Here is a 287,219-nt window from a genome sequence, read left to right as displayed (position 1 = left end):
TACAGGGCTCTGGCAGTGCTCCTCCTGTTCCTCCTTGCACAAAGGCTGAGGTAGCGGTCCTGCTGATGGGTTGTTGCCCTCCTACGGCCCCCTCCACATCTCCTGGTGTACTGGCCTGTCTCCTGGTAGCACCTCCAGCCTCTGGACACTACGCTGACAGACACAGCAAACCTTCTTGCCACAGCTCACATTGATGTGCCATCCTGGATGAGCTGCACTACCTGAGCCACTTGTGTGGGTTGTAGAGTCCGTCTCCTGCTACCACGAGTGTGAAAGCACAACCAACATTCAAAAGTGACCAAAACATCAGCCAGAAAGCATTGGTACTGACATGTGGTCTGTGGTCCCCACCTGCAGAACCACTCCTTTATTGAGGGTGTCTTGATGATTGCCAATAATTTCCATCTGTTGTCTAATCCATTTGCACAACAGCATGTGAAATTGATTGTCAATCAGTGTTGATTCCTAAGTGGAGAGTTTGATTTCACAGAAGTTTAATTTACTTTGAGTTATATTCTGTTTAAGTGATCCCTTTACCTTTTTGAGCAGTGTATATACACATACATATACCTATACACACATTATATACATACACATACCTATACACACATATATATATATATATATATATATATATATATATATATATACACACACACACACATATACATACATACACACACACACACACACATATACCTATACAGGCATATATACACATACAGTGCCTACAAGTAGTATTCAACCCCCTGCAGGTTTACACATTTGGAATTAACTTGGCATTGTGACATTTGGACTGTAGATCAGCCTGGAAGTGTGAAATGCACTGCAGCAAAAAAGAATGTTATTTCTTTGTTTATTTTTTTTTTAAATTGTGAAAAGTCTTTTCAGAGGGTCATTTATTATTCAACCCCTCAACCCACCAGAATTCTGTTTGGTTCCCCTAAAGTATTAAGTAGTTCAGGCACAAAGAACAATGAGCTTCACATGTTTGGATTAATTATCTCTTTTTCCAGCCTTTTCTAACTATTTAAGACCCTCCCCAAACTTGTGAACAGCACTCATACATGGTCAACATGGGAAAGACAAAGAAGCATTCCAAGGCCATCAGAGACAAGATCGTGGAGGGTCACAAGGCTGGCAAGGGGTACAAAATCTTTCCAAGGAGTTGGGCCTACCTGTCTCCACTGTTGGGAGCATCATCCGGAAGTGGAAGGCTTATGGAACTACTGTTAGCCTTCCACGGCCTGGACAGCCTTTGAAAGTTTCCTCCCGTGCCGAGGCCAGGCTTGCCCGAAGAGTCAAGGCTAACCCAAGGACAACAAGGAAGGAGCTCCGGGAAGATCTCATGGCAGTGGGGACATTGGTTTCAGTCAATACCATAAATAACGTACTCCACCGCAATGGTCTCCGTTCCAGACGAGCCCGTTAGGTACCTTTACTTTCAAAGCGTCATGTCAAGGCTCGTCTACAGTTTGCTCATGATCACTTGGAGGACTCTGAGACTGACTGGTTCAAGGTTCTCTGGTCTGATGAGACCAAGATCGAGATCTTTGGTGCCAACCACACACGTGACGTTTGGAGACTGGATGGCACTGCATACGACCCCAAGAATACCATCCCTACAGTCAAGCATGGTGGTGGCAGCATCATGCTGTGGGGCTGTTTCTCAGCCAAGGGGCCTGGCCATCTGGTCCGCATCCATGGGAAGATGGATAGCACGGCCTACCTGGAGATTTTGGCCAAGAACCTCCGCTCCTCCATCAAGGATCTTAAGATGGGTCGTCATTTCATCTTCCAACAAGACAACGACCCAAAGCACACAGCCAAGAAAACCAAGGCCTGGTTCAAGAGGCAAAAAATCAAGGTGTTGCAGTGGTCTAGTCAGTCTCCTGACCTTAACCCAATTGAAAACTTGTGGAAGGAGCTCAAGATTAAAGTCCACATGAGACACCCAAAGAACCTAGATAACTTGGAGAAGATCTGCATGGAGGAGTGGGCCAAGATAACTCCAGAGACCTGTGCCGGCCTGATCAGGTCTTATAAAAGACGATTATTAGCTGTAATTGCAAACAAAGGTTATTCCACAAAATATTAAACCTAGGGGTTGAATAATAATTGACCCACACTTTTATGTTTAAAATTTATAAAAATTTAACTGAGCAACAAAACTTTTTGGTTTGTAAGATTAATTCATCTGTTAATAAATCCTGCTCTTGTTTGAAGTTTGAAGGCTCTAACTTATTTGCATCTTATTAAACCTGCTAAATCTGCAGGGGGTTGAATACTACTTGTAGGCATTGTACATATACCTATACACACATTATATATATACATACATATGGCTATACACACACACACACTATATATACATACATATACCTATACACACACATATCTATACACACATTATATATCTATACACATTATATATGCACATACATATACCTATACACACATTATATATACACAAATATAGCTATACACACATTATATATACATACACATACATATACACACATATATACACAAATATAGCTATACACACACATTATATATACATACATATACTCATACACACACATTATATAAACATACACATACATATAACTATACACACACATTATATACACACAGAGTGAACCCCATTGTGTGTAAATCCATTTCTAGAACCCCTGGTATACGCGTGGTGTGTCAGGCTGCTTCTGCAAAGCCAATATAAACACCCGCACTACATTTCCCAACCCTGCTGTTATGTAGAAGTATAACTCTCATCAGGCACTTTCAGTCATTACTGCTCCCCTTCCTGATATATGAGCATTGCAGATCAGTGATAATCTAGGTGCAGGGATTGATGGGGCAGTGGGGGTAGGCATGGATGGGTGGGATGCATTCCGGTCTCACTATTGAGATAATGACATGCAAGTTGTGGGGGGGACACTATGGAAGACCATCAGTTATGGGGCTCTATAACTACCTTTTGGCCCGCCCTGTGTGACCACTCGCACCTGTGCGACCACTCGCACCTGTGCGGCCGTGCAGAGGGTGCACACAGGGTTAAGGCTGGGGTTGAGCTCTGCTATGTATGACAGACCAGTCTGGAGAATCTCTCTCCTCACCTGGGAACACACAACTGCTAAACCCATTGGGTGGGGGAGGGGAATACAATACTTCCTCCTTGTTAAATCCCAGCCAGGAAAGAGAAACAGACACCCAGACACACACATCAATCCTGCGCCTGCACTGACAGCCCGCAGCCCTATCTGCCCCACAGCCGCCATACCCTGCTGGAATGGAGACTGCTGGATGACTGGTTTTTTAGTGTTTTGTTAATTCACTGTATAAAAAACAACAACAAAAAATAATTTGTGGCTTACCAGCGATTGCAGAACTACAAGTGTCATCATGCGCTACCTATCTAAACTGTACCAGAACTGCAAAGCATCAGCCTGCTCGTATAGCACAGGATTTATTAAGCCATTTAATGTTTAACACTTTCATCAATCGCATAATTCCCCAGGTCAGACCATTTCCGTTCACACATTTTTACCGCCGGGGAACCCAACAAAAACATTTCCCTCTTTGTGAGCCCCAAAAATGACAACAGCCATGCGGATTAATTAATGGCACCAAAAATCCCTATTTTGGCTAGAAAGGGTGCCTGTCTAATAGGAGGGGTTTTTTTTTGCGTTTTCCTAAACACTTTTCTATAGGATTTAAATAAGAATTCAAAGAAAAACATTTGTAGAAAATGTGCCAAAATAGAAAAAACACCATTAAAAGTGCTTAAGAAAAAAAAAAATCTGTTTAAAAATTATTTCTTTTGCGAGCATTTAAGATGTTAAAAAAAAAGGGGGCATTGAACAGAGACCAAGAAAAACACTGACAGCCAATAGCCTAGCTACCGGTGGGCAGAGGAGGCAATCGCCCTGGGCCCCGCGTTCTGAGGGGTCCACCTGGAGATATGCTACGGTACAGTTGCACACTGTGGCAGAGTGGGGAGACTCGATCTCACTGCCCTGCCACCCAGCCGCCATGAGATCCTTGAGCAGGAGGGAGCCCCCAACCCGTCATCACAAGTTCTACTTTAAACAGCTGGATACAGATGACCACATTGATGTCACGTCTGATGTCACTGAAGAAGACACTGACAGTGTGCACGATGACATCATTACCTGGTGCTCGCTGCACTGAGATATGTGGGTGCTTGGGGCAGCGGAGGAACAAGGAGGAGAGGTGAGTATTGTATTTTTTTTATGGGGAGTGCATTATACTGTATGGAGGTCTATGGGGAATGCATTATACTATAGAGCCTGCCTATGAGGAGTGCATTATACCATATAGACTCTGCCTATGGGGGGTGCATTATGCTATAGAGTCTGCCTATGGGGAATGCATTATACTATATAGAATCTGCCTATGGGGGGTGCATTATGCGATAGAGTCTGCCTATGGGGAGTGCATTATCCTATATAGAGTCTGCCTATTGGGGGGTGCATTATACTATATACAGTCTGCCTATGGGGAGTGCATTATATTATATAGAGTCTGCCTATGGGGTTGCATTATACTATATAGAGTTTGTTTATGGGGAGTGCATTATACTATATAGAGTCTGTTTATGGGGGGTGCATTATACTATATAGATTCTGCCTATGGGGGGTGCATTATGCTATATAGTGTGCCTATGGGGAGTGCATTATACTATACAGAGTCTGCCTATGGGGAGTGCATTATACTATATAGTCTGCCTATGGGGGGTGCATTATGCTATAGAGTCTGCCTATGGGGAATGCATTACACTATATTGAGTCTGCCTATAGGGGTGCATTATACTATATAGAGTCTGCCTATGGGGGGTGCATTATGCTATAGAGTCTGCCTATGGGGAGTGCATTATCCTATATAGAGTCTGCCTATTGGGGGGTGCATTATACTATATACAGTCTGCCTATGGGGAGTGCATTATATTATATAGAGTCTGCCTATGGGGTTGCATTATACTATATAGAGTTTGTTTATGGGGAGTGCATTATACTATATAGAGTCTGTTTATGGGGGGTGCATTATACTATATAGATTCTGCCTATGGGGGGTGCATTATGCTATATAGTGTGCCTATGGGGAGTGCATTATACTATACAGAGTCTGCCTATGGGGAGTGCATTATACTATATAGTCTGCCTATGGGGGGTGCATTATGCTATAGAGTCTGCCTATGGGGAATGCATTACACTATATTGAGTCTGCCTATAGGGGTGCATTATACTATATAGAGTCTGCCTATGGGGGGTGCTTTATACTATATAGAGTCTGCCTATGGGGAGTGCATTATCTACTATATAATTGTCTAAGGGTCACTTCCGTCTGTCTGTCACGGATATTCATTGGTCGCGGCCTCTGTCTGTCCTGGAAATCCAAGTCGCTGATTGGTCGCGGCAAAACAGCCACAACCAATCAGCAACAGGCACAGTCCGGAAGAAAATGGCCGCTCCTTACTACCTGCAGTCAGTGGCCGGCGCCCGCATACTCCCCTCACCGCTCACACAGGGTTAATGCTGGCGGTAACGGACCGCGTTATGCCGCGGGTAACGCACTCCGTTACTGCCGCTATTAACCCTGTGTGTCCCCAACCTTTTACTATTGATGCTGCGAGACCGCTAAGTCATCTGGGTAATTTCGCAATGCATCCTGGGAACGGGAGATGGCGGCAGCCGCGAGCCTATCGCCGGAGCTCCGCTGGATCCCAGGAGGTGAGTATATAACTATTTTTTATTTTAATTATTCTTTTTTAACAGGGATATGGTGCCCACACTGCTGTATACTATGTGGGCTGTGTTACATACCGCGTGGCTCTGTGCTGTATAATACATAGGCAGTGTTATATACTGCGTGGGCTGTGATATATACTACGTGACTGGGCAGTATACTACGTGGCTCTGTGCTGTATACTACGTAGCTGGGCAATATACTACGTGGGCTGTGCAATATACTACGTGACTGGGCAATATAATACGTGGGCTGTGCAATATACTACGTGACTGGGCAGTATACTACGTGGCTCTGTGCTGTATACTACGTAGCTGGGCAATATACTACGTGGCTGGGCAATATACTACGTGACTGGGCAATATACTACGTGGCTGGGCAATATAATACGTGGGCTGTGCAATATACTACGTGACTGGGCAATATACTACGTAGCTGGGCAATATACTGCGTGGGCTGTGCAATATACTACGTGGACATGCATATTCTAGAATACCCGATGCGTTAGAATTGGGCCACCATCTAGTACTATATAGAAGACTATTGGGAGTTCATTATACTATATAAAGTCTGCCTATGGAGAGTGCATTATACTATATGGAGGCATACAGAGGGTGCAATATACTATAGAAGCCTATGGGGGTGAAGTATACTATCTATATAGAGACCTATGGAGAGTGCATTATCCTATAGGGAGGCCTATGAGGAGTGCATTATACTATACTGAGCACTATCTGATGCATTATCCTATATGGTGTCTATTTAGGGAGTCACCATACAGTATTTAGAGGGCATAGAGTACCACACAGTAGGTGCAGTATTGGGGTATCAGCAGGATGAGCAGTTTGGGCAGGTTGGGAATAGATGGTGACGGTGCTAAATAGTGTAATAGGAGAAGTAAAATGTGTCATTGTTGTAAACTCTGCAGCCGAGTCCTGGTTGGAGAAGTTGTCGTGTCAGTCTGGCTCAGATGGAAAAGATGGGAAAAAGTGAACAATTCCATCAGAATTAAAATAAGCTGCAAGTCACTATCTGTACAGTCCTGCTCATTGTTATTGGCACCCATGAAGTTTAAGTACATAATGTGGATTGTCTCCTGAAAAAAAAAGGAATCAAGTGAAATAGTTTTTTTTTTGGGTAGAGCTCTCGTGTTAAATAAAAGAGAAAATTATAAACACTAATTTAAAACAAAAAACAATGGGAGGGAAAGATAGAAAAACCTAAAGCTGCTGTGCACTGGTATTGGCCCCTTTACATTAAATTGGTATGGAAAGATATTTTTACTCGCCTGTGGTAAATCACAAATGACAATCACCTGTGATTGTTGGTGCCCATGTGACATGAATTAGCCAATGAATGATGACTTCAGCGTTTAAAAAAAAAAACCATGGCAGGCCGTGTTCCTTTGTCACAATGGTGAAGACAAAGGAGCTGGTCTGAGGACATCAGAACTGATATTATTAGCAAACACATCTTCCAAATGGTATAAGGATATCTCCAAAGACCTTGGTATCCTTGTTTCAACAGTGCACAATGTTATTAAGCCGTCTGCCAAGCATGGTACCCTTAAGAACCTCCCTGGACGTGGAGGGGGTAAAATTCACCAGAAATGACTTCGAAGGTTAGTGCGAATGGTTGAAAAAACACCAAGTCAAACATCCACAGAACTGAAGGCGAACCTAGAAATGGAACCCCAAGTCTGAGGTTATGGTTTAAAAAAGTACCATACGCCACACACTAAAAAAAAGCAAAGCTTTATGGGCGAAGGCCAAACAAAAAACCATTGCTTAAGAAAAGACAAAAAAGGAACAACTGATTTGTCAAAGAGTACTTTTACAAACCACAATCCTTCTGGGAAAATGTTCTGTGGACAGATGAAACAAAAATAGAGCTTTTTGGCAACGCAAAGCAACAGTTTGTTAACAGACGGCACAATGAAACTTATAAGGAAAATAACACCCTACCAACAGTTAAGCATGGTGGAGGATCCATAATGCTGTGGGGTTGCTTTTGTCCGTCTGGTACTGGAGGCCTTAACCGTATCACAGGAATCATGAAATCCAAGAATTATTAAGAGATTTTAGAGCGAAATGTCCTACCCATTGTAAGAAAACTTGGTTTGAGTCAAAGATCATGGGTCCACAAGACAATGACTTAAAGCACACATCCAAAAGTACACAGGAATGGTTGAAAAAGACCTGACCTGAATCCCATTGAAAATCTTTGGGGCGAGCTGAAATCTGCCATTGGAAAAAAGAACCCTATTATTTTCAGTAACAGCGCAGTGATCTGCTGAGGTTCTCCTCTGCTGTAATCAGGGTTATCCATTTAGGGGCCTGCTCAGAAGTATGAAATACTAAGTGATCAAAATGTCATTAGTAACCAAAAACTGTCTGAATAAAAAATAAGCTGGAAAAATAACAAAAGAGATAAGGATATGAGAAAACCGTTCCATGAACCTGCAATTTTCTTTTTTTTTTTTTTTTTTTTAACAAAGTTCTTACATTTTTTAGCTACTAAAAATAAAAAAAGCATAATTATAACTACATCAACCTGGAAAATCATGCTATCAGGTTATTTTCCCAGCACAATAAATAAATATATATATAAAATTATATTTTGAATGTCTAGCATGTCACTGTTTTTGGACTCCCCTTTTTTCAACTAATATATCTATATTTGTGTATATATACACACATACACAGTGGGTACGTTAAGTATTCAGACCCCTTTAAATTTTTCACTCTTTCGTTGCAGCCATTTGGTAAATTCAAAACATTTTGAACTGAAAAAAAAAACTAGAAATGTAGACATTTTTTCAAATTTATTAAAAAAAGAAAAACTGAAATATCACATGATCATAAGTATTCAGACCCTTTGCTCTGACACTCATAGTTAAGTCACATGCTGTCCATTTCCTTGTGATCCTCCTTGAGACGATTCTACTCCTTCATTGGAGGCCAGCTGTGTTTAATTAAACTGATAGGACTTGATTTGGAAAGGCACACACCTGTCTATATAAGACCTCACAGCTCACAGTGCATGTCAGACCAAATGAGAATCATGAGGTCAAAGGAACTGGCCAAGGAGCTCAGAGACAGAATTGTGCCAAGGCGCAGATCTGGCCAAGGTTACAACAGAATTTCTGCAGTACTCAAGGTTCCTAAGAGCACAGTGGCCTCCATAATCCTTAAATGAAAGACGTTTGGGACCAGCAGAAGTCTTCCTAGACCTGGCTTCCAGCCAAACTGAGCAATCGTGGGAGAAGAGCCTTGGTGAGAGAGGTAAAGAAGAACTCAAGATCACTGTGGCTGAGCTCCAGAGATGCAGTAGGGAGATGGGAGAAAGTTCCACAAAGTCAGCTATCACTGCAGCCCTCCACCAGTCGGGCCTTTATGGCAGAGTGGCCGGACGGAAGCGTCTCCTCAGTGCAAGACATATGAAAGCCCACATAGAGTTTGCTAAAAAAAACACATGAAGGACCCCCAGACTATGAGAAATAAGATTTTCTGGTCTGATGAGACAAAGATAGACCTATTTGGTGATAATTCTAAGCGGTATGTGTGGAGAAAACCAGGCACTGCTCATCACCTGCCCAATACAATCCCAACAGTGAAACATGGTGGTGGCAGCATCATGCTATGGGGGTGTTTTTCAGCTGCAGGGACAGGACGACTGGTTGCCATTGAAGGAAACATGAATGCGGCCAAGTACAGAGAGATCCTGGATGAAAACCTCTTCCAGAGTGCTCTGGACCTCAGACTTGGCCAAAGGTTCACCTTCCAACAAGACAATGACCTTAAGCACACAGCTAAAATAACAAAGGAGTGGCTTCACAACAAGTCTGTGACCCTTCTTGACTGGCCCAGCCAGAGCCCTGACCTAAACCCAACTGAGAATCTCTGGAGAGACCTGAAAATAGCTGTCCACCAACGTTCACCATCCAACCTGACGGAACTGGAGGGGATCTGCAAGGAAGAATGGCAGAGGATCCCCAAATCCAGGGGGGAAAAACTTGTTGCATCATTCCCAAGAAGACTCGTGGCTGTACCAGCTCAAAAGGTGCTTCTACTCAATACTGGGCAAAGGGTCTGAATACTTATGACCATGTGATATTTCAGTTTATCTTTTTTAATAAATTTGCAAAAATCTCTTCATTTGTTTTTTTTTCAGTCAAGATGGGGTGCAGAGTGTACATTAATGACAAAAAATGAACTTTTTTTTAATTTACCAACTGGCTGCAATGAAAAAGTGAAAAATGTAAAGGGGATCGAGTCATTAAAGAAATGCAACTTATACCACTCTTGGAAGAAGGAGCAGAAAAAAAAATGAAAGTGCAGAAACTAAAGAGTAAGTTTTACAATAACCAACCTGATTAAAAGTCAATTAGAAAACATCCAAAAAGTGAAATAATAATCACTGATTTCGCAGACATACTAGAAAAATAAATTCCAAGTCCGACCGACATTTCGGGTGGATAACAAAAAAAACAAAAAAAAAAGGTAGAAAAGAGAAAACTATCTGACACATAACAAAATTAAATGTGTCATTTAAATAAACAGCAATCTTCTGACCGAATGAAATGAAAGAGCCGGCGACGCAATCACGCCGCGCACAAAACCGTCTTGTTTACTTTCCCCCCTTCTGAATTTGTGTGTCACAACTAATCATCCAGATTGCCAAGCAACTGAACAATCATCTTCTTTCACGGGCAGAAGTTGGAGGGGAGAAAAAAAAAATTACAGAAGCGACAAACCATTAACAGAATGTGCTACTTAGAGAAAAAAGACGACATATTGTCTGGGATGGCGCTCCGTTTGGGAAAATGTGGAGTCTTGGCTCTCTGGCGGAGGCATCGGCGGAGCCAAGACAACATATTTTCATAAATTAAGCCGCGCATTAGCGGATATCTTGTAAACTATTAGCTGGGAATGTGCATAAGCAGAGAGAGGGGAAAACAAATCTACAGAGACGGCTGCGAGCGCTCGAGACGCCTCCTTATATCTGCGCACAATTAAAGGCTGCACTACTGAGACCAGCACGCACATCCTACATCGCGCACACGGCCCTGCGCTCTCACCTGCTGTGCAGTACACACCAGCCGCAGTGAGGGTCTCCGGACCCCAGACACTCTCCGCAAGTGCTATACCTCTGGCAGCTCTCCACCGGAACGCGGCTGACCTGTAACAAGACCAAACGCTAATTAGCCTCCATTGTTTGGTGCCATCACATTTGGGGCTTCTCGAATGTCACCAGGCATCTTCTCTGTCCCTCTGTTATCCCTCCTGGAAATGTAGGAACTGACAACTCGGATAGTTGTCCAATCATTGCTGACTCTATAGGGGCATACGCCTATAACAAGAAGAAATGTCAACTCCCATATGTTTCTATATGTTTCCAGGAGGAACAACAAAGGGGATGACTATTTTTAAGGACCTCTCAGTTCCCCTGACATCTAGTTGAAAAGTTATTTGCTTTTCTTCCCAACCTAACAATTCAGAATTGTTTCTTAGAAGCCTACACCGCACTTTTTCCTTCATTATTCCTCCTGGAAACTGATGAATGCCATATTTCCAGGAGGAATAACAGAGGGACTGACCTTTATTTTACTTCAGGAACTGTAAGTTCTCCTGACAAATCCAGATTAGAAATAACTTCTCACGTCAGAACAAATCCGGGACATCCTTTCTTAGAAATCTACACTGTGCTTTTCCTCTGGTTATTCCTCCTGGTATTCATGATTTTATTTACGGCGTGATAATTAAAAGTGCCAGACAGTGCAGAGTCACAGCCCACAGCACCAACACCGGGAAGGGTAGCACCCAATTGTCAATTTAATCAGACATTTCCAGAAGGAACAATAGAGGAACATGACAAAGTTCAAAGGCCAGAAGCTCCGGAGCTGGCATTTCATAGGGAATACAAGGATTAAAAGTAAAACTGACACATCAGGAGAGATGACCGGCCCGCTCCGCTGCCAGCCCGAACCATCATGGCCGCCATGTGCGATTTAACCCTTTCCTGGGTTCTCACCTGTCTCTCGCTGATGATGTACACAGACTGCCAGTCCGGGCTGAACACCATGTCTCTCAGTATGGGTTTTCCTGGCACCACGGCCGCCGTGTCGTACAAGATGGCATCTGCGGGGCTGTCTACACGAATCTGTCAAAGCAAGAAAACACTTGTGGTGAGCGGCCGCAGGACACAGTGGTCTTTGTGTGAGCAGCCATTGTTACCCAGAACTCCCCCATGTTGCTGCTGTGTACAATCCTCCGACTGACAAACATCATTAGTCTCCATCCCCGGGAAACAGACTGACAGATCCAGGGGTGAAGAGCCGGGAATAGGGGACGAACCGCCCGCCATCCCTGACCGGACACTGCATGGGGATGAGGGGAGATGTGCGGCCCCCTTACTGTAGGGACCAGCGGCCCGGTGCAGCGCAAACACAAGGCAGCGCCGTCACCTCTTTCCAAATCCGCTCTAACAACATCTGCTATAAAACAATTAGGACCTAATTCCTAGAATGTGCTTGCTATAAAACATGAGAAATTTCCCGCTGGGGCACACGGGTCCAGCTGCTCGCAGCGGCTTCTCCAGAGGAGGACGGAGGAGACGCAGATATTGACCGGACACTTCACAGCTGCATGTGGTGTGTAATGGGCGGCTGTCGCTCAAGTCCACGTGCCACGAGCATGACCCAGAGAGAGGACAACGTCTGTACAGCCCCTAGTTACAAGCCAAGCCCGGCCTGGGAAACAGCTACTTTCTAGTATGGTCCCACAGGAGGCCGAGCCCCGCGCAGAGCAGGCCGAGCCCCGCGCAGAGCAGGCCGAGCCCCGCGCAGAGCAGGCCGAGCCCCGCGCAGAGCAGGCCGAGCCCCGCGCAGAGCAGGCCGAGCCCCGCGCAGAGCAGGCCGAGCCCCGCGCAGAGCAGGCCGAGCCCATGAGGAGTAGGCAGTGCCCAGATGGAAGAGACCGTTCCTCAGTAGCACAGGCCAAGCCCCACACAGGGTAGGCGGTGCCCAGATGTAGGAGGCCGAGCCCCATGCAGAGCAGGACATGCCCATGCGGAGTAGGCAGTGGCCAGGTGGAACAGACCAAGCCCCGCGCAGGGTAGGCAGTGCCCAGGTGTTGGAGGCCGAGCCCCATCCAGAGCAGGACATGCCCATGCAGAATAGGAAGTGCCCAGGTGGAATATGCCTTTCCTCAGAACAGACCAAGCCCCACGCAGGGTAAGCAGTGCCTAGGAGCAGGCTGAGCCCCGCACAGAGCAGGACACGCCCATGAGGAGTAGGCAGTGCCCAGGAGCAGGCTGAGCCAAGAGCAGGAAACGCCCATGAGGAGTAGGCAGTACTCTGGTGGAACAGGCCGTTCCTCTGAACAGGCCATGCCCCACACAGGGTAAGGCAGTGCCCAGTTGTGTAGGAGGCCGAGCCCCATGTAGAGCAGGACATGCCCATGCAGAGTAGACAGTGCCCAGGTGGATCAGGCCATTGCCCAGTTGAATAGACAGAGCCCTGCGCAGGGTAGGCAGTGCCCAAGTGTAGGATGCCGATCCCCGCGCAGGGTAGGCCGAGCCCCGGTAGAACAGGTAGCACACCATGCAGAGTAGACAGTGCCCAGGTGGATCAGGCCATTGCCCAGTTGAATAGACAGAGCCCTGCGCAGGGTAGGCAGTGCCCAAGAGTAGGATGCCGATCCCCGCGCAGGGTAGGCCAAGCCCCGGTAGAACAGGTAGCACACCATGCAGAGTAGACAGTGCCCAGGTGGATCAGGCCATTGCCCAGTTGAATAGACAGAGCCCTGCGCAGGGTAGGCAGTGCCCAATTGTAGGATGCCGATCCCCGCGCAGGGTAGGCCGAGCCCCGGTAGAACAGGTAGCACACCATGCAGAGTAGACAGTGCCCAGGCAGAGGAGGCCAAGCTCCATTGCAGCATGGAGGGGGAGAGGCTGAGTCCCACTCACCACAGACCAATAAGCCTGAACACTATCTGTTTAATACTAATCTAGGAGCCAAAATGTGTCCAATGTGCAGTACCCAGTTCTACGTTGTCTCCTGTGACTGGCCAGAGCAATGCCCGTCTGTACAGCCCGCACCACTGGCCAGTCTGCAGCCATGGTGGCTTGTACATCCAGCCCAGAGCGGCCCCTTCCCTGTGCCGGGAGTTTGCACATTGCTGGGCCCCGGCCTCATCTCTGCACATTCTCCTGTCTGACAGCTCAGTGCTAAGTGCGGCATTCTTCTCTCCAAGCAATCATTTCATCCATAAAAACCTGCCAGTAATCCAGCATCCATCAGGAGAATTAACATAAAATATTAAGGCCGGCACCAGAGAAGGAGGGAGAATGGCGGTGGTTTGGGGAAAAGAAGGATGGGGGGGCTGGGCTGGAAGAAAAACAAGACATTTACAAGAGCTGAGCAGCATCATGTGAACCGCTGAGCGATGGGGTAAATTCCCAGACTGCCACTTCATGGGTCATTTATCGGGCACTATCTTACCCCCTACATGCTGTTCCTTGCCACTTTAGTCTATCTTTTTTTCTATTATTTGTATTGCCATTTATACGTTTTCTTTACATTTTGGTTTTCTTTGTAAATTCTGAATTATTACAGCAACCGGAAAAGAAGAGCAGGAGGAAGCGAAATTTTAACACCTGACAACCTCCGAGGACAAGGTGGTGGTTAGAGGTGACGGAGGGAAACTAAAATCAGCCCTTTTCTTACCGCCCTTTAACCACATGAAGCAGATCTGCATCTCGGAGAAAGGGCTCCTCTTTATTGCAGGCAGTAATTGAGTGCGCTGGTCAAAACCACGGAAAAAAAACTCGCTTAATTAAAGGAAAACAGGTGGTCTATGGAGGACGGGGCCTTAAAGGGTCCCTCCTCTGGAAAGCTGGGTGACTAGATCCCACACCGTGGTGCACACATCACCCACAGGATGGGATGATGATTCGCCGATTCCCCATACAGACGCGCCACAAAAACCATAATTAATCCTATTTATGGCACTAGGTGAAGACTCCGCCATCGCCGTTAGTTTAAAAACATTAAACCCCTTGGGGCCCCCTCCTCCGAACCAATTAAGGTCCCCGAGACATAATAGTGATTATTAAAAGCAATAAAGAGGCAGCAACGTGACAATATCCGAACCCGGCAGGATGGTAACCTTCATTATTTTTAGTGGCATCTTGGGCACAAACAGTAGAACACTAGTCGTTTCCTTATTCCATCCCATAAATCTAGCTTTTTTCTATGGTATTCCGGCTTCTGACGACAAAAAAGCGCAAAAAAAAATAGGGCCGTTATGATGGCATGGTCACACTGTGTCCAGGATAATTCCGGGACCCTTTCTTTAGATGCTCAATTATTCTGCAGTGCCTCCACAGGAAATAGTGAGTATTGCAGACAGGCCAATGTCTGCAGTCCTCCAAAACAGAGAGGGGTACAAACCATATTACTATATTAATGAGGTGACAAATTGATTGGGGTTTTCTAAAAGTCATCCCCTGTAATCCAAGGAGAAGAGGGGATATGTAAACTCTCTAATACTTCTTTCCAGTGTTCAAGGGGGTATTTAGAATAAGCACCCACATATTGACAAAAAGGAATGAGATAGCATTAGATAAACATACACAAACAGCGCCACCCCTGTCTATAGGTTGTCTTCAGAACTGCATCTCAGCTCTTATGAAGTGACTAGGGCTGAGCTATGGTACCAGGTGACCTGTAAACAGGAGAGGTGCCGCTTTAGAAAGAAGGCAGACATGTTTATCCATCTCTGTATAACCCCTTTAAGAGGGGCTTGCCCTATTGACACATTCACTTTAAGTGAATAAATCCTCCATTTATAAATTTCACTGAAGCAGCTTGAAGGTATTTAATAATACATAGTGTAATGTGCTTGTCGTTAATTACCTTAGTATAACGCATTCATTATTCATGTGCTTGATGTTTACATGGAGGAGAATGATAATTATATTCATAGGGACTGGGCACCACATACTGGCAGCGCTGGGAGAGCGGGTCACACCTGAACCAAGGAACGTCTGCTAGTTAGGGTAGGGCATTTCTCAGACTCACTATTCTTCATGTGCAACCACCACCTTATTTATTATTTAAGAGACACATCCAACCCTGTTCTTGTTGTCATCGCTCCCACATCCGAGTGGCGGCAACCTGGTCCCGTGCGCCTGTGAGTGAGCAGCGGAAACCTGGTCCCTCACCTGACTATGACCCAATCCTGTGAGTGAGCAGCGGATACCTGGTCCCTCACCTGACTGTGACCCAATCCTGTGCCTGAGCAGCGGCAACCTCGTCCCTCGCCTGACTGTGACCCAATCCTGGGCCTGAGCAGTGGCTACCTCGTCCCTCGCCTGACTGTGACCCAATCCTGTGCCTGAGCAGCGGCTACCTCGTCCCTCGCCTGACTGTGACCCAATCCTGCGCCTGAGCAGCGGCTACATCGTCCCTCGCCTGACTGTGACCCAATCCTGTGCCTGAGCAGCGGCTACATCGTCCCTCGCCTGACTGTGACCCAATCCTGTGCCTGAGCAGTGGCTACCTCGTCCCTCGCCTGACTGTGACCCAATCCTGTGCCTGAGCAGTGGCTACCTCGTCCCTCGCCTGACTGTGACCCAATCCTGTGCCTGAGCAGCGGCAACCTCGTCCCTCGCCTGACTGTGACCCAATCCTGTGCCTGAGCAGCGGAAACCTGGTCCCTCTCCTGACGGTGACCCAATCCTGTGCCTGAGCAGTGGCTACCTCGTCCCTCACCTGACTGACCCAATCCTGTGCCTGAGCAGTGGCTACCTCGTCCCTCGCCTGACTGTGACCCAATCCTGTGCCTGAGCAGTGGCTATCTCGTCCCTCGCCTGACTGTGACCCAATCCTGTGCCAGAGCAGCGGCAACCTCGTCCCTCGCCTGACTGTGACCCAATCCTGTGCCTGAGCAGCTCGGCTACCTCGTCCCTCACCTGACTGTGACCCAATCCTGTGCCTGAGCAGCTCGGCTACCTCGTCCCTCACCTGACTGACCCAATCCTGTGCCTGAGCAGCGGCTACCTCGTCCCTCACCTGACTGACCCAATCCTGTGCCTGAGCAGCTCGGCTACCTCGTGCCTCACCTGACTGACCCAATCCTGTGCCTGAGCAGCTCGGCTACCTCGTCCCTCGCCTGACTGTGACCCAATCCTGTGCCTGAGCAGCGGAAACCTGGTCTCTCTCCTGACTGTGACCCAATCCTGTGCCTGAGCAGTGGCTACCTCGTCACTCACCTGACTGTGACCCAATCCTGTGCCTGAGCAGCTCGGCTACCTCGTCCCTCACCTGACTGTGACCCAATCTTGTGCCTGAGCAGCGGCTACCTCGTCCCTCGCCTGACTGTGACCCAATCCTGTGCCTGAGCAGCGGCAACCTCGTCCCTCACCTGACTGTGACCCAATCCTGTGCCTGAGCAGCGGAAACCTGGTCCCTCTCCTGACTGTGACCCAATCCTGTGCCCAACTGGCGGCAGCCCGATTACATATCTCACTGGCGGCACCCCGGTTACATACCCCACTGGCGGCACCCCGATTACATACCCCCACTGGCGGCACCCTCATTACATACCCCACTGGCGGCACCCTGGTTACATATCCCCACTGGCGGCACCCTGGTTACATACCCCCACTGGCAGCACCCTGGTTACATACCCCACTGGCAGTACCCTCATTACATACCCCACTGGGGCACCCTAGTTACATACCCCACTGGGGCACCCTGATTACATACGCCACTGGCGGCACCCTGGTTACAAACCCCACTGGTGGCACACCCTGGTTACATACCCCACTGGCGGCACCCTCATTACATACCCCACTGGCGGCAACCTGGTTACATACCCCACTGGCGGCACCCTGGTTACATACCCCACTGGCGGCACCCTGGTTACATATCCCCACTGGCGGCACCCTGGTTACATATCCCCACTAGCGGCACCCTGGTTACATACCCCACTGGCAGCACCCTCATTACATACCCCACTGGCGCACTCTGATTACATACTCCCCTGGCAGCACCCTGGTTACAAACCCCACTGGCGGCACATCCTGGTTACATACCCCACTGGCGGCACCCTCATTACATACCCCACTGGTGGCACCCCGATTACATACCCCACTGGCGGCACCCTCATTACATACCCCACTGGTGGCACCCTGGTTACATACCCCACTGGCAGCACCCTTGCTACATGTCCAACTGCCCACACCTTGATCCCATGTCCAATCAGTGAGGGTCTGATCATTGGGACCCCAGGTGATCAGACACTTATCACCTATCCAGAGAAGTGTCGATCTGGCCCAACCCCGCTATTAGTATAGGGTTGCTAATAAGCTCCTAAATTGGGACAGTCGCCCCCCTGACATGTCTATCTTCATAAACACTTGCGTTCCCCATGAAATAAGCAGTAAGAAGTGTCTTTCCATAGAGCACAGTGCTGCCTGGTTCCTCTGTTATTCCTCCTGGAAGGGGGCACTGCACACTATCAGCACTGACTGGATAGTCTCAGACTTCACGCACACCTCTGATACACCTCTTTGATAAGTGGCATTGTAATGCCCAGTTGTCAATTTATTAACACATTTCCAGGGTGAATAACAGGGGAGCGACACTGGAAACTCCAAGGAAAAGATGCCCCAGAAAATTTATTTGACGGGGAATACAAGTGTTTAGTAGGAGCACCTCATCAGGAGAGGCGGCTGCTCCGGCCTTATCTAGCACACAATGGTAATTTATTCTTTCTGCACTTTTTACTGTTTCCTATGAGGCAGCTGGGATTTGTAGCCCTGGGATACACCACAAAGCTAATCACTGATTAATGATAATTATATCCAATGCAACCAGCACAGCAAATGTAAATGATATCCCAAAGCAAACACCGTGCAGGCGAGGTATGTACGGGGCGAGTAATGAACACGGCGCGACACGACAGAAATATGTTGGAGTACGGACCGAGCACTGGTTATGGCCACTACCGGTCTCCAAATCCGCCGACCATCCAATATGCATGAGGATGCCCTGACTGTTCCCCATGGCAAATGTGGGGGAAAAGAAGGGTCAGGCGGGTGGGTTTTCATCATGCCCGATGCTTTTGACATCAGGGGAGATAAGCCACTGCCAGAGGTGTTTGTCAGTGGCCCAGTGAGGACACGTGCAGACCAGACAGAACGGATCCAGAGCATGCCTGTGTATGGTGGGGGTAGCAGGAAGAGTGGTCAGCCATCAAAGGTGTACGGACAACTTTTAACCATTTACTGTTGAGCCAACAGAATATTAGAACGGCTCCAGGTTATTATCCCCGAACAGCCCCGAAAAATAATGGACTCCAAGAATAATCCGCTGTGATCATCTTCTCAGTCACCATTCCTAATTTTTATTTTATTTATTATGCTTTGTTCATAAAGCGCCATCACATTCCGCAGCGTTTTACATGATCATCGCTGTCCCTATTGGGCCTCACAATCTAGATTCCCTATCAGTATGTCTTTGGAGTGTGGGAGGAAACCGGAGGAAACCCACGCAAACACGGGGAGAACATACAAACTCCTTGCCTTGTTGTCCTTGGTGGGATTTCAACCCAGGACCCCAGAGCTGCAGAGCAACAGTGCTAACCACTGAGCCACCGTGCTGCTAGTCCTGGCAACGAATGACCCAAATAAATCTGAGTTTCCTGATGTCTCAGTTGATCTGTTGTATTCTTGGTCATTGCTTCAATGGTATTAAAGCGTCGTTGATTTCCTGAAGACATGTCCAATATCTTTCCAAATACCTTTTGACGGTTTTATCTTGAATTCTCGGATCAGGGGTTTCCCTTCCAATCATCGAATTAATCACAAGGATTTTCTGCATGTCCAACAGTGATCAGACAGTATTTTTCAACTTGTGTTGAATTCTTGATCATTGTTGCAATCACAGTGTTCCTGTTCGATTTTTTTTTTTTTTTTTTTTAAGAGTTTTCCATCTGATCATCTCGATCAAAGTGTCCATTCAATCACCATTTTGAGCATGGGTTTCCCAACCAATCATCATTTCAAGCATGGGTTTCCCATCCAATCAATCATTTCAAGCATGAGTTTCCGATCCAATCATCATTTCGAGCATGGGTTTCCCATCCAATCATCATTTCGAGCATGGGTTTGCCATCCAATCATCATTTCGAGCATGGGTTTGCCATCCAATCATCATTTCGAGCATGGGTTTCCCATCCAATCATCATCATTTCAAGCATGAGTTTCCTATCCAATCATCATTTCGAGCATGGGTTTCCCATCCAATCATCATTTCGAGCATGGGTTTCCCATCCAATCATCATTTCGAGCATGGGTTTCCCATCCAATCATCATTTCGAGCATGGGTTTCCCATCCAATCATCATTTCGAGCATGGGTTTCCCATCCAATCATCATCATTTCAAGCATGAGTTTCCTATCCAATCATCATTTCGAGCATGGGTTTCCCATCCAATCATCATTTCGAGCATGGGTTTCCCATCCAATCATTTCGAGCATGGGTTTGCCATCCAATCATCATTTCGAGCATGGGTTTCCCATCCAATCATCATTTCGAGCATGGGTTTCCCATCCAATCATCATCATTTCAAGCATGAGTTTCCTATCCAATCATCATTTCGAGCATGGGTTTCCCATCCAATCATCATTTCGAGCATGGGTTTCCCATCCAATCATCATTTCGAGCATGGGTTTCCCATCCAATCATCATCATTTCAAGCATGAGTTTCCTATCCAATCATCATTTCGAGCATGGGTTTTGCCATCCAATCATCATTTCGAGCATGGGTTTCCCATCCAATCATCATTTCGAGCATGGGTTTCCCATCCAATCATCATCATTTCAAGCATGAGTTTCCTATCCAATCATCATTTCGAGCATGGGTTTGCCATCCAATCATCATTTCGAGCATGGGTTTCCCATCCAATCATCATCATTTCAAGCATGAGTTTCCTATCCAATCATCATTTCGAGCATGGGTTTCTCATCCAGTTATCATCATTTCAAGCATGAGTTTCCTATCCAATCATCATTTTGAGCATGGGTTTCTCATCCAGTTATCATTTCAAGCATGAGTTTCCTATCCAATCATCATTTCGAGCATGGGTTTCGCATCCAGTTATCATCATTTCAAGCATGAGTTTCCTATCCAATCATCATTTTGAGCATGGGTTTCCCATCCAATCATCATCATTTCAAGCATGAGTTTCCTATCCAATCATTTCGAGCATGGGTGTCCCATCCAATCATCATTTCGAGCATGGGTTTGCCATCCAATCATCATTTCGAGCATGGGTTTCCCATCCAATCATCATCATTTCAAGCATGAGTTTCCTATCCAATCATCATTTCGAGCATGGGTTTCCCATCCAATCATCATTTCGAGCATGGGTTTCCCATCCAATCATCATTTCGAGCATGGGTTTCCCATCCAATCATCATTTCGAGCATGGGTTTCCCATCCAATCATCATTTCGAGCATGGGTTTCCCATCCAATCATCATTTCGAGCATGGGTTTCCCATCCAATCATCATCATTTCAAGCATGAGTTTCCTATCCAATCATCATTTCGAGCATGGGTTTCCCATCCAATCATCATTTCGAGCATGGGTTTCCCATCCAATCATTTCGAGCATGGGTTTGCCATCCAATCATCATTTCGAGCATGGGTTTCCCATCCAATCATCATTTCGAGCATGGGTTTCCCATCCAATCATCATCATTTCAAGCATGAGTTTCCTATCCAATCATCATTTCGAGCATGGGTTTCCCATCCAATCATCATTTCGAGCATGGGTTTCCCATCCAATCATCATTTCGAGCATGGGTTTCCCATCCAATCATCATCATTTCAAGCATGAGTTTCCTATCCAATCATCATTTCGAGCATGGGTTTTGCCATCCAATCATCATTTCGAGCATGGGTTTCCCATCCAATCATCATTTCGAGCATGGGTTTCCCATCCAATCATCATCATTTCAAGCATGAGTTTCCTATCCAATCATCATTTCGAGCATGGGTTTGCCATCCAATCATCATTTCGAGCATGGGTTTCCCATCCAATCATCATCATTTCAAGCATGAGTTTCCTATCCAATCATCATTTCGAGCATGGGTTTCTCATCCAGTTATCATCATTTCAAGCATGAGTTTCCTATCCAATCATCATTTTGAGCATGGGTTTCTCATCCAGTTATCATTTCAAGCATGAGTTTCCTATCCAATCATCATTTCGAGCATGGGTTTCGCATCCAGTTATCATCATTTCAAGCATGAGTTTCCTATCCAATCATCATTTTGAGCATGGGTTTCCCATCCAATCATCATCATTTCAAGCATGAGTTTCCTATCCAATCATTTCGAGCATGGGTGTCCCATCCAATCATCATTTCGAGCATGGGTTTGCCATCCAATCATCATTTCGAGCATGGGTTTGCCATCCAGTCATCATTTCGAGCATGGGTTTGCCATCCAATCATCATTTCTATCAGGGGTTTGCCATCCAATCATCATTTCTATCAGGGGTTTGCCATCCAATCATCATTTCTATCAGGGGTTTGCCATCCATTCATCATTTCTATCAGGGGTTTGCATCCATTCATCATTTCGAACAGGGGTTTTCGTTTTTTTGATCCAATAACCATTTCGATCACAAGGATTTTCATGCATGCCTATGGTGATCAGACCCGAACAGTCAATCATTACTGTCTGAAAAACTAAATAAACCCAACTTTCCAGACACTTTTTGGCCCATCCGTTGTATTCTTGGTCATCGCAGCGTTCAGGGGTTTCCCATCCAGTTATCGATACAATCAGGGGTTTTCCAATTGATCTTTTCCTCAGAATGATTATCATGTGTGTCCGATGGGGTCAGAGCCATTTCAATTGTCTGACACCTTCAGTAAATCCAACTTTTTGGATACGTTTTTCAATGCATCATGTTGAATTCTCTAATAGGGTTGTCACCCTACTTTACAAAGGCGTTACCTGTTCGATCGTGGCTTTGATTGCAAGGATTTTCATATGGGTCCTAATATTGATCAATCCCAAATTAATCAATCATGAGCCCCATAGATGGCATCATCACGAGTCTTCCCAGACTACAAGTGTCACAATGACCGAGTGAAAAATAAAAATGGTCACCGCACTGTCGGGAGAGGAACGTTCCTCTAATACTAGATCCAGGGTTAGTGGGGGAAGGGCTGAAAGTCGAAGAGAAAAGCACGTTGATGTGCCAGAGACATAAATATGTGCGGGACCAAAAAGAAATGTGTAAAACAGGAGTGTGCTAATGGATTCCAGCTGAGGAGGATTGTGTGCCGCGGACTCAGATTTCACACCGTTTTATGAAAAGTTTAATGTTCCGCCTCTCCCTAGGGCCGGCTGCCCTTGGAGCTAAGCTCCATAACCACATTCTCGTCTATCAAACCCCAGGAAAAAATGTACCTGATTTAGTGCGGATCACGGCCTGAGCATCACATGGACAGAGCTTAGCGAGGACTATAGAAAACATATGTTGTGCTGCAAGGTTCACTGGGACCGACTCATCCCCGACAACCTGCAGGCTAGAGGGACAGCGGCTCTACAACTGTAGTGAACGGCAGAAATTTTACGTTGTAAAGTCCTTGTCACTTGCCATAAAGTGCAAACTTTTACCTGCCGTAAATGCTGTTCTCCTGAATCCAACGCGGTTTTTCTCTTGTTCCCGCGCCCCACCTTTCCCGAGATATGGCCTCCTCTTCCCTGTATATAAATCTAGTCTTTTTAGCGAAGTGGGTGAGATCCTCAAAAACATGCCCAGAGGAGATGTTGAGGAACACACCCACTTGGCTAACTACATTAAATTATTTATATACAGGAAAGAGGTGCCCAAAGGGGAGAGGCTCCTGCTGCAGCCAGTGGTATTACAACCACACACAGGGCAGTGAGGAGGAAATGGGACATGCCAAGTGGGTGGGGTCAAAAAGACTCCAAAAGAGAAGAATTGAGGAACACGCCCACTTGGATCCCATGACTAGATTCATATTTGGGAGGGAGGAGCCCACTGGGGAGAGGCTGCTGCTGCAGCCAGTTGTCTTACAACCACACACAGGCCATTAAGGAGGTAGAGAAGGTGGGACATACCAAGAGGGTGGGGTCAAAAAGATTCTCATAAGGAAGAGTTGAGGAACATGCCCACTTGGATAGCAAAACTACATTTATATTCAATAAGGAGGGGCCCAGAGGGAGGAGGCTCCTGCTGCAGCCAGTTGTCTTACAAGCACACACAGAGCAGTAAGAAAGAAGGTAGGACAATTCCAAGTGGGAGGGGTTAAAAATACACCTACTTGGCTAACAAGATTAAAATTATATTCAGGATAGAGGGACCCATAAGGGAGGAGGCTACTACTGTAGCCAGTTGTCTCACAACCACACAGAGGGCAGTGAGGAGGAGAATATGGGACCTGCTACGTGGGTGGGGTCAAAGACCCCCGTAGAAAAGAGTTGAGGAACACACCTACTTGGCCAAGATTATATTTATATACAGGGAAGACGAGGCCATACCTCTGGAACAGAGAGGCACAGGAACAAAAGAAAAACAACGCTGGATTCAGGAGAACAGCGACATTTACATCACAGAGTTACATATTTATTGCGAGTGACAGATCTCCTTTAAAGATTTTTTCCACAAAACCCACTTACATAAAGGAATTCTGAACTAAAGGGGTTATCCGTAAATGTCTAGAACAGATGTGAGCGGTTCTGATGACATTACGACCCCCCATACCTGCTGATCGAGGGTCTGTGGGATCATAAATTTACTGGAACCAATCTCTCCCGAAGCAGCGGTGAGCATCCCCAGATAATCCCTTTAACAGAGAGGGGTCCTCTGTTCAGGATTCTCAGTAAAGGCCCCTTCACATTAAAGGCCCCTTCACATTAAGCGACGCTGCAGCGATACCGACAACGATCCGGATCGCTGCAGCGTCGCTGTTTGGTCGCTGGAGAGCTGTCACACAGACCGCTCTCCAGCGACCAACGATGCCGGTAACCAGGGTAAACATCGGGTAACTAAGCGCAGGGCCGCGCTTAGTAACCCGATGTTTACCCTGGTTACCATCCTAAAAGTAAAAAAAACAAACACTACATACTTACCTACCGCTGTCTGTCCTCCAGCGCTGTGCTCTGCACTCCTCCTGTACTGTCTGTGTCAGCACAGCGGCCGGAAAGCAGAGCGGTGATGTCACCGCTCTGCTTTCCGGCTGACCGACGCTCACAGCCAGTACAGGAGGAGTGCAGAGCACAGCGCTGGAGGACAGACAGCGTTAGGTAAGTATGTAGTGTTTGTTTTTTTTACTTTTAGGATGGTAACCAGGGTAAACATCGGGTTACTAAGCGCGGCCCTGCGCTTAGTTACCCGATGTTTACCCTGGTTACCAGTGAAGACATCGCTGGATCGGTGTCACACACGCCGATCCAGCGATGTCAGCAGGGAGTCCAGCGACGAAATAAAGTTCTGGACTTTCTTCAGCGACCAACGATCTCCCAGCAGGGGCCTGATCGTTGGTCGCTGTCACACATAACGATTTTATTAACGATATCGTTGCTACGTCACAAAAAGCAACGATATCGTTAACAATATCGTTATGTGTGAAGGTACCTTAAGGAATGGTTACAGAGTGTCTCCCTCTGTGGGGAATCTGTCCTGCCATACATCACACAGATAACCCACTGGTAATAATGAGACCTGTGTAATGCATAATTTCTCCTGCGGAGGTGCTGCAGGCAAATTGAGCACTTACTGCCAGGGATCACCAATGATCGCAGCTGATCACAAGGGGATTTCAACTTTATTATTAAAGCAAATACACTTTTGTTGGACCACGCCTGTATGTGTAAGGAAAAAGTAGTCACCCAGACGGCAGTCGTCAGCCTGATGTACGGGTCCCTGCAGAATACGCTGTGGAGAGGAGAGAAGCTTTGAGTGGAGAAATTCACGGATTCAGCGTTGGAATGTAATACGAATTAATCTACGGGACTGTAGTTACTGCAGCGGAGCTCGCCTTTAATTTACAGCTCCCTGAAGATCACGTCTCTGCCAAGACCATTAAACTTTCTGGACTTTAACCCATTATTAACCTTCCAACGCATTATATACAACTGTTCATGCAGACTAAGGACATGAGGGGTCGCCCCGGTGTAGCGCCACCATAGGCCGTGGTGTGTACAGGAGCGTATATGACAAGTATATAAGTGAGTAAATTATAATGACAGACGAGTGCCCCGGAATAAAGGGTAAATAGAATTACATACACTCGCGCCTATAAGATAATCGCCGGGGTGCGGAGCCGCCTGATTACAGGAACAATAAGAAGTGACGAGATCTGGGCACAGAAAGCTCCCGACTAATTATGTGTATGGCAGTCAGGATTTATGGCGCGACGTGATGAATTCTCTGTCCTTTCCCCCAGCCGAGGTGAAGGCCGATCTATAAAAGCCGTCAGTTATATTATGTGCCAAAACCATGAGCGGCTCCTGCACGCTCCCATCCAGATGTCCTCCTCACCCGTCTGCACCTCACACAGGTGCCCCTCTCTGCTGTACTGGCGGAGGCCCATCATAACACCCCATTCTTCCGATAACAAGAACAAAACGGAATATAGGGGTACAGGTTATGACAATTTTGAGGGTTTTGAACAAGCAAATACTCATTCATGCAGACTATACATGCCAGGTAATATGCTCAATGAGACCAAAAGGATTGGGCATGTTGATGTCCTATATGCTCGTAGAGAACAACAGCATAGGGCATATTAACATCTAACATGTCCATTGAGAACAAGAGGATTGGGCATGTTGACATCTAACAGGCCTGATGAGAGCAAAAGGAATGAGCATGCTGAAACCCAATATTCCTGTTGAGAGTAAAAGGATTGCGCATGTTCAAATTCAGCATTCCCGATCTTTCTTAATCCTCTCACATTAGCCTCTGTAGCAGTGTCAGGACACCCCACACATGTTAGATAAGCAAGCAACAGTAATTGTCATCTCAGCACTCTGCCCCTTTGACTGTGATCAGTTCCCCTCCTACCAGAGAGTCGTATGGACTTAGACCCCTATAAGTCCATACAGAGGGAGGAGGCTCCTGCTGCAGACAGGACAGAGGGAGGAGGCTCCTGCTGCAGACAGGACAGAGGGAGGAGGCTCCTGCTGCAGACAGGACAGAGGGAGGAGGCTCCTGCTGCAGACAGGACAGAGGGAGGAGGCTCCTGCTGCAGACAGGACAGAGGGAGGAGGCTCCTGCTGCAGACAGAACAGGGGGAAGGAGGCTCCTGCTGCAGACAGAACAGGGGGAAGGAGGCTCCTGCTGCAGACAGAACAGGGGGAAGGAGGCTCCTGCTGCAGACAGAACAGGGGGAAGGAGGCTCCTGCTGCAGAGGGGATGGGGGGAGGCTCCTGCTGCAGACAGGACAGAGGGGCGAGGCTCCTGCTGCAGACAGGACAGAGGGGTGTGACTCCTGCTGCAGACAGGACAGGGGGAGGCTCCTGTTGCAGACAGGACAGTGGGGTGAAGCTCCTGCTGCAGACAGAACAGGGGGAAGGAGGCTCCTGCTGCAGACAGAACAGGGGGAAGGAGGCTCCTGCTGCAGACAGAACAGGGGGAAGGAGGCTCCTGCTGCAGACAGAACAGGGGGAAGGAGGCTCCTGCTGCAGACAGAACAGGGGGAAGGAGGCTCCTGCTGCAGACAGAACAGGGGGAAGGAGGCTCCTGCTGCAGACAGAACAGGGGGAAGGAGGCTCCTGCTGCAGAGGGGATGGGGGGAGGCTCCTGCTCCAGACAGGACAGAGGGGTGTGACTCCTGCTGCAGACAGGACAGGGGGAGGCTCTTGTTGCAGACAGGACAGTGGGGTGAAGCTCCTGCTGCAGACAGAACAGGGGGAAGGAGGCTCCTGCTGCAGACAGAACAGGGGGAAGGAGGCTCCTGCTGCAGACAGAACAGGGGGAAGGAGGCTCCTGCTGCAGACAGAGCAGGGGGAAGGAGGCTCCTGCTGCAGAGGGGATGGGGGGAGGCTCCTGCTGCAGACAGGACAGAGGGGCGAGGCTCCTGCTGCAGACAGGACAGAGGGGTGAGGCTGCTGCTGCAGACAGGTGTCTTACAACCACACACAGGACAATGAGGAGCAGAAGAGCGGATATGACTGAGCTTCCAACACACACACACACACACGCACACACGCTCACAGACGCACACACACGCACACACACACTAGATTCCTTTATATATTTCTCAGTTCCGTTGCCAATTAAACAATCCACAAAATGAGAGCACCTGTAAAATATGTGCACTCACCTTTTTCAGGGTTCCAGCTCGGGTGCCCACAAAAACCACAGAGTGCCCATTGTATCTGTAAGCGGCAACACTAGCCATGCCGTCCCCTTTATCCTCAAACAGTGGAAGCCCCTCGATCACCTTCAGACCGCCAATGGGTTGGTTTAAGGCCAGACCACAGAAGCCATCGTGAATAGGCATAGGCTGCAAAGAAAGGGGGGAAAAAATACACAAGAGGGATTAAACGTCATTAATGAGCCAAGTATGTTGAGAGTTGTAGTCCTTCACGCTGCAGGCCATTGCATTAATATGTATAAGAAAACGAAACGGGCAATTCGTCATCGTAATGGTCATCACTTCCTATAAAGGACGCAGCTGCGAGCCAAGGTGACTCGCATCCGCAATGATTTACAGCCCGGCGCGCGTCATTCCCATTAAGACACACATTTTGCTAATGAACGCCGGGGTTTTTATAGGTAATACTTCTCAGGTTTATAGAGCGTTTCCACCGAAAATCAAAAACATCACCCATAAATATCCTTGATTTGCCCTCCGAGCTAAAAATTATAAAATTATACTCTGCCATTTCCTATTTTTATCTGTTTGTAGAGACAGTCAGCATGGATGGTCACCAAACAACAATACAGACACAAGACACATTAGAAGCTCTGATCAGAAGAACAGGGTGCCCTGGCCCCAACATACTAATCTTCTAGTACTAATCACATGAATTTATAAAGAAATCATCTGTGTGCGTCATGGCAGTTCAGCCATGTAAGCAAAATATCTGGCAACAGGAGCCTCCCCCCACTGCCCTGTCTGCAGCAGGCGCTTCCCCCTCCACTGCCCTGTCTGCGGCAGGCGCCTCCCCCTCCACTGCCCTGTCTGCAGCAGGCACCTCCCCTCCTCTGCCCTGTCTGCGGCAGGCACCTCTCCCTCCACTGCCCTGTCTGCGGCAGGCGCCTCCCCCTCCACTGCCCTGTCTGCGGCAGGCGCCTCCAGCCTCTGCCATGTCTGCAGCAGGCGCCTCCCCCTCCACTGCCCTGTCTGCGGCAGGCGCCTCCCCCCTCCACTGCCCTGCCTGCGGCAGGCGCCTCCCCCCTCCACTGCCCTGTCTGCGGCAGGCGCCTCCCCCTCCACTGCCCTGTCTGCGGCAGGCGCCTCCCCCTCCACTGCCCTGTCTGCGGCAGGCGCCTTCAGCCTCCGCCCTGTCTGCAGCAGGGGCCTCCCCCTCCACTGCCCTGTCTGCGGCACGCGCCTCCAGCCTCTGCCATGTCTGCGGCAGGCGCCTCCCCCTCCACTGCCCTGTTTGCGGCAGGCGCCTCTCCCTCCACTGCCCTGTCTGCGGCAGGCGCCTCCCCCCCACTGCCCTGTCTGCAGCAGGCGCCTCCCCCTCCACTGCCCTGTCTGCGGCAGGCGCCTCCCCCTCCACTGCCCTGTCTGCGGCAGGCGCCTTCAGCCTCCGCCCTGTCTGCAGCAGGGGCCTCCCCCTCCACTGCCCTGTCTGCGGCACGCGCCTCCAGCCTCTGCCATGTCTGCGGCAGGCGCCTCCCCCTCCACTGCCCTGTTTGCGGCAGGCGCCTCTCCCTCCACTGCCCTGTCTGCGGCAGGCGCCTCCCCCCCACTGCCCTGTCTGCAGCAGGCGCCTCCCCCTCCACTGCCCTGTCTGCGGCAGGCGCCTCCAGCCTCTACCATGTCTGCGGCAGGCGCCTCCCCCTCCACTGCCCTGTCTGCGGCAGGCGCCTCCAGCCTCTGCCATGTCTGCGGCAGGCGCCTCCCCCTCCACTGCCCTGTCTGCGGCAGGCGCCTCCCCCTCCACTGCCCTGTCTGCGGCAGGCGCCTCCCCCTCCACTGCCCTGTCTGCGGCAGGCGCCTCCCCCTCCACTGCCCTGTCTGCGGCAGGCGCCTCCCCCTCCACTGCCCTGTCTGCGGCAGGCGCCTCCCCCTCCACTGCCCTGTCTGCGGCAGGCGCCTCCCCCTCCACTGCCCTGTCTGCGGCAGGCTCCTCCCCCTCCACTGCCCTGTCTGCGGCAGGCGCCTTCAGCCTCTGCCCTGTCTGCAGCAGGCGCCTCCCCCTCCACTGCCCTGTCTGCGGCAGGCGCCTCCAGCCTCTGCCATGTCTGCGGCAGGCGCCTCCCCCTCCACTGCCCTGTCTGCGGCAGGCGCCTCTCCCCCTCCACTGCCCTGTCTGCGGCAGGCACCTCCCCCTCCACTGCCCTGTCTGCGGCAGGCGCCTTCAGCCTCTGCCCTGTCTGCAGCAGGCGCCTCCCCCTCCACTGCCCTGTCTGCGGCAGGCGCCTCCAGCCTCTGCCATGTCTGCGGCAGGCGCCTCCCCCTCCACTGCCCTGTCTGCGGCAGGCGCCTCTCCCCCTCCACTGCCCTGTCTGCGGCAGGCGCCTCCCCCTCCACTGCCCTGTCTGCGGCAGGCGCCTCCAGCCTCTGCCATGTCTGCGGCAGGCGCCTCCCCTCCACTGCCCTGTCTGCGGCAGGCGCCTCTCCCTCCACTGCCCTGTCTGCGGCAGGCGCCTCCCCCTCCACTGCCCTGTCTGCGGCAGGCGCCTCACCCTCCACTGCCCTGTCTGCAGCAGGCGCCTCCCCCTCCACTGCCCTGTCTGCGGCAGGCGCCTCCCCCTCCACTGCCCTGTCTGCGGCAGGCGCCTCCCCCTCCACTGCCCTGTCTGCGGCAGACGCCTCCCCCTCCACTGCCCTGTCTGCGGCAGGCGCCTCCAGCCTCTGCCATGTCTGCGGCAGGCGCCTCTCCCCCTCCACTGCCCTGTCTGCGGCAGACGCCTCCCCCTCCACTGCCCTCTCTGCGGCAGGCGCCTCACCCTCCACTGCCCTGTCTGCGGCAGGCGCCTCACCCTCCACTGCCCTGTCTGCGGCAGGCGCCTCCAGCCTCTGCCCTGTCTGCGGCAGGCGCCTCCCCCTCCACTGCCCTGTCTGCGGCAGGCGCCTCCCCCTCCACTGCCCTGTCTGCGGCAGGCGCCTCCCCCTCCACTGCCCTGTCTGCGGCAGGCGCCTCCCCCTCCACTGCCCTGTCTGCGGCAGGCGCCTCCCCCTCCACTGCCCTGTCTGCGGCAGGCGCCTCCCCCTCCACTGCCCTGTCTGCGGCAGGCGCCTCCCCCTCCACTGCCCTGTCTGCGGCAGGCGCCTCCCCCTCCACTGCCCTGTCTGCGGCAGGCGCCTCCCCCTCCACTGCCCTGTCTGCGGCAGGCGCCTCCCCCTCCACTGCCCTGTCTGCGGCAGGCGCCTCCCCCTCCACTGCCCTGTCTGCGGCAGGCGCCTCCAGCCTCTGCCCTGTCTGCGGCAAGCTCCTCCAGCCTCTGCCCTGTCTGCGGCAGGCGCCTCCCCCTCCACTGCCCTGTCTGCGGCAGGCGCCTTCAGCCTCTGCCCTGTCTGCAGCAGGCGCCTCCCCCTCCACTGCCCTGTCTGCGGCAGGCGCCTCCAGCCTCTGCCATGTCTGCGGCAAGCGCCTCCCCCTCCACTGCCCTGTCTGCGGCAGGCGCCTCCCCCTCCACTGCCCTGTCTGCGGCAGGCGCCTCCCCCTCCACTGCCCTGTCTGCGGCAGGCGCCTCCCCCTCCACTGCCTTGTCTGCGGCAGGCGCCTCCAGCCTCTGCCATGTCTGCGGCAAGCGCCTCCCCCTCCACTGCCCTGTCTGCGGCAGGCGCCTCTCCCTCCACTGCCCTGTCTGCGGCAGGCGCCTCTCCCTCCACTGCCCTGTCTGCGGCAGGCACCTTCCCCTCCACTGCCCTGTCTGCAGCAGGCGCCTCCAGCCACTGCCCTGTCTGCGGCAGGCGCCTCCCCCTCCACTGCCCTGTCTGCGGCAGGCGCCTCCCCCTCCACTGCCCTGTCTGCGGCAGGCGCCTCCCCCTCCACTGCCCTGTCTGCGGCAGGCGCCTCCCCCTCCACTGCCCTGTCTGCGGCAGGCGCCTCCCCCTCCACTGCCCTGTCTGCGGCAGGCGCCTCCCCCTCCACTGCCCTGTCTGCGGCAGGCGCCTCCCCCTCCACTGCCCTGTCTGCGGCAGGCGCCTCCCCCTCCACTGCCCTGTCTGCGGCAGGCGCCTCCCCCTCCACTGCCCTGTCTGCGGCAGGCGCCTCCAGCCTCTGCCCTGTCTGCGGCAGGCGCCTCCAGCCTCTGCCCTGTCTGCGGCAGGCGCCTCCCCCTCCACTGCCCTGTCTGCGGCAGGCGCCTTCAGCCTCTGCCCTGTCTGCAGCAGGCGCCTCCCCCTCCACTGCCCTGTCTGCGGCAGGCGCCTCCAGCCTCTGCCATGTCTGCGGCAGGCGCCTCTCCCTCCACTGCCTTGTCTGCGGCAGGCGCCTCCCCCTCCACTGCCCTGTCTGCGGCAGGCGCCTCCCCCTCCACTGCCTTGTCTGCGGCAGGCGCCTCCAGCCTCTGCCATGTCTGCGGCAGGCGCCTCCCCCTCCACTGCCCTGTCTGCGGCAGGCGCCTCCCCCTCCACTGCCCTGTCTGCGGCAGGCGCCTCTCCCTCCACTGCCCTGTCTGCGGCAGGCGCCTCTCCCTCCACTGCCCTGTCTGCCGCAGGCGCCTCCCCCTCCACTGCCCTGTCTGCCGCAGGCGCCTCCCCCTCCACTGCCCTGTCTGCCGCAGGCGCCTCCCCCTCCACTGCCCTGTCTGCCGCAGGCGCCAACCCCTCCACTGCCCTGTCTGCCGCAGGCGCCAACCCCTCCACTGCCCTGTCTGCGGCAGGCGCCAACCCCTCCACTGCCCTGTCTGCGGCAGGCGCCTCCAGCCTCTGCCCTGTCTGCGGCAGGCGCCTCCCCCTCCACTGCCCTGTCTGCGGCAGGCGCCTCCCCCTCCACTGCCCTGTCTGCGGCAGGCCCCTCCCCCTCCACTGCCCTGTCTGCGGCAGGCCCCTCCCCCTCCACTGCCCTGTCTGCGGCAGGCCCCTCCCCCTCCACTGCCCTGTCTGCGGCAGGCCCCTCCCCCTCCACTGCCCTGTCTGCGGCAGGCGCCTCCCCCTCCACTGCCCTGTCTGCGGCAGGCGCCTTCAGCCTCTGCCCTGTCTGCAGCAGGTGCCTCCCCCTCCACTGCCCTGTCTGCAGCAGGCACCTCCCCTCCTCTGCCCTGTCTGTGGCAGGCGCCTCCAGCCTCTGCCCTGTCAGCGGCAGGCGCCTCCCCTCCTCTGCCCTGTCTGCGGCAGGCACCTCCCCCTCCACTGCCCTGTCTGCGGCAGGCACCTCCCCCTCCACTGCCCTGTCTGCAGCAGGCGCCTTCAGCCTCTGCCCTGTCTGCGGCAGGCGCCTCCAGCCTTTGCCCTGTCTGCGGCAGGCGCCTCCCCCTCCACTGCCCTGTCTGCGGCAGGCGCCTCCCCCTCCACTGCCCTGTCTGCGGCAGGCGCCTCCCCCTCCACTGCCCTGTCTGCGGCAGGCGCCTCCCCCTCCACTGCCCTGTCTGCGGCAGGCGCCTCCCCCTCCACTGCCCTGTCTGCCGCAGGCGCCAACCCCTCCACTGCCCTGTCTGCCGCAGGCGCCAACCCCTCCACTGCCCTGTCTGCGGCAGGCGCCTCCCCCTCCACTGCCCTGTCTGCGGCAGGCGCCTCCAGCCTCTGCCCTGTCTGCGGCAGGCGCCTCCCCCTCCACTGCCCTGTCTGCGGCAGGCGCCTCCCCCTCCACTGCCCTGTCTGCGGCAGGCCCCTCCCCCTCCACTGCCCTGTCTGCGGCAGACGCCTCCCCCTCCACTGCCCTGTCTGCGGCAGGCGCCTCACCCTCCACTGCCCTGTCTGCGGCAGGCACCTTCCCCTCCACTGCCTTGTCTGCAGCAGGCGCCTCCAGCCACTGCCCTGTCTGCGGCAGGCGCCTCCCCCTCCACTGCCCTGTCTGCGGCAGGCGCCTCCCCCTCCACTGCCCTGTCTGCGGCAGGCGCCTCCCCCTCCACTGCCCTGTCTGCGGCAGGCGCCTCCCCCTCCACTGCCCTGTCTGCGGCAGGCGCCTCCCCCTCCACTGCCCTGTCTGCGGCAGGCGCCTCCCCCTCCACTGCCCTGTCTGCGGCAGGCGCCTCCCCCTCCACTGCCCTGTCTGCGGCAGGCGCCTCCAGCCTCTGCCCTGTCTGCGGCAGGCGCCTTCAGCCTCTGCCCTGTCTGCAGCAGGCGCCTCCCCCTCCACTGCCCTGTCTGCGGCAGGCGCCTCCAGCCTCTGCCATGTCTGCGGCAGGCGCCTCTCCCTCCACTGCCTTGTCTGCGGCAGGCGCCTCCCCCTCCACTGCCCTGTCTGCGGCAGGCGCCTCCCCCTCCACTGCCTTGTCTGCGGCAGGCGCCTCCAGCCTCTGCCATGTCTGCGGCAGGCGCCTCCCCCTCCACTGCCCTGTCTGCGGCAGGCGCCTCCCCCTCCACTGCCCTGTCTGCGGCAGGCGCCTCCAGCCTCTGCCATGTCTGCGGCAGGCGCCTCTCCCTCCACTGCCTTGTCTGCGGCAGGCGCCTCCCCCTCCACTGCCCTGTCTGCGGCAGGCGCCTCCCCCTCCACTGCCTTGTCTGCGGCAGGCGCCTCCAGCCTCTGCCATGTCTGCGGCAGGCGCCTCCCCCTCCACTGCCCTGTCTGCGGCAGGCGCCTCCCCCTCCACTGCCCTGTCTGCGGCAGGCGCCTCTCCCTCCACTGCCCTGTCTGCGGCAGGCGCCTCTCCCTCCACTGCCCTGTCTGCCGCAGGCGCCTCCCCCTCCACTGCCCTGTCTGCCGCAGGCGCCTCCCCCTCCACTGCCCTGTCTGCCGCAGGCGCCTCCCCCTCCACTGCCCTGTCTGCCGCAGGCGCCAACCCCTCCACTGCCCTGTCTGCCGCAGGCGCCAACCCCTCCACTGCCCTGTCTGCGGCAGGCGCCAACCCCTCCACTGCCCTGTCTGCGGCAGGCGCCTCCAGCCTCTGCCCTGTCTGCGGCAGGCGCCTCCCCCTCCACTGCCCTGTCTGCGGCAGGCGCCTCCCCCTCCACTGCCCTGTCTGCGGCAGGCCCCTCCCCCTCCACTGCCCTGTCTGCGGCAGGCCCCTCCCCCTCCACTGCCCTGTCTGCGGCAGGCCCCTCCCCCTCCACTGCCCTGTCTGCGGCAGGCCCCTCCCCCTCCACTGCCCTGTCTGCGGCAGGCGCCTCCCCCTCCACTGCCCTGTCTGCGGCAGGCGCCTTCAGCCTCTGCCCTGTCTGCAGCAGGTGCCTCCCCCTCCACTGCCCTGTCTGCAGCAGGCACCTCCCCTCCTCTGCCCTGTCTGTGGCAGGCGCCTCCAGCCTCTGCCCTGTCAGCGGCAGGCGCCTCCCCTCCTCTGCCCTGTCTGCGGCAGGCACCTCCCCCTCCACTGCCCTGTCTGCGGCAGGCACCTCCCCCTCCACTGCCCTGTCTGCAGCAGGCGCCTTCAGCCTCTGCCCTGTCTGCGGCAGGCGCCTCCAGCCTTTGCCCTGTCTGCGGCAGGCGCCTCCCCCTCCACTGCCCTGTCTGCGGCAGGCGCCTCCCCCTCCACTGCCCTGTCTGCGGCAGGCGCCTCCCCCTCCACTGCCCTGTCTGCGGCAGGCGCCTCCCCCTCCACTGCCCTGTCTGCGGCAGGCGCCTCCCCCTCCACTGCCCTGTCTGCCGCAGGCGCCAACCCCTCCACTGCCCTGTCTGCCGCAGGCGCCAACCCCTCCACTGCCCTGTCTGCGGCAGGCGCCTCCCCCTCCACTGCCCTGTCTGCGGCAGGCGCCTCCAGCCTCTGCCCTGTCTGCGGCAGGCGCCTCCCCCTCCACTGCCCTGTCTGCGGCAGGCGCCTCCCCCTCCACTGCCCTGTCTGCGGCAGGCCCCTCCCCCTCCACTGCCCTGTCTGCGGCAGACGCCTCCCCCTCCACTGCCCTGTCTGCGGCAGGCGCCTCACCCTCCACTGCCCTGTCTGCGGCAGGCACCTTCCCCTCCACTGCCTTGTCTGCAGCAGGCGCCTCCAGCCACTGCCCTGTCTGCGGCAGGCGCCTCCCCCTCCACTGCCCTGTCTGCGGCAGGCGCCTCCCCCTCCACTGCCCTGTCTGCGGCAGGCGCCTCCCCCTCCACTGCCCTGTCTGCGGCAGGCGCCTCCCCCTCCACTGCCCTGTCTGCGGCAGGCGCCTCCCCCTCCACTGCCCTGTCTGCGGCAGGCGCCTCCCCCTCCACTGCCCTGTCTGCGGCAGGCGCCTCCCCCTCCACTGCCCTGTCTGCGGCAGGCGCCTCCAGCCTCTGCCCTGTCTGCGGCAGGCGCCTTCAGCCTCTGCCCTGTCTGCAGCAGGCGCCTCCCCCTCCACTGCCCTGTCTGCGGCAGGCGCCTCCAGCCTCTGCCATGTCTGCGGCAGGCGCCTCTCCCTCCACTGCCTTGTCTGCGGCAGGCGCCTCCCCCTCCACTGCCCTGTCTGCGGCAGGCGCCTCCCCCTCCACTGCCTTGTCTGCGGCAGGCGCCTCCAGCCTCTGCCATGTCTGCGGCAGGCGCCTCCCCCTCCACTGCCCTGTCTGCGGCAGGCGCCTCCCCCTCCACTGCCCTGTCTGCGGCAGGCGCCTCTCCCTCCACTGCCCTGTCTGCGGCAGGCGCCTCTCCCTCCACTGCCCTGTCTGCCGCAGGCGCCTCCCCCTCCACTGCCCTGTCTGCCGCAGGCGCCTCCCCCTCCACTGCCCTGTCTGCCGCAGGCGCCAACCCCTCCACTGCCCTGTCTGCCGCAGGCGCCTCCCCCTCCACTGCCCTGTCTGCGGCAGGCGCCTCCAGCCTCTGCCCTGTCTGCGGCAGGCGCCTCCCCCTCCACTGCCCTGTCTGCGGCAGGCGCCTCCCCCTCCACTGCCCTGTCTGCGGCAGGCCCCTCCCCCTCCACTGCCCTGTCTGCGGCAGGCCCCTCCCCCTCCACTGCCCTGTCTGCGGCAGGCCCCTCCCCCTCCACTGCCCTGTCTGCGGCAGGCCCCTCCCCCTCCACTGCCCTGTCTGCGGCAGGCGCCTCCCCCTCCACTGCCCTGTCTGCGGCAGGCCCCTCCCCCTCCACTGCCCTGTCTGCAGCAGGTGCCTCCCACTCCACTGCCCTGTCTGCGGCAGGCGCCTCCCCCCACTGCCCTGTCTGCAGCAGGCACCTCCCCTCCTCTGCCCTGTCTGTGGCAGGCGCCTCCAGCCTCTGCCCTGTCAGCGGCAGGCGCCTCCCCCTCCACTGCCCTGTCTGCGGCAGGCACCTCCCCCTCCTCTGCCCTGTCTGCGGCAGGCACCTCCCCCTCCACTGCCCTGTCTGCAGCAGGCGCCTTCAGCCTCTGCCCTGTCTGCGGCAGGCGCCTCCAGCCTTTGCCCTGTCTGCGGCAGGCGCCTCCCCCTCCACTGCCCTGTCTGCGGCAGGCACCTCCCCCTCCACTGCCCTGTCTGCGGCAGGCGCCTCTCCCTCCACTGCCCTGTCTGCGGCAGGCGCCTCCCCCTCCACTGCCCTGTCTGCGGCAGGCGCCTCTCCCTCCACTGCCCTGTCTGCGGCAGGCGCCTCCCTCTCCACTGCCCTGTCTGCAGCAGGCGCCTCCAGCCTCTGGCCTGTCTGCGGCAGGCGCCTCTACCCTCTGCACAGTGTAACTCTGTTGCTTTTTTGGTCTTTAGCTATTATATTTCCATAGAGGGACAGAAAAAAATGGTCCCAAGCATCATATAACAGCCTAAAGACAGGAGCTGATAGACGTCTTACTATATTATACGCCCTCCTGCCTACTTGGGCCGCAGAATACAGTGCACGTCTCGTCCGCTCGCCCTAAGGTGTTGCATGCATTTAGAACTTGGCTGTGGGATTGGCATGCCCCGAGCGGGCACTGCACCAAGTGCTATAGAGAAGCTCTCATGAATGTATTTTCTGTGCTATTTCCCCATCTCAACCGCACGAGACAAGCAGATTCAATATTGTTGGGAATTATTTCTATAGCATTTTTTTCCTTTTTCAGAATACCTTACTATATAGGGATAACGTGCGGATTATCTACAGTTCCTGCGTAGGCGGGAGGCTGTGGGGTTGTTGCCTGCCACGTGCAGGTGGATGGGCCCCGTCCATATCTCCCCACTCATATCCCCTGGGGATGCTGTGCTGTGTTCCTGCGTCCAATCTGTTTTTACGAGACCCCTGACGAAGGCTGCGTGCCGAAACGCGCGTTGGGGAGAACGCCATCCAGGAGCAAAACGTGCTACATTATCTTGAAAGTGCTCTTTTACTTATTTTTTTTTATTTTTTTATTTTTACAGTGTGCACTCATGTTTTACTGCATTTTCGTTACACTGGTTGCCAGCGCTGCTCGCTATGATTGTCACCACTGAATGACATACATTGATTTATGTTGACATTTGTGATCACGCCTTCACCATTTGATCTTTTATATTTCTTTACCATTTTTTAGCACTTAGTTCATTATTATTATTTTTGTTTCACCATTTCTTACCATGTTGCACCAAGCACTTTATTGAATTGTTATTAAATTGAAGTATTAGCATTTACTTTGTGTCATTGTTATCGGTGGGGGTTATTTTCCCACCTACATTTGTGTAACATCATTAGCAATTCTTATTCATACACTCCTGTATCAGGCGACCCATTCAGCATTGCCATTTTTATCAATTGTTATTATATTGCTCTTTGACCATTTTCCTGTATTTTAATAATAGAGAATTGTTCCTGGACTATATGATCGGTTTCCTCCTCCTTTTTCAGTTTGATGTAATCTTCTGATTGTCCATTTGACATCACTTCTGTCCAGCTTCTTGGTTGCAGGGTCTTTAATTTGGTTTATATTGCTATCCACTAATTATTACAGACACCCTCACCAATATTTAGCATTTCCCTTGTCCCCCTTTTTTGGGAGACAATATGCAGTCTCAAAAAAATAAGGCTAAGCTAAGGAGGCAGGGTTTAACTATTTGTATCCTGACGCAGACAGGCCAGTGGATAGAGGCTCCTGCCGTAGACAGGCCAGAGGGGAGATGCTCCTGCCGCAGACAGGCCAGAGGGGAGAGGCTCCTGCCGCAGACAGGCCAGAGGGGAGAGGCTCCTGCCGCAGACAGGCCAGAGGGGAGAGGCTCCTGCCGCAGACAGGCCAGAGGGGAGAGGCTCCTGCCGCAGACAGGCCAGAGGGGAGAGGCTCCTGCCGCAGACAGGCCAGAGGGGAGAGGCTCCTGCCGCAGACAGGCCAGAGGGGAGAGGCTCCTGCCGCAGACAGGCCAGAGGGGAGAGGCTCCTGCCGCAGACAGGCCAGAGGGGAGAGGCTCCTGCAGCTACAAATCCCTAGTTAGACCGCACATGGAGTACTGTGTCCAGTTTTGGGCACCGGTGCTCAGGAAGGATATAATGGAACTAGAGAGAGTACAAAGGAGGGCAACAAAATTAATAAAGGGGATGGGAGAACTACAATACCCAGATAGATTAGCGAAATTAGGATTATTTAGTCTAGAAAAAAGACGACTGAGGGGCGATCTAATAACCATGTATAAGTATATAAGGGGACAATACAAATATCTCGCTGAGGATCTGTTTATACCAAGGAAGGTGACGGGCACAAGGGGGCATTCTTTGCGTCTGGAGGAGAGAAGGTTTTTCCACCAACATAGAAGAGGATTCTTTACTGTTAGGGCAGTGAGAATCTGGAATTGCTTGACTGAGGAGGTGGTGATGGCGAACTCAGTCGAGGGGTTCAAGAGAGGCCTGGATGTCTTCCTGGAGCAGAACAATATTGTATCATACAATTATTAGGTTCTGTAGAAGGACGTAGATCTGGGGATTTATTATGATGGAATATAGGCTGAACTGGATGGACAAATGTCTTTTTTCGGCCTTACTAACTATGTTACTATGTTACTATGTTACTATGTTACCAGTTAACTTATTGGCTGGGATCCTGAGACAGACACAGATTATATATATATATATATATATATATATATATATATATATATATATATATATATATATATATATATATATATATATATATATATAGGAAAAAATGAGTGCAGCACAAAGCTCACCAATGGGTGCCAAGCCTCCTGGAAAAGACCATCCTCGTGTCCATCCAAGTATTATGCCAAACAAAAAAAGAAGGCAGCACGCCAATAGATTGTGAAGGTGAAAAAGCTGAGAAGTTTATTTCAGACCCACATCTCGCGACGTTTCGGCTCGCACTGAGCCTTTCTCAAGCCATATATATATATGCTGATAAAAAGGAAGTGGACAGCACCTCCAAAAAGTTTTTGCCTGGCGGCTTTGGATCAACATGTGATTTTTGGAGCTGCGGATCATGCTCTGTTTTTGGTGTATAGCATGTTCTTTCCCCTTTTCTTGGACCAGCACTCCACCCATTTGGCACAGGTGATTTTAATTAGCAGGGTCTAGCCTATTTTTGCTCTCACTTAAGAGCAAGGTGAGTTTCAGTGCTCCTTTCATTTGGGGTTGGTGCTGTGTGGCGGCCAGTGTTGCTGTGGTTTTGTGCTGGTGGGGCGGTCTGGAGACGCCGAGCCGTCTGCACCGCCGATGCATTGTCACTGGTGGTGGTTGGCACACTGCTTCACTCCGTTAGGGCGATAGGGACCCACTAAGGTTCGCAGTGGAGTGGCAGTGGGCTTCATACAGTCTGATTGGAGTGTTAGGCCGGGGTGAGACTTGCGAGTGCAATGCAAGAAACTCGCGTGAGTCTCTGACATCAATACCCGGCACTGCCGCCGGCACACGGGGCCAGAGTGTGCGGCTGCATAGCAACACATGGAGCTGCACACTCCGGTCCCGAGTGCCGGCGGCAGTGCCGGGTATTGATGCGTGAGCTTCTCGCATTGCACACGCAAGTCTGACCCCGGCCTCAGACTGGGAACCTCAGGTTAAGTTATATATAACATTTTTGCCTTTTTGCAGTTCATGCTCTTTTTTTGGTGTATAGCATTTTTTATATACATGTTCTTCAGTTGTAAATGCCACAGACTGTAAGGACACTCTGGGAGTTGTAGTTTTGCAACAGCTGAAGAGTCTCAATTCAGAGAACACTACTCCAAAGTAAAGAAAATACATAAAGAAGCATTGAGTAACTAGTTTAGAGAAGTCACTCAGGAATCTAAGAAAGCTGAGTGATCCGCATGAGGGAGCTGAGAGCGAGCAGCCATGAATATCGCTTTAACCCCTTCAACACAAGGCAATTTTCCGTTTTTCCCTCCTCTTCTTCCAAGAGCCATAACTTTTTTATTTTTCTGTCTACATGGCCTTGCGAGGGCTGGTTTTTGCAAGATGAGTTGTACTTTTGAATGGAACCATTTATTTTACCATGTAGTGTACTTGGAAAAAAATTCCAAGAGTAATGAAGTTGCCAAAAAAGTGCAATACCACCATTGTTTTTTGGATTTATGTACAATGTTCACTATATGGTAATACTGACCTGGTAATAGGATTCCCCAGGTCAATACGAGTGCGCTGATACCAAACATGTATAGTTTATTATTTAAGTCGTGAAACAAAAAAAATGCAAAAGTTGTATGAAAATAATTTTTGCGTTTGTTGCCAAACCGCAAAGTTCTGTTTTCGTGGTCTGGGGCTTGTGAGGGCTTATTTTTTGCAGCTTGAGCTGATTTTTTTTATTTATTTTTTTATTGATACCCTTTTGGGGTAAATAAAAATTTTTGATCGCCTGTTTTTGTATTTTATTACAATGTTGCGGCGACCAGAAAAACATAATTCTGGGGTTTTGATTTTTCTTTTCTTGTTACGCCATTTACCGATCGGATTAATTTACTTTATATTTTGATAGATTAGACATTTCTGAACGCAGCGATACCACATATGTGCAATTTTATAATTGTTTTCATTTTAATGGGGCAAAAGGGGGGTGATTTGAACTTTTTTTTTTTTATTTATTTTTTTTTACATGTTTTACAGATTCACAATGACAGGCATAGGGGTCTTCTGCAGACCACCATTCGTCATGACAACGCATCAGCACCCCGCAATCACGTGACGGGGCGCCAATGGGCAGCACCAGTGACGCACTTTCGGTCAGGGCGTGACAGTGGCATTTAACTTAACAGCCACGGGTGGATCTCAGATTCATCGGCGGATGTTAGGGACATAAGTGCAGGGAAAGATGCGGCTCAGCACCGGAGCCCGCATCAAAGGCAGGGACACGACCGATGACGAATATATATACGTCATCAGTCGTGGAAGGTGTTAATATGTATGCAGAAAGTCATAGGAGCACATCAGAATCCGGACTGGGAGCAGCCCTGCCACGTAGATAGTAACCCTCCTCATGGACACGTCTAGGAATGTCACATTTGTGGCCACTTGTATGAAAATAACAGGGTTTCACAGCTATACGTTCCTTGAAGTGGTTTTTAAAGAAACCTCGTCCAATTATAGGGCCCAGCGTCTGCAAGAAAGCTGCCAGACCCAGGAAGGGATGAAGCACGGGAGCGCACATTAAAGTTGGGTTGAACAGATCCAGGAATCCGTCTGAAGCTGAACGACTCATGGAAATCGCCGCGGCTTAATTACATTTACATAATGTGCCCTCTCTATAAGGCCTCTCGCTCCGATCGGGCTCTGTAGGGAAAACAATTTGGGCAGATGCTCCTCTGCTACTGAAAGGAGCACTGAAGAGACCAAGAGCAGAGGTCTCCAACCTGTGGCTCCATAACTTCAACTCCCACACAACTCCCATACAAGTCTCCATCTTTCCATAAGCAGGCTCACCCGACTCGGCCATGTATGCATGTGTCCAAAATGGAATTTCATAAAAGGGGTACGGACTGCAATTTATGGACCGGCTGCAGGTCTCCGGGACAAATATGAGTTGGTGAGTTTGGATCAGGAGACCCCTGGCCAGTCTGAAAATCCAGGTCCGAACACAAGTCATGACACCGAGTTTATCTCCCCTAGGAACAAAAGGATGAGACGTGTTGAATTTCAGCATGCCCGATCCTTTACTCCTCCCATACCTATCATCAGAGGAGAGTTGGGGCCCATAGAAATGGGCAGTTTCCCCACACCATTAAAGGAGTCTGTCCTCCAGGCACATGAGGGGCGAATAAGACTAATCTTAAGTATGAGGAGCCCCACAGGAAAGGACTCCTGACCAGAGACTCAGAGCTTGGCACTAAAAGACGGTGCTATCCCCTATCCAAAGCACAATTCTCAGATATGGCCGAGTTGCCCTCTAGTTTAGTAGAGAAGTAAAGGGACGAGCTTTCCTAGATCTAAGTCTTATGGAACGTCCATGGGAGCACAACTTGCCGAGCTGAGATGCGAGGCCCACCGCGAGCATCCTAATAACCAACAGGCCTCAATGTGTGTCTCACAGTCCAATATGTGCGCACAAACTGTCTCGCTGGCACTGAGCAGGTTACGGAGGAAACGCTGGCTGCCATCCTATTAATCTTGTTTAAGTGGATGCAGCACTATTTGCCTTTCTCAGTTCCGAGCATAGCATCCGTGACAAGCCAAAATCATACAAAGGAATTTAATTAGCTCGCGGAGCACCTAACGGAGCAAGTTCCGCCATGAGAAAAAAAATCAATTTTTAATAATGTTATACATTGGGCAACAAATCTTCGCATGTGCCTTTAACATTCCGGAGTGCCTTGCTTCATCGTAAGGCACAGCTGAGAGATGGGCACGGGCCCAACCCTTCCTAGTAAAGACGATCAGCTGAGATTTACGGGGACGCGAAACATGAGCATACAACGACCTGCAACGTTCTTTGGACCTCTTACCGTATTAATGCAGTGCAGCTCCTTATTAAGTAACCACGGCAGGGACAGCTTTCCTTCTCCGCGGTAGCAAGACTGGATCCGCTCTTTAATGCATTTGTTGATTTGGCTGAGGGTGAAGAGGCAAAGGACAGATTCACGGGGAGGATTGGATCTATTTTTTTGACCTTGAGAAAAGACCGTGTACAGAACATCTTCATCTTCTGGTATCCCTAGTTCTTGGGCCAGTTTTTGGCCAGGCCGGCTAAGATACGCACTCTGGATGAGTCTATACTCCACCCCATCCTTGGTGCATCCGATGGGAAACTCTACGTAAGAGTAAAACTCTGGATCTCCGGAGCACATGCGAACGATCTTAGATGTGAAGAACTTTTCTCCAGTGGCATCCAGTAAAGTCTGCTGCGTGTCCAGTTGTAGGGTCAAGAAGTAAACAAACCCACCACTGACAAATCCATACACATAGTAGATATCGAAGGAAGGGTGCAAGGAAAGCGTATCAGATGGAACCTTGATCTGAGAAGAAACAAACTCATCCTGGTAGACCAGCCGAAACATCTCCTCGCTCTCCTCATTCTTCAGAAGTTTACGGCTGGAAAGAGTGGGGAAATACTCTGATTTACCGTCAATGGACGTGCCGATAAAAAGTTTACTCTGTTCAGCATCTTGTTCTACAATGACCCCAGTCATGGAGTCGGGCTCTCTTGCTCCCGACAAATAATGTTCCTTTCGGTGGTGGGGCTCCCCCAACTTAAAGAGATTGTCCAACCTTAAAAACTGGCATATTCCTTGCCAAACACTCCCGCAGGCCACCACCCGATTACCCGTGTAGTCGATCAGCAAAAGTCTATTGACATTGTCAGAGGGGGACAGCTTGTAAGAGCAGTGACGCACAGATGGCGGGGGGTAGCAGCGGGAGTTATCGTCAATGGGACCAGTCAAGTGGGAGCGCAGCTCGGTTAGATTTTCCGACAGTTTGTAAATTCTGTTGATGGCACCGATGTAGACATCGCCTGTGTGCTTGTGCACCGCCAGGTGCGTAAGAGATGTGTCCGACACGGAAAAACTTGGGAACGGAGATGATGCCGATCTTCTGACAGAAGAACAGACCATGAGTAGGAAGGAAAGATGAAAACCACCCATTTGTCCCATGGTGTATCCTTAGAGCGGAGGTCAGCTTCTTGGGCGATAATGCCAATATCCCAAGTGGTTTGCCCAGGTCCACATTCAGCAGATCAGTTCTGGGGCTGAAAAAGAAATACAATTGGTTTAATATAGTCTAAGAACATTGCAGCGACCAACACAAAGCCAACGAAAAGGGAACTTCAACGACAAATTACCCACCCATGAGGCCCTTCTCAAAATCCCAAACTTTAAGATCTGGTTATATGCAGCAAGGCTCCTCGGCATACTATGGCTGAGAAATTTCACTCTGAAATCCTCATTAAATCCTAAAAACACGAATGGCCAAAGTAGAGACGCGGCAGATCTGCGCAATACATGTGGAAGAAGCTTTCAAAATGCCTTCCACTTGTAGCAGAAGACATCCATTCTGTTGCGGATTTGCCCAGGAGTTTCTGCACAATCTAAAGGTAATACATTGATTTGATTATTGAAGAGCTGAAGATTTTTCTACAGCACAATCCACATGGGTTTCTTCCACTATATATATGAACTCCGTCATATGGGCAATGCTGGCACCAACACAAATGATAGAATACACACCAAGAAAAATCCACAAAAGACCTTCATCGTAGAGGAGGTGGAGAAGGAGGAGAGCCTTCTTAAGGCTCCAAAAGGACCAAGCAGGCTCTTGTCATGTCTCCCCTGCGGTATTTATACACCCCTCATATACGACATCAACACAATGAGCCATAGAATATTATTAGTTCACCTGTCGTCTCCCGATCGACTGCACAGACAGTGTAAATACATTCAGACATCGCGTCCCATATGCTGCACATGTAAAGAGCGGAGGCCTTCAAACAAAACATGTGCATTTCCAGATCTATGGGATTTTTTCTTTACACTTTGCTCCAACATTTATGAAACTTCAATACATATTCAAGTAGATGAAGTACTATGAATAGCCAGTAAACGCGGGCGAAACATCAACACTTCCTCAGGGGCTCTATTAAATACTTGACCCAATGCTTCTCTTTATATATGAAAACATATTGGAATATTCTCTTTCTACCCTTATTGGCCGTTAAAGGCATATACATGAAAATATCTGCTGGATGCGGTTTCATCTTTTGCTACCACACCCCTCACCTTCCGACTCTGCTACTATTTTACGGAATAATAGACTGTTCTGGTTACAGAAGGCCCATAAGGACAGCATGGTGGCTCAGTGGCTAGCACTGCAGCGCTTGGGTCCCAAGGTCGAATCCCACCAAGGAGAACATCTGCAAGGAGTTTGTATGTCCTCCCCGTGTCTGTGTGGGTTTCCTCCGGGTTCTCATGTTTCCTCCCACATTCCAAAGACATACTGATAGGGAATTTACATTGTGAGCCCCATCGGGGACATTGATGATAAAAGCGCTGCAGAATGTGATGGCGCTATATGAGCAAAGCATAATAATTAAAGTCCTGATTCTCACACACCACCAATGTAGGAGTCATTATAGATTCGGCATTGGTCACCGACTACCTGCAGGACTCACTCAGATTCGGCCTAATTGTCCAAGGGGATAATGATGAATTTGGTTTTGGCCTCTGAGGGGTTAATCCTTACAAATGTCATCATCCCAACACATAGTGCGTGCTCCTTTCTAAGCTGCGTGTTAATATAAGCAGTTTACTAGCCCTTAAATCTGGAAATTGAGATTACTCCGGGTTACCCTCCTGCTGGGTCCCCAGTCCACCTGACTGGGGGGAGACGTCCCATGCCAGGAGGAGCCATCTTGTTTTAAAGACAACTTGACACTTCAACCCGATGGTGCCGACTCCTGACCCCAAACTGGTGTCGCTTTCACCGGCACAGCTGGAGTGAATTACCGGGAAGGAAATACTAAGGGCCGGCGGGGTAAAGAAAGAGTCTATACAGATGTGGACAAATTATACAGAATATTGTGGAGTCTTCTATTGGAGCAAAGGTCTGAAGATCGTTCCCAGGAAGGCTCGGCCATTACAAGCGCAATTCTGGCTTCCTGGATGTGTTCGGTATTGGCGATTAGGAGCGTCTCCCTCTCTAGACGGCCCGTCCTGTCCCGCATCAAACAGACAATCCATTGAATTGAAGGAATGCGGTGTAATGCTTCATTATTCCAGTGGTGGCGCTGCAGGAAAGACCTTTACTGACGGCCCGGGTTTTCTCAGCTTTGAGATCAGCTTATCGTCAAAGGACCATTCTTCCAAGTAAAGATCAGTTATAAGAATTTCTCATCAGAAACTTGACTATTGTTTAAATCAGGTTTTATGTTGAAAGTATTTTAGAAAACGGACATTACTTCATATCATTACCTTATTAAAATACGTGCAATTATCAACAGGCCACTAGGGCCAATATTAGACTCCTACTTCTGGCCTTCACATAGAGATTAGTAGAAATAAGTGGACTTAGGTCTGTTTGTATAATCTGGGCATGCTCTAATCTGAGCACAGATCACTGTGGAGGAAGGAGGAGGAGGTGAGCTGTGACATCACCTATTGTGAATGGTGGATCCTGTTATTTACTGTATATAGAGGTGTTATCAGTCATTGTACAGGAGGAGGAGGTGAGCTGTGACATCACCTATTGTGAATGGTGGATCCTGTGTTATCAGCTGCACATAAGAGATATCATTGTACGGGGGAGGAAGTGAGCTGTGACATCACCTATTGATATCTCTGCATATAAGAGATAGCAATCATTGTACAGAAAGGGGAGGAGGTGAGCTGTGACATCACATATTGTGAATGGTGGATAATGTATTATCAGCTGCATATAAGATATATCCATCATTGTACAGGAGGAGGAGGTGAGCAGTACCATCACCTTTTGTGAATGGTGGATCCTGTGTTATCTACTGTATATAGAGGTGTTATCAGTCATTGTACAGGAGAAGGAGGTGAGCTGTGACATCATCTATTGTGAATGGTGGATCCTGTGTTATCTACTGTATATAGAGGTGTTATCAGTCATTGTACAGGAGGAGGAGGTGAGCTGTGACATCACCTATTGTGAATGGTGGACCCTGTGTTATCCACTGTACATAGAGGTGTTATCAGTCATTGTACAGGAGGAGGAGGTGAGCTGTGACATCACCTATTGTGAATGGTGGACCCTGTGTTATCTACTGTATATAGAATTGTTATCAGTCACTGTACAGGAGGAGGAGGTGAGCTGTGACCACCTATTGTGAATGGTGGACCCTGTGTTATCTACTGTACATAGAGGTGTTATCAGTCTTTGCACAGGAGGAGGAGGAAGTGAGCTGTGATATCACCTAGTGTGAACCATGTATGTTGCATTACCTACTGTATACAGTTGTTACCTTTCATTGTAATCCTGTCTGTGATGAGAAAGACTGTTGTAAACTTTTCTGTACAAAATTGGAATTATGAGTCTACTGTAAGTCCTAGTGGCCAGTGTGAAAATTGCAGACAGATATGGGAGATTGGAAACTTTGTAAACCATAGCTAATATAAAAACCGAATTTAAACAATGAGTAATTTCCTGAAGACTCGTTCCCCATAACGAGGACAAGTCCCCAAGTCTTAAGGGGAGCCAGTGAAAAATGCTTCTCCAAATATATGTTGCCCCACAACTAAGATTACCTAAAAATGATTAATTATTCTTATTGCGCGGAGTTCTCCAGGGAGGGCTTCTAAAGACGAGCTGCAGTGTAAAGCATGAGAGTGGGCAGCGCAGTAGACCATGGATGTATCGGGGGCTATCCCAGTGGATCACCAGCATGGTGGCAGCATTGCCATGGGTAACATTGTGCTCTGTAGGATGGGGGGGTGTTTTTGGACAGTGGGGTCATAGCAGTATGAAGCTTTACATCTGTTTTAAGTGGCTATAGAGTGACATGCTGGGATTTCTAGTACTCACCACAAATGAACAGGCGCGTGGGTAGCGAGGAACATCTGCCGTACATCAGACATGATGTCAGAAAATGTTATTAACTAAATTTGATTGTAGAATATGTCTGGTCATATCGACGGGTTTGTAAATCACAGGCAGGTCTCTGCTCATGGTCAACGCCGAAGATGAACATTTACAAGAAAGGGGTTTTTTTTGTTTGTTTTTTAAAAACCTTGGATTTTTATTCTGTAATTTTCAGATGATCTCATTAAGGAATAAGAGCATCTTAAAGGCGCAGGTTGCAACGGCAATCATGGCCGCAAACTAATGACATTACTATGTCTCATCGTGCAGTCACCAGGATGACTACACCAACATAATGCAGCAACGGGGAGCGGATCACAGGTCGTCCCAGCTGCCATTCATGCGGGAGGATTGCAGAACCAAGTGCACAATCTGTCTGCAGCGCCCCTGCAGGGGATATGAGGCATTACATAGCGCCAATAAAATAAGTGATCGGTTTGTGTAACATATGGACATTGTGGGTCCTCCAAAGAGACATTAAATAGGTATTCCCATCTTAGTAAGTGACTGCATATTGTTAGGATATGACTGGTGGGGGTCCGAAGGGGATTCAGTGCAGCATCCCCTTCATGCCTTTGTTCTCCAAGCTTTACAAGATAAGTGGATAGAAAATATGCTAAGCTATTCCGCCATATAGGCGTGGAGGCAGATATATCGCTCCGTAGTTATAACTTCATTCATTTCAATAGCAACCCCAAGTGGGTTCCATAAAGGCGGCCATATTGGTTGTCATTTAGTGGGGATTTTTTATATTATGGTAAACAGCTACTCTGAGGGTATTTAACACTAGAGTCCAAGCAAAATAGTCTTCTGAGAAGATGAGATTAGAGAAGTCTGTCACTGTGGACCACCAGTGATTGTCTTGATCATTCTGTCTGGGGACCATTAATCTAACCTCCCATGCGTGCAGAAATGGCTGTGCCATACTTTACACATGAAATCAGATGATTGTGAAGTATTTTGAGTGCAGGAATGTGGAGGAGAGACGGACACGGCACGGCATTCCTCCATTGTGAATTCCACACGCCAGGTGCGGCTTGGTCATAATATGGAGATGAGCGCACCAGAGCAGACATGAATGTTATGGGGGCACTTTATGAGGCATTTACATGTGAAGAGAGAATTACAAAAGAGAGAAAGTGGAGACTCCATGGAGCCAGAGAAGAGAGCAAAGTGACGTCTCCTGCACCAACTCACAGGAGGAGGGAGTGCGGAATTGTAATGCCGCCATACGGTGACCAGCAAATACCGCGAAGGCAGAAAGAAGAGGTCCAGGTAGCCGAGATATAAGGAATAGTGATGAGCGAATGTGCTGGGATAAGGTGTTATCAGAGCATGCTCGGGTGCTAAAGAGTGTCTTCGGAGTGCTCGAAAAATATGTTTGAGTCCCTACGGCTGCATGTCTCGCGGCAGTTAGGCAAACAGGTAATCCCTGCATCTGTTGTGGCTGTCTAACAGCCGTGAGGACATGCAGCCTCGGGGACTCAAACAGATTTTTGAAGCACGCCGAAGACACTTAGCACCCGAGCATGCTTAGATAACGCCCTATTCGAGCACGTTCGCTCATCACTAATAAGGAGCTGTTTTCTGGTATCTGTAAAAAAGAAAAATCAACAATAAGGAACAAACCAAAAGCCTCTCAATATTCTCAGCATTCACCAGCAGTGATCATGAGGGGAAGTATCATAACTGGGTGTAGTAACAGGCAGTGAGGCGATATCCTTCTCGTCTGTCCGCACGTTGACCAAATATTCAACCTTAACGGATTCTGCCTTTTAGTCCAGGCCATGACATGAGTGAAGCCCCTCATCCTGAACGGGACTGTCGGCCAGCACAAAATCCCAAAGGACACTAATGAGTTAATCACAGAGTAACATTATAACAATAGAGAAAATGGTAAATATGTAAAATCATTCTGAGGTAATTTACACACAGGAGGCGACCATCTTGCTCCATCCAGCCCTATCGACATAAAACATCCCAGCCAGGCACAAACGAATATATATTGAATTATTCAATGTCCGCCATGTTTGTAGGTCATTCCTGTCACACAAATGACAGCAGAGGAACAAGCCAAAATCGCCCCTACAGTGCACTATAACTTCCTACCAGGATGGTGTGAACAGCAAGGGGTTTCTGAGAAAATATGGCCCCAGATAAACCTCTACAGGCTGTGTAATTGGTCTATTCCGCCCCGTTAACTGCCATGTAAGGCTACGGTCACAGTATCAGTATTTAGTCAGTATTTCACATCAGTATTTGGAAGCCAAAACCAGGAGTGGGTGCTAAATACAGAAGTGATGACGCGTTTCTATTATACTTTTCCTCTGATTGTTCCTCTCCTGATTTTGGCTTACACATACGGAGGTAAAATATGGACCAAATATTCATAGTGTAACCGCAGCCTAAAACTGTAGAATTTTCAATGAGATGCCTGAAAAGTCACAACCTCTACTTATATTTTACCACTTTGGCGTTCTTCAGAGGAAGATGATGGTTATTGACAATCGTGAGAGTTTGGTCGCTCGCCCACCATCATTAACCAGGGATAAATTGCTCGTTTATAATTTATTGCGACTTTTTAGGTGATGTAAAAACCAATGCTTGTCGCCCGCACGTCTCCTCGTGTAAACATGCATCTAATAGGTGGGCAATGGAAAAACGTCACAATTACTGAAACATATGAAAGTAAATGATGGGCTTTATTATGTTGGCGATCATGACGAGCCATTTGTCTGCCCATGTGAAGGGACCTTTAGATTTTGTGGCCCTTTAATTAGTGGAATAGCAGAGTGATATGCTGGAAATAGTGAAGGGCTCGGGCAGTATATCATGCTGCGGCGCTGGCAGGGTGATATAGGACGCTGTTCTCATATCCCCGGGTGACATGCACTATAATAAAACACTTATTCCCAGCTCCTCCTATCGATCCTCAAGGCTAAATCAGTCACAGGTTTCTCGAACTGATGGCAGTGACGTTATCAACCGGGAATAATCCGCAGCGACCTGGCGACAGCTATCCGCCAACTACTTATCCATTATCCTGTATCTCACTTCACTGATGACCCATACCACATACACCATATAGAGAAAAGTATAGGATACGTGTACTCATCATTAAATTTAGGTTTTTCATTGCCCGCTGTATAACTTTTAGCCCCTTGCCTCTGGGGTATAACCTTCAGCCCCAACAAGTCCATTCATGACATTTCCTCCTCCTAAATCTTCCTTCATCACCTGTGAGTGATATTATTGAGAAGTGAACGGAACCGCAGCAACTCGGCGAAGTGGAGACCCTGTAAGGCTACGTTCACATTTGTTGGGCGCAGCGTTGTCGACGCATACGTCATGCGCCCCTATTTTTAACATGGGGGGCGCATGGACATGCGCCGGTATGCGTTGTATTGCGTTTTACGACGCATGCGTCAATTTGACGCACCAGACAGGGCGCGGAAGACGCTACTTGTAGCGTTTTCCCGGTGCCAAAATTCAAGAACATTACTAGTTTATGGCAACGCATGCGTCAAAAAACGCAGCGTTGTGTTTTGCGTTGTTGGTTGCGACGATGACGCTGCGCCCAACAATGCAAATGTGAACGTAGCCTAAAGGCCCCTTCACATTAAGCGACGCTGCAGCGATACCGACAACGATTCGGATCGCTGCAGCGTCGCTGTTTGGTCGCTGGAGAGCTGTCACACAGACCGCTCTCCAGCGACCAACGATGCCGGTAACCAGGGTAAATATCGGGTAACTAAGCGCAGGGCCGCGCTTAGTAACCCGATGTTTACCCTGGATACCATGCTAAAAGTAAAAAAAAACAAACACTACATACTTACCTACCACTGTCTGTCCTCCAGCGCTGCGCTCTGCTTCTCTGCTCTCCTCCTGTACTGGCTGGGAGCCGGAAAGCAGAGCGGTGACGTCACCGCTCTGCTTTCCGGCTCACAGACAGTACAGGAGGAGTGCAGAGCACAGCGCTGGAGGACAGACAGCGTTAGGTAAGTATCTAGTGTTTGTTTTTTTTTACTTTTAGCATGGTATCCAGGGTAAACATCGGGTTACTAAGCGCGGCCCTGCGCTTAGTTACCCGATGTTTACCCTGGTTACCAGTGAAGACATCGCTGGATCGGTGTCACACACGCCGATCCAGCGATGTCAGCAGGAGTCCAGCGACGAAATAAAGTTCTGGACTTTATTCAGCGACCAACGATCTCCCAGCAGGGGCCTGATCGTTGGTCGCTGTCACACAGAATGATTTCATTAATGATATCGTTGCTACGTCACAAATAGCAACGATATTGTTAACAATATCGTTATGTGTGAAGGTACCTTAACATTACAGGGCAGGGGGCCGTGTGCTGAGGAACAGAGGGCAGAAAAGTCACCAACGCTCTGCTGACTCCATAACTGCAGAGTCCAGACCTCCTGTGGTATTAACAGCAGCACAAATACTGAGCTTCATAGCTGAGCAGCTGTATGCAGCCTTACATTACCAAGCACAATGCTGAGCGTCAGATGGAGTGGTGTTGAGCCGCCACCCCTGGATTCTGGAGGAGACGTGCTCTGTGCAGTGACCGATCACACTTTTCTATCCGGCATCTAATGGAGGAGTCTGGGTTTGGTGAAGGAGAACGTTACCCCCTGACTGCACTGTGCCCGCTGTACAGATGGTGGAGGAGGATAACGCTATGGGATGGTTATCAGTGGTCGGCCTCTTAGTCCCAATGAAGGGAAATCTTAATACTTCAGCAAAAGACACTGAGGACAATTGTAGCTTCCAGCTTTGTGGGAACAGTTTGGGAAAGACTCTTTTCTGTTCCCCATGATTGTACCCAGTGCACAAGTTCCATACAAACATGGAGGGGGGAGTTTGGTGGCCGCACAGAGCCCGGACCTCAGACCCATCCCATAATGGAGATTGTGACTCTGGCCTCCTCCAACATCAGGGTCTGACCTCACAAACGCTGTCCTTGATGAAGGGGCAAAAATTCCCACAGACTCCTTCAAAATCTTGTAGAAATCCTTCCCAGAAGAGCAGAGGGGCGACTTCATATTATGTCTGTGGATGTAGGATGGGAGGTGAGAAAAGCCCCTGGAGGTGTGCTGTGAGTACACAGGGGACGGCTGTAGGCTACCAGTATATATTACCGCCATATAAGCGGACACACAATGTTAGTGTATGTGCACTCGTCACTCCCCTGCCTCCGCTGCATGCTCTGCCATCTTGTCGCAGGTGTAGTAATCATCTTCAATCTCCCGATTCACCAATTTGGGGAAAGCAATCACGTTCCGGCGTCATGTCATCAGCTCCTCATCTATAGGCGGCACGTGACTATATGGACTGGAGGAGAGCAGGCCTCTATACGGATTAAATCGCTGCCTCCATCCCATAATAGCACAGTGATGTCATCACCCTGGTTCTGCACTTCTCTCCAGTCGCCATGACAACCCCACCTCAATCCGCCGCTGTATGGTTTCTCTCTCTAATTGGCAGTGAGGAGGGTGGGTGGGGGGTATCCAAACAGCTCTTTGCACTGTACGTGGAGACCCCCAGCATACAATTCCTCCTATTTCAAACCCCTGCACGTCTCTATGTGCACAGACATTTGGGCTTCTATTACAGACCCCCAACCACCAGCCCATGAAACCTTTCTATACAATGCATTAGAAGACCATCTTAGGATGTCCATGCAGCTGGCGGCCCCCTGTATACAAGCACTGGCCACATTCACATACGTGCACTATACTAATCCCTAATAGCCCCCTCCGCAGAATTCCTGCCCATTATGGATCATTTCTGCAATGCGAGCGAGGGCTCAACGCTGCACCCCTGTAATATCTGCTATCCGCCATTTATCACTGTCGCCTCTCCAAATTCTGGAATTCCAGATGAAACGCATTTCAGAGTACCCGTACTTTCCAGCGCGCCCCTTCCCTTCCTCTACGGCTGGCTCAGATCAAGTTCCTCCAATGACTAAAATATTTGTTACTGTCGCCCCAATGCAGAAGCCATACCTGGCCAGGTTCTCGCCCCATCATTGCTTTCCAGCATGTCCCGACAGCCGACTGCACGTAGTCATTGTGCAACAGCTGGTGGCCTATTAACGTGGAAAGGCCAAAGGAGGATCTGGCCCAACCTGCAGCTTTTCACAAAGTCCAGGTGTGGCTTCTCATACTGGACCGAAAGGGACTGGGCTCCAAAATGTCTGCAAAACTACAACTCCCACTATGCCCCGAGAGTGACAAGACCTACCACAATGTTCTGCAGTCTGTGGATCTCCAGCTGGTGCACAACTACAACTCCCAGTATGCCATGAAAGCCTCATACTATACAACAGTGTCCCCCCAACCGGTGACTCTCCAGCTTCAAAACTACAACCCACATCATGCCATCGCAGTCACAGGCTGTTGGGGAACACTGCAATACAAGCGTACTCAAATCTGTGGTAAGATTACAACTCCCAATATGCCCCGACACTCACAAAGTTCTCTTATCTGCCGCTCTCCAACTATTGGAAAACTACAACTCCCACTATTCCTCGAGCCCCCTCACAATGTGTAAAACCACAAGTCGCACTGTGCTCCATAACACTTAGGTACCGCAAGAATTTTTTCCAAGCTGTGACTTTATCTGCTGTAAAACTACAACTCCCAATATGCCCCACCGCAGTGTTCTCCAGCCTATGGCTGTTGTACAACTACAACTCTCACTATTGGGGCGCTGTGGGATTACAACAGATTGGAGATCATTGCTGTAGGCAGCCCACCAGGCCAATTACCCAGCGATGAAGACCCCCGTCCAGTGTGAGAAGATTCCTGCACCTACACTTGGCCTTCAGTCTCGCTGGGCGTCTCCTCATTTGTATTTGTGGCCACATGTCCCCGTCGTTAATGACGTCCAGTTGTTATTCAGCCATTACCCTATTCTTCTCGCCCCCTCACGGGCACAGCCAGGCCGCTAAATCTGGCTCTTTCTGAAAGACTCTTTCAGGACTTGTCAATAAAAGTGATGTCTGTCCCAACACATGAGGTGCAAAAAAGGATTTGGAGGCCCCACTGCATGGCACGGCCAGAGGGGTCAGAACGGACCCATCAGTCCCTCGTAAAAAAACACTTGTGCCATAAAGCAGCAAATAAGGGTTTGTTCTACCGCCTGAGAGCTAAAAAGAGAAAGTCAAGCCGCCCGGAGCCATGATCGTTTCTGCATCGCTGGCAGAATCGAACAACCCGCTGCCAGGAAAGGGACAGACAGCAGAGGTATTGCTTTGGGAGTGGGGGGCTTTAATCTAAAAGTCATCAGCATATAAAATGTGATAACATATTAATGTTGGCTGAATCTGCCAATTTGGCCAAGACAGGCTGACCATCCATTGGAAGGAGAAATAGGGATTGGGCATGTCAACATCCAACACGTCCAATCCCTTTTCAAGGAATGTTAGCTTATTCCCATCTCTTTCTTAATAACACATGCACGCTCAGCCATTGTGAGCATGCATACGTATGCAGGGTGGCGGTGGACAGGAATAGCTAATGAAGGCTAAAAATGTATAGCTGTATTTAAGGAGTTTTTTGGGGCACTGAACTGAACGGGTCAAAAACCAAGCTTTCTACAAAAATGGCCGTGTTCCCATTTGGGCACCATCTCTAGTGACCTCACGTACATGGAAGCACTAATGTGGGAGATGTGCAGTCTCACCACTACGAACGCACGCGGAGGAGCATACAACATGCCATTTACAGAAGTGCGACACGACGGATAGTTTTTTTCATGTCTCTTTTTTTTTTGTTTATGGGAAAGTTGTTCATGTTTTTTAAAGCAGTAATCATGGGTGAGGATCGCTGGCTGGATTAAAAATGGCTGAGAAACGTGAACTATAGGTTGCATTTAACGTCAACGCAGGAGATCGGTTTAGTGTCTCTACCAGGATTTCCGTGTAAAATCTATCTGCTAGCTGTGACCTATATGGCGGCATTAATTGTAGTAACGACTGCACGGTAATGCTAGAGTCTGCGCCCCCATTACAGAGTGTGCAAAGTCCCACAATATACCGACAGCCTGAATCCTGCAGTTAAAGGGACTTTTCTCCATAATCTGCCCTCCCAAGTTGCGGATCGGTCGGGACCTCGCACCTCGGCCCCTGCCCCCACATTCACCTTATGATTGCATCTGGCATAGGCGAGGGCTCTGCGACTCTCCGGGCCCCGCACAGACGTAACGGCGTAGGGGTAATAATGGAAGTCAACAGGGAGTTTGCACTCGTGTTGGCAGCGTTCCCGGTTTGCCAGCTCCGGCCCAGGTCTGGCTTCATTACACCGGTCTCCAGAGCCAAGACAAACGCTCGGCTCCCAGAAAACCTGATCCAGGTACTTTTCACCAGCCGTAATATATTAGCTTAATTTTACATTTCACGTAGTAATTGGAGCAGAAGGCAGGGCAGGACCTGAGCCGCGGGGTCCTAGCCAGGACTCCATACACGTCAGACAGCGATGCTTGTTGACAACTTATATCCCATTATTCCCCCATTACTATGCACGTCCCATTTACAATCCCATCCTCCTAAGCGGTGAGGCGACCGGATCGTCTCGGACACTGAATGTCCAGGCAGGAACAATTATTTCTAGAAGACAATGCAAGGATTGGACAAGAGCAAAGTTTATTTTCAGCATGTTGTAAAGCAGGTTGTTGAAGCGCTTGACAGCACACCATATATGGTCATGTTGAGTCCGCATTGAAGCAAGTAGATAAGTGCTCTCCGACTGTTGCAAAACTACAACTCCCAGCTTAACCAACAGCCAAAAGTTGTGGTGTTCTACCACAACAATCGAGAATCTATCAGGGGCTTCTAAGGCCCCAAATAATGGGATTCGGTGAAATCTCCTCCCGATCAATATAATGAGTCAGATGGAGTCACTCTGTACTCAGTCCCGATGGTCTCCATCTTGGAAGACCGCACTTGTCCTCATAGAAAGACGAACCATGCCTGAACGGAAAAGGAAGTGACTCCATCTGCCTCATAGTGAACGGCTCCTTCAGGTGTTTTGACCAAATCCTGTTTTTCGTGGCTTCAGATGAAAGCCTTGATCATGGGGCAAAAGGTGGAGGAGTACCCAGCCTTAAAGGGGTTGTCCTGAAAGAACAACAGGAAATGATTGCTGAGGGATGCAGCTTTCATCACAGGGGCGCTCCACCGATGCCGATATACCCAACCAGCAATGTGGTATTACACATCCAACGCAAAGGATGTCATCAATGGCGGTAAATTTACTTCCCGACAGTACATCATGCATTCACCCAGGAAAGTCCAGGCTGTCTGTATCGATACTTAGGGCACATACAAGTGCTGATGTCTGCGGACCCCTCTATACCCCGGCTCCATGACCGCACATCACACACGCTTCTCCCTCACAAAATCTTTGGTGCCTTCCCGACTCCTATTGGAAGCATTCTTTTTCTGAATGACTTCTGAATATTCACCTTTTCCCCGCTGAACCATCAATACTCCATAATTACAAAGGTTGGCCACGTTCATTAATATCGCGGGTCACGAAGTGTTATACATATGATTACGCGCTGTCTCCATTATAACGAGGCCAAACCATTTCTCCCAAGACCACATTTACCCCAAACTGGAAAATTCATCCGTATATAAGATCGTGACGTCAACTCAGGAATAAAGCGGGAAAGCTGGGTGACCACTTCTTGGAGGCTACTTCCACTCCACAAGGGTTGGAGCTCAGCTTTCCAAAGTCCTGACCTGCCTCGTTGCACCGAATAAAGGGGCCTGGATCGGACATGGAAAATATCAGCGACAACCCCCCGTTTATCGCCACTTTCCCTCATTCCGATGACATGAAAGTGATGGGGTGAAGGGAAGTGCGGAGACGCCGCGGATGAGTATGAGATCAGCCGCAATTTCCTGCTTCGCTGTCAAGAGCCTCCGACCATGAACAATAGATCTGAAACTCCACAGATCCTGGTCGTCACTCCGCAGGTACCACCATGGCCGAGGAGGCCAATGCACCCAGAAATGACTGTCTGGTCTATGATAGCCCGCTAAGGGTAGGACTGGCACCTGACATGGTATCGCCAAGGTGCAGAACGGTGCCCAGGGTGCGGCGGGGCGGACTGTGCGGCGCAGCAGGAAGGGGTTAACGGGCAGCTGCCGATATGCTGTCAGAGTTACACATTCCAGAACATACCTGCACATGATATATTTATCTCTCAGGATGTTTCCTGGTAAAACGCTTAACATAAATATGGGAGCAGAACGCTGGCGAGAGATGAGGAAATGCTGTAACCCCTTCTGGGCTAATGCTTTGCAGACAGCGGCTCTGGCAGAACCGGCGAGGGCTGAGCTCCCCACCGAGGGTGGAGGTTGTCTCACCGCAAGTGTTGGGAGAGCAATGCATGCCGCTCCCAAAACACAACATAAAAAGACCCCTATATCTACCACAGCAGACACCCAGCTTTCCCAGCCTCCGCGTATTCATTCTGCATAGGATAGGGGATTTTATTTATGCACCACTTTGTCATTTCGGGGTTTTGGAAAGATGGGCGATACCCCCCCAGAAACGTCAGTCGCGAGCAGCGATTCCGATGCTACGGAACGTCAAATCCATCCAGTTAGGAAAGGATATTTATTTAGGAATCCTAATATTTGTGGTCATCACCCAGCTTTCCCAGAAACAGATTTAAAGGGACAATAAAGGGATTTGTTTTTTTTCTCTCCCAATGTCCATCCAGGGATAAGCAGATCGTTTCAGATCTGTCAGAACACGTCTTCTGGAGAGTGTCCTGCACCCGGGAGAACAAAGGGAATTTGGCAAATATCTAGCAGGACTGGGGCCGGACAGATGGACGCAGCAGAAGGCGCAGCGAAAAATCCGGACATATTCTCACACTTTTTTGATAAACAGGAGCCGAGAGTCTTTTGGAAACCCCCTCACCCTTCCCGGATCTGAGCCCCTCGCCGTGATCCCAACAAACCTCACGATTTAGTCATGTCCAAACAAACACAATATTTCCTCGGATTACGGCTACCGGCGCTTCTGTTCGCTCGCGCTCTAGGAGCTGGAGGGCGCTGAGTGTGCAGAAATCACTTATTAGATGCCAGACATTAGTAATTCCAAGCAGAACTTCGCGCTACGGGGGCTGTGTTTGTGTATGATGTGTCCTAGTACAGGTAGGTCCCAATAAGATTCAGCGGTGCACTAGGGAGTTGCACTTCAGGCAATTGCCCGATTTCATAGAATCTCTAATGATCTGGTAGAAGGTTTACACAGTAAAATATCGATATTTGCAGATGATACAAAACTATGTAAAGCAGTTAATACAAGAGAAGATAGTATTCTGCTACAGATGGATCTGGATAGGTTGGAAACTTGGGCTGAAAGGTGGCAGATGAGGTTTAACAATGATAAATGTAAGGTTATACACATGGGAAGAAGGAATCAATATCACCATTACACACTGAACGGGAAACCACTGGGTAAATCTGACAGGGAGAAGGACTTGGGGATCCTAGTTAATGATAAACTTACCTGGAGCAGCCAGTGCCAGGCAGCAGCTGCCAAGGCAAACAGGATCATGGGGTGCATTAAAAGAGGTCTGGATACACATGATGAGAGCATTATACTGCCTCTGTACAAATCCCTAGTTAGACCGCACATGGAGTACTGTGTCCAGTTTTGGGCACCGGTGCTCAGGAAGGATATAATGGAACTAGAGAGAGTACAAAGGAGGGCAACAAAATTAATAAAGGGGATGGGAGAACTACAATACCCAGATAGATTAGCGAAATTAGGATTATTTAGTCTAGAAAAAAGATGACTTAGGGGCGATCTAATAACCATGTATAAGTATATAAGGGGACAATACAAATATCTCGCTGAGGATCTGTTTATGCCAAGGAAGGTGACGGGCACAAGGGGGCATTCTTTGCATCTGGAGGAGAGAAGGTTTTTCCACCAACATAGAAGAGGATTCTTTACTGTTAGGGCAGTGAGAATCTGGAATTGCTTGCCTGAGGAGGTGGTGATGGCGAACTCAGTCGAGGGGTTCAAGAGAGGCCTGGATGCCTTCCTGGAGCAGAACAATATTGTATCATACAATTATTAGGCTCTGTAGAAGGACGTAGATCTGGGGATTTATTATGATGGAATATAGGCTGAACTGGATGGACAAATGTCTTTTTTCGGCCTTACTAACTGTGTTACTATGTTACAGGACTGCAATCTATGTGTATGTACAGAGGGGACCCAGTACCCCAAATCTGGAGGTCAGAAGGGGTTCTAATAGTCACACGCCAGCGATCTGACAAATCAAAGCAATACGTGGTGATGAGCTGTAATAGGAAAACCTGTATAAAGTGCAAATATCAGCATCGCCCCGTAGAGGATACGGTATAATAATTGCCTTGTCCCAGGAGCTTACAGCTAGAAATATCCAACACGTAAATGTCACAAAAATAACAATTGCAAAATATTGGAAAGTCTTCAGAGACCACCACGTCTCTGGGGGGAGCATCCTAGAGACAGGGAGGGTCCTTCCATATAATGAAGTCAGTAATGAGACGCCTACAAATAACACTCGCCCGGTCACGTGCAGGGTGGGTGCCATCGGCTGCAGTGGAGGTGAATGGGGGGCTATACAATGTGACAGTACAGACAGTATCCAGTCTGGGACGCACGCTTTGATTTTGGCAGAGGGTGTAGGGGCGTCCCAACTCTCCCCTGATTATGTCAGGATCAGGCATGTTGTATTTCAGTGTCCAATCATCTTTTTTTCAAGGAAGGTAATCGGTTACCCTTGCCACGTGTACGCTCATGTCGGCTGATCGTGCATGTGTTTTGGAGGATGGGACAGACGATGATCAGCAAAGTGCACTGGCACCTAAAAAAGCTGGGTGACCGTCAATATGGCCCACATTACAGCTTGTCACCCTTTAATGAAGGGCACACAAAAGGACGGACCCCTTTAAATTAAGGCACCTGGTACCACTGTATATCCATACCAAGCCGGTTACATAATAACATTATTGAGCAGTTTCTGGCCCTTATCCAGTGGCTGAAATATTTATCACCAGGAGGAGTAAGTACCGTACCACGGCGTATCTCACATCACTTACTGCAGCAGCACTGATTCTGTAGTTACAGAGTCAGCCTGCAGGGGGCGGTCCCACAGCTGATCGCAGGAGGTGACTATCCTGGCCATATACCACATCAATCCATGTCACGGATCATCTCTGCACATAATAAACCTTATCATGGCAAAAAGACTAATGATGTACAATAAGTCCCCCATTCATTCCAACGCCGTGGTCTCCTGAGGACAGATAATGAGGAACATCAGGTTACAAATGGGGTGCATGTTCCTTTAAATGAGGACCTGTCATGAGAAATATCAACCTCAATGAAGCGTGAGGCTCATGGTACTACTCCGCTCACGAAGAGCGGCCCGGCTCTAAAAATGACCAAACATTGCCCCAAAACCATGGAAAGTTGGGAGATCATTACATTGGCTGCCTTAAGAGATTCACACAGCTTTCCATGATCCCTGCATGGGTTCCCTATTAAAAGTTAGGCCCAGAATGACACGGTATAACATGGGCTTCTGTCCAGCCATGTTTGTGCCAGTCTATGCCACCCACTTACAGATCTGTCATTCTAAACGCAAATTTTGCATTTGTAAGGTAAGATCATTTTTTGGCCGTCTTCAGGCAAATTGTACACTCATGAAATGCCATTCATAGCACTGTAGTTCTGGCAGCGGGGTCTTGTGGTTTCAATGGGGACTGGAGACGAGGTATGGGGCACCCGCCATAGCTAGGCTTTGTCTCTATTGGACTAGCACATCCCTGGCACTGTTACCATAGTAACTAAAGTGGCATAACCACAGTAGCGCTCGTGACATCAGGATCATAATTTTTCACTTATTTCCAAGAAAACAGACATATCTGGTGGTCCCACCGATCACCATGTTCCATCCCGGCTGCATGACCAGAATGGGGCAGAGCAGTGGCCGAGCATGCTCACTACAGACCAATAGCGGCCGAGCGTGCTCACTACAGACCAACAGCGGCCGAGCGTGCTCATTATAGACCAACAGTGGCCGAGCGTGCTCACTACAGACCAACAGCGGCCGAGCGTGCTCATTATAGACCAACAGTGGCCGAGCGTGCTCACTACAGACCAACAGCGGCCGAGCGTGCTCATTATAGACCAACAGCGGCCGAGCGTGCTCATTATAGACCAACAGTGGCTAAGCGTGCTCACTACAGATCAATAGTGGCCGAGCGTGCTCACTACAGACCAACAGCGGCCGAGCGTGCTCACTACAGACCAACAGGGCCCGAGCGTGCTCACTACAGTCCAACAGGGGCCGAGTGTGCTCACTACAGACCAACAGGGGCCGAGCGTGCTCACTACAGTCCAACAGCGGCCGAGCGTGCTCACTACAGACCAACAGTGGCCGAGCGTGCTCACTACAGACCAACAGCGGCCGAGCGTGCTCACTACAGACCAAAAGCGGCCGAGCATGATCATTATAAACCAACAGTGGCTAAGCGTGCTCACTACAGATCAATAGTGGCCGAGCGTGCTCACTACAGACCAACAGCGGCCGAGCGTGCTCACTACAGACCAACAGCGGCCGAGCGTGCTCACTACAGACCAACAGTGGCCGAGCGTGCTCACTACAGACCAACAGCGGCCGAGCGTGCTCACTACAGACCAACAGTGGCCGAGCGTGCTCACTACAGACCAACAGCGGCCGAGCGTGCTCACTACAGACCAACAGCGGCCGAGCGTGCTCACTACAGACCAACAGCGGCCGAGCGTGCTCACTACAGACCAACAGCGGCCGAGCGTGCTCACTACAGACCAACAGCGGCCGAGCGTGCTCACTACAGACCAACAGCGGCCGAGCGTGCTCACTACAGACCAACAGCGGCCGAGCGTGCTCACTACAGACCAACAGCGGCCGAGCGTGCTCACTACAGACCAACAGCGGCCGAGCGTGCTCACTACAGACCAACAGCGGCCGAGCGTGCTCACTACAGACCAACAGCGGCCGAGCGTGCTCACTACAGACCAACAGTGGCCGAGCGTGCTCACTATAGACCAAAACCGGCCGAGCATGATCATCATAAACCAACAGTGGCTAAGCGTGCTCACTACAGACCAATAGCGGCCGAGCGTGCTCACTACAGACGAACAGTGGCCGAGCATGCTCATTATAGACCAACAGTGGCCGAGCATGCTCACTAAAGACTAGCAGTTGCCGAGCGTGCTTACTACAGACCAACAGTGGTCGAGCATGCTCACTACAGACTAACAGTGCGCTGAGCATGCTCACCAGAGACCAACAGCGGCCGAGCGTGCTCACTACCGACCAACAGAGGCCGAGCGTGCTCACTATAGACCAACAGCAGCCGAGCGTGCTCACTACAGACCAACAGTGGCCGAGCGTGCTCACTACAGACCAACAGTGGCCGAGCATGCTCACTACAGACCAACAGTGGCTGAGCATGCTCACTACAGACCAATAGTGGCCGAGCATGCTCACTACAGACTAACAGTAGTGCGCTCACCCACGCTTCAGTCAAAACCTCCTCACTGCGGTCGTGCATCGGGACCCCTGTTCTAGTGATTGGAGGGGTCCACAACAATCAGACGTTTAGAACCTACTCTGCAGGTAAGTGATAAAGTGGCCAAATACAAACAACTTAAAGGGGATTTTCCAACTTGGCACCTTATCACTATCCATGCCGGACCCCAAAAATGGGGATCTGAAATGCTTGGGTTGTGTTGAGCATGTGTATCATTTTTCAATTCCCGGTCTATGGGACTTGCCAGTGATAGTTGTGCACTCTACTGTGTTCTGTGCTGCGGTCCCATAGACAAGAAATGGAGATCTCAGAGCCCCGTTCTCATGATGTGGGGGTCTTGCAGCAATAAGCAGCTCTCACCTATTCTGTGGATGGGAAGATGATTGCAGGTAACACAATGACTTGCAGCAGGTGGTGCGGCCAAAAATCGTTCTATGCCGCTGCTCCATTGCAGCGTACTGCAATGAATGGGGTCGCCCTGCAACCCACTCTACAAACAAGAAGCAAAAAGTCGGCCTGTCGGCTATTCATGACTTGTCGCGGCTGCAGATGTAGCAGCTGCACAGGGCGATGTTTGGCCGTGCGACCAGTGTTATGGACAACATCTTTGTGTAGACCCAACCATAATGTAACAAAGGCACCAAAGTTAGGAGCCAAAGGGCAAATGAAAAGCAGATCGGAGACCACTATGGCCCCAGACAAGGTGCGCAAAAAATAACAAGAGACAAATAACAGACAACTTACACAGAAGTCTATGGAGACAAAACCACTTGTTACCAAAAGTCTGACAAATTTGCCATGTGTGAATTGACCCTTATTGGCACCCTGGAGCCGCGGCCAGCGACTCACCCATAGTCACACAATCTAGAGGAGACAAACTTGCAAAATAAAAAGGCGAAAGGAATCAGGAGCTGCCGATCATCAGCACATGACGACATTCCTGGCATTACTAAAGTGCAAGCTCTTGTGCCCAGAGCCGCGATGTCCGTTCTGACGGGTTTGCATCCATCCGTGATCCGTCCTTGTCATGAAAACCACATCTGTTCTCTCCATTGAGACATAAGCTCCAATCTGCTGCGTCCTTCAGCGCTCGTCTCGATGCACACCGCGCGCTCATCAGATGTGGCAGCTCGCTAGGAAACTTATATCCGCAAGCTGGAACCGCCATTGGCATTACAGAGCGACGAAAGGGGGATGGGAATATCGCACCCTAGGGAGGAGAGCGGTCCACTGCATGGCAACAGGTTGCAAGCTCCTAGGGTTGCCATGGGTAGGTCACACCGCCATAAGCACGTGACCCTACGCCAATATGAGGGCGATCTGGTGGAATAAACAGAACGCAGGCGCACAATAGATTGCAAGCTCCTGGGGTTCCAATAGGTAGGTCACACCGCCATAAGCATGTGAGCCTGCACCAATATGAGGGCGATCAGGCGGAATAAACAGAACGCAGACGCACAATAGATTGCCAGCTCCTGGGGTTGCCATGGGTAGGTCACACCGCCGTAAGGACGCGACCCTACGCCAATATGAGGCTGATCTGGAGGAATAAACAGAACGCAGGCGCACAATAGATTGCAAGCTCTTGGGGTTCCCATGGGTAGGTCACACCGCCATAAGCACGTGACCCTTTACCAATGTGAGGCCGATATTGTGGAATAAACAGAACGCAGGCGCACAATAGATTGCAAGCTCCTGGGGTTGCCATGGGTAGGTCACACCGCCATAAGCATGTGACCCTACACCATTATGAGGCCGATCTGGTGGCATAAACAGAACGCAGGCGCACAATAGATTGCCAGCTCCTGGGGTTCCCATGGGTAGGTCACACCGCCATAAGCACGTGACCCTACGCCAATATGAGGGCGATCAGGCGGAATAAAAAGAACGCAGGCGCACAATAGATTGCAAGCTCCTGGGGTTCCCATGGGTAGGTCATACCGCCATAAGCACGTGACCCTTTACCAATATGAGGGCGATCTGGTGGAATAAACAGAACGCAGGCGCACAATAGATTGCAAGCTCCTGGGGTTCCCATGGGTAGGTCACACCGCCATAAGGACGCGACTCTACACCAATATGAGGGCGATCTGGCGGAATAAACAGAACGCAGGCGCACAATAGATTGCCAGCTCCTGGGGTTCCCATGGGTAGGTCACACCGCCATAAGGACGCGACCCTACGCCAATATGAGGGCGATCTGGTGGAATAAACAGAACGTAGGCGCACAATAGATTGCAAGCTCCTGGGGTTCCCATGGGTAGGTCACACCGCCATAAGGACACGACCCTACGCCAATATGAGGGCGATCTGGCGGAATAAACAGAACGCAGGCGCACAATAGATTGCCAGCTCCTGGGGTTCCCATGGGTAGGTCACACCGCCATAAGGACGCGACCCTACGCCAATATGAGGGCGATCTGGCGGAATAAACAGAACGCAGGCGCACAATAGATTGCCAGCTCCTGGGGTTCCCATGGGTAGGTCACACCGCCATAAGGACGCGACCCTACGCCAATATGAGGGCGATCTGGTGGAATAAACAGAACGTAGGCGCACAATAGATTGCAAGCTCCTGGGGTTCCCATGGGTAGGTCACACCGCCATAAGCACGTGACCCTACGCCAATATAAGGGCGATCTGGAGGAATAAACAGAACGCAGGCGCACAATAGATTGCAAGCTCCTGGGGTTCCCATGGGTAGGTCACACCGCCATAAGGACGCGACCCTACACCAATATGAGGGTGATCTGGAGGAGCGCACAATAGATTGCGAGCTCCAACGTCCGCAAACCATGGGGATAATGCTAAACCTCATAACATGACACCGAATATTTACTATCAGACGAATACAGCGCGGTCAAAACGCACAAGCAAATCCCCCCTGCGTATGGAGTGCAAGCTCTGCGGACCACCCGTCACATACATAACTGGGCCCCCTCACCGTGCCTAGTCACTGGGGGGCATAGGGTGGGGTGCAGTCAGGTGACAGGACTGGACAGAGGTGTCAAACCTTGGTGAAGGAGAGGAAGGGGTTAACAGTGCAATACCCTAAAAGTAGAAGATGCTGAAAGACTCCCCCAAAATAAGAGGTCACACCCCAAAACCATACAAGGAGGGGTCACAGCCCACAGCTCCAGCCTGCATGCCAAGACCGAGGGCACCCCACAATTACTGCCCTTGGGAGTGCCCCTCCCTTCCAGGGGCTCCCGGCGTGCACCCCACAGAACACCGCACTGACTGCGGACGGCGCGGCTCCTACTCACCGGGCATTGTGTGGTCTAGCTCCGGATTTGGGGGGAAAGGGGTCCAGGGTAGAGCAGAGACCCCCAAACAGACAGCCGGACAGAAGCCGCTCCCACCCGCACTGCCGCCTGCTCACACTGAGCCGCTCCGAGCCCCAGAGACCCTTTTCTACATGGACGCTACCACTACAAAATAGGGGTCAGCGATCACTTCTAAGCTGCGAGGACCACTCTGCAAAACGCACTTGTCATTGTAAATAAATCTGAATGTGTATATATTAATTGTAAAAATAGATTGAGTCACACTTATTCTATCACACGTTACATGTGTCCCTGCTAATAATACACAACAAGATATAGCACCCCTGTGACGGATGGTACAGTCCATCACTTTATCACATCGCTGTAGTGAGATGCTCCTGCTCAGTGTGAGGAGGGTCTGTGCGGTCAGTGATGGCACTGTGTGCTGGTGGCACCAGATTAGGTGGGCACTGTGTGCTGGTGGCACCAGGATAGGTGGGCACTGTGTGCTGATGGCCCCAGGATAGGTGGGCACTGTGTGCTGATGGCCCCAGGATAGGTGGGCACTATGTGCTGATGACCCCGCGATAGGTGGGCACTGTGTGCTGATGGCACCATGATAGGTGGGCACTGTGTGCTGATGGCACCAGGGTAGGTGGGCACTGTGTGCTGATGGCACCAGGGTAGGTGGGCACTATGTGCTGATGACCCCGCGATAGGTGGGCACTGTGTGCTGATGGCACCATGATAGGTGGGCACTGTGTGCTGATGGCACCAGGGTAGGTGGGCACTGTGTGCTGATGGCACCAGGGTAGGTGGGCACTATGTGCTGATGACCCCGCGATAGGTGGGCACTGTGTGCTGATGGCACCATGATAGGTGGGCACTGTGTGCTGGTGGCACCAGGATAGGTGGGCACTGTGCTGATGGCACCAGGGTAGGTGGGCACTGTGTGCTGGTGGCACCAGGGTAGGTGGGCACTCTGTGCTGATGGCCCCGCAATAGATGGGCACTGTGTGCTGATGACCCCGCGATAGGTGGGCACTGTGTGCTGATGGCACCAGGATAGGTGAGCACTGTGTGCTGATGGCACCAGGATAGGTGTGCACTGTGTGCTGATGGCACCAGGATAGGTGGGCACTGTGTGCTGATGGCACCACCAGGATAGGTGGGCGCTGTGTGCTGATGGCACCAGGATAGGTGGGCGCTGTGTGCTGATGGCACCAGGATAGGTGGGCTCTGTGTGCTGATGGCACCAGGATAGGTGGGCACTGTGTGCTGATGGCCCCGCGATAGGTGGGCACTGTGTGCTGATGGCACCATGATAGGTGGGCACTGTGCTGATGGCACCAGGATAGGTGGGCACTGTGCTGATGACACCAGGATAAGTGGGCACTGTGTGCTGATGGCCCCGAGATAGGTGGGCACTGTGTGCTGATGGCCCCGCGATAGGTGAGCACTGTGTGCTGATGGCACCAGGATAGGTGGGCACTGGGTGCTGATGACACCAGGATAGGTGGGCACTGTGTGCTGATGACACCAGGATAGATGGGCACTGTGTGCTGATGGCACCAGGATAGGTGTGTGCTGAAGGCACCAGGATAGGTGGGCACTGTGTGCTGATGGCACCAGGATAGGTGGGCATTATGTGCTGATGACACCAGGATAGGTGGGCACTGTGTGCTGATGGCCCCAGGATAGGTGGGCACTGTGTGCTGATGGCACCAGGATAGGTGGGCACTGTGTGCTGATGACACCGCGATAGGTGGGCACTGTGTGCTGATGGCACCAGGATAGGTGGGCACTGTGCTGATGGCCCTGCGATAGGTGGGCACTGTGTGCTGATGACACCGTGATAGGTGGGCACTGTGTGCTGATGGCACCGTGATAGGTGGGCACAGTGTGCTGTCTGATGACTCCACGATAGGTGGGCACTGTGTGCTGATGACACCAGGATAGGTGGGCACTGTGTGCTGATGGCACCAGGATAGGTGGGCACTGTGGTGATGGCACCGCGATAGGTGGGCATTGTGTGCTTATGACACCAGGATAGGTGGGCACTGTGTGCTGATGGCACCAGGATAGGTGGGCACTGTGTGCTGATGGCACCAGGTTAGGTGGGCACTGTGTGCTGATGGCACCGCGATAGGTGGGTAAAGTGTGCTGATGGCACCGCGATAGGTGGGCATTGTGTTCTGATGACACAGGATAGGTGGGCACTGTGTTCTGATGACACCAGGATAGGTGGGCACTGTGCTGATGGCACCAGGATAGGTGGGCACTGTGTGCTGATGGCACCGCGATAGCTGGGCACGGTATGCTGATGGCACCGCGATAGGTGGGCACTGTGTTCTGATGATACAGGATAGGTGGGCACTGTGCTGATGACACCAGGATAGGTGGGCACTGTGTTCTGATGATACAGGATAGGTGGGCACTGTGCTGATGACACCAGGATAGGTGGGCACTGTGTGCTGATGGCACCAGGATAGGTGGGCACTGTGTGCTGATGGCACCAGGATAGGTGGGCACTGTGTGCTGATTACTCCAGGATTGGTGGGCACTGTGTGCTGATGGCCCCGCGATAGGTGGGCATTGTGTGCTGATGGCACCGCGATAGGTGGGCACTTTGAGCTGATGGCACCGCGATAGGTGGGCACTGTGTGTTGATGACACCAGGATAGGTGGGCACTGTGTGCTGATGGCACCGCGATAGGTGGGCATTGTGTGCTGATGGCACTGTGATAGGTTGGCATTCTATACGATTGGTGGGCAAGGTGTGATGGGCGGACAGTATGTGTTCTGTAGATTTGTTAATGAGGTCCCCACCTGTAGGAGAAGTGTATGCTGGATTGCCACTATTCCAGGTGGGCATCATGCTAAATTCTCATGCTCTTAATAATAATAATAATAATAATCTTTATTTATATAGCGCCAACATATTCCGCAGCGCTTTACAGTTTAACAGTTTCAAACACAAAAGTCATAAGTAACAACGTTAACAATACAATAATTAAAGCAAAATAAGACGACCCTGCTCGTGAGAGCTTACAATCTACAATGAGGTGGGGGAGATACAAAGTACAGGTGTGTATTTACAATGATGTATTTACAATGAGGGTCCAGCCATCTTCAGGGGTTGGGGAATAGATGGGGATAGTGAATGGGCTACACACACACAAACATAACATAACTTTGATTAGTGAATGGGATAGGCCGCTCTGAACAAATGTGTTTTGAGCGAGCGCCTAAAACTATGCAAATTATGGATGGTCCTAATATCTTGGGGTAGAGCATTCCAGAGGATTGGCACAGCACGGGAGAAGTCTTGGAGTCGGGAGTGGGAGGTACGGATTAGTGCAGAGGTTAATCGAAAGTCATTTGCAGAGCGCAGCAGTCGGCTAGGCCGATAGACAGAAATGAGGGAGGAGATGTAAGGAGGTGCTGCACTGTGGAGAGCTTTGTGGGTGAGAACAAGTACTTTGAATTGTATCCTGTAATGAATGGGTAGCCAGTGTAACGACTGGCGAAGAGCGGACGCGTCCGAGTAACGATTAGCCAGATGGACGACCCTGGCTGCTGCATTAAGGATGGACTGGAGAGGGGAAAGTCGAGTGAGGGGGAGGCCAATTAATAGAGCGTTACAGTAGTCCAGGCGGGAGTGGATCAGGGCGACAGTGAGGGTTTTAGTTGTCTCCATGGTGAGAAAAGGTGTCTCCTTCAATCTCTTTCCTCGGGTAACGTGTCCTTCGCTCTTCAGTTCCTACTAGTGTAATTTTCTATTCTATTTAATATTCTATACGATTGGTGGGCAAGGTGTGATGGGCGGACAGTATGTGTTCTGTAGATTTGTTAGTGAGGTCCCCACCTGTAGGAGAAGTGTATGCTGGATTGCCACTATTCCAGGTGGGCATCATGCTAAATTCTCATGCTCTTAATAATAATAATAATAATTTCATCACATGCGCTAACATAGATGGGCAGTGTGGTTTATTTCTATAGTGCTGGCATAAATTACACTCATTATTGGCATGATTCCCTGTCACTGGAACTCTGCCCTCTATTATTGATTCTGCCCTCTATAGTGGCTAATGTTGTCATATACTGTAAAATAAAAAAAAATGGGCACACCCCAAAATGCCACAAGTGTAATGGCCCCTTGTAAAAAACAGCCAGTGTCCTAGAAAATTTTATGCCAAAAAATCACATAAATGCCACTCGCAGCACCCCAATAAATGCCACAAACAAATATGAGAGTGGAGTTTGGCAAGCTGATATGGTGTCTGAAATGTGAGATAGATAAGCGGGGGCGGCCACTTCTCTACCAGGAGAAAGTAGGGCCACTCTGTGGAGATCCATCTTGGGTGGGGAGTCTTATAGGTTAATAAAACTGTCTATCTCATGCCCTCAGACTGCAGACAGCCGGGTTCTTTCTCCTCGCCAGTATAGAGCAGGGCACAGGATGCCAGGGTGAGATTCCCATGACACAGCCCTCAGAGGCTACCCGTGGTAGATTTGCTCTTCAGTGATCCCCACATTTAACTTAGTGCATTGTCTGTGACATAAATGGGGGCTGGCAATTAATTTCAATAGCTCAGCCAGGCCCCTTTTTTGTCTATGCTTTAGCATTGACACATAACGTGGCTGGGTAAGTGTAATTTCAATAGCTAAACCAGCCCCTCTTCTCAGTTTATGCATTGGCTGTTGCACATAAGGGGTTTGACTGCAGTTTTAAAAGCTAAGCCAGTCCCCATCACCGTCTAGCAGTGGCAATAACACAGAAGGGGACTGGCTGTGTAAGGGGATGAATGAGTGCGGAGACACACACTAATGCTTAAATTGAGTGTCTATAAATTATCACCATCTGCTGACCAAAGATAAGAAAGCAGAGAAAATTACACTAGTAGGAACTGAAGAGCGAAGGACACGTCACCCGAGGAAAGAGATTGAAGGAGACACCAGGTCAAGTGATAGCCGTGTGGTGCAGTTAATAATTATAAAAATCCCAGGAAGGCTGAAAAGGGGAGTAGTCGGCGCCAGGACCTGTAGCAGCAAGGACATGTGAGCAGTGGAGTTGGCTCATAGCGACATTACGAGAGACCAGACCTGAGTGAAGACTCGAGAGATCAGACCCTGAGTTGAGACATGAGTTTGGAGATGAGTCACGCGGGCAGAGACAGAACTGGGAGAGGTGACCGTGCTGCAGAAGGACATTTGTGTGAGCTGCAACCCCCAGTGCAAGCACACGTTACAGAGGAGGGATCGGGGCCATGCTTCAGGAAATGGAGGTGGTCAGTGTGCCAAGTGGCCCATCATTATGGGACTTGCTACCTAACGGGGAGTAATGTAGACTCCCGATGAGTGACGACAGTGACAGTATAGTGCCCTATAATGGCATACTTGAGAATTAGGGATCCATAGACCATTATTTAAAATCAATTTAGCATTACTAACCAAAATAAGAATGGCAGTATGTGATATTATACATAGAGAAAAGTGCCAAGGTCCTATGTGCAAGGTATTGATATGGAAAATGAGGTACTAGAAAAGAGAGCGCCAACAACACGTATCAAACAAGAAGGCCGCAACACAATCCTATTGGAAGCTATTCAACATGCAATCATACCAGAATGGTTTATAAATGGCGGTCCAACAATGGAAGACCTCATCATTTCTATAGATCGTTTCTAATTAGCTGTCATTTTTTTATATTTACCATAATTAACTCGACGTGTTTCCCCTTTTCTTTAAGCTTCCTCAGGAGTATAGATTAGGCAATTTCCTAAATATGGACTTGGTTTGCTGGGAGGACACGGTTATGGTTGGTGATATTATTCGGGGGACCTACATAGATGATACTGTGAATAGGTGACTCTGCCTCCTTCAACAGATTTTTCCAGGAGATAAACATTAATAACATTGGTTTAAAATTCACATGTGAGATTGATCCTAAATCCGTAAATTTCTTGGATATAAACATCGAAAAGGATGGCAATGGACGAGTGCAAGCCCAAATCTTCCAAAAGCCAACAATTTACTTAGGTGGGATAGTCATCACCTCGTTTCCCTCAGAAGGGGGGATCCCCAAAGGACAATATTTGGGGGTCTGAAGAAATTGCTCCTCACCATACCTAATTCTCATGTGTGCCTTTATGGGGCACTATAGGGTGAGGAGGGCGAGCCGTCACGAAGAAGGGGCGCCATATGCTCAGGTCTAGGGTGCCAACCGCCGTGGCAAGGTAGGGTCAGATAGTGCTTTGCTAGGGTAAGGTATTAGTCCCCCTTATTATCAATGGGATTTAATGTTAGTCTTCATTATAATTTTGTAATATAAATAATAGAGATATAATTGTAAATTACCTGGCTGGCAAGTACATCATTTTTCGGTGAATGTTTTCGTGTTCTCATTGTAAGGCCGGTTTCACACGTCAGTGGCTCCGGTACGTGAGGTGACAGTTTCCTCACGTACCGGAGACACTGACACACGTAGACACATAAAAATCACTGCATCTGTGCAGATGTCATTGATTTTTTGCGGACCGTGTCTCCGTGTGCCAAACACGGAGACATGTCAGTGTTCGTGGGAGCGCACGTATTACACGGACCCATTAAAGTCAATGGGTCCGTGTAAAACACATACCGCACACGGACGTTGTCCGTGTGCCGCGCAGGGGACAGCGCTAAATTAAGCGCTGTCCCCCCCACTGGTGCTGAATCCGCGATTCATATCTTCCCTGCAGCAGTGTTTGCTGCAGAGAAAATATGAATAATTGTGTTTAAAATAAAGATCTATGCGCACGGCTGTTCTGAAAATACTCACCCGCCTCCCTCGTTGGCTGTCGCTGCTTCCTGGTCTGGCCGCATCTTCTCCTGTATGCGGTCACGTGGGGCCGCTCATTTACAGAGGGATCTGCTGGCACCTGAGAGCACCTTGATAGGTAAAGATTAAGGCAACTTTGGAATTTAAAGTATATTTGTTAATTCAATATTTTTACATTACAGAAACATTTAAATATATATTTTTTAGAAGTGGTCATTCCCTTTAAGAAATGAAAGCTGATCTCTGGCTGCTATGTAATATGCACTAATATGAAATGTATTTGGACAGCGGGGCCGATATGATATAGCAGATGGCGCGGTTATTATTGACCACTGTTACAGCGATCAATATATAGGAGAGCGTTTGGGGGTGATCAATGCCGATTACCGGCCACGTACGTCTGCCATTAATGAATAGCGTGTTTGTATGGGGCGGGCCCGTTTGCCGCTTATCTGGATTAATTCTACACGCCATTGATCTGTTATGGGGATTCCCCTTTAAGTGATTACGTTATTGATCTGTATCTGGTGGTATATGGACGCTCTACATAAAGGAAACTCTAGCCCGACAGCTGAGGGCTACACTGTTTGTGCACTTGGCAAGTAAATTGGATTAAAAAGCGATCTGCATTTGTGGTGACATTTTATTGAAGGCTAAATGTTCAGGAGATGCGATACTAACTCGATTCCCGGTGACAGGGGGGAATATTCATAACCGCATTAAGGTCACAGAGGAAATGTTATTGTGTGTAAGGACGAGCTGTAATATCAGGAGTACGCTACTTAACCCCTCGTGTGCCAGAGACCGCCGGTGAAGAGGATGAAACCCTGGTACCCGGCCATTGTCCTGATCTTATGCAGTCGGACGCCGTATACTTCGATGTAGACAAAGGGGGGCGCCACTGTTCAAATATTGCTGTTATTGACATAGTTATTATAACAGGATGTGACATCATGTGCGCTTTATAACAGGATGTGACATCATGTGCACATTATACCAGGATGTGACATCATGTGCGCATTATACCAGGATGTGACATCATGTGCGCATTATAACAGGATGTGACATCATGTGGGCATTATAACAGGATGTGACATCATGTGCGCATTATAACAGGATGTGACATCATGTGCGCATTATAACAGGATGTGACATCATGTGCGCATTATAACAGGATGTGACATCATGTGGGCATTATACCAGGTTGTGATATCATGTGGGCATTATACCAGGATGTGACATCATGTGGGCATTATACCAGGATGTGACATCATGTGGGCATTATACCAGGATGTGCCATCATGTGGGCATTATAACAGGATGTGACATCATGTGGGCATTATAACAGGATGTGACATCATGTGGGCATTATAACAGGATGTGACATCATATGGGCATTATAACAGGATGTGACATCATGTGGGCATTATACCAGGATGTGACATCATGTGGGCATTATAACAGGATGTGACATCATGTGCGCATTATACCAGGATGTGATATCATGTGGGCATTATAACAGGATGTGACATCATGTGCGCATTATACCAGGATGTGACATCATGTGGGCATTATACCAGGATGTAATATCATGTGGGCATTATACCAGGATGTGACATCATGTGGGCATTATACCAGGATGTGACATCATGTGCGCATTATACCAGGATGCGACATCATGTGCGCATTATACCAGGATGCGACATCATGTGGGCATTATAACAGGATGCGACATCATGTGGGCATTATACCAGGATGTGACATCATTTGGGCATTATAACAGGATGTGACATCATGTGCGCATTATAACAGGATGTGACATCATGTGGGCATTATAACAGGATGTGACATCATGTGCGCATTATACCAGGATGTGACATCATGTGCGCATTATTCCAGGATGTGACATCATGTGGGCATTATAACAGGATGTGACATCATGTGGGCATTATAACAGGATGTGACATCATGTGGGCATTATAACAGGATGTGACATCATGTGGGCAATATAACAGGATGTGACATCATGTGGGCATTATACCAGGATGTGACATCATGTGGGCATTATACCAGGATGTGACATCATGTGCGCATTATACCAGGATGTGACATCATGTGCGCATTATAACAGGATGTGACATCATGTGCGCATTATACCAGGATGTGATATCATGTGGGCATTATAACAGGATGTGACATCATGTGCGCATTATACCAGGATGTGACATCATGTGGGCATTATACCAGGATGTAATATCATGTGGGCATTATACCAGGATGTGACATCATGTGCGCATTATACCAGGATGCGACATCATGTGCGCATTATACCAGGATGTGACATCATGTGCGCATTATACCAGGATGTGATATCATGTGGGCATTATAACAGGATGTGACATCATGTGCGCATTATACCAGGATGCGATATCATGTGCACATTATACCCGGATGTGATCTCATTACTCTTTTTTCCTATGCTGTGAAGTCACTGGCGCATGGTGAACGTTCTGTGTATGATATCATGTACAGTGATGTAATGTGCACATTCCTGAGAAGATGATCTGTGCATTGACACCACTGTGCATATCAAATTACTAGGCCAATAATCCTGTCCTGTGACATCACTGTGTGCATTCTCTGTACTGTGACATGTGTACATTATCCCAGTACTGTAACACTATTGTTCGTGCAATTACACTACTGTGACATCACAATGAGTATTATCCCTGTACTGTTCCATCACTGTTTATTATCCTATACTGTTACATCACTGTGTGCATTATTTTTGTACTGTGACATCATTATGAACATTATTGCTGTACTGTGCCATCACTGTGTTTATTATCCAAGTACTGTAGTATCATTGTTCACATCATTACAGTACTGTGACATCACAATGTCTATTATCCCTGTACTGTTACATCACTGTGCGCATTATTTTTGTACTGTGACATCATTATGAACATTATTGCTGTACTGTGCCATCACTGTGTTTATTATCCAAGTACTGTAGTATCATTGTTCACATCATTGCAGTACTGTGACATCACAATGTCTATTATCCCTGTACTGTTACATCACTGTGTGCATTATTTTTGTACTGTGACATCACTGTGAGCATTATTGCTGTATTGTGCCATCACTGTTTATTATTCCTGTGCTGTGACATTATGTTTATTATTCTAGAATTATGACATTACTCTGTGCATTATCTTCCATAGTTGATGATGAACATGGATACATGCTTATGTTATAGAGGGTCCCATTCCAAACTTTGCTAGGGGGGGCATGATTTCTAATTACACCCTTGAATATTCACTAAATATATAGGCCTCTAATGGCTTGGTGTACAGGTAGAGCTATTGGACTGTCCTGCCAGAAAGTTCATTGATCTCTTAGATGCCCGGAGTATTGGTGTCATCCCATATAACTCTCCCTACACAATAAGCTTTCTGTAGTAGATCCTATGTATTCCAATGATCAATGGTCCCCAGTGGAAGATACAGAGGGTGGCTGGGCCAAACCTTGGGATCACTAGGTGACATTTGGGTAAATTAGGGTGACAGCTAAATGTAATCCTGGTTCACGGGGACTTTCGTAGTAGGGGGATTCTGAGTGAAGCCCAGCACTAATTACCACTGTACATGCCATATTACTTCTATATGGTCTACAAAATGGATTTGATGAATGTACCGTCATGCGATGGCAATGTTCTCCTCTCGCCACAGAACGCAGATCAGAAGGGTTGGGGGGCATAATTCTATTCTTTTGTTTTCAGGTCCATCCATGGATATACAAACAGATGTGCTTGTATGTTACAGGTACGGGAGTAGACTAACTTCACTGCAGGGTTAATTCGGTAGGGCTTTACAAGGGTCACAGGTCACCAGGGTAATTTTGCTGATATCTAGTAAGGACATGTGCTCCTAATGGTTTCCAAACAAAGCTCCAAATACCAGACACATTTCTCCAAGGGCAAACAAAATATCCATCATTAGGGCTGAGCATCTGGATGAAGAGGGTCAGGTGGGGTGAGGTGGGATGGTCAGTGGGGCATCTAAACATTAAAGAGGAGCTGTCACTTTCCATACGTTTTGGGGTCTTTACACCAAGGTAAAAAAAAGTAACTGTTCTCCTGAATTTGGGGCAGCTTTGCTTTTGTTCCTGCACCTCTCCATTCCTGAGATGCGGTGCTTTTTTTCTCTGTATATAAAGCTTAGCTTAGTTTGCTTAGCCAACTGGGCGTAAGAAGACGGCCATAGTGGGATATTTAGGATCACACCCACTTGGTCAACAAGACCAGGCTTATATGCAGGAAATAGGGGGTCATAATCTCAGGAACAGAGAGGCTCATGAAAGAAATAGAAACATCGCCGGGTTTAGGGGAACAGCGGCATTTACACCGGTTAAAAATTTTTTTCATTAAAATTAGCAATTTTCAAGCTTTGAATGATTATCCCTTTCACACATTCAGTATTTTACATCAGTATTTGGCTAAAACCAGGAGTGGAACAATCAGAGGAAAGGTATGATAGAAACATATGCACCACTTCTGAATTATCACCCACTCCTGGTTTTGGCTACAAATACTGGTGTAAAATACTGACCAAATACTGCTAGTATGACCGTGGCCTTACCCAGATAGTCAGACCACACAAAACAGGTCAGTGACATTTCCCTCATGACTGCTTCCATCAGCACCATCTGGACAATGTTCCTGATTTCTTCAGATGTTAGAAGGTATACAGTTGTAGCAGTGATTTTTCTTTTTTTTTTCTTCAAGGAAATTTACAAAACGTGTTTTTTAGGGACCTGTTCAGTTTTAAAGGGACTTTGGGGGTCCTAGATACTGGAAACCCCCAAAAAGTGATACCATTTTAAAAATCACACCCCCAAAACATATTCAACACTGTTGTCAAGCAGTTTATTAACCCTTCAGGTGCTTTTCAGGAATTAAGTGAAAGTGACATGACAGCAAAGAAAAATGTTATTTTTTACCACCTAAATGTCACAAACTTCTGAACTATCGCCGGCAGACTCTAATGCCATGGCGACGATCAGGACCACACAATCATGATGACATTGTGCCAACTGGTCTAAAGAGAAAGCCCCCCATATGTTAACCATATACATGCTTTAGTCACTACAGACAGCAGCATCTAAGGGGTTAAACATTGTGACTGATACAGCAGGGTGTCAGCAAAGTGTAGAGCTGAAAGCTGCGGTATTTTCACCCGGCTGGGGGGCGGGGGGATGCTATTCACTTATATCTCTGGTTAGGTTTATGTCGTATTGGTGGTCACTAAGGGGTTAAAAAAGGTCTCCGCCGTGAACAAATCCAATTTATTAGACAGGCCGGCTGATCATAGGCAGATATGAGAAATCCAGTGATCAGCTGTAATCTGTGAAAAACCAGCCAGTGTTTCCCTGCAGCGCTTCCGCTGGAGAGATGACGTATTGCAGGATGCCTGTTAAAGGGAACCTGTCACCTGAATTCGGCGGGACCGATTTTCGGTCATATGGGCGGAGTTTTCGGGTGTTTGATTCACCCTTTCCTTACCCGCTGGCTGCATGCTGGCCGCAATATTGGATTGAAGTTCATTCTCTGTAAGGAAAGGGTGAAACAAACACCCGAAAACTCCGCCCATATGACCGAAAACCGGTCCCGCCATACTCAGGTGACAGGTTCCCTTTAAGATCAATGGGTTGTCTGTATAATGAAGGCCAGGTCGCATCCTCCAGAGCAAGAGGCGCTCTTTATAGCCGCTCATGACTATGGCCAAGGATAAGAACCCTAAAAAGAGGAACCCCCTCTAAGACACAATGGTGGTGACATAGGATGTCACCCCAAAGGCAAATCTGCAAAAAAAAAATGCTAATTAGAATATAATTTTCCAAAAGAGGAGAAATCAAGGGCTTCTGTAACCCCTGGTGATGGGATATTATAGTCGGGGGCAGCCGCTCATTTTCCCTGTAGTGGTGACCATATAATTCAGGGTTGCGCTGAGTCCGCTAGAATTGTATCGGCTATCCATACTAGATTTTCTATTCCTCGTAGGGGGTACTAAATGGCGCCCTTCCCTCCGTGACGACCACATGCCCTTTAATGTTTGTAATGTACAATTCTGTGTCTTACTATATGTTCACCTACCAGTAATAGCTTTGTCATTGAGACGGTGTCAGTGGGGATCCAGGAGCTAAATAGGAGGGTTGAGGGTCTCATCTGAACACCGCACGCCTTCAAAATGCATACATCTCCAAATCCCACTGACGTCCCTCTATGACGGACCCCTAAAGAGAAGCATAGAGGTAAAGGACTCATTTGGAAATGTCGGTGTCCAATCAAATTGCATTTCATTAATTTTCTGTCCCCCTAAAATTACCGAATCAAAAATCTAGAATATATACGGTAGGATTGGGGTCAGCTGGGAATGATGCCTCCGTAATGTGCCATCGCTCTGGGCCGGCGAGAGTTAATGCGGCAGCAGTGAGAGGGGACGCGGCAGTCTGTGATATGTCACATAAATCTGGGGAGATTATTCCATCTTCCAGTGATGTCAGAATAATTAGTAACACACAGACATTACTTACGGGAGCATTACCCGTCCCTGGAACCTGCGCTGCCAGCGTCTGTGCTCTTCACACACAGCGTCAAGGACTTTACAGCATCATATACAGCCCGGATGGGCATCTATAACAAGCCTCAATAATGCCCCAATGTGTGCCACCTTCCATCGAGGTTCCCGGCTGCTCTGCTACCTGGCCGTGAATGTCAGAATCTGCTAACGGTTTGCAGGATTCGCCATGGACGCAGCCAGATACCTATTACATTGTGTCCCATGAGATAAGCGGCAAAGCTGTGCTGCAGCAGCCGCTTATCCCCCAGTATATTTTATATCTATGCAGTCCAGAGAGACATACTCCACTTATGATAACTCCATTCCTTTACCGATGCATCCTCATTTCACTGCAGAACAAAATAATAATCTATGGCGGCCATTGTCCACTCTGGAAGTAGCAAGACCTCGCACTATTCTCGCGTCATTCTGGAAACTAGGGGGTGGTCACAGCAGTAAGACCCCCGTGACTGGAAAATTGTGGAATCCACCTATACTATTTATCAACTCCCATATAAGTAGATTTGTCATTCAGATCAAGGCCGGCACTGCCGCTATGGGAAACGTAATGGCGGCCATATTGATAAGCATTCTTTTAGCTTCATTGAAGTAATTTGCAGGTCACAGCAGTTAGTCATCCTGACTGGACTTTGTTGGCATTGCCATATGCCAGCTATGCACTCCCATATTGGTAGGATACAGTGCCCTCCTGCTGCTATGGGAACCATTAATGGCAGCCATTTTGATTGGCACCATTGTAGCTTAGTTCTAGTAATCGATGGGAGTCACAGCTGTTAGACCCCCCTGACTGGACATTGGTGGCAATTCATCCGCCCCTATATAGTTCTCATTCTAGTAGACTTGCCATACAATAGCTGAACACTGCTGCTATGGGAACCATAATGGCGGCCATATTGATTGGCACTAATCTAGCTTCATGTAGGTAATTTGCAGGTCATAGTAGTTAGACTGGTCAGTGTTAGCAACACCTTGTCATTTATCCACTCCCATACTGGAAGAATTGAGAGCTGTACAGCAGCTGAGTACTGCCACAATGGGAACCATATTGGCAGCCATATTGATTGTCACTATTCTAGTAGGTAGACCCCCGTCTGCACATTAACAGGCTGTCCTTTATATACCAACAATGTCTTTCCCGAGACCGCCACTGAACACTGTAACTAGGTGGCAGTGCCATTCAGAGCGGTTGCTATGGGAACCATAATGGCGGACATTTTGATTTTCATCCAACTTTCTAGGAATATTTAACAGGTCGACTCAAGGACTGGTCATTTTTTTATACCATGTTCTTATCGAGTCTGGCTTGATGTGATGTTTATTTACGTCGGGCATGCTGGGAGTTGTAGTTTTATAGTCCAGATCTACAGTCTGTTCCCTATTTCACCTCAGGATTGTACATGATATAGTGACGTCAGCGACATAGCGTTGGGCCGAGCGGGCCTCAGATTTTGTCTTGAAGTGACCTTCCATCCTTTTCCCCGCTGTAGTGTTGGGGTCAGAACCTGTAAGTTCTCAGGTGAGGGCAGCGGGCTTCAGTGACTACCTCCACGTAGATGTGCGTGCTCGCCATACACAAACTCATTCCCACAGAGAGCAAACCGCTGCCAGTATCTGTTACTATAGTAACAAGATGAGACTGCGAGATGGGGGGGAGCGGACGCCGCTCGTGATGAGGGAGCAGATTAACCAGCGCTGTGTGAGTCTGAGGACAAAATGCAACGTCTTAGTGGCGAGAATTAATGGGGCAATATGTAAGAGAGGGGACGCCATTGGGTTATAATATGGAGGGACTAGTGATAGGGGACAGACTTTGTGGTTTACGGATCCGTGATATGGTGCATGTAAATCCCGATAGGCTCACAGAAGTCGTTTTTCCCACATGCACAAAAAAATTGATGTGTCCCGTACATATAGTGCTGCAAAGAAGCCCCCCAAATGTAATAGGAAACCGTGTGGACCGTGTGCGGCACGACTTTCACTTTTGATAATCTGATAATTGCCGGGGGCAACACCATTTTATGACCCCATATTTAGATACCTGCAAAATGGTGGAAGGATGTGCCCACACAATCCCCATGATGGTACACGAGGCTGGCATCTACATTGGCTGGCTGCCAATGTATAGAGAAAGTGTAAAGCATCCGCCGACATCCGCCGCTGCCGTCTGCGTGCCATCCGCCGACCCTCTTGAGGACGACGTCCTTCACTGTAATCGCTGCCTAATGAGGCAACCTGCTGGATGTACAATGGCTTCAGTCTCATCAGGAACACGAGGATCCAAATATTTTTCATCTTTTTAAAATAAGGTAAAATATAGATTTGGATAGCTGACATCTCATGGGGCAAGGAGGAAGAAAAATGGATGCAAAAAATAATAGAAAGAATAGACGCAGGCCGCCAGTGTGTACAGCGAGACCCTCACAAGACATCAACCACATGATGGATCTTGCTCCTCGTCCCAAATCTGTGCATAAACATGACACCCATTGTTACATGGAAAAAGTTACACAACTTACTAATCTACTTTGTGTTTCAATTTTTCCAAAGTCTTCAAATTCCTTGATTGTTGTCAGTAAATGGAAACTTTCTTGCACACGACCAGGGTCACAATGTGTCCTATAAATGTGCACTTTACATCGCTGGCTATTAAAGCTCTGTCCTGACACGTGATTAGGATGGGATTTTGCCATTAAACAGCAAGCAGAGATTTTGAAAATGGCAAAGAAGTTAACATTTAGTAAGCAGCCCATGTAGCAGTGCTAGGTAGGACAGGGTAAGCGTAATGTGCAACAGCAGACAGTGTGTGCATCACATGATGTACAGGCGACAGAGCCTGTGTGTGTGATGTGCAGGCGACAGAGCCTGTGTTGTGCGTGATGTGCAGGCGACAGAGCCTGTGTGTGCGTGATGTGCAGCCGACAGAGCCTGTGTGTGCGTGATGTGCAGGCGACATAGCCTGTGTGTGCGTGATGTACAGGCGACAGAACCTGTGTGCGTGATGTGCAGGCGACTGAACCTGTGTACATGATGTACAAGCGACAGAGCCTGTGTGTGCGTGATGTGCAGGTGACAGGGCCTGTGTGCGTGATGTGCAGGCGACAGAGCCTGTCAGAGCCTGTGTGTGTGATGTGTCGGCGACTGAACCTGTGTACATGATGTACAGGCGACAGAGCCGGTGTGTGCGTGATGTGCAGGCGACAGAGCCTGTGTGTGTGATGTGCAGGCGACTGAACCTGTGTGTGCGTGATGTGCAGGTGACAGAGCCTGTGTGTGTGTGATGTGCAGGCAACAGAGCCTGTGTGTGTGATGTACAGGCGACAGAGCCTGTGTGTGTGATGTGCAGGCGACTGAACCTGTGTATATGATGTAAAAGCGACAGAGCCGGTGTGTGCGTGATGTGCAGGCGACAGAGCCTGTGCGTGCGTGATGTGCAGGCGACAGAGCCTGTGTGTGCGTGATGTGCAGGCGACAGAGCCTGTGTGTGCGTGATGTGCAGGCGACAGAGCCTGTGTGTGCGTGATGTGCAGGTGACAGAGCCTGTGTGTGTGATGTGCAGGCGACAGAGCCTGTGTGTGTGATGTACAGGCGACAGAGCCTGTGTGTATGATGTGCAGGCGACTGAACCTGTGTACATGATGTACAAGCGACAGAGCCAGTGTGTGCGTGATGTGCAGGCAACAGAGCCTGTGTGTGCGTGATGTGCAGGCGACAGAGCCTGTGTGTGTGATGTGCAGGTGACAGAGCCTGTGTGTGCGTGATGTGCAGGTGACAGAGCCTGTGTGTGTGATGTGCAGGCGACAGAGCCTGTGTGTGTGATGTACAGGCGACAGAACCTGTGTGCGTGATGTGCAGGTGACAGAGCCTGTGTGTGTGTGATGTGCAGGTGACTGAACCTGTGTACATGATGTACAGGCGACAGAACCTGTGTGCGTGATGTGCAGGCGACAGAACCTGTGTGCGTGATGTGCAGGCGACAGAACCTGTGTGTGTGATGTGCAGGCGACAGAACCTGTGAACATGATGTGCAGGCGACAGAACCTGTGTGCGTGATGTGCAGGCGACAGAACCTGTGTGCGTGATGTCCAGGCAACAGGACCTGTGTGCGTGATGTGCAGGCGACAGAACCTGTGTGCGTGATGTGCAGGCGACAGAACCTGTGTGCGTGATGTGCAGGCGACAGAACCTGTGTGCGTGATGTGCAGGCGACAGAACCTGTGTGCGTGATGTCCAGGCGACAGAACCTGTGTGCGTGATGTGCAGGCGACAGAACCTGTGTGCGTGATGTGCAGGCGACAGAACCTGTGTGCGTGATGTGCAGGCGACAGAGCCTGTGTGTGTGTGATGTGCAGGTGACTGAACCTGTGTACATGATGTGCAGGCGACAGAGCCGGTGTGTGCGTGATGTGCAGGCGACAGAGCCAGTGTGCCTGATGTGCAGCCAACAGAGCCTGAGTGTATGATCAGCTGGCAACTGAACCTGTGTGCGTGATGTGCAGGTGACAGGGCCTGTGTGCGTGATGTGCAGGTGACAGAGCCTGTGTGTGTGATGTGCAGGTGACAGAACCTGTGTGTGCGTGATGTGCAGGTGACAGAGCCTGTGTGTGCCTGATGTGCAGCCAACAGAGCCTGAGTGTATGATCAGCTGGCAACTGAACCTGTGTGCGTGATGTGCAGGTGACAGAGCCTGTGTGTGTGATGTGCAGGTGACAGAGCCTGTGTGTGCGTGATGTGCAGGTGACAGGGCCTGTGTGTGCATGATGTGCAGGCGACAGAGCCTGTGTTCATGATGTGCAGGTGACAGGGCCTGTGTGTGCGTGATGTGCAGGTGACAGAGCCTGTGTGTGCGTGATGTGCAGGTGACAGAGCCTGTGTGCGTGATGTGCAGGTGACAGAGCCTGTGTGCGTGATGTGCAGGTGACAGAGACTGTGTGTGCGTGATGTGCAGGTGACAGGGCCTGTGTGTGCATGATGTGCAGGCGACAGAGCCTGTGTGTGTGCATTATGTGCAGGCGACAGAGCCTGTGTGCGTGATGTGCAGGTGACAGGGCCTGTGTGTGCGTGATGTGCAGGTGACAGGGCCTGTGTGTGCATGATGTGCAGGTGACAGAGCCTGTGTGTGCGTGATGTGCAGGTGACAGGGCCTGTGTGTGCGTGATGTGCAGGCGACAGAGCCTGTGTGCGTGATGTGCAGGCGACAGAGCCTGTGTGTGTGATGTGCAGGTAACAGAGCCTGTGTGTGCGTGATGTGCAGGTGACAGGGCCTGTGTGTGCGTGATGTGCAGGCGACAGAGCCTGTGTGCATGATGTGCAGGTGACAGGGCCTGTGTGTGCGTGATGTGCAGGTGACAGAGCCTGTGTGTGCGTGATGTGCAGGTGACAGAGCCTGTGTGTGCGTGATGTGCAGGTGACAGAGCCTGTGTGTGCGTGATGTGCAGGTGACAGGGCCGGTGTGTGCATGATGTGCAGGTGACAGAGCCTGTGTGCGTGATGTGCAGGTGACAGAGCCTGTGTGCGTGATGTGCAGGTGACAGAGCCTGTGTGCGTGATGTGCAGGTGACAGAGCCTGTGTGCGTGATGTGCAGGTGACAGAGCCTGTGTGTGCATGATGTGCAAGCGACAGAGCCTGTGTGCGTGATGTGCAGGTGACAGAGCCTGTGTGTGCGTGATGTGCAGGTGACAGAGCCTGTGTGTGCGTGATGTGCAGGTGACAGAGCCTGTGTGTGCGTGATGTGCAGGTGACAGAGCCTGTGTGTGCGTGATGTGCAGGTGACAGGGCCGGTGTATGCATGATGTGCAGGTGACAGAGCCTGTGTGTGCATGATGTGCAGGTGACAGGGCCTGTGTGCGTGATGTGCAGGTGACAGAGCCTGTGTGTGTGTGATGTGCAGGTGACAGGGCCTGTGTGTGCGTGATGTGCAGGCGACAGAGCCTGTGTGTGCATGATGTGCAAGCGACAGAGCCTGTGTGCGTGATGTGCAGGTGACAGAGCCTGTGTGTGCATGATGTGCAGGTGACAGAGCCTGTGTGCGTGATGTGCAGGCGACAGAGCCTGTGTGTGCATGATGTGCAGGCGACAGAGCCTGTGTGCGTGATGTGCAGGTGACAGAGCCTGTGTGTGCGTGATGTGCAGGTGACAGGGCCTGTGTGTGCATGATGTGCAGGTGACAGAGCCTGTGTGTGCGTGATGTGCAGGTGACAGAGCCTGTGTGTGCGTGATGTGCAGGTGACAGAGCCTGTGTGTGAGTGATGTGCAGGTGACAGAGCCTGTGTGTGCGTGATGTGCAGGTGACAGAGCCTGTGTACATGATGTGCAGGTGACAGAGCCTGTGTGTGCATGATGTGCAGGTGACAGAGCCTGTGTGCATGATGTGCAGGTGACAGAGCCTGTGTGTGCGTGATGTGCAGGCGACAGAGCCTGTGTGCATGATGTGCAGGTGACAGAGCCTGTGTGTGCGTGATGTGCAGGTGACAGAGCCTGTGTACATGATGTGCAGGTGACAGAGCCTGTGTGTGCATGATGTGCAGGCGACAGAGCCTGTGTGTGCATGATGTGCAGGCGACAGAGCCTGTGTGCGTGATCTGCAGGTGACAGAGCCTGTGTGTGCATGATGTGCAGGTGACAGGGCCTGTGTGCGTGATCTGCAGGTGACAGAGCCTGTGTGTGCATGATGTGCAGGTGACAGAGCCTGTGTGTGCATGATGTGCAGGCGACAGAGCCTGTGTGCGTGATCTGCAGGTGACAGAGCCTGTGTGTGCATGATGTGCAGGTGACAGAGCCTGTGTGTGCATGATGTGCAGGTGACAGAGCCTGTGTGCGTGATGTGCAGGCGACAGAGCCTGTGTGTGCATGATGTGCAGGCGACAGAGCCTGTGTGCGTGATGTGCAGGTGACAGAGCCTGTGTGTGCGTGATGTGCAGGTGACAGGGCCTGTGTGTGCATGATGTGCAGGTGACAGAGCCTGTGTGTGCGTGATGTGCAGGTGACAGAGCCTGTGTGTGCGTGATGTGCAGGTGACAGAGCCTGTGTGTGAGTGATGTGCAGGTGACAGAGCCTGTGTGTGCGTGATGTGCAGGTGACAGAGCCTGTGTACATGATGTGCAGGTGACAGAGCCTGTGTGTGCATGATGTGCAGGTGACAGAGCCTGTGTGCATGATGTGCAGGTGACAGAGCCTGTGTGTGCGTGATGTGCAGGTGACAGAGCCTGTGTGCATGATGTGCAGGTGACAGAGCCTGTGTGTGCGTGATGTGCAGGTGACAGAGCCTGTGTACATGATGTGCAGGTGACAGAGCCTGTGTGTGCATGATGTGCAGGCGACAGAGCCTGTGTGTGCATGATGTGCAGGCGACAGAGCCTGTGTGCGTGATCTGCAGGTGACAGAGCCTGTGTGTGCATGATGTGCAGGTGACAGGGCCTGTGTGCGTGATGTGCAGGTGACAGAGCCTGTGTGTGCGTGATGTGCAGGTGACAGAGCCTGTGTGTGCATGATGTGCAGGCGACAGAGCCTGTGTGTGAGTGATGTGCAGGTGACTGATGTGCAGGCGACTTAACCTGTGTACTTGAAGTGCAGATTGCAGAGCCTGTGTGTACGATGTGCAGGCGAAAGAATATTGCATGTAATCTGTAGGTAGCAGGGCCCTGTAGGATCTATGTGTTGGCCTGTGGCTTTGGGCAGAAGGGGATATGTAGCAGAGCAAGGTAGGACAGGGTTAAATCCTAGCAATGAAGGTCTTGATTAGATGCACCTGCCTAGCTTTAACTATGAACCAGAGCCTGTGTCCACTAAGTGTCAGTCTGCTGGATGAAGCAGAGTGGAGTGTGCTGCTGGTGAGTGACCAGCCAAGATGTGAGCTATAGCTGGGAGAGAGACGTGCCAGTGTCTCTCTCTGTATAGAGACTGCAAGGGTCAGCTAGGAAAGCTGAGCAGTCTGTGAGCTGGATCTGCAGAGAAATATGTGGAAGCTGTAGCCTGTTCAGTGTGAACTGTGCTCGGAGTTGAACACTTCTGTTTGGTGCTAAAAGTTTCTAGAGCTCAGGTTGAAGGTGATACCGAGACTGGTGGGACTGTGCCTGTTCTTTGTATGACATTTGCTCTGGGAGAAAGGAGTGTAACGTGTTTGTATGAGCCCGCACTGACATATGTGCCCTGCTAAATGAACGGTTTATTTGCTGTGATACCATTGTATCCAGAAGAGGATACATTTGATTTTTAATCCCTTGGAGTTTTATGAAAGCAATAAAACTGCACCTGTTTAGGCAAAACCACACTGCCTATGTGACAACTACATAAACGCCTAACTGAGGGAGTGAAACCTACAATATATATGTATATACTCCTCGAAAATGAAATTGCAACTCCACTGCCGGCAGCTCCTGTGTAATCACAGACCAATGACGTTCTGTATGGGAGACCAGTCCGGAGAGGCTGCAGCCATGGGAGCACGTTTAGGCCACGCAGGCGGCTCACAGGAGCACATGCAACATACGGGCTAGTGTTGTCATCTTGATAAATTGCTCCTGGGACACTTCTCTCATTAAGGTTTTCATGGTGTTTCCCACATGTTCTCAAGACCAATCTTTGGCTATCATTCCATATAAGACTCATCACTGAAGAGGACTGACCTGCATTCCAGCCTGAATTGCCATATCGCTCTGCACCATTATAGCCTTTAAGAGCGGCCCGGTGAGGTCAATGGCCTCATGTAGGCGGATGTCCGGCTCGTAGCTCAATGTTGTGCCAACATCGTCTTATGGTTTGTGCAAACCCTGTGTGACATATACAGTAATTGCACTTGCAGCACAGAAATGATCACTTAACACCATTCCTCAAATCTGACTAAACCACGTAGGCAATGCCATGAACAGGCCTTCATGAGGGACCGTCACACCAGTCCTACTTCCAGGATCATGGGTTTGGGTGACATAATGTACAGTAGTTGGACCACACTCTAGTCTTCATTCCAGGAGCACTAACAGCTCGGCGTTACATTAATTTGTTGGTGGAACCTGTGGTGCGGCCTCATCTCCAAAGTGTCCCTGAAACCATTTTTCAACATGACAACATCAGGCCGCATGTTGCTTGTGCTCCTGTGAACGGCCTGCGTGGCCTAAATGTGTTCCCAAGGCTGCAGCGTCTCCAGGCTTGTCTCTTATCGAGCACATCTGGAACGTCATTGGTCAGAGATTACTCAAGAGCTGCCAGCAGTGGATCTTGATGATTTGCCTGAGTGCATTCAGTGACAGAACCTTCCCCAGACGACCATTAATAACCTCAGTGATAGCAGCCGAGGCCGGAAGTGCCTCACTCCATGACTTTTCTCACACTCACTCACACACACACACACACACACACACACACACACACACACACACACACACACACACACACGCTCCTGATATAACGCAGGAGGGATATACTTGGCTATGAGGTGTGATTGATATTTTTGATCATTTTAAGTAAACAGGATGAAACAGATGTTGGTGCGAGAACTGCCCTCCCTACATAAGTGTATGTGTTAAAACATCCATTCATTATCCATTTCCTGGGGGTCATTGAATACTTTTACTTGGGGAGGGGGGTCCAATCAAAGAGTCCAGAGGATGCCCGGGCCTCAAAACAAAAGCCACCACTGCTGTACATTCTTCTTATCAGGGCAGCCCAGGAGGCAAATTCCGACCCTCCTGCTGTGGATCTGACCCCGACGAGGCCGGTGTTATTGGAATTATCCTGAAAATGGGAAAATAATGGACAAAGCGTAAAATAGAGAATTACTAAGAAGTGAGGAGTAATTTCCGAAAATGAGAGGTGCGACTGACTTTTAAGTTACTGTTTATGGGGCATTGCATATGGTTTAGGCCTTTTAAAAAATTGCCCCTTTTTTTATAAAGTTTTACAATGAAAGGTAAAAAAAAGTTTAGGAAATACTGCAAAGTAAACTCAATGTAGTGCCTGCGAGCTAGAGGTGACACTCGAGCAGGAGGTAACAACGGAAATACTAGTGACCTGTATTTAAAGTGTCATAGCTTACAAAAAGGTCTGGCTATACTGAGACCCTCTGTAATAATAAAAGACCCCAGATCAGACAAATTAAGTAAAAAATGCCCATACACGGTGTTCGACCTCAATTTCATGGTAATCTAATTACGCTGCATTCTTTTTATTGAAACCCACAGTGATCAGCTGCAATCAGAGTAAACGTGGAAAAAAAAAGTGTTTTATTTCCCTGCAGTGCCCCCACAGGAGAAATGGAGTATTACATCATTATCATCAAAGTCAGGCGCTGTCTATGTGAAACATGGGTGCACAGGGTCCTCAAGAGCTTGTAGACCATGACCTTGGACTTAGAATTTTACCTTTTTTTGACATTTTTTTTGTAAACCAGGAAAAGTCGCTAATTTACAATATCGAGTTGAGTGGCATTGATTCCCAGATGTCTCACTCATGCAGCATGTAGATCGTCGACATACGGTGACAGATGGTATAACAGGCTAATGCTGCTATATTCCATCACCCCTTAACTATTGTATTTCCCATATAATAGCAATAGACGCTTCACAGCAGCACAAAGTATTTAAGGAAGTTAAGTGTGCAACTGATATGGAATATGGAAGAAACACTGACGATACTGATGAGAGACGCAGAAAGGAGAGATTTCGAACGGATGATGATAAAATCACAAGAAAAACAGCAGCACAGAGCATTTCAGAAAGGCAGTGACCTGATTTTGCTGGAGGCTGTGAATGTTATGTGAGGTCAGAGCTGCTTTTCACACCACCAGTGAGGTCACGATATGTTAGAAGCCAAGAGCCCTGCAGCACAGAGTATTTCAGGGGTGGAAGCATAAAACACAAGACTATGGTTAACGCAGTGATAGGCGCTGGATTCACTAACACCAATCACTAGGGATATATTCTAAATATGCCAATATTATTTAGGGCCCTACATTTTTGGCCACACAGCTGTGACTTTTTATATGGGTGGCATTTCCTGAGGGTTTTCTTCTCCATTTACCTTCCTTGAAATCTACGGGAGACTGGATATATGAATCTTCTAGGACACTTATGTCTCCTTCCGAGTACGATTTGCAAGAAAACAAACAGAAAAACAAGTGCAGTGCAGTAAAGTAAAGCAATGATCTCTTCACAGCAGCACAAAATATTTCAGGAGAATACATTACAAGTATGATGACGACAGTGACCTGTCTAATTGAAAAAAAAAATATATAGAAAATACACATACAAAAGATCGGAAGCATTTCCTCAATTTAAATCTTTTTTTAAGTAACAAAAAACGAGAGAGAAAAAAATAAAAACAGGAAGCAATAAGTATATGCAATAAAGTGCCATGAGTATAGTCAGCCAGACCCACAGGAGGAGGAGGTGAGCTGTAACATCATCTATTTTTAATAGTAGATTCTGTATTATCGACTGTATATAGAGGTGTTATCAGTCATTGTACAGGAGGAGGTGAGCTGTGACATCACCTATTGTGAATGGTGGATCCTGCGTTATCTACTGTATATAGAGGTGTTATCAGTCATTGTACAGGAGAAGGTGAGCTGTGACATCACCTATTGTGAATGGTGGATCCTGCGTTATCTACTGTATATAGAGGTGTTATCGGTCATTGTACAGGAGGAGGAGGTGAGCTGTGACATCACCTATTGTGAATGGTGGATCCTGTGTTATCTACTGTATATAGAGGTGTTATCAGTCATTGTACAGGAGGAGGAGGTGAGCTGTGACATCACCTATTGTGATTTGTGTATCCTGTGTTATCTACTGTATAGGGAGGTGTTATCAGTCATTGTACAGGAGGAGGAGGTGAGCTGTGATATCACCTATTGTGAATGGTGGACCCTGTGTTATCTGCTGTATAGAGATGTTATCAGTCATTGTACAGGAGGAGGAGGTGAGCTGTGACATCACCTATTGTGAATGGTGGATCCTGTGTTATCTACTGTATATAGAGGTGTTATCAGTCATTGTACAGGAGGAGGAGGTGAGCTGTGACATCACCTATTGTGATTTGTGTATCCTGTGTTATCTACTGTATAGGGAGGTGTTATCAGTCATTGTACAGGAGGAGGAGGTGAGCTGTGACATCACCTATTGTGATTTGTGTATCCTGTGTTATCTACTGTATAGGGAGGTGTTATCAGTCATTGTACAGGAGGAGGAGGTGAGCTGTGATATCACCTATTGTGAATGGTGGACCCTGTGTTATCTGCTGTATAGAGATGTTATCAGTCATTGTACAGGAGGAGGAGGTGAGCTGTGACATCACCTATTGTGAATGGTGGATCCTGTGTTATCTACTGTATATAGAGGTGTTATCAGTCATTGTACAGGAGGAGGAGGTGAGCTGTGACATCACCTATTGTGATTTGTGTATCCTGTGTTATCTACTGTATAGGGAGGTGTTATCAGTCATTGTACAGGAGGAGGAGGTGAGCTGTGATATCACCTATTGTGAATGGTGGACCCTGTGTTATCTGCTGTATAGAGATGTTATCAGTCATTGTACAGGAGGAGGAGGTGAGCTGTGACATCACCTATTGTGATTTGTGTATCCTGTGTTATCTACTGTATAGGGAGGTGTTATCAGTCATTGTACAGGAGGAGGAGGTGAGCTGTGATATCACCTATTGTGAATGGTGGACCCTGTGTTATCTGCTGTATAGAGATGTTATCAGTCATTGTACAGGAGGAGGAGGTGAGCTGTGACCACCTATTGTGAATGGTGGATCCTGTGTTATCTACTGTATATAGAGGTGTTATCAGTCATTGTACAGGAGGAGGAGGAGAGCTGTGACATCACCTATTGTGAATGGTGGATCCTGTGTTATCTACTGTATATAGAGGTGTTATCAGTCATTGTACAGGAGGAGGTGAGCTGTGACATTGCCTATTGTGAATGGTGGATCCTGCGTTATCTACTGTATATAGAGGTGTTATGAGTCATTGTACAGGAGGAGGTGAGCTGTGACATCACCTATTGTGAATGGTGGATCCTGAGTTATCTACTGTATATAGAGGTGTTATCAGTCATTGTACAGGAGAAGGTGAGCTGTGACATCACCTATTGTGAATGGTGGATCCTGCGTTATCTACTGTATATAGAGGTGTTATCGGTCATTGTACAGGAGGAGGAGGTGAGCTGTGACATCACCTATTGTGAATGGTGGATCCTGTGTTATCTACTGTATATAGAGGTGTTATCAGTCATTGTACAGGAGGAGGTGAGCTGTGACATCACCTATTGTGAATGGTGGATCCTGTATTATCAGCTGTATATAGAGGTGTTATCAGTCATTGCAGAGGAGGAGGAGGTGAGCTGTGATATCACCTGTCATGAATGAAGGATCCTGCATTATCAGCTGTGTATAGAGGTGTTAACCATCATTGTTATTAGGTATCTGATGATAATGAGCCTACAGAAAAAACTCTTCCTAAAATGACTGGAAGTAATAGCTGCAGTGTGCAGTGAGAAAAGAGCAAGATTACTACCGGTATTTGTTTTTTGCTTTTTAAATAAAGATTGTGATAGGAAATATATACACGGTATATATTTAATATAAAAACCTGGTCATTTTCTGATGATGCATTGCCTTTAAAAAAATAATAATAAAAGGGGTAAAAGAGAAGTTAGCGAATTTAGATATTGGCTGTGATGGGCAGACAATGCAGAGGTGGCATTAGAGGAATGCCAGGCAGAGTGCGGGAGGGCGGAGGTTGGGGGTGGTGGTACGGCTGCACTCGATTTTTACTGAGCTGGTCATTTCGGCCGTTACACATATATTCAGCCCGGACACAAAATCGCTGGACTGATTAATAGATGTGTGAGTATTTCAGTTAATCAATAGGAGGATTTATAACGTGAGCTGACGGATCTATGTACTATTGTGGTGAACTTGTGACTTGACCGGAGCGAGACGAGCTGAGACTCTCTAATACATGGTGCAGTATTTAAAGGGGATGTCCATGTTTGCACAAGCTGTGCAGAGAGCTATGGCAGACACGGCTGCTTTCTTTCTGCCTGCAGGTTGATATTGCAGCTTTATTGAAGCAAAAGTACCTAAGCTGCAATACCACACATAATCTGTGGATGCGGGGGGCACTGTTTCTGGAAGAAAACAACCGTGCTTTCTAATCCTCTATACTACCTTACACACATGAAGTGAGGACGCCATACTCTGCTGTATGTAATACTACCAGGTCCGTGCAACATGCGTGGCGTTACCCTTTAATGAACTCTTACTTCCATAAAAGAACAGGAAAAACGCTGATCTGGAGGAACAAAGTGATGAAAAGCGAGAAAAAAATACATAAAAGCGGCTTCAGAATCAATCAACCAGCCAATTTCTCAGAAAATGTGATTGATTTTCCTAAAATGGAAGTGAGCAGCTTTTCAAAGAATTTGCAAGTTCTGAAGAAAAAAAAAGTGGAAAAAAAATAAATTTATATGAAACCCCAAGTAAAATTTTTATGGAGGTGATATTTTGTATGCTGGACACAGCTCAGTGCTCGGTGGCACTTTATTAAAGGGAATGTTCACCTTCAGCCACGTAGCCGACGGCGAACTTCTCTTACTCAAAGTACAACCATGTGCACAGAAAAAAAAGTGCCTTTACAATGACCTTTTAAAGAGTATCGCAGTGCTACCATCATAAATGGCGCAATTTGTAGTATTATAAGAATGTAGCACTGGCATACAGTATACAAATATTACCACCATACAATGTCCCAGGAAGGCCGCTAAAGAAAAACAGCCACACAGTGCAGAAATAATACTATAACACTCTATCCAAACAGTGTAACTATACAGAAACTAAACAGCATACCCCTGTATGCACTGTACAATATACTGTACCTATACAGTACCAATGTAACACCGCCATACAATATACAGATTGTACCACTAAACAGTGTTCTAGAGAAAAACAGCCATAAGGTGCAAAAGTAATAATACTATAACACACTATCCAAACAGTATAGCTATACAGAACCTAAACAGCATACCCCTATATACAGTGTACAATTAATATTCCTACACAGCACCCATATAACACTGCCATACAACATATAGATAATACTGCTAAACAGTGTTCTAGAGAAAAACAACCACACTGCTGAAATAATACTATACCACACTATCCAAACAGTACAGCTATACAGAACCTAAACAACATACCCCTATATACAGTGTGCAATTAATATTCCTATACAGTAACCATGTAACACCGCCATACAATATATAGATAACACTGCTAAACAGTGTTCTAGAGAAAAACAGCCATAAGGTGCAAAAGTAATAATACTATAACATACTATCCAATCAGTATGGCTATAGAGAGCCTAAACAGCATACCCCTATATACAGTGTACAATTAGTACACCTATACAGTACCCATGTAACACCGCCATACAATATATAGATACTGTAACACTGTTAAACTGTTTTCTAGAGAAAAACAGCTATAAGGTGTAAAAGTAATAATACCACACACTACCCTAATAATAAGGCTATACAGAACCTAAATAACATACTTCTGTATAGAGTACACAATTAAAATAGCTATACAGTGTCCATATAATACTACCTAATGCACCTTATGCAGTGTCTTAATAAAACAATGACACACGGTGTACAAGTAATACTACCAGACAGCACCCAAATAGTATGGCTATGCACAACCCAAATAATATGCCTCTATTTGCCATTACATTTAATATAGTGTTACCATACAAAGAGCCCAAATAAGACGGCTAAACAGTATTGTAAACAAAAGCAGCCACACAGAGCACAAGTAATAATACCACATAGTACCCAGATAATGCGGAACCTGAATGTTGTTCACTGCAGTGCCATATTAGCACAGTGCCCAGATGGCAGTGCCATATAGTCCTCAAACAATACCACCATACAGAGTTCCAGTAGGAGTGTTCTAGCATGCATGAATCATACCGCTACACACTGCCCATATGATAGCCCCAAACAGTGGCTACAAAATAATGCTATATGGTCTGATGGTGCTGATAGACCAAGAACATATCATTAGCATTTACTTTCCTGCGCTGTCAGCATCTTAACAGGGCAGGCCATGGAAAGAGGGGCATCCAAAAATGAACCAAAAATGTTTTAACCAATCAGATGCTTCCATTTCTTTAATCTTTACTCTTAAAATGACAGCAGCATTCTGACTAGTTCCCACAGGAAAAATATCAGGATGGGATGTCAAAGGGGTCATGAAAAAAAAAAACAGCGCCAAGGTCAACTTCACCAGTGCTCCTCCCTCTGGACTTATTTTTACACATGAACCTAAATATTCCCAAAAAAGGGAAGGTTTAAAAGATGACACCATTAAATGCATTTATGGGTAAAAATCACACAATCTTTAATAGGGGCTTGGAAAAGTTGGTATCTTTAGGGTTAAGAGCTCCTTAAAGGGGCATTACTGGGATTGTATTCCCAGGGCATAAAAAAATGATAAAAAGCTTAAAAAAAACAAACAGAAAAAGTGACTGACCCCTATGAATAGATGGCCAGTATGGGGGACATGGGACAGATTGTGAATAAGGATGTGCCAGCAGGGGGTCAGAGGTCAGAGCAGAGACAGCAGCCCCCCACCTCTGACCCTCAATATGCATAACCCCAGGCATCGTGCTGGTCCTCACAGCAACAGATGTAAAGCAAATTGATTTTGGGAGGAGGCGCTGCACCCGTATCAGTTACCACCAACTGTTATAATCCCCTGGACCTCAGCCAGAAATCCGACCCTAGGAAAATGGTGCCAACGGGACGGACAGCACTCAGGTTATGATGTCACTGATGATGTCATCGGTGCGGACATCAATACGAGCAGACCTTTCCCTCCCGTCTCTCTGGGGAAATCAGCTCCAGTGCGGCACAAAGGAGGACTTTATGGGCTAGTAAATGTTTGCTTCAATTTTCCGTAGAAGCTTTTTATTACCTTTTTTGTTCGCTCAGTGCACAATGGATGAAACAATGGCCGGCAAATCCTATATGGTTGAGGATTTACAATCCGGTTTCAGATGTGGGGCCCCTGTGTAGAGGAGAGGATGGGGGGGATACACAATATTAGTGCATATTTACCCATCAACCCTTCCCTGCCCTACTCGCCAGCCTTGCCACCTCTACCTTCTGTCGCCCCCTACAGTCTGGGGCGGTCTCAATAAATGCAGGACCTTGTCCAGCAGCCACATTGGTAGTCTGTGCCCACTGGACAGAAGCCACCTGTTACCTGATGGCATCATCAGCTCATCTTGTGATTAACCATCCTTGTTGAGTGACACACACGACATCGCACCAAAGGTCAAAAGGAGGGCCGCGGATTCCGGGAGGCAGGAGACGGCTCGCAGGCGGCTCCCATCCGGCGCCCCCGGACTACTGACCTGGTTTCTATGAATTTATTCACTCATTTCTAATTACAAACTACTAAAAAAATTGAGCAAATCTGAACAAAAAGCAACAAACCCGCAAGTAATCCATTTTGACGACGAAGATTTTGATACAGAAAATCCACAGTCGGAAATTTGCTGGACATGGGCAACGGAGAGTTTCGCCTTAAAGCCCTCAGTCCTTTGTGCCGCCATTCCCCTACTGAATCACAAGTGTGGCAGAGACCCTGGACTGGAGGGGGCGCCATAACTGGCTGACAATATACCCTTCACCCAAGGGCCGATTCTGACATCAGCACTTGGAGACAGGGATGTCCTGTCCAAAGGAAAGGTCTAACAGGCAGAAAAAGGCTGATTTTTACCCCTATTTATCGGTGCCCGCTAAGGAACCTTTGGGCTGTTTTTTTTGCGCAGTATCCCACACAGGAATGTAAAAAGGAAAAAAATTCCTTGTGGTTACAGTTTCCAGCAGGAATCCACGAACCATCCAAGAACCATTCTGCAGGTCCTATACTTTACACCCTGGGATTATCCTTCTGCAGCTGGGTGTTGTAGTCCGCCCCGGTCTGGAGGTCTCACTTCGGGAACCTTTGTTCTCTGCAGATTTGGCCTGATTCCCCCTTTTCTTCCTCCCGGCACAGCCACGGCCCCCGTGGTTGTAATTGCTCAGGAATAACCTGCTATGACCATATTGGGTGAAAATCTGAAACCAGCTGATATTTGTCTTGGCTCGCGGCCCGCTCCTTGGCCTGGAAGATTTTGGGAAAGAGACCTATGTTTTGCGGGCTAATTTTGGAAGAAAGTTGTAGAGGAGAAGCAGACTCCAGCCCCCTCTCCTCCCACTGGGAACAATATGAGGCGATCTCCTCCCGAGCATCGCTCCAGGTTTAGGTTACCTCACCGTAACCCAATTCCTGAGGCGGCTGGGAGAGACGGATCCACCGGGCCAGAGATGAATGAATGGGGGTGGGGAAACCCTGTACTCAGAGAGTGGGGTCCATCCACGCCACCCCCATCCCCGTCCATCTATCTGGGGTAAACCTGTCATCCTACCAACATGCCGCTTATCTCTACAGGTACCATGACATGGAACAGCTCACAGGCCGATCTCACATTGGATAATCGGCAGATCCCATCCAACCCAGGAAGGCTAGGAGCTGATCCTATAAATATGACTGATTAATAATAGGAGATCTCCTATAGGGCAGATATTTAGCGTCATATTCTGCACAGAGACAATGGGGTATTGTGAGGTAGAAAGGCAGGTTACAGGGGAGTACTAGAAGTCCGATAATCCAGAAAGTAGGAAAATCTGACACTGCAATATGATGTGCACAACATGTGACATCAAACACGATAGATGATAGATAGATAGATGATAGATACATAGATGATAGATAGATGATAGATACATAGATGATAGATAGATAATAGATACATAGATGATAGATAATAGATACATACTGTAGATAATAGATAGATAGATGACAGATAGATAGATACAGAGATAATAGATGATAGATAATAGATACATAGATAGATGATAGAAATATAATAGATAGATACATAGATAATAGATAGATGATAGATGATACATAGATACATAGATAATAGATAGATAGATGATACATAGATAGATAGATAATAGATAGATAGATAGATAGATAGATAGATAGATAATAGATATAATAGATAGATATAGGACAGATAATATATAGATAATAGATGATAAATAGATGGATAGATAGATACATTGATAGATAGATAGATAGATAGATAGATAGATAGATAGATAGATAGATAGATAGATAGATAGAAGATAAAAATAAAAAAAAGAGAAAAGCAGCAGGCAACAGTGTACCTCCAAGGCAGCAACCAATCCTCCAGATAAAGGATAGATAGAAAGATAGATAATAGATAGATAATGATAAATAGATTATAGATAGATAATAGATATAAATAGATTATAGATAGATAGAAAAGATATACGGATAGATGATTGATAAATAGATAGATAGATAGATAGATAGATGTAGAGATAAATAGATATAGAGATAGATATTAGATAGATACATAGATAGATAGATGATAGATAATAGATACATAGATAATAGATAGATAGATGATAGAAATATAATAGATAGATACATAGATAATAGATAGATGATAGATAGATAGATGATACATAGATAGATAGATAATAGATAGATAGATATTAGATAGATGATAGATATTAGATAGATACATAGATGATAGATAATAGATACATAAATAAGATAGATGATAGATGATACATAGATACATAGATAATTGATAGCTAGATAGATAGATAGATAGATGATAGATATTAGATAGACGATAGATACATAGATAGATGATAGATAATAGATACATAGATAAGATAGATGATAGATAGATGATACATAGATACATAGATAATAGATAGATAGATAGATGATAGATAGATAATAGACACCAGTTATTACAGCGCACGGAGTTGTGATCGGGTGCAGGACTCTATGACTGTTCTGCCCTGTAGATATTAATACTGTGACGGATACACAGAAGGTCCTGGGATATGTAAGATCAGACAGTGATTAATGGAGGAGCGATATTTTTCTCTTCTACATTCCAGACTCTTTCTCCGAGCACAAGGAGCCATCACTGAGATCGGAGCATACACAGGGAGAAGCTGTGTACAGTGCACACAGAAGCATGAGCCATCACACTGTATAATGTACACGAGTGATTTATCCCTCTGCGCGGACAAACACTGGAGATGGATGTCCCTAAGAGCACATTCACATAGTGAGAATGCAGCTCGAGAAGTCTCTCAGAAAAGATTTAGTTGTTTAGGAAGGATGACTTTTGAGAGCCCTAGTAATTGTTTTTTTTACAAGGGAACATACAAAACATTACATAGCACGGGGCACAAGTCAGAACCAGGAGGTCAGGATTGGAGGATGGTCAGAGAGCGCGAGGTCAGAACCATGAGGTCAGGACTGGAGGGTGATCACACAGCAATAGGTCAGAACCAGGAGGTCAGGACTGGAGGGTGATCAGGCAATAGGTCAGAACCAGGAGGTCAGAACAAGAGGGTGGCCAGAGAGCACTAGGTCAGAACCAGGAGGTCAGGACTGGAGGGTGGTCAGAGAGCGCGAGGTCAGAACCAGGAGGTCAGGACTGGAGGGTGATCAGACAGCAATAGGTAAGAACCAGGAGGTCAGGACTGGAGGGTGGACAGATGGCACAGGTCCGAGCCAGGAGGTCAAGACTGGAGGGTGGTCAGATGGAACTAGGTCAAAACCAGGTGGTCAGGACTGGAGGGTGGTCAGAGAGTGTTAGGTTAAAACCAGGAGGTCAGGACTGGAAGGTGTTCAGGTGGCACAGGTCCGAGCTAGGAGGTCAAGACTGGAGAGTGGTCAGATGGCACTAGGTCAAAACCAGGAGGTCAGGACTGGAGGGTGGTCAGAGAGCGCTAGGTTAGAATCAGAAGGTCAGGACTGGAGGGTGGTCAGAAAGCGCTAGGTCAGAACGAGGTCAGAATTGGAGGGTCGTCAGACGATACAGGTCAGAACCTGGCGGTCAGGTCTGGAGGGTGGTCAGATGGCACCAGTCAGAATCAGGAGGTCAGGTCTGGAGGGTGATCAGACAGCACAGATCAGAACAAGGAGGTCAGGTCTGGAGGGTGGTCAGAGAGTGCTAGGGCAGAATGAGGTCAGGACTGGAGGGTGGTCAGATGGCACTAGGTCAGAACCAGGAGGTCACGACTGGAGGGTGGTCAGATGGCACAGGTCAGAACCAGGAGGTCAGGACTGGAGGGTGATCAGACAGCACAGGTCAGAACAAGGAGGTCAGGACTGGAGGGTTGTCAAACGGCACAGGTTAGAACCAGGAGGTCAGGGCTGGGAAGTGGTCAGACTGCTCCAGGTCAGAACCAGGAGGTCCGGGCTGGAGGATCATTGGACGGCACAGGGACAGAACCAGGAGCTCAGGGCTGGAAGGTGGTCAGACTGTTCCAGGTCAGAACCAGGAGGTCATGCCTGGAGCGGAGGCTGTAACTGAATCGGATCAGAAGCTGCAATGTGGAAATGGCCATTGCCCTTAAAAGAATTGTTGAGAAAATTACAACTACCGTTGTTCATAAATACCCTTAGTTAGATTTTTGGAACGGTTTCTGACCCGCTCTCCTCACCAGTGCCATGGCACATAATGAACAATGCGGGTTGATTAATTCTGTGCTGTTTTATGGACTTTCTGAATTCCATATAATTACTACAAATATTCGGGGCAGCTCATTTGTTTGCAGATATACGAGGTGATGACAAGTTTATGCACAATCCTATCATAAAATCCTGTTTATTGGCTCATAATCCGGATCATAGCGGCATCTTTATATTTTTTAACAAAAACTGATGTTATGACCTACAGATCCATTATCCGGAGGTTAGCACCAATCTAATGCACGGGCGGACAAGCTCCAAGCACAAGAAAGCTTCTCATTATTGGTTTCTGCATGTCACCAATTTAAGTAGTATAATCCCTCACATAGACCAGAGAGAGCGCTTGTTACTGAAGTTGCAGGTATTGGGCAGTTTTATAGGGAGTCATTTAACCAATCGGTATGGGACGAAATGCAGCAGAACCAATGCAGGACCTGGAAGAGGATGCAACTCAACCACAAGAAAGAGTCAAAGATTGGGGAGGCCAAGAAACTTTCATAAAAAGGTTTATCACCGGCTCCCCCTCCGAGGCCTTATTCCTGACACCACCAGAGCAGCCGATGTTACAAGAACTGGATCTTTGCTGGGCAGGAAATGATTTGAGCCAGGGTAGTCATTGGGCTGCGTAATCTATAGGATCCTCTGTTTTTTTCAGCAATTGGCATGGTCCTTGTTTCAGGGTGATCCCCAGATTGTGGTCACCAAAATAGTCACCAGTTTGCAACTGAACGAGCAGCAATGCTAAAATAATGTAGAAATGGACCAGGAAAACTGGTAAACAAAGAACATAAAGTACAGGAACAGGACAAGCGATGGAACCCAGAGCATAGAGTACAGGAACAAGACAGGCGATGGAACCCAGAGCATAGAGTACAGGAACAGGACAAGCGATGGAACCCAGAGCATAGAGTACAGGAACAAGACAGGAGCTGGAACCCAGAGCATAGAGTACAGGAACAGGATAGGCGATGGAACCCAGAGCACAGAGTACAGGAACAAGGCAGGAGCTGGAACCCAGAGCATAGAGTACAGGAACAGGACAAGCGATGGAACCCAGAGCATAGAGTACAGGAACAGGACAAGCGATGGAACACAGAGCATAGAGTACAGGAATAGGACAAGCAATTGAACACTGAGCATAGAGTACAGGAACAGGACAGGCGATGGAACCCAGAGCATAGAGTACAGGAAAAGGACAGGAGCTAGAACCCAGAGCATAGAGTACAGGAACAGGACAAGCGATGGAACCCATAGCATAGAGTACAGGAACACGACAGGAGCTAGAACGCAGAGGATAGAGTATAGGAACAGGCAAGCGATGGAACCCAGAGCATAGAGTATAGGAACAGGCAAGCGATGGAACCCAGAGCATAGAGTACAGGAACAGGATATGAGCTGGAACCCAGAACATAAAGTACAGGAACAGGACAAGCAATGGAACCCAGAGCATAGAGTACAGGAAAAGGACAAGCAATGGAACTCAGAGCATACAGTAGAGTACAAGAACAAGACAGGAGCTAAAACCCAGAGAATAGAGTACAGGAACAGGACAGGTAATAGAACCCAGAGTATAGAGTACAAAAACAGGACAAGCGATGGAACCCATAGCATACAGTAGAGTACAGGAACAGGACAGGAGCTAGGACCCAGAGCATTGAGTACAGGAAAAGGACAGGTGCTAGAACCCAAAGTACAGGAACAGGACAAGCAATGGAACCCATAGCATACCCAGAGCATAAGAGTATAGGAACAAGCAAGCAATGGAACCCAGAGCATAAAGTACAGGAACAGGACAGGAGCTGGAACACAGAGCATAGAGTACAAGAACGGGACAAGCAATAGAACCCAGAGCATAGAGTACAGAAACAGGACAGGTGATATAACCCAAAGCATAAAGTACAGAAACAGGACAAGCAATGGAACCCATAGCATACAGTAGAGTACAGGAACAGGACAGGAGCTAGAACCCAGAGCATAGAGTACAGGAACAGGACAAGTGATGGAACACAAAGCATAGAGTACAGGTACAGGACAAGCAATGGAACCCAGAGCATAGAGTACAGGAACAGGACAAGCGATGGAACCAAGAGCACAGAGTACAGGAACAGGACAGGCGATAGAACCCAGAGGATAGAGTACAGGAACAGGACAAGTGATGGAACACAAAGCATAGAGTACAGGAACAGGACAAGCAATGGAACCCAGAGCACAGAGTACAGGAACAGGACAAGCGATGGAACTCAGAGCATACAGTAGAAGACAGGAACAGGGCAGGAGCAAGAACCCAGAGCATAGAGTACAGAAACAGGACAGGTTCTGGAACTAGGAGGATAGAGTACAGGAACAGGACAGGTGCTGGAATCAGGAGCATAGAGTACAGGAACAGGACAGGTGCTGGAATCAGGAGCATAGAGTACAGGAACAGGACAGGTGCTGGAATCAGGAGCATAGAGTACAGGAACAGGACAGGTGCTGGAATCAGGAGCACAGAGTACAGGAACAGGACAGGTGCTGGAATCAGGAGAAAAGAGTACAGGAACAGGACAAGCGATGGAACCCATAGCATAGAGTACAGGAACAGGACAGGTGCTGGAACCAGGAGCATAAAGTACTTTAACAGGATAGATGGTGAAACCAGGAGCATGAAGTACAGGAATAAGACAGGTGCTGGAACCAGGAGCATAAAGTACAGGAACAGGATAGGCGGTGAAGCCAGGAGCATAAAGTACAGGACTATATATGAGGATCCTGTTTTTAACACTAAATTCTTTAATGTAAGAGACTGAATATCCCAATTGTTGCTAATGCATAAATAATCCTATAGTGGTGGGGGGCACTCCTAGTTAATCAATAGTCAGGGAGCCATCAGAAAGCGACTGCCATCCCTACAAAGCCATAATCCTATAAAAAGAGCATCAATTACTCCACATTTGTCTTCCCGGATCCTGGACAAGGAAAATCTTATTATGATCTGTGTCGCGGGCATGTCATTGCATCCCATTATTGCATGTTAGCGCAAGCTTCAAGGGGCCACACATGATGCAATGCAACCTTCATCAGGACATATGGTCTACAGCACCTTCGGATGTAGCCATGCCTAATGTTTCCTATGGAGAATGATGGCTCTCGGGCACAATCTCATGGGGCAAAAAAAAAACATTATGAAAACATCATATGTGTCCAAAAATGGTAGAATAAAAAACTGCAGCTCGCCACATGAAAAACAAGTCTGCTCAATATTGGCCTGTGTAAAAGGAACCGAAAGATGCCCCAACGGACCATCTCACGTGTATGGGGGGCCCAATAGTAAATGTTGCCTTCTCACAGGAAATGACTCGCTGCCAGAAGGGGCTTTGTATTGTTCATGGCCTTCTCTCAATGGGGTGAAGTCAGGAGGCTATAGCCCTGCCCCTGTTCCCAAATGTCCTACCAACCCACCAACTCCCCAAATCCAGAATCAGCCCCCAGATACGAGTGTGGCCATATTGGATGGAAGGATTTGCCAGCAGCAGTCGGGGAAAGCTCATGTGTAGGGTGGTAGAGATGAGCCGCGTCAGGATGGATCTGAGCCGGGAGGTGACATAAGAGCGGGGGCTAATTATCACTGGATTTACACTGGCATCAGCCGTGACTACATGGTGCTCTTCTCTCCCGGCTGCCGCAACCTCTACTTCTCTCATACACAAACATTGAGAGGAAATGGCAAAAGCTAAAAATACTATGCATCATAAAACCCAACGTAATCTTGATATCCTTTCCCAGTGCCGGAGTCAATGAAACAATGCGAGATTATCATTAGCCACAAGCCGGGAATCAATGGCTCCTTCATATCAATGGATCTCTATTTACTTTGTCACTTCCCCCGGCATTGTTACTGGGGATTGTGAGAGTATATAAATTACATAAGTGTTTACGGCTGTCGGGCCGGACACGTACCACAACACTGCAGGACTATCGGCACTCAAATCCCTGGTCTAAAGGTACCGTCACACTCAGCGACGCTGCAGCGATATAGACAACGAGCCGACCTAAACTAGATCGCTGGAGCGTCGCTGTTTAGGTCGCTGTAGAGACGTCAAACACTGTAACAGCAGAACGGTGCAGGAGCGATCCAGTGACGTAACGGCGACTCACTTCTCGTTCTCGCTGGTTGTTAGCTCCATGTAAAACATTGCTGGCATCGTTGCTTTTGATGTCAAACATGACGATACACGCCGACCTGCGACCAAATAAAGTTCTGGACTTCTAGCTACGACCAGCGATGTCACAGCGGGATCCAGATCGCTGCTGCGTGTCAAACACAACGAGATCGCTATCCAGGACGCTGCAACGTCACGGATCGTTGTCGTTCTCGTTGTAAAGTTGCTGAGTGTGAAGGTACCCTTACAGGGCCCCCAATAATGTCTAATCATAGAGTGGGGGAACGGGAAAGGAGAATCAGCTTACCCAAGTTGCAGCATGGATCCTGCTGTCTGATTCGCAAGGAATGGCTGAGACAAAACAGAGGAGGTGCAGGTCTATACCATAAAATACAAGCTTAATGTAGAAACATGAATTAAAAGTGCTTGACAGTTCCAATGGGACTGAGATGTGTCGGCTCTTGGAGCCTTACTCATGGTTATGGGTGTCTAATGGAATAACAGGGAAGAAATAGGGATGGGGGTGGGGGATTTTACATCACCCTATAGGGCAACCTACTCAACCCTAACCCCATGGGGGCATCTTACATAACCGTATAGGGCATCCTACTCAACCCTAAACCCAAGGAGGCATCTTACATAACCTTATAGGGCAACCTACTCAACCCTAACCCCACGGGGGCATCTTACATAACCCTATAGAGCAACCTACTCAACCCTAACCCCATGAGGGCATCTTACATAACCCTATAGGGCAACTTACTCAACCCTAACCCCATGGGGGCATCTTACATAACGCTATAGGTCAACCTACTCAACCCTAACCCCATGGGGACATCTTACATAACCCTATAGAGCAACTTACTCAACCCTAACACCATGGGGGCATCTTACATAACCCTATAGAGCAACTTACTCAACCCTAACACCATGGGGGCATCTTACATAACACTATAGGGCAACCTACTCAACCCTAACCCCATGGCGGCATCTTACATAACCCTATAGAGCAACCTACTCAACCCTAACCCCATCGAGGCATCTTACATGACCCTATAGGGAAACCTACTCAACCCTAACCCCATGGGGGCAATTTACATAACACTATCGGGCAACCTACTCAACCCCAACCCCATAGAGCCATCTTACATAACCCTATAGAGCAACCTACTGAACCCTAACCCCATGAGGGCATCTTACATAACCCTATAGGGCAACCTACTCAACCCTAACCCCATGGGGGCATCTTACATAACCCTATAGGGCAACCTACTCAACCCTAACCCCATGAGGGCATCTTACATAACCCTATAGGGCAACTTACTCAACCCTAACCCCATGGGGGCATCCTACATTTTCAAAGACAATGGGCTGACTGTATGTGGAAATACAATACTATAGTCACAGTCCGAATACAGAAATTTAATTTAACAGGATGCATCTACATGGCTAGGTAAAGACTTTGTACCCGGTCCCGACAGATTTAGTCTATGCCTCTGAGCGAGGGTCCTCCATGGGTCTAGCATTTCCCCACATACATGGGTAGCAGAATTAATCTCGGACTACAAAGGTTCCTATTTGTCCAATTGGTGCCCAATCTCGGTGTTATACAGGAACGTATAAGGATGTGTATTTTAATTTTCTTCCGCATTTGTTGACAGAACCTGTTTGATTTCATAAAATCCTCAGAAAAACCGTGATTGGACGGTCTGAATTTTACCTTTTATTACATAGGTTTTTCCACAGAGAGAAGTATCACCAGGGGTATAATAGCCACCCAGCTCCATCTGTTGAAATAATATGGATGTGCAGGTTTGTATTATATATTTCTTTATGATGCCGCTTTTCTGGCATGCTGGGAGTTGTAGTCTCCCGTCTGGTTGCAGATCACTGTCATACAAGCCTGGTGCACTTTGCCTTTGTTAGGATTAGCACCCAGATCGCTCTTGATGAGTGACTCTCACTTCGGTGCATGTGGAGGGTCAGTAGAGACTGGTGTAGGTATCAGCGACCCCTGATAAATAGGGGAATTTTTTTCAGAGCTGCAGGAGAATGGAGCCTCTGTCTTTGGAGCAGCCCCCTATAGCACTGGAGAGGGTCACATATTCAGCCCCAGGCAGTAGGAGACATTCTGGACAATGGAGGGCTCAAACATATAGCCCGGGCCCCTCCCTGCTGTATTGTGCAGGGTCATGTGCTTGGCCGCCCAGGCTGACTAGCTGTGCGGAGCTGGAGGGTCCGGCACAATGGCTGCGATGTGCTCATCTGTATCCACAGGATACACATCTTATAGGACCATCCGCATGTGTGACGCCTCTGTGGAGGTCTTAGGCGGCATTGGTGGAGAACCCATAGGTTGGACCAACAATCAGATTCATATAGCTGGAATATCCTTTTAAGAAAGTAGCCCCTCATCCATTATGGGGTTGTCCCCCAGTAACTAGATGACTGACCCCCTCACTGACACACAGTAGTCGGACCATTGATTTTAATGGTTGACTAAAATTCTCAAGAGCGGTTTATTGTGGCAGCTCTGCTCCGACTAAAGGGGGTATGAGCGCCCCCTTATAGAGGTGTTTTACAAGTGGCTGACTTTTGACGAAGCATCCTCTGATAAGCTGGTCACTTCCCTCTCTCCTGCTGGAATCCATAGTGATCGACTCAGATCTGTGGGGAAAACCCAGCAAAAAGGAATCAAATGTGCGTCCACTGGAGAAGGGAAGCGTCCCACTCACCTCCCACAGAAACCATAGAAGGCCAGGACGAGCCGGGCCCCCTGAGGCAGACGCAGGCTTTGTGGGCCATTGGGCTACTATGAGGGGGCCTGTAAGGCAGCCCCTATAAATTGATAAATCACACCCATTTGCTACCGCTATATGCATGTATTTTGTACAACACCACAGAACAGGTTGGTGCCACGATAAGGCTACATTCAGACTAGCGTTGTGCTAGTGTGCGTCGGGTTAGCGTCGGGCGACGCACGCGTCATACGCCCCTATGTTTAACATGGGGGACGCATGCGTTTTTGTTTGTTGCGTTGTGCGACGCATGCGTCTTTTTTGCCGCAAGCGTCGGACCAAGAAAACGCAACAAGTTGCATTTTTCTTGTGTCCGATTTTCGGCAAAAAACGACGCACGCGTCGCAAAACGCAGCGTTTTTGCGTGCGTTTTGCCACGTTTTTGCGTGCGTCGTGCGTTGCGTCGCCGACGCAGCGGCGCACAACGCTAGTCTGAACGTAGCCTAACAAAGATCACAGTAATGAATGTAGGAGCCCCCGTGGTCTCAGCGGAGTCGTCTAATATAATAGGGGGTCTGACCCACCCTGGTCCCTGATGAGTTATGACATGAGATGGGGAGGGGGCTCCTTCTGAAAGCTGAAGATGAGATGTAGGTCACTGGTGAAGGGTGCTGACCTGAAAGATGGGAGGGAATGGGCTCCAAGAGGACGCAGGTTCAGCTCCCGGCGGTGACCTCAATAATTGACTCCTCATCCCGGAAATAAGGGATTATTGTTGTAATAAAAATATAGGATTTTCAGGGTCTTTGTTATCTGAGCTGAAAATGGGGTTAGGTGACGGCGTCCACGTGGGATGGAGCAAAGATCGCTCCGAGTAATGAAGATGTTCCCGGGGCTTCAATCTTAGCAATGCAGAAGGTGTAACCCGGCCTGAATGTCCGCACCACGGGAGCACGGAGAATCTCATTCCCAACTCTGGAGTACATCAGTCCCATGTAAATGCACTGAAGGATAGCATGTATCATTGCAGGTAAAGAGCGTGAATCTAAGGATACACTGTAGCAAACCCTCAGCAGTGTTCGCTCCACGACAAGCTGTTTTGAGTGCTACAAAGGTGCTTACCTATAGTGGGTGTAGGGGCTGCAGTCGCACCTGGATCTGGGGGTCTACGGGACCCTAAATGTCTCTTTTAAGAAGAATTTGATATGGAAGGCACATGGATAGGCATCCAAGCGCTGTAGGTGGCATTACATGCACAATATGGGCACTCTGATGGCATTTAGGGAATAAAAAAATCATACCTTGACAGAAGTGTTGTCTTGTGACAGACGCTGCTCGCTGTTATCAGCCACGTCAGCTGATTCTGCAGCACAGAAGGTGGTCTCCGCATGGGGGGGGTAGCCGTTATCTGTAATGAAATCCACATATGAGATGTCTTTAGCACCGATAAGCTGGGAGCCATACACAAATACATCGCTGCATGTTATTATTAGCATTTTTTTCTGTGTTTAATCAGAGCAGAAGGAAATGGGTGTGCGAGGCTGGAACTGCCTGGGAGTGAAGACAGGCATCTGGAGAAATGGAAAAATAGAGACATATTGAGCCAAAACAATCGCTTTATTACTCATCAAAAAAAATCCTCGGATAATCCCGACATGAATCTGTGCTGCACAGACACAGTGACACGGAGCAGCGCTCAGAACGGAGAGCGGCAGCAAGGAGCACACACGCCCTCTGCTGCTCACATACAGTACTGCAATGATATTTATTTCTCCTAATTCTTACTTTGCCCTTCATCTATTTGGGTGTCTAACTCAAAACTGAAAATAAAGATTAAACAACAACCACAAGACGGATATCAGTATAACGGCGCCAACCTGACACTGTCTGCAGGTTACTCAGCACAATCCTGCTGACAGGTGCCCTTTAAAAGTTAAAAGCCATGGATATATATATATATATATATATATATATATATATATATATATATTGCCTCTGTATAGAATATAGTGCAGTCTACCATACACCATCTATTACATATGCTAACTTACAAGTCATACTATCACCAAGTGCAGACCCCCGTCAGCCCGTGTGATCTGCCATGGTCACGGACATCCCTCCGGCCTCGGTAAATTACATACAGCTACGGCCACAGTCATCAGAGGGACCGATAATAGCAATGTCTGACCAAGTCCTTTCAAAGGAAACCGATTTCTGCAGGTAAGCGCTCATTCAGACGTCAGTGATTTTTCATCAGTATTTCTATGCCAACACCAGGAGTCTCACCAAAACACAGAACTCGCATCAATCTTTCAATTCCTGACGTCTGAATGAGCCCTAATCTGCAGTTGGGGAGCATCGTTCACGCTTCTATGGAGCAGCCGGTATTCTTTGACATGTTCATTTTAATGGAGCTGAGCTGCAATACCATGTATAACCAATACACAAGTGTGGCGCTATATCTGGGAGGAAGCAGCTATGTTTTTCTAGAAGTAGACCTGGGGGAAGGGGGAGTCAGGGAACTAAGCCCCATAGGGGGCAAATCAGCCTCAGGTACTTGGGTAATGTATTAATGTCACTGTACAGTTAAAAGACATTTCTAGCATGAGTTTACCTGTTCCCCTATGGGCCAGGCCAAGCCTAATTATGAAAACCTTTTAGTCATTCTTCCAGTTTCATGGATAGTTTTCTTGTAATAATAATAATTTTTAATAATAATTTTTATTTATATAGCGCCAACATATTCCGCAGCGCTTTACAAATTATAGAGGGGACTTGTACATACAATAGACATTACAGCATAACAGAAATACAGTTCAAAACAGATATCAAGAGGAGTGAGGGCCCTGCTCGTAAGCTTACAAACTATGAGGAAAAGGGGAGACATGAGAGGTGGATGGTAACAACAACTTGTTGTTGTAGTACAACAACTAGTCACAACTATTCACCATGTCAATACGCAACACAGAGCGCACAATGTATGGAGTGTAGTGTATGGGCACCTAGTGGAAGGAGGAATGTTTACCACATACAGGTGCTTCTCGCAATATTAGAATATCATCAGAAAGTTAATTTATTTCAGTTCTTCAATACAAAAAGTGAAACTCTTATATTATATAGAGTCATTACAAATAGAGAGATCTAGTTCACGTGTTTATTTCTGATAATGTTGATGATTATGGCTTACAGCCAATGAAAACCCAAGTCATTATCTCAGTAAATTAGAATAATTAACAAAAACACGTGCAAAGGCTTCCTAAGCGATTAAAATTAAAAAGGTCCCTTAGTCTGTTTCAGTAGCTCCACAATCATGGGGAAGACTGCTGACTTGACAGATGTCCAGAAGGCAGTCATTCTGTACAAGGAGTGGCTCCACAAGGAGGGTAAGCCACAAAAGGTCATTGGTAAAGAAGATGGCTGTTCACAGAGTGCTGTATCCAAGCAAAATGGGAAGGTGAGTTGAAGGAAAATGTGTGGTAGAAAAAGGTGCACAAGCAACTGGGATAAGCGCAGCCTTCAAAGGATTGTTAAGAAAAGGCCATTCAGAAATTTGGTGGAGATTCACATGGAGTGGACTGCTGCTGGAGTCATTGCTACAAGAGCCACCACACACAGACGTATCCAGGACATGGGCTACAAGTGTCACATTCCTTGTGTCAAGCCACTCATGACCAATAGACAATGCCAGAAGCATCTTACCTGGGCCAAGGAGAAAAGGAACTGGACTGTTGCTCAGTGGTCCAAGGTGCTGTTTTCAGATGAAAGTAAATTTTACATTTCATTTGAAAATCAAGGTCCCAGAGTCTGGAGGAAGAGTGGAGAGGCCACAATCCAAGCTGCTGGAGGTCTAGTGTGAAGTTTCCACAATCAGTGATGGTTTGGGAGCCATGTCATCTGCTGGTGTAGGTCCACTGTGTTTTATCAAGACCAAAGTCAGCGCAGCCGTCTACCAGGACATTTTAGAGCACTTCATGCTTCCCTCTGCCGACAAGCTTTTTATAGATAGAAATTTCATTCTCCAGCAGGACTTGGCACCTGTCCACACTGCCAAAAGTACCAATACCTGGTTTACAAACAACAGTATCACTGGGCTTGATTGGCAGCAAACTCGCCTGACATTAACCCCATAGAGAATCTATGGAATATTGTCAAGAGGAAGATGAGAGACACCAGATCCAACAATGCAGACGAACTGAAGGCTGCTATCAAAGCAACCTGGGCTTCCATAACACCTCAGCAGTACCACAGGCTGATCACCTCCATGCCACGCCGCATTGATGCAGTAATTGATGCAAAAGGAGTCCCGACCAAGTATTGACCGCATTTACTGAACATACATTTCAGTAGGCCAACATTTCAGATTTTAAAGTCAGTTTTCAAGCTAGTGTTATAAAGTATTCTAATTTACTGAGATGACTTTTGGATTTTCATTGGCTGTAAGCCATAATCATCAACATTAACAGAAATAAACACTTGAAATAGATCACTCTGTGTGTAATGACTATACTGTATGAGTTTCACTTTTTGTATTGAACTGAAATAAATTAACTTTGTGATGATATTCTGATTTAGTCAGAAGCACCTGTACATTACATTACTTATCCTTAGTTACATCCTGTATTATACCCCAGAGCTGCACTCACTATTCTGCTGGTGCAGTCACTGTGTACATACATTACTGATCCCGAGTTACATCCTGTATTATACCCCAGAGCTGCACTCACTATTCTGCTGGTGCAGTCACTGTGTACATACATTACATTACATTACTGATCCTGAGTTACATCCTGTTTTATACCCCAGAGCTGCACTCACTATTCTGCTGGTGCGGTCACTGTGTACATACATTACATTACTGATCCTGAGTTACATCCTGTATTATACTCCAGAGCTGCACTCACTGTTCTGCTGCTGCAGTCACTGTATACATACATTACATTACTGATCCTGAGTTACATCCTGTATTATACTCCAGAGCTGCACTCACTATTCTGCTGGTGCGGTCACTGTGTACATAGATTACATTACTTATCCTTTACTGATCCTGAGTTACATCCTGTATTATACCCCAGAGCTGCACTCACTGTTCTGCTGCTGCAGTCACTGTGCACATACTTTAATGGTCCTCGTATATCATATGGGGCAGTTGGACATAATTTTCCTGGTGTAAAGGTGACATTTCCCAAAATACACATTAGCACACTTTGTGCAGACCGTGACCAAGCAGAGAAAACACCGGACACAGGGAGGAGGACACAGCCATGTATTTATTCTGTGCCTCATACATACATAAAAAACGCACAGTAATTACAACAATATATACACGGTGACATAAGAACATAAACACTTCTGTCCGATCAGGCGCTTCTCAGATGCAGAGAGATCATCCCCAGGAGCGATCACCGGATCTGCGGGGGGTAGAAGAGAAGAACGTGAGCGTCCAACACATCCACAATATGAGACCTTGTTCCAGAAATCCCCAACATGAAGAGGTTTGCTAGATTTTATCTCCGCGCTCGGATTGCGGTCATTGAACAGAAACCTAATGTGATCATGTGCAGCTGACAGGTCGGCCTCTAGATCGGTACTTACGGTGTACTTATCCCACTTCTTCTCCGGGTCGTAGGGCTCCCACCTGCTTGCTGGGAAGATGTGTTTGTTTTTCTCATACCAGCTGCGGAGGACGACTTTCCCAGCATGAGACTGAGGAGAGAAACCAAGGAAGTAGATCATGCGAGTGCGATTCCTGAATACGGGGCTCTATACATATAGGGTCGGACCCTTTGGCACAGTTCGGAGACTTATAGCAATAGGGTTTCCGCATCATTGTATCCGTCACTGTGCAGCCCGAGCTTCCCACATCAAATGATGGCACCTCGCTTGGATATTCCATCGCTATGACTGACCACCACAAATTCCAAAATTAAAGGGGCAACAATAATGAATCAAGTGAATGAGGAACACCTGCATTTCCCCTGCTGAAGCGGGGGGTTTGGCGCTCTGTGGTGCAGGTATAAACAGTGAGGGGACCACAAACCTAAAAGCAGAGCTGATGTCCCTCCATTCTCAGAGATCTAACCCAACCCCGTCATAAAGTGTCCTCTCCAGTACAGCAGTTCTTACCTCGTCCTTCTCCACAGTGGCGTCACTCAGCAGGCGGACATCTTCATGCACATCGAAGTTAAACAGGGGCCCTGGGAAGGAATGGAAACACATTACATGTGGACACGATGAAGATGTGAGCGACGCTTATGATGGCAAACAAGACGATATTGGACATAGCAGCCAATCAGGGACCCCCACAATCATAACAAAGTGCCCTGACCGCTCTGTAGTGGATGTAAGGCTGCTGCCAACCCTCTACCGGAGACATGCATGCTGCTGCGCTGAGCACAGGCTGCCGCCTCTCCTGTGCCTCCAACTGGCTCGTGGTGGGAGAACATAGTAACACACAGTATAACTTGTTACTTACCACTTTTACCTCTTGCCTTGGTCACAATAAAATCATAAAAGCTGTGATGCTGGAGAATAAAGAAAAGAGCAGTGAGCTATAGAAATGGCGATAACGCAGGCAGCTCTGTGAAAAGCAAGTGGTTAATAAATCCTGTACATAAGGGTAGGGCTGTAAGGCTATGTGCGCATGGAGTTTTTAGAGCTGAAACTGTCTGCCTCAAAAACTCAGCAAAAAGGCTCAGTGTGCACATCGGCTGATGGACCCTGGTGTAATATTTTCCTCTCATACTGATGGGAAGTGAAGTGATAAGGACTCTCCCGCTGTGGGACATTGTAACGGTCAGGGCCAAGGTCACCATACAGACGTGCAGCGGTGCACCAGGCGGCGTCCATACTGAGTGCACTCACGTGTGGGATGATCAGGTCTTCTTTAATGTACATGAGCTGCTCCACTCCTGCCGACCTGGAAGATAAGAGCCGAGTGTTACTAATGGTCTGCGGCATTAGACTCCGATCACTGCGTCTCAGCTGTTGCTGGGCCACAAGGCCCAGCATGCCCTGAAAGTCATAGTCTGGTGAGATATGTTGGAGTGTGTTAGGCTAAAGACCACTGGTCTGATCTTGCCGGCCCGTGTCTGCTCCTCCACAGGCACAAGGCTGGGATCCATAAAGAGCAGTCAGTATCCTGTAGACGCTCACCTGAGCTCGCTGAAGTCCTTTCGCAGAATCTCCAGGGCTTTCTGTAGAAACTGCTGCATGGTATTTCCTTTCTTCATCTGAAAATTAAAAAAAAAAAAAAAAAGTGCATAAATGACCCAGTAATAATCATGCAACCTTACATGCAATTTTATGTTCTGGTTTCTCATCATTCAAAACCTATTTGCCTGCTGTCATTGAATGGGAACAGTCCTGGCATTATCCAGAGGCTAAAACCTGTATAGACCCCAAGCTGATGACAACTTGTACTTGCTACATCTGTACCCAGTCTGGACTTCACACTGGTACGTTTTACCTGCACAGACACACTGTAACAAACTCAGGTGTTTTGTGTTGCCCACAACAGTCATTCATATGTCAAAGTCACAGTATATCACAGTCACAGTATATTGCTGGGATATATCATTATTTAACAATCTATGATGGTCCGACCCTTTAATGGCGCCCCGGTCATATGACTATTGCAGGTAACCAGGTCCGGTAACTTGAACGGACCTGTGCTGCAGTACCGTAAACAGCAGGTGACTAAAGTTCACCGAGCCACCACCCACTGATCATAAAACAATGGCAACTCCAGTTAAAGCTAAGACCTAACCACTAGAGACGGGCGAAGACGAACAGTAAACTGCGGAGTTTGTACCGAACACCTATAGCTCAAGGATGGAACCCAAACACAGACTTCACCAGGACGTCCGTGTTACTGTTCAGGCTTGGCATGATAACACAGCAAACACTGCCTCTGATCAGCCGTAAGATTAATACCACCAGTCAGGGAGCCGCAGTTCCCACGCTGGCAAATGACAGTGTGAGCCACAACTGTGATCAGAAGTAAAAAGTTTACCTCCGGTCCCTGGCGTCAGCTGAAGGGACTTCTACTCCCATCAGTCTACGCCAGCTGGCGCTAATCACAGCAAGAGCAGGTGACTGATGGGAGTATTCATCAGCCTGTGCTCGAAATAATTAAAAAAAATTGTGTGGGTTCCCCTGTATTTTTGATAACCAGCCAGACAAAACTGACAGCTGCAGGCTGCAACCCTCATCTGTCAGTGTTAGCAAGGCTTATTATCAAGAATACAGGGGTCATCATGCAGTTTTTTAAATTACTTAAATAATTTAAAAATAAACGGCACGTGGTCCCCCCATTTCTCACAACTAGCCAAGCTAAAGCTGACAGCTGGGGGCTGTTATTCTCAGGTTGGTAAGGATACGGCTAAGGATATTACCCCACAGCCTAAAAATAGCAGCCTGCAGCTGCCCAGAAAAGGCACATCTATTAGATGCGCCAATTCTGACTCATTGCCCAGCTCTTCTCACTTGCCCTGTAGTAGTAGCAAGTGGGGTTCATATTTGTGGGGTTGATGTCACCTTTGTATTGTCAGGTGACATCAATCCCACGGCTTAGTAATGGAGAGTGGTCTATAAAGACACCTATCCTTTACTAATCCTATAGTTATACGGTAAATAAAGAGACAGCCAGAATAAAGTCCTTTATTTGAAATAAAAACAAAACGCACTTTTCCTTTTTCATAAAAAAACAACCCAAACAGTTACACTGACCAAAACGCCCATTCCATTGAATCCCTCGTCTCCTGCAATAAAACAAAAATAAAAACCATATCCCTCACCTGTTCGTCATTCTGTCCCACGCCCTAATCCATGTGTGGGGATAAACACTTTTCAACCTAGACTGTGCCAAGATGTGACCGTCCAGGCTGAAAACCACTGGTTAATGAGCTGCTACGAGTGAAGTATCAGTGACTAGCGGTGAAGTCATTGGGGTTATTGCCAGTCACTGAGGCTGCGTTCCCAGCCGGGCTAAAGAACTGCGGTGCCCTCAGTGAGGTCACTACTACTACCACAGTGAGAAAAAGTCTCAAGATGAAGTGGTGAGTTCTTTTTCTCATTGTGCTAGCGGTGATCTCACCGAGGTCACCGCAGTTTTGGGGCCGGCCTAGGAACGGAGCCTCAGTGACCGGCAGTAACCTTGAAGACATCAACGATGGTCACTGAGGCCGAGCTCGCAGCAGCACATTCTCCCGTGGTTTTCAGCCTAGACCGTCGCATCTTGCCACCGTCCAGGTTTAAAAATGTTTATCCCCACACATGCATTACGACGTGGTACAGAACGAAGGACAGGTGAGGGATATGGTTGTTTTTTATTTTATTACAGGAGACGAGGGCTTCAATGGAATGGGCGTTAGGCAAGTATAAATGTGTTTGTTATTTTTAAATAAAAAAAAGCAAAAGTGTGTTTTGCGTTTATTTAAACTAAAATAACTTTATACTTGCTGTATGTGTATCTACAATACAACTATAGGATTAGTAATGATAGTAATAGATGTGCCTTTTCTGGGGGGCTGCAGGCTGTTATTTTTGGGCTGGGGGAGGGAAGATGGGGACCAATATCTGTGGCCCTTTAACAGCCCGAGAATACCAGCCCCCAGCTGTCTACTTTAGCTTGGCTGGCTGGCAAAAATGGGGGGGACCCCATGCAGTTTTTTTTGTTTTTTTTACTTATTTATTTAAAAAAATGTAAAAACCCTCATGTCACGGGGATGATACCTTTATCATCCCTACCACTCACACCAATTTGTCATGAACTGGGCTTGTTTGGTTGCCCCTGGTTCTTTCTGGAGGGGTTTTATCTATATTCCACTTCCCGGTTCAGGTTTGGAACTTGCAGCTCTCTGGCGCCCCCCTTACCATCAGGTCAGACCGGGTACTGCACCTAGGATAATTAGTCGCCAAAAAGGCTGCCTTACTTTGTACTGGCTAATGGGCACACTGCAGCGAGGGCGATATTATTATTATTATTTATTGTTATAGCGCCATTTATTCCATGGCGCGTTACATGTGAGGAGGGGTATACATAATAAAAACAAGTATAATAATCTTAAACAATACAAGTCATAACTGGTACAGGAGGAGAGAGGACCCTGCCCGCGAGGGCTCACAATCTACAAGGGATGGGTGAGAATTCAGTAGGTGAAGGTAGAGCTGGTCATGCAGCGGTTTGGTCGATCGGTGGTTACTGCAGGTTGTAGGCTTGCCAGAAGAGGTGGGTCTTCAGGTTCTTTTTGAAGGTTTCGATGGTAGGTGAGAGTCTGATATGTTGTGGTAGAGAGTTCCAGAGTAGGGGTGATGCGCGAGAGAAATCTTGTATGCGATTGTGGGGAGAGGAGATAAGAGGGGAGTAGAGAAGGAGATCTTGTGAGGATCGGAGGTTGTGTGCAGGAAAGTACCGGGAGATGAGGTCACAGATGTATGGAGGACAGGTTGCGCATGGCTTTGTACGTCATGGTTAAGGTTTTGTACTGGAGTCTCTGGGTAATGGGGAGCCAGTGAAGGGATTGACAGAGAGGAGAAGCTGGGGAATAGCGGGGGGACAGGTGGATTAGTCGGGCAGCAGAGTTTAGAATAGATTGGAGGCGTGCGAGAGTGTTAGAGGGGAGGCCACAGAGCAGGAGGTTGCAGTAGTCAAGGCGAGAGATGAGGAGGGCATGGACTAGGGTTTTTGCAAATTCTTGGTTGAGGAATGAACGGATTCGTGAAATATTTTTGAGTTGAAGTCGGCAGGAAGTGGAAAGGGCTTGGATATGTGGTTTGAAGGAGAGATCAGCATCAAGGATTACCCCGAGGCAGCGAGCTTGTGGGACTGGGGAGAGTGGGCAGCCATTTACTGTAATGGATAGGTTCGTTGGGGGGGGGGGTCGCGTGAGATGGGGGAAAGACGATGAATTCTGTTTTGTCCATGTTAAGTTTCAGAAATCTAGTGGAGAAGAAGGATGAAATAGCGGACAGACATTGAGGGATTCTGGTTAGTAGGGAGGTGATATCTGCTCCAGAGATTTAGATCTGTGTGTCATCAGCATAGAGGTGATACTGAAAGCCATGAGATTCTATGAGCTGTCCCAGGCCAAAGGTGCAAATGGAGAAGAGCAGGGGCCCAAGGACTGAACCTTGTGGGACTCCGACAGATAGGGGGCGAGGTGAGGAGGTGGTGTGTGAGTGGGAGACGCTGAATGTCCTGTCTGTTAGGTATGATGAGATCCAGGATAGGGCTAAGTCTGTGATGCCAAGGGATGAGAGGGTCTGTAATAATAGGGAATGGTCCACTGTGTCAAAGGCAGCCGACAGGTCGAGGAGGAGGAGGACAGAGTAGTGTCGCTTGCTCTTGGCGGTTAAGAGGTCATTGGTGACTTTAGTTAGGGCAGTTTCAGTGGAATGGTGTGACCGGAAGCCAGATTGTAGGCGGTCGAAGAGGGAGCAAGAAGAGAGATGGGAGGACAGTTCAAGGTAAACGTGTTGTTCCAGTAGTTTGGAGGCATAGGGGAGAAGTGATATAGGGCGATAGCTAGATACAGAGGATGGGTCAAGAGAAGGCTTTTTGAGGATAGGTGTGATGGAGGCATGTTTAAAGCTTGAGGGGAAAACACCAGTTGTGATAGGTTGAAGAGATGGGTTAGGGTTGGGATGAAGACTGTGGTGAGGTTTGGGATGAGGTGGGATGGGGGCGGGTCAAGTGCACAGGTGGGGAGATGCGATCTTGAGTAGAGTGGAGAGTTGATCTTCTGTAATGGTGGAGAAGTTGGTTTTGGAGGTGGAGGGCTGGGAAGTCGGGAGGAAGGGCTCTGGGGGTTGTTGACCAAAACTGTCTCTGATGCAATCAATCTTCTGGTTGAAAAATGAGGCAAAGTCTTCAGCGGAGATAAGTGGGGAGGAAGGAGGTGCTGGGGGACGGAGGAGAGAATTGAAGGTGTTGAATAACTGTTTAGGGTTGTGAGACAGGGAGGATATGAGAGATGAGAAGTAGGTTTCACTTCGATATAGTATATAGTAGCGATATAACTACTCCCACTCAGGCGGGAACAATAATCATCAACGCCGCCAGTCGCTACAAAGCCTCCCAACCGCACAGGACAAATCCCGCTGCCACCAGCTCAGATTTCTTAATTATTAACTGGTCTGGAGCCAACCCAGATTAGTAGGGTAATTCACTTCAGAGGATGTGACAGTTCGTTATAGAGCAAGGGGAGACAAAGCTAGTAATTTTATATTTTACTCCAAAAAAGGTAGGCAGTGTTTACAGAAGTATAAAAAGATATTATAAAGACGACAAGTATCGTATGTACTGTACAATTACAAATACAATGGGTTTAAAGTTGAAAAAACACTTAGGGTACCGTCACACTGAAACGACGCTGCAGCGATACGACAACGATGTCGATCGCTGCAGCGTCGCTGTGTGGTCGCTGGAGAGCTGTCACACAGACCGCTCTCCAGCGACCAACGATCCCGAAGTCCCCTGGTAACCAGGGTAAACATCGGGTTACTAAGCGAAGGGCCGCGCTTAGTAACCCGATGTTTACCCTGGTTACCAGCGTAAACGTAAAAAAACCAAACACTACATACTTACCTTCCGTGTCTGTCCTCCGGCGCTGTGCTTTCCTCTGCACTGTCAGCGCCGGTCAGCCGTAAAGCAGAGCGGTGATGTCACCGCTGTGCTTTCCGGCTGGCCGGCGCTCACAGCCAGTGCAGAGAAGCACAGCGCCGGAGGACAGACAGCGGAAGGTAAGTATGTAGCGTTTGGTTTTTTTACGTTTACGCTGGTAACCAGGGTAAACATCGGGTTACTAAGCGCGGCCCTGCGCTTAGTAACCCGATATTTACCCTGGTTACCAGTGAAGACATCGCTGAATCGGCGTCACACACGCCAATTCAGCGATGTCAGCGGGAGATCCAGCGTCGAAAGAAAGTTTCAAACGATCTGCTACGACGTACGATTCTCAGCGGGGTCCCTGATCGCAGTAGCGTGTCAGACACAGCGAGATCGTAAGGATATCGCTGGAACGTCACGGATCGTGCCGTCCTAGTGATCAAAGTGCCACTGTGTGACGGTACCCTTACACTTCGTTCAGATCATTTAATCTCCTGGCTGTACCAGTTTCAGCCAGTATCAGATGGGAGGGGGAATGAGGAGTTTTACACCTTGTCTGGTTTTCGCAGCACCAAGCCATAATGTCCGAGGGAGGGGAAATGAGGGGTTTTGGATTACACACGCATGCACAGTAAACTGCAGCTGAGAGCTCTGTATGTGTAATTGAAGTAATCAAAACTTTCCTATTTCCTGACACCTCAGCATTGCTAAAGCTGACAGCTGAGGGTTGCAGCCCCCAGTTGTCAGTTTTGCCTGGCTGGTTATCAAAAATACAGGGGAAGCCACACTTTTTTTTTTCCAAAATGATTTATATACAGCGCAGGCTGATGGGAGTAGTAGTCCCATCAGCCGACACCAGTGACAGGAGGTAAACCTTTTCATCTCCGATCACAGGTGCAGGCTCGCACTGTCATTTGATAGTGTGGGAACCGTGGCTCTCTGACCAGTGGTAATGATTTTACTGCCAATCAGAGGTATTGTTTGCTGCGCACAACAGAGTGGCAAACACTGGATGCTCGGGCCCCCATTCAAGTCAAAGGGGGTCAGTGTTCGGGTACTGTTCTGGTTCCTGATCCAAACTTTTTTTTTTTTTTTAACCGTTCGGCCGTACATCCAGTTGTTTGCCAATCTCTACTAACCACCCTTAAGAGGGGGTTGCCTGACTAGTGGGCAAGCCCTTTATTTCCTATATCCACCCCCCTCCTCTCCAAGTAAAAGAATGATCGGCTTTTACCTTCACTGTTCTGCGGTGTCCAGATCCGTCCCAATAGCTGAATGTAATCTCGATTTCCTCACCTGTAGAGAGAAGGGAACAGTCAGAATTTACTGTGTTAAAGAAAAATCACAAAATCTCATGTCGCCCTGTGCTCGCACTCACTCTTGATCTTTTCCTGCTTGCGCTCCCACTCTTGTCTTAGCTCCTCTCGCAGTCGGTTCTCTTCCTCCTGGTGATGGAAAGGTGGGTGAGGAGGATATCATGAGAGTGACAAAGAACTGCCAATATGGATTTTTTATGATGGCCACTAAGGGCTCAGTGCCGCCCTGGAGCAGGTGCTATAATGGCTGGGATCAGAGAAACGCTCAGATCCTGGTCGTTTAACTGTCATGTCAGTAAAAAATGACTGACAACATCATATGGTGTTTTAAACAGGTCACTGGTTTTCCTGGTGACTTGTTCAGGATCTGGGGTCCCTGATGCATACCTCTTTGGGAAACTTAGAAAAAACAACAGCGGCCTGATATACTGTGATCCCTTAGAGCAGTGTTCCCCAACTCCAGTCCTCAAGAGCCACCAACAGGTCATATTTTCAGGATTTCCTTAGTGTTGTCCAGGTGATGGACTTGTTGCCTGTGCAGGTTCTACAATTATCACCTGAGCAATACTAAGGAAATCCTGAAAATATGACCTGTTGGTGGCTCTTGAGGACTGGAGTTGGGGAACACTGCCTTAGAGGAATATTCCCACAATTGAAAGCTATTCCTTATCCTATGGATAGAAGATAAGTCCCCGGCGATCCCAAGTACAAGGCCTGCAGAGCTCTGTCTGAATGCTCAGTGCCCGCTCCATTTATTGACTACAGCAGCCACTAAATTCTGGCAGTCCCATAATCAATGAATGGAGCGGAGGTTTAGCATGACTCCATTGAGACATGGCTCTGCAGAACCTCCTCAGAATTGCTGGGGGTCTCAGTGGTCACAACCATGGAGATCAGAAAGTGATTATGGGAACATTTTTCTTGCATTTATCGAGGCCTCGAACATCCACTTCAACGGAAACAAAAACTTCTGGCTGAAGTAATGAAAACCCAAAACAGGGCTGGTGATTAGGGGGTTAAATCCAACTATAGGACTGCAGTATAATGAATAGAGGTTCTGTCGCTACTAGATATTAACTTTCTAGGATATTTTGCCTGCAGCGGTACCCCTCACACAGGACGGAGTCACCCCTCACCTCCCGATCCCTGTCCGGCAGGAAACTTGTGTCTACATCGGGATTCTTTCCCAGCTTCTTCTTCTTCTTCGGCAGATCTGGAAGGAATGGAAAATGGAAGACCGTGATAATACTGATGACAATAAAAGTTCCTTTAACGCGGCATCCAATAGATGGCAGATTATCAGATATTATAGATCATCAGACACTATACCTATATTTATGGTATAGCGGCACAAGTGTCAAGATATCTGGATCATTTACAGATTCTACCTTCTTTTTCGGACTCGTCCTCCTCCATGGAGTCTTCATCCTCTTCCTCGTCTTCCTCATCATCATCGACATTGAATGACAAGCTGGCGATCTTCCTCTTCTGTTCTTTCTTCCTCTCTCGCTCCCTCTGTTTCTCCAGCTTCCTATGTAGACAGTAAGAGACAATCAGTCACAGATCCCAGGTCACTCAGTGGAGCTCCACTGACGGGATTATAATCGCTCTACAACACTGTGGATTATGTCAGCACTATACAGATAATGCAATCACTCTAGAAATTGATCTTAAAAGCATCAGAAATATAAAATTCCTTTAATAGGGCAAGAAAGGTGCCGAATTATCAGATGCTCCATTACTCAGGCTCCTAGGTCACAGCATATTACAGTTCTGTGCCAGATTGTCAGATGCCTGCCAGATTACAGGAATTATATGAGGTTCAGTCCCTTCTACTTACAGCTGCAGATCTTTGAACTGCTCTTTTTTGGCCAGCTGCTTCTCCCGCTCTTTCACCAGGGCCTCCTGTTTAGCTTTCATGTCATTAAGGGTCACCAGACCTGTAGGACAGAAACAAGCCAAATGAACCAGGTTAAGAGCCTGACTGATCCCTACATGTGCAAAATTCCTTTAATCCGGCATTCAAAGAAAATGATAGGTGCCGGTTTATAAGATATTATGGATAATAAGAGAGATCTGAAAGCAGAACCTATAGAGTCTGGAATGACAGACTCAGCAGGGGTCACAAGCCTGTGTACACATAGCCGGCAGAGCATGCTTGGAAAAATATACTGGAAATGTACAGACAATGCAGAGCTCCGCTGCCCACGATCGGTGCTAGCATTTAACCCCTCTGATGCCGCTGTCAGTAGTGACAGCGGCATAGAGAAGCATAGCGCACATCTAGATAAGTTCCTTAGGGGGTCTAGTTTCCAAAATGGTGTCACTTGTTGGGGGTTTCCACTGTCTATGCACATCAGGGGCTCTGCAAATGCAATATGGCATCCGCTAATTATTCCAGCATATTTTACATTCATAAAGTGAAATGGCGCTCCTTCCCTCCCGAGCCCTGCCGTGCGCCCTAACAGTAGATTTCTCCACATAAGGGGTAACAGCATGCTCAGGAGAAATTGCACAACAAAATCTATGGTCCATTTTCTCCTGTTACCCTTGTGAAAGTAAAAAAAAAAAAATTAGGTCTAAAGGAAAATTTTTGTGAAAGAAAAGTAAAAATGTTTGTTTTTTTTCTTCCACATTCCAAAATTCCTGTGAAGCACCTGAAGGGTTAATAACCTTCTTGAATGTGGTTTTGAACACCTTGCGGGGTGCAGTTTTTAGAATGGTGTCAGTTTGGGGTATTTTCTGTCATATAGGCCCCTCAAAGTCACTTCAAATGTAATGTGGTCCCTAAAAAAATTTTTTTTGCCAATGTTGTAAAAATGAGAACTCGCTGGTCAACTTTTAACCCTTATAACTTCCTAACAAAAAAAAACCATGTATGTTTCCAAAATTGTGCTGTTGTAAAGTAAACACATGGAAAATGTTATTTATTAACTATTTTGTGTGATACAACTCTCTGATTTACAGTCATAAAAATTAAAAGTTTGAAAATTGCACGTTTTCATTTTTTAACAAATAAACGCAAGTCATATTGAAGAAATATTACCACTAGCATAAAGTACAATATGTCACGAGAAAATCTCAGAATCAGCGGGATCCGTTGAAGTGTTTACGAGTTATGACCTCATAAAGTGACAGTGGTCAGAATTGTAAAGATTGGCCCGGTCAGGAAGGTGAAAGACTTTGGGGTGAAGGGGTCAATCCTCCGGTTGGGGAGGACTAATCGTTGCAGTACTCGTCCACACTCACCCACGGTGCTGGACTTCAGCTCGGCCTCCACAGCGTCATAATGAGCAGAGAATTTCTTGTTAATATTTGCCTTCACCACATTCTCCTGCAAAGGAAAAAAATAATGGAAATGAAAGGTTTTATTCCTTGTTGTCCTCCCGCCATGATGTACACAGCTCAGCTGTACCGTGCCCCGCGCCTTTCTGTGTATGCTGGCGGCTTCTGCAACTTTCTAAGTCAGCAAAGTTCAAACTTTTCTTTATAAAACTTTGGATACGCCAAGATACGAGCAGGTCTTGAGACCGCCATCAGATGCTGAAAGGAAGCTCCATCCACAGGGCGAGGACTTCTACCCCCTCTTCTGATTTACTGGTGGGTGTTCAGGACCCCCGGACTTTTACTAATCAAAACTACTAAACAGTGACTACAGCATATCCATTCCCTTTAAACAGTCTGCTTGCTGTCAGTGAATGACTACACTATGTTACATCAGGAGGCAGAATCCCCTCCCCCACACACACAGCGCTATTTCTGAGGGGAGGATACAATTGTTTATATTCAAACAAGAGGGAACCAATTGTGGCAAAGTCTCAGCTGTGAAAAAGGCGCAGGCTCCATTCACATCTGTGGTCAGAGGATACCCCCGTTATAGGATGGACCCCCATTATAGGACAATCCGTGATGTGACAGCTGTGAACAAGGCACAGGCTCTATTCACATCTGTGTTATAGGATGGACCCCCGTTATAGGACGTGATGTGACAGCTGTGAACAAGGCGCAGGCTCCATTCACATCTGTGGTCAGAGGATGGACCCCCGTTATAGGATGGACCCCCGTTATAGGATGGACCCCCGTTATAGGATGGACCCCCGTTATAGGACGTGATGTGACAGCTGTGAACAAGGCGCAGGCTCCATTCACATCTGTGGTCAGAGGATGGACCCGCGTTATAGGATGGACCCCCAATATAGGACAATCTGTGATAAAGACAGCTGTGAACAAAGCGCAGGCTCCATTCACATCTGTGTTATAGGATGGACCCCCGTTATAGGATGTGATGTGACAGCTGTGAACAAGGCGCAGGCTCCATTCACATCTGTGGTCAGAGGATGGACCCCCGTTATAGGATGGACCCCCGTTATAGGACGTGATGTGACAGCTGTGAACAAGGCGCAGGCTCCATTCACATCTGTGGTCAGAGGATGGACCCCCGTTATAGGATGGACCCCCGTTATAGGATGGACCCCCGTTATAGGATGGACCCCCGTTATAGGACGTGATGTGACAGCTGTGAACAAGGCACAGGCTCCATTCACATCTGTGGTCAGAGGATGGACCCGCGTTATAGGATGGACCCCCAATATAGGACAATCTGTGATAAAGACAGCTGTGAACAAAGCGCAGGCTCCATTCACATCTGTGTTATAGGATGGACCCCCGTTATAGGACGTGATGTGACAGCTGTGAACAAGGCGCAGGCTCCATTCACATCTGTGGTCAGAGGATGGACCCCCGTTATAGGATGGACCCCCGTTATAGGATGGACCCCCGTTATAGGACGTGATGTGACAGCTGTGAACAAGGCGCAGGCTCCATTCACATCTGTGGTCAGAGGATGGACCCGCGTTATAGGATGGACCCCCAATATAGGACAATCTGTGATAAAGACAGCTGTGAACAAAGCGCAGGCTCCATTCACATCTGTGGTCAGAGGATACCCCCGTTATAGGACGGACCCCCGTTATAGGACGTGATGTGACAGATCCATCCCAGAGCCGCGGATTCTTTTGAACAGCGCTAAGTATCGAAATGTAATCAAGAAGGTTTCCAGTTTCCATTGAACACTGCAAGAAAAGCTCACAAAGGAAGGAGGGATTCTCATTTGCAGAACTTTTCTGGCAGAAAAGCAGTTGTAAGAGGAGATCTACAATATCTGGGTGTGAAGGAGACCGCTTCCATTCACAGGCAGCAAGCAGAGATAGTGAACGATGGAAAACCCGGCAGCATCGCTGTGTGGATGGCTCAGGAGCCCACAACCCCCAGTATAACCGGCCGGCCGGGCGCCATTACCTCCGCAATCTTCTGCTTCATCTGCTCCAGTTGCTCCCGCTGCTTCTCCCGCTTCTTCATGAGCTGCATGGCTCTCCCGGCCTCGCTGGCCGCCCCCTTGTACTGCGCCATGTCCGGACCCCGAGCCGCACCGACACTACTGACCAGAAAACAGGAGCAGCTGCTGCTACAGCCCGGAGCGTCTAGAGACTACTGACGTCATCAGTCTGCGCGGGCACTAGAGGGAAAGCCCGACGTTTACGTCTGTCTGCCTCACCAGCGCCATCTTGTTGAAGACCAACCTGCTGTAGAAGAGCTACATGAGCAAGAATGAGACTTGTAGTTCCACAGCAGTTGGAGAACCTATTCTTTCTTACTCATTTTAGATGTTTTAAACGCTGACCTATTATCTGTATCAAACCCGTCTTCACTGGTGGATATTGTCGGATAGTGCTTGTATGTGCAAGCAATTTTGTTAGACCAGAACACCTAACCACCACAAGATAGGAAATCACCAGAAAGTCATACAGCGTTAGGATCAATAATATGCCTTTATTAAATAAAGTGGCAATTTATACATATAATATAAAAAATGTGTGTTTTTAAAAAAATATAAAAAAATAAAAACAAAACAAAACGCAGGAAATATAAAGACATATAATACAAATAACTCCTCAAAGAGAATGATGTATAATATCACTACTCACTGTGTCATATACATATGTAAAAAAAAGTAAAAAAAATAAAAATATAAAAGAATATAAGTCATATATGACCCATATAAAAATGTGAAATATCATGTACGTTAAATACAAACACTAAACTAGTGAAAAAAATGAAAAAAATCCAATTAAACACAGCAAAAATGTGTACATAAAAATTCTTTTATAAAAAGTGGAAGCAGTGCATATCCCTAATATCCCTATAAGGGGATGTAAAATAAAGTGACCGTTGACAACAGTGGTGTAGACACAGCGAGGTGTATTATCTGAATAGGAGAGTTATAGTAGCACACTATATTTAAACCTGCCCTGGTACAAATGACCGTATAATAATTCCCCCACAGCGAGATAGATTTCCTGAATGAGGGGATTTTTTACATCAGCTCACTGCGAGGTAAGTGCTCTACATATGGAAGTTATAGCAGCGTATTATATTCAAAAATATAAATAACCATGCGGGCAGATAATTATAGCAGATAAGCATGTGTCACTACCTGAAAGGAGAGACTGGGTCCGGGACCTGCGTGCGCCCGACGCGCGTTTCGGATGTATTACCTTCGTCAGGTAGGTGATACATCCGAAACGTGAAGGTAATACATCCGAAACGCGAAGGTAATACATCCGAAACGCGAAGGTAATACATCCGAAACGCGAAAGTAATACATCCGAAACGCGCGTCGGGCGCACGCAGGTCACGGACCCAGTCTCTCCTTTCAGGTAGTGACACATGCTTATCTGCTATAATTATCTGCCCGCATGGTTATTTATATTTTTGAATATAATACGCTGCTATAACTTCCATATGTAGAGCACTTACCTCGCAGTGAGCTGATGTAAAAAATCCCCTCATTCAGGAAATCTATCTCGCTGTGGGGGAATTATTATACGGTCATTTGTACCAGGGCAGGTTTAAATATAGTGTGCTACTATAACTCTCCTATTCAGATAATACACCTCGCTGTGTCTACACCACTGTTGTCAACGGTCACTTTATTTTACATCCCCTTATAGGGATATTAGGGATATGCACTGCTTCCACTTTTTATAAAAGAATTTTTATGTACACATTTTTGCTGTGTTTAATTGGATTTTTTTCATTTTTTTCACTAGTTTAGTGTTTGTATTTAACGTACATGATATTTCACATTTTTATATGGGTCATATATGACTTATATTCTTTTATATTTTTATTTTTTTTACTTTTTTTTACATATGTATATGACACAGTGAGTAGTGATATTATACATCATTCTCTTTGAGGAGTTATTTGTATTATATGTCTTTATATTTCCTGCGTATTTTGTTTTTATTTTTTAAAAAACACACATTTTTTATATTATATGTATAAATTGCCACTTTATTTAATAAAGGCATATTATTGATCCTAACGCTGTATGACTTTCTGGTGATTTCCTATCTTGTGGTGTTTAGGTGCTTTGGTCCCTTTATTTCAGTGGTTTATTCACTGAAGCTTTCACAGTGCACCCTATTCCTATGAGATATATTCCAAATTATTGGACTCCTGTACGAGTTAGAATTGTGGTTATATAATAGGGTCCCTGTGTTCTTTTTAAGCAATTTTGTTAGTTTACTGCTTGTTAAAATTTGCAGCCTTTCTTGAGATATTAACATTTACAGCTTGTTGCCTTGGAGAGCGACCACCGTTGCTAGACAGCAGAACATGACAATTGCTTAGGCTGGTTTCACAGTCGTGTATGGGAGGGCTGCGGATGGCAGCGTACTTCCTTCTTCCTCCCTGAAACCACGCCTACGCTCTGCGTCCTGCATACCTATCTTTACCATTGGGCACGCAGGGAGGTATGCTGTTTGCGGATGCCTCCGCATGCGCTGCGCCGAATGCAGCATGTGTTGTGTTCTGTATTGAACCCCCAGATGCTTCACAGAAGTTTATAACGTAGAGTCGTGAAATAACCTTCAATATTGTTATCATCGTAACTTTTTTATATTTTCATGTTCCATCCTTAGGGGTCATGATTGAATCCGTGATCATTTGGTCTGTATGCTGTAATACTCTAGTCTTACAGTATCTGGCCTGTGGTTGGGCTTCACATTAGTACCAACGTGGTAGCATTGTGGTATGTTTAGAAGGCCTCCAGCAGCCATGGCACCCCATGATCAAGTCGCAGGGAGATTGAGCACCTTAATTCCCATTGTCAGCAAATGACAGCGCCATTTAAGGGGTTAACGCCAGCAGTCGCACTTGCTCCTCTCGCCACTGTTGTTGGCAGATACTAGCTGTAAAACACAAATGGCACCTGCAATGTCTGGAGTGGGCTCAGCTTTTGAACCCGCTCCATGGTGTAAAGCATCTATTCGTCATGGAGCGTGAAGGGGTTAAAGCTTCTGGGCTCTGATACCGCATCTGTAACAAGGCGCGACCTGCAATGTCCCATTTATGATCCTGGTGAGCCCTCCAGACACCAATATTTGGGGGTGGGGGACACTGCCATTTTTGCATCCCTATGTGTACACCCCTAAACATTGCAATGGTTTTCTATTCACTCAGTAATATATTTCTTATGTCTTAGGGCTCGTACTCATCTGTGTATTAATCGGAAGAGTGCAATCCAATAAAAAATCAGATTGCCCTCTGACTAATGGAAGTCAATGATTCTGTGTTCATCCGCTATTTTTTTTATCTCAGATCGGACTGAGAAAATATCCCATTTGTGGACTACTTTGGGTTCGGTGGAGTACTTCGGAATCCCGGAACTGGATGTTGTTGTTTTTTTTTTTATAAATTGGTGAAACGAGGCAAGAGTTGGGGATGTTTTTTAAGCTAAAATGTTGGTGTTTTTTTCTTTTAACCCCTTAAGCCCCGAGGGTGGTTTGCACGTTATGGACAGGGCCAATTTTTACAATTCTGACCACTGTCCCTTTATGAGGTTATAACTCTGGAACGCTTCAACGGATCTTGGCGATTCTGACATTGTTTTCTCGTGACATATTGTACTTCATTTTAGTAGTAACATTTATTCGATATAACTTGCGTTTATTTGTGAAAAAAACGGAAATTTGGCGAAAATTTAGAAAGTTTCGCAATTTTCCAACTTTAAATTTTTATGCCCTTAAATCACAGAGATATCTCACGCAAAATACTTAATAAGTAACATTTCCCACATGTCTACTTTACATCAGCACAATTTTGGAACAAAAATTTTTTTTTGTTAGGGAGTTATAAGGGTTAAAAGTTGACCAGCAATTTCTCATTTTTACAACACCATTTTTTTTTAGGGACCACATCTCATTTGATGTCATTTTGAGGGGTCTATATGATAGAAAATACCCAAGTGTGAGACCATTCTAAAAACTGCACCCCTCAAGGTGCTCAAAACCACATTCAAGAAGTTTATTAACCCTTCAGGGGTTTCACAGGAATTTTTGGAATGTTTAAATAAGAATGAATATTTAATTTTTTTTCACACAAAATTTATTTCAGCTCCAATTTGTTTTATTTTACCAAGGGTAACAGGATAAAATGGATGCCAAACATTGTTGTACAATCTGTACTGAGTACGCTGATAGCCCATATGTGGGAGTAAACCACTGTTTGGGCGCATGGCAGAGCTCGGAAGGGAAGGAGCGCCATTTGACTTTTAAATGCAAAATTGACAGGAATTGAGATGGGACACCATGTTGCGTTTGGAGAGCCACTGATGTGCCTAAACATTGAAACCCCCCCACAAGTGACACCATTTTGGAAAGTAGACACCCTAAGGAACTTATCTAGATGTGTGGTGACCACTTTGACCCACCAATTGCTTCACAGAAGTTTATAATGCAGAGCCGTAAAAATAAAAAATCATATTTTTTCACAAAAATGATCTTTTCGCCCCCAATTTTTTATTTTCCCAAGAGTAAGAGAAGAAATTGGACCTCAAAAATTGTTGGCCAATTTGTCCTGAGTACGCTGATACCCCATATATGGGTGTAAACCATTGTTTGGGCGTATGGCAGAGCTCGGAAGGGAAGGAGCGCCATTTGACTTTTCAATGCAAACTTGACTGGAATTGAGATGGGACGCCATGATGCGTTTGGAGAGCCCCTGATGTGCCTAAACATTGGAACCCCTCACAAGTGACACCATTTTGAAAAGTAGACCCCTTAAGGAACTTATCTATATGTGTGGTGAGCACTTTGACCCAACAAGTGCTTCACAGAAGTTTATAATGCAGAGCCGTAAAAATAAAAAATCTTATTTTTTCACAAAAATGATCTTTTCGCCCCCAATTTTTTATTTTCCCAAGGGTAAGAGAAGAAATTAGACCACAAAAGTTGTTGTGCAATTTGTCCTGAGTGCGACGATACCCCATATGTGGGGGTAAACCACTTTTTGGGTGCATAGCAGAGCTCGGAAGGGAAGGAGCGCCATTTGACTTTTCAATGCAAAATTGACTGGAATTAAGTTGGGACGCCATGTTGGTTTGGAGAGCCCCTGATGTGCCTAAACATTAAAACCCCCCACAAGTGACACCATTTTGGAAACTAGACCCCATAAGGAACTTATCTAGATGTGTTTTGAGAGCTTTGAACCCCCAAATGTTTCACTACAGTTTATAACGCAGAGCCGTTAAAATAATTTTTTTTTTTTTTCGCAAAAATTATTTTTTAGCCCCCAGTTTTGTATTTTCACAAGGGTAACATAATAAATTGGACCCCAAAAGTTGTTGTCCAATTTGTCCTGAGTACGCTGATACCCCATATGTGGGGGGGAACCACTGTTTGGGCGCATGGCAGAGCTCGGAAGGGAAGGAGCGCCATTTGGAATGCAGACTTAGATGGATTGGTCTGCAGGAGTCACGTTGCATTTGCAGAGCCCCTGATGTACCCAAACAGTACAAACCCCCCACAAGTGACCCCATATTAGAAACTAGACCTCCCAAGGAACTTATCTAGATGTGTTGTGAGAACTTTGAACCCCTAAGTGTTTCACTACAGTTTATAACGCAGAGCCGTGAAAATAAAAATTATTTTTTTTTTTCACAAAAATGATTTTTTAGCCCCCAGCTTTGTATTTTTACAAGGGTAACAGAATAAATTGGACCCCAAAAGTTGTTGTTCAATTTGTCCTGAGTACGCTGATACCCCGTATGTGGGGGGGAACCACTGTTTGGGCGCATGGCAGAGCTCGGAAGGGAAGGAGCGCCATTTGGAATGCAGACTTAGATGGATTGGTCTGCAGGCGTCACGTTGCATTTGCAGAGCCCCTGATGTACCCAAACAGTAGAAACCACCCACAAGTGACCCCATATTGAAACTAGACCTCCCATGGAACTTATCTAGATGTGTTGTGAAAACTTTGAACCCCCAAGTGTTTCACTACAGTTTACAACACAGAGCCGTGAAAATAAAAAATCCTTTTTTTTCCCACAAAAATGATTTTTAGCCCCCCAAATTTTTATTTTCCCAAGGATAACAAGAGAACTTGGACCCAAAAAGTTGTTGTCCAATTTGTCTCGAGTACGATGATACCCCATATGTTGGGGTAAACCCCTGTTTGGGCGCACGGGAGAGCTCGGAAGTGAAGGAGCACTGTTTTACTTTTTCAATGCAGAATTGGCTGGAATTGAGATCGGACGCCATGTCGCGTTTGGAGAGCCCCTGATGTGTCTAAACAGTGGAAACCCCCAATTATAACTGAAACCCTAATCCAAACGCACCCCTAACCCTAATCCCAACTGTAACCCTAACCACACACCTAACCCTGACACACCCCTAATTCTAATCCCAACCCTAATCCCAACCGTAAATGTAATACAAACCCTAACCCTAGCCCTAACCCTAGCCCTAACCCTAACCCTAATGGGAAAATGGAAATAAATACATTTTTTTAAATTTTATTATTTTTCCCTAAGGCTAGGTTCACATTGCATTAGGGAAATCCGTTTAGCACTAGCGGATTGCGCTAACGCAATGTCTTTTTAGGTGTCGTGTTTAGTGGTCGCGTTAACGTCCCCGCTCTGGAAGATCGGGGATCGGACCTCGGGCGCGCCGCGGACGCTGCAAGCAGCGTCTGAGGCGCGCCACAAAAGAACGGCACCTTGCTAGCGCGAGCCGAAAATGGCACGCTCTAGCGATGCGCTACACCCGAAAATCACATTGCTGTCAATGGTTGTGCTAACGGACCCGTTGCACGGCGTTAATTGTGACATTTTCGCCGTGCAACGCTGTCCGTTAGCGTTAACCCATTAACGCAATGTGAACCTAGCCTAACTAAGGGGGTGATGAAGGGGGGTTTGATTTACTTTTATAGCGAGTTTTTTATATCGGATTTTTATGATTGGCAGCCGTCACACACTAAAAGACGCTTTTTATAGCAAAAAGGTTTTTGCGTCTCCACATTTTGAGACCTATAATTTTTCCATATTTTGGTCCACAGAGTCATGTGAGGTCTTGTTTTTTGCGGGACGAGTTGACGTTTTTATCGGTTACATTTTCGGACATGTGACAGTTTTTGATCGCTTTTTATTCCGATTTTTTGTGAGGCAGAATGACCAAAAACCAGCTATTCATGAATTTCTTTTGGGGGAGGCGTTTATACCGTTCCGCGTTTGGTAAAATTGATGAAGCAGTTTTATTCTTCGGGTCAGTACGATTACAGCGATACCTCATTTATATCATTTTTTTTATGTTTTGGCGCTTTTATACGATAAAAGCTATTTTATAGAAAAAATAATTATTTTGGCATCGCTTTATTCTCAGGACTATAACTTTTTTATTTTTTTGGTTATGATGCTATATGGCGGCTCGTTTTTTGCGGGACAAGATGACGTTTTCAGAGGTACCATGGTTATTTATATCCGTCTTTTTGATCGCGTGTTATTCCACTTTTTGTTCAGCGTTATGATAATAAAGCGTTGTTTTTTGGCTCGTTTTTTTTTTTTTTTTCTTACGGTGTTCACTGAAGGGGTTAACTAGTGGGCCAGTTTTATAGGTCGGGTCGTTACGGACGCGGCGATACTAAATATGTGTACTTTTATTGTTTTTTTTGTTTTTTTTTTATGTAAAGAAATGTATTTATGGGAATAATATTTTTTTTTTTCTGCTTTATTTAGGAATTTTTTTTTTATTTTTTTTTACAAGTGTGGAAAATTTTTTTTTTACTTTTTCACTTTGTCCCAGGGGGGGACATCACAGATCACCGATCTGACAGTGTGCACAGCACTCTGTTAGATCGGTGATCTGACATACAGCCGGGCAGGATTAGAGCTGCAGCTGCAGCCTGATCCTGACCCGGAAGTGCTCCCTGCAGGACCCGGATGCAGCCCGGCGGCCATTTTGGATCCGGGGACTGCAGGGAGAAGACGCTCGGTACACGGTGAGCACATCACCGTGTACCGATCGTCTCAGGGAAGCCCGCAGGGAGCCCCCTCCCTGCGCGATGCTTCCCTGCACCGCCGGCACACCGCGATCGTCTTTGATCGCGGTGTGCCGGGGGTTAATGTGCCGGGAGCGGTCCGTGACCGCTCCTGGCACATAGTGCCGGATGTCAGCTGCGATAGGCAGCTGACACCCGGCCGCGCTCCCCCCGTGAGCGCGGCCGATCGCATATGACGTACTATCCCGTCCATGGGAATTAAGTCCCAGGTCACCTGGACGGGATAGTACGTCATATGGGATTAAGGGGTTAACTAACTAGGTTAGTAATGGGGGTGTTTGATAGACGCCTCTCCATTACTAACACCAGGGCTTGTTGCCAGCTGACATTACAAAACTGACATCAACCCCGACTACCATTACCCCGATTGCCACGTCATCAGGGAAACCAGGAAGAGCCGGGTCAGGAGCCAGGATTAGGGCACCTCATGAGATGCGCCAATTCTGGGGTGGCTCCAGGCTGGTATTTTTAGGCTGGGAAGGGCCCAATAACCAGCCACTTTCTCAACCTGATAATATGAGCCTGCAGCTGTCTGTCTGCTTTACCTTTGCTGGTTATGAAAAATAGGGTGGACCCCATGCTGTTTTTTATTTATTTAGTAGGTTAAATAAGGCTAAACACCCTTTAGTGCGACATGATAGGCACTAAGGGTGCTAGTTTATTATATGTAGGGGGCTTGTGACATTAAATATCTACATGACATCTATTCTGATGGTTCTAGCTCTGGATTTAGGCCGGTTTCACATTCGCATATCTGTGCGTAGCGCTTGATGTGCATAGATCCGCATGTGTCTTGCGTACCTATCTTTAACATGGTGTACGTAGGGACATGCGTACGCGTCGTTCCGCGGTGAGCGGTGGGGTCCAGCGAACGCAGTATGTTGCATTTTTTGAGGCACCAATTATGCGTAGTTATCCGCATGCAGATGATTGCGGATGGAGTGCGTCAAAACAATGCATTACTGTCTATGGAAACGCATGCGTACGCAAGGACATGCATACGCATGCGTTCAATGCGCTTGCGTACTTCGAACTGCGCATGTCCAGGAACTGTTTTGAGACATCCATTGAGACAAGCCCTCCTGGAAATATCGAACGCATGCGCATAAACAACACAAACGCAGGTAAAAACCCATACAAACGCATGCACACACAGCGTTTTTTTGCCTGTCATGCATAAGCTGATGCAGATAAAAAAGCTCCATAAACATGCGTTTTGGGATGTGTTTGAACATGCAGATAACACGCTGCGCTCAGAAACGCTAATGTGAACCTAGCCTTACTGTACTTGGCATTTGGGATGTGTGCATAAAAATGGGGCTGCACATGCATGGTCCTTGTGCTGTACGATTTTTTTCTCGCACCCATTGACTTGCATTCTTGCATCCAATCACAGCATGCTGCATTTTTTTTTCTCAATCCCATTAGAGCGGAGGAAAAACTCGCAGATGAGCACTGACTCATTTCATAACACTGGTCAGAGTGCAATACAATGTTTTTTTCACATTGCACTTCTCTGTATTATACGCCAGTGTGAGCGAGCCCTAACCCAAACCTGGTGTGCACAGAAACTTGTGTCCTGGAGTGGACAGCCTAGCAGTTCACTAAAGAAGCTCAGCAGGAGAGATGAAAGAAACATATGATTTTGGAATAGGGAATCCACTGACTGCTCCTCTCAATCCACCTCTATGGCCACCAGTAGTCATCAGTTTTATACACAAAGACCACAGGACCCAGAATTTCCACAACATTTTAATTGATATTGTTTATGTCAAACACAGTTAATTAATAATATCTACTAGTAAGAAGATCTGTATTTTATAGTAAGGGGGAAGGGGGCGGACAATGCAAAGAAGCCGATAAATAGAGTTTTAGAAGAGAACCAAAGGCTCAAATGAAATTGTACAGACAGCAGTGGAGTAAGCCACATCCGGAAGAAGCAGGACCCTTACATTTAATGGTGGCCACTACAGAACAGGACCCTGTCACCTAATGTTGGCCACCATACAACGGGACCCTTACAATCGTGGACACCACAGAACAGGACCCTTATACCTGATAGTGTAGCGACAATCACAGAACATGATCCTTCTATCCACAGAACAATGCCCTGACACCTAATCGTGGCCACAACAGAATAGTTCTCTGACACTTAATGCCCACCACAGAAAAAGACCCTTATTCCCAATGGTGGTAATCACAAAACAGGATCATTATATCTAATGGTGGCCACCAGAGAAAAGCACCCCGACACCTAATGGTGGCCATCACAGAACATGACCCTTACACCAGAGGAGCTATGATATAGGGGGCTGAGCATCTTAAGGATCCATATGTAGAGTAGCTGTCTCTAGACACAAGATCCATAATGTATTGGGAGGAGAACCATATTGTACCGTGACCACCACAGGAGACAAGGTGTGTACTCTACACCGAAAAGGGACAAGATGCAACGTCCACAGAGAACACAATATAGTTGACATAGCTTAGCTGATGAATCAGGTTAGTGGTCAGTGATGACCACCACCACCACAAATGAGGAGGTCCGCACACAACAAAGGCTCTATCTCAATGTTTAGCCACGTTCACATACTAGCAGTATTTGGTCAGTATTTTACATCAGTATTTGTAGCCAAAACCAGGAGTGGGTGCTAAATACAGAAGTGGTGCATATGTTTCTATTATACTTTTCCTCTGATTGTTCCTCTCCTGATTTCAGCTTACACATACTGAGGTAAAATACTGATAGAGTGAATGTGGCCTTTACTTGTGTTTTCCAGACCCAAGTTTTTCTGTAAATGATTATCAGTAGCCAATTCTTTATGATGATTGCAAATATGGCTACACCTTAGCGTTATGACATAAGGGTGGGACATATGCAAGAAACCCCCTACACCGTTGAGTCCAGATCTTTACTTTAGGATGACCAATACAGTATACATCTCATAGAGCCCAAAAATACAAACTGGCCCAGACAAGAAAAGCAGCCAAAGCCCATAGAAATCAAAGACCTTAGCAACCAGAATCCATAGCAACCATAGTCCATAGCAATCAGAGCTCATAGCTAGCAGAGCCCATAGCTATCCAAGTCCATAGCAACCAGAGCCCATAGCAACTCAAGTCCACAGCTACTGGAGCCCATAGTAACTCAGGTCCATAGCAACCAGAGACCATAGCAACTGAAGTCCATAGCAATCAGAGCCCAAAGCAACTCAAGTCCATAGTTACCAGAGCCCATAGCAACTCAAGTCCATAGCTACCGGAGCCCATAGCAACTCAAGTCCATAGCTATCAGAGCTCATAATAACTTATGTCCATAGCAACCAAAGCCCATAGCAACTCAAGCCATAGCTACCAGAGCTCATAGGAACTTAAGTCCATAGCAACCAAAGCCCATAGCAACTCAAGTCTATAGCATCCAGAGCCCATAGCAACTCAAGTCCATAGTCACCGGAGCCCATAGCAGCTCAAGTCCATAGCAACCAAAGCCCATATTAACTCAAGTCCATAGCTACCAGAGCCCATAGCAACTCAAGTCCATAGTCACCGGAGCCCATAGCAGCTCAAGTCCATAGTTACCAGAGCCCATAGCAACTCAAGTCTATAGCAACCAAAGCCCATAGCAACTTAAGTCCATAGCTACCAGAGCCCATAGCAACTCAAGTTTATATCAACCAGAGCCTATAGCAACCAGTCCATAGCAATTAAAGCAACTGGAGGCTAAAGCAATCTGAATATAATGCAACTAGAGCCCATAGCAGCCATCACCCAAAGGAACCAAAGCCCATAGTAATCAAAGTGATGTTTCAAGCTGGACTGGTTGATATGGTTGTCAGAAAGATGGATCTGATCTTGTTAATCTAAAAGGAAATATCCCGCGGTTGGAATGGATTACTCTCTGCATTGCCCTCACTAATAACAGGAAATACACAAAACAAACGTCACAATCATGGTCTCCTTGGATATCGTAGTGATGTGTTTTGTGTACTGTGGGCTTATAGTTGTCCTTTCCCAACACAATAAAATGCCAGAAATGTTAGTGCACCTTTCCTTTACACGACAGCAGACACAACTTGCCCCTTGTGTCCATAGCGACCTATTAGAATGTAGTGTTTGGTTGCTATGGGCAAAGTCAAAGGACAATCATAGCAACCCATAGCTGCGCTACGATTGGCTGTTAAGAGCTAGGAGCCTAAAAGGTGATTTTTATTTTTTCTGTTAGTGTATTTCCCACATGGGCTCGTGACCCGTTCACTAATAACTTAAATAAATTAGGAAGATAATAAATTTAGGGTAACTTTTTAAGCCACTTGTTAGAGAAACACTTGAGATGGAGGCCAACGAGGCTTTGGAGGAATGGCGCCGGATTATGGATGTGATAAGGAATCTGGTGTCACTGGATGTGTGGAATATGGAGCGGCTAGCCATCGCTCTAGCGGCTTGAAAGGAAGGCAACAACATGGGCTCTGGAACGTGCGACTGCGAACGGGCAAACACTAATTTTGCTGAAAGGCCTGGCCGGGTAAAGGCGCTCTATGTGTTACCTACTCTACTAATGTTCTGTAGGAGTCTCTCCTGAAGGCACGCTGCTTAGTCCACCTCTTCAGTCTTCATATTAAGAAGTCCTCCCGAAAAAACGGGTCATTGGAAGGAGCTGATTTCCAGTTTTCGCTACTGGAATTCTTTTACATGAAATTTTCTATCCTGAGAATTTAGTCATATGATATCTGTATACATAATAACCTATGATGTAATACGCCTACAGCTTCTCAACGGAGCCCTGCCAATATAGGGAATGTAAGCAAGTGAAATGCAAGCCCATGTCCACCACTATGGCCGACTCTGACATGAACAATTGACCTGTGGGACCAGCAAATGATTAAACATTTTACCCCGGGTTGTGAGGGAATGTGAAAATGCACTGGCAATGTAAACATTTCAACAGGGACTATGTAACCGTATCTGAGAAACGGGACATCGCGGCAGGTTGACGCTCCACCATAGTGTCAGCCCGAGACTTAAAAAGTTAACGTGGAATCATGAGGATTGAAAAAGGGAAAATGGAAGCTTTATCTATTTGTTCTCACATCCTTCCCCTTGCTATGCCTCCTCCATTTCCAGTGTTATCACAAGCCATGATTCCCCCCGACATGCTCGTCTAAACCTTGCGACTGCCCCTGCTTCCATAAAACCCAAGTTGTTTTATCAGTTTTACCTTACTGCTAGCCCACCCCACCCCCCCGCTCCGACAACCCCCTCCCCATGTTCACTGGTCTTCTTCTCCGTAAACGTCATTCTGCTTGCGCTTCATGTTCTCGAAATCAAAGTCTGTTCCAGTCATTCTCTTGTAGATGTCTTTGATGTCGTTGCACGTGGTCTCGAAATGTGTGGTGGCGTCGTAGGAACGTGAGCAGAACACCTGTTATAGAAAGGACAAAAAGCTGATGATGTAAGACAGAAGAGTGTCCACATCTCCCAGTGCAACACAAAATACCCTGCGTGGGTGGGCCACATGATGCGTTTTATTTTTTAGCAAAAATGTTCCTGTGAATGACCAGCTGAACTTAGCCTTAGGCTTCATTCAAGTCTCACGTCCATGCGCTCTCCTTTATTATATTTTTTCACAGAGTCTATGGGGCTGTTCACATGTCTGTGCATTGTTCCACAGTGGCTGCCCACACAAAAAAAAAGAAGTAGCATGTCAGTTTTTGATCTGGGTCATGGATCAAACTCGCCCATTTAGATCAATGGGCTAGTGAAAAAAACAGAAAGCACATGGATGCTATCTGAGTGTCATCCTAGTGCTTTCCTTGTATTCCTTTTTAATGGGTAGAAGCTTGGAAGTTTTTTTCTTTTTAACAATGTTGACAAAAAGGTATGCTGCACTAATGGTAAAAAGGGACATGGGCCAGAAATCAGATGCAGCAAAGTAATGAAAAATGTCCTATTTTTTATCTTTTGCATGAAAAAAATGGACGTCTGAATGAGGCCTTAGTCTGTCTTAGGCCGGGATCACATGGAGCCGCACGCTCCACTCTGGAGAAGGGATTTCACATACGAGACTCGGACGTGTTTCTCGCATGTGTGATCCCGGCCTCAATAGGAGACACTTACCTGACTTTCTGAGCCATCTTCAGTTGGTTCAAACAGATCACTGATAGCGACAAACCTGAAATGAGAAATAGCATTTGTGGGTAAATTGCATTGTAAACATAAATTTATGAGCTACAGCAGCACATATGGATGTGTGACATGTACTCCTTCATGCGTTTTCTATATAAGTTTTGATCAGCCTAAACTATTCAGGGGGCCAGAATCTACTGATTATGATTGTGGTTGAGTTTAGGAAGCATTTACCTCCTTTGCACCCATTTTAGGTGCACAATATGCAACCTAAAACTCTAAAAAAGAACAGATGTTTCTATATTTATGTCCTTTAGCACTCCTATAAACATAAAGTTTGTTGTGCTCTCCTTACTTTTGGTCTATAGGCTCCAAGAGCTCCAGTGCCGGCTCAATCTCCTTCTCAGGCTCAGTTGTCTCCACTGTAGTGCTGACGATAGCAATGTACTTGCCTTGTGCAGCCACGTTGTGTGCATATGAAATCATGCAGACATAGATATCTATACAGGGGGAGATACACAGGGTTTAAATCATCAAATATTCACAATTCTTTTTGTACTCAGAATCCTATGGACATGCACCAGTCAGCTACCACGGTGATACATAATATCTCTACATCATTCTTATTTATGTCAATTCCATCTCACCTGATTTTCTATTGACCTGGTTCTGTGGAATGATAATTTGGCAAGAGTTGGCATCATTGGTGTTCTTGATGGGATGGCTGAGGATGCAGATGACGCGGATCACCTGACCAGCCTTACGCACTCGGTCAGAAACATAGCTGGGGTCACAGATCAGCTGCTTGCAACGTGCCACCTGAATAAGGAACAGAACAGGAAAGGGATGAATGAAAAAAGCAGAACCTTATTATTATACTGACACTTTTGTGTGTGAGTTTATTTTAGGGTTTGGAAAGAATTTGGGTAACCATTGGACACCAGTGCAAAGACAGGAATAACATACACATTAGCACCATGAATTCTCATGATTACATTGAAGCCCAGGATGACAGTAAGGGTATGTGCACACGATGCGGAAAACGCTGTGCAGCGGGTCCGCAGCAGTTTCCCATGAGTTTACATCACAATGTAAACTTATGGGGGGAAAAAAAACGCTGTGCACATGCTGCGGAAACAACTGCGCGGAAACGCAGCGGTTTACATTCCGCAGCATGTCACTTCTTTCTGCTGATTCCGCAGCGGTTTTACAGCTGCTCCTATGGAAAACCGCAGTTGTAAAACCGCAGTGAAAACCGCAGAAAAACGCGGTAAATCCGCAATAAATCGGCAGCAAAAGTGCAGAGTTTTTGCCTTGCAGATTTATCAAATCCGCTGCAGAAAAATCCGCAGTGGACCAGAATACGTGTGCACATAGCCTAAAAGCCACTAAACCAACAGGTTACTGCTCGGGAATCCTACAGACACAGCTCTCCAGTCACTGAGATGATGTTTCGGAGCTTACAAGATAGGAAAGAACTCACTGACTGATCCTTTGCCCATACTCCTTTCAGATGATCCACTGTAATCATTCCCGGAGAACTTACCTCTCCCTCTGATTTTACTCCAACTACTTTCCCTTTCTCCACTACAATCTCATCCACGCTCTTGTTTAACATGTAGGTCCCACCGTAGATAGCGCTGAGCCTGCAAAGGGTGGAGGAGGAAGAAGGAGCAGCATTAGCTTCATTCACTTACACAAGACACCTGTATAATGAAAGAACCCGTAGAAACATGACTACAGAAGTAGTCTATCTTACATCACGACTGTTTGTCTGCCCCTATATATCTCTTACTTAGGGTCACTCCTTAAGAAGATATAGGGGTTCCCCACCTGGCAAATCCTTGTGGCAGCTCGCCCAGTCCATACAGAGGGTACAGATAGGGGCTTTTTCCGTATCTTGCCAGGGACTCGCTGTACAGCTTGATTCGATTGATGGTTTCCAGACATGGCTGATCCAAATACCTATAAAAGATAAAGCAGCATAGTGGCTACTGAAACCAAACCATGACCAGCTGAAAGGAGACCACAACCTTATAGCCTGCCTATTCCAGGCCGGGGTCTTATAGTGAATCTGTCCCCTTTACATCAGGGAACATGCCAGAAGCCTAAAGCTAAACTAGTGGGTGTCCTAGGTACCCTGGATTTCTAAGGGACTCTGGGATTTCTCTGGACCTGAGCAATGAGATCTAGTTGGTTTTTGAGCTGCGCAAGGGTGTTCACTATTTCTGTATTTTTTCACAATAACTTGCTTGAAGAGCTCACAATCCCTCTGACTTTGATTTAGACTTATAAAAAGTCTGTTACATCTTGTGGGTCCATATCATCTTCTGCAGGCCTTGTGTTAGTTATCTTGATGGAACACCTATTGCACCTTTCCCATAAATTCACCAAACCTGGCAAAGTCACAGAATCACCAGGTGCAAAATGTAAGGCTACTTTATATCAGAAGTGGCAAATACTCACTCGTCAGTTCTATAAAGCGCCAAGGCATGGCCTGTGAAATCGATGACATCCTGCCCTAAGTCGAATTTCTTGTACACATCTCGCATGGTGGTGCTTTTGGGATCCACCCCTTCGAATGTCTTGGAGTCGTTCTCATCAAAGTTGGCTACAAAGACCAAAAACTTGCGGAAACGGCGTTTCTCAAACATCCCCATGAGATCTGCAAAAAGGAGACTGAAGATAAAATCTAAAAAAACAGCATATAAAACCTGATTGACATTCTCAGGCCATATGTACATATGTAAGCAGATCGAATGAGCATCCATGTGTTTTCAACAGGGAAAGGGAACTAAGTGACCTCCAGACAACTCTAGAAGCATAATATCTGTCCTAAGAACAAAAGAATCCTGAAATTTCAGATGCCAAATGTATAGTGGATGCTTTCCTGAAACGGAAAGTACTTGCAAGCAGCATAGTACAAAGAATAGCAGGTTTACCCAGAATCCTTTGCAGTAGGCGGAGCTATGCAAATCATCTCTTTCCACCCCTGTCTAATCCACAGCGCTTGGAACCGCCAAGCGTGCAATGCTGCGGATTAGTTTCTAAATTTACACAGCCAACCAATTCCTACCTGTGGACACGTGTTTCGGGCTTTAGGCCCTCATCAGCACAGGGCTGGAATTGGTTGGCTGTATGGAGTGGGGCTCGGTGAGCAAGCGATACATATATGCTAGCCACCTTAGGGAGAGACCCAAGTTGGGCTAAATGTAGCGGGACGAAAGAGACCGAAAAGCCCTCTACTTAAAGGAAATACGTAGTGGATGCTTTCCTGAAACGGAAAGTACTTGCAAGCAGCATAGTACAAAGAATAGCAGGTTTACCCAGAATCCTTTGCAGTAGGCGGAGCTATGCAAATCATCTCTTTCCACCCCTGTCTAATCCACAGCGCTTGGAACCGCCAAGCGTGCAATGCTGCGGATTAGTTTCTAAATTTACACAGCCAACCAATTCCTACCTGTGGACACGTGTTTCGGGCTTTAGGCCCTCATCAGCACAGGGCTGGAATTGGTTGGCTGTATGGAGTGGGGCTCGGTGAGCAAGCGATACATATATGCTAGCCACCTTAGGGAGAGACCCAAGTTGGGCTAAATGTAGCGGGACGAAAGAGACCGAAAAGCCCTCTACTTAAAGGAAATACGTAGTGGATGCTTTCCTGAAACGGAAAGTACTTGCAAGCAGCATAGTACAAAGAATAGCAGGTTTACCCAGAATCCTTTGCAGTAGGCGGAGCTATGCAAATCATCTCTTTCCACCCCTGTCTAATCCACAGCGCTTGGAACCGCCAAGCGTGCAATGCTGCGGATTAGTTTCTAAATTTACACAGCCAACCAATTCCTACCTGTGGACACGTGTCTTGGGCTTTAGGCCCTCATCAGCACAGGGCTGGAATTGGTTGGCTGTATGGAGTTATTCTCCTAGCAGATGGTAATTCTTTAGGCCCCCCCCATACACATTTGGTAGTTGTCCACTTCCGCTGACAGGTTCACATTGCTTTAGGGCAGTCTCACACATCCAGATATTTCTTGTACCGGAAAAATCGGTACCGGAATTTTCCGTGTGCCGGTGCGTTTCTGTGGCACATCAGTGTGGCACACGTGCGGCACACGTGTGCCCACTGGGTACCACACGCACCGTGCCGGAGACAGCGCTAAAGTTTAGCGCTGTCCCCGGCATCGTGATGAAGCCCCATTCATATCTTCCCTGCAGCAGCGTTGGCTGTAGAGAAGATATGAATATTAGTGTGTAAAATCAATATCCAGGTCCCCAACGCCCTCCCACCCCCTGTGCGCCCCCCCTGCTGTGATTAAAATACTCACCTAGCTTCCGGATCCCTCGCAGCGTCCTGTCCTGGACGCACCTTGTACTGTATGAGCGGTCACGTGGGGCCGCTCATTTACAGTAATGAATATGCGGCTCCACCCCTTTGGGAGGTGCAGCCGCATATTCATGATTGTAATCGGCGGCCCCACGTGACCGCATACAGGAGAAGATGCGGCCAGGAGAGGAAGCAGCGCCGGCGAGGGAGCAAGTCAGGTGAGTATTTTCAGAACAGCGGGGGGAACGCACAGGGGTGGGAGGGTGGGGGGCACATAGATTTTTATTTTAAACACACTTATTCATATCTTCTCTGCAGCAAACGCTGCTGCAGGGAATATATGAATCGCGGCTTCTGCACCAGTGGGGGGGACAGCGCTTATGTAGCGCTGTCTCCTGCACGGCACACGGACTGCACACGGACAACGTCCGTGTGCGGCACGTGCTTTACACGGACCCACTGACTTTAATGGGTCCGTGTAATACGTGCGCTCCCACGAACACTGACATGTCTCCGTGTTTGGCACACGGAGACACGGTCCGCAAAAAATCAATGACATCTGAACAGATGCATTGATTTTTATGTATCTACGTGTGTCAGTGGCTTCGGTACGTGAGGAAACTGTCACCTCACGTACCGGAGCCACTGACGTGTGAAACCGGCCTTAATGTGTATGGACACCTTTAGGCTATGCTTGCTGATGTGTACTCACTGGAGGCCAGGGCCTCAGTTTCGGTTGAGGGGACTTTGTATATCTTTCCTCCTTTGTACACAAAACTTCCTTCTACCACTTTGAAGTCCAGGTAGCGAGTGACCTCGGTGTACAGCAGCATCTTCACCAGCTGGCCTGCAAAAGAGGAGAGGCAGAAAAGGGTTATTATGGCCACAATTCCTAGCATTCAGCAGCCGGATGTCCTGTCGCTCAGGATATTATCAGGTCGCCCGTCTTACTGAAAGAAATTGTGCAAAAGTTAGAAGAAGTCCTACTGTGAGTGAGTGCTTTTGTTGTCACACAGATATTGTATATATTTTATTAGTTTCTTTCATGGCTGCAACAAGCGCCACTCCACCTGTTCGGTACATGTTACACCTGTTCTGTAATATTGACATATTACTGTGAGCAAACAAGACCACATATAAAGGACGAGGGCGGGGAGGTGTTGGCTGACAGGTTTGCTTTGCTTTTGCAATGGTCATTAGTTCTATCAATATGTGGGAAAGCTGGGTAGTAGTGAGCATTTGTGATTATCGGATTATGTGGTGACATGTCTGAGAAATATGGTGTGGGCAGTTAGTTCAGGTCAGGAATCCCGGCGAGAAAGGACTGTGTTTTCCTGACATGTGAAAACAGCCTAACTTTAACAATACTGAGTGACAACCTCATGCTCTTTAACCCTTAAAGTACCTGTCCCATACACAACATTTATCACCCATTCTCGGGATAAGGGTATAATCATTGGGGTCCAATCACCAGGTCCCCCACCAATCAGGGTTAGAAAGTTTCCTGTGGAAAAGGAGCAGTAATGCCCATGCCTGACCACACACCCCTCATTGTACATGGAAGTAGTGGTCACGCTGGGCATTATACTGCCCCATTCCCCCAAGGGGCTTCTGTATAGTGCAATGTATTGGGCCTGTCTGTGTAACGTGAGTGAAGGGCGCTATGATGAAGTCTGGAGGCCATAGTTATTCTATTATTTCTATGAATTTCCAGGATCACTATTCTTCTCTGAGAACTCTTCCATGTTTATTTGCTCTTTTCCTCTGCATATGATTAGGGGACTGAGAGAGGATGCTGCTTTCTCCGGCTGGTGTAGACGCAGGAAGCAGCTGGACGCAGAGCACAATACTCCTAGCTGCTATAGATATAGACACAATAAAAAAAAAGAAAAATGGCCATCACAATAATAATGCTGAAAACAAAAAAAGCTACATGCTTTCATAATATTAGAGGTTCGGTGCCCAGACTTGTCTATCAGTGGCCCACACTTTTCACTGCTTCCTGCAGTGCTATTTAATAGTGCCATGGATGGGTTAGCACCTACATTAGCGGCCATGTTGAGGACATGACCGCCATATAGGCGGGGGAGCACACTATACTAAATAAGGAGCAGACTACTCAGTGCTTTCCCTATGACAACTCCAATTGATGGGGTTTTTCAGACTAACTTCAGCGCCTGCAGTGAGCTCCCAGCAGGCACAAGATTGGTCCATGCACTCCCGTAGGACCACACGGAGCTGAGTAACACGCAGGAAACCAGTGAACAAAGATAGAGGTCTGCAGGGGTGCACGGAGCGGATCATTAGAAACTTAATTAGGAAGGATATAATGTGTTAGCATCTGTTTAACAACGGTGAAGCTTGACGACAGATGCCGTTTAAAGGGGTAGTTCAGTAGCTCACTCTTTAGTCAAACCTGTCATCTTGCGTAAAGAGTCATGCCTGCCTTGCCAATGTCAGAATAGGCGAAGAGAGAGAACCCTTTAAGCTGGTCGTACCTTAGTATCAGTGGGATCTGTCACCGTTTGTATGTATTTCTTTAGGAGATAAGCAGCATCACAGTAGACGGGCACCTAATTGTCAGAACTCCCTCTATGTGGGCATGTGTGTGTAGGGAAGAAGTAAAGCCTAATCTTCATAGATGAGCTCTAACGTGGGAGCGGATACACACAGCTGCAATCCGGGGATTTCCTCTTCGTGTCCTACAATTCCACATCCTGTTTTTAATGGGCAAATGTTACAATCTGCATTCATCCCTCCAAATTTCACACCATGTTTTATAACCTGAGGTCAGGATTACATGGGCAACCTTCTAGATGTTGCCAGTGCTGCCATGTGGGTGTGGAAGCCCGAGGGTGAAGAGGTCCGACCTTCCAATACAAAGGTCAAGACAAAGGGTAGACTAGAAATGATGAGAAAGACACGGAGGCTTCTTTATAGGACAGCGCCCCACCGATACATGGGTGGCGGTGCACTATTAATTCTGTTTATCTGTTCCATCATAGGGAGTGCACCAAGGGACATGAAGGTATAATTAGGACCCCTTAATGGGAGCAGAGACATGAGGATCTGCAGCATTGATTCCACATTACAAATCCATAGAAAATTAACGTAAATGTGGAAACCAACAGTGAAACTGCAGTGCAATCAGCAGCAAAATTTGCAAGTTTGTGCTGGAGCGGCGATGTTTCGATGCATCCTTGCGACCCTACGCCATGTGTTACGTGTAAAGACTCACCATTAGCCATAAGGAATTTGGGGATGAGATCCACGTTCCAGTCACGGCCCCTTCCCATGCTCTCAGCGGGACCATCAGGAATTTCAAACCTTTTATAGAGCTAAAGATACAACACGAAGATCTTAGTAAGGAAGAAACTGCGCAAAATGGCAGAGAAACAATGAGTTATCTATATTACTAAAAGGGATTGCTGCTTTCGACTGAATATTTCTTTAAAATGGCTTAAATGGGAAAAAAGGGAAAAGTCACCTCACCAATACCCAGATTACTCCACTTCTGTCACTCACCAGTTCCCTGCCTCTCTCTTAGGCTTCTTTCACACTTGCGTCAATACGGGGCCGTCGCAATGCGTCAGCCCGACGTACCGACGCACATTGTGAAAATTATGTACGACGTGGGCATAGGATGCAGTTATTCGACACATCCACTGCCCATTCTAAAGTCCGGGGAGGAGGGGGCGAAGTTCCGGCCGCGCATGCGCGGTAGAAAATGGCGGACGCGACGTACGAAAAAATGTTACATTGAACGTTTTTTCGTGCCGACGGTCCGCCAATTACCGATGCATCCAGTGCATGACGGACGTGACGGATGGCCATCCGTCACAATCCGTCGCTAATACAAGTCTATGGGAAAATGCAGGATCCTGCAATTTTTGCAGGATCCTGCATTCTCAAAAAGCGACGGATTCAAAAAAACGCAAGTGTGAAAGTAGCCTTACTCTCACAGTGGCATGCTGGCAAAGGAACATGTGACCAGCTGCAGTCAATCACTGGCTGAGAAGGGTCACTGAGCAACTTCTCTCTGCATGTCAGGAGATTGGGAGAGTACCGGCTGAGGATTGCTCTGTTTAAAAAAAAATGTTGAGGTGCACAACCCCTTTAATGAGATAAATCACTGATAACAGCATAGAAAAATATTTAGAATTGAGAGTCCTCAGTGGCTGATACCTTTTAATGGCTAACTGAAAAGATGGTAACAAATTGCAAGCTTTCCAGACTACACAGGTCCCTTCATCAGACACAGACGATGCCTGATGAAGAGACCTGTGTAGTCTCGAAAGCTTGCAATTTGTTACCATCTTTTCAGTTAGCCATTAAAAGGTATCAACCACTGAGGACTCTCAATTCTAAATATTTTTCTATCCACTGGCTAACACGGCACCAAGATATTTATCTTTCCTGTGATAACAGCATAGTCACTAGGAGGCACATATATAAGACGAGCAAGGACAGATGATGTGCACTATGGTGATCGTGTGCACTATGACACGGCAGCAGGCCTGTACCTCTTCCAGGGGGGTGATGGAGGAACTCTCTCCGCCATAGTATGGGTTCCTGTCCATATGTAGAACTTTCTTTCCGTTAACAGACATGATCCCGGACAAAATGCATTCCTGAAAAGAGGAGAACAGAAGAAAAGGAAAGTAAATAAACTGGACGGGAAATAATCAGACTTACTAATGAATGACTGCGCTACTACTGCTTAACAACAAAGGACGGAGAACATAGGAATATCAGAATCTACGTGAAGATAACATAGTAACATAGTAACATAGTAACATAGTTAGTAAGGCCGAAAAAAGACATTTGTCCATCCAGTTCAGCCTATATTCCATCATAATAAATACCCAGATCTACGTCCTTCTACAGAACCTAATAATTGTATGATACAATATTGTTCTGCTCCAGGAAGACATCCAGGCCTCTCTTGAACCCCTCGACTGAGTTCGCCATCACCACCTCCTCAGGCAAGCAATTCCAGATTCTCACTGCCCTAACAGTAAAGAATCCTCTTCTATGTTGGTGGAAAAACCTTCTCTCCTCCAGACGCAAAGAATGCCCCCTTGTGCCCGTCACCTTCCTTGGTATAAACAGATCCTCAGCGAGATATTTGTATTGTCCCCTTATATACTTATACATGGTTATTAGATCGCCCCTCAGTCGTCTTTTTTCTAGACTAAATAATCCTAATTTCGCTAATCTATCTGGGTATTGTAGTTCTCCCATCCCCTTTATTAATTTTGTTGCCCTCCTTTGTACTCTCTCTAGTTCCATTATATCCTTCCTGAGCACCGGTGCCCAAAACTGGACACAGTACTCCATGTGCGGTCTAACTAGGGATTTGTACAGAGGCAGTATAATGCTCTCATCATGTGTATCCAGACCTCTTTTAATGCACCCCATGATCCTGTTTGCCTTGGCAGCTGCTGCCTGGCACTGGCTGCTCCAGGTAAGTTTATCATTAACTAGGATCCCCAAGTCCTTCTCCCTGTCAGATTTACCCAGTGGTTTCCCGTTCAGTGTGTAATGGTGATATTGATTCCCTCTTCCCATGTGTATAACCTTACATTTATCATTGTTAAACCTCATCTGCCACCTTTCAGCCCAAGTTTCCAACTTATCCAGATCCATCTGTAGCAGAATACTATCTTCTCTTGTATTAACTGCTTTACATAGTTTTGTATCATCTGCAAATATCGATATTTTACTGTGTAAACCTTCTACCAGATCATTAATGAATATGTTGAAGAGAACAGGTCCCAATACTGACCCCTGCGGTACCCCACTGGTCACAGCGACCCAGTTAGAGACTATACCATTTATAACCACCCTCTGCTTTCTATCACTAAGCCAGTTACTAACCCATTTACACACATTTTCCCCCAGACCAAGCATTCTCATTTTGTGTAGCAACCTCTTGTGCGGCACGGTATCAAACGCTTTGGAAAAATCGAGATATACCACGTCCAATGACTCACCGTGGTCCAGTCTATAGCTTACCTCTTCATAAAAACTGATTAGATTGGTTTGACAGGAGCGATTTCTCATAAACCCATGCTGATATGGAGTTAAACAGTTATTCTCATTGAGATAATCCAGAATAACATCCCTCAGAAACCCTTCAAATATTTTACCAACAATAGAGTTTAGACTTACTGGCCTATAATTTCCAGGTTCACTTTTAGAGCCCTTTTTGAATATTGGCACCACATTTGCTATGCGCCAGTCCTGCGGAACAGACCCTGTCGCTATAGAGTCACTAAAAATAAGAAATAATGGTTTATCTATTACATTACTTAGTTCTCTTAGTACTCGTGGGTGTATGCCATCCGGACCCGGAGATTTATCTATTTTAATCTTATTTAGCCGGTTTCGCACCTCTTCTTGGGTTAGATTGGTGACCCTTAATATAGGGTTTTCATTGTTTCTTGGGATTTCACCTAGCATTTCATTTTCCACAGTGAATACCGTGGAGAAGAAGGTGTTTAATATGTTAGCTTTTTCCTCGTCATCTACAACCATTCTTTCCTCACTATTTTTTAAGGGGCCTACATTTTCAGTTTTTATTCTTTTACTATTGATATAGTTGAAGAACAGTTTGGGATTAGTTTTACTCTCCTTAGCAATGTGCTTCTCTGTTTCCTTTTTGGCAGCTTTAATTAGTTTTTTAGATAAAGTATTTTTCTCCCTATAGTTTTTTAGAGCTTCAATGGTGCCATCCTGCTTTAGTAGTGCAAATGCTTTCTTTTTACTGTTAATTGCCTGTCTTACTTCTTTGTTTAGCCACATTGGGTTTTTCCTATTTCTAGTCCTTTTATTCCCACAAGGTATAAACCGCTTACACTGCCTATTTAGGATGTTCTTAAACATTTCCCATTTATTATCTGTATTCTCATTTCTGAGGATATTGTCCCAGTCTACCAGATTAAGGGCATCTCTAAGCTGTTCAAACTTTGCCTTCCTAAAGTTCAATGTTTTTGTGACTCCCTGACAAGTCCCCCTAGTGAAAGACAGGTGAAACTGCACAATATTGTGGTCGCTATTTCCTAAATGCCCAACCACCTGCAGATTTGTTATTCTGTCAGGTCTATTAGATAGTATTAGGTCTAAAAGTGCTGCTCCTCTGGTTGGATTCTGCACCAATTGTGAAAGATAATTTTTCTTGGTTATTAGCAGAAACCTGTTGCCTTTATGGGTTTCACAGGTTTCTGTTTCCCAGTTAATATCCGGGTAGTTAAAGTCCCCCATAACCAGGACCTCATTATGGGTTGCAGCTTCATCTATCTGCTTTAGAAGTAGACTTTCCATGCTTTCTGTTATATTTGGGGGTTTGTAACAGACCCCAATGAGAATTTTGTTACCATTTTTCCCTCCATGAATTTCAACCCATATGGACTCGACATCCTCATTCCCTTCGCTAATATCCTCCCTTAAAGTGGACTTTAGACAAGACTTTACATAGAGACAAACCCCTCCTCCTCTCCGATTTTTACGATCCTTTCTAAACAGACTGTAACCCTGTAAGTTAACTGCCCAGTCATAGCTTTCATCTAACCATGTCTCGGTTATTCCCACTATGTCAAAGTTACCTGTAGATATTTCTGCTTCTAGTTCTTCCATCTTGTTTGTCAGGCTTCTGGCGTTTGCAAGCATGCAGTTTAGAGGATTTTGTTTTGTTCCAATCTCCTCACTGTGGATTGTTTTAGAAATGTTCTTACCTCCCTTCTGAGATAAGCTGTATTGGGATACTACAATCACCAGCAGGCCCAGAAAACCGTATTACTGTGTGATTCCCTATAGTGACACCATGTTACTGTGTGATTCTCTATAGTGATCACCATGTTATTGTGTGATTCTCTATAGTGACACCATGTTACTGTGTAATTCTCTATAGTGATCATGTTACTGTGTAATTCTCTATAGTGACACCATGTCACTGTGTGATTCTCTATAGTGACACCATGTTACTGTGTGATTCTCTATAGTGACACCATGTTACTGCACCTCTATAGTGACACCATGGTACTGTGTGATTCCCTATAGTGACACCATGTTACTGTGTGATTCTCTATAGTGACACCATGTTACTGTGTGATTCTCTATAGTGATCACCATGTTACTGTGTGATTCCCTATAGTGACACCATGTTACTGTGTGATTCTCTATAGTGACACCATGGTACTGTGTGATTCTCTATAGTGACACCATGTTACTGTGTGATTCTCTATAGTGACACCATGTTACTGTGTGATTCTCTATAGTGATCACCATGTTACTGTGTGATTCCCTATAGTGACACCATGTTACTGTGTGATTCTCTATAGTGACACCATGTTACTGTGTGATTCTCTATAGTGATCACCATGTTACTGTGTGATTCTCTATAGTGATCACCATGTTACTGTGTGATTCTCTATAGTGATCACCATGTTACTGTGTGATTCTCTATAATGACACCATGTTACTGTGTGATTCCCTATAGTGACACCATGTTACTGTGTGATTCTCTATAGTGACACCATGTTACTGTGTGATTCTCTATAGTGATCACCATGTTACTGTGTGATTCTCTATAGTGATCACCATGTTACTGTGTGATTCTCTATAATGACACCATGTTACTGTGTGATTCCCTATAGTGACACCATGTTACTGTGTGATTCCCTATAGTGACACCATGTTACTGTGTGATTCTCTATAGTGACACCATGTTACTGTGTGATTCTCTATAATGACACCATGTTACTGTGTGATTCCCTATAGTGACACCATGTTACTGTGTGATTCTCTATAGTGACACCATGTTACTGTGTGATTCTCTTAGTGATCACCATGTTACTGTGTGATTCTCTATAGTGACACCATGTTACTGTGTGATTCTCTATAGTGACACCATGTTACTGTGTGATTCTCTATAGTGACACCATGTTACTGTGTAATTCTCTATAGTGATCACCATGTTACTGTGTGATTCTCTATAGTGATCATGTTACTGTGTGATTCTCTATAGTGACACCATGTTACTGTGTAATTCTCTATAGTGATCACATGTTACTGTGTAATTCTCTATAGTGATCACCATGTTACTGTGTGATTCTCTATAGTTATCACATGTTACTGTGTAATTCTCTATAGTGACACCATGTTACTGTGTAATTCTCTATAGTGACACCATGTTACTGTGTAATTCTCTATAGTGACACCATGTTACTGTGCAATTCTCTATAGTTATCACATGTTACTGTGTAATTCTCTATAGTGACACCATGTTACTGTGTGATTCTCTATAGTGTCACCATGTTACTGTGTAATTCTCTATAGTGATCACATGTTACTGTGTAATTCTCTATAGTGACACCATGTTACTGTGTGATTCTCTATAGTGACACCATGCTACTGTGTAATTCTCTATAGTGATCACATGTTACTGTGTGATTCTCTATAGTGACACCATGTTACTGTGTAATTCTCTATAGTGATCACATGTTACTGTGTGATTCTCTATAGTGACACCATGTTACTGTGTGATTCTCTATAGTGACACCATGTTACTGTGTGATTCTCTTAGTGATCACCATGTTACTGTGTGATTCTCTATAGTGACACCATGTTACTGTGTAATTCTCTATAGTGACACCATGTTACTGTGCAATTCTCTATAGTTATCACATGTTACTGTGTAATTCTCTATAGTGACACCATGTTACTGTGTGATTCTCTATAGTGTCACCATGTTACTGTGTAATTCTCTATAGTGATCACATGTTACTGTGTAATTCTCTATAGTGACACCATGTTACTGTGTGATTCTCTATAGTGACACCATGTTACTGTGTAATTCTCTATAGTGATCACATGTTACTGTGTAATTCTCTATAGTGACACCATGTTACTGTGTGATTCTCTATAGTGACACCATGCTACTGTGTAATTCTCTATAGTGATCACATGTTACTGTGTGATTCTCTATAGTGACACCATGTTACTGTGTAATTCTCTATAGTGATCACATGTTACTGTGTGATTCTCTATAGTGATCACCATGTTACTGTGTACTTCTCTATAGTGATCACATGTTACTGTGTAATTCTCTATAGTGATCACATGTTACTGTGTGATTCTCTATAGTGACACCATGTTACTGTGTGATTCTCTATAGTGACACCATGTTACTGTGTAATTCTATATAGTGATCGCCATGTTACTGTGTGATCATCTATAGTAATCACATGTTACTGTGTGATTTTTTATAGTGATCCGCTATATTGATGACCACATGATTGTGTGCTTCTCTATAGTGATCCCCATGTTAATATGTGATTCTCGATAGTAATCACGTGTTACTGTGTGATCATCTATAGTGATGACAACATGACTGTGTGCTTCTCTACAGTGATCACCATATTACTGTGTGATTCATATTACTGTGTGATTCTCGATAGTGATCACGTTACTGCGTGATTCTCTAGTGATCACATGTTACTGTGTGATTATCTATAGTGATCACCATGTTACTGTGTACTTCTCTATAGTGATCACATGTTACTGTGTAATTCTCTATAGTGATCACATGTTACTGTGTGATTCTCTATAGTGACACCATGTTACTGTGTGATTCTCTATAGTGACACCATGTTACTGTGTAATTCTATATAGTGATCGCCATGTTACTGTGTGATCATCTATAGTAATCACATGTTACTGTGTGATTTTTTATAGTGATCCGCTATATTGATGACCACATGATTGTGTGCTTCTCTATAGTGATCCCCATGTTAATATGTGATTCTCGATAGTAATCACGTGTTACTGTGTGATTCTCCATAGTGATCACCATGTAACTGTGATTCCCGATAGTGATCACATGTTACTGTGTGATCATCTATAGTGATGACAACATGACTGTGTGCTTCTCTACAGTGATCACCATATTACTGTGTGATTCATATTACTGTGTGATTCTCGATAGTGATCACGTTACTGCGTGATTCTCTAGTGATCACATGTTACTGTGTGATTATCTATAGTGATCACCATTTTACGGTGTGATTCTCTATAGTGATCACATGTTACTGTGTGATCCGCTATAGTGATGACCACGTGACTGTGTGCTTCTCTATAATGATCACCATGTAACTGTGTAATTCTCGATAGTGATCACCATGTTACTGTGATTCTCTACAGTGATCACCATGCTACTGTGTGATTTTCTATAGTGATCACACGTTACTGTGTGATTCTCTAGTGATCACATGTTACTCTGTCATTCTCTATAGTGATCACCATGTTACTGTGTGATTCTCTTTAGTGATACCAAGTTACTGTGTGAGTCTCTATAGTGACACCATGTTACTGTGTGATTCTCTAGTGATCACGTTACTGTGTGATTCTCCATAGTGATCACGTTACTGTGTGATCCTATATAGTGATGACAATGTTATTGTGTGCCCCCCTATAGTGATCACATGTTCCTGTGAATCTCAATAGTGACCACCATGTTACTACGTGATTCTCTATAGTGATCACTAAGTAACTGTGTGATTCTCTATAGTGATCACCATGTTACTGTTTGATTCTCTGTAAGGATCACCATGTTACTGTGTGATTCTCTACAGTGATTACCATGTTACTGTGTGATTGTCTATAGTGATTGCCATGTTAATGTGATTCTCTATAGTGATCACCATGTTACTTTGTGATTCTCTATAGTAATCCCCATGTAACTGTGTGATTCTCTGTAGCGATCACCATGTTACTGTGTGATTCTCTAGTGATCACATGTTAATGTGTGACTCTCTATAGTGATCACCATGTTACTGTGTGATTCTCTAGTGATCACATGTTACTATGTGATTCTCTATAGTGATCGCCATGTTATTGTGTGATCATCTATAGTGATCACGTTACTGTGTGATTCTCTATAGTGATCACATGTCACTGTGTGATTATCTAGTGATCACGTTACTGTATGATTATAGTGATCACCATGTTACTGTGTGATTCACTATCGTAATCACATGTTACAGTGATTCTCTATAATGATCATCATGTTACTGTGTAATTCTCTGTAGTGATCACCATGTTAGGGTGTGATTCTATATAGTGATCGCCATGTTACTGTGTGATTCTCTATAGTGACCGTCCGGTTACTGTGTGATTCTCTATAGTGATCACGTTACTGTGTGATTCTCTAGTGATTACTAGGTTACTGTATGATTCTGTATAGTGATGGCCACGTTGCTGTGATTCTTTATGATTACCATGTCTCTGATTCTCTATACTGATAGCCATGTCACTTGTTTGTTGTGATCGCTATGTTTCTCTAGATTGCCATGCCATGTCACTGTGATTCTCTATTGTGATGGCTGTGTTACTGTGATACTACATAGTGATGGCCGTGTTGCTGTGATTCTCTATAGTGATCGCCATGTCGCTGTGATTCTCTAAAGTGATGGCCATGTCCCTGTGATTCTCTATAGTGATGGCTGGTGTTTGTGATTCTCTATAGTGTTGGCTGTGATTCTTTATAGTGATGGCTTCATCTCTGTGAATCTCTATAGTGATAGCCATGTTGATGTGATTCTCTATAGTGACGGGTGTGTCTGTGATTCTCTAAAGTGATGGCCCTGTGTCTGTGATTCTCTATAGTGATGGCCGTGTCACTGTGATTCTCTATAGTATTGGCTGTCATTTTCTATAGTGATGGCCGTGTCACTGTGATTCTTTACAGTGATGGCAGTGTCTTTGTGATTATAGTGATGGCTGTGTCGCTGTAATTCTCTATAGTGATGGCCACATCGCTGTGATTCTCTATAGTGATGGTGGCATCACTGTGATTCTCTATAGTGATGGCCGTGTCACTATGATTCTCTATAGTGATGGCAGTGTCTTTGTGATTCTCTATAGTGATGGCCGTGTCACTGTGATTCTCTATAGTGTTGGCTGGGCCCCTCTATAGCAATGGCTGTGTCACTGTGATTCTCTATAATGATGGCCTTGTCTTTGTGATTCTCTATAGTGATGGCCGTGTCTCTGTGATTATAGTGTTAGCTGTGATTCTCTATAGTGATGGTCTTGTCACTGTGATTCTCCAGTGATGGCCGCGACTCTCTGATTCTCTATAGTGATGACTGTGTCGCTGTGATTCTCTATAGTGATGGCAGTGTCTTTGTAATTGTTTATAATGATGGCTGTGTCGTTGTGATTCTCCATAGTGATGGCTATGTCTCTGTGATTCTCAATAGTGTTGACAGTGCTTCTCTATAGTGATTGCCGCATCTCTGAATCTCTACAGTGATGGCCGCATAGGTGTGATTCTCTTTAGTGATGACCGTGTCGTTGTGATTCACTAAAGTGATGGCCATATAGCTGTGATTCTCTATAGTTTTGGCTGTGTCTGTGATTATAATGATGGCTGTGTCTCTGTGATTCTCTATAGTGATGACCGTGTCTCTCTGATTCTCTATAGTGATGGAAGTGTCTCTGTGATTTTTATAGTGATGGCTGTGTCGTTGTGATTCTCCATAGTGATGGCCATGTTTCTGTGAATCTCTATAGTGATGGTCGCATAGCTGTGATTCTCTATAGTGATGGCCATGTATCTGTGTTTCTCTATAGTGTGGGCTATGTCACTGTAACTTTCTATAGTGATGGCCACATCTCTGTGAATCTCTATAGTGATGGCTGCGTCGCTGTGATTCTCTATAGTGATGGCCATGTTGCTATGATTCTCTATAGTTTTGGCTGTGATTCTCTATAGTGATGGTTGTGTTGCTGTGATTTTCTATAGTGATGGCCATGTCGCTGTGATTCTCTATAGTGATGGCCGTGTCTCTGTGATTCTCTAAAGTGATGGCCATGTCCCTGTGATTCTCTATAGTGATGGCTGGTGTTTGTGATTCTCTATAGTGTTGGCTGTGATTCATGTCGCTATTTTTCTCTATAGTGATGGCTGTGTCGCTGTGATTCTCTATAGTGATGGCTATGAGTTGTGATTCTCTATATTGATGGCTGTGTCGCTATGATTCTCTATAGTGATGGGCATGTCGCAGTGACTGATGTGATTCTCTATAGTGATGGGCATGTCTCAGTGATTGATGTGATTCTTTATAGTGATGGGCATGTCTCTGTGACTGATGTGATTCTCTATACTGATGGGCATGTCTCAGTGATTGATGTGATTCTCTATAGTGATGGGCATGTCTCTGTGATTGCTGTGGATCTCTCTAGTGATGGCCGTGTTGCTGTGATTCTCTATAGTGATGGCCATGTCGCTATTTTTCTCTAGTGATGGCCGTGTCTCTGTGATTCTCTCTAAAGTGATGGTCATGTCGCTATTTTTCTCTATAGTGATGGCTGTGTCGCTGTGATTCTCTATAGTGATGGCTATGAGTTGTGATTCTGTATATTGATGGCTGTGTCGTTACGATTCTCTATAGTGATGGCCATGTCTCAGTGACTGATGTGATTCTCTATAGTGATGGGCTTGTCTCTGTTATTGCTGTGGATCTCTCTAGTGATGGCCGTGTTGCTGTGATTCTCTATAGTGATGGCCATGTCGCTATTTTTCTCTATAGTGATGGCCGTGTCTCTGTGATTCTCTCTAAAGTGATGGTCATGTCGCTATTTTTCTCTATAGTGATGGCTGTGTCCCTGTGATTCTCTATAGTGATGGCTATGAGTTGTGATTCTGTATATTGATGGCTGTGTCGTTACGATTCTCTATAGTGATGGCCATGTCTCAGTGACTGATGTGATTCTCTATAGTGATGGGCTTGTCTCTGTTATTGCTGTGGATCTCTCTAGTGATGGCCGTGTTGCTGTGATTCTCTATAGTGATGGCCATGTCGCTATTTTTCTCTATAGTGATGGCCGTGTCTCTGTGATTCTCTCTAAAGTGATGGTCATGTCGCTATTTTTCTCTATAGTGATGGCTGTGTCGCTGTGATTCTCTATAGTGATGGCTATGAGTTGTGATTCTGTATATTGATGGCTGTGTAGTTACGATTCTCTATAGTGATGGGCATGTCTCAGTGACTGATGTGATTCTCTATAGTGATGGGCATGTCTCAGTGATTGATGTGATTCTCTATAGTGATGGGCATGTCTCTGTGATTGCTGTGGATCTCTATAGTGATGGCTATGTCGCTGTGATTCTCTATAGTGGTGGCCGTGTTGCTGTGATTCTCTAGTGATGGGCATGTCTCTGTGATTGATGTGATTCTCTATAGTGATGGGCATGTCTCAGTGACTGATGTGATTCTCTATAGTGATGGGCATGTCTCTGTGATTGATGTGATTCTCTATAGTGATGGGCATGTCTCTGTGATTGATGTGATTCTCTATAGTGATGGGCATGTCTCTGTGATTGATGTGATTCTCTATAGTGATGGGCATGTCTCTGTGATTGATGTGATTCTCTATAGTGATGGGCATGTCTCAGTGACTGATGTGATTCTCTATAGTGATGGGCATGTCTCTGTGATTGATGTGATTCTCTATAGTGATGGCCATGTCTCAGTGACTGATGTGATTCTCTATAGCGATGGGCATGTCTCTGTGATTGCTGTGGATCTCTATAGTGATGGCCGTGTTGCTGTGATTCTCTCTAGTGATGGGCATGTCTCTGTGATTGATGTGATTCTCTATAGTGATGGGCATGTCTCAGTGACTGATGTGATTCTCTATAGTGATGGGCATGTCTCTGTGATTGATGTGATTCTCTATAGTGATGGGCATGTCTCAGTGACTGATGTGATTCTCTATAGTGATGGGCATGTCTCTGTGATTGATGTGATTCTCTATAGTGATGGGCATATCTCAGTGACTGATGTGATTCTCTGTAGTGATGGGCATGTCTCAGTGATTTATGTGATTCTCTATAGTGATGGGCATGTCTCTGTGATTGCTGTGGATCTCTCTAGTGATGTCCGTGTTGCTGTGATTCTCTATAGTGATGGCCGTGTTGCTGTGATTCTCTAGTGATGGGCATGTCTCTGTGATTGATGTGATTCTCTATAGTGATGGGCATGTCTCTGTCATTGCTGTGGATCTCTCTAGTGATGGCCGTGTTGCTGTGATTTTCTATTGTGATGGCTATGTCGCTGTGATTCTCTATAGTGGTGGCCGTGTTGCTGTGATTCTCTAGTGAAGGGCATGTCTCTGTGATTGATGTGATTCTCTATAGTGATGGGCATGTCTCAGTGACTGATGTGATTCTCTATAGTGATGGGCATGTCTCTGTGATTGCTGTGGATCTCTCTAGTGATGGCTATGTCGCTGTGATTCTCTATATTGATGGCTGTGTCGCTATGATTCTCTATAGTGATGGGCATGTCTCTGTGATTGCTGTGGATCTCTCTAGTGATGGCTATGTCGCTGTGATTCTCTATAGTGATGGGCAGGTCTCAGTGACTGATGTGATTCTCTATAGTGATGGGCATGTCTCTGTGATTGATGTGATTCTCTATAGTGATGGGCATGTCTCTGTGATTGATGTGATTCTCTATAGTGATGGGCATGTCTCTGTGATTGATGTGATTCTCTATAGTGATGGGCATGTCTCTGTGATTGATGTGATTCTCTATAGTGATGGGCATGTCTCAGTGACTGATGTGATTCTCTATAGTGATGGGCATGTCTCTGTGATTGATGTGATTCTCTATAGTGATGGCCATGTCTCAGTGACTGATGTGATTCTCTATAGCGATGGGCATGTCTCTGTGATTGCTGTGGATCTCTATAGTGATGGCCGTGTTGCTGTGATTCTCTCTAGTGATGGCTATGTCGCTGTGATTCTCTATAGTGGTGGCCGTGTCTTGAGGTCGCTGTGCTTCTCCATAGTGATCCCTATCACACCTGCCTCTGTAGTGATCTCACTAGCCCTGCTCAGTCATGTGGCTGCGTTACAATGTGTCGGGCAGATCTGCATGAATTGAAGTGTACAGCTGGAATTCCAGGATGTGAAATCCTCCCTGACAGAGAAACCTGATCCCAGTGATCGGCGAGCGCAGAGCGAGGGGCCGGGCCTTGTGCACCACCTCCGAACCGAAGCCCTGATATCCCCCATAATCTGCACCCTGGCACACCGCAGCCTGATCCTCACCCCCCTCCATGCCAACCTGATGCCACCTTTCGGGGAGCTATAATAAAAGGGTGGGTCCTGCTTTATGTTTAAATTAACCTGTTCAGCACCAAGGAGAGAGCACAGGCCACGCAGCATCCAGTCATATGTTGTAATGCAAAAACATGGAAATGCAAATCCCAGATATCTGCACGCATCTCTCTAATTACAAGCTAAAATGCAAAATGCACGACACAAACGCCGGGCACAGCGCGAGCCCCCATACACATAATGCATGGTATAGGGTACATCTAGTGCAATGTGCTCTATGGGGTAGGGCAGGGCACAGGGTAGTGCCCAGGGGATGCAATAACATGCTAAGAGCCTGTATGCCAGTGCATGGCAGAGCCCCTGCACAATGACAATGGCTGGCGCAGCACTGTGGGCTGCCCCTGCTCCCTGCCCGCCGGCATACTCACTGTCAGGCCGGTGCCCAGCACGATGACATCGTACTCCTCATCCATGGTGCAGGTGTCTATGTGCCCAGCACAACTCAGCAAAGCTGCAGCCCAGCAGTGAGAAGGACCAAAGATGGCTCCACACAGCACCGCCCTGTGCGCCTCCGCGACGGCAAGAAGTCCCTGCCTGCAGCCCCGGAGACGCGGCTGTAATACTGACAGGCGGGCGGGGAGAGGAGGAGCGGGAGATGGGTGGGGAGAGGTCACACAGTACCGGGGGGAGATAAGGGGGCTGCTGGTATCTGCTATGGAGGAGTGAAGTCTGTCATGTGAGGATGGACAGGGAGGATGGCCTGGTGCTGCGGCTGCGGATCCCTGCGCGGCGGCTGCATCATCTGCTGTGGTGATGCTGTGATGTGTCTCCGTCCTGTGCTGCTGAGCCTAATTATATAATGGCCTGACAGGAATCGTGTGTCACCTACTGCCCTCACACTGGAGCGCTTAGTCTGGAGGAAACGTCGTAAATAAATAATGTCCCCCCATAACCTTTCATCTCATAAATAATGTCCCTCTCATAACCTTTCATCTCATAAATAATGTCCCCCCCATAACCTTTCATCTCATAAATAATGTCCCCCTCATAACCTCTCAACTCATGAATAATGTCCCCCCTCATAACCTCTCACCTCATAAATAATGTCCCCCCGCATAACCTCTCACCTCATAAATAACGTCCCCCCTCATAACCTCTCACTTCATAATGTCCCCCCTCATAACCTCTCACCTCATAATGTCCCCCCTGATAACCGCTCACCCCATAAATGATGTACCCCCTCATAACCTCTCACCTCATAAATAATGTCCCCCTCATAACCTCTCACCTCATAAATAATGTCCCCCTCATAACCTCTCACCTAATGTCATCCCTCATAACCTCTCACCTCATAAATAATGTCCCCCACATAACCTCTCACCTCATAAATATTGTCCCCCCCATGATAACCTCTCACCCTATAAATAATGTCCCCCCTCATAACCTCTCACCTCATAAATAATGCCCCCCCTCATAACCTCTCACCTCATAAATAATGTCCCCCTCATAACCTCTCACCTCATAAATAATGCCCCCTCATAACCTCTCAACTCATAATGTCCCCCCTCATAATCTCTCACCTCATAAATAATGTCCCCCCCATGATAACCTCTCACCCCATAAATAATGTCCCCCCTCATAACCTCTCACCTCGTAATGTCCCCTTCATAACCTCTCACCTCATAATGTCCCCCCTGATAACCTCTCACCCCATAATGTCCCCCCTCATAACCTCTCACCTCATAAATAATGTCGCCCCTCATAACCTCTCACCTCATAAATAATGTCCCCCCTCATAACCTCTCATCTCATAATGTCCTCCCTCATAACCGCTCACCTCATAAATAATGTCCCCCCCATGATAACCTCTCACCCCATAAATAATACCCCCCCCTCATAACCTCTCACCTCATAAATAATGTCCCCCCCGATAACCTCTCACCTCATAAATAAAAATGTCCCCCTCATCTCATAAATAAAAATGTCCCCCCTCACAACCCCTCATCTCATAAATACAAAATGTCCCCCCTTATAACCCCCTCACCTCATAAATAAGAATGTCCCCCTCATAATCCCCTCACCTCATAAATAAATAACAAAATGTCCCCTCTCATAACCCCTCACCTCATAAATAAAAAATGTCCCCCCCTTATTGCCTCTCACCTCATAAATAAGTGCAAAATGTCCCCTCTCACCCCTCTATGCATATTTTACCTCAGTGGAAGAGGGTTGCTGCCGGACCTTTGAGGGCCACTTTTTTCGGGTTGCCCCCTAAACATGGGTGTGTGATAAAATGGATGTAGCGCGGTCACCATGTGTCCATGTTAGCGTATACATTGTGACTCTGAACATAGATGGCTATCTGGCCTTGTATACGTGTTTAATGGATGTCATACAGAGGAGAACACAAGAGTAAAATCCTCTATTTTTAAGGAACAATTTTTTTTCCTTCGGCTTTATCCAAACGGTCGTTATGAAAAAATGACGCATGTGACTGTCTCAGAGTGCTTGGAATGTGATTTTTTTTTCCGCCATGATGGGTCCGTGGCACATAGACTGATACGCTGGTCTGAACAAGCCCTTGGGCAGGTTTTACCCCAGATCGTGCTTGGATCACACTGCCAGGCCCGATCTCTGGGGTTCCTGACCCAAGCTAACTGCCATATGGACATATATGAGGTCGTTGAGTTTAGGTCAGGGGAGCCGCGGTCAGAAGTCACAGACCGTTATGGCTGGATGGTGGAGCAAGGAGCTGACGGCTCCCTGCTCCACCACGTTGCTAATTCCAAGGACACAATTATAGTTTGAAATGGCCTCCATGAGTGTCCCTCTGGATCCAGGACACTTGAGAGATAGGAATTAGTAAGTTAGAGAAGTGCAGGGATGCCATAAGACTCCATTTACGTGACATATACATGTGCCATGGGGGCCCTCTCCTGTCCTCCATGGGTATATATTGCCCAGAGCCATAGATGGCTATACTTGCTGCATTACGTGGTGTTATCCTTCTAATACATGGCTGTCTGGAGGCTTACAGAACGTCTTTGTTCCTGCTCACGGAGGAGGCTTTAGGACAAGGACGCCTTTCTATAGTGTCCCTAATAGGTTGTATACAGAGGAGCTCGCCTCATGAGAATCCTGTATACCACTGCTCTAGTTACAATACCCAAAAACAAAGCACGTCCACCGAAGCCTATATTGAAGGGTGGGGTACCCCTTTTCTGTCACTCCTCATCTGGCACGTTGGACATGGTATTGTTATACATTTGCCTTATACAATCCTATGGGAACACAAGCAGACCTGTTGTCACAATGTGCTACCCTAGTTAAGGCCAGTGACAGGCTGGTGTACGCCCGTGCCTTTAAGTCACTCTGATGCCAGCCTGTATGATAGAACACCCCCAAAAATGGAGTCCACAGCAAACACCACACTGCCATCCAGAAGCTGTGGGAGTAGGTGGTCGCCCCACCACCAACTCCCCGGAGAACGGTTCATTCTCACTGTATTGACCAGAGCCGGCCCCTAATCAGTGGGCAATCATTTTCCATGCTGGGTTTCTTCTCCGTGTGACTTTTCCCATAGATCTGATGTCTGGGACTTCTGGCCGCACCCAATATCCCTATTTCTTGGCACGTTCAATAGTCTGAGATACTAGAAAGGAGAAGACATCAATTCACATAAAGCTGCAGATGCCGTAATGTGGAGGTGACGCGCTGGACCATAGTGATGGCAAACAGCTCAGGCTTCATCTCCATTACATTTCCAATAACCCGGTTTCCAGGACATTACTCCTCTCAAAGATGATATACATTTTTACCTGACTTGTCAGGCGGGTCTTGTAGGGTTAAACACTGAGACGACTAATTTAGCTTTATAGGATATCGTATAGACCCCTTCATTTAATGGAGAAGTCCATTGTATAGCACCTTCTGTGTGACCAGGGCAGGAGGACACTAGATGCCAGTCTACAGGGAACATAAACACCTCACATGGGCGCGGGCAATACTTATACTGGCCCATGACAAATCAATAATGGCTCCTTTAGGAAGATTTAAGCAACATGGGACAAAAAAGCAGTTTGGTTGAGTAGCTGAACACATCATTGCAGAATACATTCTCCCGATCTCTGCTTGCAGTCAGTGAATGCACACATCCAACAGTTACATCTAGTAGGGTCACACCTGTCCTGCTTCTGTTCTAACTATGAGGAATCAGGGGTGCAGGTCTGAGTGTCCAGGTGATTGGTCCTAGGTGACTGGTCGCCCCCATCCGCCCCAGAGCTGGTCCTGGCACCTCTGTCAATTAGCAGAATGAGATCCATGAATGCAAAACCTAGATGTGCACCACCACAAAGCCCATCTGCATGCACACCCTCCATTCTGTACTAAGTAACCCATGACGGACCCCTGCCGGGGTCAGTGGGCTGTAAGGCACCGGCCCCATCCCATCATATATTCCAGAGAATGACAGATGGCCTGTACTTAGCCTGAGTAATCAATACATCAGCAATGGCCACCAGTGCAGAAAAAAAGCAAAAGCCAAAAACATCCATAGCAGAGCGGAATTGTCACTTTCCTTTGTGCACTGTGATAACATGTGCAGTCCTAGGTAAGAGCAGAGATTTCAGATCATGAGGTCAAATGATAAACTGGAGCGGGGGCTGCAATTGAGCCCTTTGCTCAGCTGTGTAGGGAGGGTGTATGCAGCTTGGGACCCCATGGGTACCACTGAGGAGAGTGAACATTTTTGTTTGTTTGTAGCATCACAGAACAGTATTTATCTCCAATACACAAATGTAGCAGAGCTGAATTGGTTAATCCATTATGTTTGCCGTAATACCCCCAAGTGGTATACTAGTTTAAAGTCAGAAGAGGTAAGAGTATAGGGGGTCGCATTTTTAAGTTGTTGAGGCCCTATAGTCCAGAGATCCCCAGGACCCCCGTGTGCAGGGCCTAGAGGAAATCAGAAGTCAGGAGCAGTAAATAAATGCCCAACTATTCTCCATGACCTAAGGTCTGATTATTTGTGGGGTCTATAGCAACTTTGGTGTGTGAGATGGGTTCGAATATAAGGGTCTGGTACAGGTACAGAGTAATTTAGGGGTTTGGTGGTTAGGGTTAATTCAGAGGTCAAGGGTCTAAATTCAGGGATCGGATCTGGGGTCTAAATGTAAGGGTTTAGTCTAAGGCCAGAATAAATGTACAGGTCTGACTTATTTAGGAGGTCTGCATTCATTTAAGTCATCGTTTGGACCCCCAATGCTCCATTGTACAGTTCCTGACGACCCCAGCCAGTCTCCTGGCCTCTTCTTCCATCAGGGGGCACTAAGTCACCACTGCAAGCAATCCATGGCCACAAACTGTCCGCTTCTGAGCCAGAAGAAAAAGACTCCTAGCTCTTTAGGGGTCTGAGGTCTAAATTAATTTAGTGATCTGATCCAGGATCAGAATTGGGGTACCGCAAGACAGGGGGGCCAAAATTGCGCCCACTAATGGCTGCATGATTGTGAACCAGAATCGTGCGACAATCAGCCATCATGGTGGGAAGAGTTTTTCACTGTCAGGCTTATTTAGGAGTCCAAGTCTAGCATCTGAAGCAATATAGGGGTCTTATCTGGGGGGTGAATGCCTGCATGTTGTAGCTATGGGGCCGATTGTGTGTAGTGTATTGTCCCAGCATGCTCTGGTCTTTGTACAGATGTAGCAGAGCTGAGTTTGTCAATGTACAGTAAAGGAAGCAGAAGCCACAACGTGACAAACACAACCACAAGATTTATTTCATTTTTCATAATTTATACAGTGAATAGTTACAGAGGAAAAAAAATTGTACTTAACTAATTCGTTTTAGAGAGCACATCACAATGAGCAGATATCCAACACAAAAGCACGTGACTGAAGCCGTCGATGCACTAAAGATCCCAGCATTATCCAACCAGATTACCACAAATAAATAGCGACTCTATGTACACATCCTAGAGAATTTATACATCGTGGTGGCTCCCCCTGCTGGGATCATGGGGAACGACAAGAAAACTCTGTGAATAGCTTTTCGTTTTCGGAGCCATGTTGTGCCTTCTTACACCCGTCCATGAGAGTATAGCGTCCCCAGTTACTATTTGTCAATGTTTTAAGTTCAACTGTGCCCATGGAAGGGAGGATGTCACAGAAGGGGCAACTGAAAATAAAGGCATGGCTACCATTTCCTCGACTGACCTAAGCCTTAAATATCCAGTTCTATAAATGAGAGGACGCTTGATTATGAGCTTAATTAACCCTTCAATCTATTAATACTATATCAGGATAGTAAACATTAAAAAAGTGACCCCCTTCTCCACCGCTCAGGTATGAGATCAATTACGGCTCAGCCATTGGTAGAGCATTCACCGACAACACATGGGTAAACCGGACCCCTCACACTTGGAAACTTCTGTGAAGACAACAGTCAGAAAAATGGATGGAATGTGGTAGGACCTGGACACAGACGTGGGAGGCGAGGACATTGCAATAAGGGGATTAGGGGAGAGTTCAATGGCAAGATCATTCGTTCTGGGGCACAGAGATGGAGGGCCCCTTGGGGTCATCAAAGCGATCCATGGTCTTTAGACTCATCACCATGTGCAGTCCATAGGTCAGGATGAAAACAAAAAGCAGAGTGGTGATGAGACCCATCCAGATGCCGGGAGAGAAGAATCCTGCACAGTCGCTGGCGTAAGAAAACCTCATGACAGTCACATTGAAAGCCTGGATCTAGGAGAGAAGGGTGGAATTAAATACCAAAGACATATAAAGTAATAATACAGCACCTCCTGTATTATACTCCAGAGCTGCATGCACTATTCTGCTGATGAAGTCATTGTGTACATACATTACATTACTGATCCTGAGTTACATCCTTTATTATACCCCAGAGCTGCGCTCACTATTCTGATGGTGCAGTCATTGTGTACATACATTACATTACTGATCCTGAGTTACAGCCTGTACTATACTCCAGAGCTGCACTCACTATTCTGCTGGTGCAGTCACCGTGTACATACATTACATTAATGATCCAGAGTTACATCCTGTATTATACCCCAGAGTTGCGCTCACTATTCTGCCGATGCAGTCACTGTGTACATACATTACATATCCTGTACTGATCCTGAGTTACATCCTGTATTATTCTCCAGAGCTGCACTCACTATTCTGCTGGTGCAGTCACTGTGTACATACATTACATTACTGATCCTGAGTTACATCCTGTATTATACCCCAGAGCTGCCCTCACTATTCTGCTGGTGCAGTCACTGTGTACATACATTACATTACTGATCCTGTACTGATCCTGAGTTACATCCTGTATTATTCTCCAGAGCTGCACTCACTATTCTGCTGGTGCAGTCACTGTGTACATACATTACTGATCCTGAGTTACATCCTGTATTATACTCCAGAGCTGCACTCACTATTCTGCTGGTGCAGTCACTGTGTACATACATTACATTACTGATCCTGTACTGATCCTGAGTTACATCCTGTATTATTCTCCAGAGCTGCACTCACTATTCTGCTGGTGCAGTCACTGTGTACATACATTACATTACTGATCCTGAGTTACATCCTGTATTATACTCCAGAGCTGCACTCACTATTCTGCTGGTGCAGTCACTGTGTACATACATTACATTACTGATCCTGAGTTACATCCTGTATTATACTCCAGAGCTGTACTCACTATTCTGCTGGTGCAGTCACTGTGTACATACATTACATTACTGATCCTGAGTTACATCCTGTATTATTCTCTAGAGCTGCACTCACTATTCTGCTGGTGCAGTCACTGTGTACATACATTACATTACTGATCCTGAGTTACATCCTGTATTATACTCCAGAGCTGCACTCACTATTCTGCTGGTGCAGTCACTGTGTACATACATTACTGATCCCCAGTTACATCCTTTATTATTCTCCAGAGCTGCGCTATATTGTATATTGTCTGCTGTAAAGATGACATTTTCAAAAAGCTAAATCACCAGAGTGAGAGGAAACCGAACAAGCGGGATACTTGGAGAGATTTCAGCTCTGGCGTAACGTATTTATAAAGTAATCTCTATACAAGCTATGAAATATCCCTAGAAAGATGGGCACAGGTTCATAATGTTCAGACTTGGGCGACACCGGCACACACCTACCTGAAAATCATTGATGGTGAGGCGCCAGTTAAAGCCTGGGGTTTTATCGCTGCTGTTCTGGACCAGGAGAGATTCGTACTTAGGCAGGCTGCTGACGTACTCACAGTGATAGGAGTAAATACTGGGAGCGGTCACTTGGGGTGCCAGGAAGGTGGCATTCAGGGTGCCGTTAAAAATTTCCACACGTTTCAGGGTGAACCAGAACCGTGCGGATACTGGGTATCTGCGGCTCTCCAGTTGGAAACTGCGAAAGATGGCGACATACAGTAAGGCGAGGGGAGGAGAACAAGAAATATTGGTGGTGACATCACTGAGACTTCTAGTCAGCACAATCCATAGTCAGGGGTCACACAGGGGCTGCCGCACACACGCCAATACTTACATTATTCTGATCCCATTGTTGTAGTTCAGCACCAACCTGGATGAAACACAATGAAATTGTTACGGCCATATTCACACATCTGTGCTTCACAGTCACAGTATGCACTACACTGCATGGATCTCCTGACCCGAACATGACAGATTCATATACAGTGGAAAGTAAAAGTTTTGACACCCCTGATCAAAATTACTGTCATCGTAAACAGTTAAGCACGTTGAAGAAATGATCTCAAAAAGGCCTAAAGTTAAATATGACACATTTCTCCCTCTCTATAATTACAAGATAATTTTATACATTATAAAAACTTACAAAAGGGAAAAAGGGCAGAAGCAAAAGTTTGGGCACCCTTGGAGCTTTGTCTGCTTAGAGAACTTTGACCAAGGTTTAAGACCTTAGTTGGCCTGTTATGGTTATGGATTGTTCATTATGGTTAGGAAAGGCCAGGTGATGCAAATTTCCCGGCTTTGTAAAAAACCAGCCTCCTCTAACCTTGTGCCAAAAAGCAGCAGCCATGGGTTCTTGTAAGCAGCTGCCTAGCACTCCGAAAATGGTGCAGGCCCAGAAAGCAGGAGAAGGTATTGGTTAGCATAGCAGCTTTGCAGCGCTGGAGTCCTGAGTTCAAACCCACCAAGGGCAACATCTGCAAAGAGTTTGTATGTTCTCCCTGTGTTTGTGTGGGTTTCCTCCGGGTTCTCCGGTTTCCTCCCACATTCCAAAGACATACTGATAGGGATTCTAGATTGTGAGCCCCATCGGGGACAGAGATGATAATGTGTGCAAACTGTAAAGAGCTGCGGAATATGTTGGCATTATATAAAAATAAAGATTATTATTATTATTAAGGCTATAAGAAGATAGCAACGCATATGTAATTAAGAAATGGCAGTTAACACGAACAGTGGAGGTCAAGATAAGGTCAGGCAGACCAAGCACAATTTCAGTGAGAGCTGCTCATAGGATTGCTAGAGAGGCAAATCAGAACCCCAAACTTGACAGTAAAAGACCTTCAGAAAGATTTATCTGATTTTTGGAGGTGTGGTATATTGTTCTACTGTAAAGAGACACCTGCACAAACATGGCCTTCATGTAAGAGTCATCAGAAGAAAACCTTTCTGGCATCCTCACCATAACATTCAGCATCAGAAGTATGCAGAAGAACATCTAAACAAGCCTAAAGCATTTCGGAAACAAGTCCTGTGGACCGATGAGGGTAGAATAGAACACTTTGGCCACAATGATCAAAAGAGTTTGTGTGGAGAAAAAAGGGCACAGAATTCAGGAAAAGAACATCTTGCCAACCATTAAGCATGTGGGTGGATCAATCATGCTTTTGGGTTGTGCTGCAGCCAATGGCACGGAGAAAATTTCACGGGTAGAGGGAAGAATGGATTCAATGAAATTTCAATAAATTCTTGATGCAAACATAACACCATCTGTAAAAAAAAAAGCTGAAGTTGAAAAGAGGATGGCTTAAGGCCCCTTCACATTAAGCGACGCTGCAGCGATACCGACAACGATCCGGATCGCTGCAGCGTCGCTGTTTGGTCGCTGGAGAGCTGTCACACAGACAGATCTCCAGAGACCAACGATACCGGTAACCAGGGTAAACATCGGGTTACTAAGCGCAGGGCCACGCTTAGTAACCCGATGTTTACCCTGGTTACCATCCTAAAAGTAAAAAAAAACAAACAGTACATACTTACCTACAGCCGTCTGTCCTCCAGCGCTGTGCTCTGCTCTCCTCCTGTACTGTCTGTGAGCACAGCGGCCGGAAAGCAGAGCGGTGACGTCACCGCTCTGCTTTCCGGCTGACCGACGCTCACAGCCAGTACAGGAGGAGTGCAGAGCACAGCGCTGGAGGACAGACGGCTGTAGGTAAGTATGTACTGTTTGTTTTTTTTTACTTTTAGGATGGTAACCAGGGTAAACATCGGGTTACTAAGCGCGGCCCTGCGCTTAGTTACCCGATGTTTACCCTGGTTACCAGTGAAGACATTGCTGGATCGGTGTCACACACGCCGATCCAGCGATGTCAGGAGGAGTCCAGCGACGAAATAAAGTTCTGGACTTTATTCAGCGACCAACAATCTCCCAGCAGGGGCCTGAACGTTGGTCGCTGTCACACATAACGAGTTCATTAACGATATCGTTGCTACGTCACAAAAAGCAACGATATCATTAACAATATCGTTATGTGTGAAGGTACCTTAATACGTATAGATAATCAACCATCCTAAACACACGTCAAAATCCACAATAGATGACCTCAAAAGGCGCAGGATGAAGGTTTTACAATGGCCCTCACAATCCCCTGATCTGAACATCATTGAAAATCTGTGACTAGACTTCAAAATAGCAGAAGTTGCAAGACGACCCAGGAATCTCACAGAACTGGAAGAATTTCCCAAGGAAGAATGGATGAAAAGCCATGAAACCAGGAACGGAAAGTGTTTACAAGCTGTGATACTTTCAAAACGGGGAGCTACTAACCATGCAGGGTGCCCAAATGTTGGCATTGGCCCATTTTCCTTTTAGCAATTTCTAAAACGTTGAATGAATAGATATAGATTTATATCTATCTATCTATATATATCTATATATATAATTGTCTAAGGGTTTTTCTGTCTGTCTGTCTGTCTGTCCTGGAAATCCCGCGTCTCTGATTGGTCGAGGCCGCCAGGCCTCGACCAATCAGAGACCGGCACAGCCTCGACGTAGAAATCCCGCGTCTCTGATTGGTCGAGGCCGCCAGGCCTCGACCAATCAGCAACGGGCACAGCGACGATGATGTCATAAAGGACGTAGACATCTCACGTTTCTGATTCAGCGACGGGCACAGTATCGACGTAGATGTCATAATGGTTGCCATGGCGACAATGAGGTCATAAAGGTTGCCTAGACCAATCAGCGACGGGCACAGTCTGCCGCGAATTCTGGACTCATCATTGTCCATATACTACGGGGACATGCATATTCTAGAATACCCGATGCCTGGCGGCCTCGACCAATCAGCAACGGGCACAGCGACGATGATGTCATAAAGGACGTAGACATCTCACGTTTCCATATACTACGGGGACATGCATATTCTAAAATCTATATATATAATTGTCTAAGAGTTTTTCCGTCTGTCTGTCTTTCTGTCTGTCCTGGAAATCCCGCGTCTGATTGGTCAAGGCCTGGCGGCCTCGACCAATCAGAGACCAGCACAGCATCGACGTAGAAATCCCGCGTCTCATAAAGGTTGCCTCGACCAATCAGCCAGGCCTCGACCAATCAGCAACGGGCACAGTATCGACGTAGATGTCATAATGGTTGCCATGGCGACGATGATGTCATAAAGGTTGCCTCGACCAATCAGCGACGGGCACAGTCTGCCGCGAATTCTGGACTCATCATTGTCCATATACTACGGGGACATGCATATTCTAGAATACCCGATGCGTTAGAATCGGGCCACAATCTAGTATATATATATATATATATATATATATATATATATATATATATATATATATATATATATATATATATATATATATATATATATATATACATATACACACACACAAACGTGCAAAACTGTATTATATAGACAAGAAAGAACACAGCAGCACATGTGCATGACTCTAGGCCATGTGAAAACATAGAAAAACATTGAAAACATTCAAAATAGATTATACTTCTCAAAAATATTTTTTCAAAAAAGATTTAAAACTTTTTTTTTTTTTTTTTTAACAACACTTACAGTAATAGATGAAAATGAAGGTTTTGGCGCATAAATTGGCCAATTCATGTGTGCCCATCAACCATGGCAAGGTGACCTCCCTCTGATGGGTCCTACTCTACAATACATGTCACTATTTTGAATGTTTTGAAGGCCTAGATTTATGCACATGTGCTACGGTGTTCTTTTTTGTCTATATAATACAGTTTTGCAGTGTGCACGTGTTTACATTAGGAGTGCTGGTTGCTTTTTTTTGTCTATTCAGTTATTGGATGCTGGCTGCCTCCAGGCTGATCTTGCACTCCTCCCATTGACCTTGCAGGTGGCCGTAATCAGATCTACCTGCCCATAAATTGTAGGCTTAGCCCGAGAGTGACATGTTTTGTCCATAGTTGTAGGCTAGTGGCCCAAAAGTGGCATGTACGGTAGAGTAGGACCCATCAGAGGGAGGTCACCTTGCCGTGGTTGATGGGCATACATGAATTGGCCACTTTATGCGCTAAGAACCTTCATTTTCATCTATTACTGTAATTCTTATTGAAAAAAAAAAAAATTGAAAAAAATATTTTTTGAGAAGTATAATCTATATTGAATATTTGTCTGTTTTCACATTGCCTAGATCCACGCACATGTGCTGCTGTATGTGTGTGTGTGTGTGTGTGTGTGTGTGTGTGTGTGTGTGTGTGTGTATATACATATATATATATATATATATATATATATATATATATATATATATATATATATATATATATATATATATATATATATATATATATATATACCCCAACTCGCTGTTATCTGCCGCCCCTAATCCTGCACCCTTCCCTTTAATATGCCTGTTGTCTGTATGCTAAATGCATTTGTTGCATTGTATTACTTACTGCTGTCCATCCATGCTGGGGTCACAGGAGACATTATTGTGTTCAAGGTGTTAGAGCAAATGTCTGCAGCCAGGTCTAGTGCCTTTGATCTTGTAACCTCCCCCGGGGTGTTGGCCAATTGCTAATTTATCCCAAATAAGGACCCACAATCCCTCTCACCTGATCCTTTAGTCAGTCCTATAAATTTAGTAGCATCTTAAGGGGTGCACGCGTGTGGGGTCAGGCACGCGCATCTCTGCAGCAAAGCATACAGATGCCGCAGTTATTTCAACGGCAGTTAGTCACGGCAGGAGTCAGGACCCCACTCTATGTTCTGTTTCTTCTGGGTGTGTCTTCCGAGTAAGCACTTCTTATTACTTGGATCTAGCTTTCTATTAACCCATCTTACTTCTTTGCCATGTTTACCTATGCCCCTACATTGTTTGCTCCACTAGTCCTCTCTCTCCTTCGCTATCACAAATCCCAGCACTCTCTAACCTAATAATCATCTCCCCTTCCCTCTTACCTCCCCACCTGTCCTCCTCTGCTGACCTGCTCCTCAACCTCAAATCTGTCCAACAAACACATAAAACAAGTCGGCCACTCTTTCTCCCACCTGCTCTCTCTCTCTCCTTCTCCTCACTGCTGGAGACATATCTCCCATCCCTGGACCCCCACATCTCATACCTCCCATTACTACTCCCTCCTATCACTCCCTATCCAACATGAACTTCCGCAATCTTTCCAACATAAAACCCGTGCCCCTGACGCCCACCCCCCTGCTCCCTCTCTCTGGAGCACTCTGGAATGCCCGCTCAATCTGCAATAAGCTTCATGTGATTCACGACCTTTTTCTCTCCCGCAATCTTGCCTTCCTTGGCCTCACAGAAACATGGCTAACACCCTCTGACACCGCCTCCCCTGCTGCGCTGTGTTATGGAGGCCTCCACTTCACCCACACCCCTCGACCCGGCAACAAACATGGTGGAGGAGTGGGTCTTCTCCTTTCTTCAAACTGCACCTTTAACCAAATCCCACCTCTTCCCTCCCTTATCCTCCCCTCTTTTGAAGTCCATTCTGTCCGCATCTACTCTCCCTCCAACCTCCAAGTGGCCGTCATATACCGACCTCCGGGCCCGGCCACTGCCTTTATTGACCAATTCTCCACCTGGCTTCTTCACTTTCTCTCTGCTGACACTCCCACCATCATCATGGGTGACTTCAACATCCCCATTGATACCCTTCAGTCAACAGCCTCCAAACTTCTGTCCCTTACCTCATCCTTTGGACTTACTCAGTGGTCCTCCGCAGCCACCCACACGGATGGGCATACACTAGACCTGGTATTCACCCGTCTCTACTCTCTAACTTCACCACCTCCCCTCTCCCTCTATCCGACCACCATCTGCTCACCTTCTTATCCCTGTCCTCCTCACCAATCATCCATATCCAGCAACATGCGCACCCACGCAGAAACCTTGCACACCTAGACACCCGCACACTCTCTGACTCCATCCTACCACTGGCATCCATATCCTCACTCCACGACACAGACAGTGCTGCTGCTTTCTATAATGCCAGTCTCGCATCAGCTATAGACACGGTTGCCCCTTTCGTCCATGGCAGAGCGCGACGTATCAATAGACAACCTTGGCATAATAACATCACCAAAAAGCTAAGGCAAGTGTCCAGGGTTGCGGAGCGGCGTTGGAAGAGAACACACTCGCAAGACGACTTCACTGTATTCAAACAGGCAACACTCGCTTTTAAATCTGCACTCACCTCTGCTAAACAGGCCTACTTCACAACCCTCGTATCTTCCCTATCCCACAACCCCAAACAGTTATTCAAAACATTTAACTCCCTCCTCCGCCCCCCACAACCTCCCTCATCTCTGCTGAGGACTTTGCCACACACTTTAAAAATAAGATCGACCAGACAAGGCAAGACTTTATTGTTCAACCACCACAACCCCTTTGTATACCAGACCAATGCCCAAACCCCATAACCTCCCTATCCAACATCACTGAAGGGGGACTTAATTGTCTCCTCTCCAAATCCCACCTCACCACCTGTGCGCTCGACCCCATCCCATCCCACCTCCTCCCCAACCTCACCACCACACTTATCCCATCCCTAACCCACCTCTTCAACCTATCACTAACTTCTGGCACCTTCCCCTCTGCGTTCAAACATGCCACAATCACGCCTATCCTTAAAAAGCCAACCCTCGATCCAACTGCTATGTCCAGCTATCGCCCAATATCGCTGCTCCCATTTGCTTCCAAACTCCTGGAGCAGCACGTCCATGCTGAACTCTCCTCCCACCTCTCATCTAACTTGTTGTACGACAATCTACAATCTGGTTTCCGTCCCCATCACTCAACTGAGACTGCCCTGACCAAAATCACTAACGACCTACTTACCGCCAAAGCTACTGGACAATACTCTGTACTCCTCCTTCTAGACCTGTCCTCTGCTTTCGACACAGTTGACCACTGCCTCCTACTACAGATCCTCTCCTCCTTTGGCATCAAAGACCTCGCCCTATCCTGGATCGCCTCGTACCTTTCCAACCGCACATTCAGCGTCTCCCACTCCCATACTACCTCCTCATCCCACCCTCTCTCTGTTGGAGTCCCCCAAGGCTCTGTTCTAGGACCCCTACTCTTCTCAATCTATACACTACTACTGGGACAACTCATAAAGTCCCATGGATTCCAGTACCACGTCTATGCTGACGACACTCAGATCTACCTCTCTGGCCCAGACGTCACCGCTCTGCTGTCCAGAATCCCAGAGTGCCTATCAGCCATATCCTCCTTCTTCTCCTCTCGCTTCCTCAAACTCAATGTGGACAAATCTGAACTCATCATCTTTCCTCCATCCCACAAATCTTCCTTACTTGACCTATCTATCGCAGTCAATGACATCATGCTTTCCCCTGTACCCGAAGTCCGCTGCCTCGGAGTAACCTTCGACTCTGCCCTGTCCTTCAAACCACACATCCAAGCTCTTTCCACCTCCTGTCGCCTCCAGCTCAAAAATATCTCCAGGATCCGTCCTTTCCTCAACCCCCAATCTACTAAAATGCTTGTGCACGCCCTCATCATTTCCCGCCTTGACTACTGCAACATCCTTTTCTGTGGCCTCCCTGCTAACACCCTTGCACCTCTCCAGTCCATCCTTAACTCTGCTGCCCGACTAATCCATCTCTCTCCTCGCTACTCCTCCGCTTCCCCCCTCTGCAAATCTCTTCACTGGCTCCCATTCCCTCAGCGTATCCAGTTCAAATTGCTAATACTGACCTACAAAGCCATCCACAACCTGTCTCCTCCATATATCTCTGAACTAATCTCTCGATATCTTCCCTCACGTGACCTCCGGTCCTCCCAAGACCTCCTTCTCTCCTCCACACTTATTCGCTCCTCATCCAATCGCCTCCAAGACTTCTCCCGAATATCCCCCATCCTCTGGAACTCTCTGCCCCAACACGTCCGACTATCAACCACAGTCGGATCCTTCAGACGGAACCTGAAAACTCATCTCTTCAGGAAAGCCTACAGCCTGCACTTACACCGCTGCTGCCTCATCACCAACACCGGAGCTACCGCCTCACCAACACCGGAGCTACCGCCTCACCAACACCGGAGCTACCGCCTCACCAACACCGGAGCTACCGCCTCACCAACACCGGAGCTACCGCCTCACCAACACCGGAGCTCCTGCAACCCTCAACCTACTGTCTCCTTCCCCATAATCCTGTAGAATGTAAGCCCGCAAGGGCAGGGTCCTCACCCCTCTGTATCAGTCCGTCATTGTTAGTTTGTTTACTGTATGTGATATTTGTAACTTGTATGTAACCCCTTCTCATGTACAGCACCATGGAATCAATGGTGCTATATATATATATATATATATATATATATATATATATATATATATATATATATATATATATATATATATATATATATATATATATATATATATATATATATATACACACACACACACACTAGATTGTGGCCCGATTCTAACGGTATTCTAGAATATGCATGTCCCCGTAGTATATGGACAATGATGATTCCAGAATTCGCGGCAGACTGTGCCTGTCGCTGCTTGGTCGAAGCAACCTTTATGACATCATCGTCGCCATGGCAACCATTATGACATCATCGTCGCTGTGCCCGTTGCTGATTGGTCGAGGCCTGCCGGCCTCGACCAATCAGAGACGCGGGATTTCTACGTCGATGCTGTGCCGGTCTCTGATTGGTCGAGGCCTGGCGGCCTCGACCAATCAGAGAGCCGGGATTTCCAGGACAGACATCACTTTTTTGAAAGTCTGCTGTGCTGTTATATATAACGCCTCAGGTATTCTAGAATATGTATGTATGTACGTCGCGCTTAGTAGTATATAACACAGCCAGCTACGCAGTATATAACACAGGCCACACAGTATATAACACAGCCCACGCAGTATATAACACAGTCCACGCAGTATATAGCAGTGTGGGCACCATATCCCTGTTAAAAAAATAAAATAAAAAAATAGTTATATACTCACCCTCTGGCGTCCACCGAAGCTGTACGCGATGCGGCCGCCAGCTTCCGTTCCCAGTGATGCATTGCGAAATTGGGTAATTTCTCAATGCATCTCTGGGAACGGAAGCTGGCGGCCTCATCGCGCGCATCGGTGGACATCGGAAGGTGAGAACAGCACCAATCAGCGATGCGGGATTTCCGTTACAGACAGACGGAAAGACAGACAAACAGACGGAAGTGACCCTTAGACGATTATATAGATAGATTACAGATCATTTCATGTTCAACTTGCTTAACTGTTCTTAATAACAGTAATTTTGACCAGGGGTGCCCAAACTTTTACATGCCACTGTATGCCTATGACGCTGCAGACTTAGGCTATGTGCACACGTTCAGGATTTCTTGCAGAAAATTCCTAAGAAAAAACGGACATTTTCTGCATGCGGTTTTGCTACGTTTTTGCAGGACATTTCCCAATGCATTTTGTAGTGGGAAATCCGCAAAAAAAAAAAAAAAAACGCAAAATTAATGAACATGGTTCCATTTTTACCGCAATGCGTTTTTTTTACGGAAAAACCTGCATCATGTGCACAAAACATGCGGAATTCATTCTAAATGATGGGATGCTTATTGTATGCGTTTTTTGCGGTTTTATAGCGTTTTTATTGGGAAAAACCGCGAAACAGGGATTTTTGTGTTACTCACCGTAAAATCCTTTTCTCCGAGTCGTTCATTGGGGGACACAGGACTGTGGGTGTATGCTACTGCCGCCAGGAGGCTGACACTAAGTAGGTATAAAAAAAGGTTAGCTCCTCCTTCATAGTATACACCTTGCCACTGGCCCTGACAGCTCCAGTTTGGTGCACAAGCAGTAGGAGATAGAGAAAAAAACAGCATTAGAGCAAAGACAACATTTCTAGATTAATACTACAGTCTGAACAACCCCATAGACAAATAAAATGAATAGGGAGGGAGCTGTGTCCCCCAATGAACGACTCGGAGAAAAGGATTTTACGGTGAGTAACACAAAAATCCCTGTTTCTCCATCGTCTCATTGGGGGACACAGGACTGTGGGATGTCCCAAAGCAGTCCCAGGGTGGGAAGAAGACTCACTGGAAGAAAACCCCTAGGCACTTACCGCCTATAGGTGTGATACCGCAGCCTGAAGAATTTTCCTTCCCAAACTTGCATCAGCAGAGGCCTGAGTGTGGATATTATAATGTTTAGAGAAAGTGTGCAGGCTGGACCAAGTGGCCGCTTTGCAAACCTGCTCTGCTGAAGCTTGGTGCCGAAGCGCCCAGGAGGCCCCTACCGCCTGAGTAGAGTGTGCCCTGATCCCAGCCGGGATGGTTGCACCCTTGATACGGTAGGCCTCCTGAATAGTGGTTCTTATCCATCTGGCTAAGGTCGATCTAGAGGCTGCGAGTCCCTTTTTATGACCCGCAGGAAGAACGAACAGAACATCCGTCTTTCGAAAAGAAGCGGTCCGAGAAACGTATCTTCTCAGAGCTCTCACCAAATCTAGAGTATGGAGAGCTTTTTCCACCCGGTGTGTAGGCGCAGGACAAAAAGAAGGCAAGACAATGTCCTCATTAATGTGGAATGAGGAGACTACTTTTGGCAGGAAAGAAGGAGCTGGTCTCAGCACCACCTTATCCTGATTAAATTGTAGAAACGGCGCCTGACAGGACAAGGCCGCTAATTCCGATACCCGCCTAATGGAAGTTATAGCTACCAGAAACAAAACCTTCCAAGAAAGGTACATTAAAGGAACGTCTTGGAGGGGTTCAAATGGAGGTTCCTGAAGAGCACTCAAGACCAAATTAAGGTCCCAAGCTTCTATCGGAGCTTTGTAAGGAGGGACTATATGAGAGACTGCCTGCAAAAAAGTTTTTACTTGCAGATTGGTAGCGATCCTGTGCTGAAAAAGAACCGATAAGGCTGATATTTGCCTCCTAAGGGTACTTGGAGCGAGACCTGAGTCTAGACCAGATTGGAGAAAAGCTAGGACATTAGGAATGGAAAACCGAAGAGGAGGAAGACCCTTCTTCCTGCACCATGAGAGAAAGACTTTCCAGGTGTGGTGGTAAATGCGTGCTGAAGCTGTCTTTCGAGCATTGACCATAGTTGAGGCTACTTTCCGAGAAAAACCGGCCTGGGTCAGAATCCAAGATTCAACGGCCAAGCCGTCAAACGCAGGGCCTCTAAGTTCTGGTGGAATATCGGCCCCTGCGACAGAAGATCTGGCTGCATTGGTAGCTGCCAAGGAACCCCGACGATCAGCTGAACTAGGTCTGCGTACCATGACCTCCGAGGCCAATCTGGGGCGACTAGAATTGCTGGAACTCCCTCTAACTTGATCTTCCTGACAACCTTTGGAAGCCGCGCCAGAGGGGGAAACAGATATGGAAGACGAAATTGGTTCCAAGATAGGACTAGTGCGTCTACGGCAATTGCGCCTGGATCTCGAAACCGTGCAACGAACCTGGGTACTTTGGCATTCGACCCGGTGGCCATTAGATCCACGTCCGGGATTCCCCAGCGTAGACATATCTGCCGAAAAACATCGGGGTGAAGAGACCATTCCCCGGGCGCAAGACCCTGTCGGCTCAGAAAGTCTGCTCCCCAGTTCTCCTTGCCCGGGATGTAAACTGCCGAGATCACAGAGTGCTTTTTCTCGGCCCAGCGGAGGACTTGCCCTACCTCGCGCATGGCTGATCTGCTGTGAGTGCCCCCCTGATGATTTACGTAGGCCACGGCCGTGGCATTGTCCGATTGGATCCGCACCGGGCGACCCGCCAGAAGATGGTGAAAGTGCTGCAAGGCCAGCCAAATTGCCCTTATCTCCAACATATTGATTGGAAGGGTTGATTTCCTTGGGGACCAACGACCCTGAGCCGTGTGCTGGAGAAACACTGCTCCCCAACCGAGAAGACTGGCGTCTGTAGTGACTACCAGCCAATGAACTGGAGGAAAGGCTTTCCCCTGAAGAAGGGAGGAACTCCTCATCCACCATATCAGGGATTGCCTGACCCCAGGAGACAGACGACACCTGAGGTTGAGAGACAAAGGACTCCTGTCCCAGGCTGACAGAAGTGCCTGTTGGAGTGGACGAAGATGGAATTGGGCGAATGGAACCGCTTCTATAGCTGCTACCATCCTGCCCAAGACCTTCATGCAGAACCGGATTGAATGGAAACTCGGCTGCCGAAGAATTTTTACCTCCTGCCGGAGACAAAGCACCTTGTCCTGGGGTAAAATAGTTAGCCCCCGAGAGGTGTCGAAGATCATCCCTAAGAAAGAGATCTTCCGTGATGGTACTAGAGATGACTTCTTTAAATTGACCAGCCACCCTAGGCGAGCTAGGGTGTCCAAAGAGATGTTGACGTTGTCCCTGCATGCCTGAAAAGTTGATCCTTTGACTAAGATAGTCTAAGTAAGGCAGAATGACTATGCCTCGAGAGTGCAGGATTGACACCACTGTTGCCATCACCTTCGTGAACACCCTGGGAGCAGTGGCGAGCCCGAAAGGTAATGCAGTGAATTGGAAGTGTCGCTCGCCTATGGAAAACCGTAGAAATTTTTGATGTGGAAGAAATATAGGATCGTGCAGATAGGCGTCTTGAATATCTATGGAAGCCAGGAATTCTCCCCTTCCATAGCCGCAATGACCGAGCGGAGAGATTCCATACGGAAGCGACGAGTGCTGATGAATTTGTTTAGACACTTTAGGTCCAGAATGGGTCTCACGGTCCCATTCTTTTTGGGAACCGTAAACAGATTTGAATAAAACCCTTTGAACCTTTTTTCCTTTGGAACAGGGACAATGACCCCGTTGGACTGAAGAGACTCGACTGCTCTGAATAAAGCTCTTAGACGGGTTTTTGAACTGGGAAGACTGGACGGAAAAAACCGGCCTGGAGGGAGATAGGAAAACTATTTTGTACCCTGAAACCACCAGGTCTCTTACCCATCTGTCGTGAACAACTGACAGCCAGGACTGATGGAACAGTAGTAGGCGACCGCCTACTCTGTTGGAAGCGACGAGAGGCTGCCTCCAGTCATTTAGCCGAAGATCGAGGATATCTAGATCCCCTAGATCTTGACGGTTGATACCGCATTCTTGCCAATGAATTGGCCCTATAGGAGACCTGGTGCTCCCTGTCTTGGACAGGCCGACTTGGGGGACCTGCGCTTGGTGCCGCAGACCACCGGGAGTTACGAAAGGATTTAAATCTTGCTTGAAATTGGCGACGAAAAGGTTGCTTAACCTTTTGTTGAGGAAGGAAATTACTTTTACCTCCTGTGGTAACAGATATAAGCTGATCCAATTTTTCGCCAAAAAGACGGACACCTTGATAAGGGAGGGATGTAAGGGACTTTTTTGAAGTAGAGTCCGCCCGCCAATTTCTTAGCCATAGGGCCCTTCTGATAGCAATAGCATTTGCCGCAGCCAATGCTGAACAATTTGCCGCATCCAAGGATGCATTAATCAGATAATTTCCTGCTAAAGATATCTGATTTGACATCTCTATCACCTCTACAGGAAACCCCTTATCCTGAAGAGCCTTAGTTACGGACTCTGACCAAGCTATCATAGCTTTGGCAACCCATGTGGCTGCAAAAGACGGTGCGAGGGCTGACCCTGAAGCCTCAAACAGAGACCGAGCTAGACTCTCTAGGAGCCGATCAGTCGGATCCTTAATAGACGACCCATTAGGAAGAGACAGCAACGTACTAGAGGCCAAACGGGACACGGGAGGATCCACTGAAGGGGATTCTGCCCACTTTTTACAAAGCTCTGGAGCGAAAGGATACCTTGCACCTAGGGCCTTCTGGCCTAAGAAACGTTTATCTGGTCGCTCCATGTGACGTTGGACTAAATCCTCAAACTCAGGATGAGTAGAAAACACCTTATGAGGTTGCTTGAATTTCTTAAAGGACACCCTATGACCAGAAGGTAAGGTGGCCACATCCTCTACTCCCAAAGTCTGGTTAACGGCCTCAATGAGACTGTCAACAGATTCCTGATAACCAGGAGCTTCTAAATCAAAAGACCCCTCTGAGTCATAGTCTGAACCGTGCTCACTCAATTCCGCAGGAGAGGGAGATCGAGAGACAGGATTCAAAGATGCTGATGCACCTGACGGACCGGGAGACGCTGTGTGGGATCGTTTCCCCTGTGTCTGCCTAGAGGGAGTATGGCCCCTGCAGGCCGGAGGATCCTGAAAATCGGAGGATCTTTCCAAAACAGGAGGATGAATGTCCCTGACAGGGGCTTGAAGGGACTCAACCGCCTTTGTTAGAGACGCCATAGACTGCGTTAATGATATGACCCACTCAGGGGGAGACACTGCCGACCCAGGTACAGGCACACCCGGCAGGATAGCCGGCGGGGTAGCAGACAGGGTAGCAGACGGGGGCTCCTGCACGCGCTCGGAATCACAAGCCTCACAGAGATGGTTACTTTGCGCATGCGGAAAAGCAGACCGACAGGTAATGCATGAGGAATACAGAACTGAGTGAGTCTTGGGGTTTCTAGACATGATGACTCTAAAGCCGCTATGCTCCGTATCTCCTTATGAGCTACTAGGTCTAGAACAAATACTGTTGTCAGGCTGAGGGAAGTAGCACTCACCCCAGTCCTGTGTCCCCATATGCTCTCAAACACTGAACCATGTCTCCTGTGCAAACCACACATATAAAGTAAATTACAGGGCGGATGCCTAAAAAAGTGGGAGGAGTTACCGCGCATGGACCCGGTTTAGGCCGAAGCAGGGAACTAGATTTTACTCCTTCCCCTGCTCTCCCGGGAAAGCTGGGTGCTCGAAACCAGAAGTAAACCGCCGCCGATGGAGGTGGGACTTCCCCCGGACTACAAGACCCATAATGCCACAGGCCGTACAGAAAACCGGAAGCCGCCGAAAAAGGGGCGGAACTTCCGCCCATGCTCAGACTACAAGATCCATAATGCCTCAGGCTGCCTAGAGAACAGGAAACCGCCGAAAAAAAGGGGCAGGACTTCCGCCCATGCCCCTGCTGAAGTTTGCTTGTGGGGAATAACGCTGGAACCCAGCACAGCGCCGGATAATAGTCGCCACCTGTGCAGTACCAGCAGAACGCGCGATGAAGCAGGAGCCCCCTGTGCAGCCCTCTGACAGCGCATGAGGTTAGACCAAAAAAATCCACATATAAATATATATATACATATATAAATATTAAAAGACGGTGCAGGCACCCTAACTCCTTACACCCTTCAGAAGGCGAGGAGAGGGACCGTCTGCCTCCTTTAAAACACCGTAGCCGTGCATTGGTGATGAAGTGGAGGCTGCACGGACAAGGAATGAATGCCTGTACAACCTAGGGTTCCGTTACCTCAGGGTGGTCAGGTTCTTAGTCCGGCAAAAAAATCCCACGTCGCGGGAGAGGATACGTGGAGGCGACACTCCACGTGCTCGCCCGTTGTTGGTTTGGGGAGATCGGACCCCTTCAAAAGGGTCCGTCGCCCCTGTCTTATCTTCAGAGAAAAAAAAAAAAAAGCATCTGGGAGAACCCAGAGATGTGCCTCCTACGGACACGAAGCATAAACTGGAGCTGTCAGGGCCAGTGGCAAGGTGTATACTATGGAGGAGGAGCTAACTTTTTTTTTTATACCTACTTAGTGTCAGCCTCCTGGCGGCAGTAGCATACACCCACAGTCCTGTGTCCCCCAATGAGACGATGGAGAAAAAACCGCAACGTGTGCACACAGCCTTAAGGTCAGGACAGTTGCGGCCGGTCCGTACACTGAGCTGCGAGAAACACAAATGTGTGAATATGGCCCAATGCTTGGTCGACCTCTTCCTTATTTTTCCTAGACTTTGGCATCACTGACCTGGCATCCGTATTGTTGCAGAAAGAGCCCTCGGTGATTGGTTCAGTCCCCTGGAACGTGGCAAAGGTGAGGTCCAGCTCCCGATCCATTGCCACTGTGATGTTTGAGGCCCAGAACAGGATGCAGGGTTGATTCTGGGTTCCGTTATAGGACAGAGGAGGATAAGTGGGTGTCGCGGCCGCCAACAGCTGACGCCCAAAACTGCCGACAGAGAAGTCAATTTCCCTGTTCACCTACAAGAAAACAAAAAGAAGACAAAAGAGAAATGAAAGTTGAGAGTTTGCTGGGCGACACAGCAGCCACGTATGGATGTGCCATCCTGGAAGATCTGTGCCACCTGAATGTACAGCAGGCACCACCTCATCCTACCAGTAGTGACAAAGACAGGCAACATTAGAGGAGAGAATGGTTTGTGGTCCCCATTCCCTTTTTGGGGCTGTCTTGCTGTTCCCTCCAGTCATCTGTTGTCACTTTCATTTACACCAAAGATAGTGAGATAGAAGCGAATGTGAGTCTGCTTCCAGACTGGACAGAGAGACCCCCCAAATCACTAATATAAGGGCAGTTACGTGCCTGATTTTCTCATAAACCTTTGTCAAATTTTCTGTACTGAAAATCAACATGAATTCTGCCCATTACTTTCTATAGGAATCCATGTTGCTGATTTAAGAACCGCATTACAGGGGAGGGCGGGGGCAGCCTCAGGTCAATTTTCCTACTGAAATCAATGGAAGGCAGAAGCGTGCTGAATCTGTGCCAAAATCAGGGTGCATTTAAAATCAGGTGCTGATCTTGTACAGGGAAAAGTCTGAGTCTTACTTTTGAGATGCAGTGAATTACCAATGTAAAAAAAAAAAAGTGTTCCTTGAGACGACACAGTGTCAATATGGCCACTTGTGCAGGGGAGAATTATTCTTAATCATGCCAGACGTACTGTTCAAGGTACATGGCCATTATTTCATGTGAAACTGTCCATTGACCCTTTTTGTATGTTAAATTATGGAATTCTTGCTGATTACGTATTGTATCAGCCCCCTGTGGTGAGCGAGTATGCACAACTCGATGGGCAAATATGCAGTCTAATTAACAATCCAACAAGGACTGATTCCCCCCACCCCACAATCCTGTGGGACAATGCCCTGAAATAAAGGTACCTTCACACATAACGATATTGTTAACGATATCGTTGCTATTTGTGACGTAGCAACGATATCGTTAATGAAATCGTTCTGTGTGACAGCGACCAACGATCAGGCCCCTGCTGGGAGATCGTTGGTCGCTGAACAAAGTCCAGAACTTTATTTCGTCGCTGGACTCCCTGGAGACATCGCTGGATCGGCGTGTGTGACACCGATCCAGCGATGTCTTCACTGGTAACCAGGGTAAACATCGGGTAACTAAGCGCAGGGCCGCGCTTAGTAACCCGATGTTTACCCTGGTTACCATGCTAAAAGTAAAAAAAAACAAACACTAGATACTTACCTACCGCTGTCTGTCCTCCAGCGCTGTGCTCTGCACTCCTCCTGTACTGTCTGTGAGCCGGAAAGCAGAGCGGTGACGTCACCGCTCTGCTTTCCGGCTCACAGACAGTACAGAAGGAGAGCAGAGAAGCAGAGCGCAGCGCTGGAGGACAGACAGCGGTAGGTAAGTATCTAGTGTTTGTTTTTTTTTACTTTTAGGATGGTATCCAGGGTAAACATCGGGTTACTAAGCGCGGCCCTGCGCTTAGTTAACCGATGTTTACCCTGGTTACCGGCATCGTTGGTCGCTGGAGAGCGGTCTGTGTGACAGCTCTCCAGCGACCAAACAGCGACGCTGCAGCGATCCGGATCGTTGTCGGTATCGCTGCAGCGTCGCTTAATGTGAAGGGGCCTTAAGAGCTGTGGGAAATAAGAAGGTCCTGCTCCTGTCACCGGTGAGACTCTACAGGATGTCATCCAAGGAATCATGGTTCCAGCTGGTGGATTATAGATCTGCTCCACAGTCCATCACTGAGCCCACAAAGTCACTTGGAGAACCCAGGCCACATACCTCGATCAGCTTAAGTTTGCCGCTACCTCTTCTCTGTGAGTGCCCGCCAAAAGCAGGGTGCTACTGTTTTGGGCAGTTAGCCCTGGAAGCACCAAAGGTTCCGATACCTGGCAAGCCAGCGGAAGGGCGAGACTGTCATTTGCACCATCTTGTGTACTTGCTAGGAATATACTATATGTTGGTGATCCAATAGTCTTACTGGAGTGTGGTACCCTTACCCCGAGTTGTGTTCTGCCCACGGGAAGGAATACGGGCATTCAGTGGGATGAGCCCGTGACTCGTGAAGTCTTTCTAAAGAAAGCCATGCCAGCAGACGAGACCATCCACTGACCCTTGTGTCTCCAAAATTCCTGTCCCCTGACTGCACGTACCCGTGATGGCCTGAGGGCTGTTAGCAAGGCGGTGTAAGGGACACCCTCGGACTTCAGGGTGCTCAGCACCTGTCCTATTACTTCATCTGGAAAAGAAACATAGAAGATAGAATCACTTCTATTCCCCCGCAGCCCAGATCTACAGATTTAATATCAGCCAGTGACAGATACACAATTAAGCAGACATTATCTGAACAGTCAGAAGCCAGATTAGAGAAATGGGGATTTAGCTCACCGTTTGCTCTGAGGACGTCCTTAGCTGCCAATAACCCAGCACTAAAAAAAAAAAAAAAGCGATCATTTTAAAATGTTAGATCCAAGACTAGACGGGAACATGAGGTTCCAAAAATATAAAATACAGAGGGTCAGCACACTACAGGAAAAATGATAGCCCACCTATTGGCATAGGGCAGCCTCACAATGAGCAGGGATGGGATAGTCTCGTTCAGCCTCAGCTCCAAGAGCGTCGTCTGATCCACATGTAGGGGGCTCACACCCAGCTTCTCCTTTAAGTAGGTTGGCAGGATGTTGGTAGCGTACCAGTCCACAGAGGGCAGAACCAAAGAGGATGGCGAGGACTCCATAATGTTCTGCAAAGCAAATAAGTCTTATGTGAGAAGATACGCGTGTACAGAAGGCACGTGACATGTACCCAACCCCATGGAAGCAGCGCTTACGGCACCAGGAGCCTCCCCTCCCTCCAAAACAAAGTCACAGTGTCTATAATAATCCAGACTTTTAGATAACCTGATACTTAGAAGGGTGGAAGACACTGTTTACAGGACTTGAAACAGAAGCCCGTACTATGTCACTGCTGATTGTGGCCACTGTGGACTTTGGGGCCACCGTCATGGATTTCTGGGTGTCCCAGTGGACAGACCCAACAGTGATTATATAGATTTCCCCCCCCCCCTCTTAATTAATAAAAAAAAATGTCCTAAATCCAATCTCTGTGGGTTGAATTTAAAAGATGGGATGTGGTCTTGCCACAAAACATCCTCTTTTTGGAAATAGTACCAGATATTGTAGATTCCCCATGGAGTTCATCATTACTCTACTTATGAAACACTCTGTGGATATAGAAAAGGGGGCACTGAAAAAGCAAAGAAATGCAGTAAGATCCATTTCCACAGAAGTGGAAACAATTTATTTTAAGCTTGTTCCCTGGAGGAAATAATGTTGTATGTCCTTTTACTGCGACCTCATGGTATAAAACAAACTAGGTCAACTCCGTATTATTGCATATTATACATCAGGAATACAAAAAGTTGCTAAGTATGTAAAGGTTTCAGAGTTTCTCCCTCCACCTTGTAGGTTTTACAATACGGCATTGTTCTGCATGTTTATTTTTATTATGTATGTTATGACAAACTAATGATATATTATTTCTGAGTACTGGATATTGAGCTGTACACTATTGCTTTATTATACATGTTTACAAAGATTACAATAACATTTATATACAGTTGTGTGAAAAAAAAAAAAGCTTTTCCCCCTTCCTGATTTCTTATTCTTTCGCCTGTTTGTCACAATGTTTCAGATCACCAAACAAATTTAAATATTAGACAAAGATAACACAAGTAATCACAAAATGCAGTTTTAAATGAAGGTTTTTAATAATAAGAGAAAAAGAAATCCAAACCTACAGGGCCCTGTGTGAAAAAGTGATTGCTCCCTTAAAAACATAAATTAACTGTGGTTTATCACATCTTTGGGAAACAGAGTTCCCATTCCCTAGCCACACGCAGGCCTGATTACTGACACATCTGTTCTCAATCAAGAAATCACTTTAATAGGACCTGCCTGACAAAGTGAAGTAAAATAAACAAGATCCTCAAAAGCTAGACATCATGCCACGATCCAAATAAATTCTGGAACAAATGAGAACAAGTTATTAAGATTTATCAGTCTGGAAAAGGTTATAAAGCCATTTCTAAAGCCTTGGGACTCCAGTGATTCACAGTGTGAGCCATTACTCACAAATAGCAAAGACATGGAACAGTGGTGAACCTTCACAGTAGTAGACGGTCGACCAAAATTACCCTAAGAGAGCTGCAACGACTCATCCAAGAGGTCACAAATGATCCCACCATAAGAAAGAGATTGGGCAAAAAATGGCCTGCATGGCAGAGTTCCAAGACAACAACCACTGCTGAGAAGCAAGAACATAAATACTCGTCTCAGTTTTGCCAGAAAATGTCTTGATGATCCCCAATACTCTGGACTGACGAGACAAAAGTTCAAAAGTTAAGACTTTTTGGAAGGTGTATGTCCCATTACATCTGGCATAGAACACAGCATTTCAGAAAAGGAACATTGTACCACCAGTAAAACATAGTAACATAGTTAGCAAGGCTGAAAAAAACGACATCTGTCCATCCAGTTCAGCCTATATTTTGTCAGAATAAATCCCCAGATCTACGTCTTTCTAAACAACCTAATAACTGTAAGATACAATATTGTTCTGCTCCAGGAAGACATCCAGGCCTCTCTTGAACCCCTCGACTGAGTTCGCCATCACCACCTCCTCAGGCAAGCAATTCCAGATTCTCACTATGGTAACAGTTAGCAAAAATATAATTTTATTTATATATTTGCTTTTCATCCTGTGATCATGACTTCACTAGGACTTGAACTCATGTCTTTTACACACTCATAGGCTGTTGCTCCACCACTAAGCCACAGCTTACAATAAAGGTGGTGGTAGTGTGATGGTCTGGGGCTGTTTGCTGCTTCAGCACCTGGAAGACATGATGTGCTAAATAGAACCATGAGTCTGCTGTCTGCCAAAAACTCCTGATGGAGAATGTCCGGACATCTGTTTGTCTCCTCAAGCTGAAGCAAACTTGGGTTATGCAGCAGAACAATGATCCAAAACACACCAGCAAGCCCACCTCTGAATAGCTTAAGAAAGACAAAATTAAGACTTTGGAGTGGCCTAGTCAAAGTCCTGATGTTAATCTGATTGTGATGCTGTGGCATGACCTTAAAAAGGCGGTTAATGCTCGGAAAGCCTCCAATGTGGCTGAATTACATCAATTTTGCAAAGATGAGTGGCCAAAATTCTTCCAGAATGTTGTAAAATACTCATTGCCAGTTATTGCAATTGCTTGATTGCAGTTGTTGCTGCTACGGGTGGCCCAACCAGTTTTTAGGGTGCAATCAATTTTTCACACAGGACCCTAGAGGTTTGGATTAGTTTTTTCCTTAACAATAAATAATTCCAAACATATACTGATAGGGAATGGAGATTGTGAGCCCCATTGGGGACAGCGATGATAATGTGCGCAAACTGTAAAGTTTGAAATATAAAAATAAAAGATTAGATTATTAAAGACCCGACTTTAAAATCTACATTTTGTGATTGTGTTATCTTTGTCTAAGGCCGGGATCACACATGCGAGAAATACGGCCGAGTCTTGCATGGTAATAACCGGCACTGCCACCGTCACTCAGGAGCGGAGAGTGCGGCCGCATAGCAATACATGCAGCCTCATGCTCCGCTCGAGAGAGACGGCGGCAGTGCCGGGTATTAACATGCGAGACTAGGACGTATTTCTCGCATGTGTGATCCCGGCCTTATATTTAAATTTGTTTGGGGATCTGAAACATTTAAGTATGACAAACAGGCAAAAGAATAGGAAATCAGGAAGGGGGAAAACACTTTTTAACACCATTGCGTACATATACATATATATCGTATACAGAGTATAAGCCCAGGCACCTAATTTTGCCACAAAAAACTGGGATCTCAGTGCAGTGAATATTTGAATATTCATTTCTCTTTAGCAGCAGGCGCAGGACTTAGGCCCCTCATTCCTCAAACTCGGCTTATACTAGACAGACAGACATTTGGTTTGTGTCGTCGATACCAGAAACATTTTTATTATACAGGCGATGGCGCTATGTGAGGGGGGGATTTTTTTTTCTGCATTGCGAGCTGGTGTTTATAAGGGGGCAGGAGACATCTTACCTCCAGGTTCGGGAAGGCGCTGTCTTGTTTGTTCCCATAGACTCCCCCAAAGGCTGTGAAGTCTTCAACGCTGAGCTGGGAGAATAACAGAGACATGTTAGTGATGGCAGCAGTCGGGGGCCACACAGGCTGCAATGCTGCCCTTCTACATTGCATCCACTGATCGGCTCGCTGCTGGGGGAAATGCGGGGTAGGAAAGGGTTAATAATGCTGCATACAATACCTTCTCCTGGAGGAAAAGAAGGAAGTTCTTGGGGCCACTGCTGAGGGCCGAGTCCAGGTACTGACCCAGCTGGAGATCAGTGGTCACATGGCCGCCATGCGTGCTGGGCTGCGCTGACCACAGGGAGCTGCCGGGACACAATATAATAATGTCTGGTATATACAGATCTACGCGAGGTCACAGGGAGAGTTCATCCCCGCCTGAAACCAGATCATGTGTTTTTCCAGGGCTGATTACCTTGGATTGTGTGCAGTCAGTGACAATGGCTCATTCATAAGCAGTGGCGGCAGAAGGACGTGCCATTTCCAGGAAATTACAGATTAGGAACTATTGCACTCTAGAGTAGTTGCAAAACTACAACTCCCAGCATGCTCAGAGGGGCAGTATCACAAGAGTCGGAGAGCACAGCTTTAGTAGGATCCACACACCCCTCCGGCATAACGTCCTGTGCACATTTCTGGGAACTATTTTCAAGAAGTAGAAATGAGAAGTCAACACTGCTGGAGGAGGCACAGACGGAAATGTGGCCTTGGTGTAACGGCAAGAACATGGAGGGGCAGTGTGTGACAACGTGTGCGCTGACATTAGGAAATGTGGTTTATATCAAGAAAGGAACAAATATACATGCAAAGCACCCTGCACTCAGTATACCGCGGTGATGTCACACCCCCATATATGGAGCCCTATGCCTCGTGATGACGTCACACCCCCATACATGGAGTCCAATGCCCCGCAATGATGTCACACCCCCATACATGGAGCCCAATGCCCCGCGATGACGTCACACCGGCATACATGGAGCCCAATGCCCCGCGATGACGTCACACCCCCATACATGGAGCCCAATGCCCCGCGATGACGTCACACCCCTATATATACTGAGCTCAATGCACCGTGATGACGTCACACCCCTATATATACTGAGCCCAATGCCCCGTGATGACGTCACACCCCTATATATACTGAGCCCAATGCCCCGTGATGACGTCACACCCCTATATATACTGAGCCCAATGCCCCGTGATAATGTCACACCCCTATATATACTGAGCCCAATGCCCCGTGATGACGTCACACCCCTATATATACTGAGCCCAATGCCCCGTGATAATGTCACACCCCTATATATACTGAGCCCAATGCCCCGTGATGACATCACACCCCTATATATACTGAGCTCAATGCCCCGCGATGACATCACACCCCTATACACCGAGCACAATGCCCCGTGATGACGTCACACCCCTGTATACTAAGCCTAATGACGTCATGACATAGCTCAATTTGTGCCGCTAACACAATAATGACGTTCCCGAGTCTTATAGTGGTGACATAATGACGTCATCACACGACATATCGCCGAGAGATCCTGCAATAAGAAGATTTTCTTTGGCAGAGGTAAAACAAGAGCCGCGCTCACCTCTCGCTGGACCACAGGAGCACTGGCACCTGATGCGAGGTGGCGGCTTGCCATGGCACCCCCAGCACAAGGAGGAAGCACAGCGGCACGAAGACCATCCCATCCGCCATCTTCCTGCAGCTCACACAGGGAAAACCGTCACATGACCAACACCGATCAGGTGACACGGGCTAAGATCATTGGACGCCGTCAGCGTCAATCAGGGAGCGGCCAGGAGGCGGGATACACAGACTGAAAGCTGATTGGAACATAGGACTATAAACAGACGCATGCGCTTTAGAAGATAGTTATTAAAAACCCGAGCATGCGCAGTGATATGTTGTCAGGCATACAGGTGCACCTGGAACAGTCCTTGAATATGTGACCCAAATCTGCAGAGGAAAAGAGAGACTGCACAGCACGGGGCGCACGGTGGTTCCCACACTGCACAGCACGGGGCGCACGGTGGTTCCCACACTGCACAGCACAGGGTGCACGGTGGTTCCCACACTGTACAGCACGGGGCGCACGGTGGTTCCCACACTGCACAGCACGGGGCCCACAGTGGTTCCCACACTCTACAGCACAGGGTGCGCGGTGGTTCCCACACTGTACAGCACGGGGTGCGCGGTGGTTCCCACACTGTACAGCACGGGGCGCACGATGCTTCCCACACTGTACAGCACGGGGCGCGCGGTGCTTCCCACACTGTACAGCACGGGGTGCGCGGTGGTTCCCACACTGTACAGCACGGGGCGCACGGTGGTTCCCACACTGTACAGCACGGGGTGCGCGGTGGTTCCCACACTGTACAGCACGGGGCGCACGGTGGTTCCCACACTGTACAGCACGGGGCGCGCGGTGCTTCCCACACTACAGCACGGGGCGCGCGGTGCCCACACTGTACAGCACGGGGCGCACAGTGGTTCCCACACTGTACAGCACGGGGCGCGCGGTGCTTCCCACACTGTACAGCACGGGGCGCGCGGTGCTTCCCACACTGTACAGCACGGGGCGCGCGGTGCTTCCCACACTGTACAGCACGGGGCGCGCGGTGGTTCCCACACTGTACAGCACGGGGCGCGCGGTGGTTCCCACACTGCACAGCACGGGGCGCGCGGTGGTTCCCACACTGTACAGCACGGGGCGCGCGGTGCTTCCCACACTGTACAGCACGGGGAGCGCGGTGGTTCCCACACTGTACAGCACGGGGCGCGCGGTGGTTCCCACACTGTACAGCACGGGGCGCGCGGTGCTTCCCACACTGTACAGCACGGGGCGCGCGGTGCTTCCCACACTGTACAGCACGGGGTGCGCGGTGCTTCCCACACTGTACAGCACGGGGTGCGCGGTGGTTCCCACACTGTACAGCACGGGGCGCGCGGTGGTTCCCACACTGCACAGCACAGGGTGCACGGTGGTTCCCACACTGTACAGCACGGGGCGCACGGTGGTTCCCACACTGCACAGCACGGGGCCCACGGTGGTTCCCACACTCTACAGCACAGGGTGCGCGGTGGTTCCCACACTGTACAGCACGGGGTGCGCGGTGCTTCCCACACTGTACAGCACAGGGTGCGACACTGTACAGCACGGGGCGCACGGTGGTTCCCACACTGTACAGCACTGGGTGCGCGGTGGTTCCCACACTGTACAGCAGGGGGCGCACGGTGGATCAACACTGTACAGCACAGGGTGCGCGGTGCTTCCCACACTGTACAGCACGGGGTGCGCGGTGGTTCCCACACTGTACAGCACGGGGTGCGCGGTGGTTCCCACACTGTACAGCACGGGGCGCGCGGTGGTTCCCACACTGTACAGCACGGGGCGCGCGGTGCTTCCCACACTGTACAGCACGGGGCGCGCGGTGCTTCCCACACTGTACAGCACGGGGTGCACGGTGCTTCCCACACTGTACAGCACGGGGTGCGCGGTGCTTCCCACACTGTACAGCACTGGGTGCGCGGTGCTTCCCACACTGCACAGCACAGGGTGCGCGGTGCTTCCCACACTGCACAGCACAGGGTGCGCGGTGGTTCCCACACTGCACAGCACAGGGTGCGGGGTGCTTCCCACACTGCACAGCACAGGGTGCACGATGCTTCCCACACTGCACAGCACAGGGTGCACGGTGCTTCCCACACTGCACAGCACAGGGTGCGCGGTGCTTCCCACACTGCACAGCACAGGGTGCGCGGTGGTTCCCACACTGCACAGCACAGGGTGCGTGGTGCTTCCCACACACGGTGCTTCCCACACTGCACAGCACAGGGTGCGCGGTGCTTCCCACACTGCACAGCACAGGGTGCGCGGTGCTTCCCACACTGCACAGCACAGGGTGCGCGGTGGTTCCCACACTGCACAGCACAGGGTGCGTGGTGCTTCCCACACTGCAAAGCACAGGGTGCGCGGTGCTTCCCACACTGCACAGCACAGGGTGCGCGGTGGTTCTCACACTGTACAGCACAGGGTGCGCGGTGGTTCCCACACTGCACAGCACGGGGCGCACGGTGGTTCCCACACTGCACAGCACAGGGTGCGCGGTGGTTCCCACACTGCACAGCACAGGGTGCGCGGTGGTTCCCACACTGCACAGCACGGGGCGCACGGTGGCTCCCACACTGTACAGCAAAGGGTGCGCGGTGGTTCCCACACTGTACAGCACGGGGCGCACGGTGGTTCCCACACTGTACAGCACGGGGCGCGCGGTGGTTCCCACACTGTACAGCACGGGGTGCGCGGTGCTTCCCACACTGTACAGCACGGGGTGCGCGGTGCTTCCCACACTGTACAGCACGGGGTGCGCGGTGGTTCCCACACTGTACAGCACTGGGTGCGCGGTGGTTCCCACACTGCACAGCACAGGGTGCACGGTGCTTCCCACACTGCACAGCACAGGGTGCACGGTGCTTCCCACACTGCACAGCACAGGGTGTGCGGTGCTTCCCACACTGCACAGCACAGGGTGCGCGGTGCTTCCCACACTGCACAGCACAGGGTGCACGGTGGTTCCCACACTGCACAGCACAGGGTGTGCGGTGCTTCCCACACTGCAAAGCACAGGGTGCGCGGTGCTTCCCACACTGCACAGCACAGGGTGCGCGGTGGTTCTCACACTGTACAGCACAGGGTGCGCGGTGGTTCCCACACTGCACAGCACGGGGCGCACGGTGGTTCCCACACTGCACAGCACAGGGTGCGCGGTGGTTCCCACACTGCACAGCACGGGGCGCACGGTGGTTCCCACACTGTACAGCAAAGGGTGCGCGGTGGTTCCCACACTGCACAGCACGGGGCGCACGGTGGTTCCCACACTGCACAGCACAGGGTGCGCGGTGCTTCCCACACTGTACAGCACAGGGTGCACTGTGGTTCCCACACTGCACAGCACAGGGTGCACGGTGGTTCCCACACTGTACAGCACTGGGTGCACTGTGGTTCCCACACTGTACAGCACAGGGTGCACGGTGGTTCCCACACTGCACAGCACAGGGTGCGCCGTGCTTCCCACACTGCACAGCACAGGGTGCACGGTGGTTCCCACACTGCACAGCACAGGGTGCACGGTGGTTCCCACACTGCACAGCACAGGGTGCACGGTGGTTCCCACACTGTACAGCACGGGGTGCACGGTGGTTCCCACACTGCACAGCACAGGGTGCACGGTGGTTCCCACACTGTACAGCACGGGGTGCACGGTGGTTCCCACACTGTACAGCACGGGGTGCACGGTGGTTCCCACACTGCACAGCACGGGGTGCACGGTGGTTCCCACACTGCACAGCACAGGGTGCACGGTGGTTCCCACACTGCACAGCACAGGGTGCACGGTGGTTCCCACACTGTACAGCACGGGGTGCACGGTGGTTCCCACACTGCACAGCACAGGGTGCACGGTGGTTCCCGCACAGGGTGCACGGTGGTTCCCACACTGTACAGCACGGGGTGCACGGTGGTTCCCACACTGTACAGCACGGGGTGCACGGTGGTTCCCACACTGCACAGCACAGGGTGCACGGTGGTTCCCACACTGCACAGCACAGGGTGCACGGTGGTTTCCACACTGCACAGCACAGGGTGCACGGCGGTTCCCACACTGCACAGCACAGGGTGCACGGTGGTTCCCACACTGCACAGCACAGGGTGCACGGTGGTTCCCACACTGTCCTCTCCTGATGTCCTGCACATAGCGCTGTGTAACATAAGGCCTTGCTACGTGTAGTGCAGAGTCCCCGCTGCAGGTACATGAGGGGTTGTGTCACCTGCAGGCGACGCTCCAGAAATCACTGAGTGCAGGTAGCTGTGCTATCCACAAATGCAAGTAAAGAAGCCGAATATCAGCAGAATCCGGAACACTCCCGTCTTCTCTTCGTCACCGCGGACTTAGGAGGACCATCCAGCTGCTTCTGTATGTCCCATAGACTGTCCGCGACCTTGGCCATGACACCCGTCACTGGGCGCCACTGCTACACAGCAAGTGATGTTGGTGAATGGGATCGCACAGAACGGTTGCTAAAAGAACCAGCTGGATATTTTGCTGTGGCTTATAGGTCACATTGGGACATCAATACCCTGCGTTATGCCGTGATATAGCAGCGCTATAAAGCAATCTATGGCTGGCCAGTCACCCCATAGATAGTGACCATCACTAAGTGGCTACTTTTACAAGGAAAGCAAGGACGAGCACCAGCTATGGATTTGTAGGGAGGTGTACCAGGGCAGCGGTCCCTCTTGCGTGTCTGGGCAAGAACTGTCAGGACTGTCACCATTATTCCGGGAGGAAGAGTTTTCTGACCGGAACAGTTCATGAGACCTGACTGGTGGGGGCAGGTCTGACTTAAGTAGCTGTGTGAGCGCCGCGGGAAGACGACACAGTTGGCGGGGAATGAGCTTGTGAGCCGAGAAATGTTGACTCCCTCTCGAAGGACCCATGACAGCTAGCTGTGCCTTTACACCCGGCTAGCAAAACTGCTAAGACGTGCTACCCACAGCCCAGAGAGACATCTGCACCGTGTAGTGACCAGTACAGAGTGCATACCTTTGCTCCACTCACCACCGCGGAGGTACCGCTTAGTCATATCCTTGCGGTGCCCGTTGAGAATCGGACAGGCCTGTGGCTGTGTCCACTTCTACTGCGGCCTTGTCTACTGAACTTTCCGCTTCATCCTCTGTGCCACAGACCTCCATCTCTACTCCACTGTGTGCCTGGACCAGGAGACCAAGTGCCGAAGGAGCCGGAGGATTCATCACTGCAAGGAGACAGTGCATCACCTTTCTGTGGGACGGGATCGGAGACACCTTGCGCCACCAAGGGATCTTCCAGCCACCTTCCTCCAGTGCACAGAGACATAAGTTAACCCGTTGTTACCTGCTGTATTTGTCTTTCCCCATCCGAAAATTCATATCCTTTATCACCCTGCTTTATATAAAATACCTGTTAACCCTTGCTCTGCCTCCTGTGTGTCACTGCATCCTACGCACCTGCTAGCATCTTACACTTGGCATAGTCAGCAGGATGCAGTCCAATAGCACACAGGTGGCAGGCCAAGCAGAAGGGGGTGGCCCCGGGACCAGCATTTCACTGGGGGCCATGCTAAGTAATCTGCCAAAATTTACAGGGAGCAACACTATGCTGTGGAGCTGGACTGAACGCCTTAGAAGCATGATGAGAATGCACCCCATGACCCCTGCGCGCTGGAGGCTGAGGTGGCTATCATGGCACTGGACGGGGAAGCCAGGGACTCAGTGATGTTGCGGACCCCCAGAGACCGGGATACGTTTATTAAGGTGTTGCAAGTCCTAGAGGAAACTCTCGGAGACCCCACTGACATAGGGGAACTGAGGACCGTAACAAAATATATGAATGCATTGCAGGAGTTACACACTGCAATTACTAAAAAGGATGGAATGGGGGTAGGTCCCACAGATATAATGTTGCGAGACCTAGTGACTGGCTTACGAGACGTGATGACAAAACAGGCCCTGCGGGAGCGTGTGCGAGGTAGAGAGTGAGGCACGCATGCGTGAACAGGAGCAGGGGGTGACAGTCCCCGTGGGGAAGGTCCAGAGCGTAGGGGTGTCTGTAAACACCATTGCTGAACCCCAATGGGTGGAAGAACTCCAGAGAGAACTTGTGAGTGTGAAGGAAGAACAGGCCGACCTAAAAAAGAAAGCACAGACTACTAACAATCCACCAGAGCGGGGGAAAGGCCCGAAACCGCGCCGTGACTCCAGAATGTTTTGCTGGCCTAGACTCATCACTTGTTTCAACTGCTGAGAGAGCGGACACATTGCGTGGGAGTGCACCCGTCAAGAAAGAGTGACATCTCGCCACCAGTTAAACTAGAGGGCTCCAAGCCGGGGGGGACGCAGCCCGGAGCCAGAACAGGTGAGGAAGAGTAGTGCAAGTCCCTCAAGTTTAGTGTCAACATGCCCCGAGTCAACATATCAACTGCCTATCCCGGTTGCAGGGGTAGTATGGATGCAAGTGTCTATCTGTGGGAAAGACCTGGGACGGAGAGGTGTGGTACTGACACCGGGAGGAGTAATGGACCCCCTGTCACCTTGGGGATGAATGTGCTGAAGGAGTTTGGAAGCCTTCTCATCAGGGAGCCCTCTAACGAGACTCTAAAACAGTGGGGCTCACATACACCACAGAGAAGAATTTTTCGACAACTAGCACGAGTGGCACAAGTACAGGAGTCTAGCTGTGAGGGAGGAGTGTTAGGAAAGGTAATTGTCCCGGCCTCCACCAAAATCGTTCTTCCACCAGGACAAACAGTACTGTCCCTGCCCGTTCATACCTGTGTCCCCTTTGAGGGTGTTGAAGTCCAAGCTGAACCATCTTCTTCAGAACAATTGCCCACGGGACTCCTAGGGACGCATACATTAGCCATTGCTCGAGATGGGATTGTCCCGGTACGGTGCATTAACTTAGGAGACCAGGACATTACTGTCGTTCCCAGAAGTGTGGTGGACCAAATAATTAACCAACCTGAAGAAATAATGCCCCCTCAAACAGTACAACTGGAGATACAACCTGGAGACCCCTGGACTGTGTCAGTAAACTCCAATTCAGTGCTAGAACCTCATTACATCAAAGAGGGCCGACCCATACTGGAATGAATGTGGGCTGAGCTGGCCGAACTCACACTCACTCAAGTGCAACAGATAGAAGCTCTGCTGGGGAGGTACAAAGAAGTTTTTGCCCTTCACAAAGATGATTTTGGTTGCACCACGGCCATTACGCACGAAATGCCAACTGGGAGCACCGCGCCCATAAGAGAGTGTTACCGGCAAATTCCCCCACCTTTATATCAGGAAGTGAAGAGCATGTTGAACCAGATGTTGCAGGCCGGCACGATTAGGGAGAGCCAGAGTCCGTGGGCTGCCCCAATTGTGTTAGTGTGGAAGAAAGGCGTTTTTGTATGGATTACCGAAAGCTCAACGCCTGCACCGTTAGAGACTCATACTCATTACCCCGGATTGAAGAGTCCCTGTCTGCTCTGGGGAAAGCCAGGTTCTTCTCTACACTGGACCTCGCCAGCGGCTACTGGCATGTCCCCATGTCTGAACAAGATCGAGCAAAAACTGCCTTTATTCTTCCCATGGGCCTGTACGAATTCAACCGTATGCCGTTCGGCTTAGCCAACGCTCCCGGAACTTTTCAATGTCTCATGGAGAGATGCCTAGGAGATTTGAACTTTGAATCTACGCTCATCTACCTGGATGACATTTTAGTCTTTGTTTCTTCATTTGAGAAACATCTGCAGCGCCTAGAACAAGTGTTGGTCTGCCTTCAGAGACACAAACTAAAAGTGATTGTTTCGCACGCAAATTGAATTATTGGGCCATGTCGTTTCTGCTGAAGGAGTAGAACCCACCAGAGAGAAGATTGCCGTGATTCAAGACTGGCCCCTCCAGAGACCGTGAAGGATGTGTGGGCGTTCCTGGGACTGACCGGATATTACAGGCGTTTTGTGAAGAACTTCGCTTGACTGGCAAAACCCTTACAGGAGCCTTGGGTGCCAAGAACTGGAAGATCTGCTGGGAGGGGTCCCAAGAAGAGGCTTTTCAAGATCTCAAAAGAGCACTTACTGAAGCTCCTATCTTGGCTTATGCGGATTTATCGCAACCGTTTATTCTCCACACTGACGGGAGTCTGCTGGGACTTGGGGCTGTGTTATCACAGATGCAGGATGGAAGAGAGACAGTGATCGCTTATGCAAGCCGGTCCCTTCACGATTGTGAACGCAATTACAGACAATTACAGTTCTTTCAAGTTGGAGCTGCTGGCGTTGGTGTGGGCTATGACGGAGCGATTTACGGAATATTTATCTGCCTCTGAAGTGCTGCTGTGAACTGATAACTCGCTTGCGCACCTGGAAAATGCGAGACTGGGGGCCTTGGAACAGCGATAGGTAGCTAGAATGGTGAAGTTCCGCTATAAGATGACCTACAAAAGGGGGGCAGAAAATATTCATGCCGATGCCCTGTCCAGGAGGAAGGGTACCAAGCCCGAGCGAGACAGAGACAAAGAACTAGAAGATGATGAAATCCCTAGATTCCAGAGGTCCACCAGGATGGTGATGGCAATGCAGGGACAGATACACTCCTCAGGCAAAAAAGGCGTACCGGGACGAACTCGAGATGAGTGGGTTCAGCTTCAACAGGAAGATAGCGAACTGGCTTTGTTGAGACAGTGTGTGGCTTCTCAGACTCCCCAGCTCGACAGAAAAAGGTACATTGTCTCCAGAGGCGTTACGGATCCTTGGACAGTGGGAACAACTACGGATGAAGAACAGCTTACTATATCGGAAAACGCAATGGCGGACTGAGCCGAGTGTGACCTGGCAAGTCCTAGTCCCAACACCATCATTGAAATTGCTGTCGCTGCACACGAGCAAGGAGCCCACTTTGGTTCAGAGAAAACCTTTCAATGGTTACAACGGTTCATCTACCACCCCCAGTTGAAGACGAAAGTGGAAGAGGCCTGTAGAATGTGCCGGACAAGTGAACTGGCTAAGCCGCTAAAGATCTCCCGTCCAGTCTATCGTAACCTCGCCCCACTGGAACACTTGACAACAGACTATCTGACCATTGGCCCAGCCCATCAGGGCTATGAGCATTGTCTGGTGATGGTGGATCACTTAGCAAAATTTGCCGTGGTAACTCCAACTCGAGACCAGACTGCAGAGTCTGTACGCAATCTGCAAGAACTTCAGCCAACCCTATGGGTGTCTGAAGAGAATTCACTCCAATCAGGGAGCCTGTTTCTTGGGAAGAGTAATGGATGAGTTGCATCGCCTGTACCGGATTTACAAGTTCTGCACCACACTGTACCATCCTCAAGGTAATGGTGCCTGTGAATGATTTAACTGTACACTAGTTCAGATGCTAAGAACTCTAGAAGAATGATCGGAAGGCCCGGTGACCAGAATACGTTTCTGAACTGGTGTGGGTACATAATAATGGAGTACATCGAACCACTGTATATACACCTTACTCCCTTCTGTTCGGCCGAGAAGGAAAAGGAATCACCGAGTTAGCATTAGATCCATAAGAGGACTACCCACGGATGGGGGTGTCCTCCTGTTTACGGGAGCATCAGCATTGTCTGCAACCCTTACATCGGTTAGTCCAGACTAGATTACGGGAGTTAGAACATGCAGAAAAGACCCCTCCCAGAGCAACGGAATTTCAAACTGGAGACCGTGTCTTAGTGCAGGAGAAGCATCCTCGGGACAAACTGGAAAATCGTTGGGAGAAAGATCCGTATCAGGTGAAGAGAAGAGTTAGTCCTGAGGAGTAGGTTTACGAAGTCCAGCCTGAGGGAAAAGAGGATGCTCTCACTCGAACTCTTCACCGGAATATGCTCCGTCCCTGCCTACCTAAATATCCTGTCTGAGGAGTCCGAGGCCCCTGAGGTGATCCATACGCCAATGGAAGAAGAGGACGAAGAAGGGGGTGAAGGATTAAGCCCAGAGGGATTGGAACCAGAGGGTACAGGCTCACCCATGGCTCTCTCTCCGCAGCTGGATTTTGCCCCACAGTAGAACTCCACTACTTCTCCTAATCTGAGATGCTCCGAAAGAATAACAGCTGGAAAAAACCCCAATCGCTATGACCAAGAGAATTTTGTCTGGCAGCAAACCACCCAGGAGAAGACAGTCACGCTCTCCTCGAAGAGTCTCGCCCGTGGAATTGCAAGCAAAAAGTGTGGGGAATTGTAGGGAGGTGAACCAGGGCAGCGGTCCCTCTTGCGTGTCTGGGCTGGAACTGTCACTATTATTCCGGGAAAAGAGTTTTCTGACCGGAACAGTTCAGGAGACCCGAGTGGTGGGGGCGGGTCCAACTTAAGTAGCGGTGTGAGCGGGATGACGACACACTTGGTGGGGACCGAGCTTGTGAGCAGAGACTGTTGACTCCCTTTCGACAGACCCGCACCAGTTAGCTGTGCCTTCACACCCGGCTAGCAAAGCTGCTAAGACGTGCTACCCAAAGCCCAGAGAGACATCTGCACCGTGTAGTGACCAGTACAGAGTGCATACCTTTGCTCCGCTCACCACCACGGAGGCACAACTTAGTCATATCCCTTCGGTGCCCATTGAGAACCGGACCTCGCCTGTGTCTGCTGGACTGTACGCTTCTACTGCGGCCTTGTATACTGAACTTTCTGCTTTATCCGCTGTGCTGCCGACCTCCATCTCTACTCCACCACGTGCCCAGGAGGCCACGTGTCGAAGGACCTGGAGGATTAATCACCGCAAGGAGACAGTGCATCACCTTTCTGCGGGACCGGATTGGAGACATCTTGCGCCGCCTACGGAGCCACCGATGGATCTTCCAGCCACCTTCCTCCAGTGCACAGAGACTGATAAGTTAACCAGTTATTATCTGCTGTATTTGTCTTTCCCCCATCCGCAAATTCATATCCTTTACCCCCCCTGCTTATTCCACCGTTTTATATAAAGAACCTGTTAACCCTTGCTCCGTCTCCTGTTTGTCACTGCATCCTACACACCTGCTATCATCTTACAGATATTTTTGATCATGCATCTACCTTGACATTATGCCACGTTTGCCATTAGAATGTGTGTGATGCCAGATGTGGGCGCTACCACCTCCATCCAAAGAGCCGCTTCAATATGACCCAGCAGTAGAAGTCACACAACCGTCACGTCTGTGGTAGGATTTCTGCTCTCTTCTAATAAAAGTCATTTATGCCAAACCCACATTTTTGTGAAATTTAAAAGGGGTTGTCCATGAGTAAGGACAAGTCATTAATATCAGATTGGTGGGTGTCTGGTTCTCCAGCGATCAGCTGTTCGCTTTAAGAAGAGTGTATGGAGTCAGAACACAACAGCGCCCTACACTGCAGCGGCACTACTCTGCACATCACTTCAGCTCTCATTCACTTCAATGTGAGCAGAGGTGCAGTACCAAGAACAACCACTGGATAGTGTACGGCGCTGTGGTGTTGTAACTCCATACACTATGTAGTGGCCATTCTCGGTACTGCAGCTCAGCGCCAATTCATGGAAAAATGAAGCACAAAACAAATGAAAAAAAAAACAACACAATTTTTATCTTTATTTGGAAAGACAGCTACAGAAAAATGAAGAGTATAAAACAGTCTTGTAGCCAGTGTGCATTCCTGCATCTCAAGTATCATCCATTTCATTACAATAACTAAAAGGCTGCACGAACAAGGGAAGACTCCAGGAATGGGACGAGCAGTGCAATGGGTGCAGACCACCTCACAACTCCATGAGACGTAATCAAAAGACCTGAAATCATGATTTTTTTTTTTACTTCAGCTTAAAAATGTTTAAAATCATCAGGGTCCCAGCCTGGGTCAATGGATATAGGACTATATAATCCTATTTCCTCACCGTGCTGCTTTTCTGGAAACAAAATTGGACCCGCAGAGTAAATGTTATCACTTCATGTTATGTAGCAGCAGTAGATGGCATCAATGCCAACGTTAATTAATGTACGGAGGAACCTGGTGGGGCACAATGGATAAAAAACCTATAGGAAGGCATCTGGTGTGTGGACGTGATCGCTGGGGCACATCTTTGGTGGCTTCTCGTCACCTCTGCTCTTTAAAACTTTGGTGCAGATTCTCGGCCTGAGACTTCAGCTGGCGAAACTCCTCCTGGATGTAGTCTGTGATCGCTTTCCTCATCTCCACCTACAGAGAATTACAGGACAGTAATGCAGCTGCTACAGAAGAAGGGAGGATTCAATGGGATTATGAAGCGATGATATGTGTCCTAATGCTACGCCATCACTCTGCGAGATGTGTAAGACTCATGCTGGTGTGGTAGATGGAGGCAGGTATATCTCGCCCAGGTGTTTGTCCTATGTGAATTAGGCCACTCAGTATCTTCAGGGTGCTAATGGGTTAATGATTGCAGGAATAAAAGATGACCAGCTGGGTGTTTCCAGTGTCTGCCTGGGGCACACAGATTGCCTGCCTGTGTGGGACAAACGTGAGTGAAGAGCTCTGCTCAAGAAATTGTGTGATGTTAGCTGGGTGGGAGAAGCCCCCCAGTTGTTGAGATAGCAACGTATTTGTTTAGTTAGTGCCGAACAGGCTAGGATTTATTTTTAGGTTTTGTTTTTTGTGTTGCTTTCACGTTAATAAATCTGACCTGAGGTCAGCCTGCTCAGAAACCTGCTGTACGCCTCAGATTCAATGCACAAACCACGTGTCCTTTGACCCCAGCAAAGGCGATCCCAGAGTGTTTTGTCACATTGTGGTGGAGAACGCGGGCATACCGTGGCACAGGCGACAGCATGCAAGACGTGGTGAAAGCCTTAGTACAGTCCACTGCCGTACAGCAGCAGGCCACTGCCGCACAGCACGAAGCTAATCGCTTGATGGCCGCACAGCTGAAGGAGTTACTGGACATGACGGTTGCAGACCGCCAACTTCTCCAACAGGTGGCGCAGCGCCTGGTGAGCATGCCAGACGCTGACCCGGAAGCAGAGTCCAGAAGGATCCATGTGACTGCAGAAGATGACGTCGAGGCATACCTGACAACGTTTGAGCGGACGGCGTTGAGAGAGAAGTGGCCGAAGGCACGATGGGCCAATTTGATTGCCCCGTTTCTCTCCGGCGAGGCCCAAAAAGCTTACCATGATTTGGACCCGGAGGTCGCTCAGGACTTTGAGAAGCTGAAAGCTGAGATCCTGGCCCGGCTGGGTGTGACGACGGCTGTCCGTGCACAGAGGGTACACCAGTGGACATACCAGCAAGATAAACCGGCGCGGTCTCAGATGTTCGACCTGATCTACTTGACAAAGAAATGGCTGCAACCCGAGGTACTGACAATACCCAAAATAATCCAGCGGGTTGTCCTGGACAAGTACCTGAGAGTACTACCCCCAGCGCTGAAAAGGTGGGTAAGCCAAGGAAATCCCACGACAGCGGATCAACTTGTGGAGTTGGTCGAGCGTTATTCCGTGGCAGAAGGACTTCCCGACGACACCGCCAACCCCCGGTCTGTGCCTCCTCCTCGTGGAACCGGTAAGACTGTTCCAGGGTCCACGGGTGAAGGAAAATCGCTTAAAACTGTGGGGGAGGAGTCCGGGACTGCTCGCACTCCGAGACCAAGAGTATTGGACGGTGATCTCAGTAGGGGACCTGTTAGGTGTTTCCGCTGCCATGAGAAGGGTCATGTTTCTGCGAACTGTCCTGTTACCGCTGAACCCATGCAGTGCGACGTTATAGACTCTAGAAAACGCATGTCTTTGGTTACACAGCTAGTGAGTGTGAATGCGGGTCAAAATGATACAGTGAAACACCTGTGTGAATTATCTGTTGATGGGAAAAATGTTGTGGCATTACTAGACTCTGGAAGTGTGGTGACTCTGGTGAAAGCTAGTCTGGTGGCAGTTCCGTCTGATCCGTCTGTTGTACGCCCGTCGTCCCCGGGGACTGCTGGACGTCGCAAAAGAAACCTGGGAAGGTCAAGTCACTCCCTTTAAAACGGTGATCGACAATGTAACACAAATGCAGGATCGTATTGCCGCTGTCATGCCCATTGTTAGGGACCATATGTTACAGGCCCAGGGAGCCCAGAGGCAAAGTTATGATAGAGGCGCTAAGGTCCGTACATTTGCACCCGGCTATAGAGTGTTGGTCCTAATCCCTACGGTGGATAGTAAATTCCTGGCGAAATGGCAGGGCCCATTTGAGGTCCGAGAAAGAGTTGGTGAAGTGAACTATAAAGTGTACCAGCCGGGTAAGAGAAAACCGGAACAGATTTATCATGTGAATCTGATAAAATCCTGGAAAGACCGCTCTGCCCTAATGGCGGATCTGCCCCGTCCGGTTTGTTCACCTACTGTACCAGAGGTGCAGGTTGCTGAGACTCTCTCAGAACGACAAAAATCTGAGGTTAAGCAATTTTTGTTACAGAACCGACAGTTTTTCTCCGAAAAACCTGGCCGGACTAAGTTGGTGAAACATGAGATTGTCACAGAGCCTGGCGTCACTGTTCATGTGAAGCCCTACCGGATTCCGGAAGCCCGCCGTGAAGCCGTCTCCCGGGAAGTGATGGCAATGTTGGATTTAGGAGTCATTGAGGAGTCACACAGCGCCTGGTCCAGTCCAATTGTGTTGATACCTAAACCGGATGGCTCCATCCGGTTTTGTAATGACTTTAGGAAACTGAATGCAGTTTCTAAATTTGATGCGTACCCTATGCCCCGGGTCGATGAGTTGATTGACCGGCTTGGTAAAGCCCGATACATTACGACCCTGGATTTAACAAAGGGGTACTGGCAGATTCCTCTGGCCGAGGCGGCCAGAGAGAAGACGGCATTTGCTACACCGGAAGGTCTGTTCCAGTATGTCTATATGCCGTTTGGACTTCACGGAGCTCCCGCAACGTTCCAGAGATTGATGGATCGAGTCTTGAGGCCTCACAGACAGTACGCTTCTGCCTACCTGGATGACATCGTAATTTACAGCATGGACTGGGAAACTCATCTCCAGAAGGTACAAGCGGTGATTGATGACCTGCGAGATGCAGGTTTAACGGCAAACCCCAAGAAATGCCACATCGGGCTTGAAGAAGCCCGATACTTGGGCTACGTGATTGGCCGAGGAGTGGTTAAACCCCAGATCGACAAAATACAGGCAATTCAGGGCTGGCCACAACCAGTGAACAAGAAACAAGTGCAGGCTTTCCTGGGGATTGCCGGCTATTATCGCCGGTTCATACCCAATTTTGCAGCCATGGCTACTCCCTTGACGGATCTTACCAAGGGGAAGGGTTCCGTCATGGTAAAATGGACCTCAGCTGCTGAAGAGGCCTTCCACAGCCTGAAACGGGCTTTGTGCTCTCAGCCCGTACTAGTGACTCCTGATTTCAGCAGCGAGTTTGTGGTACAAACTGATGCCTCTGATACTGGTGTCGGAGCTGTACTTTCCCAGGTGAGGGATGGAGTCGAACACCCGGTCCTCTATCTCAGTCGGAAACTAAATGTACATGAGCAGAGGTATGCGGTGGTTGAAAAAGAGTGCCTAGCCATTAAATGGGCTCTCGACTCCCTCAAGTATTACCTGGCTGGTAGGAAGTTTAGGCTGGTCACAGACCATGCCCCTCTCAAGTGGATGCACCTCCACAAGGACCGTAATTGTCGGGTAACCAGGTGGTTCCTTGCCCTGCAGGCTTACTCTTTTACGGTGGAGCACCGACCTGGGGTGCAGATGGGGAACGCCGATGCCCTATCCCGAGTGCACTGTTTCAAAAGTGTTCTTGCTCGACCGGAGTGGTCTGAGCAAGGGGGGGGGGGATATGTAAGACTCATGCTGGTGTGGTAGATGGAGGCAGGTATATCTCGCCCAGGTGTTTGTCCTATGTGAATTAGGCCACTCAGTATCTTCAGGGTGCTAATGGGTTAATGATTGCAGGAATAAAAGATGACCAGCTGGGTGTTTCCAGTGTCTGCCTGGGGCACACAGATTGCCTGCCTGTGTGAGACAAACGTGAGTGAAGAGCTCTGCTCAAAGATCTGTGTGATGTTAGCTGGGTGGGAGAAGCCCCCCAGTTGTTGAGATAGCAACGTATTTGTTTAGTTAGTGCCGGACAGGCTAGGATTTATTTTTAGGTTTTGTTTTTTGTGTTGCTTTCACGTTAATAAATCTGACCTGAGGTCAGCCTGCTCAGAAACCTGCTGTACGCCTCAGATTCAATGCACAAACCACGTGTCCTTTGACCCCAGCAAAGGCGATCCCAGAGTGTTTTGTCACAGATGGGAATACCCCCTTATTGGAGTGGAGGCAGACCCGACCATTCATTAGATCCATGCGGCTCTTCTTTGATGGTGCTAATATTATTGGCCTCATGATATCAGTGGTATGGGCTCAGCTACTCAGAGACTGCCGAGTGTCCCCGATCCACTGGCTAGCATGATGACCTCTGATGAAGCCAAGGAAAAGCGTAAGGATCTTACAGGCGTCCTGCACTCAGCTCTTAACTTCTCCACCACAGATGCAACGCTGAACGGGCTCCCAACCAGCACGGTAATCTTCTGCAGGGAAAAGAAGAAATGGAGACAGTGACATGGTGCACTGGAAAATCGATAGCTCCAGTCACTATCAGACCCCGAGCCCTAGGAAGTCACCAAGAAAATCTACGACAGGATAGGGGATAAATGTCAGATCGTTCTTCCCCTCCATCGCTCGTGAGAATGGGGGTCCTGTGTCCCCTGTATGGAGGGGTGGTGAAGTGAGAAATAGTCTTGCTATGGGTCAAATACATGATCTGAAATCAGAGGGAGTCGCAATAAACACCTACCTGTCCCCATCGCGGCACATAGGGCGGATCATTTGGGAGCACATCGTTCATTCCTGGGATACAAGTGGCAACGTTACAACCCTTGTATACACATATATAATGCCTTTTTCTATCTTCTCAATCGGTATTTCCTGAATGTTATATACAAATATACAATATGACGACTGGATACAGGAGATAATATATTCTCCCTTCTAGGTGGGTTAGGCATGAGGGAATAAAGTGCTCCATGTGTTATAGTCCAGAGCAGAAATCGCCAGCTCCTCCTGCACAAAACCTGCAAAAAAACTATTATAGGAGCGCCGTCAACACCTTAGACGGGTTGTCTACTTTCAGGAAAGTTTTTCTGTATAAGCACTATTAGTAGTAAACACCCCCCAATCCGTTATTGCCTGCAGGACTGGCGTCATGTCGAAAAGCAGCTAATCAGCTCTGAGCCATTTGTGCCATCTACATCGGCAGAGACACTGGGCTCAGTTATGGTCTGCAGTGCAGCTGACGTGATGTTTGGTGCTATAAAAGAGCGGGGCCGCTGCTGTCTTCTTTCTATAAGTCCATAAAGAGATAAAAATGCTCTGCACCAGGCAGAGACGGCGGCCATGCTGTTATTCAATACCAAAAAGTAATGTTCAGTACTTACCGACGTGCCAGAGAGGAAGGATGACGGGATTCAGGGTGCACTCTGATATTAATCGGCCGATACCTAAAAAGATGAGCAGCGATGACCACATGCACCATATCTACCAAGCCCAAGTCCATTTCGGACTATGTCTCCAGCACTCACCCCACTTCAGCCTCATAAAATCTTGTGTCATGTTAACTTTTCCTAAGGGGAAACCAAAACTTTATGAACATGCAGCAGCCGCCGAAGCTGGCAATCCAGGATCAGAGAAGATGGACAGAAGCTGCAGAGACGCTGCTGCCCGTTCATATCTGGATGATGGGGTATACCTTGTATATGGGATCGGGGGTCATTACCTTCAGGGAACACGTGCACCCATTCTCCATTGTTCAGCCGCTCCACAATAAAGTCCATTCCTTTCTGATATACTCCATCTCCTGCATGACAAGATGCAAATGATGATGTTGGGGTTGTAGTCTTATAACAGTAAAATAGCCAAAGGTTGCATATTAAAGGTCTACAGACTTAAAAGGCAATCTCCTGCCAGAAAAAATGCTGTTAACCTCTAGATATGGGGTTAATCTGCATGTTAATAGCATTATTATGCTGTCCTGTGTCTGCACTTAGCCAAACGATGCGGGGAGAAAATTAAATTTATTCCCCCTGGCCACATTCACACTTCAGTCATCGCTCTGCGTATACAGCACAGGGCCAAACCCGCGCCTCCAGTACTGACTGACAGCCGCTGCTCTGTATACTCAGAGCGATGACTGAATCAGCTCCCCGGTCCTGACTGACAGCCGGCCCCAATGCCAGGAGTGCAATTACAGCTGCCGCTCTGTATACTCAGATTGATGACTGAACCAGCGCCGATGCAGTGACTGAATCCACTCCCCCGATCCTAACTGACAGCCGGCCCCAATGCTGGGAGTGCGATTACAGATGCCGCTATGTATACTCAGATTGATGTCTGAACCAGCACCGGCGCAGTGACTGAATCTGCTCCCCCGATCCTGACTGACAGCCGGCCCCAATGCCGGGAGCACGATTACAGCTGCCGCTCTGTATACTCAGAGCGGTGACTGAACCAGCGCCGGCGCAGTGACTGAATCTGCTCCCCGGTCCTGACTGACAGCCGGCCCCAATGCTGGGAGCGCAATTACAGCTGCCGCTCTGTATAGTATACTCAGATTGATGACTGAACCAGTGCCGATGCAGTGACTGAATCCACTCCCCCGATCCTGACTGACAGCCGGCCCCAATGCTGGGAGTGCGATTACAGATGCCGCTATGTATACTCAGATTGATGTCTGAACCAGCACCGACGCAGTGACTGAATCTGCTCCCCAGGTCCTGACTGACAGCCGTTCCCAATGCTGGGAGTGCGATTACAGATGCCGCTCTGTATACTCAGATTGATAACTGAACCAGCATCGGCGCAGTGACTGAATCCACTCCCTCGATCCTGACTGACAGCCGTCCCCAATGCTAGGAGCGCGATTACAGATGCTGCTTTCTATACTCAAATTGATGACTGTACCAGCACTGGCGCAGTGACTGAATCTGCTCCACCGATCCTGACTGACAGCCAGTCCCAATGCTGGGAGCACGATTTCCGCTGCCGCTCTGTATACTCAAAGTGGTGACTGAACCAGCGCCGATGCAGTGACTGAATCTGCTCCCCCGATCCTGACTGACAGCCGTCCCAGCGCGATAACAGATGCTGCTCTGTATACTCAAAGTGGTGACTGAACCAGCGCCGTTGCAGTGACTGAATCTGCTCCCCAGGTCCTGACTGACAGCCATTCCCAATGCTGGGAGTGCGATTACAGCTGCCGCTCTGTATACTCAGATTGATGACTGAACCAACGCCGATGCAGTGACTGAATCCACTCCCCTGATCCTGACTGACAGCCGGCCCTAATGCTGGGAGTGCGATTACAGATGCTGCTTTGTATACTCAGATTGATGACTGAACCAGCACCGGCACAGTGACTGAATCCACTCCCTCGATCCTGACTGACAGCCGGCCCCAATGCTAGGAGCGCGATTACAGATGCTGCTTTGTATACTCAGATTGATGACTGAACCAGCACCAGCACAGTGACTGAATCTGCTCCGCCGATCCTGACTGACAGCCGGCCCCAATACCGGGAGCGCGATTACAGCTGCCGCTCTGTATACTCAGTGCATTGACTGAACCAGTGCCGGTGCAGTGACTGAATCCACTCCCCCGATTCTGATTGACATCCGGCCCCAATGCTAGGAGCGCGATTACAGCTGCCGCTCTGTATACTCATTGTGGTGACTGAACCAGCGCCGTTGCAAGGACTGAATCTGCTCCCCAGGTCCTGACTGACAGCCGGCCCTAATGCCGGGAGCGCGATTACAGCTGCCGCTCTGTATACTCAGAGCGGTGACTGAACCAGCGCCGGTGCAGTGACTGAATCCGCTCCCCCGATCCTGACTGACAGCCGTCCCCAATGCTGGGAGCGCAATTACAGATGCTGCTCTGTATACTCAGAGCAATGACTGAACTAGCACCAGCGCAGTGACTGAATCCGCTCCCCCGATCCTGACTGATATCCAGCCCCAATGCCGGGAGCGCGATTACAGCTGCCGCTCTGTATACTCAGTTTGATGACTGAACCAGCGCCGATGCAGTGACTGAATCTGCTGCCCCGATCCTGGCTGACAGCCGACCCCAATGCTGGGAGCGCGATTACAGCTGCCGCTCTGTATACTCAGAGCAATGACTGAACTAGCACCGGCGCAGTGACTGAATCTGCTCCCCCGATCCTGACTGACAGCCGTCCCCAATGCTGGGAGCGCGATTACAGATGTCGCTCTGTATACTCAGAGCAATGACTGAACCAGCTCCGCCGATCCTGACTGACAGCCGGCCCCAATGCTGGGAGTGCGATTACAGATGCCGCTCTGTATACTCAGAGTGGTGACTGATCCAGCGCCGGTGCAGTGACTGAATCTGCTCCCCCGATCCTGACTGACAGCCGGCCCCAATGTTGGGAGCGCGATTACAGATGCCGCTCTGTATACTCAGAGCAATGACTGAACCAGCGCCGACGCAGTGACTGAATCCGCTTCCCCAGTCCTGACTGAGAGGCGGCCCCAATGCTGAGAGCACGATTACAGCCGCTGCTCTGTATACTCAGAGCGGTGACTGAACCTGTGCTGGCGCAAAACCAGAACGCTGCCGGGGAGAATAAAGTAAATTTTCTCCCTGCAGCATTCGGCTAAGTGCAGGCACCGGGCAGTTTAATAACACTATAAACCTGCAGATTAACCCCATATCTGCAGGATAATAGTGTTTTTTTCTGGTAACAGGCTCTCTTTAAAGAAAAAAATAACCCTATAATATGTGTGTGCGCTAAAAAAATTCTACATACTTTATTTTTTCCCATTTCCATTCAAGATCCCTGCTTGTTGTCAGTGAATAGGAACATTATTGAGTTCATCTAGAGGCTATAAAATATACCAAAATAGGTGCACTGAATACTTCTCAGAACTCTAGGTTTCCCAACACCATTTGTATGCCAGGCGAGTACATGCACACTGCACTTCACACCAGTCCTATTCAGAGACATCAAGCATAAATGCACGCACTGTACAGAGAAGATTACTGGATGCATGTCTTAATCACTGAATTTGAGTTTCTCATTCAGTCCCATCACCCCAGTGTATAACATTCGACCACTCACCATGTCACCTGCCTTTACTACTGTGACAGAACTAGAGGGTCAGAGCTCACTGATACCAGGGCAGATCTGTAATAGGAGCCACCGGGGTAACAAGTCCGTTCATTACATTTATTTCCTCCTAAATCTTCCCCCATCACCTGTGAGTGATATTATTGAGAAGTGGAAGGAACCGCAGCAACTCAGCCACAAAGTGGAGACCCTGTAATGTTACAGTGCGGGGTCCGAGTGCTGAGGAGCAGAGGGCAGAAAAGTCACCAACTCTCTGCTGACTCCATAACTACACTGTGTTCCAAATTATTAAGAAAATTGGATTTAAGTGTCATAAATATTTAATTGTTTTGTTTTTCAAATAAACTCATGGATGGTATTGTGTCTCAAGGCTCAATAGATAACTGAAATCAATCTTAAACACATGTGATAATTAGTTTTCCAGGTGATTCTAATTAAAGGAAAACTACCGTACTTAAAAATGATGTTCCACATTATTAAGCAGGCCAAAGGTTTCAAGCAATATGAGAAATAAAAAGGATCTCTGCTGCTGAAAAGCGTTAAATAGTGCAATGACTTGGACAAGGTATGAAAACATTAGATATTTCACAAAAACTTTGTGATCATCATACTGTGAAGAGATTTGTGACTGAAACAGAGCACAGACAGAGTTCATGCAGATAAAGGCATAATGAGGAAGGTTTCTGCCAGACAAATTCATTGGATTAAGAGAGGTGCTGCCAAAATGCCATTACAAACCAGCAAACAGATATTTGAAGCTGCTGGTGCCTCTGGAGTCCCTCGAACCTCAAGGTGTAGGATCCTTCAAAGGCTTGCTGTGGTGCATAAACCTACTATTCGGCCACCCCTAAACAGTGTTCACAAGCAGGAACGATTGCAGTGGGCCCAGACATACATGAAAACTAGTTTTCAAACAGTCTTGTTTACTGATGAGTGTCGAGCAACCCTGGATGGTCCAGATGGATGGAGTAGTGGATGCTTGGTGGATGGCCACCATGTCCCAACAAGGCTGCGACGTCAGCAGGGAGGTGGAGAAATCATCTTTTGGGCCGGAATCATGTGGAAACAGCTGGTAGGGCCCTTTAGGGTATGTGCACATGTCAGAATTTCTTGCAGAAATTTCCTGAAGAAAACCGGAAATTTTCTGCAAGAAATCCGCATTTTTTTGTTGTTGTTTTTTTCCCGGTTTTCTTAGCATTTTGCAAGCGTAATTAGCTTGCAGAATGCTAAAGTTTTCCAAGCGATCTGTAGCATCGCTTGGAAAACTGACTGACAGGTTGGTCACACTTGTCAAACATAGTGTTTCAAGTGTGACCAACTTTTTACTATTGATGCTGCCTATGCAGCATCAATAGTAAAGGATAGAATGCTTAAAAATAATAAAATAAAATAAAAAAAATGGTTATACTTACCTGCAGACAGCCGATCTCCTCAGCGGCGTCCGTTCCTATGGATGGTGTGTGTGTGCAGGACCTTCGATGATGTCGCGGTCGCGCGACCAATCACAAGACCGCGACGTCATCGCAGGTCCTTCACACAGAGCATCTATAGGAACGGAAGCGGCAGCGTGCACCGCTGACAGGCAGGAAGACATCGAAGGTGAGTATATCACTGTTTTTTATTTTAATTCTTTTTTTTTACCAATTATATGGTGCCCAGTCCGTGGAGGAAAGTCTCCTCTCCTCCACCCTGGGTACCAACCGCACATGATCCGCTTACTTCCCGCATGATGTGCACAGACCCATGCGGAAAGTAAGCAGATCAATGCACTCCTAGGTGTGCGGAGTCACCGCAATTCCGCAAATTTAATGAACATGTTGCTTTTTTTTCCGCGATGCGATTTTTTCGCGGAAAAAAATGCAACATTTGCACAAGAAAGGCGGAATACATTGTAAATAATAGGAGGCATATGGAAGCATTTTTTTCGCGTTTTTATAGCGAAAAAAGGCGAAAAAAACATGAAAAATACTGTACGTGTGCACATGGCCTTAAGGTTCCTGAAGATGTGAAAATGACCTCTGTAAAGTATATAAAGTTCCTGACTGACAACTTTCTTCCATGGTCTAAAAGCAGAAACGTGCCTTCAGGAGCAAAATCATCTTCATGCATGACAATGCCCCATCTCGTGCTGCAAATAATACCTCTGAGTCATTGGCTGCTATGGGCATAAAAGGAGATAAACTCATGGTGCGGCCACCATCTTCCCCTGACCTCAACCCTATAGAGAATCTTTGGAGTATCATCCAGCACAAGATCTATGAGGGTGGGAGGCAGTTCACATCAAAACAGCGGCTCTGAGAGGCTATTCTGACTCCATGCAAAGACGTACAAGCAGAAACTCTCCAAAAACTCACAAGTTCAATGGATGCAAGAATTGTGAAGGTGATATCAAAGAAGGGTCCTATGTTAACATGTAACTTGGCCTGTTGGGAGGTTTTCGAGTTAAATAGCTTTTTTGTTCAGTGAATGTGACCTCCTAATGCTGCAAATTCCACAAATGAGCATTCTCAGTTCTTTATATCAAATGTTTAGAAATTCTACTGTGCCTAATAATTTGGAACAGTGCATTTTGAGTTTTTATTCATTTTGGAGATTATACTGTTATCATTGGGAGATTTCTTCAATAAAATTCGATGTATAATCTAACAGGTGATGACTTATATTAGACTGACTGTCATTTGCACCGACCATTTAGGAAAATCCAAGAAAAATATTATCTGCATAATTTGGAACACAGTGTACAGAGTCCAGACCTCCTCTGGGAGCTACAGCAGCACAAACACTGCGGCCCTGCCGGAAGCTTCATGCAGCCGTACATCACCAAGCACAATGCTAAGCGTCAGATGGAGTGGTGTAAAGCCGCCACCACTGGACTCTGGAGGAGATGTGTTCTGTGCAGTGACGGATCACACTTCTCTATCCGGCGTCTGATGGAGGAGTCTGGGTTTGGTGATTCCAGGAGAACGTTACCCCCTGACTGCTCTGAACCCACTATACAGATGGTGGAGGAGGATAACACTATGGGATTGTTATCGGGGGCAGCCTCAGCCCCTTAGTTCTAGGGAAGGGAAATCTTAATTCTTCAGCACAAGACACTGTGGATAATGGTAGACTCCAGCTTGGGGAGAAAGCTTGGGGAAGACCCTTTTCTGTTCCCCATGACTGTGCACAAAGGCCACACAGACATGGAGGGGGGAGTTTGGTGAAAAAAACATAACCGTAAAGCACAGAGCTCGATCCTCAACCTATCATGGAGATTGTGACCCCGGCCTCCCCCAACATCAGGGTCTGAGCCCACAAATGCTCTTCTGGATGAAGGGGCAAAAATTCCCGCACACTCCTCCAAAATCTTGTAGAAATCCTTCCCAGAAAAGCGGGAGCCATTATATCTGCAGAGGGCGACTCCATATTATGTCTGTGGATTTAGCTGGAGGTCAGATAACGCTCCTGTGGATGGCTGTGGAGGGGGCACATACTTTTCTCCATATAGTGTAATATAATATATATGACGGCCACACGCACTGACCTCGGCACACTGGCACACACTTGCCCATACTGAAGAACCAGGAGTGGACCTCTTTTGTAAAACAGATATCCGCAGCAGTGGGGGTCCTAAGGGAAGGCACAGACATGGCAGTAAGTGGCGCTGATATACACGGATGCCTCTGTGGGTACCGGGGAGGACACTCACCACCGCATCGTGCTCAGGTTCCACAGGTGCCTGAACTTTAGAATACCTGGAATACAGAAGAGAATATTTTGTTAGCTTCTCTTCAGGGCATTTGTCAGTGATTGCTAGAAGTTGTAGCATTTCAACAAAAGAAAGCCACAGGGCCAGGACCACTACATTCAGTAATGGGGTCTCCAGCATGACACGAGTCCCTCTCTCACTGGGGTCGAGTGCAGGATGAGCCCTATGAGGAGGGAGACTTACCCCACAGGTGAGGGTCGTCCATACAGGACTGGTGGTTAGAGATAGTGATGAGCGGGGTGTCCGGCTGCCGCTTCTCGATCAGCTCATATAACACTTCTTCGTTGTGCACCCGCAGACTGTTCATGTACTCTGTGATGACGAGAGACAGCTGCAGTCATTACACTTATCACTTACAATCAGGGGTCGGATTATCAGAAATTCCAGACTATTGGAATTATACAGACACTGGGCCTAAACCGTTACATCACCCGCTGCCGGACTGCATCACTTCACCATTAATCCAGTATGGGATCATCTTTGCGATGCGCCAGATTAGCAGTATTTCCAGACCACTGGATGCCCAGTGTAGCCCAGGCATGGCTGCCTCTGCATCAATACCCTCCTAATGCCTTGACACTACAACTCTCAGCATGTCTTAACAATGATAGAATCAGGCCAATCCCTTATTAACCTGTCATAGACAATTTTCAGTTCCGTGCCACCATTTTTTGGGTATATATGACTTTTTAGTGCATTTTTGGAGCATCTGTGGCAACCACAAAAACCAGCAATTCTGATGTGTCGATTTTATCATTTTATTATTGATCTGTAGATCAGACTTATATGGATACAATGATGCCAAACAGGTTTATTTTTAATTTCTTTATTTTCAGATTGTGAAAAGTAGTGATTCATACTTTTTTATTACTTTTTTCACTTTTTTTTTTACTTTTTCAGTTAGCCAGTATAAGTACATGTGGGGGTTGCCTGGTTGCTAGGGAACCCCCACATGTACTTATGCTGGCTAATAGATGTAAATCATTCAGCTGTGGTGATGGAAACTAAATCTCCGAGCACTAAAAAAATACTCGGAGGTCACTCGAGCAACGAGTATATTCGCTCATCACTAATCACAATCTGTAGAGCCGGGCTCGACTTCATGGGAGTACCAAGATGGCAGCCATCATGCGTGATTGACAGCAGGGAGTGGAGAAGTATTCCAACCTCATAAAGGATTGGAGACGCAATCACTTTACAACTGGGGGGATCCAACCGCCGATCCAGAGACTGCAGGATCCACTGCAATGTAAAGGGAATGAATCAGCACTATTGGCCCCTCAATATCCTATTGGGGTGCCCGAGAGGGGACACAGTGCTCAATAAGCTCTATGGTCTCTTTTTCTAGCCGGAATGATGGTGGTCCTGGAGGTCGGACCTCCTGCCAACCATAAACTGATGATGTCAATAATATGCCCTCCGTTTACAGACTATGGGCCCCATAAGGGGTCTTCTCCGCTGCCCAGAGCTACTCTCATAGACTTTATGTAACCTTGTATTACAACAGACATGCTAGGAGTTGTAGTCACAACAGCTATGAGAAAGCCAACTACTTACTGGTCCATAACCAGCTGTAAGAGCCCACCAGTCCAGTGATCACCGTGCTGGCCATGTGCCGGTAAATGTGTGACTTGGCAGGGAACGGCCAGCTCACCGCCAGCGGCATCCTTCACCATACGTCAGCAGAGATCTGTGACAGCGACACCAGAGAGAAGACGTTAGAGAGACACGGACGGCTGCACAAAGGTCCGATAATCCGGAATACAGAGATTAAATCACCGTCAACCTCTACAGCAGGGGTGTCAAACTGCATTCCTCGAGGGCTGCAAACAGGTCATGTTTTCAGGATTTCCTTGTACTGTACAGGTGATAATTTAATCACCATTTGTGTAGGTGATTAAATTATCACCTGTGCAGTACAAGGAAATCCTGAAAACATGACCTGTGTGCAGCCCTCGAGGAATGCAGTTTGACACCCCTGCCCTACAGTACACCGGATTATCAAAATGGCCACCAAGTCAGGTACACGGCTACCCAGTCTTCTGAGCGGCCAGTGCTGTGAAGCCCAACAAGGGGCCGCGCTCCATAGGAGGCTGCAGTGTTATTATGTATTGCATTGGTTTTTTCTTAAATGCATGACCTTGGGGCTGTGAATCATTTTTGCAATTCTGTTTCATGAAGCATTTGGCTCCGCTTGGCTTTTTCGTGCTTTCATGTTGTCTGAGGTCATCAGTCAGCTGAGATAAAGACAGGTACAAACTCCCGTCAGGACGCCATAGCGAGCTCACTGCCGGGACCTCAGTTAGCCCATTCTGTAGCAAACAATGGATGACACGAGGCTATAGAACAAAACGGTGCAAACTGTTTATTTAAACCCAACTGCTAAAATTATCTACAGCCCCAAATAAATGCATTTAAGTAACAAACAAAAAACCCCTATCCCCAGAGGTGACATTCCCCTTTAAATATGGCTCCCATCTGTGCCCGGATGGGACATGATCGCTAGTGCTGTGTACACCGCGGCGGCGCAGGGCGGCGCGGCCCAGCACACGGGCTGTGCACTCACTACGTGCCCACATCTGTCCTTCATTACCGAGCACCGGCTCACTGCAGCTCCCCCGCCTGCCCTCCATCATCTCCGGGGAGGCTCCTTAGGAAAGTCCGAGGCTTCGGCCTAGTCCGACCTGCCACTCTCGGGAGCTGACCTCCGGCTTTCCCCCGTGCGGTGACAAGGCCGGGGCTGGGCAGTGCGGGGGTCCGGGGTGTGCACGTCCTGGGGGCCGCCATCTTGGCTGGGAGCCCACTCACCTGCGCGGACGGGGGGCTTCATTCACACGAGTCGTGCACTAGTTTCTTGTGTCTGCCTGCAGCCTCGTCACTGCTCACTAGAGGGAGCCCCAGCATGGCGGCCTCCTGGTAAGGCTGCGGCAGTACCCCTGCTTGCTGTCAGTGATTGGGAGCACTGTACGGTTACATGCTGGAAGCACAGCTGAGGGGTTGCTGCAATGTACCATTAATGCTATGGGGGCATGTATGATAACATCGTAGGAAAGCGAGCAGAAGAGCATCTGTGGAGCAGAAGAGGGGTCCTTTCATAGACGCAGTTATTGGGGTTCCTGACGCCACAGCCCCCCTATGGCAAGTGTGTACATGGGTGGGCGGCCATGTATGTGTCCTCTGTATACTCACAACTATCCATAGGACTGCCGGTCATTGCGGGCACCAGAGATCTGCTGCCCCTGGAGCTGATGAGCAAGAAACCCCAATGGGGCGACATATTGTGTATTATGTGCTGCTATACGAGGCGCAGAGCGCGAGTAATGTCTGTCATCTATGTGCACAGCATAAGTGCGCTTCTGCCACAACTTGGAGCCTTAGGCCACGTTCAGACGAATGTGTTCACGGTCCATACACAGCCCGCTGTGCCCAGTCGGTCCATACACGGCCCGCGGTGCCCAGACGGTCCATACACAGCGCGCGGTGCCCAGACGGTCCATACACAGCGCGCGGTGCCCAGACGGTCCATACACAGCCCGCTGTGCCCAGTCGGTCCATACACAGCCCGCGGTGCCCAGACGGTCCATACACAGCCCGCGGTGCCCAGACGGTCCATACACAGCCCGCTGTGCCCAGTCGGTCCATACACGGCCCGCGGTGCCCAGACGGTCCATACACAGCGCGCGGTGCCCAGACGGTCCATACACAGCGCGCGGTGCCCAGACGGTCCATACACAGCCCGCTGTGCCCAGTCGGTCCATACACAGCCCGCGGTGCCCAGACGGTCCATACACAGCCCGCTGTGCCCAGTCGGTCCATACACGGCCCGCGGTGCCCAGACGGTCCATACACGGCCCGCGGTGCCCAGTCGGTCCATACACGGCGCGCGGTGCCCAGACGGTCCATACACGGCGCGCGGTGCCCAGTCGGTCCATACACGGCGCGCGGTGCCCAGATGGTCCATACACGGCCCGCGGTGCCCAGACGGTCCATACACGGCCCGCGGTGCCCAGACGGTCCATACACGGCCCGCTGTGCCCAGTCGGTCCATACACGGCCCGCGTTGCCCAGTCGGTCCATACACGGCCCGCGGTGCCCAGACGGTCCATACACGGCCCGCGGTGCCCAGTCGGTCCATACACGGCGCGCGGTGCCCAGACGGTCCATACACGGCGCGCGGTGCCCAGTCGGTCCATACACAGCGCGCGGTGCCCAGACGGTCCATACACGGCCCGCGGTGCCCAGACGGTCCATACACGGCCCGCTGTGCCCAGTCGGTCCATACACGGCACGCGGTGCCCAGACGGTGCATACACAGCGCGCGGTGCCCAGACGGTCCATACACAGCGCGCGGAGCCCAGACGGTCCATACACGGCCCGCAGTGCCCAGACGGTCCATACACGGCCCGCGGTGCCCAGACGGTCCATACACAGCACGCGGTGCCCAGACGGTGCATACACAGCGCGCGGTGCCCAGACGGTCCATACACAGCGCGCGGTGCCCAGACGGTCCATACACAGCGCGCGGTGCCCAGACGGTCCATACACGGCCCGCGGTGCCCAGTCGGTCCATACACAGCGAGCGGTGCCCAGACGGTCCATATGCCTCCCACGGTGTCCAGACGTCAATACGCGGCCCGCGGTGCCCAGACGGTCCATACGCCTCCCACGGTACCCAGACGGTCCATACACCTCCCACGGTACCCAGACAGTCCATACGCCTCCCGCGGTGCCCAGACGGTCCATACACCTCCCACGGTACCCAGACGGTCCATACGCCTCCCACGGTGCCCAGACGGTCCATACGCCTTCCGCTGTGCCCAGACGTGACTCAAACACACAGCCTAATAGACATATGATGCTGTAAGTTTGGGTTGGAACCCGGGAGACCAGACATTGTAGGCCGTATATAGACCGTGAAATACACCTGTCTGATCGCTACTTTAGGCTGCGTTCACATTTTTTGCAAAATTCCTCCAAGGGTTTGTCATGAATTTTGCTGCAGAATTGACGTGCTGTGTGCACCACGTGCTTTAGATGAGATCGTATCCGCGTTGCTGCTACCGTAATACTCTGTACTCTGTTTCTATCCACCAGGTGTATTGATCGTGTGCAGGGCCGACACCCTGACCCGTGCTGTGCAGGATCTAATGCCCTACCAGAGAAGAAGCCAGAGGTGATCCCGGAGATGTCCTCCCTGCACCGGCCTGAATACGGCACAGGGAGACAACTGCACCATTTATTAGAAAGTCACTCATTTATAATGATCCTCATGTACATAGAGCTCTGGTCCTGGGGAGAAGAACATTTTTGCTAGTTTCAGGGGTCACACTTCTGGAATCACCCAGTGTAGCTCAGTGCTGTGCCATCTGTTGGATAACTACAAGTCCCAGCATACCCTGACATCTTGCACACCACTGATGTAGGATCAGGACCCACAGGACCTGTGTACTTGATCCATTTAGTAGGTAGTCTGATTATGGGGGCGCACAGTGCTGCCAGCATCCCTGCCGAGAACACCTGGGCAGTCTGGAGGAGAGGCAGCAGGGGGTAAAAAAATTATTAAGAGTCATCACTGGAAGCTCTGGTCTTGGGGTGATGCACGCACATAATGCTCTGGTCTTGGGGTGATGCACGCATATAATGCTCTGGTCCTGGGGTGATGTATGCACGTAGCGCTCTGGTCCTGGGGTGATGTATGCACGCACATAATGCTCTGGTCTTGGGGTGATGTATGCACGTAGCGCTCTGGTCTTGGGGTGATGTATGCACGTAGCGCTCTGGTCTTGGGGTGATGTATACAAGTAGCGCTCTGGTCCTGGGGTGATGTATGCACACACAAAGCGCTCTGGTCTTGGGGTGATGTATGCACGTAGCGCTCTAGTCTTGGGGTGATGTATGCATGCACATAATGCTCTGGTCTTGGGGTGATGCACGCACATAATGCTCTGGTCTTGGGGTGATGTATGCACATAATGCTCTGGTCTTGGGGTGATGTATGCACATAATGCTCTGGTCCTGGGGTGATGTATGCACGTAGCGCTCTGGTCTTGGGGTGATGTATGCACGTAGCGCTCTGGTCTTGGGGTGATGTATACAAGTAGCGCTCTGGTCCTGGGGTGATGTATGCACACACAAAGCGCTCTGGTCTTGGGGTGATGTATGCACGCACATAATGCTCTGGTCTTGGGGTGATGTATGCACGTAGCACTCTGGTCTTGCGGTGACATATGCACATAGCGCTCTGGTCTTGCGGTGACATATACACATAGCGCTCTGGTCTTGCGGTGACATATACACATAGCGCTCTGGTCTTGCGGTGACATATACACATAGCGCTCTGGTCTTGCGGTGACATATACACATAGCGCTCTGGTCTTGCGGTGACATATGCACATAGCGCTCTGGTCTTGCGGTGACATATACACATAGCGCTCTGGTCTTGCAGTGACATATACACATAGCGCTCTGGTCTTGCAGTGACATATACACATAGCGCTCTGGTCTTGCAGTGACATATACACATAGCGCTCTGGTCTTGCAGTGACATATACAAATAGCGCTCTGGTCTTGTGGTGACATATACACATAGCGCTCTGGTCTTGCGGTGACATATACACATAGCGCTCTGGTCTTGGAGTGCTGCACAGTTTTGACAGGATTCAGGGGTCACACTTCTGGTATCGTCCAGTGTAAGAACTTCATAGAAGCCTCAAATCCAAGAAAACAAGCCTGAAAGTTAAAAATAACCAAGATAAACTGAGCAGGAAATCTCCATGTGTTGTCCTCATAGACTGTAGTGTTGCTTATTTTATCTGTGTTCATCCAGAGCTGCCGGGTTCACTAATATAATCCCAGAGCTTCAGGACTGGATGCATTAAGAGATGTGGTTGTATCTTTCAGATCCTGCACTCACCGCATTGGCTGGGAAGGCTCGTAACATGGCCGCTGTGAACCCCTTATACAGTCCTCGGGGTCCCTCATCTCGCAAGACTTCCCTGAAAACATCCAGGACACCCCTGTACCGGCTGTCAGGAGCTGGAATAAGACGGTAAAATGCATTAGCTAGAGCCAATGTCACCTCGTCAATGACTGGGCGATCACATCCCCAATCAACTGATCGTCCCGGGGAAGCCATGGCTGCCCAGGCAGTTACCCTGCCGTGGCCACTACAGGGGAAATGTGGTGTTACATCTTGGTCATCCAGGTGAATGGCTAGAGTCCTCCATGGTGGGAACCCCTCATACAGAATCAGACACCACCCAGAGAGGACACAAAATAATTAATTTCTCTATTCACCTGTCTGGAAACGTGACTTGAGCACATCCACAGGAATGGCCACGACCCAGTTGCACATACCGGCCACTCCTCCGGCCAGCAGAATCCGTGCAGGAGTGATGTCACGGGCGCTGTGGTAGAACAGGATGGTAAGGGGTGTAGTACAGAGTCATCCATACTTTGTATTATAGTACTACTGCCCTCATTCTCCCACCCGGCATCCATATGCCATTGTGGTATCTACTTTACCACTGCTTACCTGCCTCCGTCTGGTGCCAGCTTATCCTTCATCCATTCATAGCTCATGAAATACATGCCGGTGGCTGGGATATCTTAATGAGGAACAAAAATTGTTAAAAACATATTCCCATTTCTAACAGACATTTATGACATTTTATTAAAGGGATGCTCCACTTTCAGCTCTCCTCTTTCAGTAGACCTGTGGTCTGTCTGTTATATATGGATGTGTGAAAAAGTATTTCCCCCCTTCTTGCTTTCCTATGCCACATGTTTGTCACACTTAAATGTTTCAGATCGCCAAACAAATTTAAATATTAGACAAAGATAACACAAATAACCACAAAATGCAGTTTTGAAATGAAGGTCTGTATTACTAAGGGAAAAAAGAAATCCAAACCTACAGGGTCCTGTATGAGAAAGTGATTATCCCCCCTTCCAACTCCAAAGCGTATATTAACTGTGGTTTATCACGACTTGGGAAGCTGAGTTCACATTTCCTAGCCACTCGCAGGCCTGATTACTGCCACACCTGTTCTCAATCAAGAAATCACTTAAATAGGACCTGCCTGACAAAAGGAAGCAGACCAAAAAATCCTCCAAAGCTAGACATCATGCTACTATCCTAAGAAATTCTGGAACAAATGAGAAACAAAGTAATTGATATCTATCAGTCTGGAAAAGGTTATAAAGCCATTTCTCAAGCTTTGGAACTACAGTGAACCACAGTGAGAGCCATTACCAACAAATGGCAAAGACATGGAATAGTGTTGAACCTTCCCAGGAGTAGACGGCCGACCAAAATTACCCCAAGAGCGCAGCAAAGACTCAACCAAGAGGTTACAAAAGACCCCACAACAACATCCAAAGAACTGCCCACCTCACTCGCCTCAGTTAAGGTTAGTGTTCATGACTCCACCAGACGCCTCTTTTCAGACGTCAGTGTGTCCGGTACATGTGATGACAGTTTTCACAAGTACCGGAGACACTTACACACGTAGACCCATTCAAGTGCATTGGTCTGTGCACATGAAAGTGTGTTTCCACAGTCCGTGTGTCCGCGGGAAAAATACGTTGACATGTCCGTTTTTTAACAGCAGCACAGGCCGCAAAACATCCCGCACACGTGCACGCGGATGACATCCGTGTGTCATCAGTGTGACACGCACTGGCGCCTAGGAAGCAGCAGTACAGTTAGCGCTGTTCCCGGGTGCTGAAGACAGCTCTCATCATTCTCCCTGCTCTGCAGGTGATCAGCACGAGAAGGGGAAAATGTTGAGCATTATATTCAAGTGATAAGTGAGAGCAGATGGCAGCTGATGGGACTACTACTCCCATCAGCCTACACCTGCTGCAGCTAATAACAGTGAAAGCAGGCAATGGCTGATGGGAGTATTCATCAGCCGCTGCCTTCGCTATAAATAAATAAAAACCGTCATGGGTTCCCCTGTATTTTTGATAACCAGCCAGGCAAAACTGACAGCTGCAGGCTGCAACCCTCAGCTGTCAGCAAGGCTGGTTATCAAGAATAGAGAGGTCATCATGCTGGTTTTTTTTATTATTTATATAAATAATTTAAAAAAAAAACAGAGTGCAGACCCCTTTATGCTTGATAACCAGCCTTGCTGAAGCTGACAGCTCAGCATTGCAGCCCGCAGCTGTCAGTTTTGCCTGGCTGGTTGTCAAAAATACAGGGGAACCCACACCGTTTTATTTATAACGCAGTCGGCGGCTGATGAATACTCCCATCAGCCACCACCTGCTCTCACTGTTATCATTTGAATATAACTCTCATCATTCACCCCTGATTGCCGGCAGAGCGGGGGAGAATGATGCGAGCGGTCTTCAGTTCAGGGGAACAGCGCTAACTGTACTGCTGCTTTCCTGGTGCTGGTATGTGTGCTACTGATGCGGCACGCTGTTGCCACATGTATGCCACAAGTATTACGGATATCTATGATACTGTTTTTTTTTTACGGTACTGGAAATATCAATACATGTGAAACAGGCTTAAAAAAAGAGACTGGGCAAAAAATGGCCTGCATGACAGAGTTCCAAGAAGAAAACCACTGTTGAGCAATAAGGTTCATAAAGGAACATAAAGGTTCATCTCTGATTTGCCAGAAAACCTCTTGATGATCCCTAAGACGTTTGAGAAAATACTCTGTGGACTGACGAAACAAAAGTTGAACTCTTTAGAAGGTGTATGTCCCATTACATCTGGTGTACAAGTAACACAGCACTTCAGAAAAGGAACATCATACCAACAGTAAACTATGGTGGTGGTAATGTGATGGTCTAGGGCTGTTTTTCTGCTTCAAGACCTGAAAAACTTTTTTGGGTAAATGGAACCATGAATTCTGTTGTCTGTCAAAAAGTCCTGAAGGAGAATGTCCGGCCATCTGTTCATGACCTCAAGCCGAAGTGCACTTGGGTTAAGCAACAGGACAATGATCCAAAACACACCAGCAAGTCCACCTCTGAATGGCATAAGAAAACAAAATTAAGACTTTGGAGTGGCCTAGGCAAAGTCCTGACCTTAATCCAATTGAGATTCTGTGGAATGACCTTAAAAAGGCGGTTAATGCTCGGAAAGCCTCCAATGTGGCTGAATTACAACAATTCTGCAGAGATGAGTGGCCAAAATTCCTCCAGAGCATTGTAAAAGACTCCCTGCCAGTTATCACAAACGCTTGATTGCAGTTGTTGCTGCTAAGGGTGGCCCAACCAGTTATTGGGATTAGGGGGCAATCACTTTCTCACACAGGGCCCTGGAAGTTTGGATTTATGTTTCCCCTTATTAATAAAGACCTTAATTTATAAACTGCATTTTGTGATTACTTGTGTTATCTTTGCCTAATATTTCCATTTGTTTAATGATCTGAAACATTTAAGTGTGACAAGCAGGCAAAATAATAGAAAGTCAGGAAGGGGGCAAACACCTTTTCACACAACTGTATGGATGTCTGAATTTGGCCTTAGGCTCTTTGTCCCCTGCACCTATACTTCAATTTGTAAAATAGACAGCCTCCCACGCTGGCAGCAAGAAGCCATGCCCCATTGTTATGTAGCAAGTGGAGACAAGCACACTGTCAGGAGAGCAGAGCGTCCTCTTGGCTGTGCCCCCAACTGCGTCTTCAGGCCTTTGGGGGGGAAGAGAGGAATGGGCCACAGTATGTGCTTATTCCTAAAAGTACTAAATGCACAATCCATCTGTCCCCCAATGTCATCCACCAGAGTCCGTAATGCATATAAGATGGTCTGGTGTCCCACCAAATGTTGTTTGGTTTAGAGATGCCCTTCCCATATCGCAGATTTCCCCTTCCTCTCCGCAGTGGATCATTGCTGTGCAGGTCCCCCTTCCTCTCCGCAGTGGATCATTGCTGTGCAGGTCACCCCTTCCTCTCCGCAGTGGATCATTGCTGTGCAGGTCCCCCTTCCTCTCCGCAGTGGATCATTGCTGTGCAGGTCCCCCTTCCTCTCCGCAGTGCATCATTGCTGTTCAGGTCCCCCCTTCCTCTCCGCAGTGCATCATTGCTGTTCAGGTCCCCCCTTCCTCTCCACAGTGGATCATTGCTGTGCAGGTCCCCCCTTCCCCTCCGCAGTGGATCATTGCTGTGCAGGTCCCTCCTTCCTCTCCGCAGTGGATTATTGCTGTTCAGGTCCCCCCTTCCTCTCCACAGTGGATCATTGCTGTGCAGGTCCCCCCTTCCCCTCCGCAGTGGATCATTGCTGTGCAGGTCCCTCCTTCCTCTCCGCAGTGGATTATTGCTGTTCAGGTCCCCCCTTCCTCTCCACAGTGGATCATTGCTGTGCAGGTCCCCCCTTCCCCTCCGCAGTGGATCATTGCTGTGCAGGTCCCTCCTTCCTCTCCGCAGTGCATCATTGCTGTTCAGGTCCCTCCTTCCCCTCCGCAGTGGATCATTGCTTTGCAGGTCCCTCCTTCCTCTCCGCAGTGGATCATTGCTGTGCAGGTCCCTCCTTCCTCTCCGCAGTGGATCATTGCTGTGCAGGTCCCTCCTTCCTCTCCGCAGTGGATCATTGCTGTGCAGGTCCCTCCTTCCGCTCCGCAGTGGATCATTGCTGTGCAGGTCTCTCCTTCCTCTCCGCAGTGGATCATTGCTGTGCAGGTCCCTCCTTCCTCTCCGCAGTGGATCATTGCTGTTCAGGTCCCCCCTTCCTCTCCGCAGTGGATCATTGCTGTTCAGGTCCCTCCTTCCTCTCCGCAGTGGATCATTGCTGTGCAGGTCCCTCCTTCCCCTCCGCAGTGGATCATTGCTGTTCAGGTCCCCCCTTCCTCTCCGCAGTGGATCATTGCTGTTCAGGTCCCCCCTTCCTCTCCGCAGTGGATCATTGCTGTTCAGGTCCCTCCTTCCTCTCCGCAGTGTATCATTGCTGTGCAGGTCCCTCCTTCCTCTCCGTAGTGGATCACTGCTGTGCAGGTCCCTCCTTCCCCTCCGCAGTGGATCATTGCTGTGCAGGTCCCTCCTTCCTCTCCGCAGTGGATCATTGCTGTGCAGGTCCCCCCTTCCTCTCCGCAGTGGATCATTGCTGTGCAGGTCCCTCCTTCCTCTCCGCAGTGGATCATTGCTGTGCAGGTCCCTCCTTCCTCTCCGCACTGGATCATTGCTGTGCAGTTCCCTCCTTCCTCTCCGCAGTGGATCATTGTGTGCAAGTCCCCGTCCTGGAGCCATCTGCATAATTAAAGTCTGGTCCCATTTAGAACAGTGATTGCATATTGCTAGGATACATCGTCACTCAGTGGTGGTCTGACTGTGCAGCAGATCTACAGCTGCCCCCATTCACTGGCACAGGACCCAGCATACGCTCCCTGCGCAGCAAGTGCGATTGTGTAGGGAATACAGCAAAGGGGAAAACAGCAATAAAAAAAGTTCTGTGGCCCTTCATCCTCCATCTTCCCCGCCGATTGTAAAGTATTGGCGGATCTGGTGCCATTGCCTCACTTTAGGAGCTGAGGACACCTCTCCACGTGCCCATCTTACCTACAGATAAGCTGCAGGAATAGTGGCGCGCTGAAATCTGTGCGCCCCCCATATTAGAGAAGGGCTCTCCTCTAGTATCACAATATATAGGGGTTGTCGCTTACATAATTAAAAGCATATTATTTTGATATGTTGGTAGTTACCTCTCAGGAGGGTAAGCACCGTACCCCTGTACAAGCTTCGCATGCCCTGCTCCTGGAACAGCTGCCTGGCACAATCTACAGGCCCCGAAAATCTCTTCCGTGAACTGTTCGCCTGAGCCTTAGAAAGAGACGAGGACACAGCTGATCATGTAGCCCAGTGGTGTGCCACCTGTTGGAAAACTACAACTCCCAGCATGCCCGGACATCTAGCACACCACTGCTGTAGGATCAGGACCCGCAGGTCTTTTGTACGTTACCTGCAGCAGGCACTTGATCCTTTCTGCAGGTATTCCGATTATAGCGGCGCACAGTCCTGCCAGCATCCCTGCCGAGAACACCTGGTGCGGTCTGTGGCGGAGGCATCGGGGAAACATAAAAAAATTACACATTAGTGGAAGATCGCAGATTATTTCTTATCTTTGATGCATCTGTTTTTGACAAAGCAGAGTTTTCACCCAGCTTTTCCAGTATCGGCAGCCCAGATATCCTGTATTACCATTGAGTGGTTAGGAAAGCTGGATGCTCAGAAGCCTAGGAAAGTCAGGTGCAACATGTGAGGATATTGGTTGTCACCCAGCTTTCCCAGAAACTAAATTCACTGGATGAAATTGTTAGGAAATCTGTTATCTCACCTCAGTATATGTTGGGGCTGTTTCTGTTGTAGCTTCTTCCCCAGACTGAAGCCAAAAAACGTCATTGCCATTATTGGGGTCACTCCAGCCAGAGGGGCCCCCATCCCTTTATAAAGACCCCTAAGACCCTGATGGAGGAAAGGAAATTGTGAGGTTACACTCCGGACACAACTGCTTCTTATGGAGGGTATATACGGGGGCAATCATGGGGCTAAACTCCTCCCGAATTCTCCGTACTGGGGGTACACAGCACACGGATTGCAGCATGCTCATGATGGGAGTGGCCATACATCGGGGATCCGCCATACATCGGGGAGCGGCCATACATCGGGGAGCCGCCATACATCGGGGAGCGGCCATACATCGGGGAGCGGCCATACATCGGGGAGCGGCCATACATCGGGGAGCCACCATACATCGGGGATCCGCCATACATCGGGGAGCCGCCATACATCGGGGAGCCGCCATACATCGGGGAGCGGCCATACATCGGGGAGCCACCATACATCGGGGAGCCGCCATACATCGGGGAGCCGCCATACATCGGGGAGCCGCCATACATCGGGGAGCCGCCATACATCGGGGAGCCGCCATACATCGGGGAGCCGCCATACATCGGGGAGCGGCCATACATCGGGGATCGGCCATACATCGGGGAGCGGCCATACATCGGGGAGCGGCCATACATCGGGGAGCGGCCATACATCGGGGATCGGCCATACATCGGAGAGCGGCCATACATCGGAGAGCGGCCATACATCGGGGAGCCGCCATACATCGGGGAGCGGCCATACATCGGGGAGCGGCCATACATCGGGGATCGGCCATACATCGGGGATCGGCCATACATCGGAGAGCGGCCATACATCGGAGAGCGGCCATACATCGGAGAGCGGCCATACATCGGGGATCGGCCATGCATCGGGGATCGGCCATACATCGGGGATCGGCCATACATCGGGGAGTGGCCATACATCGGGGATCGGCCATACATCGGGGATCGGCCATACATCGGGGAGCCACCATACATCGGGGATCGGCCATACATCGGGGAGCCGCCATACATCGGGGAGCCGCCATACATCAGGGAGCGGGCCGGGCGGTGAATTAGCTGGGGGACCAGAGGGGCATCTGGGAAGACGATTTCCATCTCTGCTTAAAAGCAGCACTATTAGTACTAAATGCATGTAACATGTAGGAACAAGCTAAAGGTAATCTCACTCATTGTCCTGTGTGCAAAAATGTTGTATTTTTATTTTTGTGTTTTTTTTTCTTCTCACTTTTTTGCCCATTTTTGTGGGAATTTATTCTCTTGTATTCCCAAAAAGTCAGGTTTTATTCTGCATGAGAATAACGGATTGTTTTTTAATCTATTTTCACCCATTTTGGATGGCGTCCGTGTGCTGTTCACAGTGATGATTTTTGGAAAAGCGCTGAGTTTTTCAGCGTTTTTCATTTCCACCCCCCCCCCCCCCCAAGTTTATGATTGTTTACAGTGAAATATACATAGCTTTTTTCCTTGCATTCCTTGTGGGTCAGTGGGCTCATTTCTGGCCTCAGTACAGAATGCTAAAAAATGTTAAAATGTGCGTGCAATAAAAAAGTGAAAGCAAGAATAAAGAAAACCTGTAACAAAGGACGTTCCATGGTTTCCAATGATCCCCTGTGCGGGGCTGACAGATGCGTGTACGGGAACCAGAGACATGGGGCATTAGTGACAGCGGCGGATTTATCATTTGTCCCAAAATCTCCAGAAAAAACTAAGAAATAACATCCGGGATCCATCTGTGCACATCAGGCCTGCGTGTGGGGGTCCTGTATTATCATGTCCGTATGCCTATGTTATATAAGGGAACTGATCTGTCTCCTTCCTCCTGCAGATCCCGCCCAGCGTCATACAGCCGGCTTACTGCCTGGGACCAGGGGGTGCGAGCTCCTATGTCACTACCGAGTCATACACAGCGGAGGGAGGAAGCAGAGCGCAGACCGGGGCCCGGGATATCGAGGTAAGGCGAGGAAGCGGCGGATATACTGCCAGGGAATGTCCCTGTATAGTGCGCCATGTAGTGGTCTGGGTCATCGTGCACCCGTGTCTCCCTGTGTATTCTGCACCCCTGTGTCTCCCTGTGTATTCTGCACCCCTGTGTCACCCTGTGTATCCTGCACCCCTGTGTCTCCCTGTGTATCTTGCACCTCTGTGTCTCCCTGTGTATCCTGCACCCCTGTGTCTCCCTGTGTATCCTGCACCCCTGTGTCTCCCTGTGTATCCTACACCCCTGTGTCTCCCTGTGTATCCTGCACCCCTGTGTCTCCCTGTGTATTCTGCACCCCTGTGTCACCCTTTGTATCCTGCACCCCTGTGTCACCCTGTGTATCCTGCACCTCTGTGTCTCCCTGTGTATTCTGCACCCCTGTGTCTCCCTGTGTATCCTGCACCTCTGTGTCTCCCTGTGTATCCTGCACCCCTATGTCTCCCTGTGTATTCTGCACCCCTGTGTCACCCTGTGTATCCTGCACCCCTGTGTCACCCTGTGTATCCTGCACCCCCGTGTCGCCCTGCGTATCCTGCACCCCTGTGTCTCCCTGTGTATCCTGCACCCCTGTGTCTCCCTGTGTATCCTGCACCTCTGTGTCTCCCTGTGTATCCTGCACCCCTGTGTCTCCCTGTGTATCCTGCACCCGTGTCTCCCTGCGTATCCTGCACCCCTGTGTCACCCTGTGTATCCTGCACCCCTGTGTCTCCCTGTGTATCCTGCACCTCTGTGTCTCCCTGTGTATCCTGCACCCCTGTGTCTCCCTGTGTATCCTGCACCCCTGTGTCTCCCTGTGTATCCTGCACCCCTGTGTCACCCTGTGTATTCTGCACCCCTGTGTCTCCCTGTGTATCCTGCACCTCTGTGTCGCCCTGTGTATCCTGCACCCCTGTGTCTCCCTGTGTATCCTGCACCCCTGTGTCTCCCTGCGTATCCTGCACCCCTGTGTCTCCCTGTGTATCCTGCACCTCTGTGTCTCCCTGTGTATCCTGCACCCCTGTGTCTCCCTGTGTATCCTGCACCCCTGTGTCTCCCTGTGTATCCTGCACCCCCGTGTCGCCCTGTGTATCCTGCACCCCCGTGTCTCCCTGTGTATCCTGCACCCCTGTGTCTCCCTGTGTATCCTGCACCCCTGTGTCTCCCTGTGTATCCTGCACCCCCGTGTCGCCCTGTGTATCCTGCACCCCTGTGTCTCCCTGTGTATCCTGCACCCCTGTGTCTCCCTGCGTATCCTGCACCCCCGTGTCGCCCTGGGTATCCGGTGGCTGCACTATATGGCAGCGTCCCCTATATTACCCTCTGTCTCTTATAAGTGCAGATAAGAGATGCCACCTCTGCCATTCACCCCCAGCCCAGAACACACGTGCGTCCTACAGGACTGGGCCCTGGCTCTCTAGAAAGTGATGCTTGCTGGTTTCTCTGCTGATTCTGAGGATTGCTTTGGTTGGATTTCCCTGGGAGCAGATATGGACGCCGGACACACAGGCTTCAGCTGAGGATTTAGTGTCTCGTCATACCCGTGTCGTGTCCACCTCGGCATTAGGTAGTACATGGTCTTGTACGTTCTCCGGGTCCGCACCGTCCGCCTTCCCATCACACGTCCCCGCTGGCCTCCTCTCCATGGCTCCACTAGGAAATGCAGGAGTCCTGTCACTACCTAATGCCAGAAGGGCCGGCTCGGCCATGGGCATGTGTGGATCGCTGTCCCCGATCCGGTTGTTTATTTGTCAGTCAGGGAGCCGCTTCGCTCCCAATTATGAAATAATTTGCACTTTTAGGTCAGATGAATAATTTACATAGGCATCCAATATAACATAGGCTCTAAGCTGGTCCGCCATCACTTGTGTTTCGGGTGATTTAATGGGAGGATCAGGGTTCATAACTGTCTTCCAAAAGATTATTCTTCCATCTATATGGTAAGTGTGTGATCCAGATTATCTTGTGTGCCCAGCGGCCATGGCACAGGACCAGCGTCCCCCCGCACACGCACAGCTGCTCTTCCGTGTCACTTGGTGCCATCTGCTCCTCCTTGTGCACTTAGACATCCCTCTATTCTGGGAAGTGAAGAGTGTGGATCTGATTTCTGGGACACTTGGATTTAGGATATGTTCACATGAAACTTTTTTTTTTCTGCATGAAGAATGATGCCGATGGCCTGAAGCTGCCCCAGAATGTCTGCATTTTTGGCTTCTTTGGTGCTCACCCATTCTGATCTCAAGGGGGGAAAACTGCAGTAAAAACGCTGAAATAATCATTGTGTGAACAAGCACTGAAAGGGGCTGCAGCATTATTTAGTGCTGTGTGTTCCTGGCAGAGCTGCGCACCCGGTGCCCCCTGCTGTGCAGAGGACTGGAGCCAGGTGCACCTTAGTGGAAGGGTGCTGAAGTTCCCCTGCACAGCGGGGGGCCAGGGTGGTCCTCTCCGTGGTGTGCCTATACCACTCGCTATCGTGGTCTCTCGGCCAAATTCACCTGTTGGGAGAGGATCTTGCGAAAACAATCCCCAGTGCTGTTATACAGCAGCTTCTGTCCTCCCGGCGGCCGGACCTGGATCTGTAGATTCACCTGGAGGTGCAGGAATTACACAGGTAAGTGGGGACAGGTTGGGCGATATCTCATTTCACTATCGCAAATATAGTCATTCCCTAAACAGCAAAATGACGAGGTTCCTCCTGACACCGGGGAGCTGGTCCCTGTGTAAAAACCTCTGTCCTCATATATTCAAACTCTCATTCCTGTTTGCTGTCAGTGAATGGAATCCCTGTTAGATGATTAGAGGCCACAAACACGTGACTCCCTGTTCACACCGATGGCTTTTCTTCACTGTATACACAAATGGGCGACATATCCCACTATATGGTGCGTAGTGAGATACAGGTGCATCTCACAAAATTAGAATATCATCAAAAAGTTAATTTATTTCAGTTCTTCAATAGAAAAAGTGAAGCTCATATATTATATAGTCATTACACACAGAGTGATCAATTTCATGTGTTTATTTCTGTTAATGTTGAGGATTATGGCTTACAGCCAATGAAAACCCAAAAGTCATTATCTCAGTAAATTAGAATACTTTATAACACCAGCTTGAAAAAATGATTTTAACATCCAAAATGTTGGCCTACTGAAATGTATGTTCAGTAAATGCGCTCAATACTTGGTCAGGCTCCTTTTGCAACAATTACTGCATCAACGCGGCGTGGCATGGAGGCGATCAGCCTGTGGCACTGCTGAGGGGTTATGGAAGCCCAGGTTGCTTTGATAGCTGCCTTCAGTTCGTCTGCATTGTTGGGTCTGGTGTCTCATCTTCCTCTTGCAGGCGAGGTCAGGAGAGTTTGCTGCCAATCAAGCACAGTGATACTGTTGTTTGTAAACCCGGTATTGGTACTTTTGGCAGTGTGGACAGGTGCCAAGTCCTGCTGGAGAATGACATTTCCATCTCCAAAAAGCTTGTCGGCAGAGGGAAGCATGAAGTGTTCTAAAATTTCCAGGTAGATGGCTGCACTGACTTTGGTCTTGATAAAACACAGTGGACCTATACCAGCAGATGACATGGCTCCCAAACCATCACTGACTGTGGACACTTCACACTAGACTTGGAAATCAAGGTCCCAGAGTCTGAAGGAAGAGTGGAGAGGCCACAATCCAAGCTGCTGGAGGTCTAGTGTGAAGTTTCCACAATCAGTGATGGTTTGGGGAGCCATGTCATCTGCTGGTGTAGGTCCACTGTGTTTTATCAAGACCAAAGTCAGCGCAGCCGTCTACCAGGAAATTTTAGAGCACTTCATGCTTCCCTCTGCCGACAAGCTTTTTGGAGATGTAAATTTCATTCTCCAGCAGGACTTGGCACCTGTCCACACTGCCAAAAGTACCAATACCTGGTTTACAAACAACAGTATCACTGGGCTTGATTGGCAGCAAACTCTCCTGACCTTAACCCCATAGAGAATCTATAGTGTATTGTCAAGAGGAAGATGAGAGACACCAGACCCAACAATGCAGACGAGCTGAAGGCTGCTGTCAAAGCAACCTGGGCTTCCATAACCCCTCAGCAGTGCCACAGGCTGATCGCCTCCATGCCACGCTGCATTGATGCAGTAATTGATGCAAAAGGAGCCCCGACCAAGTATTGAGTGCATTTACTGAACATACATTTCAGTAGACCAACATTTCGGATTTTACCATCATTTTTCAAGCTGATGTTATAAAGTATTCTAATTTACTGAGATAATGACTTTTGGGTTTTCATTGGCTGTAAGCCATAATCATCAACATTAACAGAAATAAACACGTGAAATAGATCACTCTGTGTGTAATGATTCTATATATGAGATTCACTTCTTGTATTGAAGAACTGAAATAAATTACGGTAACGTTTTGATGATATTCTAAATTTGTGAGATGCACCTGTATGTCACCCATGGGGTCCCTTGTATAAATAAGTGCCTTTGTTATGGTTCACAGGTCTGCTGAAGGTCAGAATGACCCTTTTTTGGCCTCCTTCAGATGAGCCGATCCCTGTGATTGTGCTTGGCGTGTGTGTCCGGAGCTTACCCTACGTACACACTTGGTCTTCGCCTCCCACACATCATATTTTACACAACAGCAGCCATCTCTATTCTGGCCTGAAGGATTGGGTCTAAACCTGTGACTGCTCCTATTCACTGACTGCAAGCAGTGGTCTGCAGAATAGTTGAAGAATTTCCAACTGTATAGGAAAGTTTTCAAAGTTTTCTTTTATATAACGATTAAAGGGGTGGTATGGCATATGTCCTAGCCGTATGGCGACACTTTATGAGATGGTAACGTATGAACACGTGGTCAGCGGTGGGCAGACACATGGTCATGGCTGATAATGACACTACCCAGAGATAAGACATTAGTCCCTCCACGTCTGCCTGTGCTTATAGCTGCAGTACAGGGGTAAGTACTATATGGTGGGCCGCAGTGACGTGTGACTTCATGCCACCTGCCATAGATCAGACATTGCAATAAATTCAATGTACGACTTAAAGGGATTGTTCAGGATTGAAAACGGCGCCTCACTTTTCCGTTGCTTGTTCGTGTTATTGCAGCTCACTCCATTGGCACGAATGGGACTGAGCTGAAAAGCAGAGAGGGAGGAGAGCAGGGAATGAAGCCGGGAGACATGGGGTAAAGGATCCCATCTCAGCACTCACCTTGACGGTGTCCATGGGCTGTCCGGCCAGGGTGAGGCACACACCTCCCACCCCTCCAGACACAAAGTGCTTGACGTACGCCAGCGGGTGACTACCATGCTCTGAGGCCATGTATGTGACACCAGCGAGCTCCTGCTGACTGCCTGTCTCTCCGAGGTCGTGGCCACTGGGTGTGGGAGATGACACAAGGGTGGGCTGGAGATAAGCGAGCTCTCCGGAGACACCACGCTGATGGTTGGAGATGCTGATAGCGTGCAGGGTGTGCCAGCGGGTGAATCCTGGCACCATGGGACGTGCTACCAGCTGTGTATGGGCATATTGGTTGTGTGTGGTGCAGCGGTAGATGCCGTCTATAGTCCGGGGGGTGTAGAAGAGTGCACCGTCCTCTGTGTGAGCTCCCCGGGGCCCGGCGGTTGTTTGCACTGCTGTACACCGCTTTTGCCAAGTAGGGTAAAGTCCATAAATGAAGCAAAATGATTACTGTATAACCTGATCAGAGTCCCCGACACAGAGGAACAGAACTGCAGCAGTGCTCAGCGCCAGGATTGTACAGAAGTGATGACCGTGAGTCCTCTTGTCTTATAGGGACCTCTAGGCGATCATGGGCAGCTGGTACCACCTCCTCGTCCTCTGCACTGTGTGGCCCTGCGCGTGGCCCTTCAGGATCTGCGCATTCAATGGCCAGTACTTTGGGGAGAAAAAAGCCGCCAATGACGATATCCTGAGCGCTGTGGTCAAGGTAAGGAGGGGGTCCGATCCAAAGACTAAGACGGGACCACAGCGGGTAGAGAGGTGATTGGGGGCCGCACACTGGCAGGCTCGCCCATAGGAGGTGAGGTTTTTGCCCTTAATTCCCATGTTATTTGCACAGATCATCCAACGATGTGACATCTTCCTGCTGCAAGAAGTGCGTGACCTAAAGGGAATCGCGGTGTCCAAACTTATGGCTGCCCTCAACAGGTGAGGAGGTTCATGTAGCAGAATCGGGAAATGTCAGGCCAGTGTTAACCCTTTATATCTCCCCATAGGGTAGAAGACTTGTACTTGGCTGTGAACAGCCCTCCGCTGGGACGCAAGTCCTACACAGAACAATACGTCTTCATATACAAGTGAGTGCTAAGAGAGATCCCGTTTTCTGTATGCAGCTCCAGTGAAAACCTATGTTGTCGTCTTGGCAACAGACCAAAAGCAAATTCTGTATAGTCTCACACTGCCATCCTTGGTCTTCTCCCTCTCTCCTACCAATCATACATGCAACTGGAGGCTCAGACTACATGGAACTTGTTTGAAGTCTGTTACCATGGTAATAAAGACACACAAACGTCAGGTGGGATCTGAGATCTATTGCGGAATTGATTTTTTAAAAATTTTAAATTAATTTTTCTTTATGAAATTTGGTTATAAAGGTGTTCACAGGGGTTTACACATGCATGCTCGCTTCAGCCCAATGTGCATGTGTAGAAGGAGGGAGCCATCCTTTCTAATGTCAGGGGAGAGCCAGGACGCCCCCCCGAACACATAAGATGGATGGCGTCGTGCCCAGCTTCCTGCACCCTTCTGATATTTTTAGGATATCCCCTCTTAGGTCATTGAAGATCTCAGTGATCGATCAGTACAAATATGAAGATGATGATCCGGCCGCTCCAGACGTGTTTGCCCGAGAACCATACATCGTTCGCTTCGCTCTGCAATCGAGAGGTCAGTGACCAGGATGAGCCGAGACGTCGCACCGTCAGTCATCATGTGTAATGATTACAGGGATCTAGGGATCAGCGGCTGCGGGGGGTTTATAACACTGATCTCTCTCTATAGATCTGCAGGATCTGGTCATAATCCCGCAGCACACAGAGCCAGAAAAAGCCGCCATCGAACTCCAAGCTCTTCATGATGTGTTCATGGACGTCCGAAAGCGCTGGAGCAGTAAGGTAGACTTAAAGGGGTGGTCCAGATCTTCTGTATTCATGATCTATGTAAGGCTATATCTGTGTGTGTGTGTGGTGGATCTGAGCTGTGACATTGCTACATCAGGACTCCGGCTTTGTCCTCCTCGTATAAAATATGTGAATGACGTCTATCCCCTCGATGTCTTATCCTCATAATCGATGTTTCCAGGTTCCATCGTGTCGTTCTCTTCATTGCTCCATTGTTTTCACAGATCAATAGGTTTACACTTTATTATTCTCAACAGAACATCATTTTAATGGGAGACTTTAACGCCGGCTGCAGTTACCTGTCCAAGAAGAAGACAAAGTCCCTCCGTTTATACACAGACCCAGACTGTCACTGGCTGATTAGTGACAGCACCGACACCACCGTGAAAGAGAGCACCAGCTGCCCGTACGACAGGTGAGGGGCCCATTACACCGGGGGGTGGACACGGGCCACAAAAGGGCCCCTGTGCAATACACACGTGTACGATATGTACATCCGCCTGAATAAACACATTACACACATGTATACAATACAAACATACACATTACATACATACATATATACGGTATATATACATAGACACATACATCTACTATATAATTATCTAAGGGTCACTTCCGTCTTTCTGTCTGTCTGTCTTTCTGTCTGTCACGGATATTCATTGGTCTCGGCCTCTGGCTGTCATGGAATCCAAGTCGCTGATTGGTCTCGCCAGCTGCCTGTCATGGCTGCCGCGACCAATCAGCGACGGCCACAGTCTGATTAGTCCCTCCCTACTCCCCTGCAGTCGGCACCCGCTCCATACTCCCCGCAGTCACCGCTCACACAGGGTTAATGCCAGCGGTAATGGACCGCGTTGTGCCGCGGGTAATTCACTCCGTTACCGCCGCTATTAACCCTGTGTGACCAAGTTTTTACTATTGATGCTGCCTATGCAGCGTCAATAGTAAAAAGATCTAATGTTAAAAATAATTAAAAAAAAAAAAAAATCATTATATGCTCACCTTTCGCGACGCTCCGGTGACTGCTCCATGCAAGCGGCAGGTTCCGGTGCTAAGGATGGTATGCGACAAGGATCTGCCATGACGTCACGGTCATGTAACCGCGATGTCATCACAGGTCCTGCGCGCCTGCGCGAGAAGGACCTGCCATGACGTCACGGTCATGTGACTGCGATGTCATCACAGGGCCTGCGCGAGAAGGACATGCCATGACGTCACAGTCATGTGACCGCGACGTCATCACACCCTGGGACCGGAAGCTGCCGCATGCACCGCGAACAGGCGACAGAACTACAAGGGGCCCTCGGATCGGAAGGTGAGTATATGTTTATTTTTTAACCTGTGACATACGTGGCTGGGCAATATACTACGTAGCTCTGTCCTCTATACTACGTCACTGGGCAATATACTACGTCACTTGGCAATATACTACGTGGCTGGGCAATATACTACATAACTGGGCAATATATTGTATATACGTAGTATATTGCCCAGCCATGTAGTAAATTGCCCAGTCACGTAGTATATAATGCCCAGTCACGTAGTATACAACACTGCCCACGCAGTATATAACAGTGGCCACGTAATATATAGCACAGCCCACGCAGTATATAGCACAGCCCACGGAGCATATAACACTGCCTATGTAGAATATAGCAGCCACGCGGTATCTAACACAGCCCACGTAGTATACAGCAGTGTGGGCACCATATCCCTGTTAAAAAAAATAATTAAAATAAAAAAATAGTTATATGCTCACCTCCTGGGATCCACCGAAGCTCCGGCGATATGCACGCAGCTGCCGCCATCTTCCGCACGGAACGGAAGATGGCGGCAGGCGCGAGAGGATCGTTGGACAACGGAGGGTGAGTATAGCAGGTTTTTTTTTTATTATTATTTTTAACATTACATATTTTTACTATTGATGCCACATAGGCAGGATCAGTAGTAAAAAGTTGGGGACACACAGGGTTAATAGCGGCGGTAACTGAGTGCGTTACCCGCAGCATAACGCGGTCCGTTACCGCCGGCATTAACCCTGTGTTAGCGGTGACTGGAGGGGAGTATGCGGGCGCCGGGCACTGACTGCGGGGAGTAAGGAGCGGCCATTTTCTTTTTGTTTTGCCGCGACCAATCAGCGACTTGGATTTCCATGACAGACAGAGGCCACGACCAATGAATATCCGTGACAGACAGAAAGACAGACAGACGGAAGTGACCCTTTGACAATTATATAGTAGACCGACAAATTATATAGCCGCGACCAATTAGCGAAGCGTGGTTCAAATCCCGCGCCAATTTGCGGCCGGACTGCACCTGTCGCTGATTGTTCGCGGCCGGCCACGTAGTAAATAGCACAGCCACGTAGTATATAGCAGCCCACGTAGTATATTGCACAGCCCACAGAGTATATAGCAATATGGGCATCATATCCCTGTTAAAAAAAAGAATTAAAATAAAAAATAGTTATATACTCACCCTCCGTTGTCCCCCGGATCCAAGCGAAGCAGTTACCGACGCTCCTCGCGCGCTCCGGTCTGAAGAGTGCATTGCGGTCTCGTGAGATGATGACGTAGCGGTCTCGCGAGACCGATACGTCATGATCTTGCGAGATCGCAATGCATGGAGCGGTCACCGGGGCGTCGCGAGGAGCAGGAAAGGCCGGTTCCTGATCCGAGGGCCGATGGACGGTGAGTATATAACGATTTTTTATTTTATTATTTTTAACATTAGATCTTTTTACTATTGATGCTGCATAGGCAGCATCAATAGTAAAAAGTTGGTCACACAGGGTTAATAGCAGCGTTAACCGAGTGCGTTACACTGCGGCATAACGCAGTCCGTTAGCGCTGCAATTAACCCTGTGTGAGGGCTGACTGGAGGGGAGTATGGAGCGGGCACTGGCTGCGGGGAGGAAGGAGCGGCCATGTTGCCGCCGGACTGTGCCCGTCGTTGATTGGTCGTGGCAATGGTCGTGCGCATTTTGCCACAACCAATCAGCGACTTGGATTTCCATGACAGACAGATGGCTGCGACCAATGAATATCCGTGACAGAAAGACAGACAGACGGAAGTGACCCTTAGACAATTATATAGTAGATTACAAACATATACAGTACAGACTAAAAGTTTGGACACACCTTATTTAAAGATTTGTCTGTATTTTCATGACTATGAAAATTGTAAATTCACACTGATGGCATCAAAACTATGAATTAACACATGTGGAATTATATACTTAACAAAAAGTGTGAAATAACTGAAAATATGTCTTATATTCTAGTTTCTTAAAAGTAGCCACCTTTACAGAATGCTGTAGATAAGCCCCTGAGGACGGTGAGCTTACCTCACCATCGATTTTGGGGGTGACAGGTTCCCTTTAATAAGTGGGATTTCTTGCCTTATAAATGGGGTTGGGACCCTCAGTTGTATTGAGCAGAAGTCTGGTGGATACACAGCTGATAGTCCTACTGAATAGACTGTTAGAATTTGTATTATGGCAAGAAAAAAGCAGCTAAGTAAAGAAAAACAAGTGGCCATCATTACTTTAAGAAATGAAGGTCAGTCAGTCCGAAAAAATTGGGAAAACTTTGAAAGTGTCCCCAAGTGCAGTGGCAAAAACCATCAAGCGCTACAATGAAACTGGCTCACATGAGAACTGCCCCAGGAAAGGAAGATCAAGAGTCACCTCTGCTTCTGAGGATAAGTTTATCCGAGTCACCAGCCTCAGAAATCGCAACTTAACAGCAGCTCAGATTAGAGACCAGGTCAACGCCACACAGAGTTCTAGCAGCAGACACATCTCTACAACAACTGTTAAGAGGATACTTTGTGCAGCAGGCCTTCATGGTAAAATAGCTGCTAGGAAACCACCGCTAAGGACAGGCAACAAGCAGAAGAGACTTGTTTGGGCTAAAGAACACAAGGAATGGACATTAGACCAGTGGAAATCTGTGTTTTGGTCTGAGGAGTACAAATTTGAGATCTTTGGTTCCAACCACCGTGTCTTTGTGCGACGCAGAAAAGGTGAACGGATGGACTCTACATGCCTGGTTCCCACCGTGAAGCATGGAGGAGGTGTGATGGTGTGGGGGTGCTTTGCTGGTGACACTGTTGGGGATTTATTAAAAATTGAAGGCATACTGAACCAGCATGGCTACCACAGCATCTTGCAGCGGCATGCTATTCCATCTGGTTTGCGTTTAGTTGGACCATCATTTATTTTTCAACAGGACAATGACCCCAAACACACCTCCAGGCTGTGTAAGGGCTATTTGACCAAGAAGGAGAGTGATGGGGTGCTACGCCAGATGACCTGGCCTCCACAGTCACCAGACCTGAACCCAGTCGAGATGGTTTGGGGTGAGCTGGACCGCAGGGTGAAGGCAAAAGGGCCAACAAGTCCTAAGCATCTCTGGGAATTCCTTCAAGATTGTTGGAAGACCATTCCTGGTGACTACCTCTTGAAGCTCATCAAGAGAATGCCAAGAGTGTGCAAAGCAGTCCTCAAAGCAAAAGGTGGCTACTTTGCAGAACCTAGAATATAAGACATAATTTCAGTTGTTTCATACTTTTTTGTTAAGTATATAATTCCACATGTGATAATTCATAGTTTTGATGCCTTCAGTGTGAATGTACAATTTTCATAGTCATGAAAATAAAGAAAAATCTTTAAATGAGAAGGTGTGTCCAAACTTTTGCTCTGTACTGTACATATACACTTTACACAGGTTTATACATTCATATATAAAATATGCACAGACCCATAAATTCCTCCATGTTCCTCCCAGCATACTGTGGCTGATAACTGGGGATCACAATGCCTGGTTACTTTGTCACATCATTATTTTTAGGGGATCCTTTTAAGGGCTAATTCTGATAGATCTCCCATTTGTAGACCGGACCCCAACCTCGGTGGATGTACTGACGGCTGCACGTTTGCGGCTCTCTCCATTCACTAGCCATGGTAACTTACTTTGCTGGTTTCTATTCTTCTAGAAGTGAATGGGTGCAGCCAGCCCTCCATTCACAGCGGAGGTGACTGGGCTGGGGACCCCTGTTCTGGAGATGTGGAGGCTCCTACCTCTGGGACCCTTACCCATAAACATTTATGGCCCCCCCTGTGGAATACAAGAACGTATTACGCATTGTCCCATGGACAGTCCCCAGTATTGATTGTCCTCCTCTTTGCCTCTGCCTTAGGATTGTGGTTTATGGACAGGAGGTAATGGATTTGGTGAAGTCGTCCGGGATTTACAACTTCACGAAAGAGCTGCACCTCAGTGAAGCGGAGGTAAGACCTAATGTGGCGGACACAGACATCGGCCACATATCCTGAATGAGCTCTAGTAAAGAGTGCTCTGGTCGGGGGTCCGGCACAGCCCCCTGGCCTAGCTGGATAGGCAGACTTATCCTCGGTAACCCCAGCATGTTCTGTTCTCGCAGGCCCTGAAGGTCAGTGACCATTACCCGGTGGAGATGGATCTGGACCTGGTTCTGGGCGGCTGCCGGATTCTCCTGCCGTCACTCACACTCATTATTCTCGGCCTCCTGTGGATTCATGAACTTTGTGTAAGTCAGAAGTGACGATCCTGCGCCAGCGATGAATTCTCCAAATTCAGGAGCCAGTGCAATGCCAAGAGGCCAACATGCCGTAATGGCAAAGGAAAAGCATCACAGAACTGAATGACTGCCCCATGTGGCTGACATTGGCTTATATGCCCATCGTCTCATACCCACCTCCAGGGGTGGACATACTATTGGTGCAGCCTCTCAGGGGCCCTAGAGGTAAAGGGCCACTACCACTTACAAAGCAGCTCCTGCTACAATGGTTCTGGACCACTCAGGGATAGTTATCTTATGGTGTACATATCTGACATTTCTCTCCTAGTGCTTGATACAGGGTAGACCCCAACCTACACCCCCGACAATGACGTCTGCAGTGTGACAGCACTGTGCTGCCAGATGGTGCCGTTATCATGTACTCTAATGCCCTCTGGTGGCAGAAACAGGAAACACAACGGAGGAGACTTAATCCCAGCTCTCGCGCCTTGTGAATTGTGCTCAGTCCTTGTGCCACTTTTTGTAACTCTCGCTCCGTACTCGTGTTAGTGACTCTCCACCTTTGTACGGCACCGAGGGGCATTATAATAATGTTATAGCGGGGGTCAGGTGCCGAGCCGGGTCCTGCTTCACCTCCATGTATATATGCTTACATTGTACTGACCATTTTTACATTAAATCCTTTTTATATTGTACATGTGCAGCGTCTCGCTACTTTATATCACAGGTTGATAATTCACAGGGTAATACGTGGCATTCCCTGCTCGGCTGGGTTTAATGGACCTGACATTTGATATACTACATCACATTAAACATTGTTCTACCCTCTAAAGTATGGAAAAATGTTTCCAAAAACAGCGCCACACTTGTCTGAAGGTTGTGTGCGGTACTGCATCTCAGAACCATTCACTTCAAAAGAGCGGCACAGCAAAGCCCGACATAACCTCATTGTGGTGCCGAGTTTTGTTTTGGAGTAAAGTAGCCATGTTTGGGAAAGCTGAGTGACAAATATAATGGCGCTCACAGGACAGGTCCCATGTAGGAATATTGCCCCCTGGCAGCAGGTCCTGTCCCTTCTCTCGTGTTCCAGAGTCGGGTCCCTGCTGACCGAGCGCTGACACAGCAGCCGCATCCGTCCCACATTGTGTGTGTTATAATAGACGGCCGCCCTGCTTCATCCCCCCCGGGGTCTCCTGAATTTTCTGCACCCTCTCCCGTCACCCTTTGAGTCCTGCGTCACTGAATGTTTAGACGTCCTCAGCCATAGACCCAGATACTGACTGCTCTGTACGGTGCCCGTCCTCCATCTGATGGGTCTTGGGTATACGTTGGCCGTGTTCTGCGCTCACCGGGGACAGGATTATATAGAGCAGGGCGCCCCATCCATAGGTCCTACGTCTATATCCCGCCATGAGATCCTCCCTGCTTCTCCTGATGATGCTGGGTCTGCAAGTTGCCATCGCCTTCAAAATCTGCGCTTTTAATATCAAGAGTTTTGGAGAAGCCAAAGCATCGAATAAGAAGATTATGAGCGTTCTGGTAAAGGTGGGTGATTACCTGTCTGCTAAGTATTAATGGCCCTATAGCGATCATACACATTAAAGGGGTTAAATGTCCACAGGACAGGCGACGAGTGACCCTGGGACCCTCTGATGTCTCCCCTGTATGAATAGAGCAGCAGTCGCACATGTGCAGTGCCACTTATCATCTATGGGACTGGGGGGTATCACACATCCCATATATCCCCTAAAGACCCCCGTTCTTCACATATCCGTCTCTCTTCATTCTAGATTCTTGCTCGCTGTGATATTAGTGCAATTCAAGAAGTGCGAGACTCCAAGGGAGAAGCGGTTCCTGCTCTGGTGTCTGAGCTCAACAGGTAAACTGACCGCAGTAGATGATGGGAGTCATTGTTCCCATGTGTTAAGATACCAGACACCGTGTACTGATAAGTGCCAGCAATCAGAGGTCATGGGGTCCGTGCAGCGAGCGGTACAAGAGGGGGACGACGTGGGTGTACATGGTCGCCTCATCATGTGCGAGCACTGAGAATACAATAAGGATGACGCGGCTTCGTTTTTTTATTCGTAGATTTGATGGCGTCCATCACTACCAGCACCTGGAGAGCAAGAGACTGGGGAAGAACAGCTATAAGGAGCAGTTTGTGTTCATCTACAGGTACAGCCGAGGTCGTCCGAACATTGTGCACAAGTTTATTGGCCCAGATCTATCTGATGTATTAGTGACGTTTTCTTGCACACTAGAGCTGACACCGTGCAGGTGATGGACTGGTACCAGTATGTGGAGGATCATCCGGATCACCCAGAAGCCTTTGCACGAGAACCTTTTGCCGTCCGCTTTCTCTCCCCCACGACAGGTCGGCCACATTGCCCTCCTTATATTGTATAGTCTTCCTCAGCCCTAATCGCAGCCTTACATGTTCTCTTTTTTTACAGTTATTAAAGATTTCGTCCTGATGTCTCACCACACGTGTCCGAGCCGAGCGGCCGCTGAGATTAATAGACTTTTACATGTCATGCTGCAGGTGAAGAGTCGCTGGAAAATTGAGGTGGGTTAAAAAAAAAATGTACAAGACAAATACAGACAGAATGGCCACTGTATAGACCCCGAAAACAGACTCTAAGGGGTATTCACAGCAATCAGAGGCAAAACTGCAGCTCTCATGCTTCCCTTCATGTGGACGCTTCAAGTAAAAAAGCAGTAGTTCCCTCCAGCTTCCACTAGGGGGAGGTCACTGCATTAACACCATTGTCTGTTTTATATTTAAAGAGCGCCATCTAGTGGTGACTGAAAGTAATGATTTACCATTGAAATGGTTCTGGTATCTATCCCTTTAAGATGACACCTCTTCCTCTCCTCACTATACTCCCTGCATTTTATCAGAGCCTGATGCTCCTCGGAGACCTGAACGCTGCATGTGGCTATGTCACAGCGGAGGAATGGCGGAACATTCAGCTCCAGAGCGGTGACACTTTCCACTGGCTGATTGGTGATAAAGACGACACTACGGTGAAGCAGAAGACACACTGTGCATATGACCGGTAATTCTAGGAATGGGGCGTAGCCTTTAAAGGAGATGTAAAGTTTTTCCTAAAGGGGACTAGGCCTGGCCACTGGAAGGATACAGCGCTGTGACCCTGACATTAGCTTATCGGGGTTGGCGTCGGACACTAACCACAGACGGGAGGGTGCACTTTCTTTCTTTTCCTAATAATCCCTTTAATTTTACTCTGTGTTATCAGTGCAAGCAATTCTTGTCCTATATTATAGGACATATTCAGAATTTGTCAAAGATTTTTTTCCTTTCTGTTTGTTATTCATCAAGAATTGTGGTACATGGAGAAGAACTTCTTAAAGGGATTGTACCAGGTACTGCAAAACCGTTCAATTTCAAGAGAAAACTCGGTTTATCTGAGGAGGAGGTAAGTTCTGTTTTATTATCATGGACCCATCAGTGTCATAAAAGCTTTATTGGATGAATGGTAAATGTATGATCTAGACCATGGATGTAAAAGTCAAATACACAGAGGACCAAAATTAAAAACTTTGACTAAGTTACCGCCAACCTTGATATTTATTTAAAATATGTCTAAAATTGATGAAGTTTTTCCTTCTCAAATATCACTAAACAAACTTAAAGGGGTTGTCCCACCCAAGAAGTATATTTTAATGACTAGATCTTAAAAATGAAAAGACCTGCTCAGAAAATTGGATATTTCCCCTTGGGTTTGGGCGTACATAGAAATCATGGGGGCCTCCATAAAAGAACTTTTAATTGGGCTCTCTCCACCAACACCCAAAAAAAAATTAATATTTGGTGAGGTTACAAGAAGAGCATATCAAACAGCACTTAAAGTAATTTTCCTCCTATTGAAGCCCCTACCTTGGCCTTTCATTACGCTCAAAGTATGTCAACAAAAGTGCCCCCCAAACATAGTACAATACTTATACAGTGAATTCCTCCAAGTATTCTCCGCACCCACTGTACCCTACCCCCGCAAAGTATGGGCCCCACACGGCGCTCCATACGGCGCTCCATGCAGTGTAACGGGCCTCACACGGCGCTCCATGCAGTATAACGGGCCCCACACGGCGCTCCATACAGTGTAACGGGCCCCACACGGCGCTCCATACAGTGTAACGGGCCCCACACGGCGCTCCATACAGTATAACGGGCCCCACACGGCGCTCCATGCAGTATAACTGGCCCCACACGGCGCTCCATGCAGTTTAACGGGCCCCACACGGCGCTCCATGCAGTATAACGGGCCTCACACGGCGCTCCATACAGTGTAACGGGCCCCACACGACGCTCCATACAGTGTAACGGGCCCCACACGGCGCACCATACAGTATAACGGGCCCCACACGGCGCTCCATACAGTATAACGGGCCCCACACGGCGCTCCATGCAGTATAACGGGCCCCACACGGCGCTCCATGCAGTATAACGGGCCCCACACGGCGCTCCATGCAGTATAACGGGCCCCACACGGCGCTCCATGCAGTATAACGGGCCCCACATGGCGATCCATACAGTATAACGGACCCCACACGGCGCTCCATGCAGTGTAACGGGCCCCGCACGGCGCTCCATACAGTATAACGGGCCCCACACGGCGCTCCATACAGTATAACGGGCCCCACACGGCGCTCCATACAGTATAACAGGACTCATACTAAAAAAATACCTGTTCCCCCGCTGCACGTTCTGAAGCAGGAGGGGGCAGTGCCTGTGTCACAGACCAAATATAACCACCCTGGGGGCCAGCGCTTGACATGTATGATATAGATCAGAGGTCCCCAACTCCAGTCCTCAAGGCCCACCAACAGGTCATGTTTTCAGGATTTCCTTAATCTTGCCCAGGTAATAATTGCATCACCTGTGCAATGCAAAGGAAATCCTGAAAACATGACCTGTTGGTGGGCCTTGAGGACTGGAGTTGGGGACCTCTGATATAGATCAGTGATTCCCAAACACCGGTCCTCGTGGCCCCAACATGTTTTCCGGGTTTTCTTAGTGTTGCACTGGGGAGAGGACCTGCTGCAGCTTGATGCCTTGATAATTCCATTCTCTGTACAAGAGGAAATCCTGAAAACATGATCTGTTGGGGGTTGTGAGTTAAGTTATATTCCTCTCCACCCTCCATATACTTGTCCCTCCATCTTCTGGTTGCCTCCTTTCTTTACCCTCCGAGTCTTCAGGTGGTGTTATGGCTGACTAAGGCTACGTTCACAAAACCATGCGTTTTTGCATGCGTTGTGCGTTGCCGACGCATGCAAAAACACATGGTCTTGTGACGCATGCGTCCATTTTTGGCTTGCTTTTGGACGCAAAAAAAATGCAACTTGCTGCGTCCTCTGCGCCACAAATGACGCATGCGTCACAAAACGCAAGACAACGCATGTCCATGCGTCCCCATGTTAAATATAGGGGCGCATGGCGCATGCATCGCCGCGGCTGCGCCCGATGCAACGCTAATGTGAACGTAGCCTAAGCTACACATATGCCATTATGGAGGCCGAATGCCACCTTGACAGAGAGATCTCATCAGTCAGACCCCTAGAGCTCATGTAACCATTGATCCTGTGATGTTCATTGGTCACCCCCCATATTGCATATAGAGGTCATCAATGGGTCTTCAGCTAGAAAAGTTCTCCTTTAAAGAGGACCATATACAGTAAAAGTTCCTGATTATTCAATAGCTGATCTGTCTTGAGACCCACATACACATCAGGCAGCATGTCTGCACATCTGTTTTGCCAGTGAACCCCTTTAATCTATTTTATTCTTCAGGCACTGGAAGTGAGTGACCATTTTCCAGTAGAGGTGAATCTCCGGGCCGATCCACGGATGGACAAAGAGCTATGATCAGAATAATAAAGCCATTCTGCACTCATGACGGGGCTCCAGCTGTTCTTGTAGTAGACCAGGCAGTACAAGTGGTCAGATCGCACCGGTGTATCAGCTGCTCATGTATGGCCATTTGTCAGTATCCTTTGTGCTCCTATGTGGCTCATCATACAGCACTGACATTAATCAGTGGTTTAGTGCAGCTTAGGGGTGCACGGAAAAATGTAGGGAGTACCCGACTATTGGTAGGTTATGTGCAGTTGACATTACCTGTTGATCAGCACCATAATAATTTTTTATTTATATAGCGCCAACATATTCCGCAGAACTTTACAATTAAGTTAGTTTACAGAGTAGTTGATGTGGTAGGCTTGTTTGAAGAGATGGGTTTTCAGCGCGCGCTTGAATAGGTCGGGGCTAGGTATCAGTCTGATCGTCTGGGGAAGTGCATTCCAGAGAGCTGGCGCAGCACGAGAGAAGTCTTGGAGACGGAGGTGCGAGGTTAGGATTACGGGGGATGTTAGTCTTAGGTCATTTGTAGAACAGAGGGCACGTGTAGGGCGATAGAGATGAGAGAGGAGATATAAGGCGGTGCAGAACTGTGGAGAGCTTTGTGGGTGAGAAAGATGAGTTTATACTGGACCCTGTAGCGAATGGGTAGCCAGTGTAATAACTGGCACAAGATGGAGGCATCGGTGAAGCGGCTGGACAGAAATATGACCCTGGCTGCCGCATTCAAGATGGATTGGAGAGGAGAAAGTTTGGTAAGAGGGCAACTGATCAGAAGAGAGTTGCAGTAGTCCAGACGAGAATGAATAAGAGCGACAGTAAGAGCCTTAGCAGTTTCAACGGTGAGAAAAGGTCGGATTCTGGAGATGTTTTTAAGATGCAGGTGACAAAAGCGAGTGAGTGATCGGATATAGGGAGTAAAGGAAAGTTAGGTGTCGAATATGACCCCAAGACAGCGGGCATGCTGCTTGGGAGTTATGGTTGAACCCTCCAGGGTAATTTCGATGTTGGGTAGAGTGAGGTTAGTAGAAGGGAGGAACACAAGTAGTTCAGTTTTGGAGAGATTTAGTTTCAGATAGAGGGAGGACATGATGTTAGAGACAGCAGACAGACAATCCTTGGTATTTTGAATTAGAGGGGGGGGGGGGGGTGATGTCAAGGGAAGAAGTGTATAATTGGGTGTCGTCAGCATAGAGATGATACTGGAACCCAAATCTGCTGATTGTTTGTCCAATAGGGGAAGTGTATAGAGAGAAACGGAGGGGGCCCAGGACTGAGCCCTGCGGAACCCCGATAGGGGATGAGGAGAGGAAGAGGGGCTGGCAAAAGATACAGTGAAGGAGCGTTCAGAGAGGTATGATGAGAACCAGGAGAGAACGGTGTCCTTGAGGCCTATGGAGCGGAGCATAGTGAGAAGGAGCTGGTGATCCACAGTATCAAATGCAGTAGATAGATCCAGGAGAATCAGCAGAGAGCAATGACCTTGGGATTTAGTGGTTATTCGATCATTAGAGACTTTAGTGAGGGCAGTTTCAGTGGAGTGTAAAGAGCGGAAACCAGATTGTAAGGGGTCAAGAAGAGAGTTATCCGAGAGATAGCGGATTAGTTTAAATGAGGAGGGAAAGATACCTGAAGAAAGCGAGAGGTTAAATATTTTAGTCAGGTGAGTGGTGACCACTGGTGAGAGAGACTGCAGGAGAGGTGAAGGAATGGGGTCACTGTTGCAGGTTGTAGGCCGAACAGAAGCGAGGAGCTTGGAAACTTTTTCTGAAACAGGCTTAAAAATGCCTAGTGAGCTTGAGGTGTGGCAGGGAAGGGGATCCAGGCAGGGAAGGGGATCCAGGCACTGAGGAGATTGCGCTGAGATATCCTGATGGATGTGGTTGATTATTTCTAGGAAATAAGTGGCCAGATCCTCAGCGCGGAGATTGGAGATGGGGGCCTGTAGGTTTCAGGAGGGAGTTTAAGGTTTCAAAAAGTCGTTTTGGGTTGTTGGATAGTGAGGTGATGAGGGTGGTGAAGTAAGATTGTTTGACCAGAGAATAGCATAGTTACTTACCGATAACTATATTTTTCAGAGCCCATGACAGCACTACCAGAGAGAGAGGGAATCCGCCCTTCAGGGACAGGAAACCTACAGGATAAAAAGTGCGGTACCTCTCTCCTGTGTCAGTTTGGTTTACAGAGCATCAGAGGTCCTCCAGGTTAGTGACAACAGGAAAATATACAATTTTAACAAAATACTTATCAGGATTACACCGTGTCTAAATCAGAAACACACATTTCGTATAATAAGGTGCTCACTGCACACGTGATAAAAAAAGGGGGGGGAGTAAGCAGGTGCTGTCATGGGCTCTGAGAAATACAGTTATCGGTAAGTAACTATGCTTTTCTCAGTCGCCCATGACAGCACTACCAGAGAGAATTGCAGAGATTATTGCTTTAGGGAGGGACCACAGCCTGCAAGACCCTTCTTCCGAAGGTTAAGTCAGACGAAGAGGCCAGGTCTAAGCGGTAGTGCCTAAAAAAGGTTGAAGGTGATGACCAGGTGGCCGCCTTACAGAATTTGTCTATTGGTACCTCCGACCTTTCAGCCCAGGAGGTCGCCATAGCTCTTGTAGAGTGCACTTTGAGCCCCTCAGGAACTGTGTTTCCAGTGGACGAGTACGCCAAGGATATCGCATCAGTTACCCAGCGAGCTATAGTGCTTTTGGAGGCTTTGAGTCCTTTCCTAGGTCCCTGAAAACATATAAAGAGAGACCCTTCCTTCCTATACTGTCGGGAGGATTCTAAGTAATGTATTAAACACCTTCTCACATCTAATGTGTGGAACCTTTCCTCTTTCTTATTTTTAGGGTTTGGGCAGAAGGATGGAAGGATTATTTCCTGGGACCTGTGGAAATTGGAAGCAACCTTGGGTAGATAAGCGGGGTCTGTTTTTAGTATTACCCTATCATCCAGGATTTGCGTGAAGGGAGGATTCGCAGATAGAGCCTGGAGGTCACTTATTCTACGGGCAGATGTCAAAGCTGTGAGAAGGGCCGTTTTGAGAGATAAGATTTTAAGTGGTATCGAATCTATGGGCTCGAACGGAGGTTCTGTCAGAGCGGATAAGACTAAATTTAAGTCCCAGGTTGGAAGACTTGATTTTTATGGGTTTAGACCGTACCGCAGCTTTAATAAACCTTGCTACCCATGGGTTAGTGGCAATATTCTCACTGTATAATGCACCTAAAGCCGCTATTTGCACTTTTAAGGTGCTCACCGAAAGGCCCATATCCAAGCCTTTCTGTAGAAATTCTAATATTTTGACCACTGGGACCCCATCTTGTAGTTTTACCCCAGAGGTGGACAGAAACTTTTTCCAGGTCTTACCGTAGATTTTAGTTGTTACTGTTTTTCTACTTTTTAATAGCGTAGACACTAAATTATCTGAAAAGCCCCTTGCCCTTAGTAGTGACCTCAAGTTCCACGCTGTCAAGTGGAGGTTTGCTGACTGAGGGTGGAACACCGGTCCCTGTGATAAGAGGTCCGGGAGAACCCAGGGATCGGTGACCGATAGGATTCTCAGCCAGGAAAACCAGGCCCTTTTGGGCCAGAAGGGGGCTATTAGGATGAATCTCGCCCTGTACTGTTTGATTTTCCGCAGAACTGCCAGGATAAGTAAGGAAAAAGGTCTATTACAGGGACCCCTCATATTTTGGTGATCTGATCGAAGATGCTTTGGTTCAGTGCCCATTCCCCGTTTTAACCGGGTACGGCTTAAGAAGTCTGCTTTTTGGTCCTCTACCCCCTTTATATGTAGCGCAGAGAAGGATAGGAAGTTGTCTTCTGCTAAGGTGAAGATTTGGGAAGTGGCCTTCATTAGGGCTTGGGATCTGGTCCCCCCCTGATGGTTCAGGTAGACTACCACTACCTGATTGTCCGAAAAAACCCGGACATGATGCCCCTGCAGGCTGGGAAGAAAAAATGATAGAGCGTGGCTCACTGCCCAAAGTTCTTTTTGATTTGAGGATACCTCGTATTCTTGATCTGTCCAGATTACCTGAGCGATACTGTTGTCCAGGTGAGCTCCCCACCCCGTGGGACTGGCATCCATGGTAACTATCCGAGATATGTCTATTACCCACGGAACCCCCTTTGATAGGTTGTTGGAATCTAACCACCAGGCTAGGGAACGAATAGTGTTTGAACTTAGTCATGTGCCCTCCTAGGTGTCCCCCCAGTGTAACCAGATTCCTCAGAATATCCCACTGGAGGTCCCTCGTGTGAATTTGTGCCCACTGTATTGCTGGGAGACAAGCAGAAAGGGACCCCAGCAGTGACATCACCTCTCTCAGGGTCATATGAGGGTTTGAGCGAGCTCTGGCCACAAGATTTGATATTTTTTGTTTTTTTCTGGTCTGGAAGATGACATTCCTGTGTTATCGAGTCCAAAGTTAAGCTCAAAAACTCTTGAACCCTGGTCGTTTCTAGTTTTGACTTTTGGAGATTTAGGAGCCAACCTAACTCCGTTAGAGTTTTTATTACTCTGTCGCATTGTTGGCGACAGTGTTGGGCTGAGTTGCTGACAATTAGAAAGTCGTCCAGATATGGTATTATTAGAATGTCTTTCTCTTATGTGGGCCATCATTTCCACTACCAATTTGGTAAATATACGGGGTGCTACTGAAATGCCAAATGGAAGGGCCTTGTACTGGTATTCCCTTATTTCTCCTCCCTTGACTACTGCTAGTCTGAGGTATTTCTGGGAGTTTTTGTGGATGGGGACGTGATAGTGTTAGATCTCGGCGACGCGTACTGTACTATCATGAAGCAATTCGGAAACAGGTTTTTGATTGTTGATTCCATTTTGAAGGTCTGATTCTTTACATAACTGTTTAGTTTTCGTAAATTTATTATTGTGCGGAAGGAACCATCCGGTTTTGGGACCAGAAATAGTGGGGAAAAGAACCCTTTCCCTCTTTCCAGTAGGGGGAACTTCTTGGATCACGTCTTTATGAGCTTTGAGATTTCTTGTTCCAAGGCCTGTTGTTGCTGAGATGAGGGTTTTAGTGGGGTGACCACATAGTTTTGGGGAGGAAGGGAGGTAAAGTTTATTTGAAGTCCCATCTTTATCAAGTTTAAAATCCAAGTACTGGTTGAGATTTTTTCCCAGGCCGGAAGGTATTGAGATAATCTCCCTCCCACCCTGGGGAGGCGCTGAGGCACACCGGGTCCCTGAAGCCCCTACCCCAATCCGGGGAGGCAGCCAGGCTTCCCTCCGCGCACTCTGCAGCCCCATCGGACCCAGAAGTGGCAGCGTCAGACACCGCACCAGCGGTGACAGGGCCTCCCCGCCGTCATAGCTCGACTCCGGATCTTCAGGTACCGATCTTAGAGGATTCTCTGTCAGGGACAGGAAACCAAACTGACGCAGGAGAGAGGTACCGCCCTTTTTATCCTGTAAGTTTCCTATCCCTGAAGGGCAGATTCCCTCTCTCTCTGGTAGTGCTGTCATGGGCGACTGAGAAAGGACAGTTATAGGTTTTTAGCATGAACTTATAGTGGATGAAGTCTTCTGCTAAGATTTTCTCCACTGCCGCTCTGCACACCTTGAGCAACGCTGAAGAAAGCGTGTTTGCATAGTGTGCCGGGGCTGCTGTTGTCTGTGTCGGGTCTTTCTGTGTGTAGAAGGTGCTGCTTCATCCAGGGCATTCTTCAGTGTAATATTGAAGTGTGACAATGTGAAGTCTGGACAGGAGAGTGAGGAGATGGGGGCTAAAGATGTGTGGAGGTTGTCCATAAGCTGCTGGGTATTAATGGTACATGTATTCCGATAAGTGTGGTAAGTGAGGGTGTCCTGGGTGAGGAGACAATTCTTGACAGAGAAGGAAAGAAGGTTGTGGTCCGAGAGTGGAGTTAGTAAAGTCGTGCAGCGATCCGGGACGGGAGAAAACCAGGTCCAGAGTATTCCCGTCCTCATGCGTAGGAGAATTAGTAAACTGTGAGAGGCCGAATGAAGAAGTTAGAGAAAGAAGATGAGGCAGATTGGGAGAGGGGATCATTGATGGGGATGTTAAAGTCTCCCATGATGAGGGTGGGGATGTCACAGGATAGAAAGTGAGTAAGCCAGGTGGCAAAGTGGTCTAGAAACTGACGGGAGGAGCTTGGAGGGCAATAAAACAACCGCCACCCGCAAGGAGAAGGGCTTAAAGAGTCTGACAGCATGGACTTCAAAGGAAGGAAATGTAAGTGAGGGAACTGGGGGGGGGATTACCTGGAAAGCACATTGTGATGAAAGGAGTAAACCAACACCTCCACCCTGTCTGTTCTCAGGTCTGGTGGTATGTGAAAATTTCAGCCCACCAAACGAGAGCGGCAGTGGTGTCTGAATGCTGGATCCAGGTTTTTCTAATAGCCAGAAAGTTAAGGGAATTAAGAGAGGAAAAGATTGTGAATGTAAAGGTACCTTCACACTCAGCGACGCTGCAGCGATACCGACAATGATGTCGATCGCTGCAGCGTCGCTGGAGAGCTGTCACACAGACAGCTCTCCAGCAACCAACGATCCCGAGGTCCCCGGGTAACCATCGGGTTACTAAGCGCAGGGCCGCGCTTAGTAACCCGATGTTTACCCTGGTTACCAGCGTAAAAGTAAAAAAAAAAAACAAACACTACATACAGGTCCTTCTCAAAAAATTAGCATATAGTGTTAAATTTCATTATTTACCATAATGTAATGATTACAATTAAACTTTCATATATTATAGATTCATTATCCACCAACTGAAATTTGTCACGTCTTTTATTGTTTTAATACTGATGATTTTGGCATACAACTCCTGATAACCCAAAAAACCTGTCTCAATAAATTAGCATATCAAGAAAAGGTTCTCTAAACGACCTATTACCCTAATCTTCTGAATCAACTAATTAACTCTAAACACATGCAAAAGATACCTGAGGCTTTTATAAACTCCCTGCCTGGTTCATTACTCAAAACCCCCATCATGGGTAAGACTAGCGACCTGACAGATGTCAAGAAGGCCATCATTGACACCCTCAAGCAAGAGGGTAAGACCCAGAAAGAAATTTCTCAACAAATAGGCTGTTCCCAGAGTGCTGTATCAAGGCACCTCAATGGTAAGTCTGTTGGAAGGAAACAATGTGGCAGAAAACGCTGTACAACGAGAAGAGGAGACTGGACCCTGAGGAAGATTGTGGAGAAGGACCGATTCCAGACCTTGGGGAACCTGAGGAAGCAGTGGACTGAGTCTGGTGTGGAAACATCCAGAGCCACCGTGCACAGGCGTGTGCAGGAAATGGGCTACAGGTGCCGAAATGGGCTACAGAGAAGCAGCACTGGACTGTTGCTAAGTGGTCCCAAGTACTTTTTTCTGATGAAAGCAAATTTTGCATGTCATTCGGAAATCAAGGTGCCAGAGTCTGGAGGAAGACTGGGGAGAAGGAAATGCCAAAATGCCTGAAGTCCAGTGTCAAGTACCCACAGTCAGTGATGGTGTGGGGTGCCATGTCAGCTGCTGGTGTTGGTCCACTGTGTTTCATCAAGGGCAGGGTCAATGCAGCTAGCTATCAGGAGATTTTGGAGCACTTCATGCTTCCATCGGCTGAAATGCTTTATGGAGATGAAGATTTCATTTTTCAGCACGACCTGGCACCTGCTCACAGTGCCAAAACCACTGGTAAATGGTTTACTGACCATGGTATTACTGTGCTCAATTGGCCTGCCAACTCTCCTGACCTGAACCCCATAGAGAATCTGTGGGATATTGTGAAGAGAAAGTTGAGAGACGCAAGACCCAACACTCTGGATGAGCTTAAGGCCGCTATTGAAGCATCCTGGGCCTCCATAACATCTCAGCAGTGTCACAGGCTGATTGCCTCCATGCCACGCCGCATTGAAGCAGTCATTTCTGCCAAAGGATTCCCGACCAAGTATTGAGTGCATAACTGAACATTATTATTTGATGGTTTTTTTGTTTGTTATTAAAAACCACTTTTATTTGATTGATGGGTGAAATATGCTAATTTATTGAGACAGTTTTTTTGGGTTATCAGGCGTTGTATGCCAAAATCATCAGTATTAAAACAATAAAAGACATGACAAATTTCAGTTGGTGGATAATGAATCTATAATATATGAAAGTTTAATTGTAATCATTACATTATGGTAAATAATGAAATTTAACACTATATGCTAATTTTTTGAGAAGGACCTGTACTTACCTACCGCTGTCTGTCCCCGGCGCTCAGCTTCTCTGCACTCCTCCTGCACCGACTGAGCACAGCGGCAGGAAAGCAGAGCGGTGACGTCACCGCTCTGCTTTCCGGCTGACAGACGCTCACAGCCAGTGCAGGAGGAGTGCAGAGAAGCTGAGCGCTGGGGACAGACAGCGGTAGGTAAGTATGTAGTGTTTGTTTTTTTTTTTTTTTACTTTTACGCTGGTAACCAGGGTAAACATCGGGTTACTAAGCGCGGCCCTGCGCTTAGTAACCCGATGTTTACCCTGGTTACCAGTGAAGACATCGCTGGATCGGTGTCACACGCCGATCCAGCGATGTCTGCAGGGAGTCCAGTGACGAAATAAAGTTCTGGACTTTCCTCAGCGACCAACGATCTCCCAGCAGGGGCCTGATAGTTGGTCGCTGTCACACAGAACGATTTCCTTAACGATATTGTTGCTACGTCACAAAAAGCAACGATATCGTTATGTGTGAAGGTACCTTTAGTTTGTTACACACAGACCGTGCATTTCCAGTGGAAAGCAATAGAAGGCATGCACTGAATGTTAATAAGATTATCAGGGTTTCTATATGTAGCTGGAGGAGAGTAATGTATGCTGGTGGAGGGAGGTCACCTGCAACTAGTGGGAGAAAAAAAAACAGAAAGAGCAGATGGTGGGATGATTTGTATGAACGTTTTGAGTGCTGCATGGAGGTAGTGGCTGGTTTGGAGTGGGTAAGAAATGTCAGTAGAGCCTCAATTATACATGGGAGAGGGGAGGGGTGGCTATAGAGAGTGTCCAGAATGTGTTAAAGGGCAGGCAAGTTGTGAGAAAGCAGAAGTAAAAACAAATAAGAAGCAGATTGATATGATCAGTGCATAATGTATTATGACTGACCAAGAAGCATGATTGTTTGCTGATTTGGACCAAGTTTTTCAATCAACCAATTAGCATAAGGACCAGAGCAGGCATTACAATGCAGGGTAACCAACCCAACATTCATTATGTAGATCCCTCTCGGATGTGTCACAGAACCATTTTCAAGGGCTGAAATAAAACTTACGCCAGGGTCAGAGTCATCTCACAGGGGCAAGTTCCGGCCCAATGATCTCCTGCTCCAAAGCTGCTGCCTCATGTGCCTATGAGGAGGCTAGAAGTTCAGGTCAGGAGGCTAGTGAGGAGAGCACATGCTCAGCTGTTACCCAAGCATCTTGGCCATGCTTGGACAGTAGTATGCTAGAGTTCCTGCGGCTGCATTGCTCACGGCAGTTAGACAGCCGCAACACATGCAGGGGTTGCCATCTACCACCTCAAAAAAAAATGCAGCTGCAGGGACTCTAGCATCATGGAGCACACCCCAGATATTGTGATAACACGTTATTAGAGCATGTTCACTCATTGCAGGAGACCATAGGTCAGTCCAGCAGTGTGATCCATATAAACCTCTTTACACAACTCCCTAAAAACCATCCCGACTACTGACCTCCCATATCGGTTCTCCTAAGACTTGCATGATCTTGGCTGCAGGGCTGATGTAGAACAACAATCAGCTGCTTCTCACTTCCAGACATCAGAGGCTCTCTGAAGGAAGTTCTAGCACAACTACTCAAAAGCTGCCATGTTCTACAACATGAGCCCTACTGTTAATGTCCCATGAGCCTCAGACCTGGTGTTGGTGCAGGAGGTATTCACAGACTATAGCATTTGTGGTGTTGCCCTAGGAGTAGACAACCCTTTAAGGCCCCATTCATTCAAGCTGTAATATGGCTGAATTTTAGCACCTGACTGCAGGTCTGCCGTGAACAGCCTCATAGGGACTTTACTCCTCCATGGTCTACAAGCACTGTGTGATCTCAAACTTTCATTCCAACAAGGACCACTATACATACAGAGGAACCCACCAAAGACATCTGCAAGGAGTTTGTATGTTCTCTCCGTGTTTGTGTGCGTTTCCTCCGGGTTATGAGGTTTCCTCCCAAACTCCAAAGACATACTGATCATCAGTTATACCCATTGGGAAGGGCCCATTTTGTCCTCCCTGTAACCCAGCCTTGTGTGGTCCACAGCCATTCCTTCACATGTCAATCCCGCGCTTCAGCCAGCAGAGCTCATCACCAATAATAAAATGCAGACAGTCTCAATACTGTACTTAGAACTTTATTGATGCAAGATCTGAAAAGACCCATGACCAATTAAAAGTGCAGCCCCCTATGCAGCGTGCAGTGCCCTCCAGTGATCCAGGGGACCTCGGTTAGGGATGTACTTCACGCCGCAGCCATCAGGTATGAGACGCTTCTCAGCGACCATTTCCTCAAAGTTCTCTGTGTTGAACTTTGTGAAGCCCCACTTCTTGGAAATGTGGATCTGAAGAAAGATAGATATAAAGGATCAGACCAGTGTTGCGCACAGCACTGTTGGGCGTACACGTGCAGAGACCACCATGTTACCTTCTGACGTCCAGGGAACTTGAACTTGGCCCTGCGCAGAGCTTCCACCACATGCTCCTTGTTTGAGGTCTTGGTGCGGATGGACATGATCACCTGTCCAATGTGGACTCTGGCCACTGTGCCCTGAGGTTTCCCAAAGGCACCACGCATACCAGTCTGGAGCCTGTGAGAAGAACCACCCGTTAGATGCCATACGGCATATATGCCAGGCTGTCTCCACAGCCCCTTCATGCACCATGCATGGTGCGCACACGCAGCCGGGAGGTCTCTGTATGCAGCCATTGCAGGCCTTGCTCTGATGGCAGCAGGAGCTGGTCGGCTAGATTCACTGCCATCTGCAGACAACAACAATACCTGTCAGCTCCGGCGCAGGATAACATTTTGTTGATGCGGATGACGTGGAATGGGTGGAGACGCACTCTGATGTGGAAACCGTCCTTGCCACAGCTCTTCACCATGTACTTGTTGGCACAGATACGGGCAGCCTCAAGAGCTAAGGAGAAAACCAGCACATTGTTTATTAAGTCAAATGCTAATGTGTCTCCTGCCATCCACATCATGAGGCACCGATAGGTGTGTGGACAGGAATCTGGCCAGCGCATGGCGACACCACAGATGTGGATGAAAGCAGCACGAGAGCACCCTTTATGCACCAACTCAGTGTGGATGTCTCCAAGGTCCCTTAGAGCACTTTGTATGACAGACAAAGCACATACACAACCAAGGATGTTACTGTATGCAGCCATTGCACACCAGCTCACGATGGCAGCATGAGCTGGTCGGCTTAATTAGCTGCAAACCTCATGTTCAGTGCCAGATCACATCGCAAGGGTACAAATTCTGCACAACAGTTAGGTGATAAAAAGTTATGATCCGGCAAGATTATCCATGTAAGACACACCCTATAGGACAGCCTGGTATGGCCCCCAGACATGGAGACCACCAGCCTGTGGCAAATTTAGAGTCCTTTCATGACACTGCAGTTGCAGGTTGTCATGGTGTGGTGGGCCACGTCAGGAGCTCAGTCACAGAATGATGGCACATCGCTAACACATGCAGACTATGACATGCGTTAGCAATGAGCTACATAATGGCAGTCAATGGGTGCGCTAACGCATCCGTTACATAGCATTAGGGCCGCAATGTAACAGATGCCGTCAGCGCATTGCCATTAACGCAATATGAACCTGGCCTTAATGATATGCTAGTGCTCTGGGGTGGTCCTTTGTGTGGGGTGGGGGTCAGGGATTCATAATGCAGACTGCTGACAGGTCACTGATCCCTCACTGACCTCGCCTAGTTTACATACTGAATATTATATATACACACACATTGAAAAAACCCTTCTGCATGCACGTACCGGTCGTGGAGCCTGCACTGCAGCATAATCGCATATTTAGTGTCCTAGTAATTACTGTTCTTTATTTTACTAACCTAGTACAAAAAAAAAAAACAAAAAAAAACCACCAATTTAAAAATGGCATCCGCTGCGCCTGTGCAGTACCAGCTATTGGAATGTGCAGAAATCCAAGAGCTGCTATTGTGCAGAAATCTTGCTGGAGAAGAACAATGTCCTCCTATCCCGCATTTATCCTCTATTCCCTCCAGCAATCTCAGAGATGCTACTGCGCAGACGGCGCCATCTTGGAAGAGGACATTTTCTTCTCTTCAGTATTGTAGGTATTCATTATCTAAACTAGGGGGCAGATCAGTGACCTGTCAGCAGTCTGCATTATGAATACATAGTCAGACCCCCACAGGCCGCCCGAAACACAAGCATATCATTAACTAAAAATAAAAAGATTTAACCACAAGTCGGATTTCATTAACCAAGGTATCATTTTAATCAGTATAACGGCGCTGACCTGACACTGTAGGTTACAATGCACGATCCTGCTGACAGGTTCCCTTTAAGGACAGATTAAGGCTTGCACTATGAGGCCATATTCCCAAAACACCACCCTCCATCCCCTGCAGCTCTCCACACCAAAATAAGCAATCGCAATCTGCCTGGATTGTGTTTTTTGCTACAGATTGGAAGCATAATTCTATGCATTTTAGTGCAGAAACTTTGATTCTGCCCTTTTCCAAGTCCCCGCAATAAAACTGGGCAGAGGTGGGATAACGCAGTTCACCGGCATCTTTAAATGCTCAGTAGGCACAAACTACATCTCATCCACCCTGAATAGTTATCTACTCCATCCTCTCCAGAACAGAAATGATGTGGCCTTTTGGGGTTCAGTTTACAAACTGTTCAGTGATTCAGTTATGAAAATACAATTCCCATTTTCTGCAGAAGCCATAATGCTGGCGGTTGTGATCATTCTGGAAGCTGAACAGCAGACTGCTGCCGATTCTATAGCCCTCGTTCACGCGTCCACGTACCTTCAGATGACAGCTGCTCGTACTCATCGGAGACCATGTGACCACATAGTGGGAACTCGTCCACCTTGGCCTTCTTACGACCCAAGTCGAATATCCTGATTTTAGGATCTAGAAGGAATAATATGGAGACATCGGAGATAAGAGACCACAAATGGTGGGATCGCTGCAACTTACGCCATAATACTTGTTAGCATAGATACAGCCAGACCCTTCACGTCACATAGCATTATGGATGTCACCAAGGTCCCTTAGAGCACTTTGTACCAGAGACAAAGCACATACACAACCAAGGCCGTTCCTGTATGCAGCCATTGCACACCAGCTCACGATCAGGGCATGAGATGGTCGGCTTAATTAGCTGCAAATATCAGATTCTCTGCTGCCGTATGGAAAACAGACCTAAACTCACGTAGACGCTACAGTCTCCCAATTGCCGTGGCCCTACACAACACTGGACGGACAACGCAGAGCAAGAGAACAATCTGGTAGAACATTGTGCCCAAGCACGACTCCTGTCGCTGCCATGCTCCACCGTCAGGTAGACTGGTGTGCCCTCAATAATACAGACATCTTACACCATTTCAACACTCACCTGGGACACCCCGACAGAAGCGGGATTTGGGGTAGGGCTTGTTTTTGCAGTATCTGTAACTAAACACAGACAGTCATGTTATCAGAAGAATTAAGACCCGATATACAAACCCTCAAGATTATAATTTCCAAGGAAAAGTGTAGACTGGTCAGAATAGCTTCGTATTAGGATTCTACTCAAGCAAAACATGGGCGACCAAAAAGGAAATAAAAGCAGCCAACCCCTTTAAGGCTACTCATGTTCACCTTTCCTCAATGAGGACACCCCCCCATATCTGCAGACGGAACTATATTTGGAGACCACCACAACTGCACCAATTGCTGCAAGAACAGCTGCCACCAAGTCAAAGGGCAACTAGAGATGAACTCACATCTTAATAATCCACCAGGAAGCATGCGGGCTCAGCTCCTGAGCCTACACCAAACAGGCAGCAGACACTGGATGTACTGGTCTGCCCAGGGTCAGTAAGGGGGCTAAAGATGCTGGCTGGAGCCGGCCACATTTGCAGAGGAAGTGACCGAGACCCTTGACGTTACAGCCTTCCATGTGTGATGTTAGGGGCTTGTACAGTCATCGGACCTGCTGACTTCTGATGCGGACCATTGGTGGGGCTCTCCAGTCTGAGTAAAAACATCACCGGGGCACTGATGAAGTAGAAATCGTGGTTTCAATTTTAAGTTTTTGGCGTGGGATACAGCACCCTGGACACCGGGCGGTCTGTGCTTTAGATAGTCAGCAAAAACGCCCAAGAAGGATTTAAAGTGTCTTTAGTTTTGGATGGAAAGAACGGACGATTTAAAAGATTTGACATTAAAGCCCCTCCACCTGAGCGGTTGTATTAGGCTTGGTTCACACTGCGTTGTGTGAACCCGTTTAACGGACTACATTACATCGCGGCGTAACGTAGTCTGTTAACGCCGCCATTATTTGCAATGGCAAACTCATCTCTAGCGCACGCCCACAATGGGCGTGCGCTAGCGATGTGTCGTCATTGAGCGATGGACCCAAGACGTGGCCTGCAGCGTTTCTGGGTCCGTCACTGCTAACGGAGATGGAGCTAGCAGATGCTCCATCTGCGCTAGCGCAGTACCATAGTCGGCACTTGCGTTCGTTCAACAAATCGGTTAAACGGACTGCACAACGCAAGTGTGACCCCAGCCTTATACAGTCCATTGTACATAGTCTGTAGAGTCCAGGCTTCATGTGAGTAGAGAACAGGTGACCCTCATCTGTCAGGGTAACCCATCCGCACCCCACAATCTAGTGACGGGGTACCAATGCCACCCCCACGCCTCTTGCAGACATTTAAATGGTTAAACCAAGAATGATCAGGCCTCTGCTGTGTAACAGGACTTGTGACCAAAATTTACAGTTACAAGTCATTGAGGGGTTAATATATAGAGAACAGGCGCAGCAGAAATGCATCATGGGAAATGTAGTTTTATTTCCATGCTAAAACTACAGGAAAGCCACCAAGTCAGTATCTGGACACATTGCTTCATCGATATTGGTAATTTTCCATCTATTACTCTACAAAGTGGCCAAAACTACAACTCCCAGCAAGTCCTGCCAGCCCCGAAGCATAACGTCACTAATAGGACACAGCAGTAATCTGCCCTTTCCCCACAGGATTATACGAGTCACACGCGTGACCAGGCCTGAGCCCGGCACATGGCGGCGCCCCCGCCTATCACTCACCAGCGGGCGGGTCTGCGGCCCATGATGGCGCCTTGTACCTAAAGGAGACAGAAAGAAAGACGAGCGGTGAGCGAAAAGCGCGGAAACCCCGCACCGCCAGGACAAGAGCGGCCGCACCACCTCACTCACCTCGCCGAAGCCAAAGAGGAAGCCGCTGCGCCTGCGCACTCACTTATATATGCGCCCCGCCTCCAACATGACGTACGAGACGTCCTCCAAAGACGTTCAGAACGTCGACGCTCTAGTGTTTGACGTACAGCAGCGGCCATCTTACCGGAGACCAAACCTCATTGACTTAGCATGTGAGGTCTATGTCACCCAAGAAAGGGACAGTCACGGCCAGCACTAGGTCTGTAAACTCACCCTGTCATCATGAGGTAACATTTCTTTCTTTCGACGTCTACAGTGTGTGAGTCAGTGTGTTATGTATATGTATATCTTCCGCTTCTCAGGCCTGTCAGAATGTCTCCCCTGTGAAAATAGGAAACATTGAAATAATAAAATTATGAAAATGTCACAATAAAGAGTGTTAGGTGCCTTATCCATTCTGTGCTCAAAGCGGATGTGCGGGAATAGAAAAAAAGGGGACGCTGGTGTGTGCCAAGTGTGAGGCTACCTGTCATGTCCTAAAACTGTGAGTGGCACTGTTTCTGTAAGAAAAGAGTGTCTACGTGACTAAAGATTATGCATGAAATAGAATGCCACTGAGTGCTGCACAATGACAGCTAGAGTGCCCGTATATCATAACTAATATCATAACTAGAGTGCCCATATATCCTATCTAGAGTGCCCTTATATCCTATCTAGAGTGTCCATATATCTAGAGTGCCCATATACTCTGTACTCCTCCTTCTAGACCTGTCCACTGCTTTCGACACAGTTGACCACTGCCTCCTACTACAGATCCTCTCCTCCTTTGGCATCAAAGACCTCGCCCTATCCTGGATCGCCTCGTACCTTTCCAACCGCACATTCAGCGTTTCCCACTCCCATACTACCTCCTCATCCCACCCTCTCTCTGTTGGAGTCCCCCAAGGCTCTGTTCTAGGACCCCTACTCTTCTCAATCTATACACTTGGCTTGGGACAACTCATAAAGTCCCATGGATTCCAGTACCACCTCTATGCTGACGACACTCAGATCTACCTCTCTGGCCCAGACGTCACCGCTCTGCTGTCCAGAATCCCAGAGTGTCTATCGGCCATATCCTCTTTCTTCTCCTCTCGCTTCCTCAAACTCAATGTGGACAAATCTGAACTCATTATCTTTCCTCCATCCCACAAATCTTCCTTACTTGACCTGTCTATCGCAGTCAATGACATCATGCTTTCCCCTGTACCCGAAGTCCGCTGCCTCGGAGTAACCTTCGACTCTGCCCTGTCCTTCAAACCACACATCCAAGCTCTTTCCACCTCCTGTCGCCTCCAGCTCAAAAATATCTCCAGGATCCGTCCTTTCCTCAACCCCCAATCTACTAAAATGCTTGTGCACGCCCTCATCATTTCCCGCCTTGACTACTGCAACATCCTTTTCTGTGGCTTCCCTGCTAACACCCTTGCACCTCTCCAGTCCATCCTTAACTCTGCTGCCCGACTAATCCATCTCTCTCCTCGCTACTCCTCCGCTTCCCCCCTCTGCAAATCTCTTCACTGGCTCCCATTCCCTCAGCGTATCCAGTTCAAATTGCTAATACTGACCTACAAAGCCATCCACAACCTGTCTCCTCCATATATCTCTGAACTAATCTCTCGATATTTTCCCTCACGTGACCTCCGGTCCTCCCAAGACCTCCTTCTCTCCTCCACACTTATTCGCTCCTCATCCAATCGCCTCCAAGACTTCTCCCGAATATCCCCCATCCTCTGGAACTCTTTGCCCCAACACGTCCGACTATCAACTACAGTCGGATCCTTCAGACGGAACCTGAAAACTCATCTCTTCAGGAAAGCCTACAGCCTGCACTGACACCGCTGCTGCCTCATCACCAACGAAGCTACCGCCTCACCAACACCGGAGCTACCGCCTCACCAACACCGGAGCTACCACCTCACCAACACCGGAGCTACCGCCTCACCAACACCGGAGCTCCTGCAACCCTCAACCTACTGTCTCCTTCCCCATAATCCTGTAGAATGTAAGCCCGCAAGGGCAGGGTCCTCGCCCCTCTGTATCAGTCCGTCATTGTTAGTTTGTTTACTGTATGTGATATTTGTAACTTGTATGTAACCTCTTCTCATGTACAGCACCATGGAATCAATGGTGCTATATAAATATATAATAATAATAATAATAATAATAAATATATCATATCTAGAGTGCCCATATATCTAGAGCGCCCGTATATCATAACTAGAGTGCCCATATATCATATCTAGAGTGCCCATATATCATATCTAGAGTGGCCGTATATCATATCTAGAGTGCCCATATATCATATCTAGAGTGCCCGTATATCATATCTAGAGTGCCCGTATATCATATCTAGAGTGCCCATATATCATATCTAGAGTGCCCGTATGTCATATCTAGAGTGCCCATATATCATATCTAGAGTGCCCGTATATCATATCTAGAGTGCCCATATATCATATCTAGAGTGCCCATATATCATATCTAGAGTGCCCATATATCATATCTAGAGTGCCCATATATCTAGAGCGCCCGTATATCATATCTAGAGTGCCCATATATCTATAGCGCCCGTATATCATAACTAGAGTGCCCATATATCATCTCTAGAGTGCCCGTATATCATAACTAGTGCCCATATATCATATCTAGAGTGCCCGTATATCATACTATATCTAGAGTGCCCGTATATCACATCTAGAGTGCCCATATCTCATATCTAGAGTGCCCGTATATCATATCTAGAGTGCCCATATATCATATCTAGAGTGCCCATATGTCATATCTAGAGTGCCCATATATCTTATCTAGAGTGCCCATATATCTTATCTAGAGTGCCCATATATCTTATCTAGAGTGCCCGTATATCATATCTAGAGTGCCCGCATATCATATCTAGAGTGCCCGTATATCATATCTAGAGTGCCCGTATATGATATCTAGAGTGCCCATATATCATATCTAGTGCCCATATATCATATATAGAATGCCCGTATATCCTATCTAGAGTGCCCGTATATCATATCTAGAGTGCCCATATATCATATCTAGAGTGCCTATATATCATATCTAGAGTGCCGGTATATCATAACTAGTGCCCATATATCATATCTAGAGTGCCCATATATCATATCTAGAGTACCCGTATATCCTATCTAGAGTGCCCGTATATCCTATCTAGAGTGCCCGTATATCCTATCTAGAGTGCCCATATATCATATCTAGAGTGCCCGTATATCATATCTAGAGTGCCCGTATATCATATCTAGAGTGCCCGTATATCATATCTAGAGTGCCCATATATCATTTCTAGAGTGCCCGTATATCCTATCTAGAGTGCCCGTATATCCTATCTAGAGTGCCCGTATATCCTATCTAGAGTGCCCGTATATCATATCTAGAGTGCCTGCATATCATATCTAGAGTGCCTGCATATCATATCTAGAGTGCCCGTATATCATATCTAGAGTGCCCATATATCATTTCTAGAGTGCCCGTATATCCTATCTAGAGTGCCCGTATATCATATCTAGAGTGCCCGTATATCCTATCTAGAGTGCCCGTATATCCTATCTAGAGTGCCCGTATATCCTATCTAGAGTGCCCATATATCATATCTAGAGTGCCCGTATATCATATCTAGGGTGCTCGTATATCATATCTAGGGGCTCATATATCACAGAGTAATAATATATCACAGAGTGTCTATATATCAGCTATACTGTCCATATATCACAGAGTGCCCATATATCACAACTAGAGTGCACACATATCACATTTTGAGTGCCCATATATCACTGCTAGACTGCTCATGTATCACAGGTAGGCTGGAGTCACACACAATGTATAAAAAGTCTGTCCGATTTTGTCTGCTGAGAATCGCACAAATGTCCTCCGTATGGTGATCCGTATCTCATCCGTGTGCTATGCCAGGATGCTTTTTTTTCTCATCCGTATGTTGAGATTTTCTCACACATTTTCAAAATGAGCAAATAATGGCTGAGCCTTTCCTGTCACCTGCCCAATGTCTGAGAATTTCTCGCAAGTCACACGCATGGTCCGTGTGCTGTGCGTTTTTTTCTCGCACCCATAGACTTGCATTGGCGTTTTTCAGCTGAGATACGCAGACAATCGCAGCATGCTGTGGTTTTACTTGCAAGCGTAATACGGATGAGAAAAAAAACGCATGATAGGAGCTGCCCCATAGATTAACATTGGTCTGAGCGCTATGCGATTATTTATCGCATAGCACTTGTCCGTATTATAGTCTAGTGTGACCCCGTCCTTAGAGTGCTCACGTATCACATCTAGAGTACTCATATATCACAGTGTGCCCAGATATAACCCATCTACACTCCCTGACAGAAGTTATGTCGCTTATCCATGTTATGTAAATAAAAGCTTATAATCTGACATTAAATTCATCCATTGGTTGTATAAATTATTCTTTTGAAAGCTTAAACCCCCCCCAAAATGTGGTTTAGGTTAAGAAAATAAATTGGCAGCAATGCAGAAATATTGATCAGTTAATGACACAGAATGGTCAGATTTTGGCAAGACAAAAGTTTTGTTGCCTTGGTCATATACTGCACCGAATCCTAGTTTACATCCTCACCTGTGCACAGTAAATGATCGGTTAAAGGGAACCTTTCACCCCAAAATCGAAAATGAGCTAAGCCCACTGGCATCAGGGGTTTATCTACAGCATTCTGTAATGCTGTAGATAAGCCCCCAATGTATCCTGAAAGATGAGAAAAAGAGGTTAGATTATACTCAGCCAGGGGCGGTCCTGCTGCGGTCCGATGGGCGTCGTTGTCCGGTCCGGGGCCTCCTATCTTCTTACGATGACGTCCTCTTCTTGTCTTCACGCTGCGGCTCCGGCGCAGACGTACTTTGTCTGCCCTGTTGAGGGCAGAGCAAAGTACTGCAGTGCGCAGGCGCCGGGCCTCTCTGACCTTTCCCGCTGCCAACAGGGCAGACAAAGTATGCCTGCGCCGGAGCCGCAGCGTGAAGACAAGAGGAGGACGTCATCGTAAGAAGATGGGAGGCCCTGGACCGGACAGTGACACCCATTGGATCGGACCGCCACCCCAGGTGAGTATAATCTAGGCAGGGGGCAGCACGGTGGCGCAGTGGTTAGCACAGCAGCCTTGCAGCGCTGGAGTCCTGGGTTCTAATCCCACCCAGGACAACATCTGCAAAGAGTTTGTATGTTCTATCCGTGTTTGCGTGGGTTTCCTCCGGGTACTCCAGTTTCCTCCCACATTCCAAAGACATACTGATAGGGAATTTAGATTGTGAGCCCCATCAGGGACAGCGATGATAATGTGTGCAAACTGTAAAGCGCTGCAGAATATGTTAGCGCTATATAAAAATAAAGATTATTATTATCTAACCTCTTTTTCCATTCTTTCAGGATACATTGGGGGCTTATCTACAGCATTACAGAATGGTGCAGATTAGCCCCTGATGCCGGTGGGCTTAGTTCATCTTCGATTTTGGGGGTGACAGGTTCCCTTTAATTAGTGTGTGTGTATAAAAAAGAAACCCAGCACCCCAGACCTTCACTTGAACTGCAATGTTACCTCTGACAACATGCCAAAAATCCACCCTGCGACCAAAGCCTGGATTATCAAGAGGCTGAAGACCAGATCCACTGCAGAGGTGGCTGGCACCTTTAATGTGTCTCAGCGTCAAGTACAAAGAATTAAAAAAAAATTTGAAGAGACTGGAGATGTGTTTGACAAGCCCAGGACCGGCAGACCCCTCAAGACAACTGCTCAGGAGGAACGTTTGTTGGTTAGAAAATCCAAAGCAAGCCCCTCTTCCACTGCAGCAGAGCTCCAACAGGCCTGGTCACCTCAAGTCCCTGTGTCAACTAGAACAATTTGTAGGATTCTGTCTTGAAATGGCCTCCATGGTCGAATCAGTGCCCAGAAGCCAGCACTAAACAAAGGCAAATAAAAAAACGTGTGGCATTTGTAAAGTCCCACAGCCTGCTAAACAGATGGACGCTGGAAAAGTGGCTGAAGGTTGATTTCTCTGATGAATCTTCAGTAGAATTACACCACAGCCGCTGCAAATACTGCAGGAGACCTAATGGAGCCCGTATGGATCCAAAATACACCCAGAAAACAGTTACATTTGGTGGTGGAAAGATCATAGTCTGGGGTTACATTCAGTATGGGGGTGTGCAAAACATTTGCAAGGTGGAAGGCAATATCAATAGCCTAAAATATCAAGAAGTATTAGCTACCTCTTATATACCAAATCATAAAAGGGGTCAAATTCTGCAGCAGGATGGTGCTCCATCTCATACATCCATCTCTACAACAAAGTTCCTCCAGGCAAAAAAGATCAAGGTGCTCAAGGACTGGCCAGCCCAGTCACCAGACATGAACATCATTGAGCATGTTTGGGGTAGGATGAAAGAGGAAGCTTGGAAGACAAAACCAAAGAATGCAGATGAACTCTGGGCCACATGTAAGACTGTATTCTTTGCTATTCCAGATGACAAAAATTGTATGAATCATTGTTGAACCGCATGAATGCAGTCCTTCAAGCTCATGGAAATCACACAAAATATTAAATATGACTCTAATAGCACCACAACTTCATTCACCAATATTATGCAACATATATTTGTATTTTAATTTAATTATTTGTTTGAATATAACATTACTTTCTGTGGGCGACAAAACTTTTGTCTTGCCAAAATCTGACCATTCTGTGTCCATTAAATTACTAATATTTCTGCATTGATGTCAATTTATTTTGTTAACCTAAACCTCATTTCAGAGGGTTTCAGCTTTCAAAAGAATAATTTATACAACCAATGGATGAATTTAATGTCAGGTTATAAGCTTTAATTTACATAACATGGATAAGCGACATAATGTCTGTCAGGGAGTGTAAAGTGCTCATATATCACAGTTACAGTGTTCACATATCACAGTTAGAGTGTTTATACATCAGAGTGTCGTGTCCACATATCACAGCTAGAGTGCTAATATATCACAGAGTTCCCATATATAACAGTTAAAGTGCCCATATATCACAGCTAGAGTGCTCAGATATCACAGTTAGACTGCCCACATATCACAGCTAGAGTTCCCATATATCACAGAGTGCCCACATATCACAGCTAGAGTGCACACATATCACAGCTAGAGTGCTCATATCACAGTTATAGTGCCCATATATAACTGCTAGAGTGCTCATACATCACAGTTAGAGTGCCACATATCACAGAGTGCTTATATATCAGTTAGTGCCCACATATCACAATTAGAGTGCTCACATTTTACAGCTAGAGTGCTCATATATCACAGTTAGAGTGCCCACATATCACAGCTAGAATGCCCACATATGATAGCTAGAGTGCTCATATATAATGGCCTCCACACTGTAATGGACCCCGCATTAGCTCCCACTCTGTATAATGGCCAGCACAATAACCCCGCACTCACATTAGCCCCTAAACTGTATAATGGCCCCCACATTAGCTTTCAAGCTGTATTATGCCCCCTAGTAGCATCCAAACTGTATAATGGCCCTTACATTAGCCCCCAAACTGCATAATTGATCGTGCATTAGTCTTCAAACTGTGTAATTGCCACTGCATTAGTCCCAAACTGTATGATGACCATTGTATTGGCCCCCAAAACTGTATAATGGCCCCACATTAGCCCCCAAAGTGGATAATGGCCCTCACGTTAGTCGCTAAACTGTTTAATGGCCCCCACAGTAAGTCCCAAACTGTATAATGGCTCCCGCATTAGCTCCCACACTGTGTAATGGGCCCCACATTAGCTCCTATCTATATATATAACTAGCTATTGAACCCGTTCTACGCCCGGGTGGCGAGCATTTATATTGGTATATGGTCTCCATCCTGGTATGTGCTGCTCCATCCTGCGTCCCCATCCTGTCATGTGCTGCTCCATCCTGCGTCCCCATCCTGTCATGTGCTGCTCCATCCTGCATCCCCATCCTGTCATGTGCTGCTCCCATCCTGCGCCCCCGTTCTGTCATGTGCTGCTCCCATCCTGCGCCCCCATTCTGTCATGTGCTGCTCCCATCCTGCGCCTCCATTCTGTCATTTGCTGCTCCCATCCTGTCATGTGCTGCTCCCATCCTGCGCCCCCGTTCTGTCATGTGCTGCTCCCATCCTGCGCCCCCGTTCTGTCATGTGCTGCTCCCATCCTGCGCCCCCGTTCTGTCATGTGCTGCTCCCATCCTGCTCCCCTGTTCTGTCATGTGCTGCTCCCATCCTGCGCCCGTTCTGTCATGTGCTGCTGCCATCCTGCGCCCGTTCTGTCATGTGCTGCTCCCATCCTGCGCCCGTTCTGTCATGTGCTGCTGCCATCCTGCGCCCGTTCTGTCATGTGCTGCTCCCATCCTGCGCCCGTTCTGTCATGTGCTGCTGCCATCCTGCGCCCATTCTGTCATGTGCTGCTCCCATCCTGCTCCCCTGTTCTGTCATGTGCTGCTCCCATCCTGCGCCCATTCTGTCATGTGCTGCTGCCATCCTGCGCCCGTTCTGTCATGTGCTGCTCCCATCCTGCTCCCCTGTTCTGTCATGTGCTGCTCCCATCCTGCGCCCGTTCTGTCATGTGCTGCTGCCATCCTGCGCCCGTTCTGTCATGTGCTGCTCCCATCCTGCGCCCGTTCTGTCATGTGCTGCTGCCATCCTGTGCCCGTTCTGTCATGTGCTTCTGCCATCCTGCGCCCGTTCTGTCATGTGCTGCTGCCATCCTGCGCCCGTTCTGTCATGTGCTGCTGCCATCCTGCGCCCGTTCTGTCATGTGCTGCTGCTGCTATCCTGCGCCCGTTCTGTCATGTGCTGCTGCCATCCTGTGCCCGTTCTGTCATGTGCTGCTGCCATCCTGCGCCCGTTCTGTCATGTGCTGCTGCCATCCTGCGCCCGTTCTGTCATGTGCTGCTATCCTGCGCCCGTTCTGTCATGTGCTGCTGCCATCCTGCGCCTGTTCTGTCATGTGCTGCTGCCATCCTGTGCCCGTTCTGTCATGTGCTGCTGCCATCCTGCGCCCGTTCTGTCATGTGCTGCTCCCATCCTGCGCCCGTTCTGTCATGTGCTGCTGCCATCCTGCGCCCGTTCTGTCATGTGCTGCTGCCATCCTGCGCCCGTTCTGTCATGTGCTGCTGCCATCCTGCGCCCGTTCTGTCATGTGCTGCTGCCATCCTGTGCCCATTCTGTCATGTGCTGCTGCCATCCTGCGCCCGTTCTGTCATGTACTGCTGCCATCCTGCCCCCGTTCTGTCATGTGCTGCTCCCATCCTGCGCCACCATTGTATTATATGCCCTCCATAAGACGCTCCAGTGTGTATGCCCCCGTATGCTGCTGCCATATAAAAAAAAAAAAATACCATACTCACCTATCGTCCGGCTCCACTGCAGGTGTGTCTTCAAGAAAATGGCGCCGGAAAGCGCGGACTGCGCAGGCGCCGATTCCGGCAGCAGGAATCGGCGCCTGCGCAGTCCGCGCTTTCCGGCGCCATTTTCTTGAAGACACACTCCGGCTCCTCTGCCTGTGACTGGTAAGTCAGAGGGCGGCGCCGGCGCGCATTAAACGCGTCATCGCGCCCTCTGAACTGTCACAGCAGAGGAGCCGGGAGACGGAGCCGCACGCAGCGCTGGAACGGGGAAAGGTGAATATACTTACCCTCCTGGCGGTCCCTGACTCTCCGGTGGAGATCGCGGTATGCGTTCAGTGCTTACGCATACCGCGATCTCCTGGGAGCGTCACTCTGTGGGGGCCAGACTGCGCCGGCGCTTGCGCCTGCGCAGTCTATAAAGGCTTCGGACAGAGTGACGCTCCCAGCGTTATATTATAGATTGTCTAAGGGTCACTTCCGTCTGTCTGTCTGTCCTTCTGTCACGGTTATTCATTCGCTGATTGGTCTCGCCAGCTGCCTGTCATGGCTGCCGCGACCAATCAGCGACGGGCACAGTCCGGAAGAAAATGGCCGCTCCTTACTCCCCACAGTCAGTGCCTGTCGCCCGCATACTCCCCATCCAGTCACCGCTTACACAGGGTTAATGCCGGCGGTAACGGACCGCGTTATGCCGCGGGTAACGCACTCCGTTACCGCCGCTATTAACCCTGTGTGTCCCCAACTTTTTACTATTGAGTATATGTTTATTTTTTATTTTTTCACCTGTCACAAACCTGGCTGGGCAATATACTACGTCACTGGGCAATATACTACGTGACTGGCCAATATACTACGTGGCTCTGTGCTGTATACTACTTTGCTGTGCAATATACTACGTGGCTCTGTGCTGTATACTACGTCACTCGGCAATATACTACGTCACTGGGCAATATACTACGTGGTTCTGTGCTGTATACTACGTTGCTGTGCGATATACTACGTCACTGGGCAATATACTATGTAACTGGGCAATATGCTGCGTTACTGGACAATATACTACGTCACTGGGCAATATACTACGTCACTGGGCAATATACTACGTGGCTGGGCAATATACTACGTGGCTGGGCAATATACTACGTGGCTCTGTGCTGTATAATACTTTGCTGTGCAATATACTACATGGCTCTGTGCTGTATACTACGTCACTCGGCAATATACTACGTCACTGGGCAATATACTACGTGACTGGCCAATATACTACTTGGCTCTGTGCTGTATACTACTTTGCTGTGCAATATACTACGTGGCTCTGTGCTGTATATTACGTCACTCGGCAATATACTACGTCACTGGGCAATATACTACGTGGCTCTGTGCTGTATACCACGTTGCTGTGCGATATACTACATCACTGGGCAATATACTATGTAACTGGGCAATATGCTGCGTTACTGGACAATATACTACGTGGCTGCACAATATACTACGTAACTGGCCAATATACTACGTGGCTGCGCAATATACTACGTCACTGGGCAATATACTACGTGGCTGGGCAATATACTACGTGGCTGGGCAATATGCTATGTGGCTGTGCAATATACTACGTCACTGGGCAATATACTACGTGGCTGTGCAATATACTACATGGCTGTGCAATATACTACGTGGCTGGGCAATATACTGCGTGGCTGGGAAATATACTATGTAGGCTGTGCAATATACTACGTGGACATGCATATTCTAGAATACCCGATGCGTTAGAATCGGGCCACCATCTAGTTCTGTATAATGGGCCCCACATTAGCTCCTATATTGTATAATTGGCCCCACATTAGCTCCTATACTGTATAATGGGCCCCACATTAGCTCCTATATTGTATAATGGGCCCCACATTAGCTCCTAAATTGTATAATGGGCCCCACATTAGCTCCTATACTGTATAATGGGGCCTACATTAACTCCTATACTGTATAATGGGCCCCACATTAGCTCCTATATTGTATAATGGGCCCCACATTAGTTCCTATCTATATATATAATTGTCTAAGGGTCACTTCCGTCTGTCTGTCTTTCTGTCTGTCTGTCTGTCACGGATATTCATTGGTCGCGGCCTCTGTCTGTCATCGAAATCCAAGTCGCTGGTTGGTCGTGGACAGCCACGACCAATCAGTGACGGGCACAGTCCGGAAGAAAATGCCCGCTCCTTACTCCCCGCAGTCAGTGCTCAATGCCCGCATACTCCCCTCCAGTCAGTGCTCACACAGGGTTAAGGTACCGTCACACTGGACGATATCGCTAGCGATCTGTGACGTTGCAGCGTCCTGGCTAGCGATATCGTCCAGTGTGACAGGCAGCAACGATCAGGCCCCTGCTGTGATATCGCTGGTCGGGGCAGAAAGGCCAGAACTTTATTTCGTCGCTGGCTCTCCCGCTGACATCGCTGAATCGGCGTGTGTGACGCCGATTCAGCGATGTCTTCGCTGGTAACCAGGGTAAACATCGGGTTACTAAGCGCAGGGCCGCGCTTAGTAACCCGATGTTTACCCTGGTTACCATCGTTAAAGTAAAAAAAACAAACACTATATACTTACCTACCGCTGTCTGTCCCCGGCGCTGTGCTTCTCTGCTCTGGCTGTGGGCGCCGGGCAGCCGGAAAGCAGAGCGGTGACGTCACCGCTGTGCTTTCCGGCCGCTGTGCTCACAGTCAGTGCAAGAAAGCAGAGCGCCGGGGACAGACAGCGGTAGGTAAGTATGTAGTGGTTGTTTTTTTTACTTTAACGATGGTAACCAGGGTAAACATCGGGTTACTAAGCGCGGCCCTGCGCTTAGTAACCCGATGTTTACCCTGGTTACCGGAATCGTTGGTCGCTGGAGAGCTGTCTGTGTGACAGCTCTCCAGCGAGCAAACAGCGACGCTGCAGCGATCCGGATCGTTGTCGGTATCGCTGCAGCGTCGCTTAGTGTGACGGTACCTTTAATGGCAGCGTTGACCGCGGTGTAACGCACTCGCTGCTATACACTATGTGGCTGTGCAATATACTGCGTGGCTGTGCAATATACTACGTGGCTGTGCAATATACTACATGGCTGTGATATATACTACGTGGCTGTGCTATATACTATGTGGCTGTGTTATATACTACGTTGCTGTGCTATATACTACGTGGACTGTGTTATAAACTGCGTGGGCTGTGTTATATACTGCGTGGGCTGTGCTATATACTACGTGGCTGTGTAATATACTACGTGGCTGTGTAATATACTACGTGGCTGTGCAATATACTATGTGGCTGTGCAATATACTACGTGGCTGTGATATATAATACGTGGCTGTGCTATATACTATGTGGCTGTGTTTTATACTACGTAGCTGTGCTATATACTACGTGGACTGTGTTATATACTGCGTGGGCTGTGTTATATGTTGTGAATTCTGTTGTCAAGCTCCCTCCTGTGGTCATGAATGGTACTTCGGCTGCGGCTTCTGAGTTTCCATCCACAGGTGACGAGGTTAAATCGTTAGCTGGCTGCTCTATTTAGTTCTCTCCTGGATCGTTCTTGTGACCTGTCTTCCCAGCAGAAGCTAAGTTCCTGCTTGTTTTTCTTTGTTTGCTATTTTTCTGTCCAGCTTGCTATTTTGATTTTTGTCTTGCTTGCTGGAAGCTCTGGGACGCAGAGGGAGCGCCTCCGCACCGTGAGTCGGTGCGGAGGGTCTTTTGCGCCCTCTGCGTGGTCTTTTTGTAGTTTTTTGTGCTGACCGCAAAGTTACCTTTCCTATCCTCAGTCTGTTCAGTAAGTCGGGCCTCACTTTGCTAAATCTATTTAATCTCTGTGTTTGTATTTTCATCTTTACTCACAGTCATTATATGTGGGGGGCTGCCTTTTCCTTTGGGGAATTTCTCTGAGGCAAGGTAGGCTTTATTTTTCTATCTTCAGGGCTAGCTAGTTCCTTAGGCTGTGCCGAGTTGCATAGGGAGCGTTAGGAGCAATCCACGGCTATTTCTAGTGTGTGTGATAGGATTAGGGATTGCGGTCAGCAGAGTTCCCACGTCTCAGAGCTCGTCCTATATTATAATAATAATTATTATATTATGTGCTCTTAACCACCAGGTCCATTATTATCCTTACCACCAGGTCATAACAGTACAGGTGGCCGAAAGTATTAATGCATCTCAATAGAGGGATAAGAGAAGTTCTGAGACCATTTTTTTTTCTTTGCAGTGTGTTTTGTCTCTCTTTTCCCCTTTACCTCTGGGTGGTTCAGGATACAGGTGTAGATATGGACATTCAAGGTCTGTGAATAATCTCACTGCAAGGGTACAAAACATTCAAGATTTTGTGGTTCAGAATCCGATGTTAGAGCCTAGGATTCCAATTCCTGATTTGTTTTTTGGGGACAGATCTAAGTTTCTGAATTTCAAAAATAATTGTAAATTGTTTCTTGCTTTGAAACCTCGCTCCTCAGGTGACCCTGTTCAACAAGTGAAAATCATTATTTCTTTGTTACGGGGCGACCCTCAAGACTGGGCATTTTCCCTTGCGCCAGGAGATCCGGCATTGCGTGATGTTGATGCGTTTTTTCTGGCGCTCGGATTGCTTTATGATGAACCAAATTCAGTGGATCAGGCAGAGAAAATCTTGCTGGCTCTGTGTCAGGGTCAGGATGAGGTAGAGATATATTGTCAGAAGTTTAGGAAGTGGTCTGTACTCACTCAGTGGAATGAATGTGCCCTGGCAGCAATTTTCAGAAAGGGTCTCTCTGAAGCCCTTAAGAATGTCATGGTGGGATTTCCCATGCCTGCTGGTCTGAATGAGTCTATGTCTTTGGCCATTCAGATCGATCGACGCTTGTGTGAGCGTAAAGCTGTGCACCATTTGGCGGTATTATCTGAGCATAGACCTGAGCCTATGCAATGTGATAGGACTTTGACCAGAGCTGAACGGCAAGAACACAGACGTCAGAATGGGCTGTGTTTCTACTGTGGTGATTCCACTCATGCTATCTCCAATTGTCCTAAGCGCACTAAGCGTTTCGCTAGGTCTGCCACCATTAGTACGGTACAGTCGAAATTTCTTTTGTCCGTTACTCTGATTTGCTCTTTGTCATCCTATTCTGTTATGGCATTTGTGGATTCAGGTGCTGCCCTGAATTTGATGGACTTGGAGTTTGCCAGGCGCTGTGGTTTTTTCTGGAGCCCTTGCAGTATCCTATTCCATTGAGAGGAATTGATGCTACTCCTTTGGCCAAGAATAAGCCTCAGTACTGGACCCAATTGACCATGTGCATGGCTCCTGCACATCAGGAGGATATTCGCTTTTTGGTGTTGCATAATCTGCATCATGTGGTCGTTTTGGGGTTGCCATGGCTACAGGTCCATAATCCAGTATTGGATTGGAAATCAATGTCTGTGTCCAGCTAGGGTTGTCAGGGGGTACATGGTGATGTTCCATTTTTGTCTATTTCGTCATCCACCCCTTCTGAAGTCCCGGAGTTTTTGTCGGATTACAGGGATGTATTTGATGAGCCCAAATCCAGTGCCCTACCTCCTCATAGGGATTGCGATTGTGCTATCAATTTGATTCCTGGTAGTAAGTTTCCTAAGGGCCGACTGTTCAATTTATCTGTGCCAGAGCACGCCGCTATGCGGAGTTATGTAAAGGAATCCTTGGAGAAGGGTCATATTCGCCCGTCGTCGTCACCATTGGGAGCAGGGTTCTTTTTTGTGGCCAAGAAGGATGGTTCTTTGAGACCTTGTATTGATTACCGCCTTGTTAATAAGATCACAGTCAAATTTCAGTATCCTTTGCCGCTGCTGTCTGATTTATTTGCTCGGATTAAGGGGGCTTGTTGGTTCACCAAGATAGATCTTCGTGGTGCGTATAATCTTGTTCGTATTAAACAGGGCGATGAATGGAAAACAGCATTTAATACACCCTAGGGCCATTTTGAGTACCTGGTTATGCCATTCGGGCTTTCCAATGCTCCATCAGTATTTCAGTCCTTTATGCATGACATCTTCCGAGAGTACCTGGATAAATTCCTGATTGTATATTTGGATGATATTTTGGTCTTTTCGGATGATTGGGAGTCTCACGTGAAGCAGGTCAGAATGGTGTTCCAGGTCCTTCGTGCGAATTCTTTGTTTGTGAAGGGGTCAAAGTGTCTCTTTGGAGTTCAGAAGGTTTCATTTTTGGGTTTCATTTTTTCCCCTTCTACTATCGAGATGGACCCTGTTAAAGTCCAGGCCATTTATGATTGGACTCAGCCGACATCTGTGAAGAGTCTGCAAAAGTTCCTGGGTTTTGCTAATTTTTATCGTCGCTTCA

General features: G+C 48.1%; 9 protein-coding genes and 3 non-coding genes across 14 annotated transcripts in view; 2 read left to right on the top strand and 10 right to left on the bottom strand.

The window, feature by feature from the left end:
* The window catches only part of PLXNA3 (plexin A3), a 109,996-nt gene extending 42,114 nt beyond the window's left edge, over nucleotides 1-67,882 (bottom strand). Inside the window, exons 1-5 of the mRNA XM_069747929.1 lie at nucleotides 67,764-67,882; nucleotides 43,801-45,041; nucleotides 28,154-28,336; nucleotides 11,803-11,931; nucleotides 10,850-10,950 (exon numbers count right to left, since the gene is read on the bottom strand). Coding sequence (XP_069604030.1) covers nucleotides 10,850-10,950; nucleotides 11,803-11,931; nucleotides 28,154-28,336; nucleotides 43,801-44,946 — 1,559 coding nt within the window. The 5' untranslated portion in view covers nucleotides 44,947-45,041; nucleotides 67,764-67,882. The remainder of the gene's footprint in view (nucleotides 1-10,849; nucleotides 10,951-11,802; nucleotides 11,932-28,153; nucleotides 28,337-43,800; nucleotides 45,042-67,763) is intronic.
* A 47,111-nt stretch (nucleotides 67,883-114,993) lies between these two features.
* Nucleotides 114,994-129,164, bottom strand: FAM50A (family with sequence similarity 50 member A). The gene is made up of 13 exons (XM_069747928.1): nucleotides 128,967-129,164; nucleotides 126,918-127,002; nucleotides 125,509-125,608; nucleotides 125,057-125,199; nucleotides 124,805-124,881; nucleotides 123,731-123,797; nucleotides 123,587-123,648; nucleotides 116,898-116,974; nucleotides 116,607-116,661; nucleotides 116,218-116,266; nucleotides 115,869-115,939; nucleotides 115,338-115,448; nucleotides 114,994-115,153 (listed from the first exon to the last, which is right to left on the bottom strand). Exons 1-13 carry the CDS (start codon nucleotides 129,075-129,077, stop codon nucleotides 115,145-115,147), a joined length of 1,017 nt encoding a protein of 338 aa, XP_069604029.1. The 5' UTR covers nucleotides 129,078-129,164; the 3' UTR covers nucleotides 114,994-115,144.
* Nucleotides 129,165-138,802: 9,638 nt separating this feature from the next.
* GDI1 (GDP dissociation inhibitor 1) lies at nucleotides 138,803-165,429 on the bottom strand. Its single transcript, XM_069747927.1, has 11 exons — nucleotides 165,070-165,429; nucleotides 152,034-152,141; nucleotides 150,749-150,848; nucleotides 148,223-148,357; nucleotides 145,656-145,854; nucleotides 145,023-145,154; nucleotides 144,736-144,835; nucleotides 143,837-144,008; nucleotides 143,545-143,689; nucleotides 143,181-143,235; nucleotides 138,803-142,485 (listed from the first exon to the last, which is right to left on the bottom strand). The coding sequence occupies exons 1-11, from the start codon at nucleotides 165,112-165,114 to the stop codon at nucleotides 142,333-142,335; spliced, it is 1,344 nt and encodes a 447-aa protein (XP_069604028.1). The 5' UTR covers nucleotides 165,115-165,429; the 3' UTR covers nucleotides 138,803-142,332.
* Nucleotides 165,430-170,393: 4,964 nt separating this feature from the next.
* On the bottom strand, nucleotides 170,394-197,387 carry ATP6AP1 (ATPase H+ transporting accessory protein 1). Its single transcript, XM_069747926.1, has 10 exons — nucleotides 197,229-197,387; nucleotides 195,809-195,935; nucleotides 195,586-195,660; nucleotides 192,009-192,202; nucleotides 191,848-191,888; nucleotides 191,613-191,698; nucleotides 189,211-189,443; nucleotides 173,201-173,236; nucleotides 172,819-173,062; nucleotides 170,394-171,388 (listed from the first exon to the last, which is right to left on the bottom strand). Exons 1-10 carry the CDS (start codon nucleotides 197,336-197,338, stop codon nucleotides 171,179-171,181), a joined length of 1,356 nt encoding a protein of 451 aa, XP_069604027.1. The 5' UTR covers nucleotides 197,339-197,387; the 3' UTR covers nucleotides 170,394-171,178.
* Nucleotides 197,388-208,782: 11,395 nt separating this feature from the next.
* TAFAZZIN (tafazzin, phospholipid-lysophospholipid transacylase) lies at nucleotides 208,783-225,041 on the bottom strand. Of its 2 annotated transcripts, none has more exons than XM_069747924.1 (11): nucleotides 224,934-225,041; nucleotides 223,683-223,815; nucleotides 222,309-222,437; nucleotides 222,066-222,111; nucleotides 221,901-221,986; nucleotides 215,003-215,083; nucleotides 214,809-214,850; nucleotides 214,665-214,727; nucleotides 214,025-214,077; nucleotides 213,681-213,758; nucleotides 208,783-209,403 (listed from the first exon to the last, which is right to left on the bottom strand). In XM_069747924.1, the coding sequence occupies exons 2-11, from the start codon at nucleotides 223,789-223,791 to the stop codon at nucleotides 209,302-209,304; spliced, it is 789 nt and encodes a 262-aa protein (XP_069604025.1). In that variant the 5' UTR covers nucleotides 223,792-223,815; nucleotides 224,934-225,041; the 3' UTR covers nucleotides 208,783-209,301. The 2 variants fall into 2 exon arrangements, with proteins under 2 accessions (XP_069604025.1, XP_069604026.1); XM_069747925.1 differs by having other exon boundaries at nucleotides 224,719-224,973.
* Nucleotides 225,042-227,303: 2,262 nt separating this feature from the next.
* LOC138662378 (mitochondrial carnitine/acylcarnitine carrier protein-like) lies at nucleotides 227,304-243,031 on the bottom strand. Its single transcript, XM_069747919.1, has 9 exons — nucleotides 242,628-243,031; nucleotides 239,920-240,012; nucleotides 235,416-235,543; nucleotides 235,041-235,131; nucleotides 234,784-234,901; nucleotides 229,660-229,732; nucleotides 229,422-229,531; nucleotides 229,039-229,160; nucleotides 227,304-228,854 (listed from the first exon to the last, which is right to left on the bottom strand). Exons 1-9 carry the CDS (start codon nucleotides 242,913-242,915, stop codon nucleotides 228,792-228,794), a joined length of 1,086 nt encoding a protein of 361 aa, XP_069604020.1. The 5' UTR covers nucleotides 242,916-243,031; the 3' UTR covers nucleotides 227,304-228,791.
* LOC138662379 (deoxyribonuclease-1-like 1) lies at nucleotides 229,026-250,818 on the top strand. Of its 2 annotated transcripts, XM_069747921.1 has the most exons (10): nucleotides 229,026-229,173; nucleotides 237,296-237,421; nucleotides 243,213-243,366; nucleotides 243,499-243,587; nucleotides 243,656-243,736; nucleotides 244,213-244,325; nucleotides 244,440-244,552; nucleotides 244,816-244,973; nucleotides 249,764-249,854; nucleotides 250,007-250,818. In XM_069747921.1, exons 3-10 carry the CDS (start codon nucleotides 243,229-243,231, stop codon nucleotides 250,145-250,147), a joined length of 924 nt encoding a protein of 307 aa, XP_069604022.1. In that variant the 5' UTR covers nucleotides 229,026-229,173; nucleotides 237,296-237,421; nucleotides 243,213-243,228; the 3' UTR covers nucleotides 250,148-250,818. The 2 variants fall into 2 exon arrangements, with proteins under 2 accessions (XP_069604022.1, XP_069604021.1); XM_069747920.1 differs by lacking the exons at nucleotides 229,026-229,173; nucleotides 237,296-237,421 and adding an exon at nucleotides 239,898-240,035 and having other exon boundaries at nucleotides 250,007-250,289.
* A 568-nt stretch (nucleotides 250,819-251,386) lies between these two features.
* LOC138662380 (deoxyribonuclease gamma-like) lies at nucleotides 251,387-256,045 on the top strand. The gene is made up of 8 exons (XM_069747923.1): nucleotides 251,387-251,668; nucleotides 251,914-252,002; nucleotides 252,215-252,301; nucleotides 252,388-252,500; nucleotides 252,580-252,692; nucleotides 253,028-253,185; nucleotides 253,470-253,566; nucleotides 255,942-256,045. Exons 1-8 carry the CDS (start codon nucleotides 251,534-251,536, stop codon nucleotides 256,014-256,016), a joined length of 867 nt encoding a protein of 288 aa, XP_069604024.1. The 5' UTR covers nucleotides 251,387-251,533; the 3' UTR covers nucleotides 256,017-256,045.
* A 10,331-nt stretch (nucleotides 256,046-266,376) lies between these two features.
* RPL10 (ribosomal protein L10) lies at nucleotides 266,377-271,505 on the bottom strand. The gene is made up of 7 exons (XM_069747918.1): nucleotides 271,487-271,505; nucleotides 271,358-271,395; nucleotides 269,660-269,718; nucleotides 269,068-269,175; nucleotides 267,037-267,175; nucleotides 266,683-266,845; nucleotides 266,377-266,599 (listed from the first exon to the last, which is right to left on the bottom strand). Exons 2-7 carry the CDS (start codon nucleotides 271,378-271,380, stop codon nucleotides 266,444-266,446), a joined length of 648 nt encoding a protein of 215 aa, XP_069604019.1. The 5' UTR covers nucleotides 271,381-271,395; nucleotides 271,487-271,505; the 3' UTR covers nucleotides 266,377-266,443.
* On the bottom strand, nucleotides 266,891-267,016 carry LOC138668323 (small nucleolar RNA SNORA70). The gene has a single exon (XR_011319149.1). It is a non-coding gene; the product is annotated as a small nucleolar RNA SNORA70 (small nucleolar RNA).
* Nucleotides 267,347-267,480, bottom strand: LOC138668320 (small nucleolar RNA SNORA70). The gene has a single exon (XR_011319146.1). It is a non-coding gene; the product is annotated as a small nucleolar RNA SNORA70 (small nucleolar RNA).
* Nucleotides 269,298-269,431, bottom strand: LOC138668322 (small nucleolar RNA SNORA70). Its single transcript, XR_011319148.1, has one exon. It is a non-coding gene; the product is annotated as a small nucleolar RNA SNORA70 (small nucleolar RNA).
* Nucleotides 271,506-287,219: the final 15,714 nt, after the last annotated feature.

Source organism: Ranitomeya imitator, chromosome 2, assembly GCF_032444005.1.
Source record: "Ranitomeya imitator isolate aRanImi1 chromosome 2, aRanImi1.pri, whole genome shotgun sequence".
Taxonomy (NCBI): Eukaryota; Metazoa; Chordata; class Amphibia; order Anura; family Dendrobatidae; genus Ranitomeya; species Ranitomeya imitator.
Note: the sequence above shows the minus strand (reverse complement) of the source record. Positions and strands in the feature narration are given on the sequence as shown.

Bases quoted from the DNA above. Each gene is read 5' to 3' on its own strand.
- FAM50A (XM_069747928.1), bottom strand. From the start codon at position 129,077: ATGGCGCAGTACAAGGGGGCGGCCAGCGAGGCCGGGAGAGCCATGCAG. The intron at 123,798-124,804 runs GTGAGGGGTGAC...TTCCATCACCAG, and splicing joins TGCCGGACAGGGATCGGGAG to GAGGAAGAGAACCGACTGCG. The intron at 116,662-116,897 runs GTGAGCGTCTAC...CTTATCTTCCAG, and splicing joins AAGGACTTCAGCGAGCTCAG to GTCGGCAGGAGTGGAGCAGC.
- GDI1 (XM_069747927.1), bottom strand. From the start codon at position 165,114: ATGGATGAGGAGTACGATGTCATCGTGCTGGGCACCGGCCTGACA. The intron at 148,358-150,748 runs GTGAGTCTTTAC...CCTCTTTTGCAG, and splicing joins CAAATTCCTTATGGCTAATG to GCCAGCTGGTGAAGATGCTG. The intron at 144,009-144,735 runs GTAAGTTCTCCG...TTCCTTATTCAG, and splicing joins GAGTAAAATCAGAGGGAGAG to GTGGCACGTTGCAAGCAGCT.
- ATP6AP1 (XM_069747926.1), bottom strand. From the start codon at position 197,338: ATGGCGGATGGGATGGTCTTCGTGCCGCTGTGCTTCCTCCTTGTGCTG. The intron at 191,889-192,008 runs GTGGGCTATCAT...TTTTTTTTTTAG, and splicing joins AGGCTGCCCTATGCCAATAG to TGCTGGGTTATTGGCAGCTA. The intron at 191,699-191,847 runs GTGAGCTAAATC...TTTCTTTTCCAG, and splicing joins GGACGTCCTCAGAGCAAACG to ATGAAGTAATAGGACAGGTG.
- TAFAZZIN (XM_069747924.1), bottom strand. From the start codon at position 223,791: ATGCCGCTGGCGGTGAGCTGGCCGTTCCCTGCCAAGTCACACATTTAC. The intron at 222,112-222,308 runs GTAAGTCTCCCT...TCTGTATTCCAG, and splicing joins GGACGACCCTCACCTGTGGG to GTATTCTAAAGTTCAGGCAC. The intron at 214,728-214,808 runs GTGAGTGCTGGA...TCATCTTTTTAG, and splicing joins TTTTATGAGGCTGAAGTGGG to GTATCGGCCGATTAATATCA.
- LOC138662378 (XM_069747919.1), bottom strand. From the start codon at position 242,915: ATGGTGCCAGGATTCACCCGCTGGCACACCCTGCACGCTATCAGCATC. The intron at 234,902-235,040 runs GTAACGTACAAA...TCTCTTTCTAAG, and splicing joins GGATCAAGTGCCTGCTGCAG to GCTCAGGCGAACAGTTCACG. The intron at 229,733-234,783 runs GTAACTACCAAC...TTCCTCATTAAG, and splicing joins GGTGCTTACCCTCCTGAGAG to ATATCCCAGCCACCGGCATG.
- LOC138662379 (XM_069747921.1), top strand. From the start codon at position 243,229: ATGGGCAGCTGGTACCACCTCCTCGTCCTCTGCACTGTGTGGCCCTGC. The intron at 244,553-244,815 runs GTAGACTTAAAG...TATTCTCAACAG, and splicing joins GAAAGCGCTGGAGCAGTAAG to AACATCATTTTAATGGGAGA. The intron at 244,974-249,763 runs GTGAGGGGCCCA...CCTCTGCCTTAG, and splicing joins ACCAGCTGCCCGTACGACAG to GATTGTGGTTTATGGACAGG.
- LOC138662380 (XM_069747923.1), top strand. From the start codon at position 251,534: ATGAGATCCTCCCTGCTTCTCCTGATGATGCTGGGTCTGCAAGTTGCC. The intron at 252,501-252,579 runs GTCGGCCACATT...CTTTTTTTACAG, and splicing joins CTTTCTCTCCCCCACGACAG to TTATTAAAGATTTCGTCCTG. The intron at 253,186-253,469 runs GTAATTCTAGGA...TTATTCATCAAG, and splicing joins ACACACTGTGCATATGACCG to AATTGTGGTACATGGAGAAG.
- RPL10 (XM_069747918.1), bottom strand. From the start codon at position 271,380: ATGGGCCGCAGACCCGCCCGCTG. The intron at 269,719-271,357 runs GTGAGTGATAGG...GTCTGTGTTTAG, and splicing joins GGCCGCAGACCCGCCCGCTG to TTACAGATACTGCAAAAACA. The intron at 266,846-267,036 runs GTATTGTTGTTG...TTCTTCTCACAG, and splicing joins TCCTGCGCCGGAGCTGACAG to GCTCCAGACTGGTATGCGTG.